Here is a 288,358-nt window from a genome sequence, read left to right on the forward strand (position 1 = left end):
AGGGCCACAGACCAACGGAACAGGGTGGAATATACGAACATACAACCCCAAATGTATGAAATTCTAATGATTGATAAGGGAGCAAGAAATTTGAAGTGGAACAAGGAAAGCCTCTTCAACAAATGGTACTGGCATAACTGGACAACCACGTGCAAAATAATGGGCTTAGACTTCGACCTAACACCATGCACAAAAAGTCAGATCAAAATGGATTAAAGATCTCAATATCAGGCCAAAATCTATAAGATACAATGAAGACAAGTTTGGCAAAACCCTCCACGATACTGAGGCTAATGGTATCTTCAAAGACAACACTCCACTGACCAACCAAGGGGAAACAGAGATAAACAAATGGAATTATCTTAAATTAAGAAGTTTCTGCACCTCAAAAGATACATTGGGGATGGAGCAATAGCACAGTGAGTAGTGCATTTCCTGCACGTGACCGACCCTGGTTCGATTCCCAGCATCCCATACAATCCCCTGAGCACTGCCGGGAGTAATTCCTGAGTGCAGAGCCAGGAGTAGCCCTTGTGCATTGCCGGCTGTGACCCAAATAGCGCAAAAAGAAAATATAGTAACCAGAATACAAAGACAATATACAGAATGGGAAAGAATATTTACCCAATACCCATCTGATTTGCATTGATATCAAGGATAACAAAGCAATGTTTGAACTCTAAAGAAGAAAACATCTAACCCCATCAAAAAAAGGGGTGATGAAATGAACAGAAACTTTCCAAAAGAAGAAATCCAAATGGCTGAAACGCACATGAGAAAATACTCTACATCACTAATCATCAGGGAGATGAAGATCAAAACAACAATGAGATATCATCTCACACCACAGAGACTGGCCCACACCCAAAAGAACAAAAGCAACCCGTGTTGGCATGAATGTCGCAAGAAAGGGACTCTCCTTCACTGCTGGTGGGAATGCCGACTGGTTCAGCATTCCAGTATGGAAAACAGTATGGACAATTCTCAAAAAATTAGAAATTGAGCTCCCATTTGGCCCAGCAATGCCACTCCTGGGAATACATCCCGGAGAGGCAAGAAAGTACAGTCAAAAAGACATCTGCACTTCTATGTTCATTGCTGCACTATTCGCAATAGCCAAAATCTGGAAAAAACCCAAGTGCCTGAGAACCAATGACTGGTTAAAGAAACTTTGGTACATGTGCACAATGGAGTACTATGCAGCTGTTAGAAAAGATGAAGTCATGAAATTTACATACAAGTGGTACTACATGGAAAGTATCATGCTAAGTGAAATGAGTCAGAAAGAGAGAGAGATGGACATAGAAACATTGCATTAATCTGGGGAATATAAAGTAACAAAATGGGAGACTAACGCCCAAGAATAGCCGAGGTAATAACAAGGAGGTTCGCTCCATGGCTTGGAGGCGAGGCACACGTGCTGGGGGAGAAGGCAGCTCAGATAGAGAGGGGAGCACCAAGTAAAGGGTGTTGGGAGAATCCCCCCAGGATGAGAGATGCATTCTGAAAGTACACTATAGACTGAAGATGATTGCCACTCAATGCCTCTTCTGCAAATCACAGCACCCAAAAGGAGAGAGAGAACAAAAGGGACTATGCTGCCACAGGAGTGGGATGGGATGGGGGGTTGGGGGCGTGGGAGGAATTCTGGGAGCATTGGAGGTGGGGAATGGGCACTGGTGGAGGGGTGGGTACTCAATCATTGTATAACTGAAACCCAAGCACAAAAATTTGTAAGCCTACAACTGTACCTCATGGTGTTTCACTAATAACATTTTTTTAAAATTTTGGTGTGAAAACTTTCCTTGGTCATTTATTTACTAAATAACAACATTTTGCATATTTATCTCCCCTACTGTGATGTAAATAGTGCGAGGGCAGGATTTGTTTGTTTGTTCTGTTTAGGTCATTGTTGCCTCTGTAGAGCCTAGTAAACACCTAGTGAACAAAGGAATGTCACAAATCACAAATCACAAATCATCCTGTTAGTCGTCGATTGTCTCGAACAGGCCCCAGTAACGTCTCCTTCATCCTAGCCCTGAGATTATATTCAAGGCTCTTTAGGAGAATGAGACCCATCATTGTTACTGGTATTTGGCATATTGGGTACGCCACAGGGAGTTTGCCAGACTCTGCCGTGTGGGCAGGCTACATTTGGTAGCCTGCCAGTTTGTCATTGTTGCCTCTGTAGAGCCTAGTAAACACCTAGTGAACAAAGGAATGTACACAGTTAAAAATTAGGATAAGTGTTAAGATGTAAAATTAGCATCTATTAATACATTCCATTAGGCCAACATTATGTAGACATAGGCATCAAGACATATTGTCCTAGAGAAGAAACATTTGAGCAGACATTAAGAGTTAGCCAAAACAAGTGTCTCACTCTCCAGACAATAATAAAGTGTTCACCACTGGCAGGCAAGAGCCCCCATGGATGTCTGGTTTGAACAAACTCACATCAGCATTCTTCTAAGTTGATGTTTAAAAGAATGGGTTTTACGTGGCAATTTTGGTGTGATCTTGTTTAAAAGATGTCTTTCAGCTCTAGCAAAATAGTTGGGATTCAAATCAATATAGCAGAGGTCAAACTTAAGTTTCTTCCCTACCTCAGTCTTTTTATGGTGTTCTTGACAAAGTCTGCATTAAGCCACAGGAAGCTCATTGGAGACCCTCTTCTGTAGTTGGAATCACAGGTTAGGACAATTTTCTTCCTTGTCTTGACTGGAAACAAACAGTTGAGCCTGCTGTCTGGATTCAGAAAAACAGCCTGCCAGCCTCTGTGCAACCTAGGTTTTTGACAAAGATAATCAGGCACGAGTTAATTTCTTGTAGGCAATTTGCTGATTATCACACCCTAGGGTGCATTGGTAGGTGGTGGGGTGGGATGGGAGAATGGTACAGCCATGACCACTTTTTTCTGCCCCTCATCAAGGTTGCATGAATGCAGATCCTGACAGGTCAGCTCTTCCCCCAGCCCTCAGAAGTTGCTGTATAAAGGACCAGGTTTAATCTCTGGCCAAGTGTATAATTCATTTATCCACAAGGTCATGAATTCTGGACTCTCAGGGCAGGAAGTGAGAGGCATTGTGAATGGTTCTACAAGCCCAGGGAATCACTTAAACCCTGATTGTATTGTGAAAAGAGGGCTATTGGAGCAGACTGGAAAGGGAGCCGCTGTTGTATACAAAGAAATGGCACTGTATGAAGTGACTAAAAGCTGCCTTCTCCCCCAGTATGTGCAGCTGGCCTCCAAGCCATGGAGCGGAGTGTTATAAGGGACACATAGTGAAAAAAAGTTGTCTAAACCATGGAGATGAGCAAAAGAGATTGAGGTGTGTTCTTTCACTGGGGTACTGGGTGCTATTTATTATATGCTTGGAGTTTGTCTCACTGTTGCTAGTTTGTCTCAAGGTTGCTAGTTTTATTGATTTTCCATGAACTTTCTATAGAGGTAACTAATAAAATATTAGCCGTGATACATATTACTATTATCCAAAAAAAAATGGCACTGTATGGAGAAGTTGACAGCCTTGTCATCAATTCCCATGAACTTCTCTAGATCATATAAGTGATGACGACAAGGGGTTTGGAATTAATTATAGACACAAGCCAAGAAAAATTGAAATAGGTACAGAATTCATCACGAGATTTTTGCCCAATGCACATCCACCACTTTGTTTTTTAACTGTTTCTCAGTTTTATCTTAAAATACAACACAATGATATTTGTAGCTTTACAAACATTTATTCCAATATAAACTTGTTTATTATATTCATTCACCTTGAATTTTTCTTGCATTAGAGTTTTGCCACCATTAGTTCATGAATGTTGGAGTCTGTAGTATTATAATCTGTCTGCTAGCATTAGTGATACCACATTAAGAAACAAAGTGGTGGCAGGTGGGGGCTGAGCAATAGTACAGTGGGAAAGTGCTTGCCTTGTATATAGCTGACCCAGGTTTGATCCCTGAGCCTGTGTGGAATCATCCACCACTTTGCAATGAAAGGAAGATTAACATACCAAGAACTCCACCACCACCATTTTTTTGTTTTGAGAGCCACAGCTGGCGATACTCAGAGGTAACTCCTAGCTCTGCACTCAGCAATCACTCCTGGTGGACTGACAAGGGTGGAACCCAGGTTCGTTGCATGCAAAAAAAGTGCCTTAGCCTCTGTACTCTCCGACTCCCAAGAACCCTTTTTGAACTTGGCCACTTCTCAGGCAGCTGTTGGGTGGTCTTAATTTTTGCCTTCAGCTGGCAGAGACCCTTTCCCATCACCCAAGTCTTGAATTAAAAGAGTGTGGTTTATACAGAACAGAACTTCAAAGCTAGTTGAAAACTTTTTGGAAAAAAATGTTTTCATGGCTTTGTCTCTGGTCCTACACAAATAACTGTTGAACAGAGATGGGAATGAGCCCTATTTTGTGTTCCAGAAATTTGATTTGCTCAGTTCCAAAGCCTGAGGGCGGGGTGACCCATTGCAATGAATGTAGCCTCAAATTTGCAGGTATTTGGATTTCAAAGTGTTTCAAGCTACATGTCTTTTGTGTCACTGCAACCTTAAAATTATATTTAACTCTGAAATGGAGGGCATTTTAATCAGAGATTGTATTATGTGTGCTCTGCAGGCTCCTGAAAGGGTGGAGGCAGAGTATCACAGAAGGCACGTTGAACTGGAGAGAAATGCAGAGAACAGTTTTAAGTGCCTACATAGATTTCAGATAGGTACTTTATTGCTTTGGATGGAGAAAACATCCCAAGTCCTGATTTTTAATTTCCTCTTTTTTTATTTTGGTCTGTGATATACATTCATAAATGTATATCCCAAACCATTAGAATCCTGTTAGAGCCTACACTGACAATCATTCATAATTCCACTGATAGTCTCTCTGTGCAGCCTTTAACTGGAATATAGTCAGGCATTTAGTATACTATCAGTCATTCAAACTTTACCCCTTAAATACATTAATAAAATTAGTGGAAAAGGAAAATGAGAACCTTTGAAGGGAATGGGCTGAAAGCATTACATTTTAAGGATGACTGTATAGGACTTTGCTTAGGATCTTTAGCCATTGACATCCGACTTTTAGATTAGTAGCAAATACTGCTGATATCCTATGTAATGTGTGTTCACTTATCTCCCAGCAAAGAGCTTCACCAGGGTATTAATAAAACAATCACAGTATTCTATATCCTAGTGCATTCCAAGCACATTGTCCTTTAGTCTTTTATTTAGCTTTTAAGCACTAGTTATAGCACTGTCTTAGGTCATAGAGAGATGTGAAATTTTTTCAGAGCCTTCATTTAAAAACAGCTTCCTCTCTGGTTTTAGGAGGTATGTCAACAAAATCTGCAACATAAACATTTTTAAAAAAACATTTATTTAAGTGACATAATATGTGTTCCTTAATAATGATGCAGTAGAGGACTTAGTTTGGATCGCTTCTTGATTAACGGGGACTTTTCCTGGAGTCTTGAAAAATGGATTTAATTTTAGTATGGAAAGAAGAAAAATGGGGTATTTGGTGCAAAAGGAAGCACATGACTCAAGGTCCAGAGATAGGAATGAGCCTGGAACATATATGGAAGGGTCTCATAAAAGAGATAAGGGAGTAAAAACAGCTACAGATCAGACGATGAATAGCAGAGGAGTACTTATTTTATTCTCTGTTATTGCCAAAGGCTGGAGCGATAGCACAGCGGTAGGGTGTTTGCCTTGCACGCAGCCAACATGGCCGACCCGAGTTCGATTCCTCCGCCCCTCTCGGAGAGTCTGGCAAGCTACCGAGAGTGTATCGCCCGCGCGGCAGAGAGCCTGGCAAGCTCCCCGTGACGTATTCAATATGCCAGACACAGTAACAACAAAAGTCTCCAATGGAGACGTTACTGGGCCCGCTCGAGCAAATCGATGATCAACGGGAGGGCCTTTACCTTATTTCCGAAGGTGTTTTGATCAACACTCCTATCAGAAAAATACATTAAGTTTTCTATATGTAGATTTTAAACTTTATGTATATATCCTCTTATTTATGAACTATATATGTATAATATAATATAAAGCAAATGTGAACATTATAAAATATGATATAATAAAAATTTAAGTTCTAACATTCTCTTCTCATACCCACCAAAATCACTTGGACTCCTCCTAGGGTACGGATGCCAATCAGAATACCAATGATTTAGAGCATCAGTTAAAGTTTGGGGGAGCAAAGAGCCCTTTGAGATTTCCAGAGAACATAGACCTTTGCTCCCCAGAAATCCATGCATAGATGCTGAACTTTTGTTTTTGTTTTTGAGCCACACCCAGTGTTGCTCAGGGGTGATTCCTGGCTCTGTGCTCAGGTATCACTCCTAGTGGGCTGCTCGGGATCAATCCTGTGTGAGCAGCTGCAAGGCAAGCACCTTACCCTCTGTATTATCACTCCAGCCTCCATATGCTTAACTTTTTTTGTACAGTTAACTTGGGGGAGGAAAAAGTATGTGAGGAAAACTCTGAGGTCCATTATTCAATCCCAGTTTAAGAACCCCTTTACTAGATAGAGAAAGGAGCTAAAAGGTTTTGAGTAGTTAAGTGGCCTGTAGACTTTACTCTTTGGGGGAATTGAATGTGGACTTTGTGCATGAGCTGCATTCGCTGCATCAAGGTAAGGTAGGAGATAGAAAGATGATATAGACAGAATCAGAAGTGTTTATTTGCTACTGGGGCTACATCAAAACCTTATGTCTGAAATACAAATGACATGACAATGAAAAATAGCGAACACATGAAAATGAAAGTAAAAAGAAGCTTATATGTCTCAGTAATAGATAGCAGATAAAGGAGTGGAATAATAGATGTCCACTCTGAGAACACAGGGGATTGCCCTGCCACAGAGACGGGGGGATGGGGGGATGGGGGTGGGAGGGATATTATCCATGGTGGTGGAAAATGGGCACTGGTGGAGGGATGGGTATCTGATCATTGTATAATTGAAACCAAAGCACAAAAAATTGTAAATCTACAACTTTAAAAAAAAATAAAATAAAATAAAGGGGGAAAAAAAAAAAACACCTTAAAAAAAAAATAGATGTCCACTCTGAGATCTCAAATTTGGGCTAAATGAGCAATGATTATCTGAACTTATAAACTGTTTCAGATGACAGTCCAGCATCCTAATAGAAACGATCCAAAAAATATGAGAATGAGAAATATAAGGACAAAGCTTGGGTGAGCAATCTGACAGGAAGATTGGAGATTTGAGACACTGTGGGTTATAAGAAGAGACAAATATACAATTATATACCAGGGCACTGTTCTAAGCATAAATTGATTCATTTCCTTCTCGTGACAAACTCAGATAAGTGCTATTATTATCATTATTCTATTTTATAACTGGAAAACAGAGATTAAGCAGCATGCACCAATGTCATATGGATCTAAAATATCAGAATAAGGAGTCAACTAAAAGCAGTGAACAGAATCCATTCTCCTGAGCATTATGCTGTTTCTCTCATGAGTCAGAAGTGGGGAGTGAGTTATGAAAAGATCCACAGTAAAAATGAGACAGAGCTGAGGAAAAGACCAGCACCAATTAGACATCCACCTGTAAAAATAAGCAGCAGTACCCAAGTAAAAAAATCACCAAAAATTACCTTGTATTTTTGATATGCAAGGCACCGTGCCAAGCACTTTATGGGATATAATAAATATTTGACATATTTTTTATTACTCAGCACTCGTATGCCCTTTCTAGTTAAAAAGAAGCCCTCTTTGTATATGAAATAGGATTGCACTTCTCTCTGAAGAACTCAAAAGAAGCTAGATACTGCCTTTCCCTGTCCCTGAGTATCTAGGGCAATGGCATAGGACCTGAGTTGGATTAATCAGACAGTTTCAGAGCAATTTTCAATCTGGCACAATAGGAGCTAAGATGGCAAGATACATAGCAAGATAGAATTCAACCACAGTTGTAGTTTGTGGATATGTCTTGGTATTCTAATCAGATTGTTTATGTTATTTAGCCTCCAAATTCTTCTTCACTTTTCTATCTATTCTGGAAGTCACTATGTTTTAGACTGACAGGCTTCAGATCTGACTAAACCCTTTGTCCCTACTCAATGTTTATAGGTACACAGTCACATCCCTGTATTGCTCTTGTCTCTCATTGCTTTTGTGCTATAGCAAAATTGAGTAGTTGAAATCCAATACATTAAGCTTGTCTTTTCTACTCCTGCTCTTTATCCTTCCAGTAAACCTTCCTTTTTATTTAATGTGTAGAGTTTATTTCTGAGTCTTGCAGTCAAGAGCTTTGATATAAATGGATTATCTATGTAAACCTTACTGTAGGCAACCCAGACAAAGAGGTACTACTGTTAACCTCATGTTAAAGACAAGAAAGCCGACACAGAGAGGTTGAGTTATCTGTCTTAGACCACACAGATTGTAAGTTTAGTAAGTGACGCAGCTGAAATTCCAATCTGGATATGTCTGACTCTTGTCTTATGTAAAATAAATGAAAAAATGGCGATGTTGCAGTTATTCCCAGACCTCTTTTGAGATAGCAAAGGAAAGAAAATTTATTTTTCTCTGGTTGTTCAGAAGCACAAAATGATCAGTGCCATGGTAACGGAGAGAGAAAAGGAACAGAGATAACAGCAGCTTGAGTTTGAGGTGTTTATCTCCCTTTTGGCTGCTTCAAAACAGCCCATTAAAATGTTTGTTGGATCTTCTGTAGAAAGGTTATATTGACCTCTCAATTCTTCAATTTTCTGCTAGTCTTTTGCAAGCTAAGAAAACTAGAATACATTTAAATTGCAGCTCAGAACCTATACTTTACTAAACTGTGGAATTTAATTCCCTCTCAGGTCACTAGGACCTGCAGTAAATCAAGATGTCATTATCCTAAAGATTTAAGTACCGTAGTGTTTTTTCCTCTAAAATGAGTGCTCTTTGAGGACAGGATGTAAGGCTTACTTGAGAATACCACCTACATGTTGAAATATGTCACCTATGCCTTCTTTTGAAGATACCAGGTGATGATGACCATAAAGGCTTTTTTATAGACAACCAAGCCTCTCTTATTACCAGTAGGGCAGATGATCACTTTCACAATGAACTCAGAGATCTGGTGCTTTTGCTTTGTTAGATGCAAAAACTAGAATAAAATACAGCCACTAAGCCACAGAATTTGAGGAGTTGGTAGAAGATTCAGAAAGATGCAGTTTTACAGTATTATCCACGGAGCCTGCATTTCCTTCAGTAGAATACTTATGAACACTTACCAGTGTTTCCCACAGTAGATGACACCATCTTCTACGTGGGGGCCCTTGTAGTAATGTTGAGGGCAGAAGCAGCCTCAAGTGCTTTCTGTTTGTTTACTTAGGTTTCAGGGTGGGGAATAGACACTGAGCAATTTAAATTTAATTTTAAAAAGGATTTCTTCTTGTTGTACATATCCTTTGATAAATAGAAAATCGCTTTCACTGTCCCTTCTAATCTTTATCAACCTGAAATCTATGTTGTTGGATTCTAGTATGGCAACCCCAGGTTTTTTGAGAAAGTTGTTTGCTTGCCAGGTTGTTTTACATCCTTTAACTTCGAGTCTGTGACTGTTCAGATTAGTTTCTTGTAGGCAACAGAATGTTGGTTTCAGTTTCTGGATCCATTTTTCGATTCTGTGTCTCTTGATTGGTGCATTTAAAGCATTGACATTGAGAGAGATTATTGTCATGGAGTTTTGTGCCATCTTTCTGTAAGGGTTTGTTGTGCTTATGTGTGTTTTCCTTCTTGAACTACAGGAGCCCTTTTAGTCCTTCTTTTTTAGGTTTGGTTTTGAGTCTATGAAGTTCCTGAGCTGTTGTTTATCTGTAAAATGGTGTATCATTCCATCCAGTTTGAGGAGAGTTTAGCTGGATAAAGTATTCTTGGTGAGGCATTCATTTCATTGAGTTTTTTCACTATATCTCACTATTTTCTTCGGTCTTGGAAGGTCGAAATGACATCTGAATTTGTATATTCATTGCTGCACTGTTCACAATAGCCAAAATCTGGAAAAAACCTGAATGTCTGAGAACAGATAACGGGTTAAAGAAACTTTGGTACATCTACACAATGGAATACTATGCAGCTGTTAGAAATGATGAAGTCACGAAATTTACAAACAAGTGGTTCTACATGGAAAGTATCATGCTAAGTGAAATGAGCCATAAAGAGAGGAACAGACAAAAAAAGACTGCACTCATCTGGGGAATATAAAGTAACAGAATGGGAGACAAACACCCAAGAATAGTTGAGATGAGTACCAGGAGGTCTGTTCCATGACTTGGAAACTGGAAGCACATGCTGGGGGAAAAGGAAGCTCAGATAGAGAAGGGAACACCAAGTAAAGGGTGTTTGGAGGACTCGCCCAGGATGCAAGAAGTGTGCTGAAAGTAGACTATAAACTGAACACGATGGCCACTCAATACCTCTATTGCAAACCACAATACCCTAAAGGAAAGAGAGAGCAAAAGGGAATGCCCTGCCACAGAGGTGAGGCGGGGTGGGGGGGTATGAGATGTAGGGGTGGAAGGGCTACTGGGTTCATTGGTGGTGGAGAATGGGCACTGGTGGAGGGATGGGTACTTGATCATTGTACAACTGAAACCCAAGCACGAAAGTTTGTAAGTCTACAACTGTACCTCATGGTATTTCACTAATAAAAAATAAATAAATAAATTTTAAAAGGAAGTGAGAAGTCAAATAAGTTTGGGATATATGGTAGTGCTGTTCCCTTCTCTCAGCTCTGCAGGTTTTTTAAAAATTTTTATTAGTGAAACACTATGAGGTACAGTTGTAGACTTACAAATTTTTGTGCTTGGGTTTCAGTTATACAATGATCAAGTACCTATCCCTCCACCAGTGCCCATTTTCCACCACCACGGGTCCCAGTATCCCTCCCACCCCCACCCCCCACACACACACACCACCCTGTCTCTGTGGCAGGGCATTCCCTTTAGTTCTCTCTCTCCTTTTGGGTGTTGTGGTTTGCAAAAGAGGCATTGAGTGGCAATTATATTTGGTCTATAGTCTACTTTCATCATGCTTCTCAAAGAAACTTTGGCACATTGACACAATGGAGTACTATGCAGCTGTTAGAAGAGATGAAGTCATAAAATTTACATACAAGTGGTACTACATGAAAAGTATCATGTTAAGCGAAATGAGTCAGAAAGAGAGGGATAGACATAGAAATATTGCACTCATCTGGGGAACATAAAGTAACAAAATATGAGACTAACACCCAAGAGTGGCCGAGATCAGCTCTGCCTTTAAATGAGCAGTTTAATGACAACCAAACATCTCACAGCAGGAGAACTTCTGTTGTGAAAATTGAAGATAGGGTGGATAAAAATGCCAACTGGTGAAAGAAGAATCTCGAACAGAGACACATGAGCATCCTTCTATTAAAACAGTCTACTTTTTAGCATGTTAGGAAAGTTCTAGAGGAGCCTTTTCTTTCTTGTAATATGTAATGATGTGAATGCTTCCCTCTAATGAAATTCACCAACAAACTTCTCTTAAAGATAAAAAAAATCTTCATGCTATGTGAAATGAGCCAGAAAGAAAGGGACAGACATTAGAAAGATTGCATTCATCTGGGGAATATAAAGTAACAAAATGGGAGACTATCTCCCAAGAATAGCCGAGATAAGTACCAGGAGGTTCACTCAATTGTTTGGAGGCCAGCTGCACATGCTGAGGGAGAAGGCAGCCCAGATAGAGAGGGGAGCACCAAGTAAAGGTTGTTGAGAGGATCCTCCCAAGATGAGAGATACATGCTGAAAGTAGACTATAGACCGAACATGATTGCCACTCAATGCCTCTTTTGCAAACCACAGCACCCAAAAGGAGAGAGAGAACAAAAGGAAATGCCCTGCCACAGGGGTGGGATGGGATGGCGGCTGGGGGGATGGGAGGGATTCTGGGAGCATTGGAGGTAGGGAATGGGCAATGGTGGAGGGATGGGTACTCAATCATTGTATAACTGAAACCCAAACACAAAAATTTATAAGTCTACAACTGTGCCTCATGGTCTTTCACTAATAAAAATTTTTAAAAAAGAAAATCTTCTGCCAAATTGTTGGTTAGAGACTTGTGAGGGCCTGTAAACCATGGCCCCAGGTATGCCTCTTTTTTTCAGAAAATATGACCAGAGAACACCTAAATAGTGTTGAAAATATATCGGTTTGCTGTGGGTCAAATATAGCTCTGTGGCTATCCAAGCAGACTCTTTTCTGCATGTACCTGGAGTTGTCTAATAAAAGAGTGAACCCAGTGAAGCCATCAGGAACTTTTCTAATTTCTTGATTTTCTGCATGTGAGAAAGGAGTGATTGTTGTGACAGTTGAATCAGCAAACATTTACTCATTTAAGCCATTTCATGCTCACCTTGTATTGGCTCATTTTTCAAAGCACTTTCCCATTGAAGAGTCTCATTTAACCAGCACAATGCAATGGAAGATCCATAATTTGGATAATTTATCCAAATTAACAACTGTGACATTCATTAGATCTAGTGCTTATGTGTATTTTCAGGAACCCTGATCCTGCCTGGCATTTGGGGAATAGTAGCATTACCCATCAGCCAAAGGGAAACCAGAATAGAAGTAACAGAACTCACAATTGCTTGTTTTTATGATTGGTGGCCACAAATGCAAAGTAGAGAATCAACAGAAGAGTTTGATTTACCTGCCTTAATTCTTTTTTTTAATGTAAAGGTCTTTAAAATTAGTGTTTGACGCTCAACTTTCATTCTGTGAAGAAATTGATGAACACTACTGAAGAGGTCATTCTTCACAGGATTTCCTTTTATGTTCACTCAGAATAGATGATTATATACTTTGGTTAAGTCAAATCATAACATTGTCCACAACCTTTCTCTTGAAGAGAAATAAAAGAGAATATATGATTTCACAAATGTCATATCAGCTACTCCAACTTTTGAGCAGGGTACTCCTCATATCCTTACTGAGTAGTATTTATTTGAGCAGGAGAGCAGCTCAGGGTTTACACTGTAACTGAATCATTGACAGAGGTTGAGTTGATGTTTCTCCACAAATATGCAGGAGTTTTTGTATTTGTACGAGTGAAAGGGTGATGCAATGCTGTCATTATATTCACTTCAACTAGTAGTTAGAACAGAGGTTCTCAGCTTTGGTTGCATATATAGAATGCCCAGAGGGACATTTTAAACTCTTATTTTTCCATACCACACCTTGATTTGCATAGACTTTACCACCAGAGATATAACATGAACTGTGTGGTTTAATCAATGTTCTTCAACCTTTTTATGCCCATGAACGGACACCCCTCCTTCAATCTGGTCCATGAACCTGTAGTTATAGCCAAAACAAGTGGATCAGTGGTTGTTAGCCTTACGCTACCTGTGGACCAGAACTGGTCTGTGTACAGAGTATGAAGAACATTGCTTTAAACAAGAGAAATTTATTTTTTTGAATTTCTAAAGACTGGAAGACAAAAACACGGTTATGTTCTATACAAGTTTTTGCCTTACAGATGGGTTCCTTCTCACTGTATTGAGATTGTATTGAGATTGCAGATTCCTTCTCACTGTATTGAGATTGTATTGAGGTTGCAGAGAAAGAATTTCAGAGGTACAAGTTCTAATATGGGAACCATTTTTTTATTTTATTGAATCACCATGAGATAGTTACTAGCTTTCATGTTTGAGTTACAATCACACAATGATCAAACACCCATCCCTCCACCAGTGCACATTCCCCACCACAAATATCCCCAGTATACCCCCCCTTTCCCACCCTCCCCCTGCCTCCATGGCAGACATGATTCCCCATAATCTCGCTCTACTTTTGTGCATTATGGTTTGCAATACAGACCCTGAGAGGTTATCATATTTCATCCTTTATCTACTTTCTGCACACATCTCCCATCCCGACCAATTCCTCCAGTCATCTTTTTCGTAGTGATCCCTTCTCTATTCCAGCTGCCTTTTCCCCTTTGTTCATGAGGCAGGCTTCCAGCTATGGAGCAATCTACCCATCCTGTGTATCTACTATCCTTAGGTGTCAGCCTCATGTTATGTTGTTTTATACTCCACAAATGAGTACAGTCCTGCTATGTCTGTCCCTCTCTTTTTGACTCTTTACACTTAGCATGATACTCTCCATGTCTATCCATTTATAAGCAAAGTTCATGACTCCATCTCTTCTGACAGCTTCATAGTATTCCATTGTGTAGATGTACCAAAGTTTCTTTATTTTATTTTTTTTAATGTAGGAATACTGCTATTTATTCGGCCACTGATCAGCTGATTGAATTGTGCATGAAATCCACCTTACTTTTTTCCATTTTTTATAATTTTATTTATTGAATCATCGTGAGAGCAGTTACAAAGCTTTCGGGTCTAAGTCTCAGTCATACAATGAAACACCCGTACCTTCACCAGTGCCCATTCTCCACCACCAAAACCCCCAGTATACCCCCATCCAACACCTTCCCCCTACCTGTGGGGCAGATGATTTCCACATTACTCTCTCTCTACTTTAAACACATTCAATATTTTGACACCAGACCCACCATTATTATTTGAGATTTTACCCCAACACTCCGATCTGCTGAAAAGGCAACAGTAGACAATTTGTGTTCTACTGCTGGTTATGAATAACATATGATGTCGTGTGGCTGCAGTAGGGCCATGTGATTTTAAAATTTCGAAATTTTAACACTTAAATCTGGAGGGATTTCTGCCAAAAGCCACTGGGTTTCGAGATTTGCTCCTGAGTCTATGGGATCATGGCCATTGAGCAGCTTGATCAGGATCCAGAGAGGCCGTTCGTGGGCAATGACTTGGGGTCTTGTTGGGGTGGGGAGGACAGGCCCGGCTCCACCCCCATCCTGTGAGGCCCAACAAGTTTTGTCACTGCGGGCCCAAGCCTGACTGTCCAATGGCCTCTGGAGGATGACGGCCACCGAGCCGCCAGGGGGAAGCAGGTGGAGAGACAGCACCCTTTCCCCCCTGGGGTGGCCCAGCGACAGTAACCTACTGTGTGGTCTGGACGCATTTCTGCCAAAAACCACTGGGTTTTGAGATTTGTTTCTGAGTCTCTGGGATCATGGCTGTTAAGCAGCTTGATCAGGGGCCAGAGAGGCCATTCATGGGCGATGACTTGGGGTCTCATTGGGGTGGGGAGGACAGGCCCGGCTCCCCACCCCCATTCTGTGAGGCCCAAAATGTCTCGTCACTGCGGGCCCAGACCTGACTGTCCAGTGGCCTCTGGAGGATGACGGCCACTGAGCCGCCAAGGGGGGGGGCAGGCGGAGGGACAACACCCTTTCCCCCTGGGGTAGCCCAGCGACAGTAACATACTGTGGGGTCCGGACGCATTTCTACCAAAAGCCGCTGGGTTTCAAGATTTGTTTCTGAGTCTCTGGGATCAAGGCTGTTAAGCAGCTTGATAAGGAGCCAGAGAGGCAGCTCGTGGGCGATGACTTGGGGTCTCGTTGGGGTGGGGAAGACAGGCCCGGCTCCACCCCCATCCCATGAGGCCCTGCATGTCTCATCACTGGGGGCCCAAACCTGACTGTCCAGTGGCCTCTGAAGGATGGCGGCCACTGGACCGCCAGGGGGAACAGGCCAAGGCACAAAACCTATTCCCACCTGGGTTGGCCCAGCACCGGTGACCTACTGCAGGGACCAGACGCATTTCTGCCAAAAGCCGTTGGGTTTCAAGATTTGTTTCTGAGTCTCTGGGATCATGGCCATTAAGCAGTTCAATCAGGAACCAGAGAGGCCATGCCTCCAAGTATATAGCTGAGCCGGAAGTGGTTTGTGGGTGTGTTTCCCACATACCTAAATTTTGGCCATTTACTTTCTTGGCAAACTTTACCCCAAGTTTGTGGGGTCTGGTCAAAGGCACAGCAGCAATTTTGGGGTATCTGGAAGTCTGAAGGCGCCATCAGGCTGCTGATACACTTGCCTCACAGGTACAGATAGACCTGCTGGCGGCACCATACCCCCTCCAAAGTTTCTTTAAGCAGTCATCTGTTCTAGGGCATTTGGGTTGTTTCCAGATTTTGGTTATTGGGGCACCAGTTTTTTAAAACAGGTTCCATACTTATGTCTTCATTTAACATTAATCATTTTCTTATAAATTATTTCTTTAGTAAAGTCACATGCAGAATGAGAACTGCAGCATAATAATTTTAGAGGAAAACAGTTCAGTTTATAGGATACCTTAAACCATTTTTTGGAAATGGATCTAGATATTAGGATTTTTTAAAAACTCCTTTGTTTATGCAGCCTATTTGAGAATTAATTTTGTGCCTTGCTATTGAAATTTCAACCCACAAATCAAGACCATCAACATTCCTGTGAATTTATGATAACTACAGAATTTGGGATCTCACTCATGAACTTCTGACTCAGAACCTGCATTTAATAGTATTTCCAGGTTATTTGTGTTCCTGTTAGCATTTGAGAAGCACTGGTGCAGAGCATGTAACAATTTTATACTCTAAGGAAGCTTCCTTTTTCCCTATGTAGTCAAATATTTTCGACAATGACTATGTGAGTTCTTCACATAGTTTAAGATTCTCACTAGCGACAGGTGTTTGCTCTTGCAATCTGGAGTGGCTTAAAGATACAGAGTATGCAAGGTAGTGCGCTAGAGTCTACTCACCTACATAGGTGCCATGCACATAACTAAGTAGCTGCCAAGAAGTGAATGAATGAACTGACTAGTTTTAGGTTGTCTTCTGAAAATAGTCCTGGTATTTTTCTGGTAGTTTATTTGCATTAGAATTAGTTTCACAGAATTATCTTCTCAATTTGTAGCTTCTTGTTCAGGTTATAGATTTCACTTACAAGGCTAATGAGCTTGTTTCCAAAGATTTTGTTTATAGGGAAGGTTTACCATTAACCCAACCTAGACATTTCTTATATGTACTGTTTACAATTTTCAAGCTTAGCAGTTTCCATGGTTTCCACATAAATCACTCTTTTTTCAATTTTGTAACAACAACAGCAATTTATGGTGGTGTCTCACTTTGATCCCAGCTAGTTTGGACTACACATTTGCTCTGGTGTAAAAATTAATTTTATTAATATCAACTGGGAAGGGCTGGAGCAGTAGCATAGCACGTAGGATGTTTGTCTTGCATGCGGCCAACCCGGGTTTGATTCCTTCCCCCTTCTGGAAGAGCCCGGCAAGCTACCAAGAGTATCTCGCTCCCTCAGCAAAGCCTGGCAAGCTACCCGTGACGTATTCGATATGCCAAAAACAGTAACAACAAGTCTCACAATTTGTTGTGAGGCATTACTGGCACCCGTTCAAGCAAATTGATGAACAATGGGAGGATAGTGCTACAGTGCAACTGGGAAAGATGGAAAAGTTATGGAGATGAATAGTTATTGTGGTGTTACACAATAATGTAAATGTATTTAATGCAACAGAAATATAGACCTACAATTGATTGGAATGGCAACTTTTACGTTATGCACCTTTAAAAAATTTTAAATTATTTACTAAATGCACTGATTCAGGTTTAGATCCTGGTATGTAAAAAGGTTTTAGTATGAAAACTGATAAAAAATCTGAAAAAATAGTAATTTTTAATAATTTCATATGAGCATTAGTTTCCAAGTTTTGATAAATGTATAAAATCTACCTAAGATATTAACATTAGAATAGACCAAGATATAGAGGTATGAGTACATGGAAACTTTCTGCTAACTTAGAAACTTTTCTATAAATCTAAGATTTCAAAATAACAGATTATATAAAAAGAAAATGTTGCTTCTATTCTAAACAGTTATTTTGGAAAGGTGGTGGAGTATCAGTAAAATAATGATAGAAAAGAAGAACTAGAACACTTCTCCAGAGCTGACAGGGTAAACCGCATTGAAGTGTCTTCAACTAAATTATAACAGAGTATTGCAAACTATAATGCCCAAAGGAAAAGAGGAAGAGGAATAAGAAGGAGGAGAAGGAGGAGGTGGAGGAGGAGGAGGAGGAGGAGGAGGAGGAGGAGGAGGAGGAGGAAGAAAAGTGGGGGATTGGGGGTGGGAGAAAAGTATGGGGACATTGGTAGTGGGAAATGTACACAGGTGAAGGGATGGGTGTTGGAACACTGTATGACTGAAACCCAATCATGAACAGCTTTGTAACTGTGTATCTTACCATGATTCAATAAAACAGAAAAGAAATTTTTAAAAAGTACAACAGAGTACTCTCAGCATGATACAATACTGTGGTAATGGCTTGATCAGAGGGTTATTCTTCTGGATCCTATATCCATGCATCATGCCTGGGTTTGAATAGTTTTTCTCCCACTTTCCCATGGTCTGGTGGTAAATAGCTATTTCACCTCTCTTTGATTCACTTTCCTTTTATATAAAGCAGAGATGATAATAATTTGCCCTTCATAACTCTTTTCTGATTGTTAAATTAGACCATCCTTAGAGAAGTGCTTAGCACAGGATTGCTATACAGTAAATGCTACAGATTATTATTGTGTTCAAGCATAATAAGTATTTTCTATACTTTAATGTTACAGTGAACCCCTTAAGATAAATAAGCTATTTATTTTTACAACTTTAAGTGATATATACAATGACAGCAAATAATAAGTGTACTGTTTAAAGAATGTTTACAATGTTGGCTTTCCCATGTAATCCACAATCATATCAAAATATAGAACTTTAAAGGTCCTTTCCCAAATATTACCCACCAAAATCAATCCCATTTGTTTCTGACCTGTTGAAATTCAGAGATATTCTGCTTCCATCTTTTATGATTTAATTTGGCAGATATATAGGCATTGAGCATGATTCAAAAGTCAAAACTATGCATGTGTTAATAATTCATTTTCCTCTTTTCTTTTCTTTCCTCCAATATCAATTTGAAATTATATGACCATTTATTTTCCCATTAGAATAAATGACATATTTGTCAAAAATTACAGAAATTGGGGCCAGAGAAATAGTAAAGGGGTAAGACACTTGCATTACATACAGAGCAAGGAACAGCCCCTGAGCACCACTGGGTGTGGTCTAATCTCCATCTACCCCCCCACAGAAATATATGTACAGGTTTATGATGTGTACAAAAATTATATGTACAGGTTTATGATGTGTTTCTTCCTTCCTTTCACCCCATATTAAGTGAAGCAGAATATACTATAAACATTGTCACTAACACCATTATAACCATGATACCTAGCTTAAAACTTTTAAAATAAAATAAAAATGACTTATTTTTAAATTTAAAAATAACTCTTTCAAGAGTAGTGGAAAAAAATGGTGAGCCAAAGACCTGTCTTTAAATGGCCCAAGCTTGATTTGGGAAGAAAGTCTTTGACATAAAATTCTAGTTCAATGTACACACCGAATATAATAATAGATGTACAATGTTCTGTGTGTAAAATTACCATTCATAATAACAAAACACCCGAAGCACATTTTATTAGCAATTCATTTACCAAAATGTTAATGAATATTTACCAAAAATGTTTTGCTCTATTAATACATGTAAAAGGTTAGAATAAATGACAGGATATACTAGTTTATAGGTGGGATGACTGGATAACCATAGGTTAAAAATTGAAGCTGGTTCTATGTCTCATACCTACACAAAAGTCCACTCAAAGTAGATCAAAGATTGTGAAATTAAAACAGAATCCATAAGATACACTGAGAAAAATATAGGCAGAATGTTCCAAGATTTGGATTTCAAAGATGTTTTCAATCAATATGATTCCAATGGCAAAGGCAACAAACTCAAAAATAAATCAATAGAACTATATAAAATTAAAGATTCTCTGCATAGAAAAAGACTAAAAATACCACCCAATGGGGTGGTATTGGAATTACATGCATGAGAAGCAATTATTAACAACATTGTAAACCACAGAATTTGAATTAAAAATTTAATGAAATAAAATACACCCAACTGAATGAGGAAAATATTTGCACTAAATGCATCAAGTAAATGGTTAATATCCAAGATAAAGTACTCACAGAGCTTTACAAAAAAATCAGAAATAGAGAAAATGAGCAGACATTTCTCTGAAGAAGACTGACAAATGACTAACAGGCCCATTAAAATGTGTTCATCAACATTTATTATAAAGTAAATCTAAATCAAGATGACAATGAGATATCATCTCATCCAGTGAGAATAACACATCACAAACTGGGAACAATGGAATACTATGCAACTGTAAATAAAGATGAAATCATACAATTCACTGCAACATGGATGGAACTGGAAGATAACATATTACATAAAGTCAGGAGAGGGACAAACAAGGGATTATCTCACTTAGGTGTAGTATATAGAATAGCTACATGAAAGTATACAGTATTTGAAAGGGGGTGGCTAAATCACCCTTGACCCCAGAGTATAGAGAAGAAGGGCAGAGAAGGAAAGAAATTGAGGGGAAGAGATCAACAGGATTCTACAGGGAACAGGGGTCGGGGGATCAAAGTACATAGGTGGTACAAAGGAGTACTATAGCTAACTATTCAAACTGCAGAATCAACTGCACTGAAAACAAGAGATCCAAACTTCAACAGCCAAATTTTAAAATGGCGGCAGGTTGATATAGGGTAACTGGGTGGGAGAGAATCTGGGAACTCTGGTGAAAGGAAGAAAACACTGGTGGTCAGATTTATGCTGTAATATATTATATATAAAACCCAACTATGAATAACTTTGTAAATCATTGTGCTTTAATACTTAAAAAAAAAACTAAACGAAATTGGGAACAATCTGTGTTGGTGGGGATATCACCAAAAGAGGAACTCTCACCCACTATTGGTAGAAATGTGTTGATTATGGTGGTGTTACTTATATATTATAGTATATTATAATTATAAATATTATAATATGTACTGTAGAACTATGAAGTTCCAAGGAACAATGAAATTATGCAATGCACTAAAACTTGGATGGAACTGGAGGATATGATGTCATGTGAAGTCAGGAGAAGGATTAAACAGATTAGGGAATGATCTCACTTTGATATATAGAATAAAATATATACATTATTCCATATATATTGGAATGCCTTCAAGAGCGTTGAAGAAATAACTAAGAGGACAAAGAACCTCCAACTACGAGCACATCTCTTCGATTCCACTGTTCTTCCTGCTTTAACATATGACTCAGAGACCTGAGCCCTACGAAAACAGGATTAGAACGCTATTCGGGTCTCTCAAAGAGGAATCGAAAGAGCTATGCTTGGAATATCACGCTTCACTCAAATGAGAGATAGAATCCGGAGTTCTGATCTCCGTCAACGCTCAAGAATCAGGGACACTGTCTCATTTGCCAAGGCATCAAAAATCAGATGGGCTGGACACGTAATGAGGTTTACAGACAACCGCTGGACTAGAGCCATTACTGACTGGATTCCACGGGACATCAAAAGATCGCATGGACGCCCACCTAGAAGATGGTCAGACTTCTTCGTCAAGACCTTGAATGATCAGTTTGAGGCTCTGCATGTTCCTAGAACGAACAGATGCCACTGGGCTACGCTAGCACACAACAGGGATGAATGGAGACGTTACTGGCACCCGCTCGAGTAAATCGATGAATAACGGGGGATCAAGTGATCAAGTGATACATTATTCTATATACCCCTATATATACAATAATGACCCATATATATATATACACATATATATATATGCAATAATGAGGGAATTAAAGGTAATAAAGGGAAGTTATACTCTAGGGTCAAAGATAATTTATGTGTAACTTCCCTTTATTACCTTTAATTCCCTCATTATTCTACATATAGGGGCTTATAGGGCTGAAGCAATAGCACAGCGGGTAGGGCATTTGCCTTGCATGCAGCCAATCCGGGAGATCCGGTTTGATTCCTCCACCCCTCCTGGAGAGTCTGGCAAGCTACTGAGAGTATCTCGCCCGCATGGCAAAGTCTGGCAAGCTACCCATTACATATTCAATATGCCAAACACAGTAAGAACAAGTTTTACAACGGAGACGTTACTGGGGCCACTTGAGCAAATCGATGAACAAAGGGAGGACACTTAGGGATTACTCCTGGAGGGGTTCAGGGGACCATATGTGGCAGCAGGAATCAAACTAGGTCAATTGTGTGCAAGGTAAGCACCCTACCCACTATACGATTGTTAGGCCCATGGAAGTGGATATTTGGATGAAGGAAAACAAAAAGATTCTTGTATGAATGTGATTATGAGGATACTTTGCCATGAATTAAAAGCTATGATTATTTCACTTTCCTAGAGTTAAGTTCTAACACACACACCTCACAACTTTTTACATAAGGAGACATAAAATTATTATCTGAGAAATCCCTCTGAGAAAGGTCATATTTGAGGGCCAGAAAGATATGGTATATCAACATATGTGGTCTGCCTGAGCATGTCAGGAGTGATAACTGAGCACAGAGCCAGGAGCACCACAGGATGTAGGCCAAAAATGAAAACAAAAAGGCATATTTGAGCTCTGATCTTTAAAAAATAGCATGAGCCACGGAAGAGAGTTCTGGAAGAGAAGGGTATTTTTGGCAAGGAAACTACCTGGTTGGAAGCCAAGTGTTGAGAGAACAAAATGGGTTTAAGTGGCAAGTACAAGGAGACAGCTATATCTAAATTGAGGGCAGATAAGGGTGTTTTGTGCAAAATAAGCATAAAAAGACAGGTGAGAGCTGAATGGCAGAAAGCTGTTAATGACTGGCTAAGGAGTCTGAATTTTATTTTTAAAGTAATCATGAGTGATTTACAGATTTTGAACACAGGAACAATAGAATCTGATCTAGGAAGATTACTGTCCAGAGCGTTAGACAGATTGCAGCAATGTTTGAAGGCAGAGAGAACTCCAGAGGCTGTTGTCATTATCCAGATGAGAACTAAGCTTTGGTTATGGGTCCTGAGAGGACCAATAGAGGAAGTAGTAGAAACTATAGGAGGTGGATGGAGTCACAGAGAGATAAGAGCCTTTGGGCAGAATGGGGAATGGGCTGGTGGAGAAGACTGTGAGAAAATAAAAGACTGAAAGTCACTCACATCCCTCACCATTTAAGCTCATCTACTGGCCTTGTTCCAGAGATTCATAAATAATCTCAAAAGAGTTGGTCTAGCCACAAAAGATTCTTGTATACAGAGTCCTAGCTGAGACCTCCAGAGCAATCGCAGAAACAGGGTGAGATAAATTCCTGCCCTACCAAAGCCCAGGCAGCCGCACTCACACACCAATAGTCATTAGTGTGCCTTGTGCCTCTGGCCAGACTGCCCAGTTATCTTTTTTTTTTTGATAAATGATTTTATTCATTCATTGTATTGTTGCTGTTATTATTATTATTATTACTATTATTATTTGGTTTGGGGGACACACCCAGTGATTTTCAGGGTTTACTCCTGGCTCTGCACTCAGTAATCGCTTCTAGTGGTGCTCGGGAGACTATACAGGATGCCCAGGACCAAATCCAGGTCGGTAATATGAAAGGCAAGCTTCCTACCCACTGTACTATAGTTTCATACTTCCCAGTTAAATATTCTTGATTTTCTGGAGCGACATCTCTAAACTCTACAATACTAACACCCCGGTAGGAGCACATCTAATTGTATGGGAATGTAATGCAGAAGCTAACTAATCTCAACTAACAAAAACATTAACACAGATAGCATAACTTGTAGCAACAGCTCAGTAAACCCTTAGACAAGGTCTTAATGGCCCCATGCATCATTTTTCATCTTTTCTAACAGCTGCATAGTATTCCACTGTGTAGATGTACAAAAGTTTCTTTTGTATTTATTTATTTTGAATACCCATCCCTCTGCCAGTGACCATTTCCCACCACCACAGATCCCAGTATCCCTCCCACCCCTCATCCCCCCCATCCCACCCTGCCTCTGTGGCAGGGCATTCCCTTTTGTTCTCGCTCTCCTATTGGGTGTTGTGGTTTGTAAAAGAGTTAAGCCTGATTTTCAGGGAGAAACGTTGGATGATTTACTTTCCATTGATCACTTTGTATATAAGGAGATGTTGCACGACTGCATAAGTGGCTGCGCAGTTTGGAATAAAAGTCCTGGTTCCCGCATGCCCGAGCTATGCTTGTAGAGGCTCATGGTCACCAGGTTCTGGAGAAGGTGGGATGCGGCACCTACCCCATCTGGGACTTCCCGGTGATCTCGGCTCTGTTTGGGACCTGGAGCATTCTCCGGGAGCTGTGGGGTTTCCCAGCGGTTTTTCTTCCTTGTTGCTGTGTGCTGTAAAGATGGCGCTGGGGGGGAGGTTGTGGGCGTGACTTCTGGAATCAGAAGTTACCTGGGAGCTGGGCCAGTCCCGGCAGTTTGGAATAAAAGTCCTGGTTCCTGCATGCCCGAGCTATGCTTGTAGAGACTCATGGTCACCGGGTTTCCATCTGGAGAAGGCGGAATGCAACATCTATCCCATCTATGACTTCCCGGTGATCTCGGCTCTGTTTGGGACCTGGAGCTTTCTCCGGGAGCTGTGGAGCCTCCCAGCGGTTTTCCTTCTTTCACCAAAGTTTCTTTAACCAGTCATCTGTTCTCGGGCCCTCGGGTTTTTTCCAAATTTTGGCTATTGTGAACAGTGCAGCAATGAACACAGAAGTGCAGATGTCATTTCGACTACTTTTTTGCCTCTCCTGGATATATTCCCAGGAGTGGTATTGCTGGGCCAAATGAGAGCTCAATTTCTTATTTTTTGAGAATCGTAGACTTGGATACATTTGAAGGTAACCTTGTTCACTTCACTGTTGCGCTGTAGCACTGTCCTCCCATTGCTCCTCGATTTGCTGGAGTGGGCACCAGTAACATCTCCATTGTGAGACTTGTTGTTACTCTTTTTAGCATATTGAATACACCACGGGGAACTTGCCAGGCTCTGCCGTGCGGGCGGGATACTCTCGGTAGCTTACTGGGCTCTCCAAGAGGTACAGAGGAATTGAACCAGGGGTTGGTCACGTGCAAGGCAAACACCCTACCTGCTGTGTTATCGCTCCAGCCTTGTTCACTTCAAGATCAATTTCCAGTTGTTTGCTAAGTGATTTTTTTCCTAAAAAGGGGGTAGGCCAAAAAAAGTCTGGAACGTCTGATTCACAATTTCTCCTAGTCGTGCTTCTTCATTTCATCTTTGGGAGAGTTCTCCTGTCCCAGATGGACCTATTAGAATTACTCTTCTCCCATTACACGTATGCTTTTATTCTTTTCCTGGCTTTTGTAGATTGGTTGAAAGTGCACTTCCAAAGAAATCTTTTAGTCCCTTAGCACATCAAGGGAAGCTATTGACTCCTAGAGTCTCACACTAGAGAGAGGACCTAAAGTCATCAAAACTTCGAGGGAAAATTTTTTGTTTACCTTAGCTTTAAGGAACAGTGACTACTTTCTGCTATACAGATTTCATTGAGGAATTTATTGCTTCAGATTTCTGTTATCTTTTTCTGAAAGACTGCCAGAACCAGATCTAGATCTATTTCAACTTTTTCTGAAAGATTGTCAGTGCCAAGCTTTTACAATCCTCATGAACCAAAAAATTAAAATAGTGGTTGATGGATGGAAAGGTAAGGGGTGCACAGGACCTTTTGCTCAATTAAGGCTCAGAACTAGCACCTCCCATTTCATTTTTTTCTCCATTAGGCTCTAGGGTTTGACCCATTTTCCTTCCTTTTTTAGCTGCCACTCCCTTTATATTCAATTTCCCACCTAGATTCTGTTCAGACTGGTTTTCTGATTTATCACTAAATCTGCTTTCTCTGGGAAGCAGATCATTGTTTTAAGTTGTTCTCCCTTCTGAAATCCGACATGCCATATCATTGGTAAAGAAACGAACAGCACCCGGCCCAGACAGGGTCAGACCGAACACCTGAAGAAACTGGCGTCAGTACTCATCAATACACTGGCTCAGCTCTTCACATGCTACCTGTCTGAATGCAAGGTTCCATCCCAATGAAAAACCAGCAGGACTGTACTACTGTACAAGAAGGGAGACATCCACGACATTGGCAACTATCGCCCGAACTGCCTTTTTTCTGTCATCTATAAGCTGTTCACTCAAGTCATCATGAATAGGATTGGCAGAAAACTAGATGAAGGACAACCATGTGAGCAAGCCGGGTTCCAAAAAAGATTCAGCACCATCGACCATATCCACACAATAACCAAGCTCATTGAAGTTTCTTGGGAGTTCAAGATGCTGCTCTGTCTGATATTCATTGATTTAAAGAAGGCCTTTGTTTCTGTTGAGACTGAAGCATTCATCGAGGCCATAGCCAAACAGGGCATTCGAACTCAATACATCAGGATCCTCCATGAGCTGTATTGCATATTCACTACCAGGATCTCACCATTCTACAGGGAGGTGATCATTGACTTCAAGAGATGGGTTCAGCAGGGTGATACCATTTCACCAAAACTCTTCAGTGGCACCCTCGAGAATGTCATGCAACAACTGGAATGGGAAAGAATGGGAGTGAAGGTAGACAGATGGTTGGCAACTACACCACCTCTGCTTCACTGATGACATCGTTCTAATAACACCTAACATCAGCCAAGCGGCACAAAAGCTGGCTGACTTCGACCATGAGTGTGGAAAGATGGGTCTACAGCTGAATCTCACGAAGACAATGTTTATGAGAAGCGGTCTCATTCCTGACGTTTGATTCGCTATCAATGAGATAAACATCTTTGAATGCAACAGTTATGTGTGCCTAGGTTGAGAGTCAACATGACGAATGAACTGTCACCTGAGTTGCACAGGAGGAAGAGAGCGGCTTGGAATGCTTTCAAGATCATGCAAAGAAATAGTTAAGAGAACGAAGAACCTCCAGCTCTGGGCACATCTCTTCGAGTCCACTGTTCTTCCTGCATTAACATATGCCTCAGAGACCTGGGTCCTATGAAAACAGGATGAGAACACTATTCAGGTCTCCCAAAGAAGAATCGAAAGAGTGATGCTTGGAGTATCACGCTTCACTCAAATGAGAGAAAGAATCCAGAGTTCTGACCTCCATCATCGGTCAAGAATCAGGGATGCTGTCTCGTTTGCCAAGGCGTCAAAAATCAGATGGGCTGGAAACGTAATGAGATTTGGAGACGAGCTCTAGACTAGATCCATTACCAACTGGATTCCACGGGACGTCAAAAGATTGCGTGGCCACCCACCTATGAGATAGTCAGACTTCTTTGTCAAGACCCTGAATGATTGGTTTGAGGCTCTTCGTGTTCCTAGAATGAGCAGATGTCATTGGGCTATACTAGCACGTGACAGGGATGAATGGAGGTAGTGCTGGTGGATCAATGAGTAACGGGATGTCAAGTTATCAAGTGAAATTCTTAGATGCAGATTATTCATTTCACTTTGAGCAAGGCAAAATTTTCTCTTAATTCATTTTTCATCAGGAATTTCAAGCATCCTTCCAGCTCTCTCTCTAGCCCAGACTACTATATCAGCTATTTAAACTATTGTATATCCTCCTATTGGATCTGTCTTTCTCCCTTGCCACCATCTTCACTCTCAGCTCTTTTGATGTATATATATGCCAATGCCAATCCCTGGAAAATCCCACCATCTGGTTTTCCTGCTTCTGCTTTTAGGCTGACAGATATATGTTTGAGAACATATATCTGTTTCCCCACAAAAACATGTTGTCTTGTTCCGCCACATCTCTCAGGTTGCTTGGCAGTCCTTCACACATTTCTAACAATTGACTTCCTGCCATGTTCTCCATTCATTCCAGCCTTTTCCAGTGATCTTCAGCCTCAGTTACCCTCACTATCTATCACCTCACTTCCTACACTTATTGGGAAAAACTGGTTGTAAATAGAATACGAGCTTCCTCTACTTCTCTGTAGTTTACCAAAATTTGTTCTGGATCTTTTCCATTACACATTCGCCTCTACTCTCTGATTTAAAAGTATAACAGCCCCTGCTCTTTCTCCAAGACAAACCTATATACAGTCATCAAATTTAGAATCATATCTCCACTTTCTTCTGCCTTGTGGTGTAGTTTCATGTGTACAAAACACTTACTGATTCAGGCTGAGAGCTCCTCAATGACAATGGCCATGCTGCCTTCATTTCTATGTTCCTGATATATGGTAATATAGCTTAAACACAGTAGGCACTGAATAAATTTTTGCTGAATTGATGAGTTATGAGGGGAACAATGAAATTGGCTTGAGTTATTCTCCCTTTTAGTAGCTACTTAATAGGTTGTGGGCCCTACTTACTGGGTAGCAAGAAGTATGAAAGAAGAATTAATAACATACAATAAGCACAAGGTTTGGAGTTGAGCCATAAAATATTTTAGTGGGACTTTTTGGTCTAGAATTATGCTACCAATTTAGAAAGGAATGGCGGGAAAGCACTGGACACAAGATCTGGCTCTGGTATCAATAAGCTGGGTGGCTATAAATAAGTTAATTAACTCCAGGCCTTAATTATTTTCTCAAGTACATCGAGGATAGGGTTATTGAGAGCATTAAATGGAGGTGTGGATGTGCAAACACTTTAAAATCTGAAGCGCTCATTATCACAGGCTCATAGCTTATTCCTGATGCCACTCTGGCGCTTCTACTTATCATCTAGATTGCAGCTGCCTCCACCAGCACAGTCCGTCTTTCCTGTTGTCCTCAGCTTGTTTTCTCAGCTTCCAACTTCCCATCATGCAAAAGAAAACGTCGGAAATGAGGAGCGCTCACCTCATTCTCCAGATCCCCTTCCTCTCTTCTTTGTGGCCTGTGTGTATTTGGGTAGATTACTTCACCACGTGGAATGGGTGCATATGGTTGGTGGGGGGGGGGGAGCAGGAAGAGGGCTGTAAGTCACCCAAACTTCTTGAGTTCAAATTAATGGTTGAAGAAGATGAGTGGTGGAATATACCAGAATAACAGTGGGTTCTACCATTTTAGCATACTTCTGTGCTTCAGGGCACATGTGTTTGACTGAAAACATATATCGCTTTATCTGCATGCATATGGATATGAATGCTTCTCTGGTTCTAAATGAACACAGGGCTGTATGTTTCCATGAGGACGAGCACTGAGATTATGTAAGTTGTTTCTCTCCCTTCTTTGCCCTCCCCACCCCTTTCAGAGCTCCTATTCAGACTTCTTTGGCAAGAAAATTGTGAGAGGAAATTTCTTTGATTTTATCCTTTATTTCCTTCTTTTAAAGTAGCATTAGCGGTTACTCCCAGTTACCTTCCACTCCCAAAATTTGATGGCTTTTCACCAGAGACTCAGAAAAGGCAACATTGATCCAAAGGCAATCTACTCACCCCAACTCAGTGTTGGATCAAAGGTTGCGCAGTCTATCAATGATGAATGATTTACTATGTCAGAGAAAAATGCTGCAAGTATCCTTTTTGTAATGGATTCACTATAGGAAAAAAATGCTATAAAATGAATTTTCTAGCAAGCCCTATTCCACTTCGATTTTTATCATAAAACTATGGCCATGTTTTACTAGAAAATGTAAAGATTAACTTTAGATTATAATTATTGAATGCATTTTAATGCCCCACATATTTGGTATCTAGGGACAGGGAGATAGCTCAATTGGCTGGAACATGTGCTTTGCATTCAGAAGGTCCAGCTTTGGTCCCTAACACCATATGGTCCCAGCAATACTGCCAGGAGTGATCCCTGAGCATTAAACCAGAGTAGACTCCTGCACTGCGGATTTGTCCCAATTCCCCTCTCCAAAAGTGACTGCACTATATTTTTATCCTAATACAATTTTTATCTTAAGTTGTGTGATTCTATTTCAAACAGAAAATGTACTGGGGTTGAGCAATAGTATAACAGTTAGGGTAATTGCTTTAGATGCAACTGTCCTGGATTTGAGCCACAGTACCACCCTGAGCCCCATCAGGAGTGATCCCTGAGTGCAAAGCCAGGAATACGCCCTGAGCATCTCCAGGTATGGAATACAAAATAAATAACAGTAGAATTTTCTGAGGGCAGAAAGACATCAATCCAGGATGAATAGAAGTCTTTCTGAAGAGACCTTTGCCATTAAATCATACACAAGTGCATTTGTAAATTCAAAATGAGAAACAGAATTATGGAAAATGAAAGTTTACATGTTTTTCCAATGAATATGTTAGTTTTACATTAAAATCATATAAGTGGAAATGTACTTATTTGCTCATGCAGTTTGTAAACTCACTATGCAGTTTGTAGTATGCTACAAAGGTAGTTTGTGTATTCAAAGCAGTGGGGAGAATCATTAAACCATTTATAATAGAGGTGTTTAGTTCTGTTTTTCTATATTTATGGTGAACTGTTATTTGCATTTAGCTTCATTTGATTTTGATTCTTATATTTCCCAAATATAATATTGCCACAAAAGGAAAAGTTTGTTCCAGTTTCTGATACAGTTTTACAGGTTTCTGATACAGTTTTACTTCCATATTACAGAGATAATCAGAGACTTAAACATTTTTCAGCATGTTTTCCTCTTTCTAACAGACATTTCTGATTCATCCTATTTTTTTAATTATTGGCATTCCCCCGAGACAAGGGAAATATAACATGCTTAAAGTCTAAATTCTCTAACTTCTGTTCAGCATAATGATCATCAAATTACTATACCGAGTCTGCATTTATTTCCATCACAACTTAATATGCTAGCATTGGAGACACATAGCATATCAGAATTTGTCTGCATTTACTAGCAAACTGTTCATGACTCACAGGCCAGTTAAGGTGGCTAGTCTAATTGTGAAACAAAAAAAAACTCATCGTTTTAAGCTCTGGGGATTATCATTCCTTGAAGTGTCTAATGAAATGCTTTATTAATTCTCATCAAGTGAATTTCTATTAAATAGTACTTGTTCCAGTGAAAAGGGCTGGGCAAATCTGGATAAATTGTTCTGGTACCAATGTCAATAGCAAATCCTCTGCCCAGAGTAGCTCTCACTGTCCTTCTTTTAGTGGGTCTGGGTTTCTGCATTCAGAGGATTCCTTAACACAGGAAGTGTAACTTGGCAGAAAGTAAAGGCCTTTGTCTCATCAAAATCAGCTTTATGGATTGCTTGCAGTGTGATCTCAGACAAGTTCCTTGCCTCTGTATTTCAGTTTTCTTTTCTATAAAATGAAGATGTTGAGAATATTGGAGGATTTAGGAGAGAATTAGTAAGCATAGATAAAATATTTGTTTCCAGTATTCCTCAGTTTTGGAGGAATTGGAGCAAGATTTATCTGTATTAGGACTTATTCCCAGATCTGTGCTCAGGGATCACTCATAGCAGATCTCTCTAAAGCATATTTAGTGCCAGGAAATAAAACCCAGATTAGCCACATGCAAGGGAAATCTCTGCCTACTTATACTATCTCCTGGGTTTCATCACCCACCTTTTTCTATTTATATCTTCTAACTCTAGTTTTTAATTTTTTTGTTTAATCACCGTGAAAATGGAGTGTCAGTCATGATTGGGTGTCAGGCATACAGTGTTTTAACACCAGTCCCTGTGTCTGCTTCCATTCACAAATTCTCCCCCACCCACCATTTGTCCCCACCTGCCAATCGGCTTCTAAGAGAGGCCCTTTATATTATATATGTTTATAGTATATAATATATGTTATATATAATATGTGGGCTGGAGCGATAGCACAGTGGGTAGGGCATTTGCCATGCACACAGCTAACATGGCTGACCCAAGTTCGATTCCTCTGCCCCTCTCGGAGAGCCCCGCAAGCTACTGAAAGTATATTGCCCACATGGCAAAGCCTGGCAAGCTACCTGTGACGTATTCGATATGCCAAACACAGTAACAAGTCTCATAATGTTACTGGGCCCACTAGAGCAAATCAATGAACAACAGGAGGACAGTGACAGTGATATAATATATATACCATAGCACTGTGATCTGCAGTTCTGTTGCTGATAATTCATATGGAACAATAACTATACCCCCAAAAATAGCTTAATCAATCCTTGGGTGAAAGAAGATGAGAGGCAACACTTTCCCCAACTTCCAAGTAAGCAGTAGTAATTTAAAACAGCATGATACTGGAATAAAGGCAGACCTTAGATCAATGGAATAGTTGCATATCTTGACGCAGACCTTCAGGTATATGATTATTTAATCAACCCCACTTTTTGAAAGTGTAGTTTACACCACTTTGCTTTTCTGAAAGACCTCCATGTGTCTCTGTTTTCACTTAGATAAATTCATAGGGGATTTTTCCATCTGCAGCAAACAGGAAAGGGGAGAATAGAGTTCAGTGTTTATTTTTGCAGCATTGCTACCAAGGGCAGTGTGCACCTAGTAAATGGTACCACAAAAAAAGCCCTATCCTGGGAACTGCTTTGCAAAGCTATTTATTTATTATTTCATGCCTTATTTCACTATAAATTAGTGTTATTTTAGTTACCATTTCTTACTTGTTCTGATTTGGTAGGTGATTCTTTGTTTAGGGGGAACACTCAGAAATGCAGCACAAATTAATGGCAAGATCTGTCCTTACTATTTTGCTAATATAAGGTTTCATAGTCAGGCTCTACTTTCAGATAGTTGAAGAAACCTGTATTATGTTTCAGAAGAGAAATTTGAATAAACATATGGAAAGGAGGGACTGCCTAGCAAGAGTTAACTTTATTACTGTAGAAGGTGTCTTTCCAATATTTCCAACATGCAGACAATAGCCAATGGAATGGGTGTGGGTGTGTTTTTGCAAATAAAACATGTAGATGCATGTCTTTGTGCCTGGGCTGGCTGCCTCAAACACTGATTATAGCTTAAGAATGAGAAAATAAATGTGTTTTCATTTGGATGTTAAGGGAGAGCATCTGATACTGCTTCTTAGCTGGGGCAAACACTGAGAACTTGAGGGAATTTGCTCTTTGCTAAACACATCTCACCTATTATTTTCTGGTAGATGAGAAGGGTCACTACCCTTGACAGCAAATTGGAAATGATGCTATCATTACCAAGTGAAACCAGTGATTTCTGGACCAAAAATTGGTTCCCTATATTCTCATTATGTAAGTCTTTATCTGTCTTACTCTAGGCATATCCTTTTCCCTACCCATGATCATTCTCCCTTATTACTTCTGCAGTCAGTATTCTCCCATTAGTGCTATTAGTAGGAAAATGGAGAGTAGAGCTCTTCAGAGAGCTGGCTTCATTTGTTCCCATAGAAGCACAGAGCTTATTTGGGAGCCCTAATACCTGTTCTGCCACTGACAAGCTTGTGACATTAAATATAGGACACATATGTGTGTGTACGTATGCCTGTTTATGCATATATATTTGCTTTATTTCCACAGTAATATTTCGAGCATCTTTTGTACACCAAACACTGCATCTCTGGTGATAAACAAAATGAACTGAGTTACATGATTCCTTGAACTTTCCAGTATAGTACAGAAACAAGTACTGTACATCTCCTTCAGTAGTGTCCAAGCCTCTCGATTCCAACTCCACAAAGATTTCCATCTTTCACCCAATACTGTTTTCCCTAAGCTTCTTTGAATCACTGAAGAGACACTTTCAATTGCCCAGCTGAGAAACCTGGAAGGCATCATTCACATTTCACTGTCTTGCCTTTCTAGCACCAAGTTCTATTATTTTTAGCCTCTGAAATCTCATTGAGATATGTCTTCTCTCTGTCACCACTGCCATGAACCTATTCTATGTTAACACTAATTCTCTCCAGGAGAGCAGAGCCAATTCACTGAGTTTCCTATCTCCTAGACTGCTGCCCTATTCAATCCCTTCCTCTTGTGATATGCCTAGAGTTGACATTATATAAATTTGTTTAAGTCCCAATTCAGAGATTCAGCTTCTCGATGCCAAACAGAATGCTTGTCTAAAACTCATGTAGCTTTCTTTTTTGTTGTTCTATAAACAGATGACTCTTGATTGCATTTATTGCAGCTATCTAAAATAAAAAACAGTATCCTATATATAAGTCACTAGTCACTGTGGATTATTCAATTCACTTCTTCATTCATTCAGCAAATATTTACTGAACAACCACTATGTGTAGCACCATACTTGATATAATGACTTAGTGTGGAATGACATAAGTGTCATGTCTTCGAGAAGCTTGGTGTATTGGTGGTATGAGCATAAACTGGCAGTGTAGCTTATTGCAGCTGTCACTGTCACTGTCACTATCCTCCCATTGTTCATCGATTTTGCTCGAGTGGGTGGGCCCAGTAACGTCTTCATTGTGAGACTTATTGTTTGTGTAAACACACAAAAAGGACAGGCAAAGGGACGGCAGTGGCCTATCTCTCCTGCCGCCTGCGTTCGGTAGTCTCAGGCCATTTCCCCACTCCAGGGAGGTCGATGGCGATGGTCAGGCAAAGGAAAGAAATGAGGGCCAGGCTGGTTGGTCTTAGCAGCAGTTTATTACATGGAAGAAGTGTATGTCATAGAGGCCCCAGGATCTCTCAAGCACATGCTCACTCAGAGAGCCCCGAAAATCTCCTTATATAGATCATGGTACCTCTAAAGGGCGCAATACAGTGATGTCATCAAAAGGAGTTACAGAAAGAACATTGAGGCAGCAAAACATACATTGTTCCTTTACATCTGCAGGCCAGTAATTTTGGCCTCGGGAAAGAAGATACAAAACCAAGACTGAAACCTTTCACAAGCTACAAGCACTTGGATTTGCATCTCAAAGACCAGTCTGCTAGAGCTTGGAATCTACATCCCAAAGACAAGTATCTTAGCTTTGCATCCCAAAGACTAGCCTGGCTAGAGCCCAGAATCTACATCCTAAAGATCAGGCCTGGCTAGCACCCGAGATCTGCATATCTAAGACCAGCTAGGTTTCAGTGAGAAAAGGGAAACTGCCTCTTACAATATACTGAAATTATTTACTGAAGGCAGTTGAAGGGGAGAAATGTTCAGTCTCATCCAACCTAGTCAGGACACACGGAAAAGCTGCTTCTAGGACAGATTCTCATTTAACAGATCAACCCACCCTATAACAGAATTCCCTGGGCGTGCTTCTCTTCTCCTTGTCCAACAAACATTTAAGCATACATAATATAAATAATTTTGTATGGACACAGTAAGAAATACTTTAAGCTTATAGAATTGCTCTCCTAGGGCCATCTCGATCTCAGATTGCAGTGCTCAGGCCAGATATCTTTCCTATTCTTAGCAGGGTCCTAGTCTCGTCATGACTTTTGGATCGTGACAGCATTTGCCTATGATCAAACTCTTAACCTATAGTTAAGAATCATGGCACCTTGGCCTGATCCATCTCGATGCCAGGGTAGCACATAACTTACCGGCTTGCCCTGGTTCCATCCAGTCCCACGTCGGGACCCTGCCCTTGGGGTGAAGGAAGTGAGGGCAACTGAGGCTTAAGTTGAGAAAGCAGATGCCCGGGAGTGAATAATATTCAAAGCCAATTAAATCCTAAGTTACAAAGCATAATATTGTCTTCCTGTATCTATACAAAAAGGACATTGCATTAAACTATTCAAAAGACATAAGGAGAGGAGAAAGGCAATATTAACTTGCAGCACAAGTTCAGTGTCCTAGAAGGATGAGACCTTACAAATTGGTTGGGGAAGTAGTAGCACAAAGAAGTAGTTACAGACAAACATAGTAATGTTAATGACTCGGCAGTACTGTGATGGGTGAAACCTGATAAACATAAGCTCCTTGTACTCCAACAGTTGTTACTGTGTTTAACATATCGAATACATCACGGGGAGCTTGCCAGGCTTTGCTGTGTAGGCAAGATACTTTCAGTATCTTGCAGGGCTCTCTGAGAGGGATGGAGGAATCAAACTCAGGTGGGCCACGTGGGTCCCATGCAAGGCAAACGCCCTACTCATTGTGCTATCTCAGCTATCTAAAATAAAAAACAGTATTCTATATATTAGTCACTGTGGATTATTCAGTTCACTTCTTCATTCATTTAGCAAATATTTACTGAACAACCACTATGTGTAGCAGCATACTTGATACAGTGACTTAGTGGGGAATGACGTAGGTGTTATGTCTTCGAGAAGCTTGGTATATTGGTGGTATGGGCACAAACTGGCAGCCTAGCTTGTACTAGGGTTGATGATATTCATGGGAGGCCCCCTTGGTGCCTGATACCTTCATTGGAAAATGATAAATAGAAGATAACCAGAGAACAGTGATATATACAAAGGTGATGGGGTGGGATGCTAGGATCAACTGAACTCCCTGACCCCTTGAACTCCCAGAGTAGGAGGAGAAACAAATATTGAACATCTCCCTCAGCTGTGCCCAGGATTCCCCACTTTCCCAAAGACTTCCATCTTTACAATCATTAAATCAGGATTGGAGGATCACAGGCTAATTGGGAGACAAAGTCAATAATTTAGGATAGAGATAATAAAGGTCTGAACTAATGAGGACAGGGAGAGTTAGACAGGTTTGAGTTCTGCTTTGGAAGTGGAACTGACAGTATGTGCCAGTGGATTTTCATGTGGAATATGAGATTAAGAAAAAGGTCATAGAGGATCTTTGGTATACACATTTCTGCCCCAAAAAGGGCCTCAGGGGGTATGGTGCAGCCAGCAGGTCAATCTGTACCTGTGAGGCGAGTGCATCAGCAGGCTGATGGCAACTTCAGACTTCCAGATACCCCAAAATTGCTGCTGTGACTTTGGCCAGACCCCAAAAACTTGGGGCAAAGTTTACCAACATAGTAAATGGCCAAAAGTTAGGTATGTGGGAGACACACCCGCAAACCACCTCCGGCTCAGCTATATAATTGGAAGCCTGGCCTCTCTGGTTCCTGATCAAACTGCTTAACAACCATGATCCCAGAGACTCAGAAACAAATCTCAAAACCCAACGGCTTTTGGGAGAAATGCGTCCAGTACCTGTAGTAGGTTACAGGCGCTGGGCCACCCCATGTGGGAATAGGTTTCATGTCTTGGCCTGTTTCCCCTGGCGGCCTGGTGGCTGCCATCCTCTAGAGGCCACTGAACAGTAAAGTTTGGGCCCACAGTGACAAGACACGTGGGGTCTCATGGGATGAGGGTGGAGCCAGACCTTTCCTCTCCATCCCAACGAGACCCCGAGTAGTCACCCACAAATGGCCTCTCTGGCTCATGATCAAGCTGCTTCAAGGCCATGATCCCAGAGACTCAGAAACGAATCTCAAAACCCAACAGCTTTTGGTAGAAATACATCCAAAAAGCGCAGTAGGTTACTGTTGCCAGGCCAGCCCAGGGGGAAAAGGGTGCTGTCCCTCCGACTGCTCCCCCTTGGCGGCTCGATGGCTGGCTTCTGCCAGAGGCCATTGGACAGTAAGATTTGAGCCCGCAGTGACAAGACACCCAGGGCCTCACGGGATGGGTGTGGAGCCGGCCCTTTCCCTCCCACCCCAACGAGACCCTGAGTCACCGCCAATGAACAGCCTCTCTGGCTCCTGATCAAGCCGTTTAATGGCCATGATCCCAGAGACTCAGAAACAAATCACGGAACCCAGAGGCTTTTGGCAGAAATGTGTCCAGTCCTTGCAGTAGGTTACCAGCACTGGGCCACCCCAGGTGGGAATAGGTTTCGTGCCTTGGCCTGTTCCCCCCTGGCGGCCCAGTGGCCACCGTCCTCCAGAGGCCACTGGACAGTCAGGTTTGGACCCATAGGGACGAGACATGCAGGGCCTCATGGGATGGGAGTGGAGCTGGCCCTTTCCTCCCCATCCCAACAAGACCCCGAGTTGCCACCAACAAAAGGCCTCTCTGACTCCTGATAAAGCTGCTTAATCGCCATGATTCCAGAAACTCAGAAACAAATCTTGAAACCCAGCAGCTTTTGGCAGAAATGTGTCTGGACCCCGCAGTAGGTTACTGTAGCTGGGACACCCCAGGGGGGAAAGGGTACTGTCCTTCTGCCCGCTCCCCCTAGATGGCTCGGTAGCCACCATCCTCCAGAACAGTCAGGTTTGGGCCCTCAGTGATGAGACATGCGGGGTCTCACAGGATGGGGGTGAAGCTGATGTCGGTGGACCCCACGGGTGGCTCACGCGAGTTGGGAGGAGAGAAAGATGGTCACTCTCTCTCACTCCGCTTCTGCCACCCAAGAGTCCCTGGGTAGGCTAGGACCGGTAAAGTCTGCAGTGAGCACCTGCTCAGCACGGGCCTAAGCCCCGCCAGCCCCACAAGGTGGCCGTCAAGTCACACCTGAAGCCCGCTTGGTCTTCTTGGCACAGGAATTAATCCCCGCCACCCGAATTCTTGAGGAGCCATAGACTCAAGTTGGGGCAAGAATTTGCTCTTTGCAGGGAAGGAGAGACCAGTTCCAAGCCTTACCTGGGGTTTCTAGGGTTCCTGTCTCGTTTGCAGAAAAGAATTTCAGGAGTAGACGAGCAATGAAGTAACAGATTTTATTTGGAGGCTTTTGGAGAGGGAGAGAAAGGGATAAGCAGATAAGCGGGGGAATGGAGAGTAAGAGAGAGAGAGTAACACGCCCAGAGAGAACGCGGGCTTCTCCGAGGGTGGAGAGATCCCCTACACACGTCCTAGCGTTAGACACGAAAGCATGAAAGTACACATCTCAAGAGGGGAGGTGCAGATGACACATGTGCTTGGGCACTACATGTGCTTAGCCGCGTGGGCGCAAGCAGCACATGGGCTCGGGCAGCATATACGCGCTCTTCCTTTGTTCAAGGTGGCCTTTATAGGGTTTCTCCAGCCTGCCCCCACGTGAAGCTTCTTCCCAGGTAAAAGTCCTAGCTAAGGAGGTTACCAGGGAGGTTGGGAGCGGTGATGGTCTTCTTTGGGCTGAATCACTAAAATTAATCAAATTAAAGGGGAGGTCCAAAAAGAGGAATTTCATGGGGAGGAGGCCTATATCCTCAGGGTCTGTGGATGGTCTTATTAGGCCTTTGTTTTCTGTATCCACAAGGTGGGTCATTCCTAGAATTCTTCTTCCATGAAAATTTTGTTTCATTGCAAAGGGCCTTTCCCTATCTACCTGCCTACATCAGAGCCAGCCTCTTCCTCCCCATCCTAACAAGACCCTGAGTCCCCGCCCACGAACAGCCTTTCTGGCTTCTGATCAAGCTGCATAAAAGCTGTGATCCAAGAGACGCAGGAACAAATCTTGGAACCCAGCAGGTTTTGGCAGAAATCCCTCCAGATTTAATTGTTAAAATTTTGGAATTTCAAAATCGCACGGCCACTACTGCAGTCACGCCACATCATATGTTATCCATAACCAGCAATAGAAAACAAATTGTCTACTGTTGCCTTTTCATCAGATCTGAGTGTTGGGGTAAAATCCCAAATAATAATGGTGGGTCTGGTGTCGAAATATTGAATGTGATCAAAGTAGAGAGAGAGAGTAATGTGAAAATCTTCTGCCCCACGGGTTGGGAGAGGGCGTAGGTTAGGGATTTTGGGGGTGGAGAATGGGCACTTGTGAAGGTATGGATGTTTCATTGTATGACTGAGACTTAAAACCGAAAGCTTTGTAACTGCTCTCATGGTGATCAATAAATAAAATTATAAAAAAATGGGGAAAAAACGGGTCTCAATAAAGTCTGTGCATTTTCTACTAAAACTTAATACAAGGGCCATTAAGACCTTAATCACAACATCCCCATTAATGGGGGATCACATATAGTGGTGCTTAGGAGTGCTCCTGGCTCTGTGCTCTGGGGTCACTCTTGAAAGTTCTTGGGAGAGCAGATGAATTGCAGGGATCAAACTGATATGGTTCACATGGAAGGCAGGTATGTTATCTCCTGTCCTATTTCTAGAGCCTCAAAATATCTCCATTTTAACATTAATGATAACTAAAGAGAAAGGGAACATATATAATCATGTTATCTGCCAGGTGTTTTACATTCATTAATTCACTTAAATGCTCACAATAACCCTATGCCACAACTATTATTGTTTGGATACCCAAATACTCCCAGTCGTTACTTCATTTACCCAGGATCTGATGAGTCCAGAGCCATACCAAGATACCACCTAAGTGCAGTGCACCACCTCCTGTAAAACAGCCGCACCTTTAGGAAAGCTTGTGAGTGCTTTTCATTTTTACTTCAAATTATCGTTTGCATCCCCTAGTTTAAGGCTTTGCTCTCCAATACGAGTCCCCACTGGGAAGAACTAAAGCTCTAAGTTGTTTCAGTCATTTGTGTCCCAGTGGGAGTCAGGTTCAGATTCTTCCATAAAAACAAATTTTAATCTTACAGAAGAAGAACATTGGGATAAAAGGGGATAGAGTTAGAAAAATCAGTCTCTGTCACTAGAAGACTGTGATGTGAAGCATCACAATTTCACAGCCCTATCTTGTCTGAGACGTACTTATAAGCTTATTAGGATGTCCTTTCAGCATGTATAGACTACTTCATATACAGACCCATTTCCAAGTCTGCTACTCCACTAATTGACACTGGGGGTGTGGATGTCTTCAAATCTAAAGTGACCTTAAATTACACACTGACCCCAACCTATTGTGGTGAGTTGGCATGTGACAGCTAGCCTGAGTAGTAGTTGCAAACCTGCAGTTACTGATCTTAGCCACAAGTCCCAGCAGATTCTCTTTAGAATAAGGACCTGATGTACATATTTAAAATCCTGAGCAGATGGAGGCAGGAGAGCTGGTTGGAAAAATTTGGAAGAGTCCCTTCTGCCCTGTCTGGGTCTATTTGCCAAAATAAATGACATGGATCAGGGCAGGGCAATGGTCCAAAGCCCATTGAAATTCTGCTAGCAGTCCAAACAGTGATGATGTTTCAGATTGATTCTATGAAATGATCAGGGTTAGAAAGAGAGAAATGATGTGTGAACATCTGGCTACTACAGCCTATGGATGGGGACAGTCCAAGGGGCGGTGCAGGGTGAGGGGGGAAGCCTCAAAGACCTCCCCCCCAGGACATCTGTCACTGGCAAACAAGGAAACTATCACATACACGGTGGCAGCAGGAGACATGGTTATAGCCCCATGTGTCTCTGCCCCAATTATATGACCTAAATGAGTTATATGACCCTTTTCTCTATGTCTCCTGTTCCCCCAGGTATAAAGTAGAACCTGCATGGAGTAGTCTCAAAGGGCCCTTCATGCTCAAACATTATGTGACTTCCTTGACACTGGTTTGATTTCGATTTTCTCTGTAGTGGGAGAGGCCCACCCACACACCTGCTTATCTGCAGCTTTGATGTTCTGATACTGACCTCTGCTGACTATTACAAAAAATGCCACCTATAAAGTCCAGAGGAAAGCCATCCAGCGAACTGTTTAATCACTGTTTTAATACAATTTTTCAGTCCAATCTAGGTGCCTGTGACAGAAGCCCTGTGCGCTGGAGACAAGGGAGGAAAAAAATAAATATCTATGATCACAGAGTGAGCATATGCATAAGTTACTGGCTCAAGAATCCACAAAAGAAGTGGCATCTCTCTTTCTCTCGCTCTCTCTCTCTCTCTCTCTCTCTCTCTGTTGCCATCATTTTTCTGAGGCATTCTTTGCCTCTCTCTAAAAAAAAAAAACCCGACTAGTGGGAAAGATCCTTGTTTCATACCATATGGGTGTAAGCTTCAGAAGTGCACAGCTCCCTACTGAAGATGCAGTATTGGGCCCACAGTGCCTCAGAATCCTAGAGGCATTACACAGGCCCTTCCTCCAGCCTTTTGATTAGCCTGAGAGGTTTCTAGCTCGGGGGCAGTCCAGAAAAACACTGTTCTTTGAGGAGTATAATTTAAAGTGTCCCTTTGGGGAAAAAAATTAAATGAGAGGCTAGAGCAATAGCACAGCCGGTAGGGCATTTGCCTTGCATGTGACCGACCCGGGTTCGATTCCCAGCATTCCCAGCTCCCCGGAGCACTGCCGGGAGTAATTCCTGAGTGCATGAGCCAGGAGTAACCCCTGTGCGTCACCGGGCATGACCCCAAAAAAAAGCAAAAAAAAATGAAAATGCAAAATAATTTGAAGTTCTTTGAGAAATTTATTCCAAATTGTCTGAAACAAAGGACTTCACTGTACGTACAGCTGTGACAAATTCCCCCATGCACACCAGGCCAAGAGAAAGAGAGCAGGTCAAAAAAACCCTTACCTCTCTCTGGGTTTGTTTTTTGTTTGTTTGTTTGTTTGTTTGGGAGCCATGCTGGTGATGCTCTTGGCACAGAACTCTTGGCGCAGAACTCAAGGATCACTCACATCTGGTGAGGCTCAGCGAAAGGCAAGCATCCTATCTGTTGTACTCTCTCTAGAGCCCCCCTCACCTCCTTCTGGATGAAATCAGACTACTCATTAAGTCCAGCCCTAGAGTTGCCTCACCACTATGTCCCCTTGTTTACTCTGGCTGGGAGTATTCTTGGAAGAGCAAAGAGTTTTTAGCCAGAGAAGGGCAGTCCATATGCTCATTCCAGGTACTGTTCAGATTCTAGAGATAAGTATTGAGCCACACCACAACCGGCTTTCTCTGCAGCTATTCAGTAGATTCTCATGCTCTCTATCCCCCCTCCTTTGATGTGGGCTCTAATTTGGGTCAAGTATTCAATGCCTTAACTGTATCATGTCTTCAGTAACGTGGCCTGAGAAAGACTATCTTGTTCTTGTTCCTGGTCCTCCCATCAGCCAGTCCTCTCCTCCTCAGCAACTTCTTATCCATGTTCCCTGTAGCAACTTCTAACAGACTTCCCTGGCTTCATGCTGATGCACAATTCTTCTGAATGTTGATAACATTCAGCCTTGGAACCCTGCCTTTCTCCCATCCTCTCTTGTTCCCAAATTTCTATAGTGTCCCCATTTTTTTCTAAGCACATCAGGTTTTCAACTTTCCTGTATTGCTTTCCAGGCCCACTTTAGTTGGGACCTGATCAGCATTTTCAGTGTGGTGTGTGACTCCCCTCAACCACTAGATAATACACAAACATTTCTCAAGCCCTCCATTGTTAACCCTTCTTCTGTGTTCCTGGAGCACTTACACACTGTTCCATACCTTTGCTGTTTGCTATAGTTTTGTGTACATTGCTATAGCTTTGTTTTATAATTCTTGAAGTTCAGGCCCACATTTTTCACTTTTAGTTCCCTGTAATACCCCAGCACTATTTAAGTATTTTTCTTTTTCTTCTTAGTTTATGTGTGTATATTGTAAACATTTACATGGGTAATAAAGCAAATCATAATAAAGGTGAGGGGAAGGAGTGGCAAGAATACAGAGGTGACCTAGATTACATAACTTAAAAAGATATGGAAGGAAAACAACCCTGGGGAGGAAGAAGTAAGAAGTGGATGGGAGGTAACAGGGTCAGGGGCCTCATACAAATTGGCGGTGTAGAGCTGTGGCATACCTATGTATCTGAACCAGGAACCAATAGAACTCAAAGGATGAGATCCAAATAACAATGACCAAAGTTAAAATTGTGCCCATTGAGGAGGTAAGCAAGGGACTGGGAGGGAAACTCGGACATTAGAGGAGTAAAGTTAACACTGGTAGTGGGATTGGGTTGGGACATTGTATGATTGAAACTCAAGTATTAATCACTTTGTAAATCACAATTCCCTAATAAAAATGAAAAAAGAAACAAAGAATATAAAATCAAAAGCACACTTCACACCTCATCATTCCTAGAAGGCCATTAAATAGTTTGCAGCCTAGCATCCTTTGGAAGATTGTATTGGGTATGGGGCAAATGTTGAACAGTGCTAGGAGTTGTCTTTAGGGAAGTGGGTCTTTTGGAGGGAGGGTGCTTTAGTACACACCCAGAAGTGCTCTGAGATTTTTCCTGGATTCTTGCTCAGGAGAGACACCTGAATTGCCCCAGGGACCTGATGAGTACTGGGGCTCAAACTGGGGCCAGTCTTATGCAGGGCTAGCACCTTACCTATTGTACCTCTCTCTCTGGCTCCAGAGAGAGAATTGCATCTTTTGGGAAGAGTACCCTTTGATTCTTTGTAAGAGCCCTAATTCTTTGGGGGCCCTGACGGACACTGGAAAATATACCCCAAATCATATTTAGTACAGGATTCTATCTGTCATGTTTTCAGTGTTTAAAAATACTAAAGGGGAATATTACCACCATGCTGAAACCACTCTCCGCACACCTGAAGGTACTGGCAGAGGGACAAATCCACGCGGGTTCCGGGGCCAAGATCTCCCAGCCTACTCGGATTGGAGTCGAGCATCCTCCACCCAGATCCTCCAAATTCCAGTAGCCGGGGGTCACACCCACCACCTGGCCCCCTGGCGCCGTGTAATCCCATCAATGGCCAAGACTCAGAGACTAAAATCCAGCTCCCGGAACCGCGCGGCCGCATTTGCGGCCGCGCAACATCTTATCAGAACATCTTTTATGACATCTTATCATCTCATACCTACTTTGGACAAACTTGCAGGCTATCGAATGTAGCCTGCCCACAGGGCAGAGTCTGGCAAACTCCCCATGGCGTACCAAATATGCCAAATACCAGTAACAATGATGGGTCTCATTCTCCTGAAGAGCCTTGAATATAATCTCAGGGTTAGGATGAAAGAGACATTACTGGGGCCTGCTCGAGGCATTCGACGAATAACAGGAAGATGAAATGAAATGAAATGAAATGAAATGAAATGAAATGAAATGAAATGAAAGGGGAATATCACAAGTTATGGTTTTTTTGCTTTATTTTATTATTATTAATGCAACATGGTTTATAATATTTTTAATGTTTATGCTTTTGCTGTACATTGTTACTGCACCTCCACTGCTACCAATATGCCACAGATGCTCCACTAACATCCTTATGTCACTTCCAGTCTGCCACATCAATCACCATCCCAACACTCTCCCCAGTTATATAATCTCAATTCTGTTGTCAGAGTCTAGCAATTTGTGTTCAACATATATGTTATATCCCCTCACTTTGTTTCTTTATATACCACATATGAGTGATTGTCCAGTACTTGTCATTCTCACTCTGACTTATTTTGCTTAACATGGTATTTGCCAGTTCTATCCAAATTGTAGTAAACGGCAAAACTTCATCATTTCTTAACACCATAGTAGTATAACATTGTGTATAAGCACCATGGTTTCTTTATTCACTCATGTAGTTGGATTCTTGGCTTATTTCCAGATCTTAGTTATTGTAAAGAGTGTTTCAATGAACGTAGGCATACATACATCCTTTCTAATTAATGTTTGTGTGTTCTTGAGAGAAAGGTCAAGGAATGGAATTGCTGGATAATATGGAAGTTCTATTTTTAATTTTTGAGCAAACTTCATACTGTTTTCCATATGAATGAATCAGATAAAAGTCCCACCAACAATTAAAAAGGGATAATTTTCATGTCATCCCCTCCAACACTGGTTATTTCTGGACATTTTTTACTATAGGCCATTTTAACTGGTGTGGAATGATATCTCACTGTTTCTTTTATTTGCATTTTCCTGAAAATAAATGATGATGATCACTTTTTCATATACCTTTTGGCCATCATTGTCTTATTTGTTTTTGAAAAATATTTTTTAAATAACTGTGATTTACAAAGTTATTGAAAATTGAGTTTTGGGCATACAGTATGTCTTATTTGAGGGAGTGATCATTCACTCCTCATTTTTAATAGGATTGTTTGATTTTTTGTTGTTTTTGTTTTTTGTGAGTGCTTCATAAAACTAGGATCTATGCCTTATGTGTCTTATGTGCCTTAAAAGGCATGTTAGATAGTCTTTTCTCAGAATGTCTCATGGATTTCTGTAAAATTTCAGACAGTCATAAAAGGACAACAAAGTGAAGATGGGAAGCATTTATGAAAATAAGCTTTTTCTACCTTCTATGGTGCTGTGCTCTCTGAGTGGCAATGCTGATTACTAATGGTTTTCCTTTTTCTGCCAAGAAAATTCAGTTCCTACTGGGATTTGTTCTAAATGATAGACTATTGTGCCTGTGTGTGCCCACTGGGGTTAATTCTCTATCTCACTAAAACTTAAAATGTCATCCTGAACTCTCAGGCTTAATTGTTACAGATACTTTATAACTGAAGCATTCAGAATTCTCAGGCTGTTCCCTCTTGCTATCATAATTGATACTTGATGAATATTCTCAGGCTTCTTGGAATTTTCCTGTGCCACATTATGCAACATTGTAAGAGGAAGGGGATAAAGAAAGGAGAGAGAAGGGTGAGGAGCACACACTGAAGAAGGAGCCGGAGAGAGCTGGTGACAAAATGAGGGAGAAAATGAGAGTTTTGTGTATAGGTGTATGCGTGTGGCTTTCTTTGGAGTACTACAAGTCAGGCGCTGCAACAGGGCCCCTTGATCTGCCAATGAAGATGGATTCTAGCTGGTTATCCAGATCATGGTTTTCTGCATTCTACTCGCTGTGGACTCCTGAGGTAGTCATTTCTGCTCTTTACTGAAAGCATGTGGTTGGCCATTTGGACGTGAGTTTTAAAATGTCACGATGCTCTCCAGTGTTCTGTTCTTTTGCTATTTTGAAACACTGATGGATGTCTTGGCATCAGCTGGGAAAGAGGACAATATTATCCAGCCTGAATAGCTAATCTCCTAAGAAGTACAAGGTTGAAGGATCTTAGTGCACATGAATCTTATTAAATGTGCTTATAAAATATGTTCTATCCAAATAAGCTTAGCAACCCCTAAAATAACCTTTTCTGATCCAAGTCTGGAACTTGGCATGCTTCATAGATCTCTAAGCCAAGATTAGTGAAATGATGACAGTGTTCTTTGTGCATGGGAAAATGGGAAGTAGTGATGTGATGTCCTCTATTGATTCATTGCACTTATTCTGTCCATCTTAGGGGCAGCCAGGCCCAACTGGAACTCAAGGCCCAACAGGTCCTCAAGGATTCACTGGCCCTACTGGTTTATTGGGGCTGAAAGGAGAAAAGGGTTCCCCAGGCCCTCTGGGACCATATGGACCAAAAGGAGATAAGGTGAGAGCACCATTGACTTTTCTTTGATGCATAGGCCATAAGGGTGAAGGAATAAAATGCTAAATCTAAGTTCTGTTTATTTATTGAAACAATGCTATTTCTAAATATTGCAATGCCAGGTTACCTACTTTAATAAGAGACTAGGTGATCTGCTGCTTCTAGATTAACCCATTTCTGGAAAGATTCCTATGTCAAATAAGCCATAAAGTGAATCCATTAGCTACTTGCTAGAAAAGTATACTGGCTGGATTTGGAAGTCATGTGCAGATATCTAAACTCAGCATGGGTTAGAAGTCCAACCAGCTGGGCAGAAGGGATTAGGAATCCAAGCAAAAAAGCTGGGAAGCAAGGGGTCAGAATGCTTGAAAACAATCTTCTTTGTGAATATAAGGAAAGAGATACAAGAGATGTTGATCATGTTGTGGTTGGCTAACTATATTTAGAAGCAGTTTATGTTCCCTGGAGATTTGGTGGTGTTGGGGTTGGGCCACACCCAGTGATGCTCCTCCTGACCTACCTTTGGCTCTGTGCTCAGAAGTGACCTCTTAAGGAAAACTGGGAACAGTGCAGTGCCAAGGGCCATGCCAAAGTCTATAGACCATGATCAGCCCATTGAGTTCTTTCCCTGGATAATCATCTTCTCTTCACTCTATTGGTTGACATGGAATTTAAACTTTTTAGAGTGAAGAGTGTGGGGTGTCTCCTGGTTTCTGAGATCTGATGTGTTTGTCTTGTTTGAATAATTCAGTGAGCTGACAGAGAATTATCCCCACTTCACAGGGATAAGCAGGCACTGCACCTTGGTTCTAGGTCCATTTGCATAGAAAACCTTATCTGTAGGATTAGAGTGAAAAGGGATTTTTTTTTTTGCTTTTTGGGTCACACCCAGCATTGCACAGGGTTTACTCCTGGCTCATGCACTCAGGAATTACTCCTGGCGGTGCTCGGGGGACCATATGAGATGCTGGGGATCGAACCTGGGTTGGCCACGTGCAAGGCAAACACCCTACCCGCTGTGCTATTGCTCCAGCCCCGTGAAAAGGGAATTTTATTGGTTAAGCCTTTTACGACTTTCCTGAGTTTCCCAAATGTAAAGGCAGCATGTCTTATTGAGCCTTTATTTTAGGCCTATGCCACATTGCCCAAGAAAAGAAATGGTCTTGGAACACAGACTAATCCAAAGCACAAGGTAGAGGTGACTGATCTCTTAGAAATGCAATAAAGAGCAAAGTAGATACAATGGGGAGACAGAGGTACAAAAATCTTAACCACTCAGGTTCACAAAATGTTTTCATCAGTTTTTTTTTATTAATTTTTATTAGTGAAACACCATGAGGTACAGTTGTAGATTTACAAATTTTTGTGCTTGGGTTTTGATTATACAATGATCAAATACCCATCCCTCCACCAGTACCCATTTTCCACCACTTCCAGGTTCACAAAATGTATGCACAGACACTGCATCTAACGGTAATCAAATGAACTGTCTCTTACATTCATCTGTCTATTTGCATTTTTAGGGTCCCATTGGAATTCCTGGCTTTCTTGGCATTGACGGGATCCCAGTGAGTATTTCCACAAAGACGTTTTTCATTTATATTTTTTTATTGTAGTTTAGGTAACATGGCTGCAATAATGTTAACATTTATGGTATTGATGTACAATGTTACTGCACTTTCACCACCACCAAACAGCCCAAGACATTCAGCCACTGTTCACAGAGACATTTGCAGTATCACCCTCTAGATTCTGCCTAGTAGCTTTAACACTTAGGATTTAATAACAACCTTCTTCATGAAGCATGTGCAAGGTTAAGAGATCTATGTGATAAAGTTTGAAGGGCAGTGTCATACACAGTTTTCCTTGGATTCAGATATAATAGCACTAAATCAGACAGTTAGGAGGTATAGAGACATATACAGGCATAAAAAACATCAATATCTTATTGAGCAGGAGTTACTCCAGATCAGAAAGCCAAAATAAGTCCTGAACACTGCTGGATATTGCCATCTCCCTCCAAAATAATAACAGGTAATAAATACATAACTAAAAATATAAATTTCCTAGAAAAAGATAGATTTTTGTATACCACAGGTGTCCAAAGCTGGAAAATTATTGATTTCAGAACAATTATTGCCAAAGTTCCATCTTAGTATATTTGGGTACGCAGAGAAGGTGAAGTTGTAGCACCTTGTTCATACATTTGGTTCCAGCTTGATTCATTAAAGTATTCATTCATTTGAGAGAGGAGCACGGAGCTGTCTCCAGTATGTGCCTGAGTATAAAGGAGAGAGAGAAGAACATGGGTGCATGCTAGGGTTCAAAAATAGACAAAGAGTCAGAGCCTCACAGAATATTTTACTTCTTTGTGGTACACCTTGTTAGATCATCTGAGAATCCTAGGACTGACTAATTTTTTTCTCTTTGAACAGGGTCACCCTGGACAGCCAGGACCCAGAGGCCCACCTGGCCTGGATGGCTCTAATGGAACTAAAGGAGAAGTTGGATTCCCAGGTACTCATGGTTATCCTGGACTTACTGGATCTGTGGTATGTTATTTTTATTTATTCATTTATTTATTTATTATAGTATGCTATTTTTATACCTCATTTTCAATGAGGTGTTGTCTGACTCTGAGTATACCATGTTTCTGCTTCTTTGATGATTTCATTAAGCATATCTGGGACAACCAATAGCAACTTGTCCAAGACAAGAGGGCATGAATCCCTGCTGGCAGCACCACAGCATACAGTCTAAAGAACACCAGTGGCAAGGGAGTTTACACATGTTATATCACATGTTATATGACTTAGAGCTTGTCTGTAATGATAACTTTAGACTTTTCAGGATTGTTTTAAAAGTATTATTAAAGTATATGCTTGGCCTATTTGACAGACTCTCATGTCAGACGATCCTGCCTTAAAAACTTACCTGGGATCATGAAAACACAAAGAGAGGCAAATGAAATTAAAGGCAGTGAGCCAAAGGGCTTAGCAAATTCAATCTATACATGTGATTCTTAATCAGGGGTATTTCTGGCTCCCAAGGGCCATTTGGCTATTATTTGACATATTTGATTATCACAACTGGGGATGTATTACTATGTCAGTAGTGAGAAACAATTTTTACTGGCATCTTTTTGCCCTCTTTGTGCTCCCCATATCATAGCCCTTGGTCTTGGTATTGACAAAACATTTATTGGATCCTGGTGTCACCGCTTTTTAATTCCTTTCCCCCACAAAGAGGGCTTAAATATTCTACTCAAAGGGATCCCTACAAGGTGCCTGGCCCTTTGCAGACTGCTTTTATAGGTGTGTGGAAAAAGAAAAATAAGACATTTTTAACACATTTGAAACAATTTAATACAAAGAGACTGATGTGGCATGTTTACCTATAAATCATACTATCCTTATATAACTTCATACCCATATCATTGGTTTGGCTGAAAGAACAGCAGTGACACCTTCAGAGACCAAAATATGGTTGTGTTATACGTGTGTATAGGAAACAGACAGACAAAACACAAGCCCTGGATTTTCATGAAGGACCTTGGTATCTAAAGATCAAACCAATTTGCTTCAGGGAGTGAGAAAAAAAAAAGATATTACTAACAGAATGAGCTGTTACAAAGGCCTTCAAGTATTGCCATGGCAACGAGAAAGAAGAACAAATCACTTTTGTGCCAAAAGAATAGAACAGAGTAAGGAAATGCTGCCCCCCAGAGGGAGAAGAGAAATCTTGGGGTAATGAACATCCCCTGTCAAGCAGAAAAGAGTAAACCTAATCTTGTCCTTAAGCCTCCCCTTAAGCTAAATTTAAAAAAAAAAAAAAAAAAACCTTGGGTACGTATTTTACTAAGCTGAAGTTTACTAGTTTTACTGAAACTCAGAAATTCGTTGACGTTTCTTTGGTAAGAGTAATGGCCACAGGAATAAGAGGAAACAGGAAGTGCTAATAAAGAAACTAATTTCATTTCAAGGAATACATTTTTATTTTACCTGCGATCTGTATGCTAAAGACATCCCTTGTTCAATCAATGCTTCGGTTCTGAAAGCTTTACTCTATGCCCAATACTAATACTGACTCCCTTTTAAGATCAGGGGCTTTGATATTCCTCCAGAGAACATCTTCCAGCAGATAATAACAGGCAGCTGCCTTTGAGACAGTAAAAAGTTAGTTGACATGGGGCTAGGGTATGCTTTAATTTTTTTTCCATGCGAACAACGGCTTCTTTGGTTTTAAATTTAAAGTTGTATGCTAGAAGAACAAGATGAAGATAATTTTGTTAGTGTTTCTAGACCCCATGCATTCTCCAACTAGCTCACATGATCCATGGCCTGTATCTTGTTTTTACATTTTTAAAACGTTTTGAGGGAAAACAATGAATAAGGAAAAAAACTATATATGGCCTGTGATGCCTATATCAAATTTTCTGACTTCTATTCCAAACATAGGACTTATAAGTCCTTTGAGGGGTAGAGCATGTATATTACAGGTTTGTGAGTGACAAGTATGTTATATGTGGATATTCTTAGCAGTGGTCTAAATATATCCAAATTCCCCCACTTTTTAATCCTTTTAAAGTTTGGGGGTAAGGGAACAGACATAAAGCTTTGAAGGGCAGCGTCATACACAACACTGTATAGGGAATGTACTTTGTCCCTTAGCACAATCAGCTCTGCAACAGAGTGATGCTACTTACTGTCCTATCTTCTATCTCATCGGATCATGCTGTTAAAAATACTCTGTATGTGTGCATTTCTTCACAAGCATTTATCTTTAATATTTATACTGACTTTTCGTTTATTTAATTTTTTTAATTTTTTTAAATTTTTAAAAAAATTTTAATGAATCACCATGAGGTACAGATACGGACTTACGAACTTTTGTGATTACATTCCAGTCATACAATGATCGAGTACCCATTCCTACACCAGTGCCCATTCTCCACCACCAATGTTTCCAGTATCCCTCCCGCCACCCCCTATCCCCACCTGCTCTGTGGCAGGCACATTCTCTTTTACTCTCTCTCCTTTGGGGTGTTATGGTTTGCAATATGGTATACTGACTTTTTAGCTTTAATTTATTTCCTTTCCAAAATTTTCTTTTGGTAAAGCACCATGAATTACAAAGTTATTCATAGTTGTAATTCATGGTGCGTTATCAAAAGAAAATTTTAACATACATTGTTTCATCACCAACCCTGCCACCAGTGTAAACTTCCCTCCACCAGTGTTACCAGCTTTTTTCTCTTAACCATGGCCCCTCCCACCCAAGCCCTATTCTGCCATCTTGACAGATGTCTTTTAAATCTAGTTATTAAAATTTGGGTCTCATGATTTCATTGTTATTGACTCTGTAGTTAGAATATTGAGTTTTATCATTCCTTGACACTACCCATGATTCTGAGTGCCCTTAACTTCTGCCCTTACTGTTTCTCCTCTATCTCTTCTCCCCTTCCTCTTCACTCTTTCTTTCTCCTACTAACCTCTGAGGACAAGGGTTATCTAGGCATCCCCCCCTTTAAACCATTGCATTTCCTCATCCAGTTCACAAGTATATCTTATCCTTTTTTCTGCCAGGGGCTTTTTGGTCATAAAGGAGCTAAAGGCGAACCTGCCCTTGCCAAGGGTAATTTCAAAGGAATGAAGGTAAGAGCCTCTAAAACAGATAGTTAAATCAGCTAGAAACTGAGTTCCCTGGGATAGGGTTCTTGCTCCAATAAGAACATTTTCAGAATGAGAATCTGTGTGTCTATTTAAGAAGACCAAGCTGGATTTAAAACAGATCCAGAGCTTTTTGTGGTAAAAACATTGACAGAAATGTTTGTAACCACATTGTCAAAGACATTTGCTCTGTAGTAACTAGACCCAAATTACTAAGCAAGAATATCAGCAAACAATAAGCTCACATGGATATCCTTTTCTTTAACAAATTGAGCCATTTTCTGGAGGGAGATATCTTTTGTCTACTCTAGAATCCTTATTACCTACATCCTTGGTTCGATGTCTTGCTTGTCTCTGCTCATCTACCTGCCCGTATTTTGACCCATTTCTCTCTGACCCTACCCCATCATCCTGTCTCAGCCCTTAGACATATATTATAAAGGGTGCTTATCAACTCTGAAGTCAACTGGAAACTTTCATTTCTTCCTATAATTGACAAGAACCATCATGATTCTTGCAACTGAACAGTTGGTATATGCTGTTTCATATCCTATGGACCCTTTTAAATTCTGGTGGACCCTATTCTAATACAGTGTAAAAATGAACCCATCATCATTGCCCAGCTCTGATAGGACTCTGAACCCAACAACATCTGTGGAGAATATGCACCAAACTAACTCAGCTGAAGATAGCACCATTCTATCTTTTATTCACCTCTCTTCACTCTTCTATTTACATCTGGAATATTGGAAATTATTTTTAAAGGCAGTGATGAGAATGGGTGTCTGATAACTAGAGAAAGTAAAGAGTTCATGCTCTTGGATACAGATGCCATAGCAGAAAATAGAATATCAGACTGGAAAGGTTTTCATACTTGCAAAATTTGTGGTGCTCATTATACAGATAGAAAAACTGAGGTATACTGAAACTATGTGACATGCTCAGAATCATCCAGCTAAATCTTAGGCAATGCTCTTTCATGCTTCACAACACTGATTTTGGGCTATAAGCTAAGTGGAGTAAGGTGTCAAAGTACAGCCATTGTCAGAGTAGCAAACATTGATTAAATGGCTTGCCAGATGTCTAAAAGACCCCAGACCCAGTGGAATAAAGCAATTTTCACAAGATGGTTATATTACAGATTCACACAGTGGCTTAAGATGCTGCAAAATAATTAAAATGTAATCAGAGCCTGTATGCTCTGTTGATTCCCCCTTGAAACTTCTGATTTACATTGTATACATATGGGCACAGTATCTCTGAGTATAAAGGCACACACAGGAAGGTAGATTTGTCTCCAAAAAGAACAGGAAAATCACCAGCCTGCTGAAGCTACCTTCTAATTGACAAATTCCTAGCAAAGGTGAAAATTCATTAAGTGAAGTAAATGTGAAATCCTGTTCAACCGAAACAATAATATTTGCCTTCGAGAGTCCAAATTTTTCTCTAAGAAAGAAAAGTGATTGGTTGACTATTCAATTCATGCATCATTCAAAACAAAACAAAACCTTAACAAAAGAAGAATTAGCTTCAGCAATGAAACTTAAGTCAGTTTATCTATGAACTAAGATAGACTTAATTTATTAATCATTTTATTTAACAGGGTGATCCTGGGCTGCCTGGACTAAAAGGACACTACGTAAGCTGTCATTTATATATTGAGCTTCCATTGTGTAATCAATAATTATACTTGGTACATTGTTTACTTTGGCATGGTGTTCAAAGGTCTCTGTAAATTTTCCCGAGGATAATTCAGACAGTTGTCGTAGAATGGGTCCCCCTATTGACATTTTCCAGATGAGAAAGTCCTGAGAGGATGTGCTGTCCACCTCAACTTTCACAGCAGGCAAGCTTTCAGATCTTTAAGCCAGTGACCTACGTACTCCCTAGGATATATTAGAAAAGAATTTGCCTTTCATTCGGCATTTACTAAGTGTTTTCTGTGAGTTCAGAGCACTGTGAGTAAAACAAAAGAAGGAAACCCTCTTCTTTAAAAGGTATTCCATATAGAAATTCCTTTCAATGACTCTTTGGACAATAGTGAGTCCCTGAAAGGCCCTAAGTTGGCATTAATGAGAGCTTTATTTCCCCTTGAGTTTTACACTGTCATTACTTTCCTTTGAAGTAACTTAAGGTCTCTTCTTTCTTTATTTTTCCTTTATTTGAGGATGGGGGGGCGTCTTCCTTTCTTCTTGCCTTCCTTTCCTCTATCATCAAAACAGTTATCAAGTGCCTCCTCTTAGCAAAGTGCTGAGAGTAATCCCTGAAATAATGCAAATGAGGATCTCAACCATTACCCACTTCCCAAATGTGTAAAATTAATAGGAATGTGGTGTAAAAATTGCACAGGAAGAAATTCATGTCTTTATTTTTTATATTTGTTTTTTGTCTGGGGGGGGTCACACCCAGCAGTACTCAGGGCTTACTCCTAGCTCTGTGTTCTTGGATCACTCCTGATAGTGCTGGAGGGACCAGATGGGAAGCCAGAGATCAAATCCAAGTTAGCTACATACAAGGCAACCACCATACCTGCTGTACTATCACTCTGGCCCAGAAAAAAAAATAATTCTTAGGAAAGAAATATCCTCTTAAGGATATGTCATGAGAGATTTTATATCTATGATAGAGATATTAGCCCCTGAGACTAGAAAGTGATGATATTTACACTGACTGGCAGTAGTAGTAGGAGACTTTCTATATAGGATCAATATCAGATCAATTAGACTTGCCCTGCACACTGATGACCAAGCCCAATCTCTGGCTACCTATGTGGTCCCCGGAGCACAGAGCCAGAAGTAAACCTTGAGCACCATCAAATGTGGCCTAAAAACAAATAAAAAGGTAAGTCCCAATATTTGAAAAAAGTTGTTACGAATGTTCTTGCCCAATTATTTAATATATATATATATATATATATATATATATATATATGCAATTCTACTTTTCTGGAGAAACTGTCCTGCCTCTTTGATATTGGTTAAAACTTGCCTGTCTAGGGCCCACAAGGAGCACCTGGATCTCCAGGATTTAAAGGACCCAAGGGACCACCAGGATTGCATGTAAGACTAATTTAAGGTCTACTGACTGGTCATGTAAGTCACATATATATTTTATCCAACAGACCAGGAATTGACTGTAAGCCTATGTACATGTATCTACCTACTCCTAGTGGCAAAAGGCAGCTTCCAGTTTTGAGGGATTAAAAAGAAATATGCTCTTGTAAAAAAAAAAACTATTTGTTATCTTTACTGACCACTATCTTTCAAACCATCTACTCTGTGACTCCCAAGTCTAAAATTCTGTAGCACTGTATCACTGTCCTCCCTGTTGTTCATCGATGTGCTTGAGCTGGCCCAGTAATGTCTCCATTGTGAGACTAGCTACTGTTTTTGGCATATCGAATACATGAATGCATCACGGGTAGTTTGCCAGACTTTGCCATGCGGGCAAGATACTCTCAGTTGCTTTCCAGGCTCTCCAAGAGGGGTGGAGGAATCGAACTCGGCTTGGCCACATCAGCCATGTGCAAGGCAAATGCCCTACCCACTGTGCTATCGCTCCAGCCTGCCTAAAAGTCTAACAATCTAAAATGTAGCAGATACCTAGTACATCTCTTAGCACCTTCCACTTTTCTCACTCATGACCTAACTTGCTAGTTAATCATACCTTCCATGCTGAGCACAGAAGAAGCTTAAAACCCTCCTCAACACTGTAGCTTAAGCAATATTATCATGGTCAGAGACACAGTATAGCAGGTAGGGCACTTACCTTGCACTTAGGTCCAATATTTGACTAGTATAAATAAAATTGCTATAAATATTCTTGACAAATTATTTATGATATGTATACAATTCTACTTTTCTGGACAAACTGTCTTGCTTTTTTGATATTGGTTAAAACTTGCCTCTTTAGGGCCCAAAAGGAGCACCTCGACCATATGGGATGCTGATGAGTTCAATCACTAGTATCCCATCTGGTCCTCTGAGTATAATAGAAGTGAAACTTGAGACAGAACTAGGAGTAAGCCCTGAGTACAGCTGGGTATGATCGCCAAACTGCTGTCCCCACTACACACACACACACACACACACACACACACACACACACACAAACCTCAATAACTATATACCAATCCTTTGTGATATCAGTGATACCAAACTTACTTGCAATCATTGGTATACTTTTTTGCCTCTCTGGGATATATTCCCAGGAGTGGTATTGCTGGGTCAAATGGAAGCTCAATTTCTAATTTTTTGAGAATCGTCCATACTGTTTTCCAAAAGGGTTGAACCAGTTGGCATTCCCACCAGCAATGAAGGAGGGTTCCTTTCTTGCCACATCCACGCCAACATCGGTTGCTTTTGTTCTTTTGGATGTGGGCGAGTCTCTGTGGTGTGAAATGAATTCTCATTTTTGTTTTGATCTGCATCTCCCTGATGATTAATGATGTAGAGCATTTTCTCATGTGCCTTTTAGCCATTTGGATTTCTTCCTTGAGAAAGTTTCTGTTCATTTCGTCGCCCCATTTTTTGATGGGGTTGGATGTTTTCTTCTTGTGGAGTTCAAGCAGTACTTTGTATATCCTTGATATCAACCCCTTGTCAGATGGGTATTGGGAGAATATTCTTTCACATTCTGTAGACTGTCTTTGTATTTTGATCACTCTTTCTTTTGAGGTGCAGAAGCTTCTTAGTTTAAGATAGTCCCATTTGTCTATCTCTGTTTTCACTTGCTTGGACAGTGGCGTGACATCTTTGAAGATACCATTAGCTTCAATGTCATGGAGGTTTTTGCCAACTTTGTCTTCAATATACCTTATGGATTCTGGTCTGATGTTGAGGTCTTTAATCCATTTTGATCTTACTTTTGTACATAGTGTTAGGCAGAGATCTGAGCCCAGTTTTTGTATGTAGCTGTCCAGTTTTGCCAGCACAACTTGTTAAAGAGAATTTCCTTGATCCACTTCACATTTCTTGCTCCCTTACCAAAGGTTAGATGATCATATGTTTGGGGGGAGATGTCAGTATATTCAACCCTGTTCCATTGGTCTGCAGCTCTGCTTTTTTTTCCAGTACCATGCTGTTTTAATTATTACTGCTTTGTAGTAGAGTTAGAATTAGAAAACATAGCCTAATTTCTGTGGTTTGGGGAAATCTCTGTTCTCAGATTATTCTCTCTCTGTACATGAAATAACATCACTGGTTACTGGTGCCCGCTCGAGTAAATCAATGTACAACGGGAGGACAGTGCTACAGTGTTACTTTAGTATAGGTACACTACTGTTAGTGTTTTTAAATTCCTGGTCAATTGGAGGCAGTTATGCCTTAAATTTTTACTACCTAAGGAGGGAGGTGATTATCAGGTCAATTTGGAAGGTCTCAAAGGACACTTAAATAATTTAACCACAATTTAAAAAAGCTATAATCTGCTATACCAAAGCCTGGCTATACCAAGAGAATGGGGGTCTTATCCCAAGTGCTGCTCAACATGCCAGGTTTGAAGACTGAAAGTAATAAGTGCTTACTTTTTTCTTTTCTTTTTAAATAGGGCCCACCAGGCTCCCCAGGCCTTCCTGGTCCTGATGTAAGTATATTTTATTTTGGGACATTTGGCCTCCTACTAAATTCTCTAGTCTACCCAGAAATTCTGGATGTTTGTTTATTTCAAAAGCATAATTGACCTTTTTTCTTTTTTAAAGATGCATTTTATACCAGGTTTTCACTCCATGGCTTAGAGGCCAGCCACACACTCTAGGGGCAAAGACAGCTCAGATAGAGAAGGGAGCACCAAATAAAGGGTGGTGGGAAGATCCGCCCAGGATGGGAGATGCATGCTGAAAGTAGTCTATAGACAGAACATGATTGCCACCCAATGTCTCTTCTGCAGACCACAGCACCCAAAAGGAGAGATAGAACAAAGGGGAGTGCCCTGCCACAGAGGCAGGGTGGGATGGGGGATGGGAGGGTGGGAGGGATACTGGGATTGGTGAAGGTGGAGAATGGGCACTGGTGGTGGGATGGGTACTCGATCATTGTATAACTGAAACCCAAGCACAACAACTTGTAAGTCTATAACTGTACCTCATGGTGTTTCACTAATAAAACAAACAAAAAAATCTTTTAAAAATGCATTTTAATTGTGACAACATTAGTTTGCACAGCTATATATGCTTAGGGGTACAATTTCATACCTCTTTTAAACATAACTTCTGATTAATAAAAAAATGCATTCCAATGTAAGTTTCTAGAACTTGTTTAATAACTGCCTTTGTTTTTCTTCCTGACATCCCCATGCCTCAGGGTAATATGGGTTTAGGTTTCCAAGGAGAAAAAGGAGTTAAGGTAAATAAATTCTGTAATAAAACACAATTTCTATTCTGCTGAAAAAAATCTCTACTTGCATACATGTGCCTGTTTGGATTTAAATTTGGATTTCCCTGTGCTTTGGGTAACGCATTTCCTACCTCAACATGGATCCTCTCTTGGGATCCCTTGAAGCTGTGTGTGTACATGCAAACATTAGATATTGTGGATTTTTCCCTTCAAAATGTCACAGTCTTTCTGCTCTCTCTCTCTCTGTGAAGATATGTGTATAAACATGCTCTCTTGAAATAAAATACCTCTTCCATCCACCCCGGTATTTCCCTGGCATTTTACATATCATAGCACTTCTTTTTTCCTGTTTCTTCTCTTTTCTCTGTTTTCTCTCTTCCTCCCATTTTTTTCTCTCCTCCGACTGCTCTCTCTGTCAAAATACACACACACACACACACACACACACACACACACACACACACTTCTCCTCTTTAATCTCTTACTCGCCAGCCTCTTTTATCCCCTTTATTTTCTGATTTTCATCTTTCCTTTTCTACAAAATATAGTCATTCGGGGATCTGAAGGGGAGCCCCCTCCCCAGTTCTACCCTTCATCGCTATCTCTTATAGATTGCACCTGCCTCCTTTGGAAGGAGCAAACGCAGCAGTGTTCTGACACAGACTTTACTACACTACGTTTGCCTGTGTTCTTGACAATGATTGGACCAATTCGAGTCAGATCCTCATTGCCAAGAAGTAGCCATTCACCTTGCGCAAACCCCTTTTTCCCTCTTGCCTAAACACCCTTTCCTGGATACCCATGGCAACCATCAACCTGCAGTTACCATTCATCCATCTGATTTGCTCCCTCTGCAGTGTTGGTACTGAATGCATTAGGTCAGGCTTTCAATTTTTTTAATCCCTTGACACCTTCATAATTATGTTCCCTCACTGATGCAAAAGTGAAGATGAAGACGCCAAAGGAATGGACAGTTTATTTATTTATTATATCCCGAGAAAACTTGCCCTTTGGGAAAATGGTCTGTGTGATTTCTGCTTTGCTTAATGTTCCTTGCCGTTGATCTTCCAGGGAGACATTGGCCTCCCTGGCCCTGCAGGACCACCACCATCTAGTGGAGAACTGGAATTTATGGGATTTCCCAAAGGAAATAAAGGATCTAAGGTAAAGCTAATCAAACTTTTCCTATTAATACCAGAGTTTAGTTAATATTAGTGGGAAGAATAGAGGGTTCTAGGTAATTAATCTGAAAGTGAAAGCAAAAGCTTTCTTTGTTTTGTCTTTTGTGAAAGGCTACCTTAAAATTCTGCATTTTTGGTACGTGGCTTTCTGACTATTTACATGCTATTTTCTCTATTACAGTTTCTTAAATTCTATTTTCAAGATGCTGAATAACATAAAACAAACATGACACAGTTGAATCTTTTCCCTCAGAACTCCCAACCTGCTCAATATTTATGAGGTGACCAAAGGCATAGTGTATAAATAGTAGTTTTTGAGTTATCCTTTTAAGAAATATATTCACTTGTCCTTAAACTTGACTCATACCAGGGCCAGAGTTCAGTGGCTGGGCTGTTTGCCTTGCATGCGGCTGACCCCAATTTGATCCCCAAGCAACGCATATCACCCAAGCCATCAGGAGTGATAATTGACAGCAGGACCAGGAGTAAACCCTGAGCCCATCAGGTGTGGCCAAAAACCAAAAAACAGAACAAAAATGACACATAGAAAATATCAACTAGTGAGAGAAGACCTTTTGAATGAAGGTCTTGAACTACTAACCTGAAAGTGTAAATGTGTTCAGCTGAGATAGTTTATAATCTGTATTTTTATGGGAATTAGTGTACATATGGTTGTATTCAGTGACTGTTTTATGTTGTCAAAGTGTATTGATACCTTTCAATAACTTCAATTCCCTTCCTTCCTGATGTTCCTATAAGTTTTGTAACTCTGTACCTGTGGTTAAGAGGCTAAGAGGAGAAAGGTGTTTACTCCAATTTCTGTTTTTCCTTTTTTGTGGGAAGGGGTTGACCCAGACAGTGGTGCTCAGGGGTTTTGTGCTCAGGAGTGATCCTTGGTGAAACTTGAGGAACCATCTATTGTGCTAGGGATCAAAGTGGGGTTGGTTGCATATAAAGCCAGTGCCTTACCACCTCTACTATTTTTTCAGTCCCTCTCCTTCCATTTCTTTAATTTTGTCTTGTGAAAGTTCCAGGCCCTCTACAACTTTACAGAGAGTAATCATTGGTTTTAGAAGAGATAGAACAATTATGAAAATTCTTTCGGCCTCCCTGATTATTCCCAAACCTTAAGAGACCATTCTACAATGCATATAAATTAGTGTATCAGGTAAAGAGAGATTAGAGTGCTATGTGACCTTACCCAAATTGTAATTGTTATTCTTTTCTCCAAACCACTAATTTATTTACAGCCTATAATTAGTTATAGGAAATAGCACTGAACAGTTTCACTTATTAAAATGAAAACAGATGGTCATCCTTTTCTGTCTTTCATTTAGCCTGAGCATCTGAGATTCTGTTTTAGATAGCTTCCTTTCCCTATTCTAGGCTTCAGTCTTTCCCACACCACAAAAGGCTCTCTAAAAAAAGATACCCAGGGCTGGAGCCATAGCACAGTGGGTAGGGCATTTGCCTTTCACACGATTGACCAGGGTTCGATTCCCAGCATCCCATATGGTCCCCTGAGCACCACCAGGAGTAGTTCCTGAGTGCAGAGCAAGGAGTAAAGTAACCCTTGTGCATCGCCAGGTATGACCCAAAAAGCAAAAAAAAAAAACTTTTTAATTAAATAAATTTAAAAAGATACTCTCACAAGTTGGTGGGGGAGGGGTCTGGGGAATCCACAAAATCCTCTGATGTCCCAATTCTTTTACTCAATTGATTCTCCACTGTCTAGTCAAAATAGCTTAAGGGAAATCCCTGTGCTTATTGTTTCCTGCAGTTACTCACTAAACTTGGGTTGATTTTCTAGGGAGAACCAGGGCCTCAGGGCTTCCCAGGAGCCAAGGGCCTTCCAGGCTTCCCGGTAAGTTTCCATGTTAAGTGAATATGCATTCAAGAATTTGACTGTACACAAGCTATATGATAGACCACTTTCAATGTCTATTATAGAAAATTATACCATTCTTATTATTAGAAGGTCACTGTCACTGTCCTCCTGTTGTTCATCGATTTTCTCGAGCAGGCCCAGTAACGTCTCCATTGTGAGACTTTGTTGTTACTGTGTCTGGCATATCTAATACACCACGGGGAGCTTGCCAGGCTTTGCCGGGCTGGCGAGATACTCTCCGTAGCTTGCCGGGCTCTCTGAGAGGGGCGGAGGAATCAAACGTGGGTCGGCCATTTGGCTGTGTGCAAGGCAAACGCCCCACCCGCTGTGCTATCGCTCCAACCCCATTATTAGTAGGTATTCAAGAAAATGTTTTTGTTTCCCAGACCCATTATCATGGTTTGTCTTAAAAGACTTAAAAGTTATGTCAAACTCTAGAGTGAAAACTGACCTAAGGTTGACTTCTTATTTCACCAATTTCTAGTTATATTACCTTAAATAAATTTTTTAACTTCTCTAAATTTCAGTTTCCTAACCACCAAAAAAAGGATAATAATAGAGATGATAATCTAATAATAATAATAATGAGATTGGAGCGATAGCACAGCAGGTAGGACATTTGCCTTGCACACGGTCGACCCAGGCCAACCTGGGTTCGATTCCTCCACCCTTCTCGGAGATCTGGCAAGCTACCGAGAGTATCGCGCCCGCCTGGCAAGCTACCCCTGATGTATTTGATATGCCAAACACAGTAACAAAAAGTCTCACAATGGAGATATTACTGGTGCCCGCTCAAACAAATCGATAAACAATGGGAGGACATTGCTAACAGTGATAATGAGATTGGAATCAGATCACATATATGGAAAAAAGTCTAACTACAAGCCCAGAATTTTATCAGTTGTTCACTAAATGCTAGATAATCTAAGCAATCCCATCTTTAGTTCTCTCTATGTCCTTACATGTTAGATTCTTTCACTCAACGTAATACTTTTTGAAGCCCATAGGAGACTGGCACCCTGCTAGATTGAGAGGCTACAATAATCAGTAGCATTCAACTAAGTAATAGTTCCTGATCTTGAGGGGAGTACATTTTAATGTGGATAGAACCAAACATGAATCAAGAATAAGTTATTATAGAGTCAAGCAATACATAACTGTGGATGGGCAACAGGGTAAGCTAATATGCCACTTTGTAGTCAACAAAGGCCACAGCCAAAGAGGCTTCATTGACTGACTTTAACCCACCACCACCATACACTCATTTCTTTTTTTCTCTTTTTAAACATTTTAGGATTTTATTGTTGTCCACACTACAGATCAGGCTCTTCAACACACTCTCAGACAATAAGAATTCTGGGACACTTTCTGCTTTGTAAAAGAAAAGGACAAGCCCTCCTTGTTCTTTCAACTATGGGGAAAATAAATGGCGGCTTGAGACCGTTCTTAGACTTACTTTTCTTTACCGTTTACAATTCTTGTTCTCAGGGCCATTTTGGTATTCAGTTTAACAAGTATGTATCAAAATCACCTTGTGTGCATTTCGCAATAGATCCAAATGAACATAATATAGATCTCCTGCTTAAATTTTTTTTCATACATATCTTGATGCACTAAGTGGTGGCACTTTGGGGCACCACCTGTTGCCATTACTTCCTTGAACCAACCAGGGAAAGCTCCTTGAGGTGTTTTGACTTCAGAGGTCAGTAGACACATTCCACCAGGTGGCAGTATGCCTTGGTTTCTAACTTGAGGTATACAACTAAAATTTCAAAGAACTTTTGCATTCAGTTTGACCCACAAGCCCTTCAAATATAAATTTAATTCAGCATGAATTCTGAGCTACTTGTCTTACAATTTGTATACTTTTCTACATACTTTTAGAAGAGAGAAAAAGGCAAGTAGAACCATAGCCTTTTTTCAACTGAACCCTTCACACATACAGTCTCCTCCGCCAATAAAAAGACAACAAAAGAACCCCCATTAGAAAAAAAAGACTTGGATCTCAAAATGGAAGGGCTATTCAGCCAGCTTTCAGTGCCCATGGGAATATGCTGAGTAAGAAGGAAAACAAACTCAAGTGACACTGAAGCAGTCAGTGCCTTCACAGCAACTGAGCCAGGTCACCTTGAAAGGAAAGGGGGAGAAGTGCCACAACATTCAGCAACTTTCACAAGCTAACATTCAAAAAAGTTTCTCTGCATTTTTTACTCTCACAATAGACCTAAATGTTGTTTGCCAAAACCTGTGTTCCCAAAAGCCCAGTTTTAAACAACAAAATGGCCTCATGTTTGCGGCGAGACATGAGCTCAAAATAAGGTTGTCCTCAACACAGAGGGAAGGAAGCGCTTTCTCACACTCTCCCCTTCGCATATCTGTTTATTCCTAGAGATCCCTCAAAACATGTCCATGACTTCAAGCCCTCACCTTCTGTCAGTGAGGCAAAAGGGGTACAGAGTTGTAGACCACCTCAGCTACCTTCGGTGTGTAGTTTTCTAGAAACACTAGAAATGTCTGCTTAGGAACACTTGAAGAGGATGTTTCAGTCATTCTGTCTTCAAAATGCAAATTTCCCCCACCCAGTATTAGCACAATTCTCCACTTGTAGATCAAAGACCAAGGAAGAAATGAATGCTATAATTTGTCTTTTCTTTTCTTTCCTTCAGGGGTTTGGAACTTCTGGAGAAAAGGGAGAAAAGGGAATTTCTGGTTTGCCAGGACCTAGGGTATGAAACTAAAATGTTACTTGCTTGAGTCTGTCAACACCATTTTTTCTCTTGTTTGCCATATTCATGTTATATATGTATCTTCACAGCCACCTCTTGTTGCGCTTTCTTAACCCTCTGGCAGGTTTCTAAGACCTAATCCCTTTTCACTTTGCCCCATTCCCTTAATTAAGTGACTTATTTAAATAAGGAATAAGGTAACCATTTATGCTATGTGACTCCACAGTATTATTTATTATCCTTTTTTCAATATTATTATCTTCTAGAATAATTATATGTGATTATTACGCTTTCATTGCATTCTATTCAGAGGGATTGACGACAAAGGTTTTTGTTTGTTTTTTTGAGGGGTGGTAGAGGGAGTTGGAGGGATTACAGAAAAGAAAGAATGCCAAGCATAATCTTTATGGTACAGAAAAAACCTGGGAAGTTCTAGAACATAGTAAGAGATGTTTGGAGAACACACTTTGCATTAATCTCACTTCTGGTGTTAAAAATAGCTAATAGACTCTCTGATTCCAAGCTTCAAGCACTTAGGTTTCAGGCTGTAAGCAATTGGCCAACCTTAGCTTTCCAGAAGTAACATTTTAGAGAACAGTGTTTTTCCACTTGGTCATGACACTCAAGATTCTTTTGAGTATTCATTAATATTCATCCATTATCCTGTCACTTCTTTCTCTACTTTCCCTACTCCCTTGTCCTAAAATCACATAATAACCAACAAAGAATGCATTTGGAGTGAGAAAGAAGAGACCCTCCCACAATCTATTTAAAAATCTCATGATTTGGAACTAATGCAGACTAAGTATAATACCACCCAGCCATTCTACCAAATTCCTGCTAGTACTTAAAATGTTTCCATTTATTTAGCTCTTTAAAAATTCTTTTCCTGGCTATTCATTCTGATGGATTAGTATTTAGAAAGAAGTCATTAAGCCAGGTCTAGGAACATTCCCTTACCTGATTTGGGGAGCTGCTAAATCCTGAACTCAGTTGGATGGCTTTGTTATGTAAGTCAGTGGCTTTTTCTAGTGTGTTCTATTAATCTTTCTAAGGTGCCTCTATTCTTTTTACAGGGTCCCATGGGTTTTAAAGGAGCCCAAGGTCCTCCTGGGAGTCAGGTATTTGGGTTAAATTATTAAAGCTTTAGTGAATAAAATCCTAGTGAAAAATCTCAGTTGCCTTGCTTAATATGGCCATTAATCCAAAGGGAAACACTACATATGATGAAAATTGCCCACCCTTCCCCTTTGATTGGTGTAATCTCAGCACTTTATTTATTCAAAGAAGATGAGGATCTGGTGTGAAATTCAGCCCTAAGTCATTCCCAGATGCAGTCATACCAAGATGGGGCCATGATTAATATGTCTACAAGGCTAATCAGATTATATGTCATTTATCTTTACCCTTGTGGACCTCTTACCTCCTAATATACGACTTGGTTACCTAGTTTCATATTGCTTTCTGGAATACTTTACAACTTCCAGAGTTAGATATAATCCACACTTGCCCTGGAATGCCAATCAAGTTCCCTGTGCCATTTGCCCTGGCCTGACCTAAAGATTTGCCTCTGTGTTATTTGGCATTGGACTTCTTTGTAACTATGTTTTTATCCCAGGGCATGAAGGGGGTCTCCGGTTTCCGTGGGCTGAATGGATTCCCAGGAATTAAGGTAGTGTTATTGGAAGTGAAAAATCCAGGAACCAGGATGCGGGAAGTAGAAGTTACCGGAAATGCCATATAGTCCATTTGGGCAGCTACAGCTAAATACATCGTGTAGATAATTTATAAAAATAATAGATATAATTATATAATGTTTATATTATAATAATATAAACAATAATAATTTATTTTTGTTCTGGAGGCCAGAGAGCCAAGGTGCCAGTGGGAGTAGATACTGGTTGCCCATTTCCCTCTATATTCTCAAATATTGGAAGGGGGTAGTTAGTAGCTGCAGACATTTTTGTATGAATATTAATTCCTATAATGAGGGCTCTACTTGTATGACCTAATCACCTCCCCAAAGCTTCACAGCCTGTTGTCATCACCCTGGACAATAGGTTTTCAGCATAAATTGGTATTGACGGAATACAAACATTCACACCATTACAAATGAATACATATGAGATGAAGTATGTTTAATATTTTGATATTTTAGATCTAACTCTTTCTTATAAACTCCATGAAAGAGAATTCTATAGATTCAACTTGATCAGTGGTAGACTAAAGACCATGAGAGTTACTCCATTCTATACTCTATTCCTATAAAGAGGAATACTTTATTACTGGCTTTATTTAGAATTGCCAAGTTTTAGGCATTATTTTGTTTGGGTGTTTTTATAGCCACATTCAGCAGTTCTCGGGACTTACTCTTGGCTCTGTACCCAGGGATCACTCCTGGAAGGGCTCCAAGTACCATATACCCATGCCAGAAATCAAACCTAGGTCAGCTACCCTTCCTGCTGTACTATCTCTTGGGTCCCTATGCATTATCATTTTTAAAAAATACTCTCCAGGCAAGGCATTCCCTAATTGCCTGCACCTGGGGCAGGTAGCTCCCACCACTCTACCCTGAATATGACATTGTATCTGATTCAGATACTGAGCCTTTCTATTGAGACAATTAAGATTCCTCTGATTTTCTCTGCCTATCATCCTCCACTAGCAAGGGCAGTAGCAGAGTATTAGACATGCTGAGAGTGGTTGGGGAAATGCTGAAACTCTGCTTCTGCCTTAGCACCTCTTGAGTGTAATCACATTGTATATTCTTACCATGTTTTCCAGGTGCAAAAGCAGACTGTCCTGAAGTATGATTGCAACATAAAACTGTTATCCCTTGTTCTTGACAGGTTTTTTCAATTGAGTGTCAGCTCTCTGGCCTTCTTTGGGTGGCTTTCATCTGAAAATTATTGAAATTTAAAATTAACACATGGACTGGTTGACCTTTGAAACCAGGCATGGCAGAAAGAGGAACCTTCATTACTTTAAAAAAAATGGTTTGCAGGGCACATATATCTTGGGTAATGCGACGAGGGAAATATTTGTGTTTAATGTATTTAATCTTTGCAGGGTGAAAAGGGTGGCATAGGTCTGCCAGGCCCAGATGTTTTCATCGATACAGATGGTGCTGTGATCTCAGGTGCAGCTTTCTCTTAATTTGAGTGGAGTAAAAAGGACACAGAGTTAAATTCTTTGTCTCCCTAATTGTTACTAGCATACACTGCAAGCCCCTGAATTGTTTCTAAACTTGAAACTCTCAAGAGCCCTGTATGTGTCCTAAACTTGGGAGCTGATGTTATCAAAAATATCTTGGGAATATAAACTAAGCCTCACAATCCATTTCTGTGTTGGGTACACAAATACTAGTAATTGGGTTTTCCTGGGCTAGATTTGGTAAATACAGAATTTTTCCTAGCGGTGTTTAGATTGATATCCTTCCATACAAATATGCTGTATGGTAATTTGGTAGAAACTGGGTGTTAATGGTTTCTACTCCCAAGAAATCTATGTATATAAATACGGCTTCAACAAAGTAAGCAAGAGGTTGATATGAGTCATTACAGCAGACTTGTAATGGAAGGACCTTCCTAGTTCTGAATACTTTGTGGAGATTTAGCTTAGGACCATTATCAGGTGAGGCCATTAGCACCTGAAAACCTATGAACTGCAAGGAAGGCAGCTTTTATTTATTTGAGGGCCACACCTACCAGTACTCAGCACTTATTCCTGGATTTGCACTCAGGGATCACTCTTGTAGGACTCACAAAGGGCAGGTGCGGTACTGGGGATCAACAACGTATGGGTACATGAAAGACTAGCAGCCTACCCACTGAACTGTCTCTCTGGCCCCCAAGGGAGGGACTTTTAACTTAAGGACAACTCCTTCAAACTCTTCTTTATTCTTAGGCACTATGTGCATTTGGGGGTCTCCTTTGGTTTTACTGATTTTTTTTGTTTTTTTGGGTCACACCCAGCGATGCTCAGGAGTTACTCCTGGCTCATGCACTCAGGAATTACTCCTGGCAGTGCTTGGGGGAACATATGGGATGCCGGGGATCGAACCCGGGTCAGCCGCATGCAAGGCAAACACCCTACCCACTGTGCTATTGCTCCGGTCCCTAACTTACTGATTTTTAAAAAAATTTTAATGCCAGGTTACCCTGGAGACACAGGTTTGCCAGGCCTTCCAGGTCTTAAAGGAAACCAAGGAATCAAAGGCCAACGTGGACCTTCTGGAGTACCTGGCTTCCCAGCTTTACCAGGTGAAACAAATGAACCTACCCTCTGCATAAAGCAATCCTGCCAGAATCTCCTACTATACCTCTGGACAGGGCATATACCTAGCCAAAATCAAGGTAAAGGTAGATTATGTTCAGGAAGTTCCTCATTATCTGCCCGAGACTGATGTAAATAAGGACAGGACCTGAGTGAGCAACTTTCATTTGACCTTAATAATGTACCATATCTGTACAGGCAATCCCAGACTGTCACTGCTTATGGGAACCACTGGGTTGACTGGGTTGGGCTGCCACAGCACTGTAACTCTTCTGTGGATGTGATATTCCAGTTGGTGCTTGCAAAAAAGTGCTAAAAAAGAAAGTTTGTACCCCCACTACCCTCATTCTGTACTTAACTTGGGTGCTTAAATGATCTCAGGATTGTACGGAGGATATCTTTGAGTCAATCATCAGTGGAGCCATATGCTATTCAATAGTAGTGAGCAGACAATGATGAAAATAGGAAGACTGATATTACTTTTAAAGGCACCGGTTTCTAAGTTACTTAGAGAAGGCCTTCTGTAAGAATAACTGTGCTTTCAAAGCAGCTATCTGAAAGCTATGCAGCTGTCCCCCAGTGCGAAACTGGAGGAAGCTGAAAAGCAGGAGGTTAAAATGCAGGTTTTCCTTTTACTTTTGCCACACAGAAGCTGAGCCCCCCTGACCCATGGTTTCTCACTTATTTGGGCCTCAATTTTCCAAGAGATAAGGCTAGAGGGTTGCTAAGTTGGCTTCTAAGTCCAGTGCTAGATAAGAGTAAATACTTCCCCATAAGTTCTATCTTAGTGTTGGTTTTCAAAATATAACCCTAACTGGATTAACCCATGCAGTATAGAGTGTGATTAGCACCTTTGTGTGGGCTTACCTTTCCAGGTGTCCCTGGTACCAAGGGGGTCTATGGAGTTCCAGGCCTGAAGGGGAATCAAGGAAACCCTGGCCATACCACAATTGGCATAGCTGGTCTCCCTGGTAGAGATGGTTTGCCAGGCCATCGTGGTCCCCCAGGCCCACCTGGTAAGTTGTTACTTTCTCCTCTCATCTTAAGACATAGATATGATCTAGACTGTAGAGCCATCATGACTTGAGGGCGGAAGCTCAAACAGGTGAAACACCTAAGACAGAACACATGATCAGTAAAGAGGAAATATGATGAAGGCCCAATGTTATCTGTGTCCCATCCCTGCTTCTATGGGTTAACAACTCCATCAGTAAGAACAGTTTTCAAGGACAAGTAATCTAAGCACTAACTCATGGACCAAACTCTACCCAATTCCTTTTAACTTTTACATCCATTTCATGTCACATGTCACACTTCTCAGCGCCTAGACCTCTGATGTTACAGTCCCTGCAGCAGCAGAATTAGCTCTTCAGGATTATCCTGGTGCTGGGGTTCCAAGTGGGTGGTCTAAGAGAATAAAATATTGCAAGCCAAGTCCGTATCATCAAATTGGCCGCAAAAAACCTCCACGGGGCTCCACAAGACTTCTTTAGGTCTTATCCCTAAGCTTGGGATTCCATCCGCTTTTCTTTTCTAGACCACACCTAGCTGTGCCCAGGGGTTACTTCCGGCTCAGTGCTTAGAGATCACTCCTGGTGGGCTCAGGAGACCATATGGTGAGGCCAGGGATTGAACCTGGGTTCGCAGTACGCAAAGCCAATCCTACATGTTGTACTATCTCTCCAACCCCTGAGATTCAAATTTCTATGAGAAATGTTTGTAATAGACCCAGAGTGTCTCTGTGTAATCTAAATCTTATGGCCACTGCAGTTGACACCCATTTCCTGTTTTATCATCAAGAGGGTTTATGGGATAGACATTGGAACTGCCCATGGAAGCAATCACAATGATAGGCATTATGGGAGTTACCTTCCACATACCTTTACTTCCAGTGTCAAGTGTAGTGCTGGAAAAGTCAGCAGTCTATCAGTAGTAGTAAAATGGATTGAGCCAACAGAGGGTGCACTTGCTGCAGACTTTAGGTTCCAATATCAGTTTTTTTCTTGGTCTCCACTCTGGTGGTTGACCCAGGCCTTGATGACTGAACTGCTGTATTGAGTCACAAGACTATCGAGTTCAACATTAAAAGATGCACATTTTTATGTTTCTTTTTCTTCAAGGTCCAGTATTCTATACCACTACCCTACAGGACATAGGGCATGCTGGTCACAAAGGAAAGCAAGGTCTAAAAGGAAACTCCGGCCTCAAAGGAGTGAAAGGTGACTGGTTGGGGTGTGGGGGTGAGGGGCAAATTTTTTTTGATCCTTTTAGTCATCTAGTAGAAAAAATTGGAGGCTATGGTGCTAGTAACTCCTTGCTAGCTCTTCAAAGGGGCTTTGCTGAAATCCCTGTCATCAATGTATTTGACAGTTGTCTCTATACAAACAGGGCAAGGGGTATGGATCACATCCAGGTGAGCTCCCAAAATAAATTAAAAATTCAATCCTGGTTGTGTGTGAGTCAACTCTAGACTTATGGTTGGCTTAGATCCACTCTAAACTAATGAAATCACTAACTCAGATGTACTTTGGTTTGGTTTTGGTTTTGGCTTTGAGTCCACACTTGGCTTTGCTTAATGCCAGGGATCAAACTCAGGGCTTGAACCCAGGGTTCTTGCATGCAAAGCATGAGCTTCAGCCTATTAAGTCGTCTCCCCAGCTTACATCTCAGGTGTATTTTGATGGAAAGTGGACCTAGTTAACTTGATTCTGTACTCTGCAGGTCTTGTAATTCTCTCCTTAGAGTTGCTCAGTAGCTAATTACCAGGTATTTCATCTTGGGAAGATGTTCTACTTTTTAAAATGTCTTTCTCCTCCAGGGGAACCCGGTTTTTGTGTTTGTGATGGTGATATTCTCAACACTGGCCCACCTGGGGAGCCAGGCCTGTCTGGGCTACCAGGTATCAAAGGCCTTCCAGGTCCGAAAGGAGCCAAAGGAGATCTAGGCTCCGAAGGCCCACGGGGTCCATCAGGAGCTCCGGTAAGTCTTACCAACCTTGGTCCCTGATAGAAAAATAGGAACATTCAATTGCTCCCCACTCCTCACCAATCACTTTGTAAAACATATAAAAATGAGTAAAAACGTTTTTGATTTGTTGTGTGAAGAAATCAGCCTAGATGGTCTCGAAAGGCCCTTCCTGTTTTAATCTATTTTGTTACCACCCCAATACCTTCCATAATCTCTCCCTTCCACAAAATTGTTTATATACACTTAGTACTCTCTTGGATGTTGAGGTTAAAATTGGAATTATCACAAGGTTACCATCCTCAATGATTTTAAAATATAGAAAAGATACAGAAAATAAATTAGCAGTTACAATCTAATATGGCAATGTAATCAAAAGTCCCCCAAAGTGACAAAATATACCCAAGGACCTGCTTTAGATAAGACCTATGTTAGATGCCAAAATACTGTGAATCTCCTAATCACTCACTTAATCTCTTTATCAGGGTTTGCTTGGACCTCAAGGTCCTAAAGGACTCAAAGGAAGTAAGGGGGAGCCAACTATCTGGGATGCACGATCTGGGATGCCAGGAGAGAAGGGTGAGCCTGGTCTCAAGGGACTTCGTGGTGAGAAAGGAGTCTCAGGCAAGGATGGAATGCCAGGTTTACCAGGCATGCAAGGACTTCCAGTAAGTTGATCATTTCTTTGTGATTAGCTCTGTAAATGCTCATTACTGACTAATGGGGTGGGGGCTTCTGATAGACTCTGAACTTTAATACAGGGCAAAATACAGAATACAGAACATCTCTTTCTCTTCTTTTTCAGAACATCTCTTTCTGCCTCCACCAATGATACTTTTCTCTGTACTTTTTTTTCTGTCAAATGGAAATAATTTTCTCAAAATGAGTTATTGACTCAATTGGCCATATCATTGAAAGTTGCTTTAGCTTCTCAGTAGCTTTCCCCTTCAAGTAATTTTGCTGTCTTTTGTGTCCTAGGGGGTCATTATCCTGCTCCCATTTCAAGTCCCTTTTCTAACATTGATCTTTAATCTTTTGTGTTGTCTTATTACCTAAGGCCTACAAGCCCTAGTTCTACAAAAGACAGGGCAGGTAAACTTGAGTGACAAAGATTTTTTTTGAGACACTGCACTTAATAAAATTATTCATGATTGAATTTCAGGCATAAAATGTTCCAACACTAATCCCATTACCAGTGTCCACTTCCCTCCACCAGGGTCCCCAGTTCCCCTCCCACCCACCCCACCCACCCCACCCACCATGCCTCTTTTATGTAAAAGAAAAAAAGTGATGGAAAATTTTGACAAAATCAATGCATTGTTCACACTGATGGGTCATTTCCTATGGTAAGAGACTCCAAATAAGTATCTTAAGCTAAGCTTTTTATTTTCTCTTATGTTATTTAGGGTGATGATGGACTGGGCTTCCCAGGTGAAAAGGGATTTGCAGGGTTTCCTGGTGAAAAGGGCCGTAGCGGACCAGTTGGTCCCTCAGGAATTGGGCTACCTGGATCTCCTGGCCCTAAAGGGCTTCCTGGAGATAAAGGAGAAGATGGATTACCCGGACAAAAAGGCCTCCCTGGGCTTCCAGGTAAGTCAAGCAATCACATGGTTTGGGACATGGAAAATTGACTGCTTACAGAATACCAATAATACAGGCATACAAAATGCCTCATAAGATGACACTCGACTGACTATACTCTCTACTGTCAATCCTTATATGTGTTTTCATATGGAAAAATGATTATAGTTCTCATATGCTTACACAGAACAATATACATTTCAGCTCTACCTAATGAACAAATTCCTCATAGAACATTGTGAAAATGCATTGCTATCATATTATCCTCCAAGTCAAAAGACACAAACTGTCTCTGCTAGATAGTGGATAATGCCCAGACCCGTCAACCTGAAATTCAAGTCTCCAAACCCGATCACAGTAAACCTTTCTAATTTTTATATCAGGGTTTAGTATTTTGAATAAAACACTAAAATAAAAACTTAGGATAGAGCTAGGGTGTCTAGATCTAAGGGCTAGAGTGCATGTCTGACATACTGAGGCCCCTATTTCAATTCCTGGTACTTTATGGTTCCTCCAAAGACTTCCAAAAACAGAGATAGAAGTTGCCCTTTAGCACTTTTAGATGTGTCCCCCAAATTTTCCATTTAAATATTAAAAAATAAACAACCAGAAAACTAAGACAAATATGACAGTCCTCAAACAAAACATGCTCAATTGAAGTCCAAGATTTTCTCTATATTTCCTCTTTCATCTGTATAACCACATCACATCCATCTTCCAGGGGGTTGTCTTTCTTCCACTAAGGCTTCCCTAGATCTCTGCAAGATACCATTACTTAAATTATTTTTATCTTCTATTAAAACTTTTGTTTTTATCAACTGCATTATAATACTCTGGATACTAGGAAAGCTAAGCAATTCTATTTAGCACATCCAAAACTGCCAATCATAATATAATGTTCCATTGGAGACTAATATATGTTCATAGACTGAAATGCCTTCCTAGTACTCAAGGGGCTATTTTGTCCCCTATCCACATTGACACCTTGGGGATTTACAAATAGAAAGACATGATGCCAGATTTCGCATATTTTTTATTTAAAATCTGTTTTTATGAATTGTAATAAGGATGATGGAACAAATTAAAAGCAGTGATACAAGAATCTCAAATTCAGTTTTGCAATTCACAAATTCCTCCGAAGGTATGTGGAATTTTCTCAGATGAAATCCTTCTGCTTTCTGGAAGTCCATAGGTCAGCATTAGCTTTGCTACCAGCTGTTCCCTGAGACCTTATTCAAGCCTTCCACTGTCCCTCTACCAATGTGGTTGACTATTCTAGGTCTACTCATTTTCAAGGCAGCTTGGTTTAAATTGAGTTATAATGAAAAGGTATATAAACACCTATGTAGTCCAAGATATTATGGATGTTATCAACATCCAGACATTTTGAAAACAGGCTATCAATAAAATGGAGCCCAGGGGGCCATTTCTACTCCAAACTAGTCCCTGCAAATGTAGGGTTCTTGTAAATATAATGATTTTTTTAAAAAATAAGCTATAGTCTGGGGGTAGCTTTGTGCAAAAAAATGCTCTCGTTAAAGTACCAAGATTCTCTGAAAATTAATTTCAAATAATAGCATAGGTTTATTTTCCTCTCTATGAAGACCAAATATGACTCCTCCAACATAACTTTCTTTCCATACAATTTTTAAAACACATGAGCTCTGAATCCCAGATATTTGCACTAAAGCTATTACTGCTACCATGAAAAATTAAAATACTGGCCCAAATGTATTCCAAGCTGTGAATACCCAGGCTAGGACATCTGCATTGCCAGAAAAAGGAATGTAGTCATCAGAAGCCTTTCAACCTAGTGGTGTGAATTATTACTAACCCTGGGAAAGCAGAACACTGACTTTTTCCAAAGATGCTCTGATCCAGATGTACATTGTCATTAATCACCTTGTTTACTACTGAAGTAGCCATTGTTTCCTTGATCGTATGTGGGTGCCAGGTCTCTATTCAATAAAGACAAGGAATTTGATTGGTTAGCATATCTGGACTGTAGCAAAGACTTCCTTTGGTCCTCAAGGAACTTTTATCCTCGATTAAATTAAATTTTTTTTGGCTTTTGGGTAACACCCAGCTGTGCGCAGGGCTTACTCCTGGCTCTGTTTTCTAGGGTCATTCCTGGTAGAAATCAGTGTGAGTAGGGGGTGGGGGAGAAGAAATATCTAGTGCTAGGGATCAAACCAAGGTCAGCTGTCAGCATGGTGCTTTACTATACCTCCACACTGTTACATCACTCCAGTCCCTCAATTTTTTCTTTACCTGATTAATCTAGATCATCCCTGCTTAAGGAAAATAATCCAGATATTGGGAAGGGGACACTTTGGCTAAGTCCAGAACAGTGGTCCCCCAAATTTATTTGGCTTGCTACCCCTTCTTCAAAAAAATACTCAGCGCCCCCTGTATATTAAGTGAACAAACAGAACATTCTCCATCCCATTACACTCAAGGCTACTATCACTCCACTAGATAATTCATGCAAACCATGCAGCAGGACCCAAGTTCTAACCCCAACATCACACTACCTCCACAGCACCACGAAATTTTGTCCTGAAGCCCTCTAACCTCCACCAGGAGGACCATGGTTGTCCTCAGTATCATAGGCTCTGAGCAGTTTCACATCTTCAGGCCCTGTCACTAAACACCTGCTCTAGTTGCTTTAGAGTCAAGAGTGGCTTTTGGGTTCCAAGAGCACTGTTTGAAAGACACAAAATAGTGGTAAGGTGCAATGGTAGTGGAATTGATGTTGGAATATTGAATGTAATAAATCATGAACACTAAATTAAAAATAAAAGAAATGTCCAAAATAAATATGTCTTCTCAAGTAAAATAGTAAGGCTTTATTCACTGAATATGTAACAGAGTCCCAGGCACTGTGCCAAATGCTATTAGTATTATTCCATTCCTTCCACCCATTTGACAAAGAGACTCAAAGAGGTTAAGAATCTTGCATTCACAGGACCAGATATAGCACAGCAGGTCAGCCACTTGCTTTGCATGTGGCCAACCAGGGTTCAATCCCAGGACCTCCATGGTCCCCAAAGCCCTGCCCAGAGTAATCCATAAGTACAGAGTCAGGAGTAAACCTTGAGCATACCCCCCAAAACAAAGACTCTTTTAAAAAACTTTAATTCAATCAACATAAATTACAAAGTTATAAAGATATTTGTGATATGGACTTCACAAGTTTCTAGTAGCAAAACTACAATACAAGCTCAAATCTGACAGCTTCAAAGCCCAACATTTAACCAATACATTATACTGTTCAATTCCTACTTTTGACTTAGGAATAGAATAAGTTGGTAAAACTGCTATTAAGCTTTCATAGTGAAACACAAAAGTGAGTTTGGAGGCAGAATGCCAGTCAGTTGAATAAGCTGTCTGAATTATAGATTGCTACCTATGCAATTGGTGATTTATTTTAAGTACAGACAAAAGCTATAGCAATTTATTAGACCTGTTGACTCTGTGACTTAAATCAGACTTTAGGGAGATTGTCTAATGAATAGGCAAGACTAATTTTAATTGCCATAGCAATTGTTTGAAAACGGCACTTGAGGGGGCCAACATACAATTTGTTCACCAGTATTTTATTAAACCTCCCCTCTGTGCTCTTATAGACTCTTTTTATTTGCATTATGAATGAGCAAGGAAAAATTTGCTTGGATAAGGGCTATGCATGCCAATTGCATATTGAAATCAACTACCCCTTCTGAATTGAATTTTGAGTTGATAGTTTCAAATCAGGTCTTGAAGGAAAAATCGCAAATTGTCTGTTATGGTCAAGGGAGTGGCTTTTACTGTTTTACTTTGAACAGATCGAAGGTTAGATCTGATCAAGGACAATCAGTAGGCTGAGTTAACCCAAGTAAAATCTAGATAAAGAATGGTAACCTTTGGGGAAATCCTCATTCAAAGAAAGACTCACAAGATAGTTAATGTTACCCTTGACAGGTATCACCTTGCCATGTGTAATTCCTGGGTCATATGGTCCATCAGGATTTCCAGGAGCTTCTGGATTTCCAGGTATGTAACAAGGCCAATGAACACCACTGCAGGGTCAGGAGCCAAAGGAGGCATAGTATACTATGGTAGCATCTGAAGATCCTCATTCCTCTAAATCAGGCATGCTTGGGGTTTAGGAAATAAAATGTCTGCTATAGATAGTTGTGTGCCATGGGAATGGGGTTGAAAATAAGAGAGGTCCCTGCAAGAGACTGGGATTCTTGACTGAACATCACAAATCATACCTAATTCACTTTCTTTCCCCTCACTACTCACATTTGGCTTTTCAGGCCCTAAAGGAGCCCGTGGTCTCTCTGGGATTCCAGGCCAGCCTGGACCACGTGGAATTAAAGGAGACCTGGGGATTCCAGGCTCAGTTCCTATCCCTGAATTGCCAGGTAAGGAAAGGAGGGGTTTATCACTTGGTATTTCTTTGTCATGATTTTGTGTTGGAATATGGGTAACCATGTACTGGCCCGTTCCTCATGCAACTTCTCAAAGGTCAAAAAAGGTGTTTCAGTCATAGGAAAGTTGTCTATTTTCCCCTTAACCTGTTCCAACCTGAGCTCATTGCTCTACACTGCACCCCTGGATATCAGACTGTGCTCCCAAGGTTAGCAACAGCACCACCAGCCAGAACTTGTTGCAAACCTACTAACCTGAAGCTCTGGAGGTGGATTCACAAATCTGGGCTTGACTGAGCAGCCCCTGCCCAAAAGATTGACCCAGAGTCACTTTGAGAACTCCCAATTCTACAGCAAGGTGAACTAATGGCTTATTTAAGGCCAGGAACTCTGGGATTATTCTTGCCTCTTTCCCCTCTACTACCCTTGGAAAAGGGATGCATGACAGCTGGTGTTACATGACTCCAGGAGAAACAAGAGGGTCTGCGTGTAACCTGTATTCTTTGGCCACAAGAGGGGTCTGCTGAGTGTCAACCAAAGTCAAGTCTCACTGAGCTAGAACCTCCCCCAGGTAACATGACCCTGGCTCTGTCTCTGAATGCATCATCTCAGGACCAAGGACACTTGAATTTCATGAGATGTATCACATATAGAGATGTTAGTTTTCATTGTTGAAAAATATCTGTCTCAGAGGCCTCTAATGAAAAACCAGATGTTTCTAATTTGCCATGGCCTTCTTTTGTTTCTTGTGTGTAGGATTTCCTGGGCCTCGTGGTGAGAAAGGCTTGCCTGGATTACCTGGGATTCCTGGAAAAGATGGCTTCCCTGGGAGAATTGGAAGTCCAGGTTTAACTGGTTTTAAGGGAACCCCTGGCCAGGTCCTTAATGCTGAGAAAGGTGTTAGAGGAGAGAAAGGCCTGAAGGGATTTCCAGGAGAGAAAGGATTTCCTGGAGAAGCTGGCTATCCAGGACCCAAAGGTAACTTCTCTCTCTCTCTCTCTCTCTCTCTCTCTCTCTCTCTCTCTCTCTCTCTCTCTCTCTCTCATTCTTTCTTTATTTCCTTTCTTTTTTATTTCTCTCTCTTCTCCCTTTCTTCCTCCCTCCCTCCCTTCCTTCCTTCCTTCCTTCCTTCCTTCCTTCCTTCCTTCCTTCCTTCCTTCTTTCCTTCCTGTTGTTGTTCTGGACTACATTCAGCAGTGTTTTGGGGGATCCTACATGGTGCAGGGATTCGAACCAGGGTTGGCTGCATGCAAGACATTAACCACTATGCCATCTCTCAAGCATCATGGAGGGTAACTTTTACCCCATTTAACAATCTACAGAATGCCTTTAAGTAACCTAGACACGTGCCTAAATATAGGCTAATCGTTGATTAAAGAATTTTTTTCATTCTGACCCTCCCTTTGGCGAACATTTTTTTAGTCTACTCAGGCTGTTCTCTTGTCTCAGTGATTCCCAAAGTAACATAACCAGGAGTCAGATTCCTTGCAATGCCTCTAATTTACTATTGGTAATAGCAGCAAGGCAGGAGCCTAGAAGAGAATGGTATCTGAGATAGATCATGGGCCAGATTCTTCCGTTAGAAGCTGATTTGGTGATCTAGTGCCTGCTCTTGATCTAGGCCATGATCCCTTGTTCTTTATTTCATTAGGTTTTCCTGGGAATTCTGGCATGATTGGTCCCAAAGGAGAGAAGGGTAACCCTGGAATACCAGGCTTCAAGGGACAGCCAGGCTTCCCTGGGCATGATGGCGCATCTGGAATCAAGGGCAGCCCTGGATTCCCGGGGGTACCAGGAACACCAGGTATTTCTGGTAAGTTCTTAGGAGGAGGAGCCCCATCTTCACAAACTTAAGCTAGCCCCTACCCTGGCCCTGAGGGTCAGTAGCAGCACTACCATGTAGTCAGAAGTTAGAGATTAAACTTTGCAATCCTCTCAAGTTTCAAAACTCAATTCTCTGTTGCAGAGCCAAAACAGAGTAGATTTTGCTTCCAAGATACCAAAACAAATCCCTCCCCAGTGCCCCCCGCCTTCTTGTGTTTCAGCATCTCCTGTCTATCTAGAGGAATGTCCCTGGTTGTGAAGGTGGGCTACCTGCTGCCACCTCTGCTATACCCTTGGGAGCCTACTTTAGGTGAGGAAGCTCCTGCAGAGGGTAGCCTAGCTCAGCTCTGTCATGGGTCTGACATCCCCCGGTTCCAGACTACTGTGTGTGCAGCTGGCCTTTTGCTTGTGCCACCTTCCTCCCCCTGCCCAGGTGACACATCATCTTGTTTTACTTTGGGTCATGGGACCTGAATAGAATTCTATGCAGAGCCACTCAGAAAACTCATTTGGGGGGACGCGGGGGCCACACCCAGCAGTGCTTAGGGCTTACTCTTGGCTCTGCATTCAGAGATCACTCCTGGCAGGACTTGGGGGACTCTGTGAAGTGCTGAGGATTAAACCTGGTCCAGCCATGTGCAAAGCAAGCACCCTACCCTCTACACTCTCTTCAGCCCTACTCAGAGCACTTTTATTCTCCTGTGTTCTTCTATGTTTCTGGGGCTATAGGCTGTTCAGGTGAGAAAACAGCATAGAAGCCCAGACTAACATCCCCACCAGTTGTAGCCGGGAATTATCTGATTGCACTATAACCTGGCTAGGCCAGAGGTCCCTGAACTCATGCTGTGGAGTTGGTGCCCATTGAATTTCCTTCTCTTGTTAGGGAATCCCCTTCACAGTCTCCCATTAGAAGCCTGGGGCTTGCAGCTACTTGATGCTTTTCAAGCCATAGAAAACCTCTGCAGCCATTCATTTAGGTCTTTGGGGGCCCAAATGCCTCTGTGGTCACTGATTTAATCCTTTGGTTTTTTAATTTCCTTGCTTTGTACCTGAACATTCCACTTGGGTAGCAGCTCTGGAGGTTAATCCCATTGACCAATTTAAGGCATGGTGAAAGAAGTCTCAGAATACCTAGGGGACCAAATGGACCTTGGGGATTTCTACAGTGCTTGGCACTGGGGGGTCTTTCAACCTTAACACCAAGGAACTGGCTGATTTAACTGCTTGCATGAGGGATTAAAAGGGCAGGCCTGTATCCATGGCTCCCTAGGAGGCTGAAACAATAGCTCAGCTTTAACCTCTACATCACCGATTGGCTCAGGAAACAACCATTGTGTGGTGAGTCAGGCTAGAAGTTCCAGGAAACTAGAGCCCAATTGCCACCCTAGTTTCCCAGAGCTCTATTCAGTGGTTAAAGTTCAAACCACATTCATAATGGGAGAAGTTATAATCACAAGGGCTATGCTAGCCTTGCCAGCTACTGTGCCATGCTGGAAGTAATAGCCATTAGCATGCATAGCGCTCTGGGTGGTAGGTGCTAGTGCTTCTGCCAACAAGCACTCTGCCCGTTAGCAGCCTGCAAAGACCATTTGTTGTGGGGCCACTTACAAAACCTTACAAGCTAACCAATCAGAAGTCCTGGGAATGGGCGGTGGACCAGATCTGGACAGAGCCTCACTTGACAAATGTACTGTGTTCTCTCTTTTGCCGATTTAGGACATCCTGGAATGAAAGGTTCAAAAGGCGAAAAAGGTACCCCTGGAACAAGTGTCAAGATAGGCCTACCTGGGATGAAAGGCCTTCCTGGAATTCCAGGGCTAACTGGCTACCCAGGAAACCCAGGCCTTCCAGGACACACTGGCTTCTCAGGCCTGCCTGGCTTAAAGGGTAAGTGCCAGTGAGTGCCAAGGAGTACCCCTGCTATCCAGCTTCCTCTTTCCCCTCCTCCTGGGAATAGGAAATGGGGAAGCCCGCAGGCAGGGGATGTTATGACATGGCAGTTGGACAAGGCCCAGGGTATCAGGGTCCACACTTCCAGCTGCCTGCCCACCCCGAAAATGAGGACCCCCACCTTCACTGCCTCCTAGCTTTGTGAATTGGGGCAAATTCCTTAGACTCTCTGAGCTTCCACTCCCTTCTATGTAAAATGGGGCTAATACAATAATAGAAGTCCTGGTTTTTCAACAGGTGAAAAGGGATCCAAGGGACTGATGGGCTTTCCAGGAATGCCAGGTCCCCATGGTGTTCCTGGTGCAAGTGGACTGAAGGGAATTCCTGGATTAGTCGGAGCAATGGGACCATCTGGACTCACTGGGAGCCCTGGTTTAAAAGGTAAACTGGGGGTATAAGTCTGAAATTGCAACAATACTTCCCAACACACCTCTTTTTTGTCTATCTTGCTATTCCTGCAGCTTCTATCAATCCTGTGTTAAATAATGAGACCTGGGATATTTACAAGAGAACCTTTTGTAAATCTCAAAGACCCAACCACTTCTGAGTTCACACTGCACCTCAGAGGTCTTGGCATCTATTTCCAAGGCTCACTGGAGGAGAGTTTTGATTAGGGACTAATGTTGCTAGTGGAATTTTGGCTTATTCAAAAAGAGCACCCCTTAAAAGCAAAGCTCATAGACAGGGAAAACGTTGGAAGGACCCATAAAGGGGATTTGGAGATGGCGTGGGATATACTGATAGGAAATGTCATTCATGCCAAACCCCATATCTCAGCTCTCCTCTTACATACAGTTCTTGTTCTCTATCCCTGAAGGAGACCAAGGTGAGAAGGGGCCAGCCGGAACACCGAGTCAAAGACCACCAGTGCTGAACTACCAGATCAAAGGAGACAAAGGCACTCAGGGCCCAGATGGACCCAAAGGTTTTCCTGGACCCAGAGGTACCGGGGCAGGGAATGGGCAGGAGACATAGCCCAGAAAGATTTTGTAAACGCACTTGGCTCCTTCCTGATAAAAATCCTCACCCTAATGGCTCATCAGAGCAGCAAATGTGGGTGAAAGCAGGGGTTCAGTGACTCACCCTGCACTTTGAGATTGGCCAGCCTTTATTGTTGCTGCTGAACCCAATGTCTCAACTGCAGGTTGTTGTATTTCAGAAGGAGCCTGATCAAGGGTAGGGCTTAGATGCTAAGCAGCAATCCCAATGCTATAGCTGCAACAACCCTGTCTGGCATCCCGTCACTCTGGAGGCATCTCCTCCAAACTATCTTTCTCCACCCTGGAGCTAACTAATCCCAAGTCTGCACATTGCCTGCCTGTGACTAAGACTTTGGGAGAAATAGGTTTCTCTTACTCTGGATCTTTTTCAAGCCATTTTGGATCTTTTCCAGGTGACAAAGGAGAGATTGGCCTCCCTGGACTACCCGGCTTGCCTGGAGTTCCTGGATATCTTAACACTATCAAGGGAGTTTCTGGGGTGGCAGGATCCCTTGGTTTCACAGGCCTGCGAGGCTTACCTGGCTTGAAAGGGTCCCCTGGAATCCCAGGATTCCTAGGAATACCAGGAGAAAGTGTAAGTGTGCCCAGATCTTTGCCTGTCTACGAGGAAGAGGCCTCTAGTAGAAAGTGACATAACCCCCATTACCCACCTTTCAGATTCTAACACCTTCCCTAGCACATTCCCAAAGCCTCACCTCAGCTCAGCTAAGTCTTCTCACTGGATCCTGAACATTCCCATTTCAGGGCCTTTGTTTTTCTTGCTCCCCAGCATGGAGGCAGAGCCTTGTCCCTTTGCCCATCCTCAGGCCCAAATTAGGCACCTGTTCCTCCAAGAACACTTCAATTCCCATCCTATGGATTGATGTTCTCTATTTCTCACTGCTTATGTTGAACCTAGATAGTTGGTCTGTTTGGGCCTGATTTCCTCAATGAGATTGTTCAGTCTTGAGAATAAGAACAACTTTACATGCTTATTTCCCTGTACCCCCACTGCAAGCATTCCCTATTCAAGTTAGTCCATCATTAACACTTATGATTGACTTTCTGGTTAGATTAAGAACTGTCTTTGTGACCTCTCCTAGAGTTACCAAGCCCAGTTTCTATGGGTTCTTGGAAAACAAGGTGGGAGAGGCTGGGGAAATCATGCAGACCATAAGACACTTGCTTTCCATGTGTCCAATGCTGGTTCAGTGCCCAACACCACATATAGCCCTCCCAGCCACACCAGGAGTGATCTCTGAACACAGAGCCAGGGGGTAAGCCCAGAGTACTACCAGATATGGCCGCCCAAACAAACAACAAACACACAAAACAGAGTGGTCAAATAGGTTTAACAATAATATAGACTGGGAGTTTGTATTTCATCCCAATCTTCTATGAAATATGGCATTTTGTGCATGGTACTTAACTTACCCGAGCCTCTTTTTTATTATCTGTAAGAAAGGGAATGATATTTAAACCTCCTTTGCACAGTATTGAGGGCTATATAGGATGATTATGTGTAAAGCTTTTAGTGTTGTGCATGGTGCATCACAAACTGAATCAATAGCAGCAATAATAGTGGCAGTATTGACAAGGCTAAATGACCTGAGTCACAGGATAACTGTGCTCCTGGCAGGCAAAGCCTCTATCCTTGAAAAAGTGTCTACCCACATAGTGGAGATCACACACACATCCCTAAGGCAGTTGTAGAAGAAATCATTTTGACCAGATAACCCCAAGTATTCACATTCTAGGATAGAAACAAAGTTAGAAGGCATGAAGGCATTCTGGGAGGGGTCCCAGGATGATCATAAATTCAGAATTAGTAGATATAGCAACATGAAAGGAAAAGACAAGTAGGAGGATGAGTGTCTGGGGAGTGGTCCAGTGGCCTACCCGAAAACTCAATACTCTCACTCTGAGCACTGCGGGCCTGTGTCTTTATGGAGTATATCCCCAAATGAATTAAAATAGTACCATATAGTTAGGAAAGACATATGCTGGTGGTTTGTAACTGACATTCCCACTTCCAAGGCTCAGAGATTGTGCTGGGCATTAGCCATTGAAGGCAGAAGGCACAAGAATTTGTGAATGACAAGACCAGGGTTTATCTGCAGAGCGAATCTGTGTTCCTGCCACAATCCCTAAGTAATGTGTTTATAGTGCTTACCACCATCCACCTGCAGGATTAACCCTCCACTCCCACACAGTCTTCCCCTGCTGCAGAGTAGATGTCTCAAGCATTAAGTCATGAGGAATAGAAGGAAAATGGGATGGGAGACCTAAACTCTAAATAAGCATGATGATTTCCATACTGTTTTAAAGGGTTCACAGGGTCTTAGTGGAGTTCCTGGATCCCCAGGTGCATCTGGTCTCCCAGGCCTAAAAGGTAAGGCATGTTTTCTCTCAATGTGTTTTTCTAGAAGTAAGGTATCTTTCCAGCAATTTCAAGGCTCTACTAGAGGGAGACTGTTTTAGGGGAAACACTTCAACTTATTTGTACTTTTCTTTTCACAAAATGCACATTGTAGTCTTAAGCCCTTGGAGTTCTGAGACAAATAACGGTGCCTACCACGCTCTCTCTCCCTCCCTGTTACTTAGAGCCAAGGAAAAGGCTGTTCTTCATCTTTGTGGGTTGACTTATCTGTCTTTAGACTAAGCAATAGAGGACAACTTGGGCTCTAGCCCACTGGACAGGAAAATTTCCCATCTGTCTACAATTATTCCGTTCTCCTGATATCTTGATGGCCCCTCATACCATCTTTTCTGTCAGTACTGATCCAAACGATGGATTTCATAATGGAAAATATGCTACATATCACAGCATTTGATGCTAGTAGTCTGGCAAGATCCTAGGGTTTTGTTGATGATTAGTCACATTTTACCCAGTGGGTAATTTTTACAAGGAGTTTCCCTGCTTTGACTGTGTTTTATCTGGAAAGATTTTGTATTCAAAAGATGTCTGCTGCAAAATAAGCTATATCTTCTCCTGATCACTTAATGTTTTGATACCCCCAGGAGAGAAAGGTGAGACACTTGAAATTTCTGGCATCCCAGGACTCAAGGGACAACCTGGAGAGGTTGGTCTTAAAGGTAAGGCAACTGTACTTTTGTCCGTTGAGTCTCACGGCCTCCTCAAAACTGAGCATTAGAGAATATTTTTTGCTTTTTTGGGGGGTCACACCCGGCGATGCTCAGGGGTTACTCCTGGCTTTGAACTCAGGAATCACTCCTGACAGTGCTCGGGGGACCATATGGGATGCTGGGAATCAAACCCGGGTCGGCCGCGTGCAAGACAAACACCCTACCCGCTGTGCTATTGCTCCAGCCCCGCATTGGGGAATTTTGTAAGTCACTTGCAAACCCAACAATTTATATGTCATGTAGAAAAAAATCCTACAAGATACGTGTCTGCTTATGGACAGCCCACAATTTCTTCCAGCAAACCAGTCTAATTTTGTTTCAAGATTTATACACTGCAGGACCAGAAAGAACACTCAAAAGAATGAAGTGCAGACACTGTACATAGAGGCCCCAGGTTTGATAACCGGCAAAACATGGTCCGCAAAACATCATGGGAGACTCCTGATCACCGACAATGTGCCCCTGTTAAGCCCTTAACATTGCTGGGCCCAAGCACTGAACTGCCTGACCTGCATAGCCAGGTCAAGTATTAGCAGTAATGACTCCAGGACTACCTGATAACTACTTGGGAACACCCCTCAAAAATAAAACCTTTATATACTGGCAAAGACCTTTTTTATAATGGTATCTACCCACTGAGTTTATAGTAATATCATTTGGCTCTAAAATACTTCCACCCACTGTTCCTACTGCCTGCTTCAGAATTCTTACTCTGGAAATCCCCAGACACGTTTATTTTCTTTGTAATTGGTGGCCTCTTCCAAATATGAAGACAGAACCACAAGCTTTTCCAGATTTTCTTCATTGTATTTAGTTTCCTTGGCAGTCAAAATTGGCTTTACTTTCTATGCCAGACCACATTGCCTGAAATGTGGCCTCACTCCAGATTATCCTTGATTTTATAGGTATAAAAGGACAAGATGGACTAGTTGGCAAAAAAGGTTTCCCAGGAAACAAAGGTGAAGATGGAAGAGTTGGCATTCATGGAGATATTGGCCTTCCTGGCTCCCCAGGTACTAGACCACATGCCAACTCTATTCTGAAAAAGTCAAGACTAGCTTTAAATCAGGAGTCATTTTGAATTTCTGTCCTGGTTTCACTTATAGGAATTCCTGGTATTGCTGGCATGACTGGACATCCAGGACGTCTGGGTTCTCCTGGCCACCCAGGGTCAACTGGGCAGTTGGGACTCCCTGGCTTAAAAGGAACCAAAGGTATGTGTATTCCAGAAATGGTTGTAAGAAATAGGGTCCATCCTTCAAAAAAGAACAAAAAAGAACTCTATATTAGGAGATACCATGTGGGACGTGTGGAGAGTAGTCTCAGCATGGCTGTGGCTGGTTCTGGAGGTCTTCAGCTGCTGGGGCTCTGCTTGGTGGGGAGGGAAACTCAACCCGCCCCCCTCCATGGGGCCCTGGTGAGGACAGCCAGGCGCGGGGGCAGGAGACTCTGCACTGTTCTCTTCCAGATCTGGGTTTTATAGTTTCTGGGTCTTGGCCATTGATGGGACCAAACTGGCGCTGACGGCAGCTGGTGGGTGTGACGCCTACCTACTGGAAGATGGGGGATCTGGGTGGAGAAGGCCCAGTCTCGATCCGAGCAGACTTGGAGATCTCAGCCCCGGGACCCGCATGCCTGGGTTCCTCTGCCGGTTCCTTCATGCATGAGGCTTGTCCGGACGTGTGGAGAGTAGTCTCAGCATGGCTGTGGCTGGTTCTGGAGGTCTTTGGCTGTTGGGGCTCTGTTGGGGGTGTAGGGAAACTCAACCCGCCCCCCCTCCGAGGGGCCCTGGTGAGGACAACTTACTATCTTGTTCTTACTTTGGAGAACCTGGCAGGCTACCGAAAGTATCCTGCCCGCACGGCAAAGTCTGGCAAACTTCCCGTGTTGTACTCAGTATGCCAAATACCAGTAACAATGATGGGTCTCATTCTTCTAACCCTGAAAGAGCATTGAATATGGCTCTTTTAAAATCTCAGGGCTAGGAAGAAGGAGACGTTACTGGTGCCTGCTTGAGGCAATTGACAAACCATTTGGGATTAAACTATATCCAGACGAATCAATGGCTGGAATGCATGAGAGATAATGGAAAAGAATAATGAGAGGAAGAAAACAGAACTAGCTTAAATGTTAAGAAACCATTGCATCCATGGAGAGAAGAGTTATCAGGGAAGGTTGATGCCCTAGTATTCATAGTCTTTAATTTAAAGAGATATTGGCCAGCAAAACCTATAGAACATATTTCTAGAAGTTGACAACTCAGTCTTGATGTTGTCACTCTGAATTCTTCCTGGAGACAACTAGTTATGTACCATCCCACTTTTGAAGCAATATGGGTTGCCCAATGAAAATAAAACAGTGAGAAGAGGATAGAAGTTAGGAGCGAACCAGCCTCCATTAGGGCATTGAATCATGTCTCAATAAAGACTGTCACTGTCACTGTCACTGTCACTGTCACTGTCCTCCTGTTGTTCATTGATTTGCTCGAGTGGGCCCAGTAACGTCTCCATTGGAGACTTTGTTGTTACTGTGTTTGGCATAATATCAAATATATCACGGGTAGCTTGCCGGGCTCTGCCGTGCGGGCGAGACACTCTCGGTAGCTTGCCGGGCTCTCCGACAGGGGCGGAGGAATCGAACTCAGGTCAGCCATGTTGGCTGCATGCAAGGCAAATGCCCTACCGCTGTGCTATCACTCTAGCCCCAATAAAGACTATGACCTTTTAAATAATTTTTTTACATTGGGGATGGGAGAGGGCTGGAAATATAGTACAGAGGGAAGGGCACTTGCATGTGGCCAGTCTGGGTTCAATCCCCAGCACCCCTGAGCACCACTGGGTGTGGCCTAAAAAATAATGTGGAATGCACATAGGGACAAATAGCTTCCTCTTACTATGATTCTTATTTCTGTGTTCTTCTCCCTCAGGCCTTCCTGGACTTCCTGGATTACATGGACTGAATGGTCTTCCAGGAAACAAAGGAGATCATGGAACACAAGGTAAGCAAGACCTTAAAGCGCAAATTGGAGGCACCACTTTCTCCAAAAGATTGGCAGGGACTCACCATGAGTTCTCAACTATAGTGTATTATCACATATCCTAGGACTCATAAACCTGCACAGTACACATTTTAGGGTCCCTGGGTGCAGGAAGGAAGGAAGACAGAATGTGTCCTTGTATTTAAATGAGCTCACTTTCCTGTTATCTTATATAGCCAACCTCTTTGGTCTGTTGTGCAGGCCCCTTGAGTCCCCACCTAATAAGTTAGGCATGAAGATTTTACTCTGAGTTCTAACCTCTTATTTCTGTGTTAGGAACTAGTTTAACTGGTGTACCTGGACCAGCTGGCCCTCCTGGTCTCAAAGGTGAAAAAGGCTCTCCAGGAACTGGAGTTGATATCCCAGGAAATCCAGGGATTAAAGGACAGAAAGGTAGCCAAGGTAAGTGATCCCAGCTCAGGCCTGAATGGAGCCTGACTTGGAGAATCTGGGTTAGGGTTCATTGGGACCACATAAACTAACAATTGATTTATACAATTCTTTCCACCTCTGGAAGTCTCAAAAACCAATGCAACTGACTGCTCAGAAAGAGAGACTAGGTCATACCTTGGGCTTTCCTGAGAAAGTATGTCAGGAAAAAAATCATTGAGTCCCTTCTAGTACCCAGGTTCCTATCTCTTTCCTTCATTAATCACAGCACCTCTTTTGCAAACTTGGCTAGGACCCTGGTTCAGTGGCCCTGAGTAAACGTTTATTACACTTAGAGGGAGACTTGCTAGAAGTTCTTCAGTGTCCAATAGGGGCACTGGGAAGACAGTATGACCACTGTACAGAATCCAAGACTGAGGATAAATGTCTTCATTTGGCCAGAAGCAGAGCAAGCACTCCATTACAGTTTGTTGGGTTAACTGAAAACAGGATTCCCTCTAATCTCAGCCCAGATACTGCATATTGTCTGAAGTCCTTTTCTCAGCCTCACTTTCCCACCTATCAGAGCGCAAAAAATGGGTACTGATACTTTAAGTCTTCTTATAAATTTCCAAAATACTTACTCAACATAAACAGGAAATGAACTGAGCATAGCATTATGATGTCCTCTGAAGTCAGGTGATGTGGATTCAAATTCCAGCTCTACCTCTCACTAGCTCTGTAACCTTAAACCAGGCAGTTACTTGTTTCTTAAGAACCACCTGAACCTTTATTTTTCCTTTTCATGAAAAGAGACATAATAAGTGATCCTGCCTCAGTGCTTAAGTGAGGAATCAGTGAAGAGTGAGACCCAATTTGCACTTGGCCAAGTATCTGGCACAAAGTAGGAACTCAAAAATGCTGCACATTGTATTTTTACTGGTTACCTGGAAGAATTATATTTGCAAAATGTTCTCTTTCTCAATGTTCTGTTGCCCAATATATCATCCCATTTTCTCTGTTTGTGTTGATGTTCGATTGATGTGCGTATTTTCCAGGAACTATAGTCACATCAATTCATTTCCTAATGCATTTAATATGAATGCATTTGCCCTCTCTGTGTTTATTCTTTCCTTGATTGGGGCCAAGCTGTTCTTTTCTGAAATCCAGAAGCTTGTCCTAAGCGAGAGTTCACATAGGGTCTCAGCTGGAGGGTTTTGAGCTGCAGGGTCTCTCGTGGCTTTTCTTACAAAAGACACAGGAGAGTGGTTGGGGAAAAGGTACAGTGGGTAGGACAGTTACCTTACATGGGACTGACCTGGATTCAATATGACCCATCACCCCATATGTTCACCTGAGCTCAACCAGGAGTGATCCCTGAACGCAGAGCCAAGGATAAGCCCTGAGCACAGCTTGGTGTGCCTCCCCACCAAATATTCATCAGCAAACTATAATGTAAAGGGAAGATGAACATAACAGTAATTGTTGCCTCTTAGAGGGAAGGATTGAGGTGGAAATCTATGTAAGGCATGAAAAGAAATAAAGGTAGCATCATATTTTTCTGTACTTGTATGGGTGGAACATGGATACTCATCATATCTGAATTGTTTTTAATAATACTGAAAAATTATGAAATAATTCCATATTATTTCACAATATGATATATAAGTCTCAAGAGTCCTTATCAATATGTAATTCAAAGTATTTTTAAAGGAGACAGCAAGCATCACCTTTCTCCTCTCATAGGAACCTATCTCAAATTTGATCATGAAAGTTGAAGTATAATGAGCATCATGCCCTTAGAAAGACTTTTTAGAGCAATTCTCATACCTTTAGCTGAATAATTTTAAATTACACCATTTATTTTGTATTTTCTCCAAATTGCCAGAGACTCCATTTTTGTACATTGAAGGTTTTTAAAGAGTCTGGCACTGAAATGTATAGGTGAAAAAACTGTTATCTTGTGCTTTCATGTGTTCTTTTAAAGTTGTTTGTTTTGTGCATAGAAATGCATGCATTTATTTTCAAATGCTTGAAATCAGTAGCACCTTTACTTCAGGTTTAATTATATACTGGCATATTAAGAAGGTCAAAAAATAGGTACAAAAAGAAGATTCCAAGAACATCCATAGGAAATTTTATAATTTGTGTGCTGCCCACTTTGCTCTTACATGTTGTGTCTTTTTATTGATTTTGTGTAAGTTCAGCATATGTAGATATATATGTGTGTATAGTGATATTTTCAGGGAAAAATACAATATGTCTTTCTTTTCAGATTTTTACATTTGTGAAAAAGTCAAACACGTCAAAGGTTCATCAAGTTACAACTGACAGTTACGAGTGGCTTCATAACTAGTTTTCCTCTTTTCTTTTCATTTTTCTCCAGACCCTTAATAATCTGGACAGCTTTCTTGAATTTTTCCCATTGTTGTATTTTCTCAGCATTCAATTAACTAACAGACTACCAGTTTTACAAGTTTTCATGGAGTTACTATTTATTAGCTAAAGAAAAGATGAGAAACTCAACTTCAATAATTTTTACTTTCCTTGTCAGATAAATTAATTTTACCATCAGTTTGTTTGGATTTTCTTGTCACAAATATAAGAATTATAACCATCAGGACAGTTTATCAGTTTGAATCTATTTCTCTTCATTTGGAAAACATCTAGAATACACCAAAGTAACAAATGTGTGACTTCATGTAAAAAGTACAATATGAACTTTTCCTGTTATCTGTATGTTTTTCCATCAAAACAACCATCTCTGTATTTGACTTGCGACTGTTAAATAAATTTTCTTCAGCATTTGAAATTGTTGGCTTTGAGCATATTATAATAGAAATCATTCCACAAACAGAAACTACATGAAGTGGTATGACACATTGAACAAATGCCTTTTCAAAATCTACTCTAATCAGGGGCCATTTCTTCCTTAACCAGAAAGGGGAAAAGGACATAGTACAGAAAAAAATTTTTCTATAGAGAGGTAAGCAAGCACTCTGCTAATATTATGAATTACCTCTAAGATAATGTTTTTCACTTCCTTAGAAGACCTAGAAGTCAACTCCCAAAGACCTGGCTTGCCAGTGTCCTTTCTACTACATTCTGTCCATGCTAGGGTGCCTTCTGACTGATTGGGATCTGTGTCTCATCTTTATCTGTAACCTTCTCTGCACTGTCAGATGAAAATTGGCTAACTAAATGAATTGTGTGACTTGGACTATAGGTTTAAGAACACAACGGAAACTTCAGTCCAGGTGCTATAGTCATTCCATCTTTTTTTCCAGCTTTGAGGAAAAGACCAGTGAGGTTGGGGAGTTTGAACTACTGAAATTCTATCCCCCAAATTCAGAGCTTGAGGGGAAACCTGAGCCCTTGTCAGCAGCAGTTTGCTGTCTGCAAGGGTTAGCAGCAGGAAGAAGAGCCCTCTGCTGGCATTTGCTGGTCTGACATCTTCCATATTGTTTTTTTTTCCTGGTGATTCTTTTTTTAAAAAATTTTTATTAGTGAAACACCATGAGGTACAGTTGTAGACTTACAAATTTTTGTGCTTGGGTTTCAGTTATACAATGACCCAGTACCCATCCCTCCACCAGTGCCCATTCTCCACCACCACTAATCCCAGTATCCCTCCCACCCCCCATCCCCCCAATCCCACCCTGCCTCTGTGGCAGGGCATTCTCTTTTGTTATCTCTCTCCTTTTGGGTGCTGTGGTTTGCAAAAGAGGAATTGAGTGGCAATCATGTTCGGTCTATTCTTACTGCTTCTGTATTCTCTGCAAAAAAGCCCAGCCCTTTCTTGGGTGCCCACACCCATGCAGCGTCTTTTATTTATTCTTTGCAGGTTTCCCAGGTCTCCAGGGTCCTGCTGGTCCCCCTGGTGCCCCAGGCCTCTCCTTTCCCTCATTAATAGCAGGACAGCCTGGCGACCCTGGGCAACCAGGCCTAGATGGAGAACGAGGTAAAGAGAGAAACCCAAAGAGGGTGGCTGTTGCCTTTTGTCTGGAGTTTGGGTGGGACACAGTTGTCCTGTACACACAATCCACTGGCATTCCTATTACTGAACATGCATAAACCTCCCCACTCAACCCTCACATCCTGCCCTTCCAGGCAGGGTCTCAGGGGACTGGAAAAGGGCTGTATTTTGCTAAAGGATCTGGGCTGGTCAGGCAGTGGGACCCTACAGATGGCAAGGGACCATTCTCTGTCCTGAGAGTGGGCTTTTCCTTCTTATCGGTCCCCCCAGACTTTCACAAGCAGCCACATCCTGCTCAACCCTCTTCCAATCTTATCCCTAGGCCGTCCAGGCCTCCCAGGGCCTCCAGGTCCCCCTGGGCCAACCTCGGATCAAGGCAACCCTGGAGACCCTGGCTTCCCTGGAATTCCTGGCCCTCAAGGGCCCCAGGGAGACCAAGGAATTCCAGGTTTCTCTGGCCTTCCTGGAGAGCTAGGACTAAAAGGTATGGCTGCTTGGTTAGCTTCTGGGCCCTTTCCCACACCTTGGTGTGAGATGGGGCCTTCTTGCAACCCCTGGAAGAGGGACCAAACCGCTAATACAATAAGAATGCACTTCCGGCCTGCAGTTCCACCTAGTATCAAACCACTCCCCAGGGCAGAAGAAATAGCACAGGGGGTGATGTGTTTGCCTTGCATGTGACTGACCCCAGTTGAATCCCCAGCACCATAGCACCCTCAGCACTACCAAGAGTAACCCTGAGCACCATGAGGTGTAGCCCCTCCTCAGCACCCCCCTGCAGAAAACCCCCACCCCACAACCCCACAACCAACAACAACACCACTTTGTCTGGTCCTGACTTACTTCCCTTTGGACTTTGCCAGGCATGAGAGGTGAGCCTGGATTCATGGGAATTCCAGGCAAGGTTGGTCCACCTGGAGACCCAGGATTTCCCGGGATGAAGGGAAAGGCAGGGCCAAGAGGTGAGTTGAGAGTATCTTTTGGGCTGATCCTGTGCCCAAGGGAGAGGTCTGTGGGGAATGTCTCTTCAGTAGTCACCGCCCACCATACCAACAATGCCTGGATGCCTGAAGCTACAGTATCGAGCTCCTCTGTGGAGGTGTTTTCTTCACTCACTGCTACAGATCCTGCTACTGACTTCCCATCTTTGTATTGGTTTTGCACTCATGGTGTTGGATTTATACTTGGACAACCACTCACCTATTTGCCCAATCCAGAAATTTTGTATCATCCTTTGTCTCCTACTACCTCCTACTCATACACATCCAATCCCTTAGCAGCTCCATGAGGGTTGGAGCTCCTAAATTTGTCTTATAATCACTCACCTCTCACTTCCACTGCTATCTGCTATGCCCCACGTTCTATCCACTGCCATGCATCATGTGAACTCATGGCAATGACCTAACTCTTCTCTCATCTTTCATTGTGCACCTCCCCCAATAATTATTTCTCCAAACAGTGGAGAAATGATTTTCTGTTTTATAAAAACAGAATATATGGGGATCCAGAGAGATAATACAGCAGGCAGGGCACTTGCTTGCATGTGGCTGACTCTGCTTTGATCCTTGGCACCCCATATTATCCCTGGAGCACTGCCAAGAGTGATCTCTGAGCACAGAGACAGGAGTAAGCCCTGAGCACTACCAGATGTGGCCTAAATATTAAAAAAAAATAAGGGGCTGGAGCGATAGTACAGTGAGTAGGACATTTGCCTCGCACACAACTGACTCAAGCCTGATAACTGGCATCCTATATGGTCGCCCGAACACTGCCAGTGGTAATTCCTAAGTGCAGAGTCAGGAGTAAACCCTGAGCATCGCCAGGTGTGGCCCGAAAAGCAAAAAAAAAAAAAAAACCAATAAAGACAAAAAAAAAGTTATCAATAAAACCAAACATAACTAAAGCATTGGCTTCTCGTGGTAAAAAATTAACATAAAGCCCTGTGTATAGCACCTCCCTTTCCACCCTCATCATGTTCTTCCCCTTTGCTGACTCCTATGCTCTTGTCACACTCTATGGCATGACTGACCACAGGACCTCTGCACATGCTTATTCCACTTCTTCGAATAATCCCTCTGATCTTTCTACTGCTTGTACTTACACACATCACTGTGTAAATATTTATAAAGGGGCACTTATCACTCTCTAAAACCACCCTTTCTTCCTTTGGTATGACACTGTTCATTGCTTCCATAGCACTTAGCACAAGCTGAAGTAAGGTGAAGGGATTTGTCTGGTTGTGCAGTTTTCATCTTTTTCACCAGGTCTTAATAATCACCATAAAGTTCTGTCGTATTCACTGCTCTGTCCCCAAACCAGCCAAGGTTCTGACACAGTATGGGCACTAAAGAAATCCTCACTCAATTAATTAGTAAGCAAATTGGCTTTTTAGCTTTGAATATAAACCAGTTGGTGGGGGATGGGACACTAGGCTCTGATGCCAGCCCAACCTCTGGGATTCGATGCAGCCCCTCATCCTCCTTGGCAGCCTCCTTGCAACCAAACACTCCAGCTCAACTCCACCCACCATATTTGCTATAATCATTTCTCAACTTACCTACTGCATTCTCAGACCTGTGCTGGGCGTTAAGCAGACAAAATGAATGTAACATAGGCCCTGCACTCAAAAAGCTACCAATCCTTTGAGGAGATGAATAGGTCAAGAGGTCACTGTATATAGTATGATAAGATCTGTCCTGACACTATCAAATGGGAATGCTGGAGGGAAATAGAAAGAGCAGAAAACTGGTCCTTATGAACCGCACTGCCCCCCCCCCCCCAAGCCTTCTGGAAACCCATTCTGGTTGCCTCCTCTGTCTCTGCCTGACATTTCCATTTCTCTGACTGCTTCTCACAGGCCTTTCTGGGCCCCAAGGTGCTCCTGGACAAACACCCACTGCAGAAGAACTCCAGGCTCCTCCTGGAGTCTCAGGTCTACCAGGCATGGATGGCATCCCTGGCCTTTCAGGAGACCCGGGGGTTCAAGGCCCTGGAGGCTTACAAGGTGAGGAGTTGCCTCAGAAAGGGGACTTGGCAAGAGAAGACAGCCTTGGCTGAGAAGCTGATGTAGCTGGCTAGGGACCCCAGCTCCAGTGGGGCGCCTTCATCCAACATTTCCTCTGTTCCTTCACAAAGCTGCTAAAGTTCTTCCCAGGAAGAAGGGCCAGCAGGGCAGTAGTTGTACTTGGCTTGAGAGAATGGCTGTGCAGAGCATAGCAACTGCCCCACACAGCTTGTCTCCCGCTGGCACCACTCTGCAAAGTGAAAGAATGTGCTGGGAGATAAAGAACAATGGAGAAAGTTGGGAGGTCGGAAACCTGGCTTCTAATCCCAGCTCTGCTCCAACTAGAGTAAGTTAGCAGTCTCTCTGGGCTTCAGGGGCCTCATTTCTGGTGTGGGACACCAGCTGTTGCCCTGCATACTTCCCAGCATGGGTGGTAGGATAAAAGACTGGGAAAAGAAATGAGTGTGAATGGGGCTTAGAAGGGTAAAATTCAGAGCCCAGTCCCAGGGTCAAGATGCCCTGAAGCCAAGAAACATCTAGCCCAAATCCTCAGCCTGAGGTAAATGTGTGCTCCAAATTGATGGTCAGTTTGCCCTCTGCTGGTGAGTCCCGGGCATGACATACCTGTCCCCTTTCCCAGAAAGGGACCTGGATTCTTCCACATTGTGTATGCCCTGTACACCTTCTCTTACAGGCTCCAAAGGTTTACCTGGCATCTCTGGCAAAGATGGTCCCAATGGACTCCCCGGCCCACCTGGAGTTCTTGGCAATCCTGGTGTTCCTGGACTACAAGGCCCTCCAGGATTTGAAGGTGTGGTGATGTTGGCCCTAAAGAGGCAGAGGACTTCTCTGAGAGTTTGAGGCTTGAGATTGAGACAAAATCTCAAATCCGAGAATTAGAAAACCTGGAGGTCAAGCTTGATAGCAGCAGCTCAGAAACTGGGCTTCAAGATATTTGCTCACAACCCCGTTCAAGACTGTGAATCATTAGAGCCCTCCATTCTGAAAGGCAAAGCACTGTTACAAATCTTTTCCTATGTTCTCATGATAGCCACTCAATACCTCTATTGCAAACTACAACACACTAAAGGAAAGAGTGAACAAAAGGGAATGCCCTGCCACAGAGGCAGGGTGGGGTGGGGAAGATGTGGTGTGGGGGTGGGAGGGCTACTAGGATCATTGTTGGTGGAGAATGGGCACTGATGGAGGGATGGGTACTCGATCATTTTATAACTGAAACCCAAGCACGAAAGTTTGTAAGTCTACAACTGTACCTCATGATGTTTTGCTAATAAAAAAGTTATGGCTCCACCGTTTAGCATGGTGCCCTATACTGCACCTCCCTTTTATTACTCAGAGATTCTGACATGGATGGAAGGGATGGTTGACAATTTTATGAAATACATCAGCAAAGACTGCCCCGTTGTCCAGAGTAGACAGGAGTTCTGAGGTTTAGTGGGAAGGGAATGCCATAAATTAGCTACAATGACCTTGGGGCAAAAGAGAAGGACGGGATTTTTCCCTGCTAATCCTAATTCAGGTTCTGTTGCCTCTGATTCAGCTAATATTTTTTCTATGAGAACCTGCAAAGTCAAGTGGAGATGTATTCACTTTCTGCCTCCTAATCCCCTCATACAGAACCCCAGGCCAGGCAGCTGTGGAAGGAAAACAGGATAGTTGCTTTTTCTTTTTTTATTAGTGAAACACCATGAGATACAGTTGTAGACTTACAAACTTGCATGCTTGGGTTTCAGTTATACAATGATCAAGTATCCATCCCTCCACCAGTGCCCATTCTCCACCACCAATGAACCCAGTAGCCCTCTGACCCCCCAAACCCCTCCCACCCCACCCCACCTCTGTGGCAAGGCATTCTCTTTTGTTCTCTCCTTCCTTTAGGGTGTTGTGGTTTACAATAGAGGTATTGAGGGCCATCATTTTCGGTCTATAGTCTACTTTCAGCATGCATCTCGCATCGCAAGTGAGTCCTCCAAACAGCCTTTACTTGGTGTTTCCTTCTCTATCTGAGCTTCCTTTTCCCCCAGCATGTGCTGCTGGCTTCCAAACCGTGGAGAAGACCTCCTGGTACTTATCTCAGCTATTCTTGGGTGTTCGTCTCCCATTCTGTTACTTTATATTTCCCAGATGAGTGCAGTCTTTCCATGTCTGTCCCTCTCTTTCTGGCTCATTTCACTTAGCATGATGTTTTCCATGTAGAACCACTTATATGTAAATTTCATGACTTCATTTTTTCTAACAGCTGCATAGTATTCCACTGTGTAGATGTACCAAAGTTTCTTTAACCAATCATCTGTTCTAGGGCACTCAGGTTTTTTCCAGATTTTGGCTATTGTGAACAGTGTAGCAATGAACATACAAGTCCAGATGTCATTTCGACTATTCTTTTTTGCCTCTCCGGGATATATTCCCAGTAGTGGTATTGCTGGGTCAAATGGGAGCTCAATTTCTAATTTTTTGAGGATTGTCCATACTGTTTCAGGATGGGTGCTTTTTCAAGTGGAACTTTTGTAGCCATATACATCTGAGTTGGTGGTAAAACTCGACCACTGACAACTCTGGGACCTCTGAACGTCAGTTTCCATATTTATGAATTGGGATGATAAGGTTGTTATGGGTGGCAAGTGAGGTTACACATGTACCTAATACGTCCTGCTCAGGGGTTGGCACAAAGCAGCTGTTGTTTGGTTGGTTGCATCTTACTCACCCATTTTCTGTGTTCTCCCTCTTAGGACCTCCAGGGAAGCAGGGCCCCCTTGGGAGGCCTGGAATGCCGGCGCAGAGTGTGAGAGTGGGCTACACTCTGGTGAAACATAGTCAATCCAAACAGGTGCCCCAGTGCCCTCTCGGTATGAAGCAGTTGTGGGTGGGTTACAGCTTGCTGTTCGTGGAGGGACAGGAGAAAGCCCACAACCAGGATTTAGGTAGGTACCAGCTATGACAGCCAGCTCTGGCCATACATCTGCACAAGAACCAAGATTCAAGCTCAGGGAGATAGTTTAAAGGGCTTTAACACATGCCTGTATGTGGAAGCCCCAAGTTTGATCCCTGGTACTGAGTGTGTGATGCCCCAGTGAATGTGGGTGGTCCCAGCACTACCAGGTGTGGCCCAAAACAAACAAAAAGAACTGAGTTGAGGGCTGCAGAGACAGTATAGGGGGTAGGCACTTATTTGCACACAGCTGACCTGTGTTTGATTTCTGACCCCCTATATGGTGGCCTGAATTCTACTAGGAGTGACCTCAGAACACAGAGGCAGTAGAGAACCCCGAGCACCACCAGGTGTGGCACAGCACCCTCCGAAATTACTGAGTCGCCCTCTTTGCGACTAGTTCTTAACTCAAGGGGCACAATGGAGAGCAGTAGGTCATGAGCAATCATTCATGAGTCAGGCAGATCTGGGTTCTAATAGCATAGTAGCAGCATACATGGGACAAAGTCCTCGATCTCTTTAAGCCTCTATGTCCTCCTAATGAGCAAGATTAATTCTAGTAATATCTCATAGGCTGGTGAAAAGATTACATGAGTCCCCTATGTCAAATGCTAGAACATTTGGCACATAATAAGCCCCTATTACAAGCTAGCAATTAGCATGGTAGTAATAATGTGACCTGTGGTGCAATGATGATTACCCAAGAATTAATTGTATTGTCTGCAATTGTGCTGACTCTTGTCAGACTTACCCTATTAAATACTGATTTGAGGGACTAGATAATTAGCACAGCAGGTAAGGTACCATATATGATCCCATGAGCCCTGCCAGAAGTGATCCCTGCATACAGAACCAGGAGTAAGCCCTAAACACTACCAGGTGTGAACAAACCCCAACCCCCAGGTTTGTTTTACAAAGGAGATTAATCAGGAGAGTTGTTATATAGTTTCTAAATACATTCATTATCCAAAGTTCCTGGTTCATTGACTTCAGCTGTTCACAATGTTCTAGGGAGGTAAAGAGTCCCTGCTCTAATATATACAAAGAGTTGGACATAAAACCACACCATTATCTAGCCCAGCTCCAGTGCTCTCGGACAACTCAGCCTTGCTCTTCCACCAGGCCTCCCTGCCTTCTCTCTTTCCAGGTTTTGCTGGCTCCTGTTTGCCCCATTTCACCACCATACCCTTCATCTACTGCAACATCAATGAAGTGTGCCACTATGCTAGGCACAATGATAAATCTTACTGGCTCTCTACGACTGCCCCTATCCCTATGATGCCCATCAGCCAGGCCCAGATTTCCCAGTACATTAGCCGCTGCTCTGTGTGTGAGGCACCCTCGCAAGCCATTGCTGTGCACAGCCAAGACATCGCCATTCCACAATGCCCACTGGGCTGGCGCAGCCTCTGGATTGGGTACTCCTTCCTCATGGTAAGGCCCTGCATTGTCCTTCCCCTGATATAGAAACAGAAGTCAGGGAGCTCTGGGAGGACTTGGCCAAACATTAGAGACCTAATTTTGCATGAATGTCAGGTAACCATGGGTCTAAGTGAAAAAGAAAAACAGGCTGTATCCAGTGGCTCAGGAGTGAATATGAATCAATGGCCAAGTTCAGAATATCTCCTTGAAGAAAAATGCCTACCATAGGGACTGGAGCGATAGCACAGAGGGTAGGGCATTTGCCTTGCACGCAGCTGACCCAGGTTCGATTCCCAGCATCCCATATGGTCCCCCTAGCACCGCCAGGAGTAATTCCTGAGTGTGGAGCCAAGACTGACCCCTGTGCATCACCGGGTGTGACCCCCAAAGCAAAAAAAAATATCCCGCCATAGAGGCAGGCTGGGAGTAGGGGGAGGTGATGGGAGGGAAACTGGGGACACTAGTGCTGGGATATGTACATTGGTGTGGAGGAATGGGTGTTAGAACACTGTATGACTGAAATCTAATTATGAAAAGCTTGGTAAAGATTTATCTCACGGTGATTCAATAATAAAATCTTAAGAAGGAAAGAAAGAAAGAAAGAAAGAAAGAAAGAAAGAAAGAAAGAAAAAGAAAAGAATTTATCCTTTTCTACTTCTGTTATACCAGAAGTAAGAAAAGGAGGAAACACCCAGTTGTGGTGTACCATGAGGGTCCCCTCTCAAGGCTAGATCACTCACTCTATTCAGGTGCTGGGGCATGACACTCCCCCTATTCTGCTTTTCTGCCCATGCTCTCAAGCCCCCCTACCCACTGTCATCTCCCCCAAAAGATGAGAGCATGATGTGTTTCTCTTGTCCCTGTTGGGATTTTGAGGCCTCTCCGTTTCAGTGGGAACAGACAATGGTGAGGGGCTTGTATCTCCCTAAGCAACAGCTGAGAACAGGGCCCTGGGATGACTCTGTCAAAAAATGCCTGCCTTGCAAACGTGAGGGGAAGCATTCTATCTCAGGTTCCAGTCACATCACAATCACTGAACTGGGTCCTTATGGCTCTGGTAACCTATGTGCTGAAACAGTATACAATTGTTGTCACACAGCCAGGTGTGTGCTTACCCCACAAATGAAATTTGAGCCCCAGGGAGCACAATTAAAGATGTGCTAGCACCACAACAAAGTGTGTGTGAACCCTGGCCACAGCATCAATTATAATGGAAAATCAAGAGGAGAAAGATAAAAGAAGAAAAATAAACAACTGAGACTATGGGTCAACCCAACGAATTCAGGGATATATGAGGACCTCTGATCAAAGAAATGGTCAGGTTCAGGGCCTGGGAACACCGTGTATCACCCCTGGATTACTCTGCCTTGACAGGCTTCTTTGCTGAAATGCCAGGGGTGAGACAGAATGCATGTGTTCAAGAATTCTGAACAGGTTTTGTTATAGTGTTGTACTTGCTTTGTTGTGTTCTTTGTACATCAGGAATTCTATCCCAATGTAGTATAGAATCACCTCATTTATCATTCTGACCTGCCCACTATATGGAGCAGCAAATAAGGGGGGAAAATGCCTGCAAGCTTCCAATAGTACAAAACCCAGGCAGGATATCACACTTGTTTTGTTCACGAGAGAGCTCTCTGAAGCCCTTATTCAGACTCTTTACTCCCACCGTACATATATTCTAACCTATTAGGATCCAGATTTTCTTGAGAAAATGTGTGAAGCAGGAAATCTGAACTACTTAGTGAGGCATCTGGAGGTACGTGAAACATGCCTACTAGAATAGAGAGCAAAGAAACAAGTCCAAGGCTTTGCTCTGAGTACAAAACCCCTGTGCACCATTGCCCAACACAAAAGCTGATGTTCACAGCAACACACCTGGGTCATCTGCAATGCTGAAAATACATAGTGGCTGCCATTTAGTAAAGTGTATAAATGTGTGATTTGTTAAAGTAATCGATACCTCTTTTATCATGTATCTAGAACTCGCCAAAAGTTCTTCAAACTAACACTTCCCTGTGTGTCCGAGTTGGGAATCTGTCCAGTTGACCATTTGCCGAACTGAGTGTGTGCCTCCATTTATGACTCAGCTAGTATCCTAGCTGAGCAGGGGTGCAGGGGAGAGGGGTGGGAAGTAGAAAGATAGGGAGTCAAGTGACTGTTGGTTCCCAAATGGCACTGATGGTGAAATCCTGAAATTATGTGCTGAGGGAGACTTTTGAAAGGCCAAAACTGAGACCTACCTCTCCGCTATAAGAAACAAGCACTTTATGTCACTTTGAGGGGAACAGTGCAGATAGAAAGTATAGACATTCTAAGGAAAGTTGTTAACTTCTGCTGGAATGTTGTGTACGTGAAACCTTAACACTCATGGTATTATAAATCTGTAAATCATGGTGCCTAAAATAAATAAATATATACCTCTATATATGGGCTGGAGCGATAGCACAGCGGTAGGGCGTTTGCCTTGCACACAGCCAACATGGCTGACCCGAGTTTGATTCCTCTGCCCCTCTCCGCCCCTCTTGGAGAGCCCGGCAAGCTACCGAGAGTATCTCGTCCGCACGGCAGAGCCTGGCAAGCTCCCCGTATTCGATATGCCAGACACAGTAACAACAAAGTCTCCAATGGAGACGTTGCTGGGCCCGCTCGAGCAAATCGATGAACAATGGGAGGGCCTTTACTTTACTTTACTTTACTCTATATATGTAATAGTCTGAAGGAGGCCAGCCTGTGGTTTATCAGTTTGGAGAATATTAGTGTTTCCCTTCTTGAGGAGAAAGGTTCAGATAACTGCATTCCACAACAGATTAAAGGTTCCTTAATTCATCCTTTCTCACACCTGTCCATGAAAGTCTGTGAGGCAGGACACCTAACACACCTTGGGGCCCAGGGGGGCACAGCAGTTAGGAAAACTTACTGAGATGGAAGGCTGTGCATATGCAGGGGAGTAAGTGGTTACTAGAGAGCGTGGAGGGGGGTGTTGCTGCCCTAAAGAAGTCTAAGGAGTGACCGAAAGCCCCCAAATACAACTTTTGGTATACTGGCTAGATGGTAAGGCTAAGCCAAGGGAGCAGAGCTTAGGTAGGAAACAAATATCCCTCCCGGGAAGCATAAGGTACCCATTAACTGTTGCAGCACTCACACATCAACCCTCTATTGCAGCACACTGCCGCTGGTGCTGAGGGCGGAGGCCAGTCCCTGGTCTCACCTGGCTCCTGCCTGGAGGATTTCCGAGCTACTCCTTTCATCGAGTGCAGTGGTTCCCGGGGCACCTGCCACTACTTTGCCAACAAGTACAGTTTCTGGCTGACGACAGTGGAAGAGAGGCAGCAGTTTGAAGAAGAGCCTGTTTCAGAAACGCTCAAAGTCGGGCAGCTCCATACCCGGGTCAGCCGCTGCCAGGTGTGTGTGAAGAGCCTGTAGGGTGGCACCTGCCATTCTGTCCTTTGCCCTCTTCTCCCTGGCACAATCATCACCTCACAAATTGGAAAAATCTGAAGAAAGAAGGCATCAGCTCTTCTGTGCATCTGTTGCGTCTTGGGGTTTCATTTGGGAGAGTGGATTACCGGACAGTGGTCACCCCAGCATGCAGGCCAACTGATGAATCCAGCCTGTTGAGAGATCTACTGTCTCACTCCAGTCAACCTGGTGCTACTATTTGACTTGGATGTTTGTGTGACTATCCAAGGCAGTCTCAGATAAACCTGCTGGTCACCATTTTCTTAGACTGCTAACTTTCCTTATTGCCTTAATCTGAAAACTCAACATAAAATGATAAACACATTTTAAAAAAATGTCCCGAGGTCATCACATATTACTTGATTTAAAATGGAACCCAGTATTTCCACATAAGAATTTATCTGGGGCCAGAGAGATAGTATAGTGAGTAGAGTGCTTGTCTTGCATGCTGCTGACCCAGTTTTGAAACCCAGCATTACACATGGTCCCCTGAACCCCTCTAAGAGTGAACCCTGAGCACTGCCAGGTGTGGCCCTGAAAAAACAAACCAAAAATTATCTAGCTAAACATGCATGGATGGTTCAAGTCTTCAATGAGCAAACCATCACTCTTCAAGGAGGCCCACTGTGTCTAAGCAGGCAGCAAGGTGGGAGTGGAATGCCTGAGGTACTTCCTTCAAGAGTAAGTTCAATTGGGCCCTGTATTGCTTAGCAAGGCCCTAAAGGTCAGTGGACGAGTAAGCATCATTAATTTCCTGTGGGCTCATATTTATCACAACTTCCTTGTCAGTTCCCTCCATAGTTGGGATGTATGGCTTGGCCTGAGCCAGAGCAGAGCAAAGGATGCACAAATAAGAGTCAGACCCATAAAGGAAAATGAGAATCCCAGTCTTTGCTCCTGGGTTGGGGATTGGTAAGATTGATAAGATTGATTTGCTTCTGACTCCAGGAAATAAAAAAAGGTAAAGTCTTGGTCTCCATTTCTCAGAATTAATTCCCTGTTTATTTCAAACACTATCTAGATGTGTGCAGTGTGGGAAGTTGAAGCTGTGGCATAATGGTTCCTTTGCCATTTTCGAGTTATTGGAAAGTTTCTATAAAAATGTTCATCCAGGGCTGGAGCGATAGCACAGTGGGTAGGGCGTTTGCCTTGCACGTGGCCGACCCAGGTTCGATTCCCAGCATCCCATATGGTCCCCCGAGCACCCAGGAATGATTCCTGAGTGCATGAACCAGGAGTAACCCCTGTGCATCGCTGGATGTGAAGCAAAAATTTAAAAAAATGTTCAACCAATAGCTTTTTCACAGGTAGTCTGATAAAAGATTTTAATAAGTATTAAAATTTTACAAAATTCTTGCATATTCCTCTTTTGCAGTTAGCAGACCTGAAGGAAACCAAAGTTGACCATAAAGAGTGCTGTATTTTGGGGTTTTTTTTGGGGGGTGCACATGATTTAACCATTTTCTTTAATTGTCAGTTTCCCAGAACACTCTTAGCTATGTAAACATGAGACAATACCTTCCAGGTGATTCTGTGTCCTTACCTATTGTATAAATGAGGCCAACACAAAGCATATCAGTATAATCTGAGTTATTGTTACCTTCACCTTTTATACAAATAATAAGCCTGGTGTAAGCTTTATACACGACAAATAAAAGAATTCAATATGGACATCTGACTCATTTGACATTCTTTAATGAAAACTTTTCTAAAGTACATTTCACTACAATTCATGAGTCCCCTTAGAGGGGGGATATACCTGTTACTGTGAGTCAAACATTGTAACAAAATGTTGAGTCAAGAAAAAAAAATACAAAGTCAAAGGGCAGAAAGAGTCCTCTAATAAGGCAACAAATACACAGCCTACTTCAAAATAAGCCTAAGCGTGCTACCCTGACACGTATGAGAGTCCAAGAGACTTTCCATACTTCTGGGGCATCAGAATCTTTTACAGATAAATTATAAGAGAAACATTAAAGTCACTAAAATGAAATTTAAGGTACATTGTCACATACTGTGTATGCATAAAATATAATCTCTGGAAGGATAAATAAGAAGTTAATAACACTGGGAGCTTTCATGAATGGGAACTACCAGGTGGGAGAGAGACAGACATTCCACTAAATACCATTCTTCATATTATGAATTTTAATCATTTCAAAATATTAGCTGCTGGATAAAGGGGAAATTGGGATCTAAAAAATGCCTCAGTATTCTTAAATATTCCAAAACCTTTTTTTGATGCTAACTTTCAATTCTTAGCTGGTCTTCCTCTAGACTCAGTTGAAGATGGAAGTTAAATGCATTCAGGTGAAGAAGGTAAGGAAAGCAAAATGAGAAAACACCACTGGCATTTGGCGTATCCACTTAGGAGAGCGGCTAACAAAGCCAGGTTGAGAATATGTACTTTAAAATTTAGCATATTACTAGCCCTGAAATGATTTGGAATTGAATATGATGCATAATTAAATGTCACTGCATGAAAAATTCTTTTTACCTATGGCTGCCAATCAAGATAGTCTCATTAAGCACAAAGTTTTAGTTTTCTGCAAAAAAAAAGTCAATAGTTTAAGCCAGAGCCTGGCAAAGTACAGTCTGTGGATCATCCAGGGACCCACCTATTTCTGTAAATAAAGGTTGTTTTGTTTTGTTTTTGAGGGTGGGGAACACCTGGCGATGCTCAGGAGTTTTTCCTGGCTATTCACTCAGGAATTTTTCCTAATGTTATTCAGGGGGATCAGATGGGATGTTAACCATTGAACCGGAGTTGTCTGCATGCAAGGCAAGCACCTTACCTTCTGTACTATCTCTCCCGCCCCTAAAAAATGTTTTATTGCCTTATAGCCAGGCCCATTGGCATACATATTTTTTTGTGGGCTACTTCTGTGTCTCTGAGAGAGATGGCCTTCAAAATCTAAAATATTTACTATATGTCCCTTTACAGAAAAAAATGTGCTGATCCTTGTTTTAAAGATAATTTGAAGACAGGATGACATCTGACATAAGTTTCAGTAACAATATGAGCAGTGATCCATCAAATAGTAACATGCCTTCGAATAGAAATATCAACAGGTGCACATTTAACATAATTTTGGACAAAATTTTGATATAAATTATAATTAAAATAGCTATTGAAATAATTTAACAAGATGCAATCACTTTATTATTAGTGCAAAGAAAACAGAACACTTCTTAGTATTTAGCCCACAAGAGGTCACACCTGAAAGGATGAAGGAGCACAGGATAACCATCCCTCATCTGCTGGTGCTTGAAGCAAGGTGGGGGTTTCTGTCTGTCTTCCAGGTGACCACGGCTTCATTTTGGTAGCTGAAGATGTGATGTGGCCATGTGAGACAAGTTGAAAAGCAAGGGACGACTCCCAATTCTTCTGCTCCTAGATTTCATGATTGTTCTAGTTCTTTCCAAGGAAGCACTGTTTGTTTCTGATAAATGATCATTGGCTCAGAAATGATTGGTATCAAGTTTATATGCTGTTGGCATATCAGGCACTTGCTGACTAGAAAAAGTTTTTATGTAATGAGTTCATGTTCTTCAGGTGCCAGATGGAAGACAGATATCTAAGTTGAGTTCCCACTAATCTATACACTCAGAATCTCGAAATCTTCCTCCAAGTCAAACTCCTCTAATTGTTCGGTAGAATCAATGAATTCTATCAGAATACAGAAATAGAGAGGAAAAACTTGACACTATGTTTACAGCAAAAGCATTCCTCAAAACTTACTAGTATACATTCCTAAATAGTTTTGCTAAAGAAGATTGTGTTGGGGAATATTAGAGATGGAACACTGTCAAATATAAGAAGCTGTTCCTAAGCATCAGACAGGTTACATAGTCTTATTCACTATGAGGAGGCAGAGGCTTGCACAGTATGACATTAGAGGTACCTTTTTTTTTTGCTTTTTTGGGTCACACCCAGCAATTCTCAGGAGTTACTCCTGGCTCATGCACTCAGGAATTACTCCTGGCAGTGCTTGGGGGACCATATGGGATGCCGGGGATCAAACCTGGGTCAGCCACGTGCAAGGCAAACGCCCTACCCGCTGTACTATCACTCCAGTCCCTAGAGGTACCTTTTGAAGTTCCCAAGGCCTCTGTTGTTATTCAGATATCTGCTGATCATCAAAAATTCTAGTTACATCTGCATGGAATTTTCGTGGAAAATTAGCACTGAGCATTCTTTGAAATTGGTAAATAATAGTTCATCAGAAATATCACTGTGTTTCACCCACATATGTGAACAGAAATGTCTGATCCTATGGAAAGCATGAGCCACAATTGTTTCAGAATTACAAACCTATTTCTCTGTATCCTAAAACTATTGCTGGCCCAAGAGCCCCTGAACAAGTTTACCTGCCCCAGTGGTTGTCACTTCTGGCTTGGCTGGAGGAACAAAGGGAGGCCAGTGTGCTGGATGCTTCTGAACTAATTCAAACATCCTTAAATTTTCCTTTAGAATTTCCTGAGGAGACAGAAAAAATTATCAACACTGCAGGGTCACCACAATTTTGTTCTAATGACAATCTATGATCCCAAAACCGAAGAGAGTGGCCAATTTGTAAAAAGATGAAAGCGAAGGCCAAGCAAGTATACCCATCCTCTCCTTCACCCACTTGAAGATCAAGCCCCATTTTAATTATATACAGTAGACCAGAAAGAAAGGATGGGAGGGAGGATGTGATCAAAGGCCAGTACTCAATACCCAAACTTTACAAAAAGTTTTAAGACACAGGCTCAATGACACAAAACATTTTGCTGCATTCTGAAATGCGAGTGGTTGCTTTTAGAAAATTGGTCTTCATTTATGTCTCCACTAATTATTAAATAATCCACATTTAGCTGGCAACATTATTATTTGTTCACCTGTTAGAGAAAAATGTTCCTTCCTTACATTTACAGAAGACTCTGGCCTCCCACTGTTTTTAACCCCTTTGTTTCAGACAGAACAACAGGTCTCCCATCATCCCTTTCAGAACTCTTAAACCTATAATTTTTCAAATACAGGTTCAAAGACACATTTTGGCAAGCTGAAATTTCCAGCCAGTTCTCAACAATCAACTTGCTATTCTAAATAGTGCTGCAATGAACATAAAACTGCGGCATTTCTGCTGTGTAGTTTTGGACGCCTGGAGTATAATCCCAGAAGTAGTATTGTTGGGTTGTATGGAAGCTCAATTTCTAGCTTGTTGAGGAATGCCCATATTGTTTTCCAAGAAGGCGGGTCCAGGCAGCACTCTCACCAACAACACAGAGGAGTCCCTTTCTCCCTGCTTCCATACCAGCACTGGTTTCTTTTGTTCTTTTTGATATGTGCCAGTCTCTATGGTATGAGATGATATCTCATTGTTGTTTTGATTTGCATCTCCCTGATAATTAGCGATGTGGACAGCATTTTTAATGGTACGTGTACACAATGGAATACTATGTGCTGTTAGGAAAAATAAAGTTGTGAAATTTGCTTATAAATGGATGGACATGGGGAATATCATGGTGAGTGAAATGAGTCAGAAGGAGAGGTATAGACATAGAATGACTGGACTCATTTGTGGAATATATATATATATATACACACACACACACACATATATACACACACATACATACATACATGAGATCAATACCCAAGGACAGTAGAAACAAGAATCAGGAGGGCTGGTCCACAGTTGGAAGCCTATCACAAATGCTGAGGAAGAAGACAGTTGGGACAGAGAAGGAACTACCATTGACAAAGACAGTTGGAAATGATCACTCTGGATAAGAACTTCATGCTGAAAACACATAAAGGAACAAACATAACAACCTCTCAGTACCTATACTGCAAACCAAAATACCACAAAGTGGGGAGAGACAGAGAGAGAGAGAGAAAGAGAAAGAAAGAAAGAAAGAAAGAAAGAAAGAAAGAAAGAAAGAAAAAGAAAGGAAAGAAAGAATGGAAGAAAGAAAGAAAGAAAGAAAGAAAGAAAGAAAGAAAGAAAGAAAGAGAAAGAAAGAAAGAAAGAAAGAAAGAAAGAAAGAAAGAGAGAGAGAAAAAAGAGAGAAAGGAAGGAAGGAAGGAAGGAAAGGAAGGAAGGAAGGAAGGAAGGAAGGAAGGAAGGAAGGAAGAAAGAAAGAAAGAAAGAAAGAAAGAAAGAAAGAAAGAAAGAAGGAAAGTACCTGCCATAGAGACAGGCTGGGGGGAAGGTGGCAGGAGGGAAATGGGGAACACTGGTGGTGAGAAATGTACACTGGTGGAGGGATTGGTTTTGAACACTGTATGATTGAAACCTGGCCATAATCAGCTTTGTAGTTTTGTATCTCACAGTGACACTCTCTCTCTCTCTCTCTCTCTCTCTCTCTCTCTCTCTATATATATATATATATATATATATATATATATATATAAAAGCAACTTGTAACAGAGAGATAGTATAAGGAGTGATGTGCTCACCTTCCATGTAGTAGACAGTGATTTGATCCCTGGCACCTAATATAGTCCCCCCAAGCACTGCCAGGAGTGAACCCTGAGCAGAGAGCCAGGAATAAGCCCTGGGTATATCTAGGAGTGGCCCCAAAGCTCTCAAAATTGCATTTTAGGCAATATAATTATAGTGATGAAAATTTTCTTTGTTGACTACTTCACCACCAAGTAGTCCAAGACCCTCCAGCACTGTCCTTATGTCACATCTAGTATGTCTCTTAACTTCTCTCCCCATGATTTGGAATTTTTAGCTTGGTCTCAAAACCCAGGGGTTTGTCACCCAGCAGTATTATTCATTCCCTTTTCTTGTTTATTTACCACAGATGAGTGAGTTTATCGAGTATCTGCTATCTAGTCTTCCTCTAATTTATTTCACTTAATATAATGCTTCCCAGTTCTATATAAGTTGCAATAAATTGCAATATTTCATTTTTGCTATTTCACCATTAGCAAAAATGAAATATTGCAATTTATTGCAACTTTTTGTATATGCCATAACTTCTTTATCCATAACTTCTTTATTCATACCTTTTTGTATATACCATAACTTCTTTATACATTCATCTGTCATTAAACATTTGCTTTGTTTCCATATCTTGGCTACTATACTTAGTACTACCATGATAGATTTGTGTTAGATTTTTTTAATTTTAGTTAATGTTCTTGGTATAGATGTTGAGAAGTGGAATTGTTAGGTTACAATGAGTGGTCTATTCTTAGTTTTTAGAAAGTCTCCATATTATTTTCCATAGAGGCTGAACTACACAACATTCGCACCATCAGTGAATCAAGGTTACTGGTTGATTCCATTGGCATTTCCCAGATAACTGATGATGAATACTTTTCCATATGCAGAAACAGATAAGTATCTGTTCATTCATTCCCTGCCCCAATTTTTGGATGGTATTATTGTCTACTTTGTGTTGTCGAGGGTATTTTTTTTTGTTTTTGTTTTGTTGTTGTTGTTGTTGTTGTTGTTGTTTTTCTTTTTGGGTCACACCTGGCGATGCACAGGGGTTACTCCTGGCTCTGCACTCAGGAATTAATTCTGGTGGTCCCCTGGAGGGAACCATATGGGATGCTGGGAATCAAACCTGGGTCGGCTGTATGCAAGGCAAACGCCATACCCACTGTGCCATCACTCCAGCCCCCTGTTGTTGAGTTTTGTGAGAGCTTTATGTATCTTAGATATTAGTGTTTATCTAATATAATGCTGTGCAAATATTTTCTCCCATTCAGTAAAGGGTATTTTTACTTAACTTTATTTTCCATGGAAAACTTTTTAGTTTAATGTAGTCTAACTTATTTTTATTTGTGTTTTCTTTAATAATAGAGACAAATAATTGAAGGCAGCACTTTAGTCCATATCCTGGAGAGTTCTGTCTCTATTTTACACAATGTATTTTATGAATTCTGGTCTTATTTTGAGGTCTTCAATCACTTAGAATTAACTTTTGTGTATGGTGTGAGACATTGATCCAGTTACTTTATTTGCATATAGCTACCATGTTTTCTCAGCATAATTTGCTTAAGAGGATTTTGTTGCTCCACTTCATGTTTCCAGACACTCTGGCACTGTAGCACTGTAGCACTGTCCTCCCAGTGTTTATCGATTTGCTCAAGCAGGCACCAGTAACGTCTCCATTATGAGACTTGTTGTTACTGTTTTTGGCATATTGAATATGCCACGGGGAGCTTGCCAGGCTCTGCCGTGCAAGTGGGATACCTCAGTAGCTTGCCGGGCTCTCCAAGTGGGACGGAGGAATCAAACCTGGGTCGGTCACATGCAAGGCAAACATCATACCTGCTGTGCTATCACTCCAGCCCCCGAGGCACTTTATCAAAGGCTATTTATGAATCTGAGGGTTTATCTCTGGGATGTCTATTTTATTGTTGGTATTATAAGAGTCTGTATTTATTGCAGAAGCACACATTATTCACCACTACAACTTTTTAGTAAAACTTAAATTCAGAGAATCCAAGACCTCCCATGTTCCTTTTCTTAGAACTGTTTTAGCTACTGGGAATTTTGTTGTTGATGTTATTTTGAGACCACACCTGGTGGTGCTCAGGGGATAGTACTGGCTCAGATGTCATTTTTTTTCCCTTTATTTTATTTTATTTTTTTTAAAGTTGTAGATTTACAATTTTTTGTGCTTTGGTTTCAATTATACAATGATCAGATACCCATCCCTCCACCAGTGCCCATTTTCCACCACCATGGATAATATCCCTCCCACCCCCATCCCCCCCACCCCCCTGTCTCTGTGGCAGGGAAATCCCCTGTGTTCTCTCTCTCCTTTTGGGTGTTGTGGTCTGCAAAAGAGGCATTGAGTGGCAAACATGTTCAGTCCATAGTCTACTTTCGACATGCATCTCCCCTCCTGGGAGGATCCTCCAAACATCCTTTATTTGGTGCTCCCTTCTCTATCTGAACAGCCCTTTCCTCTAGGATACCCGGCTGGCCTCTAAGTTATGGAGTAATCCTCCTGGTGCTGATCTCAGCTATTCTTGGGTATTAATCTCATACTTTGTTACTTTATATCCCCCAGATGAATGCAATCTTTCTATGTCTATCCCTCTCTTTCTGACTCATTTCGCTTAGCATGATACTTTCCATATTGTACCACTTGTATGTAAATTTCATGACTTCATCTTTTCTAAGAGCTACATAGTACTCCATTGTGTAGATGTACCAAAGTTTCTTTAACCAGTCATCTGTTCTTGGGCATTCAGGTTTCTTCCAGATTCTGGCTATTGTAAACAGTGCTGCAATGAACAAACAAATGCAGATGTCACTTCGACTACACATTTTTGCCTCTCTGGGGTATATTCCCAGGAGTGGTATCGCTGGGTCAAATGGGAGCTCAATTTCTAATTTTTTGAGAAACGTCCATACTATTTTCCAAAAGGGCTGAACTAGTCGACATTCCCACCAACAGTGAAGGAGTGTCCCTTTCTCGCCACATCCACGCCAGCATCGGTTGCTTTTGTTCTTTTGAATGTGGGCCAGTCTCTGAGGTGTGAGATGGTATCTCATTGTGGTTTTGATCTGCATCTCCCTGATGATTAATGATGTAGAGCATTTTCTCATGTGCTTTTTTGCCATTCGGATTTCTTCTTTGAGAAAGTTTCTGTTCATTTCATTGCCCCATATTTTGATGGGGTTGGATATTTTCTTCTTGTGGAGTTCCACCAGTATTTTGTATATCCTTGTTATCAAACCCTTGTCAGATGTGTATTCAGTGAATATCCTTTCCCATTCTGTAGACTGTCTTTGTATTTTGGTCACTGTTTCTTTGGAGGTGAAGAAGCTTCTTAGTTTAAGATAGTCCCATTTATCTATCTCTGTTTTCACTTGCTCGGCCAGTGGCGTGGCATCTTTGAAGATACCATTAGCTTCAATGTCATGGAGGGTTTTGCCAACTTTATCTTCAATGTACCTTATGGTTTCTGGTCTGATGTTGAGGTCTTTAATCCATTTTGATCTTACTTTTGTACATGGTGTTAGGCAGAGTTCTGAGCCTATTTTTTTGCATGTAGCCGTCCAGTGATGCCAACACAATTTATTAAAGAGGCTTTCCTTACTCCACTTCACATTACTTGCACCTTTATCAAATATTAGATGATCATATGATTGAGGAGAGATGTCAGTGTATTCAACCCTGTTCCATTGGTCTGCAGTTCTGCCTTTGTTCCAGTACCATGCTGTTTTAATTATTACTGCTTTGTAGTACAGTTTGAAGTTCGGGAGGTTGATTCCTCCCATTTTCTTTTTCCCAAGAATTGCTTTAGCTATTCGTGGGGGCTTATTGTTCCATATAAATTTCAAGAGTGTTTGCTCCATTTCTTTGAAGAATGTCATGGGTATCCTTATAGGGATTGCATTGAATTTATACAATGCTTTCGGTAGTATTGCCATTTTGACAATGTTAAGTCTCCCGACCCATGAGCAGGGGATATCTTTCCATTTCCTCATGTCCTCTTTTATTTCCTGAAGTAGCGTTTTGTAGTTTTCTTTGTACAGGTCCTTTACTTCCTTAGTTAAGCTGATTCCTAGGTACTTGATTTTCTGGGGCACAATTGTGAATGGGATTGTTTTTTTCATGTTGCTTTCTTCTCTCTCACTGTTTGCGTATAGGAAAGCCATGGACTTTTGGGTATTGATTTTATAACCTGCAACTTTACTATACGAGTCTATTGTTTCTAGGAGTTTTTTGGTGGAAGTTATTGGGTTCTCTAAGTAGAGTATCATATCATCTGCGAATAGTGAGAGCTTGATTTCTTCCTTTCCTACCTGAATGCCCTTAATATCTTTTTCCTGCCTAATCGCTATTGCAAGTACTTCCAGTACTATATTGAACAGCAGTGGAGAGAGTGGGCATCCCTGTCTCGTCCCTGATCTTAGAGGGAAGGCTCTCAGTTTTTCCCCATTGAGGATGATGCTTGCTGTAGGCTTGTGGTAGATGGATTTAATTATGTTGAGGAAGGTCCCCTCTATACCCATTTTGGCTAGGGTTTTCATCATAAAGGGGTGCTGGATCTTATCAAATGCTTTCTCTGCATCTATTGATATGATCATATGCTTTTTATCTTTTCTTTTGTTGATATGGTGGATTATGTTGATTGATTTCCGAATGTTAAACCATCCTTGCATCCCTGGGATGAATCCTACTTGGTCATGGTGTATGATCTTTTTAATGAGTAGTTGGATTCTATTGGTGCTCAGGAGACCATATTTAGTGCTGGGAACTGAACTGGGGTCAGCCACAAGCAAGACAAAAGCACCTTAACTCATGTACTTATCTAGTCCATCTTGGTGAAATTTTCTTATTCTACTCAAAGTTTAGTAGCATTTTGTTCTTAAGTCACTGAAGTATAGCACTGTATTTTTAAATTAAAATTATAATGTTACATTGATACATATTGCATAGCATACTTTATATATACAACTTTATGTGTTTTATTATATTATATATAATACTTTAGGGAGGACTTTAATTTTGACCATCTTAACTCTTCTAGTTCATAAGCATAAGATATTTTTCAAACTTCTTGATGTCCTCTTCTATTTCTTTCAATCATGACATTAGTTTTTGATATATAAATACTTCACATCCTTGGTTAATTGATTCATAAGTATCTGATTTTTTTTGTACTTTTAAAATTTCTTTCTCTTGTAAGAAAAAGATCAGAGTATACTCCATTCAAATTAGTGTACAAAATATTGAATACTCAGAAATAAACAAACTATGTGAAATAAAGGGGCTGGAGTGATAACACAGCGGGTAGGGCATTTGTCTTGTATGCGATGAGTTGGGTCTTATCCCCTATATCCCATATGGTACCTCAAGCCTGCCAGGAATGCAGAACCAGCTGTAAGACACCCCCAAAATATGTACAATATATATTCCATAGAAATTCTAAAACATTTAAGAAAGAGTAAAAGACTTTAGGAAATTGGAAAATATCCCATGTCCTTGGATTGGAAGTTTTAATATTATCAAAATGACAACTGACCTAAATTACTATATAGATTCAATGTAATCCCAATCAAATTCCAATGATGTTCTTCAGGGACTCAGAATGGTCAACAATATAGTTCGTATGGCACCACAGACACCCCGAATAGCTAAAACCATACTGAGAAATAAGAAATTGGGAGGCACTGAAACTTTAAACTGTACTAAAAAGCTTTAATGACCAAAACAGCATGGTACTGGAATAAGGACAGACACTCTAACCAATGGGTTATAATCAAATACCTAAAGAAAAATCCCCACATCTATGCTCAACTATTTTTGACAAGGGACTTAGGTATATGAAGTGGAGCAATGATAGCCTCTTCAAAAAATGCTGTTGGGAAAATTGGATAACCACATGTAAGAAAATGAAGTTGGATTACAATGTCACACCTTTCAAAAAAGTCAATTCAAAGTGGATAAAAGAACTTAAGGTCAGACCAGAATTTAAAAAATACACTGAATAAAAGGCATAATGCTCCAAGTCTTGGGACTCAAAGGTAGATTTTTTTTGTTCTTAATTTTTTATTGAGATTCTACAGTTTACAATACTATTAATAACAGTTTCTCATGCACATAATTTCGACATCACACACATCACCAGTGTACCCCTCCTCTCCCATGTACCTTATCACCCTCCTTCTCAAGCATCCCAACTCAACTGTGAATCAGTTCTCTCATTATATTTGTTGCTACCTTGTCGTGTATCTCAAAGGTGTTATAATGATATGGCTCCATTGGCAAAGACAACAGAAGCAAACATTAGCAAATAGGACTTCAAAAAACTAAAAACTTTCCGCATGGCTAAAGAAACATGGGCTAAAACTAAAGAAACCCAGCTGAATGGGAAAATATTTGTCCTCAACACATAAGATAAAAACTAAGATCCAATATACATATATATAATATTAACAAAAAGTCCTAAAACCCTACCTATCAAAAAGTGGATGGAGGAAATAAACAAATCCTTCTCTGAAGACAGATGGATGGCCAATTAGGCACATTAAAAAATGCTCATCATCGGCACACATACCAATCTCAGAATCGAGGGGCTTCTGGCAGTAATCCCTTTAGGTTTGTTACTAAAATATCAGAAATTCAAATTCGCGTGGCCACTATTGTGGCCACATGACATCATATGCTCTTCATAATCAGCAATAGAAAACAAATTTTCTAATGATGTCTTTGTGGTAGGTCTGAATGTTGGGGAAAATTCCAAATAACAATGTTGGGTCTTTTGTCGTAATATTAAATGTGATCAATGCAGAGAGAGAGAGAGTAAAGTGGAAATCAGCCACAAAGGCGGGGGGTGGGTGGGAGGGGGGTATACTGGGGCTCTTGGTGGTGGAAATTGTGCACTGGTGAAGGGACAGGTGTTTAATCATTGTATGAGAGATTTGAACTGAAAGGCTTTGTGACTGTTCTCACGGAGATTCAATAAATAAATAAATAGATAAATAAAATGCTCATCATCATTTATTATGGGCTGGAGCGATAGCACAGTGGGTAGGGCGTTTGCCTTGCAAGCAGCCAACATGGCTGACCTGAGTTTGATTCCTCCACCCTTCTCGGAGAGCCCGGCAAGCTACTGAGAGTATCTCGCCCACATGGCAAAGCCTGGCAAGCTACCTGTTACATATTCGATATGCCAAACACAGTAACAATTGTCACAATGGAGACGTTACTGAGCCCGCTCGAGTAAAATCGATGAACAACGGGAGGACATTGACAGTGACTGTGAACATTTATTATCAGGGAAATACAAATCAAGATGATAATGAGATATCATCTCATATCAGTGAGAATGGCACACATACAAAAACTTGGAACAACCTATGTAGTAAAAAAGGAACTCTCACTATGGGTGGGAATGTTGCCTTGTTCAACCCCTAGGAAAAATCGTATAGAGGTTGCTCAGAAAAGTAAGAATAGAGCTGAGTAATGTGCATGGTTTTCTGAATGGCTAGAAATATAGGCTAGTAGCAAAAGATGGGACTCTGCAGGAATATTTTTCCTGTGGGCCAGCTAGCTGGAGACGGATTCGAACATACACTCTGTAATGATGTTGCAGGGCCCTAATGTTTGGCTCCTCTCATAGGTAAGATCAGAGGTAGGTGTGGTTTTCTGAGTTGGTGGCTGTTGGAGTGGCCACAAGTTAATCTCCCCTACAACATCCCATTAGAACCACAAATTTGGCCTCTTATATGGAACTCTCACCAGGGCAACCTGACTACTACAATATTAGGCCGAAAGTCCATTAGCCCCTACTCCAATCAACATTCACCCAAAGCCCACAAAGAGAACAAGAAACAATACAACCCTAATCAAAAAGTAAGAGTAAGTTCATGCCAAAGTACACATTCCCTGAATCAATGCAAGTGGCTCAACACAAATACACAGAACATCAAATTGGAAGGGAATATCCTTGACAGGGAAAGAAACCATTACCTGTCGAGATCCCTGAGTTCTCCCTGGAAGTGAGGTGGGGACACTAATATTGTATTGGAAAGAACCACTTCCAGACTACCACAGGCACCATGGGAGACAGTGTAGAACTCTATCACAAAGAGTGGATGAAGATAGGAGTCCTAAAGCCTCAGCAAGGAATACCCACATACATAATCTCTCTGATAAAGAATTCAGAGATGAAATGGTGAGGATGTTTAATGAGCTCAAAGAAACAGAACAGATATCCAATAGAATATAGGAGGACATGAGATAAACAGTGGAATGGATAGCCAATAAAACACAGGAGGATATGAGAGCAAGATGAAATTGTAAACAGAAATTTCATTAATAAAATATTCGGTAGATGAAATGAAAAATTTAGTGGATGCCCTCAACATTAAAGTAACAGCAGCTGAAAACAGAATAAATGAGCTTGAAGATCAGATGCAGAAAACCTCCAAGCAACAGCAGAAGATGAAAAAAAGGCATTAAAATAAGCCAAGAGCAGACAGAACTATGGGCTGAATTCAAGAGGAGCAATGTAAGTGTCACCATAAGTCCTAAAGGGACAGGAAGGCAAACCCAAGGAGGAAGTAACAAACACCACCGCTGGAAAGGTCCCAGAGCTGGAGAACATGGCATCTAGATCCAAGAAGCCCAAAGGGTACCAGCTAAAAGAGACCCTAATAAAAAGACTCCAAGACATATTCTAATTAGAATGACAAAACCATAGATATACAATCCTGAAAGCAGCAAGATCAGAGAAGGAAATTACAGACAAAGGAGCATCCCTTAGATTTACAGCAGATAAACTGAATATAACCCTGTGGGCCTGAGGTGAATGATGGGATATATTAAAATAAACGTAATGAGTTATATGGCAGTCTAATTCTAAGTTTACAGCAACTCTGCATACTTTTTCCACAAAGGTTATACCAGATAACATATCGATAGCAGTGGATAAGAATTCCTTTTTCACCACATCCCTGTCGACACAGACTGTTCCTACTATTTCTGATATGTGCCATTCTCACTGCTGTGTGATGGTATCTCATGTCGTCTTGATTTGGAGTTCTCTGGTGAAAGGGGTGCTGAGCTTTTTTCATGTGCCTACTGGCCATCCACCTGTCTTACCCTAAGAAATGTATATTCATTTCCTCTCCCCATTTGTTGATAGGGGAATGGTTTTTTTGAATGTTTTTTTTTGGGGTTGATTTTTTTAAGTATATATCCTGGATATCAAATCTTTATCTCATACGTTGCATAAGCATATTTTTCCCATTCAGCTAGCTGTCTTTTAGTTTTAGATCATGTTATTTATTTTTGCCATGCAGAAGCTTATTAATATTATTTAGTCCCGTTTGTTTATTTCTTTTATTTTGATGCTTTTTCCAGTGGTATCAGATCACTGAACACAACTCTCAGGTCCAAATCTTGGAATTATTTTGCTTATATTTTATTCAATGTATTTTATCTCGAGCGGGCCCAGTAACGTCTCCATTGGAGACTTTGTTGTTACTGTGTCTGGCATATCCAATACTCTCGGTAGCTTGCCGGGCTCTCCGAGAGGGGCGGAGGAATTGAACTCAGGTCGGCCATGTTGGCCGCTTGTAAGGCGAACGCCCTACCCACTGTGCTAAGTTTCTGGTCATATCTCAAAGTCTTTGATTCACTTTGAATTGACTTCTGTGTGAGTCATAAGATATGGATTCAGCTTTAGTATTTTACACATAATTATCCAATTTTCCCAGCACCATTTGTTGGAGGACTATATTTACTCCATTTCATGTTCTAAGCTCCTTTATCAAAAATTAAGTGTCCATGTATATAATAGGTATTTAATTCAGACCCACTGATAAGAGGGTCTATCTTAATTCTAATACAATACAGTTTTGATTACTATAGCTTTATAATACAGTTCCAAATTAGGTAATGAAATAGCTCACAATTTTTTATTTTTCAACATGATTTTGACTATTTGTGGTCTTTTCTGATTCCATACAAATTTTAGTATTGATTTTTCTAGATCCTGGAAGAATGTCATCTGAATTTGAATGGGGACTGCATTGAATCTATATAATATCCTAGGTCGGATAGTCATTTTAATAATACTAATTTTTCCAATCCATGAGCATGGGATATATTTCCACTTCCAGTGGTCTTCCTCTATCTCTTAAATGATTTAAAATAATCATGTTATAGATTTACCACCCATTTTATTTGACTCCTAGATACTTGATGTTTTTGGATACTATTTTAAATGGGACTAAAATTCATTACTTTCTCCTGTGATTCATTCTTTGTAAGTAAGAATAAGACTGACTTTTGTGTATTGACTTTGTAGTTGGTCACTTTGTTGCATTGGTTTATTGCTCCCTGGACCTTTTTTTGGACTCCTTAGGGTCTTATATGTATATAATCATGTCATCTGAAAATAATGATAATTTGAGTTCATCTTTATGAATTTGGATCCATTTGATTTGTTTTTCTTGCCTTATTGCTGTAACCAGGACCTCTAGTACTAAGTTGAATAGAAGTAGAGACAGTGGACATCCTTGCCTTGTACATGATCTCAGAGGGAATTCTTTCAATTTTTCACAATTAAATATGATGATACTTGCTATAGGCTTGTTATAGATGGTTATTATTATCTTGAAGAAGGTTCCTTCCACCACTATTTTGTTGAGCATTTTTATTATGAATGGACACTGGATCTTGTCAAAGGATTTCTCTGCATAAGCTTATAACCTAGCAATTCTACTTTTGGGCATCTATCCCCAGGACATAAAGACACTCTCTCAAAAGGACATATGCACACCATTATTCACTGCTGCACTCAGTACAAGAGCTAAGATATGGAATCAACCTACTTGTCCAAAGATAGAGGAGTGGATTATGAAGATTTGGTATATATACAAAATGCAATACTATGGATGAAAACATGAAATTTGCCGCAATATGGTTGAAATTGGAAGATATCATGTTGAGTAAAGTAAGCAAGAAGACAAACACAGGGGATGAAGCAATAGCACAGTGGGCAGGGCATTTACCTTGCACACAACTGACCCGGGATCGATTCCCAGCATCAGATATGGTCCCCTGAGCACCACCAGGGGTAATTCCTGAGCGCAGAGCCAGGAGTAACCCCTGTGCATTGTCGGGTGTGATCCAAAAAGAAAAAAAGAAGACAAAAACAGGATGATATCACTTATCTATGAAATGAAGAATACTGCAAGAAAGAACATATTGTAGTAAAAGGGGAATACCTAGATCACATTTGACCCTCGTGTTTAGAGAGGAGAGAGACACAGAAGGAAAGAAATCAAATGGGAAAAAAAGAGAACAAGAAGTAATGGGTGAACAGACATCAGGGCTTCAGTTATACCAGTGATATGAGTGAGGGGTATAGCCATATATCCAAAACACAGTCAACAGAACTCAAAATATGAGATTAAACTGGCAATCACTGAAACTTTTTTAATGGGCCTGTCAAATTGACAGGCAGATGTGGAGTGAGAATTGGGGTGGGGAGGGAATCTGGGAACACTGGTACATGGAATTTGACACTGGTGGAGGGATTGGTGTTGAATTATTTTGTGCCAAAACTCAACTATCATTAAATTTGTAAATCATCGATCTTTACTAAAAATTAAACTTAAAAATTAAATCACTTAACTTCCCGTTAGTCGTCGATTTGCTCGAGCGGGCGCCAGTAACGTCTCCATTTGTCCCTGTCGCGTGCTAGTGTAGCCCAATGGCATCTCTTCGCTCCGGGAACATGGAGGGCCTCAAACCGATCGTTCATGACCTTGACAAAGAAGTCTGACCATCTGGTAGGTGGGCGGCCACGCGGTCTCTTGACATCCCGTGGAATCCAATCAGTAACAGCTCTAGTCCAACGGTCGTCTTTAAATCTCATTACGTGACCAGCCCATCTGATTTTCGATACCTTGGCATATGAGACAGCGTCCCTGATCCTTGATCGTCGACGGATGTCAGAACTCCGGATTCGTTCTCTCATTTGAGTGAAACGTGATATTCCAAGCATAGCTCTTTCTATTCTTCTTTGGGAGACCTGAATGGCGTTCTCATCTTGTTTGCGTAGGGCCCAGGTCTCTGAGGCATATGTTAATGCAGGAAGAACAGTGGAATCAAAGAGATGTGCCCGGAGCCGGAGGTTCTTCGTCCTCTTAGCTATTTCTTGGACGTTCTTGAAGGCGTTCCAAGCCGCTCTCTTCCTCCTGCGCAGCTCGGGTGCCAGGTCATTTGTCATGTTGACCTCTCGACCTAGGTATACATAGCTGTTGCATTCGGAGATGGTCGTTCTGTTGAGAGCGAATGGGGCGTCAGGAACAAGGCTGTTTCTCATAAACATTGTCTTCGTAAGATTCAGCTGTAGTCCTACCTTTCCACACTCACGGTCAAAGTCGGCCAGCATTTGTGCCGCTTGGCTGATGTTTGGGGTTATTAAAACAATGTCATCAGCAAAGCAGAGGTGGTGTAGTTGCCGACCATCTATCTTCACTCCCATTCCTTCCCATTCCAGTCGTCGCATGATGTTCTCGAGGGTGGCACTGAAGAGTTTCGGTGAAATGGTATCACCCTGCCGCACCCCTCTCTTGACATCAACGATCACTTCTTTGTAGAATGGTGAGATCCTGGTAGTGAATCCGCAATACAGCTCACGGAGGATCCTGATGTATTGGGCTTGAATGCCCTGATTGGCTAGGGCTTCAATGACCGCTTCCGTCTCAACAGAATCAAAGGCCTACTTCCACTACCCAGCCGTCGCCACACTCCAGGACGCTTTCCGGACCCGCGCGGCAGCTCCGGCCGAGACCCACGCACAACTGAAGACCCACAGAACAAGGTAAGCGGAACTCTCTGAGACCTTGGACTCCAGGCTCGGCGGACCCAGGGACAGAGCTTCTCTGCTTGCTCCCACCACCACAGGTGACAAAGGGATTCTAATTAGGAGCCCCACCCTACCCTGCCCTGTCTGCTTCCGTCAACCACCCAGGGATCGAATTGTGCACAGGAGACCCACCCTACCCAGATAAATATCCCACTGGCAGACTTCCACTCTCAACACTACTTCCACTACCCAGCCGTCGCCACACTCCAGGACGCTTTCCGGACCCGCGCGGCCGCAAGCGGCCGCGTGACACATCATAAGACACTAAATACCCGTCTTCTGGAATTGTCGTACCATATTTGATAGGGTTCAAATATGGTAACACCTACAAGGGTGATTAGAGGTCACCCCAAAAGCCTCTATACCTCTCGGAAAGACTGGCAAGCTACCGAGAGTATTCCGCCCGCACGGAAGAGCCTGGCAAGCTATCCGCTGTGTATTCGATATGCCAAAACCAGTAACTACAACTGGTCTCATTCACCTGACCCTGAAGGCTTCACCGACATGGCAGCACTGAGAAGGATGAGAAAGGAGAGGCCGACAAAATCTCAAGGCCGACCTAGGCTGCCACAACGAAGGAAGACAAAAATGATCGTCTGTACTTTCAATGCACGTACGCTAGCATCAGATGCATCCATCGAGGACCTGATGGTACAAGCGCGAATGATCAAGTACGACATCATTGGTCTGACCGAGACAAGAAGACACGAATCTCACCATGCCGTTTTCGACACTGGAGAAGAATTGTTCCTCGGAACATGCGATAAAAGAGGTGTTGGAGGCGTCGGTATCCTTGTCAACACAAACTTGGCCAAGAGCATTGATTCATTCGAATGCCTAACAACCCGAATCGGACGTTTACATTTGAATAGATGTGGCTCACTGCCTGCAGTTTCTATCTTCGTTGTCTACGCACCAATATCTCATTATGATGAAAGAGAAATCGAGAAGTTCTACATGGAGCTAGAGAAGTTCTATAAAGAAGACCACACCTTCTACAAGATCATTGTGGGTGATTTTAATGCCAAGATAGGACCGAGAAGATCAGCTGAAGAACTTCACATTGGAACCCATGGCCTAGAATGGAACGAACAGGGTGAGAGACTGTCTGAGTTCATCATGTCGACCAAGACCATTCATGGTAACTCACAGTTCCAGAAGGCAGAATCTAAACGATGGACATGGGAGTCTCCCGCTGGACGATTCCACAACGAAATAGACCACATCATATTCAATCGACGGTTTTGCCTGACTGATGTCGCTGTTGTCCCAAAATTTCGAACGGGATCGGACCACCGTCTCCTTCGTGCAAAATTCTATTTCACAGAGCGGGGAGAAAGGGCTGCAAAGTTCAAAAAGAGAACTCCCAGAACGACCACCAACTGGGAACTCTTTGGTACTATTGCGGCAACATGGGAAGATGCCATTGTTGACAACATTGACGAGGAATACGATCGGCTGGTTCAGCACCTCCATGAATGTGCGAGGAACGCCAAGAGAGAGATAGCCACAAAAAGTCGCCTATCTTCGAAAACTCTTGAGCTAATTCGCCAGCGTGGTTTGGCGCATGCCTCAGGCAACCGCAAGCTAACGTCCGAGCTTGCAAAGCAGTGCAGAGATGCGATCAAGGAAGACCTCAAAGAGAGAAGAGCAGAAGTACTGGTAGATGCGGCAGAAGCCGGGAAAAGTATTCGTAACGCCCGCCTGTCCTTCGCCAACTATAAGACCAAGATGACTGCCCTCCGACGTCCTGATGGATCCATCACATCCTCCAGAACGGCAATGGAGAAGATTATCCATGACTTCTACTCAAATCTCTTCGATAGCCATGTCCACTTGCCGACATACCAAATTCCACAGGATGGGTATGTCGTTCCCAACGTTCTCCCTTCCGAAATCCGACACGCCATTTCGTCAGTAAAGAAGCAAACAGCACCCGCCCAGACAAGGTCAGACCTGAACACCTGAAGAACCTGCCGTCAGTACTCATCAATACACTGGCTCGGCTCTTCACTCGCTACCTGTCTGAATGCAAGGTTCCATCTCAATGGAAAACCAGCAGGACCGTACTACTGTTCAAGAAGGGAGACATCCATGACATTGGCAACTATCGCCCGATCTGCCTATTGTCTGTCATCTACAAGTTGTTCACTCGAGTCATCCTGAATAGGATTGGCAGAACACTAGATGAAGGACAACCATGTGAGCAAGCAGGGTTCCGCAAAGGATTCAGCACCATCGACCATATCCACACGATAACCAAACTCATTGAGGTTTCTCGGGAGTTCAAGATGCCGCTCTGCTTAACGTTTTAAAAATTAAACTATTATAAAATAAAGTTAATGAAATGAAGGCCTCATCAAGAACACTTTACCCAGCTAGAATCTCATTCAGAGTTGAGGGAATAAGACATAACTTCATGGATAATAAACAGCTCATAAACTTCAAAAACAACTTTGAAAGAAGAACTGAAGAGGCTACTATAAGGCAAGATAAAATCCACAAACACAACAAACTTTTAAAGAGATACAGCATAAAACCCATGACAATAATCTCTCTCAATGTCAATGGTCTAAACACACCAATTAAGAGAAACATAGAGTAGCAAAATGGATTAAAAACTTGAGTCCTGGGTATGGAGCAATAGCACAGTGGGTAGGTCATTTGCCTTGCACATGGCCGACCCAGATTCCATTCCCAGCATCCCATGTGGTCCCCTGAGCACTGCCAGGAGTAATTACTGAGTGCATGAGCCAGGAGAAACCCCTGTGCATCGCCAGTTGTGACCCAAAAAGGAAAAAAAACTTGAGTCCAACATTATACTGCCTACAAGACACACATCTAAATAGTAAGAGCAAACTCTGACTAAATGTCAAAGACTAGAAAAAATTAATCAAGCAAACACCTCCTATAAAAAGGTTAGAGTGGACATATGGATACTATCATCTGACCACATAGATTTCAGGCTGAAAGGAGGCAAAGGTCATTTCTTAATAACGAAGTGATATATATATATATATCTACATACACATATCTATAATATATCTATATATAAATTAGAAAATTACACTCTTAAATGCACCCAATGAGGTACAAGAAAAATATTTAAAACAACTGCTTACAGACTTCAAGAAGGACACTGGTAGCAAAACAATAGTAGTTGGAGACTTCAACACTAATTTGTTACTTCTTGATAGCTCAAGAGGACTAAAACTTAGTAAGAAAACGCTGGCTCTGAGGGATGAAATGGGAAAGAGAAGGCTAATAGATATATATGGTGCTCTTCATTCCCCCAAAAGCTGAATACACATTTTTCTTCAGTGCACATAGGACATTCTTCAACATAGACCATATGCTAGGTTACAAAGCATACCTCCATAAAATTAAGAGGAAAAAAATTGTATCAACTATCTTTCAGACCATAATTCACTGAAAATAGAAGTGAAATACACACAGAAACAGAAAATTCAATCAAACACCTAAAAATTAAATAGCTTGTTACTGAACAACCAGTGGCTTTGAGAGAAAACTCAAAGAGGAAATCAAAGATTCCTGCAAACAAATGACAATGAGGACACAAGCTACTGGAACTTGTGGAACACAGCAAAAGCACTTAGCACTTAACAAAAGAAACTTTAGAGCTCTGCAAGTACTCATAAGGAAGGAAGAAAGAGCACACATAAATAACTTGAATTCACAGCTTAAATAATAAAACTTATAGCAGAAATAAATGAGCTAGAATAAAAAAATCCAAAATATCAACAAAACCAAGAGCTGGTTCTTGAAAAAATAAACAAGATTGATAAACCACTAGCAAGACTCACAAAGAAACAGAGAGAGAACCCCAATAAACAGAATCATAAATGAAAAGGGGAACATTCCAATAGAGACTACAGAAATCCAAAGGATCAACAGAGATTACTTTGAGAATCTTTATGCTACCAAATAAGAGAATCTGAAAGAAATAGATAAATTCCTGGATTCCCATAACCTCCCAAGGCTGAACCAAGAAGATTTAAAATGCCTGAACATATCTAACTCCGTCAAAAAAATTGAAATAGTAATCAAAAGTCTTCCCAAAAATAAAAGCCTAGCCTAGATGGATTCACTAGTGAAGTTTCTCAAATCTTTAAAGAGGCCCTATTTCCAATTCTTTTCGAGCTGGTCCAGGACACTGAAGAAACAGAAACACTCCCAAACAGTTTCTATGAGGAAAATAACACCCTGATACCAAAAGCAGACAGAGACACCACACAAAAAACAGAACTACAGGCTGAAATCCCTGATGAACACAGATACAAAGATCCTCAACAAAATTCCAGCAAACAGAATCCAACAAATCATTAAAAACATTGTACACCATGACTAAGTGGATTCATCCCAGGGATGCAAGAGTGGTTTAATATTCATTATTAATATTTAATATTAATAATCAAGATAATATTGATAAAAGATGAAAAACACATAATCAATAGATGCAGAGAAAGTATCTGACAAGATCCAGCACCGATTCATTTTAAAAACTCTCAAGGAAATAGGAGTTGAAGGAACTTTCCTCAGTATAGTCAAAGACATCTGCTACAAGCCCAGAGCAAGCATTATCTTCAGTGGGGAAAAACCGAAAACATAATTCCTAAGATTAGTCACAAGACAAGTTTCCCACTCTTGTCTATCCTATTCAATATAGTATTGGAAGTACTTGCCACAGCATTTAGGCAAGAAAAAATAATATCAAGGGCATCCAAAAAGGAAAGGAAGAAGCCAAGCTTCCACTATTTGCAGATGACATGACACTATACTTAGAAAACCCTTAAGACTCTGGAAAAGGATTCCCGCCTGAAGCCCAGTGGGGAAAGCGCCCGTCCATCTCCGAGGGACCGACCACCAGTCCCTCGGCTCCTCCCCTCCAGGTGGGTCGGGGGCGTCCAGCCGGGAAGTGCTCCTGCCCCCCCAGCCGCGCCTCAGATTCCCGCCTGAAGCCCAGTGGGGAAAGCGCCCGTCCATCTCCGAGGGACCGACCACCAGTCCCTCGGCTCCTCCCCTCCAGTTCCAACAAAGACCTGTTTGAAAACAGCTGTATAAGTTCATTTCCAAATAGCACCTCCTCCAAAAGTTTCACTCAATGTCTGTTATAAAACAAAGAATAACGCCTGACTGAGAAGAACGTCAAACTCAGAAACGTAGAAGGGTGCCTACCATGGACAAAAACTTATCCATAATCCCTTCCCACTATAAGAGAGTATAGTATAATCTGTGCTGGGTGGAACCGAGGCCCATTGTTTGGCAACAAAACTGAACGGCTCCTGGCAGTCTCTCCTCATTCAACCAGGTACAGCCTGCCCCACGGCTTGAGACTCCCCCAGGGAATGCGCAGCTAGCTTGATCCCCTAGAATTGCCGGTTTTCTCCCTTGACCTGCACAGGACGGGAACTGAGGCAACATCAGATCCCATGGCAACAAAGCTGAAGGGATCCGGGAACTCTCTCCTCACTCAACCAGAATAGTAACAGTGAAGGTGAAGGACTAAAGCACACTGGTCACAATGGTAAAGCAACGCAAAAGCCCACCAAACTTTCTTATTGAAGAGGCAAGCCCAGAAGACACCAACAGTATTGTAGTATTAGACAACCTCTCTGACAAGGAATTCAGAAGGGAGCTAGTTAGGATGCTTAGGGAACTAAAAGAAACAATGGAAAGCAATGCCAATAAAAGACAAGAGGATTTGAAGGCAGAAATGAGAAAAATGCAATCGGAAATGTCGGACCTGAAAACCCTGGTAGGCGAATTGAAAACCTCAGTGGAAGGCCTCAGAAGCAGAGTAACAGCTGCTGAGAACAGAATCAGTGAGCTTGAAGATGAAGTTCAGAGACTCGCCAGAAAAGAACAGAAAATGGAAAAGAGACTCACAGTTCGGGAACAGATGGCAAGAGAAGATCGTGATGAAGCCAAGAGGGGTAACATAAGAATTATTGGAGTCCCAGAGGGACAGGAAGAAAACCCTGATGAAGAAGAAACTGTCAAAGACATCATTGCTACAACGTTTCCAGAGCTGAAGAAAACTTGTGACCACATTCAGGAGGCCCGAAGGGTACCAGCTAGAAGAAATCCGAACAAAAATACCCCAAGGCACATCCTGATCAAAATGACCAAAACTTTAGACAGAGACAAAATTCTGAAAGCAGCAAGATCGAAAAAAGAAATCTCTTACAAAGGAGCATCCGTAAAATTCACAGCTGATTTTTCTGATGAAACCCTCAGGGCCCGAAAACAGTGGTGGGACATAGTGAGAAAACTCAATGAAATAAATGCCTCTCCAAAAATACTTTACCCAGCGAGACTCTCATTCATAATAGAAGGAACAACACACAGTTTCACAGACAAACAACAGCTCAGGAACTTCATAGACTCAAGACCATGGTTACAAGTACAACTAAATGGGTTACTTTAAGACAGGACAGGCCCCTCAAATACACCGAATTTCAACAGAACTCAAGCTCGAGTGGGCCCAGTAACGTCTCCATTGGAGACTTTGTTGTTACTGTGTCTGGCATATCCAATACTCTTGGTAGCTTGCCAGGCTCTCCGAGAGGGGCGGAGGAATCGAACTCGGGTCGGCCATGTTGGCCGCTTGTAAGGTGAACGCCCTACCCGCTGTGCTATCACTCCAGCCCCTGTAATCCCATAACAGTAATCTCTCTCAATGTCAATGGGCTAAACGCACCAATTAAAAGACACAGAGTGGCTGGATGGATTAGAAAATTGAACCCAACATTCTGCTGCCTGCAAGAAACACACCTTAATAGTCAAAGCAAACACAGACTCAGAGTCAAAGGCTGGAAAACAATCCTACAGGCAAACAGCTCCCATAAAAAAGCTGGGGTAGCCACCTTAATATCAGACCACATTGATTTCAGAGTGAAGAAGGTCATAAGAGACAGTGAAGGCCATTTCTTAGTGATCAAAGGATCTGTACAACAGGAAGAACTTACAATAATAAATGTATATGCACCTAATGAGAGACCAGCAAAGTACTTAAAACAATTACTCATAGATTTGGAAAAAGACATCAATAGCAACACAATACTAGTGGGAGACTTCAACACCGCTTTGTCACCTCTGGATAGATCAACCAGACCCAAACTTAGCAAGGACATACTTAATCTGAGGGAAACAATGGAAGAAAGGGACTTAGTAGATATATACAGGACACTTCATCCTCAAAAGGCTGAATACACATTCTTCTCAAGCGTACATGGAACATTCTCCAAGATAGACCACATGCTGAGCAACAAAACATATCTCCATAAAATTAAGAAGATAGAGATTGTATCAACAATCTTCTCAGACCACAATGCGCTTAAATTAGAAGTAAATCACACACAAAAACAGAAAACTAAATCAAACACCTGGAAATTAAACAGTGCGCTATTGAACAACAAGTGGCTTAGAATGGAAATCAAAGAGGAAATCAAAAGATTCCTAGAAACGAATGAAAATGAGGACACGAGTTACCAAAACTTATGGGACACAGCAAAAGCTGTCTTAAGAGGAAAGTTTATAGCTCTACAAGCATTCCTCAGAAAGGAGGAGCGAGCCCACATAAATAACCTAACCTCACAGCTTAAGAGCTTGGAGAAGGACAAACAAAAGGAGCACAACCCGAACAGGAGGAAGGAAATAATAAAACTCAGAGCAGAGATTAACAAGATGGAAACCCAAAAAACAATCCGAAAGATCAATGAAACCAAGAGCTGGTTCTTTGAGAAAATTAACAAGATCGATAAGCCTCTAGCAAAACTCACAAAGAAGGGGAGAGAGAAAACCCTAATAAACCGAATCAGAAATGAAAAGGGAGTCATCACAACAGAAACTACAGAAATTCAAAGGATCCTCAGGGAGTACTTTGAGAAGCTTTATGCCACGGAACATCAAAACCTCGAGGAAATGGATAAATTCCTAGATTCCTACAGACTCCCAAGGCTGAACCAAGAAGACCTGGAATACCTGAACAGACCTATCACCATCAAGGAAATTGAAATGGTAATAAAACGTCTCCCCAAGCACAAAAGCCCTGACCCGGATGGATTCACTAGTGAATTCTTCCAAATCTTTAAAGAAGACTTACTCCCAATCCTCTTTAAGCTTTTCAACGAAATTGAAATATCAAAAACACTTCCGAATAGTTTCTACGAAGCGAATATCACACTGATACCAAAAGCAGACAGAGATACCACAAAGAAAGAGAATTACAGGCCGATATCCCTGATGAACACAGATACAAAGATCCTCAACAAACTACTAGCAAATAGAATCCAACTACTCATCAAAAAGATCATACACCATGACCAAGTAGGATTCATCCCAGGGATGCAAGGATGGTTCAACATTCGGAAATCAATCAACATAATCCACCATATCAACAAAAGAAAAGATAAAAAGCATATGATCATATCAATAGATGCAGAGAAAGCATTTGACAAGATCCAGCACCCCTTTATGATGAAAACCCTAGCCAAAATGGGTATAGAGGGGACTTTCCTCAACATAGTTAAAGCCATCTACCACAAGCCTACAGCAAGCATCATCCTCAATGGGGAAAAACTGAGAGCCTTCCCTCTAAGATCAGAGACGAGACAAGGATGCCCACTCTCTCCACTGCTGTTCAATATAGTACTGGAAGTACTTGCAATAGCGATTAGGCAAGAAAAAGATATTAAGGGCATTCAGGTAGCAAAGGAAGAAATCAAGCTCTCACTATTCGCAGATGATATGTTACTATACTTAGAGAACCCAATAACCTCCACCAAAAATCTCCTAGAAACAATAGACTCGTATAGTAAAGTTGCAGGCTATAAAATCAATACCCAAAAGTCCATGGCTTTCCTATACGCAAACAGTGAGAGAGAAGAAAGCAACATGAAAAAAAAAATCCCGTTCACAACTGTGCCCCAGAAAATCAAGTACCTAGGAATCAGCTTAACTAAGGAAGTAAAGGACCTGTACAAGAAAACTACAAAACGCTACTTCAGGAAATAAAAGAGGACATGAGGAAATGGAAAGATATCCCCTGCTCATGGGTCGGGAGACTTAACATTGTCAAAATGGCAATACTACCAAAAGCATGGGCTGGAGTAATAGCACAGCGGTAGGGCGTTCGCCTTACAAGCGGCCAACATGGGCGACCCGAGTTCGATTCCTCTGCCCCTCTCGGAGAGCCCGGCAAGCTACCGAGAGTATTCGATATGCCAGACACAGTAACAACAAAGTCTCCAATGGAGACGTTACTGGGCCCGCTCGAGCAAATCGACGATCAACGGGAGGGCCTTTACCTTTACCTTACCTTACCAAAAGCATTGTATAAATTCAATGCAATCCCTATAAGGATACCCATGACATTCTTCAAAGAAATGGAGCAAACACTCCTGAAATTTATATGGAACAATAAGCCCCCACGAATAGCTAAAGCAATTCTTGGGAAAAAGAAAATGGGAGGAATCAACCTCCCTAACTTCAAACTCTACTACAAAGCAGTAATATAATTAAAACAGCGTGGTACTGGAACAAAAGCAGAACTGCAGACCAATGGAACAGGGTTGAATACACTGACATCTCCCCTCAGTCATATGATCATCTAATCTTTGATAAAGGTGCAAGAAATGTGAAGTGGAGTAAGGAAAGCCTTTTTAACAAATTGTGCTGGCATCACTGGATGGCTACATGCAAAAAAATGGGCTCAGAACTCTGCCTAACACCATGAACAAAAATAAGATCAAAATGGATTAAAGACCTCAACATCAGACCAGACACCATAAGGTACATTGAAGACAAAGTTGGCAAAACCCTCCATGACATTGAGGCTAATGGTACTTTCAAAGATGCCACACCACTGGCCGAGCAAGTAAAAACAGAGATAGATAAATGGGACTATCTTAAACTAAGAAGCTTCTGCACCTCCAAAGAAACAGTGACCAAAATACAAAGACAGTCTACAGAATGGGAAAGGATATTCACCGAATACACATCTGACAAGGGGTTGATAACAAGGATATACAAAATACTGGTGGAACTCCACAAGAAGAAAATATCCAACCCCATCAAAAAATGGGGCAATGAAATGAACAGAAACTTTCTCAAAGAAGAAATCCGAATGGCAAAAAAGCACATGAGAAAATGCTCTACACCATTAATCATCAGGGAGATGCAGATCAAAACCACAATGAGATACCATCTCACACCTCAGAGACTGGCCCACATTCAAAAGAACAAAAGCAACCGATGCTGGCGCGGATGTGGCGAGAAAGGGACACTCTTTCACTGTTGGTGGGAATGCCGACTGGTTCAGCCCTTTTGGAAAACAGTATGGACGTTTCTCAAAAAATTAGAAATTGAGCTCCCATTTGACCCAGCGATACCACTCCTGGGAATATACCCCAGAGAGGCAAAAATGTGTAGTCGAAGTGACATCTGCACTTGTTTGTTCATTGCAGCACTCTTTACAATAGCCAGAAACTGGAAGAAACCTGAGTGCCCAAGAACAGATGACTGGTTAAAGAAACTCTGGTACATCTACACAATGGAGTACTATGTAGCTGTTAGAAAAGATGAAGTCATGAAATTTACATACAAGTGGTACAATATGGAAAGTATCATGCTAAGCGAAATGAGTCAGAAAGAGAGGGATAGACATAGAAAAATTGCATTCATCTGGGGGATATAAAGCAACAAAATATGAGATCAATACCTAAGAATAGCTGAGATCAACACCAGGAGGATTACTCCATAACTTAGAGGCCAGCCGGATATTCTAGGGGAAAGGGCAGTTCAGATAGAGAAGGGAACACCAAATGAAAGGTGCTTGGAGGATCCTCCCAGGAGGGGAAATGCATGTTGAAAGTAGACTATGGACTGAACATGATTGCCACTCAATGCCTCTTTTGCAGACCACAACACCCAAAAGGAGAGAGAGAACAAAGGGGAATGCCCTGCCACAGAGGCAGGGTGGGAGGGGGGGTGGGGGGAAATGGGCACTGGTGGAGGGATGGGTATTTGATCATTGTATGACCGAAACTCAGGCACAAGGATTTGTAAATCTACAACTGTACCTCATGGTGCTTCACTAATAAAAAAAAAAGAATCTGGAAAACACCTCCTAGAAACAATAAATTTATATAGTAAAGTGGCAGGTTTCAAATTCAGTACCCAAAAGTACATGGCTTTACTATACACAAATAATGAAAGAGAAGCAAGAGACACTAGGAAAACAATCCTGTTCACAATTGTGCCTTAGAAAATCAGGTACCTGGAAATCAGCTTAACTAAATAGGTGAAACACTTATATAAATAAAACTACAAAACACTTCTTTAATAAATCAAAGAGGACATGAGGAAATGGAAACACACTACTTACTTATGGATTGGGATGATTAACTTCGTCAAAATGGCATAACTCCCCAGAGCATTATACAGATTCAATGTGCTCTCTATAAGGATACCCATGCAATTTTTCAAAGGTCTAAATCAATCACTCCTGAAATTTGTATGGAACAATAACCTCATGAATAGTGAAAACAATCCTTAGGGGGCTGGAGTGATAGTACAGTGGGTAATCCAGGTTCAATCTCTAGCATCCCATATGGCCCACCATTAGGAGTAAATCCTGAGTGCAGAGCCAGATGTAACCCCTGAGCATCGCTAGGTGTAGCCAAAAAGCAATAATAATAATAATAATAATAATAATAATAATAATAATAATAATAAATACTTGGGAAAAAGTAGATGGGAGGCATCACCTTCCCCAACTTCAAATTGTACTACAAAGCAGTAGTAATTAAAACAGCATGATATTGGAAAAAAAGACAGATCCACATATTAAAGAAACGGAGTTGAATATCTTGACACCAACCCCCAAATATATGATCATCTAATTTTTGATAAAGGAACAATAAATTTTATGTGGAGCAAGGAAATCTTCTTAAACAAGTGGTGCCAAGAAAACTGGGCAGCTACATGCAAAAAAAGGAACTTAGATCTCTTTCTAAGTCAGGCACAAAAGTCAGGTCAAAATGAATAAAAGATCTCAATATCAGACCTGATTCCATAAAGAACAAGGAGGAAAATGTGGGCAGAACACTACATTACATCGAATGTAAAGGTGTCTTCAAAGATGAAACACCACTGACTAAGCAAGTAGAAGCAAAGATAAACAATTGGGACTACATTAAACTAAGAAGCTTATTCACTTCAAAGAAATGGTGACGAATATACAAAGATAGCCCATGGAATGGGAAACATTTACCCAATACCCATTTGATAAAGGGTTAATATTCAAGATATAAAGGGCACTGGTAGGACTTAACAAGAATAAAACAACCAACTCCATAAAAAATGAGAAGAAAGGCACATAAACTTCCTAAAAGAAGAAGCACAAGGGCAAAAGACACTAATCATCAGAGAGATGCAAATAAAAACAACTATGAGATATCATCTCATTCCACAGAGACTGGCACACATCCAAAAGAACAAGAGCAACCAGTGCTGGCGTGGATGTGGGAAGAAAGGGACTCTCCTTCATTGTTGGTGGGAATACCAACTGGCCCAGGCTTTTTGGAAAACAATATGGGAACTCCTAAAAAAGCTAGAAATTGAACTTCCATATGGCCCAGAAATTCTACTTCAGGGAATATACCCCGGGGGCCCAAAAGCACACTGCAGAATAGCCATCTACACGTCTATTTTAATTGCAGCACTATTCACAATAGGCAGCATCTGGAAATAACCCGAGTGCCCGAGAACAGACAACTAAGTAAAGAAACTATGGTACATATACACAATGGAATACTACACAGCCACTAGGAAATATGAAGTAATGAAATTATTCTATAAATGGATGAACATGAGAGTATTATGCTAAATGAAATTAGTCAGAGGGAGGGAGACAGACATAGAATGATTGGACCCATTGTGGTATACAAAAAACATGGTATGAGACTAATACACAAGGGCATTAGAAAAAAGGGCCAGGAAGAATATCCATGGTTGGAAGCTTACCACAAGCGGTGGTGGGATAGGGCAGCTAGGATAGAGAAGGGATCACTATGACAATGATAGTTGGAAATTATCACTTCGAATAAGCACTGAGTTTTGAAAGGTAAAGGGACAAACATGATAATCTTTCAGCACCAGTATTGCAAACCATAATGACCAAAAAGAAAGAGAGAAAGAAGAACAGTGCCTGCCATAGATTCAGGGTGGGAGTAAAGGTAAAGGTAAAGGCCCTCCCGTTGATCGTCGATTTGCTCGAGTGGGCCCAGTAACGTCTCCATTGGAGACTTTGTTGTTACTGTGTTTGGCATATCAAATACTCTCGGTAGCTTGCCGGGCTCTCTGAGAGGGGTGGAGGAATCGAACTCAGGTCAGCCATGTTGGCCGCTTTTAAGGCGAACGCCCTACCACTGTGCTATCACTCAGGGTGGGAGTAGGGGGGACATAAGGAAAACTGAGTACATTGGTGGTGGGAAATGTACACTGGTGATGGGATAGGTATGACTAAAAGACTGAAACCTAGTCATGAACACCTTTGTAATTGTGTATCTCACAGTAATTCAATTAAAAATTGAAAGGAATTAAATAAATTAAAATATTGCTTACCTGACATACTCAGTAAACTTCACACAAAAGTCATACATAATCTGCCATAGATTCTTCCTTTGCGGTAATGTCATATCAGAGCAGATTTATATTATGCAATTGAATCTTGAAAGTAATAACATTAAATAACTTTCTTTTTAGGAATAATAAAAACAAATGTACCTTTTGAACGAGGCTACACCAGCTATCAAAGTCTTTTTCTTCTTTGCAAAAAAATCCCTTGGGGAGAAAGCAAAAGAACACAAGTTAGAATTGATCCTCTGTATTGCACGATGGAGTCTTTTACCCAGACTTACAATGTGCATCTCTTTTAATGTGTCTTCCTGACTGGATTTCCCTATCTACTAGCTCACTGCCTCAAATGAACACATATACACATTCTCTCACTCTAGTAATATCTCTTGCTTTCCCACTCAATCCCTCTCATTGTCATTTCATCTCTCAGTCTCAATTTAATACTTGTTCTCTCACTTTTGCTTTCATACCCTCTCACATTTTCTCATGCAGCTTAACAAACTCATGCTCATTCTCCAATGCTCCCATTCTGAATCACTCTCATTATTGCTCTATTTATTCCTATCTCCTTCTGACTCTCCATTTATGGCTCTCTCTTGCTTTCTTTTACTCTAGCTCTCTTTCTCTTTCTTGTTACCTCCCTCGGTCTCTCTAATCTCATCTTTTTCTCACCTCTTGTTCCCTAGCTAACTCCTGCTCTCTCACTCTTTCTCTATATTCTTGTTCACTCCTGTTATCTTTTCTTGTTTGTCTCACCCACTTTAGGTCTCTCTTTGCTCTTGTTGCTCTCACTCTTGCTTATTCTCATCCCCCCCAATTTCATCTCACTCTTTTTTTTCCTCAGGCTCCCTTGCATTCTCTCTTGCATCCTCTCACTTAAAATTCCTTGCTCTGTCTCATTCTCTGTTGCAAACTCACTCTCTCCATTGGTCTTTCTTTCCATGTCCCTCTCTCCCTTGCTTTCTTGCAGTTTTTCTCTCATGCCCTCTCTCTTTCTGGTTCGTTTTCACTCTCTCTTGCTCTGTTCTTTCACTCTTTGCTCTCCTAAGCTTTCTCGTTTACCCATTCTCATTTGCACTCTTGCTCTATTACCCACTCTCCCTCACTCATGCTTTCTTGTGTTCTCATGTTCTCACTGTCTTTGACTCTTCATTTCTGTCATGCTCAATTACTCTCTCATTTTCTATTATTACCACACTCTCTACTCCACCTCTCTCACTCATTGTTATGTTCTTGCTTGCACTCACGCCTCTGAACTCTCTCATGGTCCTCTTGGCTATTTTAATATTTCTTTGCTCTCTTCTCACTCTGTCCCTTGGCGCTCTCTCTCTCTCTCTCTTTCTTTGTAGCTTGATAGCTCACTCACCCTCACTGTCTCCCTTGCTCTTGTTCTCTTGCTCTCACTCTCTTTGCTCTCACTTCTTCACTCTTGCTCTCCTTTGCTCTGTCACTCATTCTCTGGCTCTCTGGCTCTCTCCCTCTCTCACTATTCATGCTTTCTCTGTTTCACTCTTGCTGTTACATGCTTTCTCATCACTCCCTCTTTCTCTCTTTCATCACTGTCTTTCTTGCTCTTCTAATCTCTCACTCTCAATCTCCCCCCTCTCATTCACTTTCTTGCTTGCTAGACATCCTTTGCCCTTTATTTTTTTCCTTGGTCTCTTATTATCTCTTTTGCTCTTAGTCTCTCATTCTCTCATGCTGCTTGCTCCCATGCTATCACTCAGTCTCTTGCTCTCCCCTCTCATTACTCACTACCACTTTCACTCTTGCACTCACTTTTTCACTCTCACTCATTCTCCCTCTATCTCTAACTGGCTCTCTCTTGCTCTCTGAGTCTCTTGCTCTCTTGTTCTCTCCCTATCACTCACTCTAACTCTTTTATTTTCTTTTACTCTCTCATTTGATCTCTAGTACTCTTGCTTGACACTCTTGCTACCTTCTTCATCTTCTCACCTTTTCTTGCTCTCTCCTGTACTTTTTTCACTCTCATTTTCTCTGGCATTCTCTTGTTCTTGTTCGGCATTCTCTCCCATTCTTTCTCCCTCTCCCTCTTGTTCTCTCAATTTTCTCTCACCTCCTTTTTTTACGCAGTTGTTCTTACTCTCTAGCTGTCTTACTATCTCTTCTACTTTCTTTTATATTTGCCCTTACCTTTCATCCTGCTTCTCTAGATTTCTCTTTCCTTTGTTCTTGTATCTCTCACTTTCTCCTTATCTACTCTCTCACTTTCATTCTTTCTTGCTCTCTCACTCAGACCCCTGTTCTCTCACTTGCAGTACCTTTCTTACTTGCTCTCTTGCTTTGAGTCGCTCTTTCACTCACTCTTTTACTCGGTGGCCCCAATGCCTGCTTATCTCTCTCTGGCTCTTTGAGTTTTACACTCTCTGGTGATCCCTCTGGGGTTCACACTCTTGTGCTCTCACTTTCATTCACGCTCTGCTTTCGAACTTCTTCATGCACACACTCACTCTCACTCTCTTTCTCACTCTAATGTCCTCTGGCTCTCCCCCTTGCTTGCTCTCTCTGCTTCTTCATCATGCTCTTCTTGCTATCACACTCAGGTGCTCTCTTGCTCTATCACTCTTTTCCACTTACACTTTCTTGCTCTTACTTACACTCTTATTCTTTCACTCTCTAATTCTCTTGTGCTCTGACTTTCTTCCTCTATATCTCTTGCTCATTATCACAGACTCCCTCTCTAGCTTTCCTCTGTTATGTATATTTTGATCTCTCTTGACTCCCTTCATGCTTTCTCACTCACCGCCTCTCTTCTCCATATTTTCTTGTTCACTCTTGCACTCGTTTCACTCTCTCGCTCTCCTGAGGACCATATGATCTGCCAGGGATCAAACGGGGCCACCTGCCTGCAAGACAAGAGCCCTCCTCACTGTACTACCTTTCCGGCTCCACATTCTCCACAGTCACCCTCTCACTCTTTTCCTATCTCCCTCTGGGTCTCCCTCTGTCTCTCCTTTTTTCCCTCATGTCTAATCACTCTCTAGCTCATTTATATCCTCTTGTTCCCTATCATCTAAATCTCCATCTCTCTGGTTCTCTTTCTCTCATTCTGGTTCACTTGAACATTCCCATTCGCTTGTTTTCTCTCTACTCTCCCTAGAGTGCACTCCCTCAGTTGCTCACTTAGTGCTGCTTATTAAGTGTCTGTTTCATTCACTCTCTTGAACTCATTGTCACTTTCTTGCTTTTGTGCTTTCTCTTGTTTTTCAGCTATCCTCTGCATTCACTTTCTTTTACTCTCGTGCTCAGCTACAGTCTCTCACTCCTTGTATTCACTCTCACTTGTTTTACTCTCACTTAATCTTGTTCACTTAATCTCTTGCTCTCTCACTCAGACTCTTACAATTTTGCTCTCTGATTTTCTCTCTTGATCTCTGACTCTTGTTCTCTTGTGCTTGTTCTCTTTTCTCACTATATTGCTCATTCTCACAGGGCTCTCTCTTGCTCTCATTTAACCACTGGAATGAAATGAAATCTTTCATATACACACTCTCTTTCACTTCCTCTCTAGATTCTGTCTCTCTGGCTCCCTCTATCTCTCTCTTTCTCTTTCAATCTTCCTCTATCACTTGTGCTCCCACATTTTTGCATGTATTCTTGCTCCCTACTCTCTCATTCTCATTAAGTCTCATTTTCTCTCAACCCTAACTCCCTCTGGTTTTTCCTCTCAGGTTGTTCTCCCTCTTGTTCCCTCCATCTTGCTCTCAGGCATTCTCTTAGTCTCATTCTTCCTCTCTCTTTTTTGCTCTGCCCCCCTCTCCCATGCTTAAACCTTCTTCATCTCTTTTGTTCTATGACTCTCTCTTGCTCTAACTTATTCTCACTCACTTTCTTACACTCTCACTCAGGCTCAATCTCTTGCTCTTTCTTTTGCTCACTCTGACTCAGTCTCCTCAGTCTAACTCTCACTTATGTTCTTTTTCTCATGCTTGCTCTCATTCTGACTCACTTGCTCTCTCACAAATTCTCTTGGACTCACTCTTGCTATCCCACTTTCCCACGCCTTCTCTCACATGTCTTACTTGCCCTCTCACTTGCTCTTTCCATCTTCTTCACTCTCTCACATTCTCACTCACTCACTCTTATTCTTACCCTCACTTCCTCTTGTTCCCTCTTGTTCTCACTCTCCCACTGTCACCTCAGGTTCCTAATCTCTCACTCTCACTGTTGCAGTATCTCTTGTTCTCACCCTCCACGAGTCTCCCTATTTCTCTGGTACTCTTTCTCTCTCTCTCTCTCTCGCTCGCTCGCTCTCACTCTCTCTGACCTCACTCTCTCACTTCTGCTCACTCTGACTTTTTAAATCAATAATTCAGTTTCTCACTTTCTCCCTAACTCCCTGTGGCTTTCCCTCTCTCCCTGCCCTCTTGCTCATTTTCTCTCCATTTCACTCCCCTGAGCTTTCTCTCTCTTTCTCTCACTCTCAGGCTTGCACTTTTTAAACTCTCTTAGTATCTCTTACATTTTCCTTGCACACACACTCTCCCATGCTCGTGCTCTTCAGTTTATGTTCCCTCACTATCTGGGACTCACTTTTGCTCTCATCTTCACTTTCTCATTCTAGCTTTCACTGTTTCTTACTCTTTCTTTCTCTCTTTCACTCCCCTTTGTTCTCTCACATTGCTGCCTCTGTCTCAGTCTCCTCAGACCTCTCTCAATCTTTCTGGCTCTCTAGTTCCCTGCTTCTCTTGCTCTCTGTACTTTCACTCATACTCTCTTACACTTTTTCAAATCTCACTCTCATGCTCTTTCACTCCCTATCTCAAGCTGGCTCTATCTTTCTTGCTGGAATTTTTCCTCTTGTCTGATTTCTCCCTTTTCTTTCCTGTCCTCTGGATTTTGTTCCACCTCTCTCACTCTCATGTTCTCTGGCTCTTACTCAATCTCTCAATATTACTCACAAACTGTTATTCTCCTGCCATTTCACTCTCTTGATCCATCTCTCTTGATCTCTCTTGGTCTCACACTGGCTCTCTCTAGGTCTCCTGTTCTCTTGTAGATTCTTCCTAGATTCATTGCTCTCACTTTCTCACTTCCTAGGTATCTTACTCTCTGTATCCCCTGGGTTCTTTTAGGGCTCTCTCCCTCTCCCTTTTTCCCCTCTCAATTTATCCCTCTTGCACTCTCTCTCTCTCTCTCACCCCCCCCCCCACACACACACTTTCAAGCTTTTTTTGTGAGAAATCAAGCTCCATGGCAGAACAACCCCCTGGGTAATAACAAGTTTAGCTTAGTTTATACAACGAGGGCTTGCAAATATAGGCCCAATTAGGGAATATCCTGCTAGGGCATAATATATTGCCATGACTTCATATTAAAGTCACCTGCTATTTATCACCTTATAGCCACAGCTATGTAAATATTCCAGCCTTTGCTCTAATGTACCTATTAATTATTGATGTACCTTGTATCTGCTATAAATGCACCTGGTGATGAACAAAATTGCTCATGTTTGTGGGGGGGGGGGGGGGAGTCAATACTACATCAAATAGATTGCCACACTGTCCCATTACTCCCTGATGTCCAAGACAGTTTGCTACCTGAAAAAGCCACTGGGTTTCATTATTTGTAACTGATCTGATTCTGCACAAGAGGATCAAAGTTCTCTGGCTCTTCCTTACTCTCACTCCTATTCATTCCCTCTCACTTGGTCTTGCTCTCCTCCATATCTATATTGCTCTCACACTGGCTCTCTGTTCTCACTCTCTCTTAGGCCCTTGTGAACTCTAGCTTTCTGTCTCACTATAACATTTTCTTGGTCTCTCACTCTATCCCTATCCTCCTTTGTTTCTCACTCTTACTCTCTTGCTCTCTACATCCTTCTTTGGTTCACTCTCACACACTCACTTGCTGTCTCTCTTCCTCTAATGCACTCTCTCCACCTCTTTCCCTTTCTAGCTCACTCGATCTCTCGATCTCTCATTCTTACTAACTTTTACCCCAATCCCACCTAACTCCTTGCTCTTTCCCTTGCTCTCAGTCTCCAATTCTCTTATTCTCACACTCATTATTTCTCACACTTGCTCTTCCTCGCTCCCACTTGCTTTCCTCACTCACACCCCGCCCTCTCTTTTGCTCTGCACCTTTCTCCCATGCTTTCACCTTTTCCATCTCTTTTTTTCTATGACTCTCTTGCCCTCACTCTCAATCACTTTCTTACATCTCTCTTGCTCTCATGCTTTCACACTCTTGTTCACTTAGGTTCTTTTGCACTCTCTCACACTTCATCTTTTCCTCTCTTGCATACTCTTGTTCATTCTGGCTTTTGTTTGCATCTTCTCTTGTCTCGCTCTCATTTCTCATTTTCTCTCTTGGTCTCTCACACACTCTTGCACTCTATCACGATCTCTTTCTCTCAATTTCCCTTAATCTCTCCATCACTTTGGCTCTCTCTCTCCCTCCTTCTCTCTCTCATGCTCTCTCATTTGTTCCCACACTCATTCCTCTGTCCCTCTCGGAGAGCCCAACAAACTACTGAGAGTATCCTGCCTGCAAGGCAGAGTCTAGTAAGCTCCCTGTGGTGTATTTGTATGCCAAAAATAGTAACAAGTCTCACAATGGAGACGTTACTGATGCCTGCTGGAGCAAATTGATGAACAACGGGAGGACAGTGCTACAGTGCATTACAGTGCTTACGTCTTTAACAGATGGGTCATGACTACCATCTGGCAAAAAAAAAAAATATATGTCAAATGATCCTGATCTATGAACCAGAAAATCCTGAAGCCAAGGAGTTTTTCTCAGTTATTGAAGAAATGTTGCAGAAGGAGAAAACTCAGAGTCCTGAGGAAGGTGATGAAAAGAGTGAAGAGTTACAGCAGCTGTGAGAGTGAAGGAGAAAGCAGCAAGGATCCAAGTGAAGAAAGCTCTGATGAACGTGAGGACGACTAGCCAGACTTGCCGCTGTGCTATAATTGCCATGTGTTTTCATTACTGCCCTCCTGTTGATCGTCGATTTGCTCGAGCGGGCCCAGTAACGTCTCCATTGGAGACTTTGTTGTTACTGTGTTTGGCATATCGAATACTCTCGGTAGCTTGCCGGGCTCTCCGAGAGGGGCGGAGGAATCGAACTCGGATCGGCCATGTTGGCCGCTTGTAAGGCGAATGCCCTACCGCTGTGCTATCGCTCCAGCCCTGCATGCACAAAAATATAAAGGATTCTGGAATTTTTTTCATTATTTGAAAAAAAAGAGAAGGTCCCTCTAAAATGAGAAGGAGATTCCTGTGTGTCCTGGCAGACTCTGCTTTTAGAACTAAGCACAGGGAGTAAGAAAAGCACAGGCCAGGAAAAGTCTCATGCTCACATCCTTCTGCTCTCTGGCTCTTACTATATTGCTTACTTGTGTCTTTTCTTGCTCTATCACTCATATTCTCACTCCTGCTATTTCCCACTTGCTCTCATCCTTACTCTCTGATCTCTTCGCTCACTCTTACTGTCTTCCCCCTCTCTTTTGATATGTGTTCTCACTCTCATTTGTGCTTTCACTTGCTCTCTCTTGCGCTCTTGCTTACTCTTACGCCTACTCTTGTATTCTCATACTTTAGCTCTGTTCTATTCTCTCACTCTCACAAGCTTTTGTTCTCTGCTCGGGCTTCACTGCTCTCTTGTTCCCCTCCTCTACTCCATCTCTTTCGATCTCTCTTGCTCTCACAATAGCTCTCTCATTCTCATTCTCTCACTCTCTGGCTCACTTGTGTGTTCTTGCTCCCTCTCTCTTTCACTCCCCCTATTTCCCTCTGACTCTCCCTCTCATTCTGTCTTTCCCTTCTCTTACTCTTTGCTCTCTACATCTCAATTCCTAGTTGTCTCGTTCTCTCAACTCTTCCTCACTTATACACTCCTTACTCTCTCTCACACACACTCTTGTTCTCTCAGTCATTCTTGTTCTGTGGCTGACCCTTAAACTTCCACTCTCACTACACACTTTCCCTTGCTCTTTTATTCACTTGCTCTCTCACTCATTCTCACTCTTACACCCGCTCTTTTCCTTACTCTCATGGATTCATTCTGGCCCTCTCACTTTCTCTTACTCTTTTTTTTACTTTCTCTTACTCTTGCTCTCTCATCTCCCTCATACTTATTCTTGTGCTCTTCCTCTGTCTAATTTTTCTTGCTCTCCAGCTCATTCACATACCTCGTCTCTGTTCGATCTATGGCTTGTCCTCTCGTGTTCTTTTTCTCTTGCTTCTCTCTTGGCTGTACTTGCCTCCCTCCTTTCTTCTCCCCCTCTCACTTGCACACTCTTGCTACTGCCCCCACTCTTGTGATCCCATGGTCTCACTCTTTCTCCCTTACACTTTTACTCACACCCATACATGCACTCTTGCTCTCTTATCACACTCTCTGATTCTCGCCCTCCTGTTGTCTTATCTCTCTCTTACTTTCTTCATGTGCTCTTGCTACTCTCTCTTGCTCTCTGGTGTACTCTTACTCTCAGTTTCTCCTGCCTCCTCATATTCTCCCTCCTCTTTTTCTTTCTCCACTTCCTCCTTCTCACTTTTTCTTGGTCACTCTTGCACTTTCTTGGTGTCTTGTTCTCACTCACTCTCTTGTGCTTTTGTTCTTTGGCTCTCTCAACCTCTCACTCTTTCACACTCATCTCTTGCTCTCCCAGTCTCACTCATGCTTCAACTAGCCCTCTTGCTCTTCTCTGCTTCATCTCTCTCAATCTTACATTGACTCTCTCACACTCAAAATCTAACTCCCAGTCTCTTGCTTGTTCCCTCTTTCTCACTCTTTTGATCTCTCACTACATCCCTCTGGTGTTGTCACGCATGTCTCTTTCCCTGTCACTCATTCTTGCTCTCTCTTGCTTTACTTTCTCACTTGCTCTCTCTCTCCTTCCTTTCTTTTCCACCTCTCAGACTTTTGCTCTCTTGCTTGCTCCCCGCTGTCTTGTTCTCTGGCTTACTCTCACACTTCCCTCTCCCTCACATTCGCCCTTGCTCTACTCTCACTCTCTTGCTATCTCGTTGGTAAGAACTCTCACACTCTTGCATTCTCTCCTACTTTACCTCATTCTCACTCCTACTCTCACATTAGACATTTATCTCTTGCTCTCTCTGATTCTCTATTGATACCCTCTTACCGAACCTTCCTCACTCTCTTGATCTCTCTGTGGATGTCTTGTTGTCTCACTCCATACTAGTACACCCACTTGCTCTCATATGCTCCCCCTTATCACTCTCAGGGTTTCTCACTCTCTCCCTATGTTCCCCTGGCTCTCCACCTCTTGCTCACTCCTCCTTAAGCATCTCTTGCTCTCTCCATCTTGCTCTGTTCACAGCTCTGGCTCTGTCACTCTCTTTCACTCTCCTATGATCTCTGGCTCTCATTCTCTCTCTGCTCCATGTGTCTAGATCTCTCTCATTTTCCTGTGCTTTCTACACACCTCTCACTCTCTGGCTCTCACCTACACGACTGCTCAGTCACTCCTACAAGCATCCTCGCTCTTCTGTTTTCTCTGGCTCTTGTTCTCTCATATACTATTGATCTATTTCACTCATTCTCGCTATCTTACTTTTTACCTCATTCATTGGCTCTCTTACCCCTCTGCTCCATGTCTCACTTACTCTCTTGTGCTACTAATTCCTCTTGCTCTCACAGTCTGGCTTAGACTTGCACTTGCTCTCACTACAATTCTCTCAATCTCACTATTTTGCTATCTGTCTCTCTCACTTTTGTTTTATTTCATGCTCCTGCTCACTCTTCACCTTCTCAATCTCTTTCTAGCTCTCTCCCTTTCTACTCATTCTCCCTCTCATTCTTGTCCTCTTTCATATGACCTTGCTTGGTCACTCTCCTTCTTTTTGTTTTTGGGTCTCACCCGGCAGTACTCAGGGCTTACTCAGGGATCACCCCTGGTGGTACTCAGGGGAACATATGGGGAACTTAGATAGGTCTCTTGCAAGGAAAATGCCCTACCCACTATACTACTGCCCCGTCCCTATAATTCTCATTCTTTCTCTAAGTCTCATACTCACCCTGTCTCCTTCTGGATATTCCTGACTTTCTCCTTCTCACTAGCCTTCTTACTCTGTCCAATTAACTCTCTGCTTTCACAGTCCCTCTCTTACTCACTCATGCTTACTATGTTTCTCACACATCTCACCTTATTTCTCCCAGTATCTCTCTCTCAATCGAAACTCACTTGCCCAAGGACAGTAGATACAAGGGCCAGGAGGATTGCCCCAAAGCTGGAAGCCTGCCTCAGGAGCATAGGGTAGAAGACAGATGGAATAGAGAAGGGATCACTAAGAAAATAATGGCTGGAGGAATCAGTCAGGATGGGAGATGTGTGCCGAAAATAGATAATGGACCAAACATACAGTAGTACAGAAAGTAGATAATGGACCAAAAATACAGACCTCTCAGTGTCTGTATTGCAAACCATAATGTCCAAAAGGAGGGAGAGAGGGGGAGAGAGAGAGAGAGAGAGAGAGAGAGAGAGAGAGAGAGAGAGAGAGAGAGAGAGAGAGAGAATGGGGAATACTGTCTGCCATGGAGGCAGAGGGAGGGTGGGGACAAGGGGTATAATGGGGAGATTGGTGGTGGGGTATGTGCACTGGTGGAGGGATGGGTGTTTGATCATTGTGTGATTGTAACTCAAACATGAAAGCTTGTAACTTTCTCACGGTGATTCAATAAAATTAAAAAAAAAACTCACTTGCTGTCTTGCATTCTTTCTCATGCTTTCCTAGCTCTCACTCCCTTCTGTTCCATCTCTCTTGTTTTCACCTGCTCTTACACTGGCTCTCTATGTGCTCTCCTACTTGCTTCCTAACCCTCCTTCGTGAGCATTTTTGCTCAGTCTCTCATATTCTTACTCTTTTTCTTACTCTCTCCCATTTCCTCCTAGCTCTCACTTGTTCTCTTGGTCTCTCCCTCTCATTCTCTGAAATTCTCTTACTCTAGTGAGAAGCATCATTCCTATGCTTCTGTGCTTCCCTCCCTCTCTCTCACACTCACTCCACTACACTCTTGCTTTTTTAGTCTCTCACTCTTCTCTTACTTGCTCACTCTCACACAATCTCAAATTCCCTCCCTCTTTTCCTCATTCTCATGTGTTCTCAATCTCTCACACTCTCTTACTGTGTTAATTCCTCTTACACTTATTTCCACTCTCACTTTCTCATCCTTGATCTCCTACAGTCCATCGTGCACACTTGTTCTCTCTTTTGCTCACTCTTCCACTCCCTCATTTTCTCTCTGGCTTTCCTTGTTCTCTCATAGATCTCCTTCGCTACACCATTTCTCACTCACTCTCTCATGTCTTTACCCGCTCTTACTCTCACTTGCTCTCTTGAACTCCCACTTTTGTTTGCCCCCTCTCACTTCCTCAAGCTCTCAATCTCTCCATCTCAAAGTCTGTCACTCTCTGGCTCTCATTATCTCTCTCCCAAATTCCCTCACTTGCTCATCACTTTCAATGTCTCTCATTCTTGCTAGAGCTTCAATAACTTCCACACTTCTCTTCCATCTTTCTGACTCTCTCTTAACTGTGCAGTTCCTCTGGCAATCTTTGCTTTCTTATCTTGAGCTCTCACTCTATCTCTCTCAGGTGTGCTCATGCTTGCTCGCTCATTCTCCCTCTTTCTCATTCTCTCACTCACTCACTCACTCACTCACTCACTCCATTTTCCCTTTGGCCCTTTCTCTTGCTCACTCTCTTATTCTTTCCATCTTACTCTCTTGCTCTGTGGCGTCTGTCTTAGCCTTACTTTTTGTATCCCTTGAGAGCTATTTCTATGTCTCTCTCTCTTGTTCTGGCTTTCTCCGTCTCTCATTCTTACTCACTCTAGCTCATACTCTCATACTTTTCTTGATCTCATTCTCGCATTCTTGATCTATGTTCTCTTATTTACTTTCGTGCATCAATTTTTGCTCTTAATCTCTCACTCTTGCTCTCATGCTCTTTCACTCTCTTGCTCACTTTCACTTTCACTTATTTCCTCACCCATTCAATCTCCTCCCTCTCCGATCTCTTTTTCATGCTTTCAGAGCTCTCTTGCTTGGTTCCCACTATCCTGGTCTCACTATCACTCTTTCCGTTATTCTTGCAATCACTCACTCTTCCTTTCATACTCACTACCATTCTCTTGCTTTCTCACTTTCACACTCCCATGCTCTCAATCTCTAGTTCTCTTGCTCTCTCTCTTTCTCTCTCTCTTGCTCATTCTTTGATTTCTTTGTTCTTTGTTTTGCGGCCATACCCCATGGTGCTCAGAGATAACACTTTACTCTGCGCTCATTGATCACTCTTGCTGGTGCTCAGGGATTGAACCCAGGTTGGCCACATGCGAGACAAATGCCCTACCTGCTGTACTATCATGCTGACCCCATCATTCTCTGTTCTTACTCTTGTTTTCACTCTTTCATACTCCCTTGCTCACTCTTGTTCACTCTGTCTCTCATATCCACTCTCCCTCTGGTTCTACCTTCTGCTCATAATTTTTCCCTCTATCTTTCTTTCTGGCTCTGTCTCTATCCTGCCCTCACCTTCTGCTCTCTCTCATGATCTCACTTCCCTGTGCTGTCTAGTTCTCTCTTACTCCATGTCACTCCTGTACTCTCTCAACTATGGCCCACCTGCTCTCTTACTCTCCTCTGCTCCATCTCTCTCCAGCTCTTCTGCTGTTACACTCTCTCTGCTCTCATTTGCACTCTCACTGGCTCTCACTCTCTTGCACTTTCTCTTGGTCTATCTGGTTCTACTTTTTGCTTATGTCTTGCTCTATTACTCTTACTCAAATTACCTCTCCTGCACCTGCTCTCTCGCTCTGTTCTCTTGTTCTTACTTGCTCACTCTATCTCTCTGGCTCTCTCTCCCTCTTTCTGGACTGTCTAGCTCTTGCTATTATCTTACTTGTACTCTGACTCATTCTTTCTCTCACCTCTTTCTATTTCCCTCAAGCGCTCCCTCTTTCCCGCTTCCTTTTCATTGTTCTACTGTTCCCTCTTGTCTCATTTCCTGGCCCTCTCATTCTGGAACTCTCTCATTGTAGCACACTCTCACTTGCTCACTCTCACATGCTCTCCCTACTCTCTCCCTCTCTCTCTCTCCCTCTCTCTCTGTCGCACTCATCCATGCTTTCTTGCTACTATGCATTTATACTCACTCTCACTGTCTCTCATTTTTGCTTTCTCTAACTCATGCTCCCGGTTTTGTTCACTCTCACTCTCCTTGTTCTCATTCAGTCCCCTCCCTCTGCTCTATCATATACATACTCTCAGTCTCCTGTGCTCTCAGTCTCTTGTTCGCCTCTGCCCTCTTGCTCTCAGTCTTCCTTCACTCCGTCTTCTCTCATATTTTCACTCACTCTTGCCCTTGCCCTCACTGTCTTTCACTCTCATTCTTGCTCTCATTGACTCTTGTCTTCACTCTCTTGTACTCCTCCTCTTTAGGTGCCACACACCAGTGCTCTTGCTTTCTCACTCATTCTACCTTACTCTCCATCTCTCTGGCTGGCTTGCTCGCTCTCCCTTTCCTCTTTCTCACTTGTTCTTATACCAGATTCCTCAGTTGCTCACTCACTTATTCTCTTATTCTTGCTCTCTATCTTCATCCAATTCTCTGGAACTCTCTAGAACCCACTCATCCTCACTTTCTAATACTCTTCCTTCCTCACTCACAATCTCATTCTCTCCCTCTCCTGCCCTATCTCACATCGCTCTCTCTCTCTTTTGCTTACCCTCTCTTGCCCTCAATCTCATTCTTTCTCTTGCATTTTTCCTCACCACTTGCTCTTTTTCTAATTCTCTTCACTCTCTTGCTCACTCGCTCTCTTTTCTCTTATATGATCTCACTATCTCCTGCTCATGTCTGTTGCTTGCTCTCTTGCTTGCACTCTTTTGCACACTCCTGCTCTTGCTCTCTTGCTCTCACTTGCTCTTCCACTCTCTTCCTCACTCACTTTCTCTTGCTCTCACTCTTATTCCTCCACTCGTACTCCTGCACTCTTGCTCTCTCTTCCTTATTCTCTGGTTCTCTTGCCCTCTCCTTCTCTCTCACTTGAGCTCTCACCTGCTTAGTCTCTCAATCTTATATCTCTCACTCCTTAGATTCTTCTCGCTATACTTCTTGTGCTCTTTCTCACCTTCTAGCTCACTCTCTGGATATATGGCTCACTTGCTGTAACTAGATTTCTCTAACTTACTGTTATTATCTCATTCTCTTGTGTTTTCACTGTCTTTTGTTTCTGTTGGGGGTTTTGTTGGTGGGGTAGAATTTGGGACAACACCTGTGTTCAGGGCATACTTCTAGCTCTGTGTTCACAGACCTCCCCTGGCAGTGCTTGGGGACCATATACAAGGACAGGGATTGAACCACAGCCAACCACGTGCAAGGTAAGTGCCTCATATGCTGTACTATCTCTCTGACTGCTACTGAGTTGTGTGGGTGGGTGGGGGGAGGTATTCTTGATCTTCTGTGGTCTCTGACTCTCACTCCCTCACTTTCACATGTTCTTTTATTTTCTCACCTGTTCTCTCTCTCCTTCCCTCCCTTTCTCTTTCTTCCACCCCCCGCTTTTTGTCACCTTTCTTTTCTTTTTGTTTATTTCTTTATTTTTAAATTGAGTCACTGTGAGATACACAGTTACAAAGCTGTTCACGATCTGGTTTCAGTCATACAATGATCCAATACCCATACCTCCACCAGTGTCCATTTCCCATCACCAATGACTCCACTTTTCCTCCTGCCACTCTTGCTCTCCCAGCCTACCTCTATGGTTCTACGGCAGGCTCTATGGTAATTTCCCTCCCTCCCTCCCTCCCTTTCTCCCTCCCGTCCTCCCCTCTCCCTCCCTCCCTCTCCCCCTCTATCCCTCACTCTCTCTTTCCTTCTGGGCACTATGTTCTGCAACACAGATACTGAGAGGATATCATGTTCCTTTGCCTACTTTCAGCACACAGTTCCTATCCAGAATGATTGTTTCCAACTATCTCTTCATTATGGTCCTTTCTCTATCCAATTACCTTCTCCCCCAGCACTTGAAGCATACTTCCAACTGAGAAATAATCCTCCTTGCCCTTGTCTCACCTGCTCTCTTTTCTTTTTCCATTTTCACTTCTCTCTCCCTCTCTCGCAGCTCTCACTCTCACCTATAATCATGGTTGCTCTCATCTGCACTCATTCTTGCTCTCTTCCTCTAGCTTTCTTGAACTCTCTCACCTCTTGCTCATGTTTTCTCCACGCTTGCTTTCCTTGCTTTTTTCACTCACTCTCCTTCCTCTCTCATCTCTTATTCTCTTGTTCACTCCTGCTCTCTTACTCTCTTTCCTTTGCTCTCACTCTTTTGATGTAATTCTCACATTTGCTTGTTCTTACTCTCTCCTGTGTTCTTGCTGTAATTCTCTCGTGCTCTCACATTCATGCATACTCTTGAGCTCTCACTCTCCCTCAGTCTCTCACACTCTTTTGCTCTCTTCTCTTTCTCAATATTTCCATTTTTATTTCTCTAATGCTTTCCGTCTCTCATTTTCATGAATTCTCGCTGTCTTACTCTCTCATTCTTGCTTATGCTTCACTCACTCTCCTCTGTTCCATCTTGTTCTTTTTTGCTCTCACACCAGTGCTTCCTCTGCTTTCCTGCACTCTCACTTGCTCTCTCTTGTACCTCATGTACTCTTGCTTACTTTCTTAACACTCTCACTCTTGGTCTCTCACTCTGTTGCTATCTCGCTTTATCTCTCCAGTCTGCTCCTCACACTCATGCCCTGGTTCTAGTTCATTATCTTGTTCTTGTTTTTGCACAATGTCCCTCACTATCATGTCCTCACGCTCTAGATCTCTTGTTCTCTCATTCTCACTCTTTCACAATGTTATTCTCACTCTCATTTTCCCCTGCTCACTCTTATTCTTGCTCTTGCCCACTTTTTGGTACTCATTCTCTCTTTCTTTTCTCTCTTCAGCACTTCTGTTTCTCTCTCTCATACACACACTTTCCTCTCTTGACTCACTTGCTCTCCTCTCTGTGTGCATATCCACCACTTGCTCACTCACTCTCTGGCTTCCTCACACTATTGCTCTCTTGCTTGTGTGCTCTCGCTAGTTCTCACTTTCTCATTCTTTCATTCCTGTGCTAGTTCACTCTTGCTCACATTCTCATACTCACTCTCATTCTCACTCTGCCTCTACTTTTTGTGTTTGCTTATTATCTCCCCTTGCTGATTTCTCGATGGCCATTTTTTCATCTTTCCCTCTTTTTCCCTCCTTGTTCTCTTACTTATTCTCTCACCAGCTCTTACATATTTGTACTCACTCTCACAGTCTCGCTCTTTCTTGGTCTCTCATCCCCTATCTCCCACTTGTTCTCTCTTGCCTTCCTGCTGCCTCTCCTGCTTTCATCTCACTCTCTGACTTTCTCTTGATCTATCTCTTGTTCTCGCTTACTCTCTTCCTCTCTTATGGTCTCTATCTCTCATGCTCTGATTCCTTGTCTAGCACACTCTTACTCTCTTGCCCCAAGTCTCACTGGTACTTCACTCACTCTCTTGCTCTCCTTTCCACCATCTCCTGATCTCTCTCCACTTCACACTGGCTCTCCCTCTTTCTGCTCACTCTCTTGTACTCTCACTGGCTCTCTCATTGCTCTTACTCACTCTCATGCCCCCGCACTCTGGATCTTGATTTCATTCTCTGGTCCTTCTGCTTGCACTCTACTCACTGTCATAGGCTTGTGCCCACTCCCAACTACTCTCTCTTTCCCTTCTCTCTTGTTCACTGTAATTCATTTCTTACTCTTGCACACACTCATTCATTCCCTCTTGCACTCATTTCATTCTCACTTTCTATCGCTTGCTCTCTCACCCACTCCCTCTGCTCCATTGCTCATGCACTCTCATGCTCTAGTTCTCCATAGCTTGCTCCTGATCCTTTGTTCTCTCACTTACTCTCTCTTCCCTTACTTGCTCTCTTTCATTCTACTTCTTGGGCTGGAGCAATAGCATAGCGAGTAGGGTGTTTTCCCTGCACTTGGCCGACCCGGGTTCGGTTTCTCTGCCCCTCTCGGAGAGCCCGGGAAGCTAATGAGAGTATCCCGCCCGCACAGCAAAGCCTGGCAAGCTACCCATGACACATCTGATATGCCAAAAACAGTAACAAGTTTCACAATGGAGATGTCACTGGTGCCCACTCGAGCAAATCAATGAACAACGGGAGATCAGTGCTAACAGTGCTAACGGTTATCACTCTTACTGGCTCTTGGTCTCATACTCACTATCTCACTTTCTCTTCCTATCTCCCTTGGTACCTCTTGGCTCTCTTCCTCTTTCCTTCTCTAGCTTTCTCCCTCACTATTTCAGGATCTCTCTTGCTTTCATTTGCTCCTGCTCTCATGCTTTCACTCACAACATCTCAATCTCCCCCACTCTCTGACTCTCCTACCCTATATATAACTCTCATTCTTGCATGCTTTTGCTGTTCTGTCTCATTCTTGCTTGTGTTTTACTCTTTCTCTCTCCTCTGCTCCACTTCTCTTATTCTCCCTTGCTTTCACATTGGCTCTCATTCTCTGCACTTTTTCTGGCAGTCTTGCTTCCTCTCTCTCACTCCTTTATGCACTCTTGCTTTCTCTCACACACTCTCACTCTCTTGGTCTCTCGCTCTCTCCTATCTCTTCGGATCTCATTTACACTTGCTATCTCTCTTGCTAATTCTTGCCCTCTTCATCTCACTCTCTAGCTCTCTTGCTTTCTCTTTCTCTTGCTCTTTCCTCCGTTCCCTTTCACACTTGCGCTTATGCTTTCACTCTCTCCATCTCTCTCACTCTCTTGCTCACTGTCATTCTTTTTCTTGCTGGTGCTCTCTTGCTCACTCTCACACTCATTCTTGCTCTCTCAGGATCACTCCTGGTGGGGTGCCAAGGAATCAAACCAGGGTTGACACGGTGCAAGGCAAGTGTCCTACCTACTACTCTATCTCTGGCCCTTCCTCACTGTCTTTTATTCTTTTATCTATTTTATTTGCTTTTTGGGTCACACCTGATGATGCACAGGGGTTACTCCTGGTTCTGCACTTAGGAATCACCCCTGGCGGTGCTCAGGGGACCATATGGGATGCTGGGAATCGAACCCGGGTCGGCCGAGTGCAAGGCGAACGCCCTACCCGCTATGCTATTGCTCCAGCCCTGCACTGTCTTTTATTCTTAATCTCTCATTCTCTCTCCTGGGCACACTTCTTTTCACTCTTGCTCTCCCTCATTATCTTGTTCTCAGTCTTAATTCCCTTGCTCTCTCACTCTTCTCTCTCTATCCCATCTCCCACTGACCCCCTCACGCTTGCTTCCGTTCCTTTCTTCCACTCTCTTCCTTGCTTCCACTCTCTTCTTCTTTCACTCTCACTTCACTCTCTTGCTCACTTGCATTCACTTACCCTGCCCTTTTGTCTACAATTCTTGCTCTTCTGCTGTCTCTCACCTTCCTGTGCTCTACTGTTTTATCATACTCTCTCTTGCTCACTCTTATTCTACTCACTCTTCATGCATTCATTCTCTGGATCTGACTCTTGCTCGCTTGCTCACTCTCTCTTGCTCTCTGCTCTCTCTCACTTTCTCAATTGTGCTTACTCATTCTCATTCACCTACACTCTTGTTCACTTTCTCAATATCAGTTTTTTCAACATCCTTCTTTAGTGTCACTATCTACCTCTGGCTTTCTCTCTCTCCCTCTCACTCTCTTGCTCTCTATCTCCCTCTACCATTCACACTTGTACACACTCACACACTCTCGCCGTCACTTGGCTCTTCCACTTTTGCTCTCTTATGCTCTCTGGCTCTCCATATCACTTCACTCTTGTACTCTTGCTCTCTCACTCTTATTCTCACCCATGTTTCACTCATCCCTCACTCTCCTCTGCTCCAAGTCTTGATCTCTCCCTCTCTTGCTCTCTAGCACTCTCTCTGCTCCCACTCCACTCTCCTTGCTTATTCTCTTCCTCCATCTCACTCTCTGGCTCTTTCTCTCTATCTCACTCTTTCTCACTCTCTCACACTTGCACTATCACTGGCCCTCTTGTTCTCAAGCTCTCTCTCTCTTAACTGAATCACCGTGAGATAAAGCATTACAAAATTTCTCATGATCTCTTATTCTCTGACTCTTTCTTGCTCTATCATTCACTCTCAAATGCTCTCACTTATTAGCCCTTGCTCTCACTCGTGTGTGCTTTCTCGTTTTCACTCTCAACTGTTCCTTTCACCCTCCTAATACTCTCTAGCTCTCACTCTTTCCCTGCCTCTCACTCTCACTCCAATAAGCTCTTATGATCTCTTGCACTATCTTTCTCTCATTCTCCTCTCTCTATGTCTTTCTAACTCTCTGCTTCTCGGCTCTCTCACTCTCACTTGTGCTCTCACACTTGGGTCAATCTCTTGCTATCACTTGTTCTTTTTCACTGGGCTTTCCCTGTATGACTCTCTTGTCTCTCCCTCCCTCCCTCTCCCTCTCTCCCACCCTCCCTCTCTCTTACTCTCCCACCCTCCCTCTTTCTCTCCCTCTCCCCCCTCTCTTTTTTTCACCTTTCCCCCATAAGACTGCTCTCTTGATTTCTCCACCACACTTTCTTTCATTCCCTGGCTCTTTCACTCTGTCACTCTTATTCACTTTCTCACATTCTTCTCTCTTAGTCACTCTCTCTCCTCTGTCTCTATTTTTTTCTCACTATCTTGCATTTTCTATCTGGCTCACTTCACTCTGATCTGTTTAATGATCTCTCTCTCTCTACACACACACATATATCACTCTGTTGCCCTCTCTCACTCTCACTAATGCTTTCACTCATTTGTTCACTCATTCTCTTGCTCTTGTGCTCTTTTCTTCTCACATTTTCACACTTGCTTACACTCATTCTCTCCTTTATGTCCTTATTATTCTCGCTACACTTACTTCTCTCATTCTCTTTCCCTCTCACACTCTTTCTCTGCTTCATTTACTTGCTCTCTCATTTCCCTTGACCTCCCTTCCTCCTTCCTGACTCTCTCCCTTCATTATGTGAGGTAATATAAAGGTGAAGATCAATTTCTAAAGCATGAGGTTATCAATCCATTAATCACACCCTTATATATACACCTATAAAAAGACTAGTCAATTGTGTGCCTGTCAAGAGAACAGACTGGAGGTGGAGGATATAGGAGGGAACCTGGGAATATTGGAGGGAAGTTGACACTAGTCATGGGATCAGTGATGCAATATTGTATGTCTAAAACTCAACTATGAATAACTTTGTAAATTATGGTGCTTTGAAAAATAGTCAATTATATCAACAACAAAAAACCCACATAGCACTTTTAATTAAAGGCAATCTATACTAAGTAGCTTGTATATTAAGGAAGTTATCTATCAAAATAAAGAGAATGCAAATCCTCTTCTTCATCATAGTGAAAAAATGGTACAAAACAGAAGAAGCACTGTCTGCTCTTGATCATGGATGCTTTGACAGTTGGGGTAGCCAGGAATAAATAATATAGACAGGCTTCAGAAACCCTGAAGTCCTGACTAATTCGCAGGTATATGTCTCTTTAAAGATTAGTCCAGTATATACTTCCTGAGGTAGAGCCCAGATAAGTGGTCACTGACCCCATCCAGGGCTCTTGCCCCTTCCTCCCAAGTTGTATCCTCTTTTATCACAATTTTTATTGAGGTGCCATGATTTACAATAACTATTGTAACTATGTAACTATTGTAACTATGATAACTATTCAGTATAGAGTCTCATGTATAAAATATCCTAACACCACACCCAACATCATAGTTATTTCCGCTCCTTCCCTGAACCTGTGAAATAAAAATGAGAGGGAAAGAATAAAAAGGTGAATGATAGTAACACTAACAACAACTATCATTTATAGATGCTTAAAATGTTCCGGGTACTGTGTAAGTGCCTCACACACAGTATATCTCATACAACTCTACAAAGAAGGTTCTAAAGTTTTATTTTAGGAATAAGAAAACTGAGTCTTGAAATGATTGAGGTACTCCTCTAAAGTTCATCAGACAGTAAGCTGCAGGTCTGAATTCCAACTTGAGCAGTCTGGCTTCAGGGTTCATTCCATTCATATTCACTACACTACTTCTCAGAGATGAGTGAATAAATTCTTGTCACCCTACCAATCCCAGGAACCCATTTGTAATAGGATGGTGTCATATCTCTTGGCTTATTACAGTTTCAGATACCCACCAATGCTACAGAAGGATCCAGATTCAGGATGTTCATTCGCTGTGGGGACTGCAGGCAATGGAAAGTCTGATCATCAACCATTCCATTTTCTTCGGTGTCAACAAAGGTCTGGGTTGTGTGAGGATCCAAGAAAATGAGTTCATCACCTGTTTAGGGTGAGACATGCTTAACTTTCGAAGAAACACTGGCTCTGGCCCAATGGCTATCCTTGGGAGGAGACTTTCTGGTTTTCCTAACATAACTCTTGGTGACAATGAGAATGAGATGACAGAAAGCTCAAGAAGGGTACTCATCATGATGTTTCACCAGTAAAAATTAAAAAAAAAATTTAAAAAAAGATGGGTACTCATGCTTTTGAAAGAAGCCACTGCACCCAAATTCAATCAATCACTCAGTAAGAAGACTTGCCCGGGCACTTACATCTCTTCAAATTCAAGTACAAATATGGAAAGTGACAGGTTTGGGGCAGGGGAGTAGGAATGAGTAAACACAGATGACATGGCAGGCTCTGTGAGCAGCAGTAGCAAAGATAGAATCACCAGGCCATGAGTTCAGTGCTATTAGGGAACTTCCTGCCTCTTCCAACATTGAAAAGCATCTTTCTCCAGACATCAGTTTTCGAATCTGTGGTCGGAGATAACTGGTAAGAAGAAAGGCCTTAACCTCCAAAAGAAATGGAAATGCAGTTCTGATTTAAATGAGATACCAGGGAGCTAACTGTCTGTATTGGTTATCCAACAAGTTAATCACTGTTAGCAAGTTAGCAATTCTTGCTGGAAAGTAAGGCCATGATCACATGAACACCAATACAGACACACTTGCCAGGAAAGCCCATTTTGAGATGACAGAGCGTTAGAAATAACATAAAGAACATCCTTCATACAATTGGGAAAAATCCTAGTTCAGCAATGGCCTCAGAGCAGTTTGTATTAGTTTTTTTAAAATCTATTTTTATCAAGATACGCAAAAGAATGAGAGTACTCTATTACTTCCCACCAATGTGCTGGGTATGTAAAAGTACCTAAAACTTCACTTTCCAAGTCTGAGGAGCATTTGGACCTCTGTTTTCTAACCTTATTCAGAAAACCAAGGTAGATCTACCAGTAGCAAAAGAACAGGGTAGGGAGAGATACCCATAAAGACCCTCCTGGGAACAAAACAGAAATATTAGACACATATGTTGGCAAAGAATGTGTCTCCGAAAAGGTTTAACTTTTCTCTATTGCAGATCTGGGACAAACCACTTAACTCTTTTAATTTTCTTGTTTTTTTTTCAACTAGGGGCATTAGAGTTGGGATCAGAAAATCCCAAGGCTGTGAAATGCTTCAAATGCCATACAAATATGAAAGCTCATATAAGCATCTTGCTCTTTAAAAGGATCTCCCTACAAATGCATGTTTCAGCATATATAAAAATCATTGCACTTATATGACTTACTTTATAAAACTCAAGACACATATTCTGACTAGCTCACAAGGAGTTACATTAAGAAAGCCTCAAGTCACAATGAAGAGCAACAGCCAGGGCATAGAGAAGCAGCTTACTTACGATCAAAGAATGTTAGAGGAAAAATGAAGCTGTACAAGATAAAAAGTGAAAGTAGCCTTACAAGTGAGCTATCTACCAGTGTTTCAAATTAAGATGCTGGAAATAATAACTCTGACTTTAAAAAAAATTGGGGGACTTACCCCACAGGGCTCAGAGCTTACTACTGATCTTCACTTTGGAATCACTCCTAGATGGGCTCAGGCAACCATATGTGGTGCCAGGATTGAACCCAAGTGGACTGCCTACAAAGCAAGAATCCTACCTGCTGTACTATCTCTCTGACTCCATAACTCGGATCCCTGTCCCTCTGGCTCTAATCATTTCCTGTGTGTGTTGCATGTTAGACAGATAGAGTGAAGTGGGAGAAGGCACTGATCTTATCTTATTCTGTTTCTTTCCCATGTAATGAGGGCAGGGTGGAGGTGTGAAGACTTCTAGGCTGTTAGGTTCTATGTATGATTAAGAGATACGGTTGAGAGATTCTATATAGACACTGAACCAAGATCTTTAACAAGGCATGAAAGGAGGAGTCTGGCCAACCACCTGCAGAAACAGGGCTCATGCTACATATCTACATGGGCAGCCTCTAGCCGGGCACAGGGCAGGCAGCTTTCAAAACAGGCAAAATCTGATGGCCAGAGTCTTAAACTGGCAACAGTCCCACACAACTAGAGCTTTTCTCAGCTTTGCAGTGGGCATGGGGGTCCTAGGGAAGGAATGCAATATGGTCAGAAACATGGTCAAATTGGGATTGAATCCTGACTTTACTACTGAGTGACCTTGAGAGAATGCTCAAGTTCAGTTTCACTATGAATCAAATGGAAATGAAAATAGTGCCTTCACCAGATGGAATAAAGAAGGGATCACTAAGAAAATGATGGCTGGAGGAATCGGTCGGGATGGGAGATATGTGCTGAAAGTAGATAATAAACCAAACATAATCACCTCCCAGTGTGTGTATTGAAAACCATAATGCCCAGAAGTACAGAGAGGGTATGGGGGATATTGTCTGCCATGGAAGTAGGGGGAGGGTGGGGAAGGGGGTTATACTGGGGAGATTGGTGGTGGGAAATGTGCACTGGTGGAGGGATGGGTGTTTGGTCATTTTGTGATTGTAACCCAAACATGAAAGCTTGTAACTGTCTCACGGTGATTCAATATTTTTTTTAAAAAGAAAATACTTAGGACATTTGAAATGGGGAAAAAAGAAATTAAAGTTGCTGAATTAAAGGAAAGTCAGTAAATATATAAAAGGAAAAAAAGAAAATACTGCCTTCACATGGGTCTCGTGTTAACTCTATACACAAATATTCATACATAACTGTGTGTATGTGTATTACAGGTACAGATACAGACATAAATATATAAACTTTGCAGAGTCCCTGGAACAAGATTGCCATTAAGAAAAATGGCAGTTCTTGATCCAGAGAGATCATTCAAAGGGCTTGAATATATGCTGTCCTTACAGCCTACTCCTGTTGGTGCTGGGTGGCAGGGAACGACCATATGTGGTACTGAGAATCAAACTCCATTAACCACATGTCAGGCAAGCACCTTAACCCCTGTACTATCTTTCCAACCCCAGGAAATTGATTTTTGCAACATTCCTTAACAAGAATCTAAATGCTCAGAACAGGGAACATGTACACTGACATGTTCATCATGTCATCACACATGACATCACTTCAGACACGGTTTTTTACTTAAGAAAAGCGCCTCTTTGGTTCCAATTTTTCCATCAAGCTGTAATTCTTACAACTGACCAATAGATGGCAGCATTAGAAAAAGCTAAGAAATTGGACTGTGGATGTAGAGGCAGTGAGTGGGGAGAGGGGAGAAGCGGAAGAGAAAGAAAGAAAAGGAAAGAAGAGAAAGAAGCTAGCTCAAAGAGCTGGATCATAAAACGTGTGAGAGGTCCTAGCTTGGGGTGTGACCGAAAAATCGAAGGAAACAAAAGATGGAGACGGAGATGGAGCAGGCAAAGGAAAGTTCAGCAGGCAGGATAGAGCCACCTTTTCCTGAGTGTGGCCTATATACCTGGCTCTTTGCTGAGTGCTCTGTATGGAGTCAGCTGTTAGCCCTGTTTTCCATAGAGGAACCTAAGACTGAGAGATCTGGTATACCTTTCCCACAATCACAGAGCTAGAAAGTGGTGACTTCCAGAAAAGGCCAGGTACAAAGTATGTCTGTTTTCACCCGACCACAGTTCCCTGACTGTCTGAGGAGACAGAAACATGACCAAGCACATTTCACCCTGTCCTCTGCACACCCCATTCCCACACTGAGCCTGTTTTGACTTTTCTTGCCTAGCTATGGCTCTGCCTTGAAAGCTAAACTTATATCTCTTCTGAGAGCCCTTTTCCGGTCATGCTCCCACTACAGGAATCCTGTGCCGTGTTCCCCTAGTCACATCACCCATCTACCTGTGCTATTCAGCACTAACCAAGTAGCTAGACCTTAGTCCTCAGAGCATGGTATGTATACACCAGCAGCACTAGCACCATTAGTTAAAAATGCAGAATTGCACATCTACCCGAGACCTGATGCATCTATATTATAAACGGCAGGCTCTCAGGATGTTCCTGAAAGTTTGAGAAACACTTCGCCAGCTCATCTGTTGTGCCAAGAGCTTTAAATAGCTCTGGTCATAACCGGTGTATACAATGGCTGAATTTCCCAAAGTCTCATTTTAGGCCCGGAGTGCTGTGCTACATTAAAAGTCTTTATTAGAAGGTTAGTGGATCAAAGGCATAGCACCATTATGAGAAAAGAATACCTCTCTCTTTGCTTCCTCTAATTCCCAACCAGCCATGGCTCTGAACAATGAAGCAGCAGGCCTAGCTCTGTGGGCCTAGGGAGCCAGAGGAGGTTTCTAGTCTGAATATCCAGGTCTCAACAAGAGGAGATCAACAAGGTCAGGGACATGAAATCCCACAGCCCTGGCTCCCGCGGGAAGGAAAGGGGTGTGCTAAGCAATACTGTGACCTTGAAACTGTTTACAAGTAAAAAAGCAGCTCTAGAATCACTATGTCAAGAGGCAAGGAAGTAAGAGAATCAAAGGAGGATGGATCCGAGCCCCCCCATCCCACCCCCAGAAGAGCTACTCTACACAGATCAAGTTGGAAACAGAATGGGCTGACCAGAAGAGACAGTATCTCCAGGCCTGCCAAGGGTCACTAATTGCAATTGCTTGGTCTCCCAAAAAAGCCTTCTGCCCACCCTTCCCTAGCCCAGAATGACTTACTTGTAATTCCTCTTTTCTTACCTAGGAATCCTATGAAATAATAGGCGTTATTTGGTTTTCCTCCTAATGCCCCTAAAGACTGTGGCATCTTAAAACACTCCTAGAGGGAAAGAGAATGCAGGATTCTCAACTCACTTGTGGACTGCTGCTCACGGATCTCTATGCTCACATGGCGATGTGATGGGCAGGCAGCAATGGGCTTGGGAAAAGATGTGACTTACTTTGAATGCATCAACATAGACAGGATTGATTTGGTTTATGCCCAGGCGAAGAGGCACAATGAGCAGCAGGGGTTTCCAGGCTGGGCTGCAGGCATAGGTGACCTGACTCTGGTTTGAAGCATTCAGAGAGTTAGGGGGACTCTCACTGGCTGGGTCAACTCTCAAGGGATAGACACAGCACATTTTTTCTAGAAATAGAAGACAAGAGAGGTGGATAAATGACAGTTATCCAGGCCTATGGGACATTCCAAGTGTCAAACTAAAGGAATCTGGTTGTGACTTCCAAGCCCCAGCTCAGCCTTCTCCTGAAAGAAGTTCTGCCATTTCTCCAGCCCTCACCTCTCTTCCTTCTAGCAACTGAGCACTGACCTCCCACCAGATAGTAGGGGATCATTGGGTCTCATTTCACAATTAGTCTGTGAGGACCTCTAAGACAGACACTGTGTATTCTGGATATCCTTTATAACCAGGAGCACAAGGTTGGACAATGGGAGACAGCCACAGAAGACCAGTCAGTAATTTAACTGATTTCCTACACGTTAGACACCTGGTAGGGAATGGGTTGGATACCTCACTGAAGGCAGCGGAAAACCCTCTAATGGTCTTCTCCTTCTCATCTTTTTTGTTCTAATACCATCTCTTCTCCTCTCTCTTTTCCTCTCTATCCACCTCCCTCATCGTTAAGCTTCTGAATGGTGGGGAAGTAACTCATCACCCACCAACCATGAAGGTAAAACAGGCTGGGGACTCACTGATATCCTCAATGACCACTGTGTTATCCATTGAGACATAAACCGCCAAGGAATTCCACTCATCAAATAAAGCAAGCTTCCTGCAAAGCAACATAGAATGAAGTCACAAACAGGGAAGGGAAAATATCAATAGTAAGAACTACAGTCTATGCCCAGTGTTCCTAAAATCACCAAACAGAAGCTGGGCTTCATGACAGCCCTGACCATTTTGACTCAACTGTGCAATATCCTGTGTCTAGAGACCTGTAGAATGACACAGTTGCTGTTCATGAACCTTGAAGAGAAGGTACTGCTTTACAAAATGGCAGTCTACTTCATGAAACGTGCTTCCTATACAGTGGAAAGAAAAGCTATTGTTGTGTCTATTTCCCAAGAGAGTCCATTTTCTTTTCTTTTTTTCATTTTTGGTTTGGGTGTCACAATTGGACATCTGTACTATCTCTCTGGCCTCTGTTTTCTTAAAGATACTCAAACTTACTATTATTTTTAAAAAATATAAAATATATATAATGCTCTCGAGCACAGATAATATGGAGAATAAACCCCAGGAGAATCTGGAAAATTCAGAAAGAGAGAGGATTCCTTACAGCAGCTCACCACATACAATAACAACATGTTTAAGAGATTCTGGTTACAGTTGGTCTCCACACAAGATCCTGCTGATCAGTAGCTATGTACAACCCAAAAAGAGCTATTCACCTCTTCCATTATGTCTGTCATTTGATTTATTTCCTTTCTTTTCTAGTGGTATTTTTTTCCAAAACAATAATGTCATTATCCTCATGATCTACTGGTTTTAATAACAACCATGAGAAATCAGAACTGAAATTCCTTTCAAAAAGCATATCTTTCCATTTGTTCATTGTTGGGGATTTGAAAAGTCAGAAGAAAGAGGTGAACATTGAGGAACAGAATTTAAAAACCAAGAATTTTGGGCCAAAGCAATAATACAGTGGGTCAGGTGCTTGGCCTGCACATGACCAACTCAGGTTCCAATCTCTGACATCATATGTGGTCTCCCAAGCCTACCAGGAGTGATTCCTGAGTGAAGAACCAGGAATAAGCCCTGAGCATCTCCAGCTGTGGCCCAAAATTAATTAATTAAAACCCCAGAATGTTAAAATGAATATGGGTACTTGGTACAGCCATTTTAATCTATATTTTCCATACAGGGCCTTAGGGATCCCTAAATTGTGCTTTAAGGATTGCCAGATCCTCACTAAGCAGAGCTATTAATGCCCCAAAAGGTACTCCAGACTAAGGTGACCTCGAGAGGTTGCACTGTTTTCAAAGAACAGTACTCAAAAGTATCCAGACTGTTCCTCAACAAACACATTTCTAAAGTATTCTGGTTTGCTAAAAATTTGCTAATAATTGAATTGGTGCTCCATCTGTACTTTGCGTGAAGCAGATTCCTCCATCATGCTTCAGAGAGTCCAGGAATTGAAGCATGCTCCACCAAAGGAGACCAGATGGTGCCGATCTTTCGTTACCTAAATTTAGACTGAATCTGACTGCCATTTTCAGCCATTTGTCTATTGAGCACTTATATATCCTGGGCAGTTTTAAGAACTAGTACTACAGTAGTGAACAAGATTAATACAATCTCTACCTTCATGGAATGTTCATTCAGCAACAGTCTGTCAAAAAGGAGACTGGTAGCAGATGAGGTGCCCTGTAGGTGTAGGTGCTAGCATCACTCACAACATTCACTTCTACTACACCGGTCCTCTCCACCCTGGCCTCTTCAACCTGCCTCTTGTTGTGAGGTACATTCCAGTACTTAATAGGACAATTACAAAAGTACTGTGTTAGGCTTCCTTGAGCTTGAAAACAGATGACAAAGTGGTTCAAAAACTTCCTTGAGGTTTATCCTTGAGGTGGTAAGCTCCTTGAGGAAAGAACTGTGTACACCCTGAACTGTGCACAGTGGAGGATCCCAGTGAATGAAGGGATAAATTAATGAATAATTTTAATACTATACAGGGGAAGAATCCATGTCTTACTAGGATGGCTCTGCTTCCCCCACTTAGTATGAACCCTTTAACTTCGTAGAAACCCTGTGACTCACTGACTGATGACTCCTTGGTATATGTGTCCCGATCTATGGGGATGAGGGGCACGAGATATTGAATGAGTCTTGAGATATCTCTACATCTGCTGGGTACCAGTGACTGCAACTCTGATATACTAAAACAGATGTTTATATGCATTACACATTTCAAAAAGCTGAGCAATGTGGTACAGGTATTTGGTGGCTTTGTGGAATGGCAAGAATAGGTAGGTTGATGGGAAGTTGAGTTGTTGGTGGAGGGAGGCATAGAAGACAGGAGAATGAAGCTAATGCCAAACTTATTTTTTTACTTACTTTAACACCTGTGCAACTGTATTTGGTCCAAACCATTCACCAATTGATTTCCCTTCTCCTACACCCATTTGTGCTGTTTTCATGCAGAAAAAATAAACACATTAGCCAAATGTCCTTCAGCACCCCACAAAATTATAATTTTAACATAAATAATTAAGCAGATAGACATCTCAGCAGGGCAACATAAAAGACAGAGGATGAATAGACTAGGTATAAGTATTTTCTTTAAATTATTTGTGACCTTACCCATTTGATGGATAGAGTAGCAACAGTCCTTTCTATCTAAGAAGCATTGTAAGATCCGTTGGTATTCTTTGGGTTGTTCTTTTTGTTTCTCCCAGTTCCAGTCTTTTTAGGAAAAAAAAGTTACTTTAACTATGAAGTTAGAAGGAGAAAAAAGAAGCTACATCATAAAGGCAGAAATGATTTTTAAATGCCAGAACATTTTTAAGTATCTTAAATTTGATGACTATGACATCTGGAACCAAATTATTTTCAAAGATTCACTAGGCATAAAGTAAGAGCACAGAAAGAAGTTGGTCAAGTAACTGACTTAGCCCAAGGGATGGAGTGGGAAAAATATTATACAAAAGACTGTGACAAAGGCCTTTTTGGTCAAGTAGTACACAAATAGGAAATTACCACAAAACCTGGCAATGTATCCATGTATCATCCAGACACCAGTGTCTCATCTCCACAGAGACAGCAACAGCTTTTGTCCTTATATTTTTGTGGTCAAGCCAAAAGAGTCTCATAGGAGGAAGTGCTATTCTGACACTTAGCAGTTGACAGGGGACACAATTTACAACTAAGGAAGCTTTAGAATTATCATAAGCTGTCAATGTTGCACAACCTTTTAAAAATGGCCACACTGAGCTTCACATCTACAAATACCTTTGCTATCAGGTGTTCAAAGTTTCCTTATGATGAAAACCAAAATAATTAATGTCTGCAGTAATTCTCTCTGTGCCTTAGGCACAGCCTCTCCAAATCCTCAAGAAGCAACTTATGCTTATTGAGGGCAATTGTGAAACTCTATAATCAGCATTGTGGAAGGATGTACTCCTCCCACTCCCTTAGCTCTTGGAACGCTGACAAATGGGACACATTTCTGAGGCTTACTTTGCTTCCAAGACACAAATGTCTCTCCTGAGGTTACAGTTGAATTCATAGCTGAAATACACTTGAAGCCAACAGCCATTATATCCTGATTTTTCAGTTTTGTTTCTAGGATTTCTGAAACCAACGTTTTACACATTATATCCAGCATAGTCTTCAGAATGTGAATTGCATTCATCCAATATTTTTTATTATTAGTTACCACATTGTCCAAGTTGGGGGATATCGGATTAGCTTGTTTCTAAATACCACAAACCTTTACAGATCTATGATAGTGATTAAGTGTCTACCCTACCTCAATTGTAAATTGACAAAATTTGAACTACTCTAGAATACTTTACAAAGCTGCATCTTCTAATTCATCTTAACTACAAGACCTATTTTTTAATTTTTAAATTTTATGAAAGCACTGTAATTTACAGAGTTATTCATAGTTGAGTTTTAGACACGATGTTGCACTGCCTATCCCAACATCAGTGTCAACTTCCCTCCACTAATGTTCCCAGGTTCCCTCTCATAGCCGCCGCCCCCCCCCCCACCAGCCTGGCAACAAGACCTATTTCTAAATTCTCCCTATAGCTTGCGTTTGTGTTTAAACAACCAAAAATACTTGGGGGCTTTTGTCCAGTTTATTTTCCACAAAATTCTCTTCCAGAATAATCATCCTGAAGTGCTTTACCAAGGAGTAAAAGTTAAAAAGCAAATGGTAATAAATCTGCTTTTCTATCATACCAAGTATGTATATGGCAGAGAAACCGACAGAGAAGTCAGAAAACCTGCTTTCTCTTCCAAATTGACACTTATTTTGGCTAATCATCCTGGGAAAATCACCTTACTTCCTGGGCCTCGATTTGATTTTCTCACTCATGATACAAATTCTTACATTACCGAAGGAAAGCAGACACAAAATAACCTAAAATATGAAAAGGAGATGTGTAGCCTTCAAGCTTCCCAGACCCTTTCCCAACCATTTCTAGAAACTACAATGGGATTTGTGAGACTGGTCAGTAAAGAAAAAGGGAGTGATGTTTACATAACTCTAAATCTCAAAGAACATCAGCAACTGAGCTAAGCAGCCCAATCCAGGGTGCCCTTTCACTGTCTCACCCCCAGGTCAAACCAGACTTTCACCCAAGTGCCTATTCTGGCATCCAGCCAAGGTCAGCCTACAGATGTTCACAGGGAATCATGCCCATGACTTTGGAAAGCAACAGTAAAACATTCCTACATGATTATTGTAAGGTGCTTAATGAAGCAGTCTGCAAAGGAAGCTGATTTATGTATTCCTTCATAAACAGATGGGCATCTTCAGTGAACCCAACCAAAATAGCACTAGCTTCCTCATTAGACACTTCCTTTAGGTCACTATACATCCTTGATCAAGCACATATTTCAAATGAGATTAGAAAACAGACATAGCCGCCACCACACCCTTCTTTCTTCTCCTTTTGTTATCTGATCTGTTTCAGAACTTACTGGAACAATAGCAAAAATGAAACATTAAATAAAGCACCTGACTCAATGTTCAAACATTAAATAAAGCACCTGACTCAATGTTCAATTACATCCCAAAAAAATAGCTCTGGATTGGTGTGTAGCCAGGAAATTCTGGCTGATATTTTTTTCTTTTCACGGGGTCTGTTGAATTTTCAGTCCCACTACTTTATTTTTAAATTTTTTTAAATTAATGTCATTTTATAAAGTTGTTCCCAATAATTTATTACATTCAATATTCCAACACTAATCCCACCACCATTATTTCGGTCCCATCACTTTAGAACCTACAACTTTATTGCTGAATATTCCTCAAATTCCACGTTAATATTAAACCAGCAGCAGTAAGTGCTATTGCAGAGGTCTCTGAGGCAGTTTAGAGAGCAAATTTAACTCACCTCTTCCCAAATGTCTGCATATAAGGGCTTGAGCCAACATCATCTGTCCACAACGTAGCATACATCCCCAGCCAGCATCTGACGATGGGCCTGTTCCCCCTGTTAGCAAAATGGAGGGGGATGAATATAAGGTCCGATAATTTGCCATTTCCCCAAACATTGGCATATTTGTAAATTACACAAGAAGGCAGAGACACATACTCTGAAAAGACAGGCAAGAGATACTGCCAGATTATCAATCAGGATTTTGATACAGAGTCAAATTTGTAAAGAATTAACCAAAACAGGATCTATGGTCAACTATAAAGATAAATGGACAAAGTCTGTCCCTCCTTGGGAGTCAGAAGGTGTACTGAAATTTTGTTAAATGAATGCCATGTATGTGACTACCAATATTTAATCCATGTCATGTTGTCATCTGACTGAACAAATGTAGCTTTGCACAACTGACTCCTATGAAATTACAATCTTAATTAAGGAATAAATGCTACCAAATGTAATCATAAAAATGGCCAAAGAATTCCATATGGTTCTTGTCTGTTCTAAACATATATTATGAATTTCTGAAGTGCAATAAAAATGATGTAAAATAGAAGAAAGATTCAACATAAGAAGACCAATCTCTAGTTACCACATATAAAGTTTAAGACTGGAAACCAAGAGTATACTATGCCCACTTTCAATGGGTATCATAAGAACAAAATGTATCTGCCAAAGCATTCTGCAACTCACTCAAGATGATGTATATACTTGGTGTTAGGATAATCACAGTTTAAATACTATTATTTAAAGTAACTATTTATAATACCATTAGAAATGTACCACATCTTTAAAAGTCACAAATCCAAAAAGATAACAGGTTCCATTTTAAGAACACTTGATGTAACAAAAATCTTATGTAAGTAGCCAAGGAAAGCTTAATATCCTTTTTCAATGTACCAATGAAATCAGATACTTGGATCGTAAGGAGATATTCTGCTGTCATTGCTTTCCTTTCCCAACTTGGAAGTGGGCAAGTATGCCATAAGCATGATTGCACAAGACTGACTTTAAAGTTGTATTAACAACCTTGTCAGACAACTGAATCAGGATGGTGGCCCTTTTCCTTTTGTTACAGGGACTGATGAAGAGTAATTACATGAAAATGGGTAGGAGTGAATCAATTTATGAGCTGGAAGGGAGCCCTTTGGCATTTGGTAGTTGTACAAAATATAATGAGATCCACAGAAAGAAAAAATCATTTATTGCCGAACATTGTCAGTGTTGAAATGCTAAAGTTTTCCAGCCTTGCAAGGAAGTTTTCACTCAGAAAAGTTAACAATTCAGAACCACTGGGAACCAAAGATAGCTCTTTGAGATGGGGGGTTGGAGCACTCCTTGTGGTGCTTAAGGCTCACTTTAGGCTCTGCCCTCAGGGATCATACCTGGCACAGCTCGGGGTCCATATTGGATGTCGAGGATTAAACCCAAGTCAGCCATATTCAATTCATGTGCCCTATATGCTGGAGTATCTCTCTGGACCCCCAAAATTTCTTTTTTGATCAATTTCCTGTGAAGGTACTTCCTTGAAGAATTTGAAGAACTTTTTTTTTAATCTTCAAAGGTTGTTTTCATTCTTGCTAGTAGGACCAGTTCTGTACCTAAGCCAGACAAGTTTCCTACCATGAAAACACCTTCTACTATTAGAGTTTGATAGTCTTTTCCTCCAGGGTCATGACAGGACAAATAGGCCAACCTACAGGCAAACACATTAAAGATTTTCCCTACAGAGAACCTATTCATTTTGTGTACTGAACTGTCCTTTGGTCTAGACAGCAGCTGGTTCTCTAATAGCCCATAATTAGTTTCAAGGAAATCTATCATTGTTCATCCAGTGGCAAGGCACTTGAACTTCATAGGATAAAAAAAAAATCAAAGGAATTATTTTTCTTCTTTTAAGGCACTACTGACTTTAATAATCAGGTAGCTTCAAAAAGCATCAATTGCTTTTTAATAGACATCATCCAAATCAAAAGTTTGCTTTACTTTTCCCTTTTTCTCTGAAGTAAAAGGGACAATACTACCCAACTACTCAGAGCCTCAATACTTGGGGTGGGGGTGGCTCAAAAGTATGCTGAAATTACACACTCACCCCATGGAACCATACCTAATGAGGTACTTCAACAAAGAAGCCTTTGGATAAAATGTAAGACTTTAAATACTCCCCTAAATCAAAGTCTCTGCCATAGTAAGCTGTTATTTCTGAGGTTTCTGTGAGGTCACTGATGACACCAGGCAAACTATCTACAAGAAAGAAAATATCATAATAAATGATATACCTACCAATCGGTGAAAATTTCTTTCTGTATGTAAACCATAGGCGAGCACTTATATCAGACAACAGCTTAGGTTTTTCTGTAATTAAATGTGAAATTAAAATTAAATTACGATATCCCATGTAAAGATAACTGCTGGTTTTTTTTGAATCAGCAGTAAATATATTCCAGTTATATAGCTAGGCCAATTTGTAGGAAATCCAGCCTCCTTTCCAATAAATAGTTTCAGCATTCCCAACAATCTATTATTCTATTTTTTTTTACAGCTTACTTATTGACTGACACAACACATAAATTTCACATGGGGATCATGGTCCTCCATTGTTCATCAATTTGCTCGAGCGGGCCCAGTAACGTCTCCATTGGAGACTTTGTTGTTACTGTGTTTGGCATATCGAATACATCACGGGTAGTTTGCCAGGCTCTGCCGGGCAGGCGAGATACTCTTGGTAGCTTGCCGGGCTCTCCGAGAGGGGAGGAGGAACCGAACTCGGTTTGGCCATGTTGGCTGCATGCAAGGCAAACGCCCTACCCGCTGTGCTATTGCTCCAGCCTAACACATAATTTTTTTTATTTTTTAATTTCTATTAGTGAAACACCATGAGGTACAGTTGTAGACTTACAAATTTTTGTGCTTGGGTTTCAGTTATACAATGATCAAGTACCCATCCCTCCACCAGTGTCCATTCTCCACCACCACGGGTTCCAGTATCCCCCCCATCCCACCCTGCCTCTGTGGCAGGGCATTCCCTTTTGTTTTCTCTCTCCTTTTGGGTGTTGTGGTTTGCAAAAGAGGCATTGAGTGGCAATCATGTTTGGTCTATAGTCTACTTTCAGCATGCTTCTCCCATCCTGGGAAGATCCTCCCAACACCCTTTATTTGGTGCTCCCTTCTCTATCTGAGCTTCCTTTTCCCCTAGCATGTGTGGCTGGCCTCCAAGCCATGGAGCAAAATTCCTGGTACTAATCTCAGCCACTCTTGGGTGTTAGTCTCCTATTTTGTTACTTTATGTTCCCCAGATGAATGCAATCTTTCTATCATGGTCACGGTCACGGTCTTTCCATTGTTCATTGATTTGCTCGAGCAGGCCCAGTAATGTCTCCATTGTGAGACTTCTTGTTATTGTGTTTGGCATATCGAATATGTCACGGGGAGCTTGCTAGGCTTTGCCGGGTGGGCAAGATACTCTCAGTAGCTTGCCAGGCTCTCCAAGAGGGGCAGAGGAATCGAACTCGGGTTGGCCATGTTGGCTGCGTGCAAGGCAAACGCCCTACCCGCTGTGCTATCACTCCAGCCCAATCTTTCTATCACAACACATAAATTTAAAGTGTAGACCATGTTTATTTGAATCTTCAGTAGCAAAGCACTATATATCACAGCTTTACTTACCACCTTCTTCAGGTCATATAACTACCATTTCTTTTTTATGAGCCCCCATGTAAGTTTTTTTTTATTATTATTATTTTATTAGTGAAACACCATGAGGTACAGTTGTAGACTTACAGATTTTTATGCTTGCGTTTGGCATTTGCCTTGCACATGGCCAACCTGGGTTCGATTCCTCCACCCCTCTCAGAGAGCCTGGCAAGCAACCGAGAGTATCCTGCTCACACGGCAGAGCCTGGCAAGCTCCACATGGCATATTTGATATGCCGAAAACAGTAACAAGTCTCACAATGGAGACGTTACTGATGCCCGCTGGAGCTAATTGATGAACAACAGGAGGACAGTGCTACAGTGCTATCTTCCTTATATGTTGATAAATTTATTTCCATGAATATACATTCTACAAATATGCCTTCCATGTTCACATCTGTACCTAGATGCAGTTTAATTTATTAATCTTCACTTTCCCTCTTCTGAGCAACACATTCATATTTGTGTTCTGTATAGAACTTTTAGCCATTACACTTTACTTATTTATTTATTGGTGTTTAGGCCACAACTCACAGTATTCAGGGTTCACTACAAGCTCTGTGCTCAGGGATCACTCCTGGTGGGACTTGGGGGACCTCTCAGTATCCCCTGTACTATCTCTCTAGTCCACTGCCATTATACTTTGTTAAAAGAAAATCAGTGGCCAAAATGATAGTACAGTGTTACACTCTTGTATGTGGCTGACTCGGGTTTGATCCCTAGCACCACACCCAGTATGCTGAGCATCACCAAGTGTGATCCTCGTGGAGGCACCAATCACCAACAGGAATTATTCCCCCACCAAAATAAAGAAATGTTAAATTTCAGTCAATAGTTAACGTTCCTATCTACTTTCCTTTGAATAAAAAGGAAATTTGAACTAATTGGATTTTCCACCCCCTTTATACCTCCTGTGCCTAGCACACTAAGAGATGCATGCATATTATTGTTAAGACTAAGACTTCTTGGGGCCAGAGTGATAGTACAGCAGGTATAGTGCTTGACTTGCACACAGATGATCCAGATTTGATCCCTGGCACCCACTGTGGTCTCCTGGTTGCTTTCAGGAGTGATCCCTGAGTTCAGAGTCAGGAATAATCCCTGAGCACTACTGGATGTGGCGCCAAAAGAAACGTAAGACTTCTTGAATCATACTCTGCCTGGCTCAGAACTCTGACTCTGAGCTTCAGTTTCCAAAATTGAAAAAAAAAAAAACAAGAAATAACAGTATCTATTTCTTAGAGTTGTGAGTATTCAACAACATACCACACAGAAAGTGCTTCATGGCATATAGTAAGTCTGTAATAAACATTAACTGGCATTAAATATCCCTCCTCTCAACTGTTCATACTCCTCTATACTTCCTTTGATGATCTCCATGCTTCCCAACTTGCCTTTATGCTAGAAAGGCTGATAGACATGAGGATTTAAAGAAATTTTTTGTTGTTTTTAGGGGTCATACCCAGGAGTGCTTAGAAATTACTCCTGGTTCTGCACTCAGGGATAACTCCTGGCAGTGCTCAGGGGACCACAGTGGTACCAGGGAGTGAACCCTTACAAGCAGGCTTCATGCAAGGCAAGAGTCCTACCCACTGTACTATCACTCAGATATGTGGATATTTTAATAATATCACTCAAAAAGTGTTTCCCAACTTAAAACTGAAATATGGGCATATTTGGAAACATGGGCATTCTTTTTTTCGTAAGATGCAGAACTAAAAGAAATTATCTCCAATTCCATCATTTAAAATTTTCTGGTGAAGGAGAATAGTATCCAGAAATAAAGTGATATACCTAAGTTAGGAGACTATGAAATATGCTCTAACTTCTAGCACAGCACCCTTACCACTGTCCAGGATCCTCCAATCAGATGATGAAGACTCAAGAGAAGCTAGAAAATTCTGGAACTTCTCCTGTCTTTTGATCAGCTTATTCCATCCCCACCCTCTCCTAAGGCCTCTGAAGAATATGGTTCTTCCAAGATTCAGAGTTGCTTCCAAAATTAAGAGCTGCTTAACTCTGAGTTCATGCTTTATCTGCATGCTGGGTTATTAGCTCTTGTAGGTTATAAAGTCTTTCCCAACCTATAGGAATTAAGGGTAAGGAAGGATAAACTCAAGCCTCCTTTCAATTAGTCTAAAGTGGCTAAAAAGTCTCTATAAAATCAGAATAAATTGAGACAGTGCTACAGTCGGCAAAATATCTAAAGCTACCCGACTTCTCGGTGTCTCCTATCAGTCTAACAGCCAGGTGTAGCTTAGATGATCCCTGGGTGGCAGCTTTTTAAATCTGAACAGAAAACAATGTGAGCGGAGGGGTTGGAGAGGTGGCTCAAAGGACTGGAGCACGTACTTTGCATGCGGAGGACCCAAGTTGAATCCCAATACTACATGGTTCCCTGCACACAAGGGATGTGGCCCTGGTGGCCCCTGAGCACTGCTTAGGATCCTATAAAATGGTAGAAAGGGTGAAATTTAGCCCCCATCACCAAAGATTATAGATACTGAGTAATGATGCCAGGACTGGGTGCGTGGTTTTTGAAGCACAAGGATTATAGAGTTCAGTGGCCCTCCTTTAAAGAAAAAAAAACATGCTATTTTCCAATAATAAAAACAACTATGACAGAATGAAAATATTATTTGGGTCTCTATAGCTTTTTCCAATGCTGGTGCAGCCAAGGAGCCTGAAGCATAAACTATTAGTTAAAAAATTTTTTTGTTTTTATTTTTTTGCTTTTTGGGTAACACCCAGCAATGCACAGGGGTTATTCCTGGCTCATGTACTCAAGAATTACTCCTGACAGTGCTCAGGGAACCATATGGGATGCTGAGAATCTAACCTGGGTCGCCCGCTTGCACAGCAAACGCCCTACCCGCTGTGCTCTCGCTCTAGCCCCTAAACTATTATTTTTAATTTATCATAGTTTTAATTCATTATAGTTGATTTACATAGTTACAATAGTATTACTAATTATGGTTTTGTTCACTTGTCTCATTTTTGGTTTTGGGGCCACAGCTGACAGTGATAAGGGCTTCCTCTTGGCACTGTGCTCAGGGTTTACTCCTGAAGGTGTTCAGGAGATTCTATGAGTTCTAGAGATTGAACCATTGTACCAGTACTGGCCATATGCAAGCCAATGGCCTTATCCACTAGACTACTTCTCTGGACACAACATTTATGATTTTTGTATACAAAGTTACCACACCTCACCACCATAAGTGCCCAGGATACTCTACCAATGTTTCATTGTTCTGATAGATAGCCTCTTCCTTCCCCACCAACCCCTCCCCTCCTGAAGTGTAAACACTTTTTGCTAAAGACAAACTTGCTGAATTAACAAGTGTGAGAATAAAGCTCTGCCAAACTCAAGGAAGAAAAAAAAGCAAGTGTCCTAACTGCAGACAACCCTTTCATTTGGGTTCTTATAGGCAAATGCTATCAAGCCTTACCTGTTTTAAGGAGATGCTGTTTCCCCAAGATCCATACCAGCTCATCTGTATCTGGAAATTCTTCTAGGTAGTCAGCAAAAATAGTAATCTGGTTTTCACACTTGGATAAAACTGAGAAAATAAAAAGGGAAGAAACAGGTGAAATTTAATAGAGAGGACAGGCTTCTGTGTTATTTATAATTTCCTTTGTCCTAAAGCAGAAAAGGTCATCTGCTCAAATCTAAAGGAAGCACATCCTTCTCCCAGAGGAAAGAAGACATTCAAAAGGCCTCAAAATCCTTCATTGGTGGTGGTGGTGGTGGTGGGGGGGGGGGGGGGGTCACCCTGATCGCCTGGTTTAACCTTCACTTTCTCATGGTTCTATTTGACATCAATCCCTGAATAATTATTTGGCCACTTATTTCAAAACACTTTTTCTTTTGAGTGCTTCTTTATGAAATAGGGACACTTATCTAGATTCTCCTACCATGAGTATATCAAGGTGATACAATACCTGCATGTCCCACCTCTTCCCATGTCACAAGGAATATTGTGAGGTTTCTAGCAGTCAGTGGCTGGGAAGAGCTGTGACAAGCCCAAAAGAACAGGGATCAAATCGAAGATTTCACACGTTCAATGTGTTTTACCACTGAGTTACATCTCTGGCTCAGGGATGAAAAGTTATAATGGTACTTTTATTTTCCATTTTATTCAAATATGACCAGCACAAAGAAGGATCTTGAAGCTGATGATAAATATTAACTGCTCATGGTATTCACAAATGACTATGGCTACCTTAGCTAAAGCAACAGAGTAAAACATAATCTCCTAGGTTCACACGCTACATTCTCAGAAGTTCTGAACGTGAATGTAGGACTGGAGATGTTGCTCAGCATAGAGTATATGTTCAGTCCCAGCACAGTGGGTGTTGGGGCAAAATGAATTCAAATAGACTTTTGTAGAATCTGCCACAGAGACAGGCTAGGGTGTGGTAGGAGGGAACTGGGTACACTGGTGGTGTGTAATGTACACTGATGAAGAATTGAGTATTGATTGGAACATTGTATGACCAAAATCCAATCATAAACAACTTTAACTTTGTCATGGTTATTCAACAAAAAATAAAAAGTTATTTTGAATTGACATTTTGTACCACCCTGGGGAAAGGATCTGTCTGCTAAAAGAGTCAAAAACCAACTGTTGAAGGGGTCTTTTTTTGTGAAACAATTAGATTTTAATTCTTTTTATTTTTTATTTATTTATTTTAATTTTTTGAATCACCATGAGATAGTTACAAGCTTTTATGTTTGGGTTACAATCACAAAAGGGGTCTTATCTCAAAACTACTCTTTAATTTTCCATGAGAAATAAGACGATAGTTAAAAAGGAGGAAAAAATCTAAGTTGGTCCACCCCAGGAAGACTATTTTTAACCTATAACCAGAAAAAGGCAAGTAGATCATATATTTCAGTTTGTGTGTATTGTTCTAATGAGAAACCATAAGTCCAGTTCAAAGCTGTACAGCCCCTATAGGGAAAGGAGTTCAGAGCATAGGAACCCTTTGTTATAGCTCAATGGACTCACCCAAAGCGGTATCTAAGAGGCCCATGGGAATAGTTTCTTGTGCAAATGGCACTGTGGGATGTATTTAACTCCTCAAAGGAACAAAATGCCTTCTAGGCTTTGTTTTCTAAGGTAGGAGTATGCTTTTCCACAAGCACACATTTTTAAATAATAAATGAGTTCTATCTAATCATACAAACAAGTTCACCTGCTCAAAACATTTGGCTGAAGGTTGAAGCCATAGTTTATACTTTGGACAATTTGTACAAATTAGAGGTATAATCTGTTTGAACTTATAATTTTAGAAACACAGCTATCCAGGGATATTTCCACTCTTAAAACATTACAGAAGCCCAATCTTTTAAAAAAAATTTTTTTTTTAATTTATTTATTGAATCACTGTGGGAAAGGTTACAAAGCTTTCAGGTTTAGGTCTCAGTCATGCAAATATCAAACACATTTCCCTTTACCAATACTTATTTTTTACCATGAAGAACCCCAATAAAACCCCACCCCCCACCCCTCCCAGTCCCTGTGAGGCAGATGAATTCTAGTTAACACAGAAGCCCAATCTTTCAGGGATTTAAGTGGCCTTTCTCCTCAAGATGTTTTAATCATTAATATTATAATTTTGGCAATACCTCAAACATAAAGCTAGACATAAGACAGTCATTTCATTCCCCAGTGAAAACTCATCAAGGACTATGTGCGTCTTAGCCTTCCTGCCACTAGCCTAAGTCCCTGGCCCATACCTAGTAAATGCCTGGCTAAAAAGACCCCCAGGTCAGGTCAGTCCCAGGAAGTGGTAGAGAGGTAACATAAATTACACTGTGTACCTTCCTACTCTACTTTCTACCCCTAAGAAGCAAGAAAAAATGGTTAAAATGAGTGCCCTGTGTAACCTAAAACAGAGAAAAATCCCCAGTAGGTGGGGAAAAGGCAACCTTCCTGGCATTGTCCTGGTAGTGGTGAGAAAGGGTGGCACTGAACAAGTGTGCAACATGTATGCATATAAACCTTGGGACTTTTTTTAGAACTGGCCAGAAAAGAAATCATTTCTCTGTTGCCAACCCGGAGTCAGTGAGTCACTGCCCAGACATGCAGTCAAATTAGTACTGCCTCTTAAAGTCTGTGAGAATCACGCTGCTTCAGTTTGGGTGGCTCAGACCAAAATGGCAGTCAAAGAATTTTTCTCTCGCTCTTCAGCCCCTCCCAGGCCAACAAAGAAGGCTATTATAGTCTCTCTTCTTCCTAATTTTCCTCTTAGAAGACTGACTCATAGAATGCAGTGCATCAAGCCACAGCCAGTCCTGAACGGCAGCTACGTGAAACACATGAAAGCCAGAGCAGTAGATAAGATTAAAAGAAGCAAAGAGCACATCATACACAAAGGAGTCTGGAGAAGAAAGGGGGTAGGTGTTCTCTAAGGAGAAGTCAGAGATGAAGACATCGTTGAAAAGTAGAAGTGCAAACATTTTGTTACATTTTGTTTGTTTTCGAGGGCCATACCTGCCGGTGCTGTGGGACTATCCCCATCTCAGTGCTGGAAGGTTGCTTCAGAAAGTTATTTTTTTAAGCCAGTGAGTTACCTCCTGGGCTCCTCTAAGAGTATCTTATTTTATTCCGTAGCTTTTCCCTTTAAGCTTTTTGGATACTGATGGCATCAGACAGCTGAAAAATTAATCAATTGTTTCTAATATTTGTTGATTTTTTTAAGCTCTCGGGGATTTTCTGCATGTATGGCCAGAGATTGAACTCAGGGTTCCTGCATGCAAAACATGAGCTCCAGTCCACTGAGCTACTTCTCCTATCATAAAAACAAACTTTAGAAAAAATATTTTATTTATTTTTGCTTTTTGGGTCACACCCGGTGATGCACAGGGCTTACTCCTGGCTCTGCATTCAGGAATCACCCCGGTGGTGCTCAGGAAACCATATTGGATGCTGGGAATCGAACCCGGGTTGGCTGCATGCAAGGCAAATGCCCTACCCACTGAGCTATTGCTCCAGCCCCGAAAAAAAAGTTTTTAATGAACTACTTGTATCACCTTTAATAATAAATAGGGGGTCAGAGTGATTGTACAGGAGTACAATTGTACAATTGTACAAAAGTACAACTGCACTTGTCTTGAACATAGCTGATATTATATGTGGTCCCCTAAGCACCACAAGGAGTGATCCCTGAGCACAGAGCCAGGAGTATGCCCTGAGCACTGCTGGGCATGGCCTCAAATGGCCAAAGTTTGAAAAAAATAACAAAAAATTACTAGAAAATTTAAACTTTATAAGTCAGAGGGAGAAAGACAACTATCAGGTGATTTCACTCATTTGTGGGATCCACAATGGAGACATTACTGGGCCTGCTCGAGCAAATTGATGAACAACGGGAGGACAGTGACAGTGACAGTGGGATACAGTGAAGTAAAGCATTGAAATAGCTGAAACCAATGAGAATAAATCACAGACTCAGATTTGCAGACTTACAGCTATCAGTGTGGGAAAAAAGTTTCAAAGTGAATAGGTTGCTCAATGGACTGTGATGGAGGAATCTGGCACTTTGGGAGTGACAGTGCTGTGTAACTCTGCCTTTAAAGTACATATTTGTAAACTAATTTTACCCAGCTAAAAATAAAAATGAATAAAAGCGAAACTTAATGACACAAAAAGAGCAAGCAAGACACAGGTCTTGTGGAATTCCCTGCGTCTTGGGCCTGCACCCTGTTTCATTTTACTTTAGTAATAATAATAATTGTGCTGAAATGTCAGGGTAGCTCAGTGTCCAAATGAATTAAGATTTCTGGAACCAAAAAGCTCCTAGTCGTGGCCAAGAAGGCTCTGTAATAAACATTGAGGTTTTCAACACTCAACTAGGCATTTGCTGGGTCTACCCTGACCTTTCCTTTCTGCTTATGAAGAGCTCAAAAGTAGACTGAGACCTCGGAAAACTGTTCAGGTTTTGCCTGAGCAGGGTACAGCTATGTGAATGCCCTTATCATCCCAGGTATAGGCCTAAACTTTCCAAAGCATTTATGCATATATTTTCTCCCTCTTCCTGACCCTTTAGGGCTGGAGCGATAGCACAGCAGGTAGGGCGTTTTCCTTGTATGCGGCCGACCCAGCCGACGCAAGTTCGATTCTTCCGCCCCTCTTGGAGCCCAGCAAGCTACCGAGAGTATCTCACCTGCATGGGAAAGCCTGGCAAGCTACCCGTGACATATTCGATATGCCAAACACAGTAACAGCAAGTCTCACAATGTTACTGGGCCCACTCGAGCAAATCAATGAGCAACAGGAGGGCAGTGCTACAGTGCCTTACCCTTCAATGCAATGAACAGGGGTTGTGATACTTGGTGTGGTCTCATATTTTAGTGGTGTAGCTTGTACACATGCCAGGGTCACACTTAGTTGTGGCACTCATGTTCAGCATATTCTAACTATAGTATTTGCTGGCACATACTGTGGAGCTCATATACATGATCACCAGGGGGTCACACTCCTAATGATAGTGCCTGTACATCCTTAGCTGTTGTGCTTCCTGTGGATCACACACTTTAATTGCAGGGCTCAATTATATTTAGTTGTGAGTTAGAGCCCCCAAATTCTGTTGAGGTGCCAAAGTTCCCAGAAATCAGAGCTGCAAGAAAACATCATTAGTACAGGTGGGTGGCGCCTGGGATTTAACTCATGATCTTATGCTTGCAAGACAAGCTTTAGCCAGTGAGTCCTCCCTCAGCTCACTGTATGAGCATCTTATTTTATTCCTTAGCTTTTCTTTTTAAGCTTTTTGGTTACTGATGGCCTCGGGCAGCTGCAAAATTAATCAATTGTTTCTAATATATCTTGTTTTTTAAAAGTCCTTGGAGAAAAATGTTCTGCATTTCTAGGACTGGACAAGCAGTTTTTCAAGTGACATCTTTTGGAGAACTACCAGATAAACTAAATAATGTCATTTTTCTGGAAACGAGGCACTATAGGAACTCCAGCCCTGTTCTGTTGGCTGTGAATCTGCTGACTCTCTGTGATTGCATGCTTTGGATTTGCAAGGCAACTGCAGAGCCGAGAGCAAGAGAAGTAGAGCAAGTGAAAATAACACAAAGCTGGTTGGTCTCTTACCAAAGTGCAGCTGTTGTTTCTAGAACAAATACTTAGATTGTTTCAAGACGTTGGTTAATTTCCAGATTTCAAAAAAAGAGTTGATTCTGATCCTCTGGGGCCAGTTTTCTCATTGCTGTTATAGATTGAATTTTCAGAGAACTTCATGTTGCCATTGTTTTGCTGATAAAAGGCCCTCCCGTTGATCATCGATTTGCTCGAGCGGGCCCAGTAACGTCTCCATTGGAGACTTTGTTGTTACTGTGTCTGGCATATCGAATACTCTCGGTAGCTTGCCAGGCTCTCCGAGGGGGCGGAGGAATCGAACTCGGGTCGGCCATGTTGGCTGCGTGCAAGGCGAACGCCCTACCGCTGTGCTATCGCGTGATGGCTAATGTTAATAAGAAGCTTTCCACTGACTGACACTATTCCTGTGTTATTTGGAAAATCACACAAAAATGAGAAAATCACTCTAAAGAACAAATCTGTTGAGAGGACTTAACAAAGGCACTAACAAGTCAAGGCTCACTCAGAGTTGAGGTGAAGCGTGGGTCCCACAAATATCAGATACATCCTAAAGTACATCAAGGTGCCAGGCTGATAAGAGGTTAAGGCACTTGCCTTGCATGCTGCCATCAGTTCAATCCCTAGCACCTCACACAGTCCCCCAAGCACCACCATGAACATAGAGTGAGGAGAAAGCCTGAAAACAACTGGGTGTCCCCCCCCCAAAAAAAAAGAACACCAAAAATAAAGTAGAATCAAATTATCAGAGAACCTCAGGGCCAAAATGTGCCTTAAGACAGTATCTTCTTTATATGCCTTTGATGCTAAATGCATGTCAAGACCTACTGGTCTTAGAGCAGCCTGCTCACGAATACATAGATCTTTCACATATGGTTAGGCTGCAGTCTCAAGGTAAAGGTAAAGGCCCTCCCGTTGATCATCGATTTCCTCGAGCGGGCCCAGTAACGTCTCCATTGGAGACTTTGTTGTTACTGTGTTTGGCATATTGAATACTCTTAGTAGCTTGCCGGGCTCTCCGAGAGGGGCAGAGGAATCGAACTCGGGTCGGCCATGTTGGCCGCTTGTAAGGCGAACGCCCTACCGCTGGCCGGAGTGATAGAATGGTGGGGAGGCGCTTGCCTTACAAGTGGCTGTTCCCAGGTTCGGTCCCCGCTACCACGTACTTCAAGTGAGCAGTCTCAAATATATCAGAAAACATTTACTATGGGCCAGAGAGATAGATTTTAGGTGTGAGACACTTACAAGCTCTGATCTAATCCCCAGCACCAGGTCTGGTCCCCTAAGCACTGTCAGGAGTGATCACTGAGCACAGAGCCAAGACTAAGGTCTGAGCATCACCAGGCATGACCCAAAACCCAAAAATATAAAAGGAAAAGAAAACATCCACAAAAGACAGTTATGGTAAAAGGTGAGTGTTCATGCACAATTTCATAAACCTCTCGCTGAAGATAAAATATCAGTGAGATGTAACCTTCGTTCTCCAAAAGCTTTTAAATAACAAGAGTAAATACATAAGAAAGGAAAGTGATATGAAAATAACAAATAGTTAATAACAATTGGTGGTGAACTGATCTTCCAGAATCTTGAAGAGATGGCATCAGAACTAAGCCATAATGAAAATAGGGGAGAAGAGGAAAGGAAGTTCCTGATGAGGGGGGAGAGTAATAAAGAGCAATAAAAGTTCTGAGGTGATTAAACAGTGGCAAGAAAAAAATGGTAGCTGTGGGGATAAAATAAGCTTAGTCTATCTAGGATATGTTAGACTCATGAGTTTGGCTGACAAGGGGAGGGAGGTTTTTAAAAAAATGAAAAAGAAAAAAGAAAAAAGAAAAAATAATAAAATAAAAAGAAATGACCAAAAAAAAAGTCAAAACAGACTGGGATATAATACAGTCATTAAGGCACTCGCGTAGTATGCACCCTATCTGGTTCACTCTCTGGCACCATATCATCACCCAAGCATCACAAAGGTGAAGCCCTAGAATCCCACCCCAGTATCACTGAGCACAGCCCTGAGTGCCCCGGGGCACTGCCAGGGTGGTGTGAGTAATCTCCTGAACAGTAGGTCCTCTGCATCCTCAGCTCCTTGCACTTAACCACCAGCCCAGCTGACTGAGAATCACTACTGGGGGTCCCTGGTGCCCCTGAGCCCCACTTGTGAGATACCCTCCAATAAATGTTTAGAGGAAGTCCACCTGTTTGGGAGCTGTAAAGAGGGGAAGGTAGATGGCAGATTCACAAACAGAGCTTAGGAAGGAAGGAGAGAGATCCAGATGTATAAAGTTCAAGACTACACTCTGCCTTTATCCATGCCTTGGTCCTCCTATTATTTATGAATAGGCCCTCCTCACCCTCCTCATCTTCATTCTAGTCCTCCCAGTGTACTGTTTCTGACAAGTTTATAGCTACTAAGAACTAAGAAAACAGAAGTGGAATACAATTCTTAGCATTTTCAAGAGGATGTTTTCATGTTCAAAACAACAAAATCTCTGGAATTTATTTAATAAGTCCTCTTAGCAATGTAGTGTTGACAATGCAAAAGGCATGAATGATTTCTCTCAGATCAATATAAACTCTGATACCCTCATAGGACACTGTAATTTTTGTACTTATACTAGTGAATTTTGACCAAAAGGTTATCACTAAGGTACGTTTTGTGACTTTATGAGATTCTACTAACTTACTAGTGCCAGTGGTGGAGGAACACAGAATACTGCATCAGACAACTTTCAAGGCAAGGCAACAAAGGAATAGCCAGTCTCATTGGTAAGCAACCGTTAAATGGTAAGACCCTTTGTAATCTCAAATGCTCTTTATTCATTCTGTTTGCTTTGTTTTGTTTTGAAGCCATATCCGGCAGTGCTCAGGGCTTAATTCCTGACTCTGCCTCAAGAAATCATTCCTCGTGAGTATTGGGGTACCATATGGGATACCAGGAATTGAATCCAGGCTAGTGGCATGCAAAGCAAGCACTCTACCCACTGTACTGCCGCTCTGGCCCTGTCAGTCTTTTTTTAATATGTTTTCTTTGCAGCAGTATTACAAAACAAATTTCTTAGAATAGTGCTTCTTAAACTTTTTCCACTGTTGACCACGTTTTGTCCAAGAAATTTTATGTGCCCTAGGGTATATAAAATATCAACATACAAATTAAATATTTATTGGTAATAAATCACAAATATATTTTAAAGCAATTTTTGTGACCACTACATTCAGTTAAACAACTCCGTATGTGGTCACCACCAACAGTTGAAGAGGACAGGGTTTTGAGAACTCAGTGAATTCATTCCACCAACAATGGTTGCAAATGTATTGCAAAATTGGATTCTTTCTGGCTTTCCTTGAAAGTGAAGTTTTTGAGGAGCCTATTGCTTTTCAAATAAATTGTGTTGCTTTCACTATAAAATCAAATTGTTGTTGGCTCCCTGCTGAGTGAAGTGCACTTGGAAATGTCCAAGAGGAAATGAGATTCCATGCAAAAACTGATTAGCAGTGCACCTGCACATAGACTACTGCCTGGCTAAATTGCTGCATCTTTATTCATTTGATAAGGAGACTACTATTTTTAAAAAATAAATGATGTTGTGTTCTTATAAAGGTTGTTTTTTTGTGGCTAAAGCATATAAGGAGACAGGAGCGCACTAAATGGATGGACAAAAATTACTTGGTCTGCTTCATAATTAAAGATTGAAGGCAGCTATTCGACAAAATAGGAAGAGAATAACCATGAAATTTTAAAACATATTTTGTAGTTGATCAGAATCAACCTGTTAGTGAAAAGTTTGTTTTAATTCCCTGGAATGGAGGAAGGTAGTTTCACATTCATGCCACAGTTAAGCCATGCAGGGGATCCAAAGTGGTTAAAATGAAGTTGTGTCAAATTATTTTCTTTTAAAACGAAAGAAAAACAATGGGTTTGTTTTGGGCACAGTGAAGGGGATGAACTGCTCCTTACCCCTATAAGAAATAGTTCTAGCCTTGGAACTGCTCCTTACCCCTATCCTTGGAACTCTAAAATCTGCCTTCCACTAACTGGCCTTGGAGAACCTGCTACGCCTTTCTAGGCCTAGTTCTCCCTCTGTAAAATGTGCTATGTGTTTTTTAAACTGCATATCATAAGTTGACTGTACAATCTATGTACTGGGTCATAATTGGCGCTAAAAATGATACTTAAGAGAACAGAAACTATTACTGTGTAGCACACATAATCAAGGTGATTATTATTTTATTTATAAACAGGAGAAGTTTATTGGGGTGTGTTCCCGGGAGGACCCTACTAACCTCTGGTGAGGTTGGGGTAGAGTCACCAATAAAGGTGGCTACTATTTCATGAAACTTTTTGTATATGTAAACTGGGTTGAAATTAAAAAACAATTTCTAATTATATGGTTTGATGAAAACATTTTGACAGACAACAGAACCAGACCTTCACTGTCCAATATAAGTAGCCACTAGAAACATGTAGCTGTTAAAATTAAAATTGATCAGAGCCAGAAAGATAGTATAAGGGCTAGTGTGCTTGTCTTGCATGCAGCTAACTCTAGGTCTGATCCCCGGAAATGCATATAGTCCTCTGAGCCCTCCCAGGAATGACCCCTGAGCACAGAGCCAAGAGTAAGCCCTGAGAATTTCTGAAGGTAACCAAAAATACCCCTCAAAGTGTTGAATTAGTTAAAACTATATACAACTGCAAACTTAAGTTACTCAGTTATACTGGGCACATTAAAATCCCTCTATGGACACATGGATATTAGCTATAATACTGGACAGTGTATTAACAAATCCATTATCACCAAAAATTCTACTGGGAAGTCCTATAGTAAGTATCTTTCCATAGATCTGTAGAAGGTAAGGGTAGGCTTGAGTTTTATGAAGGCTACTCTGAGGTTTTGAAAGAGAACATAGATTGGCCTGTTCCTTTCTTAAGTAATCGTCTATGTGAATATCTAAGTAAACAAGGCAACAATTATTCATTATGTTTTATACTTGATTCTGTAAAGAATAAAGAGCAAATATCCACTAAATGTTCAATGAAAAAACTAAAGTGTCATAAAAATTGGGACCGGAGCAATAGTACAGCAGTAAGGGCATATGTCTAGCACACGGCAGACCTGGGTTTGAGCCCTGGCATCCCATACAGTTCCCTAATCACTGCCAGGAGCAATTTCTGAGTTCAGGGCGAAGAGTAACCCTTGAGCATCACCAGGTGTGGCACACCCTGCCCCCAAATAGTCATAAAAATAACAAACTAGTTAAAGATGTGATCTTTATATAAATCAGTTTATCATAAAAAATAATGGACAAGTACTATAATACTTAGAGCTGCCAAGTGTTTTAAAAAATTCAGAAAAGGAGGAACTCAGTCAGCAGTATAATCATCAGGAAATATATTTTAAAAATATATTTTAATTGGTCCTTAAACTATTTCTTTTGTAGTTGGAAGAGCAAAATTAAGAGCGAGAGAATTTCCAGATAAAAATAATGTGTGTGAATGGGTGTGTGTCTAAGAGTTAGATGATAAGGAACGTTGAAAAAAGATTATTAGAGGGGTTACTTGGAATTAAATTTTAGAGGATAGTACAGTCAGAGTGCTTTCACATTAATCTAGAAAGAAAATCCTTAGTGGAGCAAGTCAATGGACATTACTTCTATTTCAGAGTTGAAAGAGCTGAATTACAGGTGATATAACTTGCACAGAGTTGGACAGTGATCATTAGCATCATAAACAGGATCCAATCTGTACTAATCTTCCTCTCCATTCAGTTTTCTTCCCATTGTACCTTGCTCTTATAATACAAGCTAGATTTGAAAGACTAAAAACAGGGAGACAAAAGATATAGTTGTAATAATCCAAGCATGAAGTGTCGAAGACCTAGTCTACAGTGGCAAGAAACCAGATGCCCTAGTTATATAAAATGCAATAAAACAATCCGACAACGTAGCACCACTGTTTATAGGGGAGAGTAAGAGCAGACAGTCTGAGTTTAGAACATTATAGTTATTTTAAACTGGAAGTGATCTAAACTACCCCAAAGGAATAAATATTAAGAACACAATTCATTTACTGTGCCCAGATTTTTCCAGACAGCTGAAGGCAATGTTTTGGACACAGTTTCTAAGCAAACAACACTTTCTATGTCTATGCATTTTTATGAGCCATTTCTTCCTTGGTAGTGTTTCTTTCCTACGTCAATTTCAATTTTCATTTCTCAGAAAAATTTGATCATATGATCTTTTACCTCATCTACATTTCCAGTGAGAAAAAAAAAAACTGGCACCAAAAAGTCAATGAACTATAGGTCTTAGAGTGTTTCAACATTATTTGCTAAAACAAACTATTTGCTAAATGCACTATGAGCTTAGTGATTAGTTAACCATTATTTACTAGTAGGATATGCCATTGCCAGACTTTTTTTGGTGGGGGAGGGTCTCTTAAGCAGTACTCAGGCACAGGACCATTCCTAGCAATATTCAAGCAACTGATTGGAAGATTCAATGCTGTACTAAAGGACAAGGTACTGATCACAAGTGGTACTAAAGGCCTACAGGGCTACCTACCAGTGCTCATGTCTATATGTTAAGATACTTAGAGGCCATGTGGTGAAGAGATCAAACTGGGGTCCCATGCATGTGAAGCATATACTATACCACGACCCCTGTGCTATCTCCTCGTGGTAATCTAAAAGGATCTCTCTGACAATGTCACAATACTTATCAAAAAATTCTAAGGGCCTCCAAGACTGCTCCAACTAAGAAGAATCAAATATAAACTCATCACCCTGGTATTGAAGACCATCCCCAATTTGACCACTTCCTACATTTCAACATTTCTAGTTGTTCCCAAATATGCAACACTCCTTCATGAGATCTACATATTTTGGGCCAGAATGTACCACACAATACCTTATAGACTATTCATTCTTGTCCTATTTGCACATAAGTCCTACCTCAAATGCAACTTCCTATATAATAAACCTTTAGTCCTTATTTTTTCCACAAGAATTGTTTTCCTTCTTTTAAATGTTTCTAGTCCTATATTTATAGTCTGTTTATGGCACAGTGTATTTTGTAATTTAGATTATTGTTATTTTCAGGAATGGCATCTCTCTGTTATTAGAATGAACAACTGTCTTAACCCACGCAGTGTTCATTCTTATATCCTGTAAAACTTTGATCATAGCTTGATTCAATAAGACATCCCTAAGGCTCATCAAATGTTTATTAATGTGAACACTGAAAAAATTCTATAATCTTGTATATGTTCCTCCAGACATCAATGTAACAATCTTTTGCTGGGTGCCAAACTACGTGATCAGCACACTGGCAGGTTCTGGGGATATCACCATATCTTAAACAATGTTGAGTTAATGGGAAGAGACAAGGAAAGTTTGTTTTGGTATGATATGGCCAGTGTTTGCAGAGAAATTAAGAGAACACAGCTCAGATCTATAAATCAGTCTGGTACAAAGAAGACTTTGGAATGAGCTGATTGCAAAACTTAGCCTTAAAGAATATATAAGAGTTGCAAAACACAGGACCCAAAAGAAGAGAGAGAGAACAAGGGGGAATGCCCTGCCACAGAGGCAGGGTGGGATGGGGGGATAGGGGGTGGGAGGTATGCTGGGACCCGTGGTGGTGGAGGATGGGCGCTGGTGGAGGGATGGGTACTTGATCACTGTATAACAGAAACCCAAGCACAAAAATTTGTAAGTCTATAACTGTACCTCATGGGGTTTCACTAATAAAAAAATTTAAAAAAATTAAAAAAGAATATATAAGAGTTAAATTAACTGGGCAGAAGAAAGATGTTTCAGACAGAGAAGATTGTACCAAAACACTGAGGGTTAAGCAACAGTGGAATACAGACATCATGTATACAGACAGGCAAAGGTGAGGCTGGCGAAGCAGATAGGGCCAGCAAAAGATAGCCTTTGAAGCCTTGGTAAAGATTCTAGACTTAGTACAGGAACTGTGGAGCTCTGAGGAATTTCAAACATCCCCAGAAACAAGGCTGGGTCTTTTATTGCATTGAGTGTTGACTATACACCAAATCCTAGTAATTTCACATTCATTATCAAATTAAATTCTGCTAAGTATAAAAAAATCAGGTCTCTGTCAAGGAAAGGTTAAAATGTTTATGGCCTGAGGTTTATGGCTCTAAAAGTTTACGGCTTGAGCCATGCTCAGCAATACAGCACAAGGGGTGATATTCTGAGTCTTTTCCAAGAACAGTACTCTTCATTTGAAGCACTTTCCCAGTTTTCTCCTCTATCCACAATCTCACCCGCTTCCCAGACCACAGGAATTTTCCCCATATTCTTTCAACATCACACTTCATTATAAAATGTTGCCAGCAGACAAATGATGTTTAAAAATTTTTTACCTTCGATGTAATGCAAAAATATACTGCCAGTTAAGGTGTAGATAACATAAAATTATACATGTACCTTTATTCTCAAAACAAAAGATGTATTCTTAGTTCAAAAGCAAATGTCTGTAAAGTGAACTTGACTTTCCAATGTTATTTTATGAATATTTGACTAGCATTGCCTAAGGTTATTTTAACCAATACAATCACTTATTATTAGGTAACTGCAAATCAAAACACACTGAGCTAACATCTCACATTTGTGAGAATGGCATATACCAAAATGACTGGAAACAGTGTTGGTGGGGATGCAGTCAGTAAGGAAACCTCATTCACTGTTGGTAGGAATATCATCTGGTTCAATACCTATGAAAAATAGTATGAACATTTCTCAAAAAATAATAATAGAATCCCATTTCTTGGCAACCCCAACAACATACACCCACATACACACAGGTATTTGAAAAGAGATAAGCACACATGTTCATTGTAGTACAATTGCCCAGAAATAAAAAACACCCAAATATCTAACTGTAAATGAATTGATAAGGAAGTTGTGATATACAGACACAATAAAATGCAATGCAGTTTTAAGTAACAACAAAATCATGCACCTTATTGCAAGAGGGGCGGAACTGGAAGGTGTCATGTTAAGCAAAATAAATTGGAGGGAGAAGGACAAATGCCAGATTATCTCACAAATCTGTGGAATACAAAAAGTCAAAACAAGAGAATAGACAGTACTAACAATAACAAATTCTCTGAATTTGAATACAAAACCAATAAAGCAATTGCCAAAGAGCGGGTTAAGAAAAGGGAGTAAAAGAAGACCAAACACTTGTGCCAGAGAGAGAGAACCTCATTTAAGGTGCTTGACTTACACTCTTCTGATCAATTTTATCTCTGGGAGGTATCATTCCAAGATCCATCAGGAGTGATTTTCTGACTGCAGAATTAGGAGTAAGCCAAGTGCACCACTGGGTGTGGCCAAAACCAATTAACAAACAAAAAACAGAAAAAAGAAAAGAAGACCTTCTGTTGCTGCTCTACCAACAAAGGTGAGGCTTGCCTCTGGCTGAAATCACAGGGATTATTCTGGAACAGGAGGCAGAGCCCCTCCCTACTGGGTGGGTCCCACAGCCTCCATAAATGACACCACAGCTCCTGAAGCTACATATCTACTCTACAAATTACATGCTGTTCACAGTTATTCTTCCTGTCATTCTGTGAGAAGAGACAGAGAAGACAGCAACCTCCGGCTTAATCCCTCAGCATCTTCCAGGTATATTAAATACAAAAACTCGTCCCCAGCACAGAAAGAATACCAGAGTACCAATGAAAACCCACAGAAGCCCAGGAAGTTCAGAGAGCAAAAAATAGTATCATCAAAGACATACACACCACCAGTAATTCCTCAGATAGTGTTTTCAGTGACACTATGATCAGGATGCTCAATGAGTTCAAAGAAACAATAGCAAAGTTAGTCAGCAAAGCACAAGAAAGTATGACAGTTATGGAGCTGGAACGATAGTACAGCAGGAAGGGCATTTGCCTTGCATGCAGCCAACCCAGGTTCGATCCCCAGCATCCCATATGGTCCTCCGAGCAGTGCCAGGAGTAGTTCCTGAGCGAGCCAGGAGTAACCCCTGAGCATCGTCAGGTGTGACCCCCAAAGCAAAAAAAAAAAAAGGCATGACAGTCAAAGTATATGGTAGGTGATATCAAAAAAAGTCAATAGAAGTTCTGAACATCAGAATAACTGAAACTGAGCAAAATATTGAGGCACTCCAAGATAAGGAGGAAACTTCTAGCAAACAGCAGAAGGTGGAAAATAGGCTGATAAAAAATGAACTGCAGGGGGCTGGAGCGATAGCATAGCGGGTAGGGCATTTGCCTTGCATGCAGTCGACCTGGGTTCGATTCCCAGCATCCCATTTGGTCCCCTGAGCACCACCAGGAGTGATTCCTGAGTGCAGAGCCAGGAGTAACCACTGAGCATAGCCAGGTGTGATCCAAAAAGCAAAAAAAAAAAAAAATGAACTGCATACTAGAGAACTATGGGATGAGTTCAAGAGGAAAATATGAGAGTCATCAGAGTCCCTGAAGAACAGAAAAATGAAATAGGATGAAGAAATAATAGTGAAAGGAATTATCATTAAGCACTGAGATCCAAAAGGCCTGAAGGGTCCCTGAGAAAACAGACCCAATTAGGAAAACTTCAAAACACATTATATTCAATATGACAAAATCCAAAGATCAAGACAGAATATTTAAAGCAGAAAGATCAAAAAAAGAATGTACATATAAAGGAAAGCCTATAAGATGTACAGCAGATCTATGAAATGATACTCTGTGAGCCAGAAGAACACAGAAGGATATAATACAAAAACTCATAAAAAATTAACATCTCACCAAAAATACTCTATCCAGATAGATTATCATTCAGATTTAAAAGAACTATACAGAGCTTCAGGGACAGACAACAGCTTAGAGAATTCATAGGCTTGCAACCCATTTTGCAAGGAACATTAAAAGAGTTACTTTAAAGGACAGAAGAAATGTCTGATTATGAGGAACTAAATATGGAACTCAATAATGTTACATATGGTTGTCCTCTGCTAGATTAAGAAAAGTCAAAAACATATAGCAATTAATCACACAAATTGATTTATCAATTTATTTTATGATAATTCTATTTGCCATTCCTTTAAGTAACATTGAATGAATTAATAGAAAATAAATTTGTTATATAGCTGTCAATGGAAGAGGCTGGTAGTGGGGGAACCTGGGAATATTAAGGGAAGGAAAGGTTGGTGGTGGGATTGGTGTTAGAACACTGCATGCCGGAAACAACTCTGCTATGAACAACTTTGTACATCTCAATGTCTCAATAAATATTCCTGAAAAATTAAGCCATTCATTAAATTAAAAAAAGAAAAGTTGATGTCAAGTTCTGGGAAGGATGCAGGCTGTTGGGAATGGTGTCACTGTCACTGTATCACTGTCCTCCCATTGTTCATCGATTTCTTTGTGCGGCCCCAGTAACATCTCCATTGTGAGACTTGTTGTTACTGTGTTTGGCATATTGAATACATCACGGTTAGCTTGCCAGGCTTTGCCGTGCAGGCGAGATACTCTCGGTAGCCTGCCGGGCTCTCCAAGAGGGGTGGAAGAATCGAACCTGGGTTGGCCAGGTTGGCCGTGTGCAAGGCAAACGCCCTACCTGCTGGGCTACTGCTCCAGGGAATGGTGTCATTTATTGCTAACAGGAGTGTAAATTGATACACTGGTTTTAGAAAGCACCTGTTTTATAAATAAATTAAGAAGATCTGTTGACTGCTGAAAGTTCTTCTTGGCATGAACTTCACAGAAAAATCATGTTCAAGTGCCCTATAATTCATATTCACAAATGCTGAAGGAAGCATTTCCACCTCCAATAAAAAAGAAATAATAAAAAAGAAAAGAAGACTAAACTAGGACAGACAAAGGGATAGTGGTGGAGGGTGTTTGGTGCTGGTGGAAGTGTAGTAATTTTATGTATGAATACCATAAACTTTAACATAACTATAACTACCTAACTTATTGTGAATAAAAGTAAATAATTTAAATTAAAATCCTGGTCCAGCTATATGTTATAAGTAAATAACTCAATTCAGGCTTTATGTGTATGTGTAATCTTAAAAAATTATTAAAATTAAAATCAGTGGTTATCAGAAGTAGCAGTGCAGGTAGTGGTACTGGGTAAAAGCCATCAAATAGTACAAAACACCAATTCACCAATTATGAAAACCAATCCCTGGGTGTAGCCCAACAGTCTAAAATAAATTATTATATAAGATAAATATATATAATTAGCTATAGTTAACAACATGGGCTGGAGCGATAGCACAGCGGATAGGGCGTTTGCTTTGCACACGGCCGACCTGTGTACAATTCCTCCATCCCTCTTGGAGAGGCTTGCAAGCTACCGAGAGTATCCCGCTGTCATGGCAGAGCATGGCAAGGTCCTGCGGCGTTTTCTATATGCCAAAAATAGTAACAACAAGTCTCACAATGGAGACGTTACTGGTGCCTGCTCGAGCAAATCCATGAACAATGGGAGGACAGTGCTACAGTTAACAACATAACAACATTTGTGCTTAGTTTATAACCACAGTTGGCAAAAATATATTATATTTGTGAAAGGTGCTAAGGTAATAAACCTATTTGTTGGTTGGTTGGTTTGGTTTAGGGCCACCCCCAACTATGCTCAGGGATTTCTCCCGGCACTATGCTCAAGGATCACTCTTGGTGGTGCCTGAGGGACTATATGGACAACCACTCTTGGTGGTTGCAGGAAAATGGAAATGGTGGATGGAAAGTCACAGAGGTGGTAGATTGATGTTGGAATACTGATTGCCTGTAGCAAATGCATCATGAATAACTTTGTAAACCACGGTGTTTAAATGAAGTGGGGATCATAAAAGAATAATATGTCTGCTTCATGCCCTGTTATTTCTGTGCTGTGACCTATTTCTGGGTCCCCTGGACTTAGGAAGTCACTGCTGACCTCTTAAACCTAGGGAACACCCCTATGGGTCCATAATGCTGACACTGGCCTCTTTTGTCATTTATGTGCACCAAGGGCTCTGCTCTATTACTACTCTGCTGTGACCTCTTTCTGAGTCCCATGGACTAAGGAAGCCTTTAAAACCCAAAGCCATGTGGGCATTTACACCCCTTTATGGGTTGGTGGTTTTTGATGTCTTGCCTCAACTACCTCCATAAACATAGGGTTACATTTATGCAAATGGCAATATTCAATACTGATTTACATGACTACTGAAGAACCATCTTAAGTTTAGATTAACAGGAATAATGGTTTGCTCAAATTGTTAGATTAACAGATTATCAGGAATAATGGTTTGCTGAAAAATACCAAAACAAATCATATCTCAGATAACTGGAAATCTGACGCTCAAATCACAGAAAACCTCAAATATTTAAGAGCCATGGAGAAACAAAGAAATTCACCTGCTATGGCAAACAGGGATACTAGACCCACCAAATATTTGGCTCAAAAAAGCCTCAGGTCTCATGAGCTGAGGGAGAAGGCAGCTGGAGTAGAGAAGAGATCACTAAGTTAATAATGGCTTGAGGAATTATTCAGGATGGGATATGTGTGCTGAAAGTAGATAAAAGGCCAAATGTGATAGCCTCTCAGTATCTACATTAAAAACCATAATGCCCAAAAGTAGAGAGAGAGTATGGGGAAAATTGTCTGCTACAGAGGCAGGGGATGTGTGATACTGGGACAGTGGTGGTAGAAAATGTGCACTGGTGGAGGAATGGGTGTTCGATAATTGTATGACAAACTCAAAACATGAAAGCTTTGTAACTGTATCTCATGGTGATTCAATAAAAATAAAATAAAAAACAAAGCCTCAGGTCTCATCAATGAAGAACTTAAATCAATGCTCCGTGCAATGGCCATTTAAATAAAGCAGACTTTGGAAGAAAGATTCAAATTAATTCAAATATGAGTTAATCCATGGTATTAAAAAAGTTCACACGCGATGGAATGAAGAAGGAACCTCTAAGTGAATGATGCTTGGAGGGCTTGCTCGGGATGGGAGATGCGTTCTGAAAGTAGACTATAGACCAAACATGATGGCCACTTACTTCCTGTATTGAAAACCATCACACCCTAAAGGAGAGAGAGAGAGAGAGAGAGAGAGAGAGAGAGAGAGAGAGAGAGAGAGAGAGAAAGGGTCTTTGCCTGTCACAGGGGCAGAGGGTGGGGGGGATGAGGGCAGGTGGAGGGAGGGTTACTGGGAACATTGGTGGTAGAGAATGGGCACTGGTGGAGGGATGGGTACTCGATCATTGTATAACTGAAATGTAATCACGAAAGTTTGTAAGTCTGTAACTGTATCTCATGTTGATTCATTAAAAAATTTAAAAAAGGGCTGGAGAGATAGCACAGCGGGTAGGGCACTTGCCTTGCACATGGCCGACCCGGGTTCGATTCCCAGCATCCCATATAGTTCCCCAAGCACCACCGGGAGTAATTCCTGAGTGCAGAGCCAGGAGTAATGCCTGTGCATGGCCGTGTGTGACCCCAAAAAAGAAAAAAAATTAAAAAAACTTAAATGTCCATACAAATGGAATTGAAGGATTTAAAAAGTAAAGGAGAAATCACAGCAACAGAATTCAAATGGTGGAGTAACATATTGGTGATATTGAAGACAAAATACAAGCCATCCCCAATTGGGAAAAGAAAAATAATAGTACATGAACAGAAGATAATGTAGAATTGTGGTAGGTAATAGCAAGAGGAATAAACTTCATATCATAGGAATACCAAGAGAAGAAAAAGAGAATGGGGAAGAATGACTGGTGGAAGAAATAATAACCTAGAACTTTCCTGATCTCTGGAGAGAGTCACCTGTACGGATTCAAGAAGCCCAAAGAACCAACAATAAAGTCTTTCTGGAAAACAATATGGACATTTCTCAAAAAAACTAGAAACTTAACTCCCACTTAACTCAGCAATACCACTTCTGTGAATATATCCTGGGAACCCAAAAACACAATGCAGAAATGCCATTTGTACTTCTATGCTTGCTGCAAAACTATTCATAATAGCCCAAATCTGGAAACAATCTGAGTGCCCAAGAACAGACGACTAGAAAAAGAAACCATAGCACATCTACAAAATGGAATACTTTGCAGCTGTTAGGAAAACTGATGTCATGAAATTTACTTATAAACTGGCAAACAGAGAGTATCATGGTAAGTGAAATGAGTCAGAAAGAGAGGGATAGACATTTTTAGGATGTAACAACAGGAGCAATAGCACAGCAGGTAGGGTGTTTGCCTTGCACACAGCCAACCCGGGTTCGATTCCTCCATCCATCTTGGAGAGCCCGGCAATCTACAAGAGTATCTCGCCTGCACAACAAAGCCTGGCAAGCTCCCCGTAATGTATTCGATATGCCAAACACAGTAATAATACATCTTACAATTTGTTGTGAGACGTTACTGGTGCCCGCTCCAGAAAATCGATGAACAACGGGAGGACAGTGCTACAATGCTACAGTGCAACAATAGTATGAGGCTAATACCCAAGGCCTGGGAAAACAAGGTCCAGGAGAACTGATCATTGGTTGTTAGCTTGCAACAAGTGTATGTGGGGTGGAGTGTAGTTAGGATAGTGAAAGGACCAGTATGACAATAATAGTTGGAAATTCTCACTCTAGACAAGAAATGAATGTTGGAAGTAGGAAAAGGGATATACATGACAGTCTTTCAGTATCTGTATTGCAAATTATAATGCACAAAAGAGGTGATAGAGAAAGAGAAATAAAATAATAAGAGAAAGAAAGAGAAGAAAAGTGCCTGTCAAAGAGGCAGACTGAGGGATAAGAGGTGGAAGGAGGGAAACTGGAGACATTGGTGGTGGGAAATGTACATTGGTGAAGGGATGGGTGTCGAAACACTGTATGATTGAAACTCAATCATGAACAACTTTGAAACTGTGTGGTTTAATAAAAAAAAAGAATGTCCATTCTCTTCACTATTATTGGACATAATATTAGATGTCCTGGTAATAGCACTCAGGCAATTCATCTGGGGAACATAAAGTAACAAAATAGGAGACTAACACCCACGAAGAGCTGAGCTAAGTACCAGGAGGTTTACTCCATGGCTTGGAGGCCAGCTGCACACGCTGGGGGAAGAGGCAGCTCAGATAGAGAAGGGAGCACCAAATAAAGGGTGCTGGGAGGATCCTCCCAGGATGGGAGATGCATGCTGAAAGTAGACTATAGACCAAACATGACGGCCACTAGGTGCATCTTTTGCAAACCACAGCACCCAAAAGGAGAGAGTGAACAAAAGGGAATGCCCTGCTACAGAGAAAGCGTGGGATGGGGAAATGGGGGGTCGGGGGGATACTGGGATTAGTGGTGGTGGAGAATGGGCACTGGTGGAGGGATGGGTACTTGATCATTGTATAACTGAAACCCAAGCACTAAAATCTGTAAGTCCACAACTGTACCTCACAGTGTCTCACTAATAAAAATAATTTAAAAAATGAAAAAAAATTGTAAGTCTACAACTGTACCTCATGGTGCTTCACTAATAAAAATTTTTAAACAACTAGGGTGGCAGAATGGAATCCACTGTGATCACAGGAATATTTTTTTCCTTACAAATGTAATAAATACCTAAAACTGATGCATTTAGAAAAGGATATACTGAATAAAAAATTTTTGTGAAAGCAAAAAAAAACAGCACTCAGGCAAGAAAAACAAATCAAAAGGATCCAAATTGGAAAAGAAGAACAAAAACTATCACTATTTGCAGATTACATGATGATATACATAGAAGACTCAGTGAAAATCTCCTAGAAAAAATAAACCAACACGGCAAAGTAGCGGCTACAAAGTAATACACAAAAATCAGCCACAGTCTTATCTACAAAAAATAAATCCAGAGAAGAAAGTGACATGAAAAAAATAATCCCGTTCACAATTGTGCCCCAGAAAATCAAGTACCTAGGAATCAGCTTAACTAAGGAAAGAAGAGACCTGTACAAAGAAAATTACAGAACACTACTTCAGGAAATAAAAGAGGAGACGAGAAAATGGAAAGATATCCCCTGCTCATGGATTGGGAGAATTAACATTGTCAAAATGGCAATACTTCCCAAAGCACTGTACAAATTCAATGCTATCCCTATAAGGATACCCATGACATTCTTCAAAGAAATGGAGAAAACACTCCTGAAATTCATATGGAACAATAAGCCCTCACGAATAGCTAAAGCAATTCCTGGGAAAAAGAAAATGGGAGGAATTAAGCTCCCTAACTTTAATCTCTACTACAAAGTAGTAATAATTAAAATAGCATGGTATTGGAAAAAAGGAAGAGCTGTCGACTAATGGATCAGGGTTGAATATACTGACACCTCCCCCCAAGCATACGATCATCTAATCTTTGATAAGGGGGCAAGAAAAATGAAGTGGAGCAAGGAAAGCCTCTTTAACAAATTGTGCTGGCAAAACTGGATGGCTACATGCAAAAAAGCGTGCTCAGATCTCCGCCTACCACCATGTACCTACACCATGTACAAAAGTAAGATCAAAATGGATTAAAGATCTCAACATCAGACTGGAATCCATAAGGTACATTGAAGACAAAGTTGGCAAAACCCTCCATAACATTGAAGCTAATGGTATCTTCAAAGATGTCACGCCACTGGCCAAGCAAGAGAAAACAGAGATAGACAAATGGAATTATCTCAAACCAAGAATCTTCTACACATCAAAAGAAACAGTGACCAAAATACAAAGACAGTCTACAGAATGGGAAAAGATATTCGCCCAATACCCATCCAACAAGGGGTTGATATCAAGGATATACAAAGTACTGGTTGAACTCCACAAGAAGAAAATATTCAGCCCCATCAAAAAATGGGGTGACAAAATGAACAGAAAATTTTTCAAAGAAGAAATCCAAATGGCAGAAAGGCACATGAGAAAATGCTCTACATCATTAATCATCAGGGAGATGCAGATCAAAACAACAATGAGATATCATCTCACACCAGAGACTGGCCCACAACCAAAAGAACAAAAGCAACCAGTGTTGGAGTGGATGTGGCGAGAAAGGGACCCTCCTTCACTGCTGGTGGGAATGTGGACTGGTTCAGCCCTTTTGGAAAACAGTATGGACGATTTTCAAAAAATTAGAAATTGAGCTCCCATTTGACTCAGCAATATCACTATTGGGAATATATCCCAGAGAGGCAAAAAAGTATAGTCAAAGTGACATCTGCATTTGTTTGTTCATTGCAGCAGTCTTTATCATTGCCAGAATATGGAAAAAACACTAGTGCCCGAGAACAGATGACTGGTTAAAGAAACATTGGTCCATCTACACAATGGAGTACTATGTAGCTGTTAGAAAAGATGAAGTCATGAAATTTACATACAAGTGGTTCTACATGGAAAGTAACATGCTAAGCAAAATAAGTCAGAAAGAGAGGAACAGACATACAAAGACTGCATTCATCTGGGGAACATAAAGTAACAAAATAGGAGACTAACTCCCAAGAATAGCCGAGATAAGTACCAGGAGGTTTACTCCATGGCATGGAGGCCAACCACACATGACTAGGGGAAAAGGCAGCTCAGATAGAGAAGGAAGCACCAAATAAAGGGTGTTGGGAGGATCCTCCCAAAATGGGAGATACATGGTGAAAGTAGACTATAGACCGAACATAATTGCCATTCGGTGCCTCTTTTGCAAACCACAGCACCCAAGAGGAGAGAGAGAACAAAATGGAATGCCCTGCCACAGAGACAGGGTGGGATGGGGGGATGGGGGTAGGAGTGATACTGGGATCAGTGGTGGTGGAGAATGGGTACTGGTGGAGGGATGGGCACTCGATCATTGTATAACTGGAACCCAAGCACAAAAATCTGTACGTCTACAACTGTACCTCAGGGTGTTTCACTAATAAAAATTTTTTAAAAATAAATAAAATAAAAAGTAAATCCTAGGAAAAAGCTATTCAGGTTTCTATAGCAAGGTTTCTCAAAGCTTATATGATTTAGAATAGTATCCCCAAACATCAAGTATCTAGGAATCAACATAACAAATCATGTCGGAGATCTTTATGATGAGAACTTTAAATCACGTAAGAAAGAGATTAAAGAAGTAATACAACTAAGGTTTATATTACTTTATATTCCCCAGATTAGTGCAATATAAAGTAACAGAATGGGAGTCAAACACCCAAGAATAGTTGAGATACATACCAGGAGGTCTGCTCGATGGCTTGGAAGCTGGCAGCACATGCTGGGGGAAAAGGCAGCTCAGATAGAGAAGGAAACACCAAGTAAAGGATGTTTGGAGGCCTTGCTCAGGATGCGAGATGTGTGCTGAAAGTTGACTACAGACCAAATACGATAGCCATTCAATCCCTCTATTGCAAACTACAACGCCCTAAAGTAAAGAGTGAGCAAAAGGGAATGCCCTGCCACAGAGGCAGTGTGGGATGCAGGGGATGGGGTGAGGTGGGAAGGCTACTGGGATCATTGGTGGTGAAGAATGGGCACTGGTGGAAGGATGGATACTCTATCATTGTATAACTTAAACCCAAGCTCGAAAGTTTGTAAGTCTACAACTGTACCTCATGGTGTTTCTCTAATAAAAAAAAAAAAAGATTACAAAGATAATACAAGGAAAGAAAGTTTTTTTAAAAAAGACCTTAGGAAATGGGAAAATATTTCTTATCCTACCTATGTTATTATATACACTCAATGCAATTCCCATTCAAATTCTGATGACATTCTTCAAGGACCTAAAAAAGTCAATGTTAACTTTTTTTAATAGGACCAGAAGAGACCAAGAAAAGCTAAAGTCATACTGTTAAATAAGAAACTGGAAGGTATCTCAGTATCTCATTCAGAACTGTATATAAAGGTATAATCATCAAAACTGCATAGTATTAGAATAAAGATAGGATTTCTGACCAATGGGTTAGCATGGAATACCCAAGGACAAAATCATTGTCTCATATATATATATATATATATAGAGAGAGAGAGAGAGAGAGAGAAAATTTTAAAGATCTGCGAACATGAAAAGAAGTAAAGACAGCCTTATGAACACATGGTACTGGGGAAACTAGATAACTGTGTTAGAAATTAAAGTTGGATCCATATCTCAAAACTTACAAAAAAGTCAATTCAAAATGGTGTTGAGATTGCTGTTGAAATATTATATGCCTAAAAGTCAACTATCAATAACTTTGTTATTCACAGTTCTTTAATTAAAATAAATAATTTTAAAAAGTATAATATTGGTTGTAGGCTTTTTAACAGATCAATGTTACTGTCTTGTGGAAAATTGCCAACCTATTTTTTGAGGGTTTTTAACACTTACTAATTTTTTTTTAAATTTCAAAAGTCAATCCTTCTCGAAACTTCCAAAAAGACGGAAAGGTGGGAACATTTCTAAGTTTATTTAAACATCAGCAGTACCCTGAAACCAAAGTCAGAAAAAAATGGAAGACCAAGAAACCATAGGTCAATATCCCTTATGAAGCCAGATCAACAAAATACTAACAAACCAGATTCAACAGGGCATTAAAAGGATCAGTTTCCAAGGCCAACTGGATCCTATACCTGAGAAGTATGGCCCTCCCGTTGATCGTCGATTTGCTCGAGCGAGCCCAGTAACGTCTCCATTGGAGACTTTGTTGTTACTGTGTCTGGCATATCGAATACTCTCGGTAGCTTGCCGGGCTCTCCGAGAGGGGTGGAGGAATCGAACTCGGGTCGGCCATGTTGGCCGCGTGTAAGGCGAATGCCCTATGATTCAAAATATAATTCAATCAACGTGATATACATTAAAATAGAAAAGGGATAAATTACATAGTTATTTCAAGAGATGCTTAAAAACCATTTGAAAAATTCAATAATTTCTTCATTGTGTGTCAACTACCCTAAACAATCTAGAAAATAAAAGAAATGGGTAGGGAGGCAGCAGATGAGAAGGGGAATAAGCACGGTGGTTGAGGTATACTGACAGTTTGGTGGAGGATGTGATTCAGTCATATTTAATGCCTAAAATATAACCAAGCATATTTTAAACCATGCTGCCTCAACAAGAAAATAATTTTAAAAAATTATCTCGATATAATAAAATTCATGTAATAAATGTTCAAACTAATACCATCCTCAATGATGATAAAATTGAAAGAGTTCCTTTATGATCAGAAATAAGACAAGGATATCCACTCTTATCATTTCTATTCAACATAATACTAGACATCCTACCTAGAGGTATTATTAGATGAGAAAAATGAATAAAAGGCATCTGAATCAGAGTGGAAGAAGTGGAATTAGCTATGGTTGTTTGGGACATGCTGTCTGTGTAAAGCCCTAATGATTCACAAAATTGTTAAAACTGATGCAAGAATTTAAATATACTCTGAATATTAATTATTTGGTCATAGTACGCATAAATATACTCAGGGATCACAACTAGTGGCGCTTGGATTGACCATATGCAGTGCTGGGATTTAAATCATTGTTACAGCCACAGCTGCAGGCAAAGTAAGTACTTATCTCTTGGTCTGAAAATTAAGTCTTTATAGGATATAAAACCAACACACAAATTTGGTTGTGCTTCTATAAATTAACAATAAACTATCTAAACAGTAATTTTAGAAAACAATTCCATTTAAAATAACATCAAAAGAATGAAAGGCAGCATACTAAATTTAAAAAGTATTTACAAACTTGTTATTGGTTAACGAGGAGTTGCTTAAATATATATGAAACTTCTATAACCTGACAAGAGGGAAAATTCATTTGGGTTTGTTTGCTTGTTTGGGGGCAACAACTTATGGTGCTCAGGGAAACTCCTAGCTCTGTGCTTGAGGGGTGCTCTCAGAGTGCTTGGGGGACCATATGTTGCCAGGAACTGAACCCGTGCAAATCATGTGCTCAGCCACAGAGCTATTTCTCTTGCCCAACTTTTTGTTTGGATGTGGGGGTGGGGGTGGGGGTGGTGGAAATTGGGCCACAGCTGGCTGGCGGTACTCAGGGGCTATTACTGGTTCTTTGCTCAGGAGTGACCCCAGGAAGTGCTTAAATCATGTAAATCATGTATGATGCAAGAACTTTAAACCAGAGTTTCCTCCACTGCAGCCACACACAAGGTCAGTGCTTTATCTCTTTGGCCCCAACTTTATTTTCAAGTGGTAAATGTCCTGCATTACATTTTTCCAAAGAAGACAAAAGAATGGTCAATAAATATAAGAAAAGATGTTCAACCTCACTATTCATCAGGGAAATGCAAATCAAAACCACAATAAAGCACCACTTATTTAGGATGATCATCATTTTTATTAAAAAATATATAACAACCATTGATGAGTATCTTGAGAAATGGGAATCTTTGTGCACTATGGTGGGAATAAACAAATGGGCCAGCTGCTATATTATGATCAATAACTTATTCATAATATAAATAAATTAGTTAAATGCTCACCAGTGCATGGACAAGAAAAGTTTGTTGGTACTGGAGAAATATTACAGAGGGTAAGGCTTGCCTCGCACACAGCAGACATGGATTGGTGCTTGCCTTGCATGCAGCAGACCTGGATTCAATCCTCGGCACCCCATATGGTCGCTGGAGCACATCCAGGAGTGCTTCCTGAGTGCAGAGTCAGGAGCAACCCTCAGCACTGTAATATGTGACCCCCCAATAAAAATGAATATTTGTTAAATGTGTACAATAAATATTACTTTGCCATAAAAAGAAAAATCCAGACTCACAAATAAATCTCAGAACCAAGCAACTCACTGCAGGGATGACTCCAGATCATGTGCCAGGCTGACCACCGGGGCACCTCAGATGGGAGCAAGTGTTCTCTCTCTCTGCCTGTAGTAGATGAACCCCAGCAGCCCCAAACCTCCAGAAACCAACCGCTGCCACCCTCACAGCCAATCTTCACAGGCTCAACCTGGATTTCCCACACAAAAGACTAAATCTGCTGAAAAACCCAGGCATGCAGGACCAGTGACTGAAACTGCCAGGTCTCAAGGGGTCGGGACTGGGCCATCCCTTCCCATCTCCCCGCCCTTCCGGGTTACTGGCTGTCACACACACTACTGCTTCGGGATACCACTTAAGCGAAGTAAGAGCCATGATCCAGAGACTAACAAATTAATCTCGGAACCGAGCAGCTTGCTGCAGAGATGCCTTCTGACCCCAATTATTTAAATTTTTTACAATCCCAGGAGCCCATGGCTGCTTTTGCAGCCATGTACTATCTCATGTTATTTTGTTTTTGTTGTTGTTGTTGAATCATTGTGAGACAGACCCTTACAGATATCTTGTACAAGGTATAACATAACAAGCAATACAAAATAACTTATCTAGGGGCTGGAGTGATAGCACAGCAGGTAGGGCGTTTGCCTTGCACACGACGACCCGGGTTTGATTCCCAGCATCCCATATGGTCATCACCTGAGCACCGCCAAGAGTAATTCCTGAGTGCAGAGCAAGGAGTAACCCCTGTGCCTTGACAGATGTGACCCACAAAGCAAAAAACAAAACAAAACAAAAACAAAAATAACTTATCTAGCATGCGCCTGTGGGGCAGGCTTAAGTGGCGGTGGGAAACTTTCAAATAATGGTGGAGGGAACATGTAATGGTGGTGGGATTGGTGTTGAAATATTGAATGTAATCAATTATGTGAACAACTTTTTAAAAATAAAATTTAAAGATTTGTAAGAAAGAAAGAAAGAAAGAAAGAAAGAAAGAAAGAAAGAAAGAAAGAAAGAAAGAAAGAAAGATCCTGTTGGAGACATAGTGCAGTGAGTAAGGCGCTTTCCTTGCATGAGGCCGACCTGGTTTTGAGTGCCTGAATTGCATGTGGTCCCCTAGCACCACCAGGAGTGATCAGTGAGCAAAGAGCAAGGAGTATGCCTTAAGTACTGCCAGGTATTACCTCAATGCCACCCTCTCCCCAAAAGGGGAAAAACCTTTAATGCAATATAATGAAACTTGCATATATTCTGCAAAATGAAGTAAGATAGTCACAGAAGATCATACATTGCTTATATAAAATATCAAAAGCAGTCAAACTCATAAAAACACAAAGTAGAATGATGGGTGCCAGAGAATCAGAAGAGAGGAAAATGGGATATTTATGTTACAGATTCATTCAAAATTTTAAAATTCGAAAGATCTACTCTACCACACTGTGCTTAAAGTTATCAATATCCTCAACAACAATAACAAAATTCTTGAGAAATTTTATCAGAGTTGAGCAATATAACAGATTTTTATAAGAATTTTATTTTTAGTTACAGAAAATAAAATATACATGTAAATATAAAAATATAAATATATATGTAATTTAAAATTACATATAATTTCTGATAATATACTTTAAATGAAATTGATAAATTCCACAATACAATTTTTAATTTATTTTATTTTTAATTTTTTTGTTATTGAATCCTAGTGAGATATGCAATCTACACAATGACCAAGTAAACTAATTCCAGGGAGGGAGAGCTGGCTCAATATTTGAAAACAATGAATGTAGCCTACCATATTAATAGATTAAGAAAAATCACATCGATTGATAGAAAAAAAATCATTTTTGACAAAATTCAGCACTTATTGAAGATAAAAGTTCTCAGAACAGTAGAAGCTGTCGTGAAACTGCATCAACTTATAAAGAATACCACCTCTTAAGATCGCATGTGGCAAGAGTTCTGCTCTTACCACTAATTCAACATAGTACTAACAAGAACTATAGGGAAGAAAAAAAGAAATAAAAGACATATTGAGTGAAAAGAAATACCAGTGTCTCCACTGCATATGACAAGACGGTCAACAAAGAAGATCTCAAGTAAGCTACCAAAAATATATAAATTAATCAGCAAAGTTAGATTGGAAAAATCATCATACAAAATTAAATTGTATTTCTATAGACTAGCAATCAACATATGGAAAATAAAATATGTTCAAACCAATATTTAATGTGCACTATTAGCAATCACGACCCATCAAAAGAAAATTATTATAATTATAGAAAAACATTTACTTTTATGCTATATTGAAAACGGTAGGCTGGAGCAATAGCACAGTGGGTAGGGTGTTAGCCTTACAAGCAGCCAACATGGCCGACCCGAGTTCGATTCCTCCTCCCCTCTCAGAGAGTCCAGCAACCTACCAAGAGTATCTCGCCCGCACGGTAAAGCCTGGCAAGCTCCCCATGGTGTATTTGATACGCCAAACACAGTAACAATTGTCACAATGGAGACATTACTGGGCCCGCTCGAGCAAATCGATGAACAACAGGAGGACAGTGACAGGACAGATTGAAAACGGTATAATATTGAAAATCATACACTGCTCAGATATCAAAGAAGATATAAATAAATAGAAATAGATGGGAACATTCAATATAGTCACTGTCACTGTCCTCCCGTTGTTCATCGATTTGCTCCAGTGGGCCCAGTAACGTCTCCATCATGAGACTTGTTGTTACTGTGTTTGGCATATTGGATACGTCACAGGTAGCTTGCCAGGCTTTGCCATGTGGGTGAGATACTCTCGGTAGCTTGCCAGGCTCTCCAAGAGGGATGGAAGAATCGAACATGGCTCGGCCGGGCTGGCTGCGCGCAAGGCAAACGCCCTACCACTGTGCTATTGCTCCAGCCCACTCAATATAGTAATGATGTTCAATTCTCACCAAACTGCAATACAAGTTTAACACAATTTTTTTTAATTTTTATCAGTGAGACACCATGAGATACAGTTGTAGACTTACAAATTTTGTGCTTAAGTTTCAATTATACAATGATCAAATATCCATCCCTCCACCAGTGCCCATTTCCCACAACCACGGATCCCAGTATCCCTCCCACCCCCCATCCCCCCATCCCCACTGCCTGGGGAATGCCCTGTCACAGAAATTTAACACAATTTTTACCAACATCCCTGCAAATGTTTGGGATATCAGCAAGTTTATTCTAAAATATATTAAGAAAGAAAAAGAAACAATATTGGAAAAAAACAATAAAGTCAGAGTGCTAAATCTACCCAACTTCAATACTTATTATGGAATTTTAGTAATCAAAATGATGTGTTAACACAAAGAGACAGACGCATAGATCAATGAGTCAGAATACAGAAATAGACCAACATACGCTGCATAGTCAGTATTAACTACAGACACTGCTTCTGTGACTCATGAGAAGCAAATCATTTCTCCATAATAATAGGTTGAGTTACAACTAAATAGGTTTGACATGAATTAGTATTGCATTATCTGAGGTTTTCATTTACACATAATTTCATCTTCAGCAATATTGAGCACTATACTGGAGGGGCTAAGTGCTAGGACTTTAGGATAGAATAATTCTGGATTTCAATTTTAGCTTCAACTTACAGTAAATTGTTTTGAACTCAACCATGTTACTTCATTTCCCTGTGTCTGTCTTTCTTTGTTTAAATGGTTTAGACTGAGGGACAATATTACCTACCTCATAGAGCTCTTCTTAAAAGATGAAGTGAGATAATCTGACAGATACAATAATCTATAAATGTCTAGAAATTGAACTTGGCTTGTTGTAGGATGTATATCTTAGGTGATCAGCAGAAAAGGCAGTAAGGAGCATTCACCCATATGAGCAGCAAGGGAGTAAAGTAAGTCCTTAACAGGGTCTCTCTAACACTCAAATGGCAGCTACATTATTCCTCCATAATCTGGGGTCAATGACCAAGAGAGACCTTTTCTCGTTTAGAATATTTGTCTTGCAGTTTTGAAAAAGTTAAGGATCAGCTTTGGTATCTGAGATCTTAAGGAACTTGCAATTGAAAGTTAACCATCATTTCATAACAAATAAAAATGAAACAAAACATCCTGGCTATAAAAGATTACCCAAACAAGTCACTTGGTTGGGAAGGAACTTGAACTTGTTTTTCCAGCTGATTCTAGCAATCAAATCCAATTCCCTGATGTACTATTATGATGAAGTGTTACTATATCCTATCTTTTGTGAATATAATACAACAGACTTGGTGAATCTCTATAACCAACTGCACAAATATGTATTGAATACCTATTGTATATAAAAAGTACCTACTAGCAAACAACAACAAACATACCAAATTTAGTTGACTTTCTATTTTTATTTTGGAAGGGATTTTACCAAATTATAATTGGCCAGTTAGGCAGCGGTTCAATGTTAGGGCCAGAGAATGCAGTGTACATAAGTCTTGTGGGTGTCCCTGGTGGTGCCTGGGGGTTATCAGAGCAATACCTACTGGCTCTTGGCTGGTGTTACAGGGCTAAATCTGATATTTTGGAAAACCACATAGTTCTAGGAATCAAACCTGGGTCACACACATAACGCCAGTCACTATCTCCTCAGGTCCCCATTACACAATTTTCTTATGGTAAGTAAGGTAGAAATTATTTTTGCATTTGAACTTCCAGAATAACTACCCTTAATCATTACATCATTAATCTATATTATCAGGACTCCTCACCAGGTTGTGGGATGGGTGAGAGCCCTCCCCACCCCCAAGGAACCCAGCCCCGGCAGCCGACCTCCACTACCCAAACACCACAACAATCCAGGCCGCTTTCTGGATCACGCAGCCGCGTGACACATTGTAAAACACTTCCTACTCAGGAGCGACAGCACAGCGGGTAGGGCATTTGCCTTGCACGCAGCCTACTTGGCCGGCCTGAGTTCGATTTCTCCACCCCTCTTGGAGAGCCCAGCAATTTACCTAGAGTATCTTGCCTGCACGGCAATGCCTGGAAAGCTACCCATGACGTATTCCATATTCCAAACACAGTAACAAGTCTCACGATGAAGACATTACTGGGCCCGCTTGAACAAATCGGTGAACAGGAGAACAATGCTACAGTGCTACTACACCATATCTGATGGGGTTCATACTGTAGGCAACAAATCATAGTGAAAAATATATAAATATATGAATCTCAGAGAGCACGTCAAGCTACCGAGAGTATCCCGCCCACACGGGCAGAGCCTGGCAAGCTCCCCGTGCTATATTCGATATGCCAAATACAGCAACGACAACAGTTCTCATTCCCCTGTCCCTGAAAAAGCCTCCAATTGTTGGGGAAAGATGAGTAAGAAGAGGCTGGTAAAATACCAGGTCTGGGAAGAATAGAGACGTTACTGGCGCCCACTCAAGTAATTCGACTATCAATGGGATGACAGTGACAGTGACAATCATTATTATCAAACACTGAATGATTCTAGATATTAATTTTTACTGCATATTTGATGCTTAATTCAACCTAAAATCACAAGGCAAAATAGCGTTTATATATGCAACACTGAAGTCATTTTTAACAAACAGTGGATTGAGGAGCTGGAGCAATAGTAGAGTGGATAGGGCGTTGCCTTGCATGCAGCAATTCAATTTGAAGCATCCCATATGGTCCCCCAAGCACCGCCAGGCATAATTACTGACTATAGAGCCAGGAATAACCTCTGATCATTGCCAGGTGTGACCCGAAAAGCCAATAAAAACCCATTGCTTGAAGGCACAGGTTGTTTCAAGATGCTTTACATACTTTCAATGCCATCACCATTCAAAACAACAAAATTATAATAAGCTAATATAATAATCTATTATTAAAATGACTATAATCAAACGTAGATATTAACAAGTATTGCTAGAGATGTGGATATTTGAACCCTCATACATTGTTAGTGGGAGAGAGAAATGCTGCAGCCACTCTGGCAAAGTTTCTGAGAGTTCCTCAGAAAATTAAACACATAGTTATCATATGGACCAGCAATTCCACTCCCAGATGTGTTATCAAGAGAAATGAAAGCAAGTTTGTACAGAAATGTTCACATGACCATTTATAAAGCATTATTCCTAACAACTATAAAGTAGAACCACTGGGGATATTGGTGATGGGACATGTACACTGGTGGAGGGATGGATGTGGAAACATTGTATGACTGAAACCTAATCATGATCAGCTTTTAATTGTGTATTTCACAGTGATTCAATAAAAAGAATTAAAAGTGGAAAGAAACCCACTTGATGACTATAGAAAACAGCTATATAATGAATTATTACACATCTGTAAAAAGAAGCAATCTATGCTAAGATTTTATAAACTTTGAAAATATTAGCCTGAGATAAGCAAGATACAAATGATGACATACTATATGACTCTATTTCAATGAAAAGCTCAGAAACCGAAAACCCACAGAAAAATAAAATTGGTGATTGTCTCAGAGTGGGGCGTGAAAATAAAAGAGAGACTGAAAATGGAATGAGGTTTCTCTATGGGGTGATGTACATAATTTAAAAGAGAATTTGGCAACGGCACTGCAACTCTAAATATACTAATAAACATCGTTACACTGTACACTTAAAAAGGACAAAACTGGAGAGTAAGAAACCAAGTCTATAATTGTCAAAAGCTAGGAGTGTGAAGAGATAAGTAACAACAAAAGAGAGAGGAAGCTTTAGGAAGTAATGGGAATTTTCTTTATATTCATTGTGATGGGTGGTAGTTATACAACTGTATGTATTTATATAAGCATACTGAGTTTCACCCGCAAAGATAATAAGATTTTCTCTGTATAAATTATACATCAATAAAACTGACTACTAAAAAGTTAAAACCAGGTTTCCATTGCCACACAAATACATAGAAAAATATTTTCAAAGTTGAAAGTACAGTTCCATCAGTAATTTCTGGCCCTTAATGCAATGCAAAGAAATGTTCGATATTTTAAATTCTTTTAATGGTAACTGGGGCATTTCACTTAATATTCAGTTGAAAGTGATTATTCTACAATGCAGTGGCCTGCTGAAAAGCAGATATTAAAAGAAAAATCAAACAATTCTTTTTGTTTTGTTTTGTTTTGGTTTGGTTTGGTTTGGTTTGGGGGTCACACCTATTGGTGCTCAGGGCTCACCAATTGGCTCTGCAATCAGGGATCACACCTGGCATGCTCAGAGGACCATATGTGGTACCTGGGATAGAACATGGGTTGACCATGTGCAAGTCCTATCTGCTCTAGTTTTGCTTTGGCCTGGATCAAACAATTCTATTCTAAGCAACGAATAGTTGCAAACATTTTAATTCTAATTCTAATACTATCAACTCTCGATAGTATATGACAGATACCGCACTTCACTTCCCTAAGGACTTTTCCCCCACAAAACATAACCCAAATTTAATCAAATGAAACACATCAGACAAACCTAAAGCAAGGGGTTTTCTGCAAAAAACTGTAATCTTCAAAAATTATTAAGGTAATCAAAACAAGAAAATCTTGATTAACTAAGGTCATCAAAGTACAAAGACTGTGTAATGCAGTATCCTGAATAGGACACCATCCAGACAGAAACTAGAAAATTTGGAATAAAATATGAAGTTTAGCCAGTACTGACAGAAATGTTGGGTTATTAGTTGTGATACCTAATACACCAATGTAAAATGTTGATGAGAAGGAATTCAGCAAACAATCCTTAGACAATTTGGTTGGTTATCTACACACTAAAGAACTTAGACCTTTACCTTGCACCATACAAAAAATTAACTCAAGGCTGGGAGAAATAGCACAGAGGTTAACATATTTGCTTTGCACATAGCTGACCCTGACCCAGAAGTGCATATGGTCCCATGAGCATGCCAGGAATAATCCCTGAGCATAGAGCCAGGAGCAAGCCCTGAGCACCACTTTCAGTGGGCCAAAAATAAATGCAATTATTGAGATCTTGGGTTGAGCAACAATTTCTTAGATACAATACTGAAAACATAGACCAAAAAAGAAAAAATAATGAGGGTCAGGAAAATAACTCCAAGAACTGAAGCACATTATTTGGCATATGGAAAACATACAGGTTCAATCTCCAATACAGCTTGTTCCCTTAAGCACCATCAGAGCATCCCCTGAGCACTGATCTGAGACTTTTCCCCTGAGCACTACAGGGTAGTCCCCCACCAAAACATAACTTAGACCTCAACACAATTAAGGAAATCTTACTTCAAAAGACACCATCACAAAAATTTAAAGAGGGCCGGAGCAATAATAGTACAGCAAGTAGGTCATTTGCCTTGCACACAGTCAATCTCTGGGATCCCATATTGTCCTCTGAGCCATGTCAGGAGTGTTCTCTGAGCACAGAGCCAGGAGTAAGCCCTGAGAACCACCGAATGTGACCAAAAAATAAAAAGATAAGGACCAGACTAGGAAAATATATCCGCATATCATGTCTATGGACTTGTATTATAAATATATAATTTGAAAAACTCAACGATCACAATCATGATCATCCTGTTGTTTGTCAATTGCCTCGAGCAGGCACCAGTAATGTCTCCTTCATCCTAGCCCTAAGATTCTAAAAAGTGCCACATTCAAGGCTCTTTCAGGGTTAGGAGAATGAGACCCATCATTGTTCCTGTATTTGGCATATTGGGTACGCCACGGGGAGTTTGCCAGACTCTGCCGTGTGGGCGGGTTACATTCGGTAGCCATTTATTCTCTTATGTTGAGAAAAATTCAACATAAGAGAATAAAAACAAACTCAATTTTAACTGGAATTTAATACAGAAACTTCACCAAAGAAGATAGAAAATATTTAATAAACATGAAAATATGCTCATGATCATTATTACAGAAATATAACCACTATGAGATATTATTCATACCCAGTTCACTAGAGAAGATGGACAATATGAATATTGCTGAGAAACAGAAATAGAGAAATAGAAATCATCTTTACTGTTACTATCAGAAATGCAAACTAATGCTGCACTTTGGAAAACAGTTATGATTCTTTTAAAAAGTTAAACTGAATCTTGTGTTATGATTCAAGTAATTCAACCATCATGAATCTACCACATAGAAATTAAAAGATATGTCCACATGAACATCTGCATATCAATGATTTTAGTAGCCTTAGTAATAACAGGTATAATTTGGGAAAAATCTACATGTCCATAAGCTGATAAGTATATGTACAAAATTTGTTACATGCATAAAAATAAATATTATTTAGGGCTGGGGAGATAGCTTAGAGTGCTGGAGTGAATGCCTAGCATACACAGGCTCCTGGGTTTGATCCATACACTGCATCGCCAGCTGAGCACTACCAGATGTCACCCCAGTGGTCTGCAGCACTGAAGGGTGGGCCCAGAATAAAAAAAAGAAAAGTTCTAAAAATTAAATACCAGTCAGCAATAAAATAGTGCTCTGTGGCATGATATAATTGAAAAAGATGCTAACTGAAAAATTCAGGCATAAATTACCACATGTTATATGATTTCCTTCAGATTAAATAATCAGAATAGGAATTTTTAGAGAAACAGAAATAGATAAATGGTTTCTGGGCATGAGTGGAAATGAGGATTAACCCCAGGGACTGGAGAAATAGTACAGCAGGTAAGGTGCTTGCATTGCATGCAGCTGAACCCAAGTAAGATCTCTGGCACCACATATGGTGCCCAAGCCCCACCTGGAGTGATTCCTGAGCTCAGAGCCAGGATTAAGCGCTGAGTATCCCCAGGTGTGAACTGAAAACAAACAAAAAACTCTAAGACACCTTATTGGGGGAATTAAAATGTTCTAAAGCTAATAATTATGATAATTATTACTAAGTAACGCTACTAAAATCATTTAAGTATAGGCTTAAAATGGGTGAATTTTATGTTACCAAATATAACTTCATATAGCTGCTAAAATATTAGAAACAGAACTGTAGGGGAAAATGGTTGGATTATAAAAGTTCCAACTATCTTTGGAAGTTTTCTATAAATCTAAAGCCATAGTGAAAAAAAAGCCATAATGAAACTAAAATTTTGTATTTAAATAAAAATAGAATTTAACAAGAACATTTGTGGATTTATATTAACAGTTGATAATACCTATCTATGTGAACAATTAAATAGGTAAGATCACAATAACACATTAACAAATGAATATTCCAGATAAGACTCAAGATAGAGAACACTGACTCTAAGTCCCAATTAAAACGGTAGTCCTTCCAAAACAATTCCATTATTCGGATTATTAGTTCTATATTACAAAAAGTGCTCAATTATTAAAGTTTAATTTCAACATTTATTAACGTTCCTGTTGTCTCTTGTCATATAAATACCTACAAAATATCCTTCAAGTTTACCTTTAACTGACAAAATGTAAAATATTTCCATGTGGTTCTTTACAGAAAGTTTGCCATGTTCTTCACCATTACAAGATACATAGAAGATAACTAGTCCGTTTTTTGAGTGTATTCTTATCAATACCTAGTTTTGGCACAATGCCTTTCTGGATATACCCTATAAAGAACAAGCCTTGCCTCTCCTGCTGTGGCACTCTTTGAAATTTCCATAAACAGAAGAGCACTAGTAGCTTAATAGTTTTAGCAAAACCTCGATATCGTTATTATGGTGACAGTACACGGCCCTCACCACACGACAGTAGCAAGCTGACCCTCATCAAGTCACCATGCTCCGGAGTCACCAAGGTCCCTTAGATATCAAGTGGCTCCTATGGCATCACACTCTGCCTTTGGCATCACCCTAGTACATCACCTTACGATGGTGTCATATGCTATCACCGCTGAGACCGAATCCCGCCCTGGTGCCACTCCACCAAGTCATCAGAATAATTAATCGCTACTTCTTTCCACTCCTTTGGCAGCAGCAGGGAGGGGGAGGGTAGCCAGAGCCGCCAGACAAGCTCCGGAGTGAATACTCCGCTCCAAACGGTCGGTCCCTTCCGCCTGGTACTTCGGCTTAGCCCCCAACCCCCGGGGGGAACGGTCCCTTTAAGGCTCCCAGAACTCCCCTGCCGTGGCTCTGGACCCATTTCGCGCGACCGAGTCTGGGTACCGAGAGCGACCACCCTCCCCGGGTCCACACGAAGCCGCTTCCCGTACCTGACTCCATTCTCCAGCTGTCATCCTGGGCCAATTCCACGGGCCACTCGACTATGGCGGCCACAAGGGACCCCGGGACTTGTAGTTCCGTTCTTCTGGGGCTCGAATGGTGGGCGCTGCAGAGGCTCCGCCCAGCCCGGAAGTGCCATCAGACTGCAACTCCCAGGGGCGCCGCGCGCTGGGAAAAGACCAAAGGAAAGAAGGGGAGCGGGGCTGGGCGGAGCCCGGCTCGTTCTCAGGATTGGCCGTTGGGGCAAACCACGTGAGGCGGCGCTCGTTACGCGGTGCGGAGATCCCGGGAAGGAAAATGGAGGGGTGTGTGTCAAACCTAATGGTCTGCAACCTGGCCTTTACCGGACAGCTGGAGGAGTTGAAGGAGAGGATTCTGGCCGACAAATCCCTGGCTACTAAAACAGACCAGGTAAAGCAGGACCCGGCTTTTCTGCCGCTGACGGCGTCAGGCCGTACGAGGCTGCGTGGCCGGCCCAGGCTAAGGCGTGTTCAGGGGAGCCCGATGCCCCCGCCCCCTTGATGGCCCATCTTTATCCCGGAGTTGCCTTGAGACTTGGAATCTGGTGAACGCCGGTCGCCCCACACACCCCGTCAAAAAAATAGCCCAGTACTTAGGTCCTGAAGTTTTATTTCTTAGAATGCAGTTCGCGATTCCCAGAACTGCTCAATAGGCTTAGAAGCCCCTGAGAAAGATCGTGCTTGTTAAGGAAGTGGGTTATTTCACTAGTGATTGCGTTCAATGAAGCTCATGTTCTATAAATGCGTCATTGGTAAAAGGCCGTTGGCTAAGAGGGGATACAGCCGAGCGGAAGAACCAGGCGTTAATAATCTAATCACGAAAACGTATGTCCAATTACAAAATGCAGCTTGCGCGGGAGAGTTCACGTGTTGCTTTTAGAGCATCAAACGGAGGATCTGAGCTAATCTCTTTAGACGAGCAGAGTGCTGGCAGCTGTAAAGCCCGCAAAAAAAAAAAAAAAGAAAAGAAAAGGGTAGCAAAGATGGATGGTTAGCTAGGCCTTGAAAATCACTTTATCATTTTCCTGGGCACAGCAAGGTATTCCACGCAAACGAAGATCAAAAGTGAATGACTTCGCCAAGTGTTTCTTTCCAATCTCCTGTTTTAAGGTCCCTGATTTTACCCCCAAGCCTTTGGAAAGATTGAGGGTGTACCCAGTAAGCTAGATATTGGTAGCATTGCGTCCTTTTTGACGTGCATCACGCTAAGCCCTAGAAAGAGTGCGTGGTATTTATAAATCTCCATTTTTTAAAATTTGGGAACTTTTATTTTTTTTAACTTTTTATTAGTGAAACTCCATGTGGTACAGTTGTTGACCTTACTAATTTTTGTGCTTGGGTTTCAGTTATACAATGATTGAGTGCCCATATCGATTTCTCAAGCGGGCCCAGTAGCGTCACCATCATGAGACTTTATTGTTACTGTGTTTGGCATATCGAATACGTCAGGGGTGGCTTGCCAGGCTCTGCCCTGTGGGCGAGATACTCTCGGTAGCTTGCCGGGCTCTCCGAGAGGGGCGGAGGAATCGAACTCGGGTTGGCCATGTTGGCTGCGTGCAAGGCAAACGCCCGCTGTGCTATTGCTCCAGCCCAATGTACAGTATTACATGAAATACATAATAATTGTATAGAAAAAGTGTATATACAATAATATATAGCTAATATATCACTGTAGTGATAGCACAGCGGTAGGGCATTTGCCTTGCATGCCGCCAGCCCAGCCCAGCCGAGTTCAATTCCTCCACCCCTCTCAGAGAGCCCGGCAAGCTACGGAGAGTATCTCACCCACACGGCAAAGCCTGCCAAGCTCCCCGTGGTGTATTCGATATGCCAGACACAGTAACAACAAAGTCTCACAATGGAGACATTACTGGGCCCGCTCGAGAAAATTGAGGAACAACGGGAGGACAGTGACAGTGAGTACCCATCCCTCCACTGGTGGCCATTCCCCACCTCCAATGCTCCCAGCATCCCTCCCACCCACCCCCCCACCCTTCCATCCCACCCCACCCCACCCCTGTGGCTGGGAATTCTGTTTTATTCTCTCTCTCCTTTTGGGTGCTGTGGTTTGCAAAAGAGGCATTGAGTGGCTGGCTATCATGTTCGGTTTATAGTCTATTTTCAGCATGCATCTCTCATCCTGGGAGGGTGCTCCCAACATCCTTTACTTAGTGCTTCCCTCTCTCTCTGAGCAGCCTTCTCCCTCAGCATGTGCGGCTGGCCTCCAAGCCATGGAGTGAACCTCCTCGTACTTATCTTGGCTAGTCTTGGGTGTTAGTCTCCCAATTTGTTACTTTATATTTCCCAGATGAATGCAGTCTTTCTATGTCTGTCCCTCTCTGACTCATTTCACTTAGCATGTAAATCTCCATTTTTGTCTTCTCGGGAAGAGAACTAGAAATCAGGAAACTTTTATTCTAGAACTTTGTTACTCAACATGAAGATGTCCTTTGCTTCTACCTCATTTATCTTTTTGTTGTTGTTTGGGCCACACCTGGTATTGGTGAGGGCTTACTCCTGACTGCGCACTCTGAGATCTTTCCTGGTGGGACTCGGGACCACGTTGGTTGCTGGGGAATCAAACCTGGGTTGGTCACATGCAAATACAGTATCTGCTATACTTCAACCCAATCTTCATTATGTTCTGATAATGTTTAATAGTATTAGACAAAGATTCAATGATGCTTGTATTCCTTCATCATGCAGAAGGCATGGAAGGGAACGGGGGAGGTAGTCAAGATCAAATGACTTACAAAACAATCACATATATATGGATTTTTAATGGATCCTTATGGAATAAGCTAACAGAAAAAAGCCACGTGGAAGATAATTGGGGAAATCTGAATACAGGCTGGGTATTAGATTTTATAAAGGTGTTAATTTTAATAAGTGTAACAATAGTTTCATAGCTACGTAAGAAAGTGGTTTTAGTTTTTTATATGCTAAAATATGTAGGGATGAGGTGGCTGGCATTTAGGATTTTGTTTTTTACAACCTCAGCAGGGAAAAGATTAGATGAAAAAAATGTGGGGATGGTAGACGTGAGTTTCTCTAACATCCCTCTGTTAAGATAGGTGAAACTTTTTGTAATAAAGTTCACAATAGCATTTCTTTTACAGAGGGCTAAGATGCATCAGTCGCTGCAAAAAGAGATTCTTTGGGGCCAAAGAGATAACTCAGAGCTAGCGCGCATGCTTTGCATGTTAAGATGCCCAGGTTGGATCCCTGGCACTGCATGATCCTTCAGACAGCAAGACCGAGGATACCAGAACACCACCACATGTGACCCAGATACCCCCAAAAAGGGGCATAGAAATTGTACGTAGGTTAGGATGCATATGGTGCCCAATCTCTAGCACTACGTAGCCTCCCAAGCCTGGTATAGCTCTGCAGGCCCCAAGCACTGCCAGGATATCCCTGGTGATCCTCAGCACAGGTAGGGTCTGAGCAGCACCGCATCCTCCACACTGGCTCTGAACCACATGACTTTTTGGCCAGGTGTCACTGGGAGTGACCCTAAGACCCCACAGCTTTGTTTGGAAGCCACCTCCTGTCACCTTCCCCTACTCACCTCCCACCCCGTGCAGAAACAGAATGGAGAGATTCCCTTTGAGAAACATGGCTGACTCTGGCTAGATTTTTTAAAAGTAATTTTATTGCAAAACCAGTATTGTTCTCTAATTTTGTCATGTCGTTTTAAAATGACCTTCTAGTTTGAGCCTTATTTTGAACATTTCGTCCCCATAAGATAATATTTTTTCTTTCTAGAACATCTAGAAATTTCTGAGTCAGAGAGTTTGTGTCCCAACTTCACCAATGTTTTGCTATGTGAACTTGAATACATTGCTTACTCTGAGGAGCCTTAGTTTCCCTATCTATAAAATGGGAATAATATCTACTGTATAGTTAATAGGGATTAAATAAAATGACACATAAAAAGCTCCTAGCTTAGTGTCTGATGGAGAACTTCATAAATAATGTAAAACACTAAAGCTTCATTTCTGCCAAAGTATTAAAATTGTTTTCTTGCTCTACTGTTCTCAGGGCTATATTTTCTATCCACCCCAGATTCTTCTAGGTTACATAAAACTTAGGTTTCTTCCTTAAATTGGCAAATAATATGGTTTAAGATTACGTACATGAGGATGCAGTTTGCGCCAATCTTTTTCCAAACTATAGATTTGTTATTTCAATATTTTTCTCTGTTTTCTTGCCTTAGTTCTTGTATTTCTTTTCAAGGATGTTGATTTTATAGTTTTTCTTTTTCCCTTGTAGGATAGTAGAACTGTATTACATTGGGCATGCTCAGCTGGTCATACAGACATTGTTGAATTCTTGCTGCAACTTGGAGTGCCAGTAAATGATAAAGATGATGTAAGTACTCAGCAAAGTTGGTAAGTCCTCCATTATCTTTATGTAGCAGACTGGTGTTGTCTAAAGCCTGAGTATTAAGATCAAAAATATTGCTTATTCATTGAAGTCATATTTATAATAGCAGTTAAACATAAAAAACTCTTATGACTAGGAAATTATACTGTGACCCCTGTGACCAAGCATAGAACAAGTGCTTGCTTATTTTAGAATGTCAGCTTGCTACTAATATCCTGTCATTTAAAGTAAACATGCTGATTATGGTGTATTATGATGACCAGTAGGAGACTCCAGAACCTTTTATTATGTTGGAATTTGGGGGTAATATTGCTGAAATTAATGAATGCTTCAGTAGTTTTTTTTCTTGGTGTTGCTGGGGGATTAAACCCATGTCCTCATATATGCAAGGCATGTGCTCTACCACCGAGCCACATCCCTGACCCTCAATATCTCTTGTTACATATAGAAATTTATTGTTTATTACGTAATTGGTTATTATGATCACACTTGTGAAATATAGGATGGAAGATTTTTGTTGGTTTGGCTATGCAGCCATACCCATGGTTCTCTGGGCTTACTCCTGACTCTGCACTCAGGGATCGCTCGGGCTTGAAAGACCCATGGGGTGCCAGGGATCAAACCCAGGTTGGTCACACAGAGGGCAAGTGCCTTCCTTAGCCACTGTAATTATCTCTCCAGTCCCCCAGATACATTTTTATAGGAAAGGATACCTTTACACACTTGTTCACTGAACTGATATTGATAATAGCAGTGAAACAATGGAAATGAAGAGTGGTTGAATGCAGTAATTATCCCTATGGTAAAATAATATGCAGCCAATAAAGTTATGATTCCAAAGGACAGAACATTGCTCAATAAATTTAATAAGTAGAAATTTCAGAGCATGCTACTCAGTATTTTACATCCTATCACTCCAATTGGAAAACAAATTGGAATTAAATTTGTATATCAAATGTTATGGTATTGTGGGTGTTTTTCTTTTGTATATGTTCTGGTCTCCAAACTTCCCACAATGTTTAACAAGGAAAAAAACTTTTTTAATGTAGAAGTACTGCTATTTATTCAGCCATTGATTAAGCTGATTGAATTGGGCTTGAACTCCACAGGAAAAAAATTTTTATGTCAATGATTTTTCAACCTCTGATCCACAGACTGATGCCAGTCTCCTGTTATAAAAATATCAACAACTATTGTTTTAAGCCATTCACATGTAGCTGTTTTGTAAACCCTGCCAAAAAGTTATCATTAATCCCTAGGCCTTTTCCTTTAGTTTTTATTTCCCCATTTTTTAACTCATAGTTGCTATTGTTGTTTTTTAAATTTTTGAGACTTTTTTCTTTTTTTTTAATTTTTATTAGTGAAACACCCATGAGGTACAGTTGTAGACTTACAAATTTTTGTGCTTGGGTTCCAGTTATATAATGATCGAGTACCCATCCCTCCACCAGTGCCCATTGTCCACCACCACTGATCCCAGTATCCCTCCCACCCCTCCATCCCTCCATCCCTCCATTCCCCCCATCCCACTCATCCCACTCTGCCTCTGTGGCAGGGCATTCCATTTTGTTCTCTTTTGAGACATTTTTATTTGAACTTCCAAGCAGCTCTTTATGCCACCAGTTGGAGTAACAGTGGGGGTCTTAACAGGAAACTCTCCCAACTCCCTGTACTCAAGTTATCAAATATAGCTAATAGACCTGGCTTGATTTAAAATGTGGAGACGGGAAACCTTCTTGAGTGTACCATGATGATAGCACTGCACCGTAGCACTGTCCTCCCATTGTTCATCGATTTGCTCCAGCCAGCACCAGTAACGGCTCCATTGTGAGACTTGTTACTGTTTTTGGCATATCGAATATGCCACGGGGAGCTTGCCAGGTTCTGCCGTGCGGGCAGGATAATCTCGGTAGCTTGCTGAGCTCACCGAGACGGACAGAGGAATGGAACCCGGGTCAGTCATGTGCAAGGCAAATGCTCTAACTTCTGTGCTATTACTCTAGCCCACACCATGATGATACTAATTAAAAATATGAACATCTGGGGTTCTGGAGCAATAGTACAGTGGGTAGAGCATTCTCCTTGTATGCAGCTGAACTGGGTTCAATCCCTGGCACCCCATCTGATCACCTGAACCCTTCCAGGTGTGATCCCTAAGCTCAGAACTGGGAATAATCCCTGACCACAACTGGGTATGGCCCAAAACCCAAAACAAAACAAGAACATCTGCTGAATCAGAACTTTTTTTGGTTGGGGGAACATATGGGTAAGATATTAATCCCTGCCATTTGTTTCTTTTTTTTATCTGTTTCTTTTTATACCACAAATTTGTTTTTCATGAGCTCAAGAACTCAACTTAAAATTCTTTTCTGAGTATTTTCCCTATCTCTCTTGCAGGCAGGTTGGTCTCCTCTTCACATTGCAGCTTCTGCTGGCCGGGATGACATTGTAAAAGCCCTTCTGGGAAAAGGTGCTCAGGTGAATGCTGTCAATCACAATGGCTGTACTCCATTACATTATGCAGCATCCAAAAACAGGCATGAGGTAGAGTTCTATTCCTCAGCTACTTTCTTTTGAGTTCTAAATATGTCTGTGACTACAAATAGATCTCTGCGTTGTTTTCTTCTCCATCTTTCCAGATCGCTGTCATGTTACTGGAAAGTGGGGCTAACCCAGATGCTAAGGACCATTATGAGGCCACAGCAATGCACCGGGCTGCAGCCAAGGGTAACTTGAAGATGATTCATATTCTTCTGTACTACAAAGCTTCCACAAATATCCAAGATACTGAGGGTAACACTCCTCTGTAAGTGACAAGTAGCAGTCATTTGTGTTCTACCTGATTTTAGGCCCCTTTGCACTAATTCTTACACATAATTAATTTTTATTCTGCTCATCATTGAAATCCATTTATGCAAAGAAATTGGAGAGTTACTCAAAAGTATGAAGATAAAAATTGCTTACTATTTTATTACTCATAAAAAACCATCGATGATATTTGTATGTGTTTTCTCCCAGTTTTTTATGGGCACATGCCCATATCTTACATTTTAAATTTTTTTTTACAAAATTAGAATTATACCATACATATAGTTTTATAGCTTGTTCTTTTCATGATAATTGTATAAGGACTTTGCAGTGATAAGTGGCTATATCCAGTTCTAACTTTTGGATGCGCCATAATTTAATCATTCCTTTCTTTTTTAGTTTTCTTCAATACAAATAATGTCCTAAATACAAAAAATTTCAATAAAATATGTCAATACAAATAATGTCCTCAATACAAAAAAATTGTCCAACCTCTTACCCCCTAAAAATATTTCACCATACTCCTAATGATTATCTTATTAAAGATTCCTAGTAGTAGAATTGCCAGGTTAACAAAAACACACATTTTGAGACTGTTATTATATATTGCCATATTACTTCCAGAGGAGTTGTAACACTATACACTACTAGCAGCAGTTTGAGAGTACTTATTACCTCCTCCCCAACACTAAAATACTCTTTTTAATATGTGAAAATGTTTCACTGTTATAATTTACATGATCTTTTATTAAGCATTTTTTGCTTATGACTAATTACATTTCTTCTTTGAATTGTGACTTCTGCTCCCTTTTCTTTGGAGAATTAATTTTTTAGTGATTTTTGTAAGTGCCCTTGACTATGACATAGAAAAAAATATTAACCTTTTCTTCCATCAAGCCGAAAATATTTTCCTGGTTTGTTTTTTATAGTATTGCTCATAATTTTTTAAAAAATATGATGTTCTCTAATTCTGCAGATCCCAATTTAGTCCTCAGGACCACATTGCCCCCCCCCAAGTACCACTAGTGTAGCCCCAACTGTTCCTTCCCCCAGACCCCAGAAGTTTCCTACTTCTATGAAGTCATGTTTATTCATGTTCCCCATGACTAGAAATTCCTTTCTCACCCTGAAGTTAGTTAAATATTCACTTGTCTTTTACCGCAGGCTTTCAAAATGCATTGGTTTGGTTTGGGTTGAGAATTTATTGTTGTTGATTTTCATTGAACTCAAATCCAGCTGGAATTGATTTATGTGACTGAACTGACACTATTCTCCATCCTGACCTTTACTTTGTAATGCTTTTCCCTCTCCATTATATGGTGCCTTTTCTGACCCAGAAATTGAGTCTTTTTCATCCAAAGTGAATTTTAGTTTTTTCACTTTGACTTTAAGCTACTTTTTTGTTGCTTGGGGGCCACACTCAGCAGTTCTCGGGGCTTACTCCTGGCTCTGAGCTCAGGGATCACACTTTGAGGTCTTGTGGGAACCCCAGGTGGTGTTGAGGATCAACTCTATTTAGAAAGATTAATTACACAATCTAGCTCTTCTGTCCTTGAAAGTCAGAGTTGCTCAGAAGATAATATTGGAATCAGATACCTCTAGGTATCCACAGGGGCCTGGGAAGAACCTAGGATTTTGGAATAGCTGTTTCCCCAATACAAACTTGACCAGTTGCCAACTACGCTAAGTATTTTTTATTAAGTAACATGGGGGAAGTTTCTAATTCTTACTGTGTCTTAATTTCCTCTTCCATAATATGAAGATAAAGATTTCTTCCTTGCTAGACTGCTGCAAGATTTAAAATTTTTAAAAAAGTTAAGTCTCTAATAAATACCCTGCTTGGCAGAGTGTAAGGACCTAAAAAGATCCACCCCAACCCCACTTGGTAACTGCTTATCATAGGCAAGGGCTTCAATTCTGTCAATTTTAACTGTACACGACAATATCTTGCCAATTAATAAGGTATATTATAAGGATCAAGTGATAAAATCCTTTAAATTGTCCTACTAAAGTTTAAACCATGCATGGGGTTAGAGAGATAGTGCAACAGATAGTGTGCTTTCCTGGCACATTGATGGACTGAATTTGATCTGCACCATCCCATTTGGTTCCTTGAGCTCCCACCAGGATTTTTCCCTTAGCACATAACCAGCAGTAAGTTCTGGACACTGATGAGTATGGCCCAAAATAAAAAAAAATTAAGTCATGCAAATTGTTAGTAGCAGATTATGAATTTTTACTTTTCTAATTTCTTACCCAGAATTATTGCATGTGTTTTGTTAGACAATTTAGACAATTTCCTAATCCCAATAAAATAAAGATGGTGATCCTTAGGCTGGTAGGACCAGAACTATTGACTTATGATCTTGTATTACAAGGATGATTCACTGAATTTTAGCATCTAATAACCTTTTCTATGCAAATTGATTTTCTTTTCCTTATTAAAAACTTTGCCATACTACACTACATAATAGTAGACAGTTGAGACTGTGACATAGCATTGGTAGTGATTAATTGGTCTTTGTGGTCCTCTATTTCAGACACTTAGCTTGTGATGAGGAGAGAGTAGAAGAAGCAAAAGTGCTGGTGACCCATGGAGCCAGTATTTACATTGAGAATAAAGAAGAAAAGACACCATTGCAAGTGGCCAAAGGTGGTTTGGGTATAATACTCAAGAGAATACTGGAAGATTAAGCAGTTTGAATTTCTTTTTACTTTAAATGTTTTCTGGTTGTCCCCAGTATCTTGAAAACTATTGTATTTGTGCACAAGACACCGTGTATTAATGAAGTTTCTCACCTTCAGAGTCTTAGAAACATGCTGAGTATTGTTCAAGTGAGGTACTTGTTCTAATCTTGCACCCTGCTTTCCAGTTATTGGAAAAGCTAGAGATTGTTCTTCTATTGTTACCTACCATTTTGTATTGCATTTTGGTTCATTTTGAGTAAGTGATGCTGTGGCTGTTGTGAGTTTTCAGCATCTTCTTATGTACCCCGTATAGATCTGTCCTCCTGTAAGGCAGAGCCAGGCTAATAACAGCAAGCCAACTGTTCTGTCCAACATTTCTAGGTGAACTCTACAAGGTTCCTTGGTACAATTGAAATACTTCCTAATTCATGTTTTTAAGCTCACTCAGAGTCCTATGCCAAATATTTCTGTTTTGCAACAGTACAGTTTATTTTTCTTATAGGAAGAATAATATATTTTAAAGGACCAAATTTTAAGTTCAACAATATGTGTTACCCAGTTCAACATTGATAAGCAGTAAAATTTAATAAAAGGATTAAAGATACTAGCCTGTGTATTTTTCAGTGAACTATTTACAAAATAGAATGTATTATTTTAAAGGAAGTTTTAAAATATCCATGTTAAGTCATCCTGTTTTTTAAAAAAATCTTCAAATTATTTTGAATTACAGAGTAAAAAATTATTTTTGAGTTTCTGGTATACAGTGTTCCAACAGCATTCCCTTCAATGTTCCCAATTTCCCTCCCATCCCCCCAGCCTACCTCTATGGCTGGCACGTTTTCCCTCCTCTATTGTTTAGTATTTCCTTCCCTGACCTATCCTCCACCACCACACCCACTCCAGTGGCAAACTTCCTGCTGAAGCCCGTTCTCCTGCTCTTTTCTATTGCCTTTGGTGTTTTCTACTCCCGTACTGTGTTTCTTTATATCTGGCATATGAGTGAATTCATTCAATGTCTGCCCTTCTCCCTCTTCCTGACTTCACTCTGTTTGGTATACTCTCCAGATTCATACACATCGCAGCAAATTATGTGACTTTATATTTTCTTATGGTCTAGTAGTAAGGAAAACTAGTCTTATTAACATATGAAAAATGTATTTTGATTGGTATTTCAGAAGCAAAAAATAAAATTGAAAGAATTTCCTAATATTTCTTTCTAGTTAGTAGGACTTACTTAGTAAAGACATTTTTCACTTTTCGGTAACTCTAGAGTCAATAAAATTAATGAAGCGTGAACTACATATAAAATCTTTAAAAACAGTAATTTTCTGAATTGATAATTAAATGTGGAACAAAAAGGAAATTAATAAGTGTAAACTTGATCTTAATTTAGGGAAAATGATTATTAGTCCTAAAATCTAATGAACTCCAATGACTCTTCAATTGTGTTTTTAATTTGAAGCTTATGCAGCAGATATTGCTAAACTAAGTTGTTCAAGTGAGTCCACAAACTTGCATCTTAATGACCAGTAGCCAAAATGAGTCTGTTAAGCACAAACTGTTACGGATATATAAACCCTCTTAAGATAGTTTGTTGTTGATCTTCACAGGTCCTAAGCAGTCATCTTTTTGTGCTACTAAGTCTCAGAATATGCCAGCGGAAACATTCTTCTGTGTTTTTTGGTGTGATCAGAGAGAGGAAAAAATGGTGGTCCCTTCCCTATCCCAACTGCCTTATCCCCCAGCTCTTGTGTCTGGTAAGATCAGTTGGGATGATATATATTATAAAGGTTAAGGTGTTTGCCTAGCTTTCAGTGTGGCCACAACCATGATTTGATCCCAGCATCACCATTTGGTCCCCCAAGCACAGCCAGGTTATCCCAGAGCACCTCTCTCCCCAAAGGCCTGTATGGATTACAGATATTTAATTTTCATAAATAGTAAACACAGTAAGTTTATTGTCTGAGTAAATAGGCTTTATAGGTGTAAAAGAAAATCTATCCTTATTCTTTAATAAGTAAGACGGAGTCAATCCTCATCTAATTTGTAAGCTTATCCTCAGGTAATTGTACTTTTAAATGAAGGGGCTTGTTAACCATATTTAAATCACAGATTTTATAAACTAAGAATAGTAATTATCACAGACATAGATCAGATTGTTGTCTATTCCCTATTGGAAATTCCCTATTGTAAATTAGTATAAAGACTAATTCAAGAGCAGCAGTTGTTTAATACTTCTGAAATGAACTCAAGAAAGAGAATTTTTATTACAAAATTTAACTGAGACTATAAAATGGAAAAAAGTCTCCAATGGAGACGTTACTGGGCCCGCTCGAGCAAATCAACGATCAACGGGAGGGCCTTTACCTTTTTATAAAATGGAAAATTTACATAAATTTACATTATCAAGTTTCTGTTTGAGAGAATTCACAATTTCACTGAGGGTCTGTGAGATTCAAAGTAAGTCTGCATTTTAGTTCCATCATCTTTGGCTTAGCAATTTAACTATGAATTGTGTGGGTTACTTTCCTTTACAAATTTTACTGGTGGCATTGTAATTTACAAAACTTTATGATTGAGTTTCATACATACTGTTTCAATACCACACCCTCTACCAGAGTGTCTGTTTCCCTCTGCCATTGTATAATGTACCCCCTCAACTCACCTCCACCTCCCCTGCCCCATCATAACCCCACTATTTTAAGCTCAGTTCTGTAGACAGGTTCTCAGACTGTGCTGCCTTTGGCCATTTGTTATTCCCTTACTATGTTTCTTTATATTAATTGTTGTGCATTTATTTATTTTTATTGAGTCACTGTGAGAGACACAGTTACAAAGCTGTTTCTGATCAGGTTTCAGCCACATAACAATCCAACACCAATACCTCCACCAGTGTACATTTCCCACCACCACCAACCCCAGGTTCCCTACCGCCACATTATGGTTTGCAGTACAGATACTGAGGGGTAATCATGTTTATTCATTTACCTACTTTCAGCATGCAGTTCTAATCAGAGTGATCATTTCCAACTGTCTTTGTCATAGTGGCCCCTTCTCTATCCCAACTGCCTTATACCCCAGCACTTGAGGCAGGCTTCCAACCGTAGACAAATCCTCCCGACCCTTGTTTCTACTGTCCTTGAGTATTTATTAGTCCCAATTATTAGGTGACATAAATTTGCTAGTAGCATTGTTCTACCACAACTTTCTTGGATTCTGATTTATATTCTTTTTGACTGCTAAAAAACTGGATAGATGAAAGGTACCATGGTAGTTCTGTAATAATCCATTAACTATAACCCCTTTCAGAGCTTCATGCTTTTCTTTATACTGGTGAGGGAGGGGTTTCCTGGAACTTTCATCATTACTAAAATCTTAGTTTGGCTTTCTGTTTACACCAATATTGAAAACACATGAGGCATTATTTTGTTTTTGTTTTGTTTATTCTTTTGCTTTTTTGGTCACACCTGGCGATGCACAGGGGTTACTCCTGGCTCTGCACTCAGGAATTACCCTTGGCGGTGCTCAGGGGACCATATGAGATGCTGGGAATTGAACCCAGGTCAGCCGCGTGCAAGGCAAATGCCCTACCCACTGTGCTATTGTTCCAGCCCCATATGAGGCATTATTTTGGTCTATATTGGTTTGAATCTGTGAGATCCTCTAACTACTTTTTTCTATCATATCACTGTATGACTGTTATCCCTTTGTCTATCAATTTGCTCTAGCAGGCGCCAGTAACGTCTCCATTAGTCCCAGTCCTAAGATTTTATCAGCCTCTCCTGATTTGTCCTTCCCAATGCTGCTGTATTGGAGGCTCTTTGAGGGTCAGGGGAATGAAGCCCGTTTTAGTTATTGTTTTTGGCATATCGAATATGTCCCAGGTAGCTTGTCAGGCTCTGCTCTATCATACACATTGTAAAATAATAAAATGAAAAATTCCATGTGTTTCACTGAAATCAGTGGTGTAGTGCAGTTATAAGAGCATTATACTTGTAATAACAGAACATGGAATCTAATTCCCAACTTCATACATTCTCAGGTAGATTATTTTACCCTACTTCAAGTATGGGTTTTGGATGGGAATATAGAAGAATGATGAAACTTTTTTTGCATTTTGGAAATTTTATTAAAACAAGGTGATTTACTCAATGGAGTACTATGTAGCTGTTAGAAAAGATGAAGTCATGAAATTTACATACAAGTGGTACTACGTGGAAAGTATCATGTTAAGTGAAATGAGTCAGAAAGAGAGGGATAGACATAGAAAGATTGCATTCATCTGGGGAACATAAAGTGACAAAATAGGAGACTAACACCTAAGAGTGGCCGAGATTAGTACCAGGAATTTTGCTCTATGGCTTGGAGGCCAGCCACTCATGCTAGGGGAAAAGAGCTCAGATAGAGAAGGGAGCACCAAATAAAGGGTGTTGGGAGGATCCTCCCAGGATGGGAGAAGCATGCTGAAAGTAAACTATAGACCAAACATGATTGCCACTCAATGCCTCTTTTGCAAACCACAACACCCAAAAGGAGAGAGAGAACAAAAGGGAATGCCCTGCCACAGAGGTAGGGTGAGGTGTGGGGTTGGGGGTGGGAGGGATACTGGGACCCGTAGTGGTGGAAAATGGGCACTGGTGGAGGGATGGGTATTTGATCATTGTATAATTGAAACCCAAGCACAAAAATTTGTAAGTCTACAACTGTACCTCATAGTGTTTCACTAATAAAAATTAAATTAAAAAAATGCAATAGCTATTCTCATCATCTTAAAGAACAGAGCAATCCTGTTATTACTTAGTCATATACAATAATACACACAGTTCCTTCTACTGTCCTTGGTGGTCTATATGCTCTAATTTTTCAATAAAAGAAAACCACTGGAATAAAAACACGGCGATTTACAAAGTTATTCATAGTTGAGTTTTAGATATTCTGTATTGCAGAACAAATCCCATCACTAGTGTCAACTTGTCTACACCAATCTCCAGATTCGCTCCCAACCCCGCCCCCCTGCCCCCCACTCATGCACACAGCCTGCTCTCTTGAAGGGCACCTTTCTGAGTTTGGTTGTAGAAATAATCAAATGTGTTTTAAAATTGTTTAGTTAAAGAACTGTGTTTTACAAAGCATTGATACTTGAATTTTAGGCATATAATATTTCAGTACCGGTCCCACGATTATGTGTAAACTTCCCTCCACCAGTGTTTTCATATTCCGTCCCTATCCCCAAACCCTACCCCATCCCCCATCCTGTCAATACAACAGGCACATTACAATGTTCCAGTGGTTGCAGTTTAGATTTCATGTTTCCAGTGTTGTTGAGTCTTTGTTTTGGATATATGGCTATAACACTCACCCTTTTCACCAGTATAACTGAAGTCCTGACTCCTATTCACCAATTGCTTCCCCTTTCTTCTCCCCTTGATTTCTTTCCTTCCCTGTCCCTCTCCTCTCTGAACATTGGGGTCAAGGGTGATCCAGGCATCCCTCCTTTACTACAATACATTTGCTCATCCAATATTCTGTATATCACAGATAAGTGAGATCATCCTGTGTTTGTCTTTCTACTTATGGCTTACTTCACTCAACATGATAAGGAATGATCAAACCTTTAAAATCATTTACCCCTGCTTGTCTCCCTAACAAGAATGTAATTCTGCATCATCTCACCTGCCACCCAGTCACTGTCAGGACTGAACTATTGCATCTGCTTCTATCCTCAGGTGCACTGGGATTGAAAAAGTTGAGTACTTGGGTGTTGGAACATTATATGACTGAAAATCATGAACAATTTTGTAATAATGTGTCTCACTGTGATTCAATTGAAAAAGAAAAAAGTTGAGTACTATTGATCTCAAAGCTCATTGTTTCACCACACCTGGCAGTGCTCAGAGCTAACTCCTGGCACTGCATTCAAGGATCATTCCTTACAGGGCTCAAGGGACCATATTTGGTGCCTGGGATGAAACCCAGATTCTGATAATGCATAGCCCTACCCACTATAATATTGCTCCACCTTTCAAAGCTCATTTTATTAAATGCTTATTAAACCTATTACTCACAGGCCAGTGTAAAGGAATGCTGAAATTAACTTCTTTTCCTTTCGTCTTTTTTGTTTTTGGCTTTTGGTCTCCACCTAGTGTTGCTCAGGGGTCATTCCTAGCTCTACATTCATAAGTTACTCCTGATGGTGCTTGGGGGATCATGTGGGATGCTAGGGATCAAACCTTGGTCTATTGTGTACAAGGCAAGGGCCCAACACATTGTTCTAGCCTTTCCAACCCCAACATTACCTTTGTAACATACAATATTAGGAGAAAAGGTCAACTGTACTCTATACTCTCAACGTGTTTCCAACTGTTATCCCCCTCCAACCTTGTTTCCTTTCTGTACCCAAATTTTTTCTACCAGTTGCCCCCCCCCAATGTCTCATGATATGGCTACCTTTGTATGCAGTTTTCACCTGTGACTCCCTGGGAATATCCTGGAGCCCAAGGGGGCCATATTGTCTTGGGACATAAGAGATAGTAATATTTATTATTTATTAGCACTGTAGCACTGTCCTCCCGTTGTTCATCGATTTGCTCAAGCGGACCCAGTAACATCTCTATTGTGAGACTTGTTGTTACTGTGTTTGGCGTATCAAATATGTCACGGGTAGCTTGCTGGGCTTTGCTGTGCGGGCGAGATACTCGGTAGCTTGCTGGGCTCTCCAAGATGGGTGGAGGAATCAAACCCGGGTTGGCTAGTCAGCTGCGTGCAAGGCAAACGCCCTACTGCTGTGCTATCACTCGAGCCTTTATTATTTATTATTCCTCAAAAAATACTGTGGTTAGACTGAAACAGCATGTAATGCACTTGGTTTGCACCCGGTCCACCTGGGTTCAATCCCCAGTACCACATACAGTTCCCCAGGTCCAGTCAGGAGTGGTCCCTGAACATGGAGCTAAGAGTAAGTCTTGAGCACCACAGGGTATGATCCCAAAACCAAAATTAAGTTTATATGGTACATATACTTAACTAACCAAATATATATATATATATATATATATATATATATATATATATATATATATATATCTCCAAGCCTGCACGGTTTGGGACTGGACCTGCCAGTAGCTAGACAGTTACACCCACCAACTGCCGTGTAACCCCAACAATGGCCAGGATCCAGAGATTATCACACTCAGCTCCCGGGAGAGAACAAGGCAGAGTTTCCTACCCTGTGCCTGACTGTCCTCACCAGGGCCCAACAGCTGAAGACCTCCGGGCCCCAGCCAAGGCCATGCTGGGACCACTCTCCACACACTTGCATGAGCCTCATGCATAAAAGAACTGGCACAGGAACCCAGGTGTGTGGGACCCGGGGCTGAGATTTCCAAGCCTGCACGGTTTGGGACTGGACCCGCCAGTAGCTAGACAGTTACACCCACCAACTGCTGTGTATCCCCAACAATGGCCAGGATCCAGAGATTATCACACTCAGCTCCCAGAAGCGCGTAGCCACGAATGCGGCCGTCTTATCATCTCATTCCTACTTTGTACAAACTGGCAGGCTACCGAATGTAACCTGCCCACACGGCAGAGTCTGGCAAACTCCCTGTGGCATACCCAATATGCCAAATACCAGTAACAATGAAGGGTCTCATTCTCCTAACTCTGAAAGAGCCTTGAATATGGCACTTTAAAAAAAAAAATCTCAGGGCTAGGACGAAGGAGACGTTACTGGGGCCTGCTCGAGGCAATCAACGAATAACAGGATGGTTGTGCTTGTGGTTATATAAATAGTATTTATGCATATTTATATAAATATTTATATACTATTTATATATATACATATATACTATGTCTTAATACTTGTTTATCATAGATCACTATAGATTACTATCACCATAGATCACTATTACCCTACCCAGTACAGTAAAAGTTCTAGCCTTCATACCCTGCAGTCAATGCACTACTATTGTTCATTGCAGGAATTTGTCAGAGTTAGCAGCTCTGCATACACCATGAAAAAGAAAGCTAGCTCTGCTTCTGCTCACCACTGTATCAGCCCCACTGGCTGGTTCATAGTAGTTATTCAATAAATGTCTAGTGGGTGACTGAATAAGCCCATATGAATTTAAGGATAAGAACCTAAAGCTAAAAATATGTGTTGACTTTTAATATATCTGAGTTATTTGTATAGAAACAAAAGATGAAAGAATTTCCTTGAAGTTCTTTTGACTGGTGAGACATGGATGGCTAGGAAAACCAAGGCGGTTTGGGATTTAGTTGGGACTGCCCACATAATTTTTAACCACCTATGGGAAAAATAAATCAGGTAGTTACTTCTTTGAATGAAAATTAAAAATAACTGGAGCAATAGGAGATAGTACAGTGGTTAGGGCACATGGAGGCCAACCTGGGTTCAGCATGGAGCGTTGCCAAGTGCAGACCTGGAGACCCTCTGAGCACTGCAGTGTGTGATCAAAGAAGCTGCTGGATAATCCCCTGCACTGGCACTGCATTGGCAGTGGAACAGCACTCAATCCTTGGTCCCTTGCATTGAACTACCAACTTGATTGTCCTGTAATTGCCGTCAGAGACCCTCTGTCTCCTGGGCACTGATTGGGAGACCCACATCCACCAAATAAAATAATTTGGTTGAGAGACAGTTCAAGGAAATGGAGTTCATGCTTTTTATGTGGAAGGCCTGGATTTGATCCCTGGTGCTAACATGGTCCCATGAGCACCACCCTAGAGCACTGATCCAGAAATAACAGATGAACTCTGCTGGGTATGGTTCTCCCCAGTATTTTAAAAGATTTTATTTTTATTAAAGACACTGTGATTTGCAAAGTTCTTCATTATACAGTTATTTCAGGCATTTAGTCTTCCAACACCACTAGTGGGACCTTTCCTCCACCAATGTCCTTATTTTTCCTCCCATCCCCAACCTGCCTTCTTAGGCACATAACAAATTTATATTATTTGTTCCAACAAAATTTAAGACATGGCAAATAGAATAATCAGAAAATAAATCAGTAAGAGTTATATGATTTTTAACCTATGTAAACAAGGAAAATACAGTCCTTTAATACAATATAATAAAGTGCTTCCCATTTACATAAGTTTTCAACTCTGAAATCTAAGATATACAGCATTAAGTTTCATTTTATATTTGAATCTCAAGGTAATAATCATGACTTACCTGTCATTAATAAAATATTTAAAGAAATTCTGTCCTGATATCTTTTGGAATTTACATGAAATAGGTAAAGCCCACGTATGTAAATTTTCCACCTACATTTTATAGACACCATGGGTTACAAACTTGTTCATGATAGGTTTTTGTAGGCATTCAATATTCCAACACCAATCCCACCACTATTGTCACCTTCTCTCCACCATTGTCTCCAATTTTCCCAACCACCTTTCAAGCCTGCCTCCATAACAGACCCACAATAATTTATTTTATATTGCTTGTTATCAATAAATTGCTAGCAGAATGATCCAAAATATTTTGTTCGAAGAAAATTAGTGAAAATTGTTCTATCTCACCATGGAGACATTAAGTCCTTATATGAGAGATTACTAAAGAGTTTTTACAGGTTAAGCTTCTGTGTTACTATTTGATTAGTCAAGACGTTGCTTTCTGTGTTACATCCCATCCAATCTAGTGTGCTACTACTGGATTGTCATTGTAGAATTTGTAGGTCATATGCTTCAGGAAGTCCAGAATTTTTAACTGGGTGATACAGTTGGAGTTAAATTTTTAACTAGGCTGCAGCTTTGGGTTATGGATGTGACTGCCTGGGCTTCTGGAAGTAAGGGGAGGTGAGGAGAGGTTGCCCATCCTGACCACGAGACAGCCAGGAGATTTCAGTCACAAAGACCCACATACCCAAATTTTCATTAATTTCTAGGTGAGGCTTAGTACCAAGATAATGGAGTCAAGTCAGAGGCATGGGCAGATTTGTAGTCTGGGAGCAAGTGACTGGCAGAGTTTTTTTTGGCAGGTTCCCTTCTCCAGGGTGCCCTGGATACCTCAGCCTGAGCAGGTGTCCACGAAAATTTTTCACGGCAAGCTGATCTCTTTTGAGATTTATTTGAGTCTTTGGAGCATGGCCAGTAGATGAGCTTCCACCCCCAATTTCTTTATTTAAAAGTAATTTGGCTAAATCTTGACTAATCAAAAAAATTGCGTGATGTCGTATTTTAGTTATTATTTTCTGATCCACTGGTGAATAGAGTAAAACCTTTGTTTTCTCTCCTTATTTGTAAACTCTTTGAAATATTACATCCATTTTTCTATTTAAGACATAGAAAAATATTTCATATTTTCAGGGTCTCTGGATTCATTGCACATGTGGCATAATGTGTGGGTGGACTAGTAGTTAAGGACATGGCAATGAAAGTTGCACTGACCCAAGTGGCCTTGATTTGAGAGGAACTGAGAATACTTGTTTCCCCAGAAATATTTCCATTATAGATTGTTCTAGTGCTTCACATTTTACCATTTAGACTCATTGGACAAAGTAGTTATCTGTGTTCAAGAGCTCCCATTCATTATGATATGAATCAACAGCAGGTAGGGCGTTTGCCTTGCACGCAGCCAACATGGCCGACCCGAGTTCGATTCCTCTGCCCCTCTCGGAGAGCCTGGCAAGCTACTGAGAGTATCTCGCCCACACGGCAAAGCCTGGCAAGCTACCCGTGATGTATTCGATATGCCAAACACAGTAACAACAAGTCTCATGAAGGAGACGTTACTGGGCCTGCTCGAGCAAATTGATGAACAACGGGAGGACCGTGACCGTGACAGTGATGAATCAACATACTATGAATGACATTACTGGACTATGATATATCATCAGTGGACAGGAATAGGTAAGAAAATGGCTGCTCTTTGAAAGAGTGGCAGCAGTAAAGATAGGGCCTAAGCACTGAGAGATGCATACCTGAATAAGTCACTGAGCTAGTGGGCACATGAAAAACCTGGGTGTTTGGAAAATTAGGTGCCAGAGAACTGGAAGGGAAAGGAAAGGAGAAAGCCAAAGAAGTAACTTCTGGTTACCCTCCCCTACTCTCTTCATGGCCATATATATATATATATATATATATATATATATATATATATATATATATATATATATATATGCTCTTGTTTATAGAGTGGTTATTGGGTCACAGAGCTTGCTCCTGGCTCTGTGCTTAGTGATCATTCTGCAGGTGCCTGGGGGAGCAAATGTGGTGCCAGAGATTAAACGTGGGTCAGCTCCATACTAGATCTTATCCACTTTACTCACTCTCTGGTACCTGTTCTATTTTTAATTCTAGATCTTGCCATACATTCATATAAAATTCATTATGTTGATTTCAGCTCAGCTTCCAAATTATCAAGATCATTAGGAATCAGGATTCCTTCATATAACACAGCCAGTCCCCCCATAATTAAGACATCATAGATTTATTAAGCAAGACTTCTGTGCTTTAATTTAAATAGAAGATTCTTAGTCTTGCATTCAATGAGTCTGAAACTTCTGAATTGTGAATGACACTGTTTGTAAAAGCATTTTACAATGGAGAGGTCTCCAGAATTTACAGTGTATTTTCAAGGTCATTTATGATCTCATAAATGGTGAAATACCATTGATCCAGAGCTGGGGGTGTTGTTCAGTGGTATATAACACATTCCTCACGTGTGTGAAGCACTAGGTTCTATCCCTGGCACTGTCAAACACACACACACACACACACACACACACACACCAAAAAAGCCACTGATTGGACAATTCATCCACATTTTTTTTTTTATAATTTATTTATTTATTGAATCACTGTGGGAAAAGTTACAGAGCTTTCGGGTTTAGGTCTCAGTCATGTAGATACCAAACACATTTCCCTTTACCAATACTCATTTTTAACCCCGAACCCCAATAGACCCCCACCTCCCACCCCTCCCAATTCTTTGTGAGGCAGATGAGTTCTAGTTAATACTCTATCTACTTTGACTAGATAGATTATTTCGATAGAAGATGCACAATTATTGTTTAGAGTTTACGACCCACCCCTCCCCCAATCAGACATGCTGAAACAGCGTTGTGAAATGATTTGCTTTCTACAACTTGGTTTAAGAATAAAATGATGTCGCGCGGCCGCTATTGCGGCCGCGCGGTTTTGAATTTCTGCTATTTTACTTATTGATCCTGGAAGACTTTCTATTAAAAGTTAGCTAGTTAAGAGATTGATTTCTGTGCCCTGGAGTCGTGGTCGTGCCGGAGAGCCGCTCGTGGGGGGCAGCTGGCGACCTCGGTGGGGTGTGGGGGACGGCCCACAAAGCCCCCCTTCCCATGAGGTCCCCGCCGCTCCCCCGAGCCCGGCTCAAACCCGCTTTCCACAAGGCTCCCGTGCGGCCGCCATCTTTCTTTCCAGAGAGGAGCGGGCGGGCCGGTCAACGCCCTTCCTTCCCCCTCCGGGCAGGCTTGGTGGCGCGGATCAACACAAGTCCATTTGCTTTTCTGCTCCAAGCGGCTGGTTCTCTGTGCTAAGTCCTTGTGCCTCTGGGGCCGTGGCCGTGCCGGAGAGCCGCTCGTGGGGGGCAGCTGGCGACCTCGGTGGGGCGTGGGGGACGGCCCACAAAGCCCCCCTTCCCATGAGGTCCCCGCCACTCCCCCGAGCCCGGCTCAAACCCGCTTTCCACAAGGCTCCCGTGCGGCCGCCATCTTTCTTTCCAGAGAGGAGCGGGCCAATTCATCCACATTTGAACAGAACTCTGTAAAACTACCAAGAATGAATTTCTTCAACAATCATACATCAGAACGATGTTGGGATGTAGTTGTTAATTGTTGATCTCTTTCCTTGTGAATTCCCTGTATCACAAGTGGAAGATAAAAAAAATTCTGCTACTTGGACATTATAATAATTGGAATAACATGACTTTATATTTCTTGTGCTTTAAGTATCTAAATATTAGGCCTTTTTATTTTTGATTTGTTGGTCACATCCAGCTGTGACTTGTCTCTGCACTCACTCACTACTGACTAGACCATTCTTGAGGCCATAAATATGGTCTCATATTTATGGTTCCTTCGTTCATCCTATGTCATAAATATTTAGTCTGAATGGATGGAATTATAGATGACATCTTTGGCCAATGGCTGAAAGTTAGTATATAAAAGAATTATAAGTAAAAGTTTTCCATCACTTCTTTTCCTGTCTCTGGACATGTGCAACAATTTATATTTCAATCTCTCCTAAAACTATAATGACCCTACCCAAATAAACATATAGGTTTGATTGCTGTAGAAAGGGGTCATAGGTTAAATAAATGCCCTACCTGAAAATCTGGATGTGATGTTTGTTTTTGGGGTTTTTTTTTGTATGTTTTCTTTTCTTTTTGGGTCATACCCAATGATGACTCGTGCACTCAGGAATTACTCCTGGCAGTGCTCCTGGGACCATATGGGATGCTGGGAATTGAATTCAGATCAGCTGTATGCAAGGCAAATGCCCTACCCGGTGTACTATCACTCCAGCCCCTGGATGTGATGTTAACAATTCATTACTTCACTTAGAAGGAGCCAGACACAAAAATGTAATATTATTTTATCCCATTTATGTTAAAGCCAAGAAAAGATAATATCTAATATTGCAGTTGTCTAAAAATGGTTGCCTAAATTACAGGAAGATGAACTTTTTGAGATAATGGAGATAGTCTATTTAGATTGTTGTAGTAATTGAATTGGCATGTGCATCTGCCAACACTCATCAAATTGTAACTTGAAATAAGTGCAGTTTATTATGTGTAAAAATATATGTCAATAAAGTATTTAAAAAGATTCACCTTACGAATTCATCACAGCTAGAGGGAGATAAACAGACTCAGAATTAGTCTTGTATAAAATAATCTCATATGTGGGATATAAAGAAACCTCTTAGGGGAATACAAAATGTCCAATGGCAATAGACAAGGAGAACTGGTCTTCAGTAGGAAGCTTGGCACTGGGGCAGGGATGAGGGGATAAGTTAAAGAATGGAATGCTAGAACAATGGGGGAGGGAAAAGTACCTGCGACAGAGGCAGGCTGTGTAGGGTAGAGGGAAACTGGTGACACTGGAGTGTAGTGGGCACGGGTGAAGGGATTGGTGTTAGAACAATATATTCCTTAAGCTCAATCATAAATATCTTTGTAATATTGTATTTCACAGTGATTCAATTTAAATTTTTATTTATTTTTTTGCATTTTATTTTATTTTATTTTTATTTATTTATTTATTTTTTAATAGTGCGGCACCATGAGGTACAGTTGTAGACTTACACATTTTTGTGCTTGGGTTTCGATTATACAATGATCAAACGCCCATCCCTCCACCAGTGCGCATTTCCCACCACCTCAGATCCCAGCATCCCCTCCCCACCTCCAGCCCCTATCCCACCCTGCCTCTGTGGCAGGGCATTTCCCTCTCTCTCCTTTTGAGTGCCATGGTCAGCAAAAGAGGCATTGAGTGGCAATCATGCTTGGTCGACACTCTACCTCAGCATGCTCTCCCATCATGGGCGGATCCTCCCAACACCCTTTATTTGATGTTCCCTTCTCTTTCTGAGCTCCCCCTTCCCCTAACATGTGTGGTTGTCCTCTGGGTCATTGAGTAAAATTCCTGGTACTAATCTCTGCCATACTTGGGTGTTAGTTTCCTATTTTGTTACTTTATGTTCCCCAGATGAATGCAATCTTTCTATGTCTATCCCTTTCTTTCTGAGTCATTTCGCTTAACATGATACTTTCCATGTAGTACCACTTGTATGTAAATTTCGTGACTTCGTCTTTTCTAACAGCTACATAGTACTCCATTGTGTAAATGTACCAAAGTTTCTTTAACCAGTCATCTGTTCTCGGGCACTCAGGTTTTTTCCAGATTCTGGCTATTGTAAAGAGTGCTGCAATAAACAGACAATTGCAGATGTCACTTCGGCTATACTTTTTTGCCTCTCTGGGATATATTCCCAGGAGTGGTATTGCTGGGTCAAATGGGAGCTCAATTTCTAGTTTTTTGAGAATCATCCATACTGCTTTCCAGAAGGGTTGAACCAGTTGGCATTCCCACCAACAGTGAAGGAGTGTCCCTTTCTCACCACATCCGCGCCAGCACCGGTTGCTTTTGTTCTTGTGGATATGGGCCAGTCTCTGTGGTGTGAGGTGATACCTCATTGTGGTTTTGATCTGCATCTCCCTGATGATTAATGATGTGGAACATTTTCTCATGTGTCTTTTAGCCATTCGGATTTCTTCTTTGTCAAAGTTTCTATTCATTTCATCTCCCCATTTTTTGATGGGGTTGAGTGTTTTCTTTTTGTGGAGTTGAACCAGTATTTTGTATATCCTTGAAATTATCCCCTTATCAGATGTGTAGTTGGCGAATATCCTTTCCCATTCAGTTGACTGTCTTTGTATTTTGGTCACTGTTTCTTTTGAGGTGCAGAAGCTTCTTAGTTTAAGATAGTCCCATTTATCTATCTCTGTTTTCACTTGCTTGGCCAGCGGTGTGACATCTTTGAAGACACTATTAGCTTCTATGTCATGAAGGGTTTTGCCAACATTTTCCTCAATGTATCTTATAGATTCCGGTCTGATGTTGAGGTCTTTAATCCACTTAGATCTTACTTTTGTACATGGAGTTAGGCAGAGATCTGAGCCCATTTTTTTGCATATAGCCGTCCAGTTTTGCCAGCATAATTTGTTAAAGAGGCTTTCCCTGCTCCACTTCACTTTTCTTGCCCCCTTATCGAAGATTAGATGCTCGTATACTTGGGGGGGGGGGGAACGTCAGTATATTCAACCCTGTTCCATTGGTCTACAGCTCTGCCTTTGTTCCAGTACCATGCTGTTTTAATTATTACTGCCTTGTAGTAGAGTTTGAAGTTAGGGAGGTTGATTCCTCCCATTTTCTTTTTCCCTAGAATTGCTTTAGCTATTCGTGGGGGCTTACTGTTCCATATGAATTTCAGGAGTGTTTGTTCCAATTCTTTAAAGAATGTCATGGGTATCCTAATAGGGATTGCATTGAATTTATACAGTGCTTTGGGAAGTATTGCCATTTTGACAATGTTAATTCTCCCGATCCATGAACAGGGGATATTTTTCCATTTCCTCGTATCCTCTTTTATTTCCTAAAGTAGAGTTTTGTAGTTTTCTTTGTACAGGTCCTTTACTTCCTTAGTTAAGGTGATTCCTAGGTACTTGATTTTCTGGGGCACAATTGTGAATGGGATTGTTTTCTTCATGTCTTTTTCTTCTCTTTCACTGTTTGCATATAGGAAAGCCATGGACTTTTGGGCATTGATTTTATAACCTGCCACTTTACTATACAAGCCTATTGTTTCTAGAAGTTTCTTGATAGAGGTTTTAGGGTTTTCTAAGGATAGTATCATATCATCTGCGAATAGTGAGAGCTTGATTTCTTCCTTTCCTACCTGGATGCCCCTAATATCCTTTTCTTGCCTAATCGCTATTGCAAGCACTTCCAATACTATATTGAACAGCAGTGGAGAGAGTGGGCATCCTTGTCTCGTCCCTGATCTTAGAGGGAAGGCTCTCAGTTTTTCCCCATTGAGGATGATGCTTGCTGTAGGCTTGTGGTAGATGGCTTTTACTATGTTGAGGAAAGTCCCCTCTATACCCATTTTGGCTAGGGTTTTCATCATAAAGGGGTGCTGGACCTTGTCAAATGCTTTCTCTGCATCTATTGATATGATCATATGATTTTTATCTTTTCTTTTGTTGATGTGGTGGATTATGTTGATTGATTTCCTAGTGTTAAACCAGCCTTGCATCCCCGGGATGAATCCTACTTGGTCATGGTGTATGATCTTTTTGATGAGTAGTTGAATTCTATTTGCTAGTATTTTGTTGAGAATCTTCGCATCCGTGTTCATCAGGGATATCGGCCTGTAGTTTTCTTTTCTTGTGGTGTCTTTGTTTCCTTTTGGTATTAGAGAGATATGGGCTTCATAGAAACTGTTTGGGAGAGTTTCCGTTTTTTCAATTTCCTGAAAGAGCTTGAGAAGGACTGGCAGCAGGTCCTCTTTAAATGTTTGGAAAAATTCGCTAGTGAATCCATCTGGGCCCGGGCTTTTGTTTTTGGGAAGGCTTTTGATTGCAGTTTCTATTTCGTTGATGTTAATAGGTCTATTCAGATACTCCAGGTCTTCTTGATTCAGCTTTGGGAGCTTATAGGAGTCCAGGAATTTGTCCATTTCTTCTAGGTTCTCTTGTTTCGTGGCATACAGACTTTCAAAGTAGTCTCTGATGATCTTTTGGACTTCTTTGGTTTCTGTTGTGATATCCCCCTTCTCATTTCTGATTCGGTTTATTAGGGTTCTCTCTCTCTGTTTCTTTGTGAGTGTTGCGAGTGGTTTTTCTATCTTGTTTATTCTCTCGAAGAACCAGCTCTTGGTTTCATTGATCTTTTGGATTGTTTCTTTGGTTTCCATGTCATTGATTTCTGCTCTAAGTTTTATGATCTCTTTCCTTCTGCCTGATTTAGGTTCTTTCTGTTGATCCTTTTCTAAGGACTTGAGCTCTGAGGTCAAGTTGTTTATGTGCACCATTTCTACAGACCTAAGATATGCTTGCAGAGCTATAAATTTTCCCCTTAATACAGCTTTCGCTGCATCCCATAGGTTCTGGTAGCTCTTGTCTTCATTCTCATTTGTTTCCAGGTATCTTTTGATTTCGTCCTTGACTTCATTCCTGACCCATTCATTGTTCAGCATCGAGTTGTTTAATTTCCAGGTGTTTGATTTGGTTCTCCGTGTCTGTGTGTGATTCACTTCTATCCTCAGTGCATCATGGTCTGAAAAGATGGCTGATACTATTTCTATCTTCCTTATTTTGTTGAGGTATGTTTTGTGTCCTAGGACATGGTCTATTTTGGAAAATGTTCCGTGTGCACTGGAGAAGAATGTGTATTCTTTCTTTTTGGGGTGTAAAGCCCTGTATAAGTCTATAAGCCCTCTCTCCTCTATTTCTTCTTTCAAAGCCAATAATTCCTTGCTGGGTTTTGTTCTTGTTGATCTGTCCAGAGGTGATAGGGCAATGTTGAAGTCTCCAAGTACTATTGTGCTGCTTGCAATGTCCTCCTTAAAGTCTGTTAGCAGTTGTTTTAAATATTTGGCTGTTCCCTCATTAGGTGCGTATACATTTAAGAGTGTGATCTCTTCCTGTTGTACGTATCCCTTGATGAATAGAAAATGGCCTTCACTGTCCCTTCTAGCCTTTTTCAGAGTGAAATTAATGTTGTCAGATACAAGTATGGCCACCCCAGCTTTTTTACAGGAGCTGTTTGCTTGCAGGATTGTTTTCCATCCTTTGACTTTGAGTCTGTGTTTGCTCTGAGTGTTGAGATGAGTTTCTTGTAGGCAGCAGAATGTTGGGTTCTGTCTCTCTATCCATTTTGCCACTCTGTGTCTCTTCAATGGTGAATTTAGACCATTGACATTGAGAGAGAGTATGGTTATGGGGTTTTGTGTCATGTTTCTGTGCGGGTGTGTTGTGGGTGTAGGGTTTGTCTTGTCTTATAGTAGCCCCTTTAGTCCTTGTTTTAGGTTTGGTTTTGAGTCTATGAAGTTCCTGAGCTGCTGTTTATCTAGAAAATAGTGTAGCTTTACATCTATTTGGAGTGAGAGTTTAGCCGGATAGAGTATTCTTGGTGAAGCATTCATTTCAGTGAGTTTTTTGACTATATCTCGCCACTGTCTTCGGGCTTGTAGGGTTTCCTCTGAGAGGTCTGCTGTGAATCTCAGGGGTACTCCTTTGTATGTGATTTCCTTCTTTGCCCTTGCTGCTTGCAGTATTGTGTCTCTATCGGCAGCATCGATCATTCTGACTATAATATGTCTTGGGGTGTTTCTGTTGGGGTCTCTTTTAGCTGGCACCCTTCGGCCTTCTTGAATCTGGATGGCTGTATCATGGAGCGCTGGGAATTTTTCGGCAATAATTTGTTTCAGCAGGTTTTTTTCATTGGGATTGTTTCCTTGAGCTTCTGGTAGTCCAATGATTCTAATGTTGTTTCTTCTGGAATCATCTCGTAGGACTCTGATTCGCTCTTGAGCTATTTTGAGGTCCCTTGCCATCGTTTGCTGTTGTCTGTTGGCTTGGTGCAGCTGATCTTCCAAGTCACTGATTCTTTTCTCAGCTGTGGTCATTCTGTTGTTGAGGGCAGTGAGTGAGGTTTTGACTTTGTCTATGGAATCTGTGATGCGTGCCATTTCTGTGCGGAGCTTTCCAATTTCGGCTCTCATTTCTTGCTGTATTTTGTCAATTGTGCGATCGATTGTTTCTTTCATGTCCTCTTTCAGTTTAGCGGATATGTGTGTGACTGTTTCATCGAGTTGATTGAACATCTTGATGACTTCATATCTGAATTCCTTCTCAGAGAGGTCCCTAAGGTGGCTAGCCCCTGGTGTGTGGCCCCGGGACTTCCATCTCTCCCTTCGGGACCTCAGGCATCCCGGCAGACGCCTGGAGAAACGCAGCCGTGAGCGGCTGCCGTCCCCTCTTCACAAGTCACGCGGCGCTCCTCTCATCTCAAACCCAGGTCAGCCCAGCCCCTGGTGTGTGGCCCCGGGACTTCCATCTCTCCCTTCGGGACCTCAGGCATCCCGGCAGACGCCTGGAGAAACGCAGCCGTGAGCGGCTGCCGTCCCCTCTTCACAAGTCACGCGGCGCTCCTCTCATCTCAAACCCAGGTCAGCCCAGCCCCTGGTGTGTGGCCCCGGGACTTCCGTCTCTCCCTTCGGGACCTCAGGCATCCCGGCAGACGCCTGGAGAAATGCAGCCGTGAGCGGCTGCCGTCCCCTCTTCACTACTCACGCGGCGCTCATCTCATCTCAAACCCAGTTTTCCGTAGAGGCGTGGCCTCTTCAGAAGTGGGCGTGGCTTCAGAGTGGGCGTGGCTTCAGAGTGGGCGTGGCCTATACTCCGGCCGCAGTTGTTTACCCATTCTAAGGAACCTAGTTCCCAAGGAATTTAGTCCCCAACCTACTCAGCAATTTGAAGAAACAAAGAAAATCCCCACCTCAAGTGGAGGACAATAAAAACAATCCAGAACATTCTGTCGATACAGCTCACCTAAGGGACCTCTCTGACACAGAATTCAGATACGAAGTCATCAAGATGTTCAATCAACTCAATGAAATGGTCAGACAGACAGCCAGTAACACTACAGAAAAAATAGACAAATTATGCGAAGAAATGAGAGCAGAAATGTCACGATTAAAAGACTCCGTAGATGAAATGAGAAACTCAGTTTCTTCTCTTAAAAATAGAATGACTGCAGCTGAAGAGAGAATCAGTGAGCTGGAAGATCAGCTGCGCCAAGCCAACACGGAACAACAAACAGTGGCAAGGGACCTCAAAATAGCTTTTCAGAGACTCAGAGTCCTAGCAGTTGATTCCAAGAGGAACAACATTAGAATCATGGGACTACCTGAAGCTCAGGGGAACAATCCCAACGAAAAAAACACCGTCAAACAAATCATTGCTGAAAAATTCCCAGAGCTCCGCAGTGCAGCCATTCAGGTTCAAGAAGCCCGAAGGGTGCCAGCTAAAAGAGACCCCAACAAAAACACTCCAAGGCATATCATAGTTAGAATGATTGATGATGCCGATAGAGACACAATACTGCAAGCAGCAAGGGCAAAGAAGGAAATCACATACAAAGGAGCACCCCTTAGATTCACAGCAGACCTATCAGAGGAAACCCTGCAAGTCCGAAGGCAGTGGCAAGATATAGTCAAAAAACTCACTGAAATGAATGCTTCACCAAGAATACTCTATCCGGCTAAACTCTCACTCCAAATAGATGTAAAGCTACACTATTTGCTAGATAAACAGCAGCTCAGGAACTTCATAGACTCAAAACCAAACCTAAAGCAAGGCCAAAAGGGGCTACTATAAGACAAGACAAACCCGACAACCACAACACACCCTACAGAAAATGACACAAAACCCCATAACCATACTCTCTCTCAATGTCAATGGTCTAAATTCACCATTGAAGAGACACAGAGTGGCAAAATGGATACAGAGACAGAACCCAACATTCTGCTGCCTACAAGAAACTCATCTCAACACTCAGAGCAAACACAGACTCAAAGTCAAAGGATGGAAAACAATCCTGCAAGCACACAGCCCCTTCAAAAAAGCTGGGGTGGCCATACTAGTATCCGACAACATTAATTTCACATTGAAAAAGATTAGAAGGGACAGTGAAGGCTATTTTCTCTTCATCAAGGGATACATACAGCAGGAAGAAATCACACTCTTAAATGTATACGCACCTAATGAGGGAACAGCTAAATATCTAAAACAACTGATAACAGATTTTAAGGAGGACATCGCTACCAACACAATAGTACTTGGAGACGTCAACATCGCCTTATCAACTCTGGATAGATCAACAAGAACAAAACCCAGCAAGGAATTATTGCTTTGAAAGAAGAAATAGAAGAGAAAGGGCTAATAGACCTATACAGAGCTTTACACCCCCAAAAGAAAGAATACACATTCTTCTCCAGTGCGCACGGAACATTTTCCAAATTAGACCATGTCCTAGGACACAAAACATACCTCAACAGAATCAGGAAGATAGAAATAGTATCAGCCATCTTTTCAGACCATGACGCACTGAGGATAGAAGTGAATCACACACTGACACGGAGAACAAAATCAAACACCTGGAAATTAAACAACTCGATGCTGAACAATGAGTGGGTCAAGAACGAAGTCAAGGACGAAATCAAAAGATACCTGGAAACAAATGAGAATGAAGACACAAACTACCAGAACTTATGGGATGCAGCGAAAGCTGTATTAAGGGGAAAATTTATAGCTCTGCAAGCATATCTTAGGACTGTAGAAACGATGCACATAAACAACTTGACCTCACAGCTCAAGACCTTAGAAAAGGATCAACAGAAAGAGCCTAAATTAGGCAGAAGGAAAGAGATCATAAAACTTAGAGCAGAAATCAACGACATGGAAAACAAAGAAACAATCCGAAAGATCAATAAAACCAAGAGCTGGTTCTTCGAGAAAATAAATAAGATAGATAAACCACTAGCAACAATCACAAAGAAACAGAGAGAGAGAGCCTTAATAAATCGAATCAGAAATAAGAATGGGGATATCACAACAGAAACTAAAGAAATTCAAGAGATCATCAGAGACTACTTTGAAAGTCTGTATGCCACAAAACAAGAGAACCTAGAAGAAATGGATAAATTCCTGGATTCCTATCATCTCCCAAAGCTGAAGCAAGAAGATATAGAGTACCTGAATAGACCTATTCACATCAAGGAAATTGAAACTGTAATCAAAAGTCTTCCCAAAAACAAAAGCCCAGGTCCAGATGGATTTACTAGCGAATTTTTCCAAACATTTCAAGAGGACCTGTTGCCAGTTCTTCTCAAGCTTTTCCAGGAAATTGAAAAAACGGAAACTCTCCCAAACAGTTTCTATGAAGCCCATATCTCTCTAATACCAAAAGGAAACAAAGACACCACAAGAAAAGAAAACTACAGGCCGATATCCCTGATGAACACGGATGCGAAGATTCTCAACAAAATACTAGCAAATAGAATTCAACAACTCATCAAAAAGATCATACATCATGACCAAGTAGGATTCATCCCAGGGATGCAAGGATGGTTCAACATTCGGAAATCAATCAACATAATCCATCATATCAACAAAAGAAAAGATAAAAATCATATGATCATATCAATAGATGCAGAAAAAGCATTTGACAAGATCCAGCACCCATTCATGATGAAAACCCTTGCCAAAATGGGGATAGAGGGGACTTTCCTCAATATAGTTAAAGCCATCTACCACAAGCCTACAGCAAGCATCGTCCTCAATGGCGAAAAACTGAGAGCCTTCCCCCTAAGGTCAGGGACGAGACAAGGATTCCCACTCTCTCCACTGCTGTTCAATATAGTACTGGAAGTACTTGCAATAGCGATTAGGCAAGAAAAAGATATTAAGGGCATCCAGATAGGGAAAGAAGAAATTAAGCTCTCACTATTCGCAGATGACATGATACTATACTTAGAGAACCCTAAAACCTCTACCAAGAAACTCCTAGAAACAATAGGCTTGTATAGTAAAGTGGCAGGCTATAAAATCAATACCCAAAAATCCATGGCTTTCCTATATGCAAATAATGAAAGAGATGAAAGTGACATGAAGAAAACAATTCCATTCACGATTGTGCCCCAGACAATCAAGTACCTAGGAATCGCCTTAACTAAGGAAGTAAAGGATCTGTACAAAGAAAACTACAAAATGCTACTTCGGGAAATAAAAGAGGACATGAGGAAATGGAAAAATATCCCCTGTTCATGGATGGGGAGAATCAACATTGTCAAAATGGCAATACTTCCCAAGGCACTGTACAAATTCAATGCAATCCCTATAAGGATACCCACGACATTCTTCAAAGAAATGGAGCAAACACTCCTGAAATTTATATGGAACAATAAGCCCCCACGAATAGCTAAAGCAATTCTTGGGAAAAAGAAAATGGGAGGAATCAACCTACCTAACTTCAAGCTCTACTACAAAGCAGTAATAATCAAAACAGCATGGTACTGGAACAAAGGCAGAGTTGCAGACCAATGGAATAGAGTTGAATATACTGACATCTCCTCCCAAACATATAATCATCTAATCTTCGATAAGGGGGCAAGAAAAGTGAAGTGGAGCAGGGAAAGCCTCTTTAACAAATTATGCTGGCAAAACTGGACGGCTACATGCAAAAAAGTGGGCTCAGATCTCTGCCTAACTCCATGCACAAAAGTAAGATCGAAATGGATTTATGACCTCAACATCAGACCGGAATCCATAATGTTTATTGAAGACAAAGTTGGCAAAATTCTCCACGATATTGAAGTTAGTGGTATCTTCAAAGATGTCACGCCACTGGCTGAGCAAGTGAAAACAGAGATAGACAAATGGGACTATCTTAAACTAAGAAGCTTCTGCACCTCAAAAGAAACAGTGACCAAAATACAAAGACAGACTACAGAATGGGAAAGAATTTTCACCAAATACACATCCGACAAGGGGTTGATATCAAGGATATGCAAGGTACTGGTTAAACTACACAAGAAGAAATCACCCAACACCATCAAAAAATGGGGCGAGGAAATGAACAGAAACTTTCGCAAAGAAGAAATCCGAATGGCAAAAAGGCACATGAGAAAATGCTCTACATCACTAATCATCAGAGAGATGCAGATCAAAACAACAATGAGATATCATTTCACACCACAGAGACTGGCCCACATCCACAAGAACAAAAGCAACAGGTGCTGGCGCGGATGTGGCGAGAAAGGGACCCTCCTTCACTGCTGGTGGGAATGCAGGCTGGTCCAACCCTTTTGGAAAACAGTATGGACGATTCTCAAAAAATTAGAATTCGATCTCCCATTTGACCCAGCTATAGCACTCCTGGGAATATATCCCAGAGAGGCAAAAAGGTATAGTCGAAGTGACATCTGCAATTGTTTGTTCATTGCAGCACTCTTTACAATAGCCAGAATCTGGAAAAAACCTGAGTGCCCGAGAACAGATGACTGTTTAAAGAAATTTTGGTACATTTACACAATGGAGTACTATGTAGCTGTTAGAAAAGATGAAGTTATGAAATTTACATACAAGTGGTACTACATTGAAAGTAACATGTTAAGCGAAATGAGTCAGAAAGAGCGGGATAGACACAGAAAGATTGCATTCATCTGGGGAACATAAAGCAACAAAACAGGAGACTAACACCCAGGAAGGGCTCAGATTAGTACCAGGAATTTTGTTCCATGACTTGAAGGCCAGCCACATGTGCTAGGTGAGAAGGAAGCTCAGATAGAGAAGAGAGCACCAAATAAAGGGTGTTGTGAAGACCCTCCCAGGGTGGGAGAGACATGCTAAAAGTAGTCTATAGAACAAACATGATTGCCACTCAATGCCTCTCTGGCAAAACACAGTACCCAAAAGAAGAGAGAGAACAGGGGGGAATGCCCTGCCACAGCAGCAGGGTGGGACGGGGGGGGGGGGGGGGATGGGGGGTGGGAGGGATGCTAGGACCCGTGGTGGGGGAGGATGGGCACTGGTGGAGGGATGGGTACTTGATCATTGTATAACTGAAACCCAAGCACAAAAATTTATAAGTCTATAAGTGTACTTCATTGTGTTTCACTAATAAAAAAATGATAAAAAAAAAAAAAATAAGGTGGCTAGCTACTACTGAGGCTTCTTGACAGATTTCCTCATGGTCTCCCTGTGGTGGGGATTTGCGTTGTTTCCTCATGTTGTTGTGTATGTGGAGGGGTAATGTTTGTTGGTTTGAGTGAACAACCTGCTGCCGCGTGAGCTTTGTCCCGCCGAAACTTAAGCCACGCCCACTTTTAAAGCCACGCCCACCTCTGAAGTGGCCACGCCTCCGCGGATACCTGCTTTTTGTCCAGGAAGTAAAGACTGGGTGGGGGACAAGGAAGCAGCTCTGATGGGCGGCTGGACCAAAGGGACAGGCAGAGAGGGACGCAGATCCCCTTTTCCTCCGAGCGTTGGGGGGGGGGGGGCGCCTGCAGACACTTGAACGGTGGGGTTCCCGTCCCAGGTCAGAAGGGAGGCGTAAAGACCAACCTGGGAGATGGGGGACAAGGAAGCAGCTCTGATGGGCGGCCGGACCAAAGGGCCAATTTAAATTTTTAAAGATTTACCTTAAGAGTCGTTAGGATAAGATTTTATTGAGTGTTATTTATTGAACCTTAAAAATTAAAAGTTTGATTACACAAAAATGTCTACATGTGAAATTCTTCCAGTTGAACTTACAGGTAAGGTGTGGTGTGGGAGATATATTATCAGTGGAAAAGCTTTTAGACAAGTGAAGAAGAAATTGTGTCAATACATCTTGGTTAATATTTTGCATTTATACAAGGATGACATCTACTTATTAATGTAGAATATGTGAACATTACGAACAATAAATAATTCATTCCGATTTCCTGAAATGGAGGTTACATGTTCACTTTTAAATATCCTTGTCTGACCCTTGAAAAGTAAATAATGTTAGACACAGAAACAGTGTAGTAGCCAATTCAAAATTTGATTTTGAATCTATTTTTACATATACGTGTATCACCTATCTTATTATAGGTATATCACCTATGATACATGCATTTTATATTCACTGACAGAAAACTGTATCTAGAATTGTTTGCCTTGAAAGTGTATAGTTTTGTATTGAAAGTTTTAAAAAGTTTCTTTACTAAGATGTAAGATAATAGGCTAGTTCTTTGGAAACCAATATTATAAGTGAAACTTTTAGCTTTAATATCAGTTTTAAATGTTATGTACCACCCAATACATACATCTCTGGTGTTTTTGAGCACAATTTTCCAAGCTTTAATAATGCTCATGAATTATTAGTGAGCAATGTGAAATTAACAGGGTAGGGACCAGTGAGATGACTCAAGGGGTTGCTGTATATGCTTTGCATGTGGAGCTCTGGGTTCAATTCCAGCACTGCGTGGCCCTGTGAATACCACTGGGTGTGGGCCCCAAAATCCATGCCAGAAGTAACTCCCAAGCACTACTAGGTCTTACTCAAAAATCAAAGAAGAAAAGTGAACATTGTATTCCTGAAATCCAAACATGGATAACTTTGTAATTTCAAATAATTTCAGATGTTTTTAAAAGGTAAAAGAATTTTTTTAAAAGAAGAAAAAATGAAAAAGAAAATTAAGGCTCAACAGATAATGCTTGCTTTGCCTATAGCAAAGGGAGTTTGATTTCCTGTGTAGTTCCCCTGAGCATGCAGGGAACAATTAAGAGTGATCCCTGAACATCTTCCCCAGTATGGCCCCAAACCCACCCCAGCAATAAAGAAAAAATATACTATGGAAAATATTTAACCCAATTAATGTTACCTTTTCACGTGTGAGTGGCATGTAACAGAGTGACTGAAAATAGGGAAACACAGGTGGTGTTTCAAAAACACTTTCAACTGAATTAGAAACCACTTGTCCTGACATTAGTTGTGTGTTTATATTAGTACAATGGTAATAACTCTACTAAGAATTAAGAATCCTAGCATTTATTTAGGAGTTATCTTAACCTTTTTATTTTTTACTGATGGCAGAAGCACAATGTCAGAGGTAAGTAGGGGAGAAAATGTAGTCTGATTATGGAAACTGAAATCCCAGATACTAGTTTGGGTTCCTTAGGATAAACTAATTACTGCACTTGGCTACTTGGGCTTCCTGCCTATTGTTTATTTGCTCTCTTATCACCCCCTCCAGGCTCGACTACAACCTCTGACTCCTCTTTGGGCTGTGGTTATGGCTGTGGTTGTGGCTGTAGCTGTGGCTGTGGGAGTTCCAGCTCAGGCACAGGGACAGGATCTGATCCTGGGGCAGGTTCTGGGGCAAGGGTAGGTGCAGGCTCACGATCTGACCCCATGATGGTATCAGGGCCAGTTTCATGGGCAGGTAGTGTGGCAGCATCTTCATTTAGCATTGCCTCGGACTCTGTATTTTGATTTTTCTTTGTCATTGGCCTACAGCAAAAAGACAGACCCAACAAAGAACAAGTTAGAAAAACATTGACTTTGAAAGTTCTTGTGAATCCATAGGCTCTGTAGCTTGTTACCATTGGTTCCAGTTTGTTTAACACCTTTGTAATTCCTGATACTTTGTTTTACCATTGGACCTTGGGTCTCTTTTTTATGTGTTGAAACGTTAGGTCTTAACAGTACAATAAGAGTTCAAGTGTTTTAAAAAGGAGGAAAACTGAAGTCAATATGAATAAGTCTAAGGGCCAAACTTGTGGCTCAGGTGCCTCTGAAGGCTGCATTTAGCACAATAAGCACAACACATCTCCCTGAATGGTCCACATAGCTGTAGATGTAGAAAGATGAACAAAGAAGTGTGAGATATATAAAGGGCATGAATGACCAGGGCATGGTCACATTCTAACCACATTCTGACTTCCCTGGGTCCCTCACACCTTTGTGTAGTCCTTAGTTTCAAAATAAAAAATTTAAAAAGTGACAAAAAAGTAAAAAGTGACAAAAAGACAAGTAAGTTATCAGGATCTAGTGAAACATATTTTATACCTAAGTTAGTTGCTATGACACATAGTGATTTATATACATAAAGTGCTCAGAACAAACTGGTGCAAGGTGTGCACTCAAGGACAAACATTTCATAAATGACGGTAGTCATCACCATTCTGATATTAAAAAAGTGAAAACAGAAGATGTGCAAAGATAACTCCAGTATCTTACATTGAAAGTTAAGAACGGACTGACAGAGATTTGTCTGAGAAAATTTCTTCATTCAAATAAGGACAACAAAAAGATCTTACTCAAGTTCTGTAGCAGTGTTGGTATTTCTCATCCTTTCTGTCCCCTTTGCTTTTTTTGCTTTTCTTCTTGCGAAGCACACAATAGAAATGATAATAGCAGCGCCTACCAGCGTTGCCACCAAGGCCCCAACAATGATCATAACTTCTGGATCTGGAGGATACAAGCAACTGGTTAGTAAGGTGGAATACACTTGTTTTCTCTTGTACAAATGCATTTGTGACCAATGAAGCATATTTGAAGCATGCATATACTAAAAAAATTTTAGCTGGAAGCTTGAAACTTCTAGAATTCTTTCAGTTGGACAAGAAAGCTGACAGATATCTACACACTTATTTATTCAAATTCACACAGCTAAATGAGAAAAATGCTCATCTGTGGATGCAAGTTTCTTTCAAAATGGGTATTAGAGTCTTTACTGAACATTTGCTTGATTGTTGAGAGAGACAATAGAGATACCAAATCTGATCACCAAAAAATTGTCTGTTATAGACAGGAACATATAACCAGACTTTCCCAGAGCAGAGGTGAAGTAGGGTTCCTAAAATCTAAACTCCAACAACAGTCTAAGCATTCTGGCCTCTGGGAAGGACGTGTCATTTGCATGAATCAGGTATTTGATTTATTAGATCGTCTATGGAAAAACTCCAGCTTAAAACCAGACCTTCAGGAGACCACGTCTAGGTTCGAGGGAAGTCCATCATTGTTTGTCTCCCCTTTAATAGGGATTGATATCTTATATTCTAAGAAAGAATCCTCCTGAGTTGCCTGATCATGAATACATGTGATCATAATACAAGTTAGAAAGTCATAACAGTTCCTCTAGGCTTCTAATAACACACATGCACACACACACACACACACACACACACACACACACACACACCAGCAAATCCTTTTCTACTACTTCTTACCACAGAGTCTCATCACCAAAAGCCACAACTCAACTTTTAAAAAATGTTCTGGCATTTTTCTTCTTGTTTCTGTTGCACCAGAATAGAATGTTCTAATACATCCTGACCTTTTCCAATTTTGGCCATTTTCTATTAACCTCTGTCGTTCCTGATACTCTGCCAGACAACTTAGCTCTAGAATCTGAAGGTTTAACTCACATTATTTCTCTTGTACCCTGACACTTTCTCCTAATATAGTTGAGCTAAAGTTGCAGTTAAAGTTTTGAAGTATTGTCTGTGGAAAGATTGTCCACAGATGCAGAACATCATATATCATGATTCTTTTACAACACTTAGAATATTTCCCTGAGATTGATAATTCCTCATTAACTTTATTCTTCATGCATTATTACTACTCCCTTATGGTTCCTATAAAACTATAGGAATAGTATCTGTTCAACTCCTTTCAACGTATACAAATACATGAAATGATCTATCAGTTTCTTATGGGTTTTTTACTTGAGGAATCCCCCTTTGGAGTTCTCCAGCCTCCTCCCCCAGCATCAACTTGTCCAAGTTGATCTTCTAAGCCTCCTGCTTCACTGTTATACTTCTGCCTCCTTTCACCTTTATCCCAATTTCATAGATAAACTTTTCAAGTTCCTTCATTCTCCAGCTCAAATGGAACTCAATTGATAATGGCCCTAGTTCTATAAACATATTCATTGCTTCTTCATTGCTGTCCTACAGACTCTGTGAAAACCTGTATTATATAGTCCCTTTTGATCAATTGTGAGTTCTTTTGATGTAAAGTACATATATTACTCATCCGTCAATCAAAAAGGAAAGTCCCTGTCATATAGTAGATTCTCCATTAGTATTTGAGTAAGAAAGGCAAGAAGTCAGGGAAGAATGAAAATAAGGAAGAAAATAAGGAAGGAAAAAAGTAAACCAGGCATCACTGGAAAGAGAATTTGAAAGGAAGGAAGGTTTAAGTACAAATCTTAGGAATAAATACATTTGTGGCATGACGACCACTGGAAAGGCAAAGGGGATTTGGAAATAACTAGAGAAAAATAATAGAAATGATCAAGGGGTTGGCAATACAATCAGGCCACAGAAAAGGACACACCAAAAAATAAAAACCATGAGACATGCTATGGGAATTAAGAAATAACTAAAATAATGAGCCAAAGAAAGCAGCTACCTTCTATATGATACATATTCAGACAGCAGAGTTCAAAGTAACAGAACGTTTTATATCAAATTTAACAGCGGTGTCAATTTAATTTGACTTAGATTACATGATGTTTTTTTTATACCCATCCCAATGTTTATTATTATTTGTAATAGGTAAGATATAGAAACACTGGAAGTAGCTTTTGACAGATAATTGGATAAAGATTTGTTATGTACACACAACAAAACAAGTCACTATTTGGGAGTCACATATCTGACCCAGTTTCAATCCCCAAGCACTGCCAGGAGTGGTCCTTGAGCACAGTAACGAGTGAGCCCTGAGCACAGTTGGGAGTAGACCAAATTCTGGACCACCTCCCCCCACCCCCGCTGAACTATTTGAATTTTTTTATTTATTTATTTTTCTTTTTTTATTAGTTAAAAACCATGAGGTACAGTTATAGGCTTACAAATTTTGTGCTTGGGTTTCAGTTATACAATGATCAAGTGTCCATCCCTCCTCCAGTGCCCGTCATCCATCCCCATGGGTCCCAGCATCCCCCCCCACCCTCATCCCCGCCCCCGTCCCATCCTGCCTCTGTGGCAGGGTATTCCCCCTTGTTCTCTCTCTCTTCTTTTGGGTACTGTGTTTTGCAAGAGAGGCTTTGAGTGGCAATCATGTTTGGTCTATCGACTACTTTTAGCATGCTTCTCCCACCCTGGGAGGACCCTCACAACACCCTTCATTTGGTACTCTCTTCTCTATCTGAGCTTCCTTTTCACCTAGAGCCTGTGGCTGGCCTTCCATTCATGGAGCAAAATTCCTGGTACTAATCTCAGCCATTCCTGGGTGTTACTCTCCCTTTTTGTTGCTTTATGTTCCCCAGATGAATGCAATCTTTCTGTGTCTATCCCGCTCTTTCAGACTCATTTCGCTTAACATGATACTTTCCATGTAGTACCACTTGTATGTAAATTTCATAACTTCATCTTTTCTAACAGCTACATAGTACTCCATTGTGTAAATGTACCGAAGTTTCTTTAACCAGTCATCTGTTCTTGGGCACTCAGGTTTTTTCCAGATTCTGGCTATTGTAAAGAGTGCTGCAATTACATGATGTTAAGTATTATTTAGTGGTCCTTGAAAGATGTGGCAAGATATTTCTATAAGAGTGCCCTGGATTGAAATCATTCGATCATTTCAAGTCTTTAAGTCTATGCTTACAAAGTTGCTAAGTAACTTTGAACCAGAAGATTAAGGTTTAGAGATATCTACAATCTTCCAGTTAGCAATAAGTTAACCTTGGTGAAAGTCACTTATTTCCCTGATCTTTGGTGTCCTTTGTAGTAAAAGGAAGCTAAAGTCTATACTACCTTCTAGATAGAATGGTTGGAAGATTAACTGAGATGATTAACAGTCAGAGCACCCAGCTAAATGACACATAATTTGTGTTCCAAAATTATTAGCTACTGTGAATATAGATGTGAGAAATTTGCTGCTGCTGCTGTTGGCAGATCCTGACAAATTAAGAACGGAAAAATGTGTGAGTTCATCTTTGACAAACATAACTACAGTTTCACCTGGATACACCAACAGCAATTCAGCTTGGCCATTATTTTACTATTGAATCAAATGGTTATTTTATTGATACTTTGTGAATAGCAAACAGATGAATTTTTTAGCAACTTAGGGTATTGTGAACAATATCTTAAGTATTACGTCTGCATTAGATTTAAAGATAGCTATTCACATCAACCTGGAGGCTGGAGTGATAGCACAGCGGTAGGGCGTTTGCCTTGCGCGCAGCCAGCCTGGCCGAGCCGGGTTCGATTCCTCTACCCCTCTCGGAGAGCCTGGCAAGCTACTGAGAGTATTCAGTATGCCAAACACAGTAACAAGAAGTCTCACAATGGAGACGTTACTGGGCCCGCTCGAGCAAATCGATGAACAATGGGAGGACACACACACACACACACACATTCACATCAACCTAGAACTCAATCACAACAATACCCAGAAAGACATGAAAGATTCATTGGGAATCCTTAACTAATTTCGTTTATTGGCAGACCCAGGACACCTTAAAGAAGTGGTTAAAGTTTGATGCTTAACTCACGTGAAGAAGTTAGATCGATTTCACAGGAACTATTGCCAAGGACGTTGACAGCAGTACACTGATAATAACCTTGTTCGAACTTAGTCAGATTTCCAATAACCAAAATCCCAGTTGCTGTATCTGTCAAAACCAGGAAATAGTTTGTTTAAATCTCTTATTATAGATACAGATCATGTCTATAGCACATCAATGTCCACCATCTTCTATCTCATAGAAGCGTTCCTTTGAGATGTCCAGTTTCTGACTAGACCCTTTGATTCTATTCCAAAAGTAGTCCTTCAGCGACCATACCTATTCACTACTAACTACTATGTTTAAGCCAAAAATCGATTTGATTTCTAACAACCGTAAGGAAGACCAGATCATCATTCTGAGCACTATCATTGTGTTGAGAGACTTTTTTTTCACATCTCCTTCCAGAAAAGTAGAAGATTGAACCCTGAAGACGAGCAATTGCTGTCAGCCAATCACATCCACCAGATCTTGCTTGCATCTATACTTACTAAAACCTTCTTTTACTGGAACTTTGTTACTTCCTTCAACTTTATACCAGTAGTACAGAGGTGAGGGTGTCCCAAGCACTGAGGTGCAAGAAAGAGCTATAGAATGACCAGCTTCAGGTATTCCTTGAATGCTGCAAGATGGCTTAGAAGGTTTAACTGGAAGAAAATGACAAAGAATGAAAATCCTGCTGAATGAAAGACAAATTGCAGTCACTTCCTTACTTTATGCAAAACTATTTTTTAAATCTCAAATTTGATTTGGCAGTCTTCTGTTTTTACCACCAGGTGGCAGTAAAACACTTCAGGTGCAAGGGCATCACAGTTATCAGAACATTAACATTCTAAAGGCGTCTCTGTCTGCTTTCTCCTCTAGATTCGTAACCATGAACTTCCACATTGTGTCTAAAAAATACGCTTTTACTAAAACAGCCACATGTAAGCAAATACCAAACTATTAAGAACAAAATTTATACCTTTGTGGTACCGGTTTAAAGGAAGATAGGGCCCTTATATGGTTTGACATAGCCTATTTATTCTTCTATAATGGCTATTCAACTAACGCCATATTTTAATTCTCTTTTGTGAAATCTTTTGGGAAATCTATTCTTTAAGAGGTGATACAGAATGCTGACGGTTTGGATTTTCCTGTGTTCCTCAGTGCAGGAAGCACATGGTGGTGAGCACAAAACTTAGCTCTCTCTTTTTAAAATTGAATCACATGATATACAGGTTGCAAAGTTGGTCATGCTTGGGTTTCAGCCATATAATGCTCCAACACCCTAGTTCCCTCCTACCACCCCCACCCCAGTCTGCCTCTATGGCAGACACATTTCTTTTTCTCCTCCAACTTGTCCTCCTCCTCATCCTCCTCCTTGTCCTCCTCCTCTCCTTCCTCCTCCTCCTCCGTCCCCCCCTTTTCTCTCACTCTTTCTCTCCCACCCTCTCTTTCCTTTGGAGAATTATGGTTTGCAATATAGGTATGAAAAGGTTAGCATATATATCCCTAAACCTACTTTCAGCACTCAGTTCTTGTCCAGAATGATTACCCTATCATTGTCATAGTGGTTCTTTCTCTGTCACAATGCCCTCCCTCCACCACTTGTGGCAAGTTTCCAACTGTGGACCAGTCCTGCTGCCCCTTTTTCTGTCCTTGGGTATTATTCTCATACTGTGTTTTTTTTATATCACACAAATGAACAGCGCTTAAACTTTTATTCATCCTTCACTCCACAAGCATTTGCTTGAATACTTTCTGTATTCCGGGCACTCATCTAGGCACCAGAAATTCAAAAGTTACTGAAAAAATTCTGAAAAGAGAACAAAGAGAGTGAGAGACAAAGCTAGAACTTTGGGGGCTTTGTATTCTATGTATTTTTATTGAGAAGGGATCATGGAAGGACTTTAAGTAAGACATTTTATTTATTAATTTTTTCTTTGCAAAGCATATTTAATTTTTTCAAATTTTTATTAGTGAACCACCATGGGGAAAGGAAGATCAGATAAGTAAGACATTTTAGACTAATATTTTTTCAATTGCGGGCATCAACCCCAGGGTCTCACACATGCAATTCAAGCACTATAAAACTTAGATACATCCCCAACCCCTCAGTAGTTTGTTTTAAATTTTCAGGAGTGTAGTTTTTGCCCCAGGGAAAAAACTGAACCAAGAGAGAGAAACCAAGAGAGGAACAGACAGCATCTTAATCAAGAGAGAGGAAGAGACAGATTCAAAAGGTATTACAGAAGTAGAATCACTAGAGATTTGGTAACCAATTGGATAAATAAATATGCTTTATGAATAAGAGAGTGGGGTCAAAGAAGATGATGCTCAGAGTTCTGGTTTCTATAGCTAGGTATACGATCTTTTTTATCCCCTGTAACACAAAGTCTACAGGACGAGGAGGAGGAAGAATAAGTTTTAACATAAGGAATAAAGAAGAAGGAGCAATGAGGAGCCCTGTTTGGGACCTACTAAATGCTGCTTATGAACACATCATTGAGGAAATTTTATGGAAAACAAGAGTCTGTAACTCCTCACCCATCTTTCCTACCCACGGATTGTTCTAACCATCATTTCACATACAGAAAATGATCTGTTATAAGATATTCCAACTCACCTTGATCATTTAATTTAGAAATGAATCTCTCCAAAGTTAGAATAAGTTATTTAATGTGGCTAAGGATAGTTAAATACCTTAAACACTCCAATTTACCAAGGAGTTAGGAGCACAGCTCTGTATTCACACAGAATATTGGATCCAAAACTCTCCCCTAGAGGTGTTTATCTATTTAGTCCCTTAGACTATTTAGATAAATAGTCTAACATAGCCAAATCTCAATTGACTAATCTATAAAATGAAAATAAGAGATTATCTCACTATGTCTAACACAAATACAGAGTCTTACACATGGAATTGTTGCTGGCACATGTATTAAGGCTTGCTAAAAGAATATATGCATGAATAATGCATGGGATTGATGACTGCCATTGAGCGATGAAGTATCTCAGAAAGATGTATTAATATGAAGAGCTTTCTTAGCCTCTTACCCACCACACCAGACCTCAGCCGTTAGTCTTGGACAAAAGAATGGGCACAGTAAAGAGAGAGAGAGAGAGAGCAAGAGAAAGAAAGAAGAAAAGTGTCTGCCATAGAGGCTGGCTGCGGGGGGTGGGGGTAGTATGGTGGGAGGGAAAATGTGGAATTTGGTGGTGGGAAATATACACTGATGAATGGATGGGTGCTGTAACATTGTATGACTGAACCAAATCATAAATAACTTTGTAACTGCATCTCATGGGGATTCAATAAAAATTAAAATAATACAAAAGAATGGGCACTAGTGTATGAAATAAAATTTGAAAATTGGTAAACAGCAAGTTTTTTTTGTTTGGGGACGATATCCAGCATAGTTTAGGCAGGGCTACTCCCAGTGGAGTGCTTAAAGTTGTTGTTGGTAACGCTGGGGGAGCCATATGGTGCTGGGGATTGAATATGGGTATTCTACATACTAAGCATGTTCTTCAGCCCTTTATGCTATATATCCCCCCCAGTCACCCTTCATAATTTTAGAGAAAATTGCCAATATTACTCATAGTTAACTACTGGAAACGTAAATGCACACCTTTGTTTTTATCCATATTAATACTGTAGCATTGCCCTCCCATTGTTCATTGATTTGCTCGAGCAGGCACCCGTAACGTCTCCATTGTGAGACTTGTTGTTACTGTTTTTGGCATATTGAATATGCCACAGGGACCTTGCCAGGCTCTGCCATGCCGGCGGGATACTCTTGGTAGCTTGCTGGGCTCTCTGAGTGGGATGGAGGAATTGAACCTGGGTTGGCTGCATGCAAGGTAAATGCCCTACCCACTGTGCTATCGCTCCAGCCCATCAATATTAATAAAAGTATATTTTAATTAAATGTTAAAGCACCGCGGTTCACTGCAAGCATGAAATATAAATTGCGATAACCAATCTTTAAAAAACAGATCTTTCATTGTATAATTGAAACCCAAACACAAAAATGTGTAAGTCTGCAACTGTACCTCATGATGTCTCACTATTAAAAAATTTTTAATAAAAAAGTTATCACAGAAAAAATAAATAAATAAATAAAACTGAAATCTAATTAAAAAATAAAAATAAATAAATAAAAACCAGATCTTTAAAGTTACCAAACAAACAGGGAAACCAACAGATACATCTTCCTTTTATCATACTTATATCCTGTATGTTTAAGGATGTCATGACATATAAATTATTACAGAAACATTTTTCTCAAGAACTCAACATTACTGAGCTAACTTTGCTCTTAAAGACCAGCTCTTGGTTGCCCTTATCCTTTCTTCTTGGTGGTAGTGTGTGTGGCCGACCTCACAGTAAATTATTGGTTTATTTTTTGGCATCAACATGAGAGAAAGCCAGCCCAGACAACTTTTAACATTTCCCCTCGGTTTGAACCTTGTTACTCAGTTACTGCATTAATATGCTACTCAATTATCAAGTCACTGATTTGAGCTCAATCCTCCTTTCCTGTGATGAATGTACTAAACATGAGAGGACCAATGATTAGATTAGTTCCTTGTGGGTTACTTAAAAGTGGAAGAACCTTTAGCTCAACTGGGTAGTCAGTGAGTGCTGGCATAAGTGATCAGGCACTAGAAACTCTATCTTATTATCCACAGAATTTCTAGATCTTTTTTTCATCCCTTGATTCTGCCTTCCTCCAGATATTAAGAAATGTTCCTGTAACTTGTGTTTAGTTTAAAACTAGGAGCCATTCACAGAAAAGAGGAAAAGAACAAACAACAGATGTCTATTCCTTGATGGCATCTCCTCAAAAGCCAGTGTTGCACAGTGGCGTTATCTTCTTTTACAAAGAACAGGTCAGCATGCCCTAGAACTTCATCAAACCACTAAGGTCAGAGAGATGCTGCCTGACTGAACCCATTCTCTGCAACTAGTCTATCTCCAACCCTTTTCTGTTTTTGTCTATTTCCTCCACCAGTCCTTTAGAGTCCTCCAAAGCGCATCCTGAAAGTCACATGGATTTTTTTGGATAGTAACTCCCTGGTTTGAGGTTGATGGCAACTGAATAAACTTGTTTTTCTCTCACCACCCTTGTCTCTTGAGAATTTGTCTTGGAGTAGGAAGAACTGAACCTTGGATTCATTAATGCTTTCGCCCTTCTCTGTAATACTTCTGAAGGTCAATAGACAAGACCTGTTAGGTCGACAAACAGGACAGAAACTCCCATTGTCCTTTCAGTGATTTAAAGGAGCCCAGAAATAGTTCAAACTGTGAACTCCCTCCAGAGCAGAAGACCATGCCTCTATCTTTTTAAACCTTCTGGCTTCAGGCAGAAAGTCTGCAAAAATGCTGCAAAAATCACAACTCTTAATTCACTTTAGAAGGAGATCTGACTTGCCAAATGCTGCATAATGAATATGTATATATAAATAAATTCTCTGGCTTAGCATGTGATCCCTTCCCTAATTAACATGAATTTTTTTTGTACTTTGGGCCACATTCAGTTGTGTTCAGACCTTTCTATGAGCTCTGTGATCAGAGATTGCTCATTGTGGTTTGGGGGAGGACCATATATTGTTCCAGGGATCAAACTCCCAGGTCAGTAAGTACATGGCAAGAAAACACCTTACTCCTTGTACTATCTCTCTGGACCAAACATCAACATTTTCCAGAGACTTTCTTGCATTTATTTCAAGAGTGATGTAACAGAGGGAATGGTGACAGGCTTAGGAGAGGTGATAAGTTATTAGTTTTCCCCCTCGGATTCCTCCCACTGGCTCTAATTGGAAGTTCCCTCTAAAAAGAGTTGCTGGTTCAGTGGGACTTTGTGTTGTCGCATCTGTTCTCACTCCTTCAGAGACGGGAATCCCCGGAGATTGGGTCATCTATTTCTGTCTTTCTTCTTGGCAGCTCTTTTGGTTTGGCAACTGTCTCAACATATTTTATGAGTCATTTCTCAGTATTACTGGATGATTTGGGTGGGTGTGGTGTCTGCTTCCCTTATATGAATAGGGAACAGGGAGGATATTTACCCTGGGACTGAACTAGCACCAGAAGTTACTGCCCTGTCTCATTCAGTGTCCTAAGTTACTCCTTGCTCCCATCAAAAAAAAAAGACAGAAAAAATTGCCATACCCAATACACTGACGTTGAGGATGCCTTGATTTTTGCCACTGAAGTCGGGAGGGTTGTTAACATCACAAATATAAATGCCACTGTCTGATGGTTGCATATGTGAAATAGTTATGGATGCGTTGTTAGGGTCCTTAGATCCTACTATTCGACCTTTAAATTGTCCAATGGCTGAAGCTTGCCCACCTTCAGAATAGTAAATCTAGGGAAGAAAAACAAGACAGAAAATGAGAATTAGAAAATTTCCAGTGTGGTTTTGGGCCCCCAGGGTATATTCCCAGAAGTAGTACTGCAGGTCGTATTGAAGCTCAATTTCTAGTTTTTTTTTTTTTTAGGAAAGCGTGTATTGTTTTTCAAAAATACTAGACCTATTAGCATCACCACCAACTATGGAGAGTCCCTTTCTGCCCACATGCACGCCAGGACTGGTTCATGTTCTTTTGATGTGTGGCAGTCTCTCATATAAGATGATAACTCATTGTTGGTTTGATTTGCTTCTCCCTATGATTAGTAACGTAGAGCATTTTTCTCATGTCCCATTTGTATTTCTTCTTTAAGGAAGCTTCTGTTCATTACTTTTTCCCATTTTTTGATGGGGTTGGAATTTTCTTCTTGTAAAGTTTTACCAATGTCTTTGATATTAACCCCTTTGTCAGATGGGTATTGGGTAAATAATTTCTCCCATTCATGGGTGTTCTTTATGTCTTGGTCACCATTTCTTGAGGTGCAGAAGCTTCTTAGTTCAATGTAGTCCTATTCATTTATCTTTACTTCTACTTGATCAGTTGTGTTTCATCATTGAACTTGCCTTTGGCTTAAATGTCATGGAAGGTTCTGCAGACATTTTCCTCCATGTACTTTATGGATTCAGGTCTGATGTTGAGATATTTAATCTATTTTGATTTTTGCCTGGCATTAGAAAGAGGCCTGATGTCTATGTTTATTGCAACACTATTCACAATAGTCAGGATCTGGAAACAATCCAAGTGCCCAAGAACAGATGGATCAATGAAGAAACTGTCTACACAATGAAACAACTACACAATGGAATACTATGCAGCCACCAGGAAAAATGAATTCTTGAAATTCACTTATAAATGAATGGACATGGAGTGAATCATGCTAAGTGAAATGAGTCAGAAGTACAGGGACAGTTATTGAATGGTTTTACTCATTTGTGGGACATTTAAAAGAAAAAAATTATAATAGGAAACTAATACCCAAGGACAGTAGAAACAGTACCAGGAGTACTTGTACAGGGTTTGAAGCTTTACTTAAATAATGGGAAGAGAGGGCAGTTGGAAGAGAAAAGGGACCATTATGAAAATGACAGTTGTAAATTATCATTCTGGATGAGAACTGAGTACTGAAAAGTAGGTAAAGTGATTTCCATGATAAACTTTCAGTACCTATATTGCAAACCATAGTGCTCAAAAGTAGAGAGAGAGAGGAGAGAGGGAGAAGAGAAGTGCCTGCCATAACCATAAAGGCAGGCGGGGGTAGGGTGGGCTCATGAGGGAGGGAAAACTGGGGGCACTGGTGGTGGGAAATGTACAATGGAGAAGGGACGGTGTTTGAACGTTATATGACTGAACAGCTGCATACCACTCTTACCTCCTTTATGTGATGTCATTAAAGCAGGGATGGTGTGCCTATATTACAGCTGATTGGCAGTTGCTACTTATAGCATTCAATTCCGAAGTTTAGGTTAGGAGATACTCACCCACTGATTCTGCTTAGATGAAACTTTCCAATGGGAATCTTAAATCATCCCAACCTTGTCTATACAACTTATCATTGCTAAAGCACCTGCTTTGTTTTGTAGGAAGCCATAGGTTCAATCCCCAGCGTGAAATAAAATTAAAAGTTTGACTTTAGTTTATCAGGTGGAACTCTCTGGAGTAACTGGTCTCCCTGAAAGGCAGAAAATCCCTGCTTCTTTCATATACACATACTCCTTTCGATAAGAAAAAAATGACAGATTGGATTTGGGTTCATCCTGTTCTCTATTAATTGGAAGGATAGGTAGGCCACACCTAGCATTTATCAAGGCTACTCCTGACTCTGTGCTCAGGGATCACTTCTAGTGAGGCTTGGGGAATAACTTGTGGTTCACATGCAAGACAAGTACTTTAACCTCTGTCCTATTTCTCCAGCATCCTGTTATTTAAAAAGTTATTGCAGAAAATTACTTGATTTCATCCCCTCATAGTGACTGTTTGAGGATGAAACAAAGTAATATGGTAGAGTCAAGGAAATGGGCTGAATTAACAGTGTAGTAGATAGGACAGCTTGTCTTGCATGTGGTTGTTTGATCCCTGGTACCTGAGTTGGATCTCTGAGCATCCTAGGAGTGATCCCTGAATGCAGAGCCAGGAGTAATACTTGAGTATTGCTGGGTATTCCCTTCCCCCAAAAAACCTCAAACAACAATAATAACCAAAAAGAATCAAAGAAGTTCTTAGTTAATGGTAGCTACTACATTCCTTCCCATGTAGGAAAAGGCAGAACTACAGTTATTTTATTTAGACAAATAAGGGTACTCAAACCCAGAGAGATTAGATTAAGCAAAAGACAATGTAGCTTACTACACTTAAGAAATATATCAATATGGATCTAAAGAACATCATATTTTGGACTAGGCTGATGGTACAAATGACTAGAGTTCATACTTTGTATGTGGGATCCTTGGATTCAATATCCAGTACTGATATTGCTTCCGAGTGTTAACAGGTGTGGCTCCAAAACAAAACAGCACCTCATATGATGTTTAGATAATTATGATAACTGTAGGAGCAGCATAATATGGCAAAAAGAGGCCTGGACTAGGAGTTAAAAGACCTGAGTTTTAGCCTGCTTTGCCATTTGTGACATAGAAAAGAGAGGTAACTATGGTTATGCTTCTACGGTAACCTACATTGTGATAAGAAAAACCTCTTATAATATCTGCTACTTTTATTTTTCACATTTGATCATGAATCCAAACGTATGATATATTTTCCCTAAGTATAGGTATTGATTTTAGGTGTACATGAATTAGAACTGAAAGTGTTTCGTGTATATTTGAAAGATATCTCATATCAAATCTGTGACTTCATGAATAGAGTGAGACTAATGTAGTTATTTAAGGCTTTAAAAATAAAGAAAAAACATCGAATAATTATCGATGCTGGTGATACATAAATAGGAAAAAAGTCATAAAGATGGGACAGGAATGGATGACTGAAACCTCAGACTCACTAGATTAGAGATGATCCTTTCATAGCCCAATCTATGTACATACTTTGTTAGTTTCATATAAATGTGTGTAATTCAAGTGATTATTGTGTAATTCATTTATTGCTATTTAAACAACTAGTTGACCAGAAAATGTGTTCTCTTTCATGTAGGAAGCTAATATAGCTCTCAACTAAAAAGTTTGAGGGGGGTGGGGCTCAAAGATCATATCAAAGGAAAGGCAACTTGTTTCTTTCCCTAACTCTATAACATCTGCTAGTTTTCTTTCCTCACCTGGATGATCCATTTATAACTCAATTAGTCCATTTATACCTGCTATAATCACAGTCTTTGCCCCAGGGAATACTTGTTTTACTTACTGTAGGATAACATTGGTTTGTCCTTTCTGCCTTGCCACAGGGAGTTTAGGTTTATTGGGTTGCACCCATTCACAGTGCACTCAAGGTACTCCCATTCCTCTGTGTTTATCTGTAAACTTTCTTTGTGCTCTGCTTCCCCAAACAGTCAATCACCTTTATCTCCTAATCAGACTCTGTTAACTTTTAAATATTGCTTTTCTCTTCTCCTAATGTCCTTTGTATAGTTAATTCAGAATCATGTCCTTTTTGTATAGATACAAGGAGACAGTTAATGCTATGCTTTTGTAACTTGGGAGTTAATTGACTCCGAATAATATTCACTCCTGGGCATCTGTTCTCTTGATTTAAGCCCCAATTTCCCTTACTTCCTAGCACCCCAAAAGCAGGGTCCCAAAGAAGGACTGAATGGACCCAGGGCAAGCTGTGAGCTACCCTGGCATTGAAATGGGCCAGGCCAAAGCGCCATAATACTTAACTATAAGTTAAGAGCATGGTCATGAAAACATGCTGTCATAATCCAAAAAGTAACAACTGTATTAGGACCCTGCTAGGATTAGGAAAGATTAATCTAGACTGACACTGTAGTCTGGGCTCTGTAGCAAGATGTCCCCAGGATAGCCACCCTGCGAGCTTAATGTCTCTCTTACAGTGTCCATACAAAATAACTAATATTAAGAAGTAGAATTAAAATGGTAATTTAAATGTTAATAAAGTTGTTGGACTAAGGAAAGGAGAAAATCCCCTATTTCATCCTTGAGCTGATCTCCTGGCTACAGGCAATCAGGAAGGGTTTTCATATGTTGATTGTGCTACCAGACCTAGGTGTGGTTGCTACCCCCCAATGCAGAGAGGTTGGGAGAGATGAGAGAGAGAGAGAGAGAGAGAGAGAGAGAGAGAGAGAGAGAGAGAGAGAGAGAGAGAGAGAGACCAAGGCGGGGTGTCTGAGCGCAGAGAGAAGAGTAAAGGAAACAGAAGGACAGGAGGAGACAGGAATGAGGGGCTTAGTGAAACTGGAACAATCACGTGGGGAGAATGGAACAAAAGGCAACTGATCACCAACCAGCCTGGCTCTCATTTCCTCCTTCCTCAGCCATCCCCAGCAGCAGTAGCAGCAGCAGCAGCAGCAGCAGCAGCAGCCGTGGCATTGGCCATCCCTAGGTGGTGAAGCTGAGCTAGACCACCAAATGAAAGCAGTGAATGAAAGAAGCAAGAACAGCGGGATTCCTAGTCATTTGGTGATTACACAATTTACAATCCCAAAATCCAAAGGGTGGGTCAACTCATAAAAATTCTGTTACCTTCATTTGAATAACATACAAGATATTCCATTCCTATTGTACTAGCAAGTATTTGGCATATTTACATTATAAACAAAATTTTGAGACCCGTGTCCTCTTACTTGTCACAAAACCTGGTGTCCCTTCAGGAGAACTTCACAACTGGCCACTACTTTACATGCTCTATATAAAACTAGGGCTAAGCCAGTCCACTTATGCTTAACTCTTAATGAATCCCAATGAGTTTCATCATGAGTTGTACTTACAGACCACAGTGAGTTTCAGAGGGTCTGGGGTAAGACCTTGTGCTGAGTGTGTTTTAGTCCTGAATCAGGACATAAAACGATGTAACTGGAAAGTCTCACAACTGGGCAAGAATCAAGATGAAATGAGTGAAAATGTAATGTGTCCCTGACTTGTAACATCCTTAGGTGAAGCACCTTCACCAAACCTTCTACCTAACCCTTCACATGTAGACTTACAAACTCTAGCCTCTCACAATTATATAACCCAATGATGTACCAAATAAGAATGGTGGAAAGGAAGGATAACAATGGAGACCTAGGAGGGAAAGGCCTTAACCTTGGGGTGCTGTGTGAAAAGGGAAATCCCCAGAGTTTGGAAGAGGCCAGATACATAGATGGAGGGACTTTCTGTTAGGGGATGTCCACACTTACCTTGTCCTTGAAAAGAAAATATATGTCTTCCTGAAATCGCTTATCTAATCACACAGGACGGACTGCAACTTGGTTCCATTTTCAAAAAAGAATAACTCTGTCAAAAATCAAAGCTGAACAATAGGCCAGGCTCAGCCCATGATGAGGCTTGTTCACTTTTCAAAGAAAGTGTATTGTCAATTTAGAGATCAAAGAAATGAAGTCCAGGAAAAGCAACAGATGTTCAACACATCCTTGGGGTGGGGGTGGAGGAGTCCTGTTTTAAGAAAATCCATCCAAGCACAACCTTAAATGGTAGCTATTAAGTTTTTGCCAACTTTTGTGGCATAGTTCAGGGAAGCCTGCCCTACTCTACCTCCCCAAGGCCTCTCAGCCTACCTATTGGTGATGTTTAGAGATTGCTATGTGGATCAGTAATAGCAGATTGGTTATAAGACCCCCTTAGAGATAGCTCAGGTCACATTTGGCAAGATCCAGGCACCTTCATGGGCCAGATAGAGATTCAAAATATGAAAAATTTAAATTTTCCACATAAGCTGGTCCAGAAAGGTTGGTAAAAGGGCTAGTAAGATCACAGAGGACAGTGGGGGCAGCACTAATAGAAATAGGGCATTCTAACTGTATAAACAAACAAAAACAAATAGAAATGTGGTACTGGCCAACCAGTATGAACCTACTGACCAAATCTAGTCTAGAGGCCTCCAGTGTGCCATCCAATCTCTGATTTATTCTCTTTTATTACAGAAAAGGACACTGAAGCTCCAAGAGAGGAAACGATTTTCCTAAGGCTGCAGCTTTAAGATCAGACTGAAATTTGAACCTCCTGATTCCCACTGAGAACAGAGATGGTAGTTCTCATCCTGCATTAAAAGAGAAAGGATATTTCTAGACAACCTTCCCCATTTGGTACCATCCCATTCCCTACTCTAACTGGACCTTTCTGCCAATTACTGCTATTCATTGGCATGATGCTTCTCATGCTGAGTGGATTCACCATATGATGCATTCACATTAGCCAGCTGCAATAACAGCGTCTCTCCTCCTACTGTGCCAAGTTCCCATTCACAGGAGGCTGTGCAGCTGGGAGCCAGATTTGTCCAAAAAGGTTTCCCCCACTCAGCTTTGTGACACTGCTTTCTAATTGGAGTTTGGAGTTTAAACAAGGGTTGAAAGAATTTAGTCTGATTTCTGTTTGAGTTGGAGTTAATAAATCCTTTTAGCCTCCAGTGCTGTTTTTGTTGGTTTCATTTTTGGGAATGTGGAAGAAATGAAAGTTCACAAGAAACTACCCGTCTTTCCCTTGCAGATTCTTGCTTTCTTGTACTTTCATAAAGGAACTAACCATGGAGGGGATAGTGTATGGTGGCCATGGTGTCAAGACCAGAATTTTTTCTAGAGTGTATTGGGTCTTAGTGGTTCTAAATTGTACATGGAGGGAGTAGAATACCAAAATAAAGATTTTCATACTCCCAAACCACTCTCAGCAGCCTGACATTTGCCTAATATTGACATTATTTGAATTGCGATATTTAAAGCAAAGGTATGGAAGGTACCTTGTTAGATGCTTTTCTTTGAAATGAAACAAAATAAACAACCACCAGTCCCTAACATCTTAGCATTAGATTAATTTATCAGATTTAACAGGATGAGCCACTTGAAGGAGTTAAATGTGAAAATACATACTTCGATGAGAAGGGGTTTGGATAGGAATGAATTGATAGCATTTCTCAATGGGGGAAATGACACATCCATCTTGTATGGGACTATCCTATGTATTATAAGATGTATATTTTATCCAGCTCTTTTCCACTAAATCTCAGTACTGAGTTCCAATTATGCCAACTAAGAAATACCCCTTTCATTTTCAAATACCCTTAAGGAGGTAAAACATAACAATCCTGCTAATATTTTTTAAAAAATTGTTACCATGCTATCTATAGATTTCAGACCACTTTAGGAGACTCTAAATAACCAGAGAATATGATAAAAACTAGATATCTAAAAAAGGTTTCAAGAAGAGCAAGTAAAAGGGCCAAACAAAACTGAACAAACACTTTTAGACAGTAAGAATAAATTAGGGAATACTAGAAGGAAAGGAGGAAGATGGGAAAAGGGATCAATTAATGGGAACTAGAATTCTGGTGGCAAACATAACCTAGTATATATGGTTATTGATTCACAAGGCTGTACATGTTTACAAATCAACTAATTTAATTTTTAAGAAAACAAGCTATTCACATTATATGTGTGTTGAGAAGATAAGAATAAGAAAAGTTTTCTTCTGCTTTGAATAGTCTAATGGAGAAGTATTATTTGAGAGGACCCATGCTAAGTTGAGTCAATGTCTGTTTTGCTTATGAGCTGGTAAGTTCTTTGTAATTAAACCAGTGGCTGGCTGATAAAAGGGGAAAACATTGGTAAAGTGAGAGGAGTGCCATATTATGTAAAACTTCCATGCTAAACTTCCTGTCTAACTCTCTACAGTTATCTTTATCTGGGAGTCTCTGCTGAGATATTGGTCATCTGGAGCTCACCATCACTTCTGAAAGGAGGGCTTTCTGATCACAAAACTTGTGAGATAATTCTGGAGTCCCTATGCACTAAAGTTGTGTTTCCCAAACTTTTCCCAACTATGGCCCTCTTATGACCTTATTTTCTTCGTGAATCCCCACCCATGTTACTGATTGACCCCATAGTCACATGCTTTTGGCCCTCATTTACATGTCCTTCTGCTATTTACATGATTTTTATCTGTGGTCCCCTGGAATATTCTGTAATTCCCCTGGATAAGAAATGTTGCATTAAAGGAACTACTTAGATGAGATTGAAAGAAAACATTCTCCTCTAGATATTGAGAAACACAAGGCATTGGAGGCAACTGCTCCTTTAACACAATGATTTGGGAGAAAGAGGAGTTTGTGGCAATAATTAGTCACTACTAAAGACTGTCTCAGTTCTGCCAAAGGCTGTACTAATTTTCAGTTATCGTACTCATACCCTCCCATCCTACTCCTAAAATTTGGGGCTGATCTAGTAACTCCAAACAATAAATAGGTACAGTAGGACACCAACAGATGTTCTTACCTGAGAAGTCCAGCTACATCTTCCCCGAGCGTCTCTTGAATGCGTCATTTTTAGACACTGACTGACTGCCTTTTCCTCCATACCCTCAGTATTGAGGCACCAGTTGTGCTGTGTTTGAGCAGAAATGGTGGATCTGAGAGCTGAATGCTACATTGTATACTGACACATCAACCCAGGAGTTGAATCATTTAGTGACTAGGCTGGCAACATCTTCCTCCCATATATAACAGAATTACTTAATAGCACAGAAGTCTCTTTTGATCACCTCCCCAAGTGTCTCATCAACCATTTCTAGATTAATATGCACTCCAGCATTCACTACAGAATTTTGAAGTCATAAAAGAGCCCAAAAAGAAGCAAATTTGAAATAAAAGCCAAAACCTATTTTGAAAAATACTATCACAACAGAGTATGGTGTTGTTGTTGTTGAGCAAGTTCTCTCTATAGGAATAGTGGGCAGTAAAAAAGGGACCCTCCCTTTAGCCATAGGGACCTGGCCAGCAGTGGAACAGGAAACCATTGATTCAGCTGTTAAAGTCATTGATCCCCATTCTTGTAGGGCTGGGCTCCTTAATTCCCATGTCAGGGACGTGGACAGGATAGAAGTTTTACAGAATCACCATTTTGTAAATAGTGATGCTAATAATTGTTAATTATTATGATGTGAAAGACTTTAATAGCATTACAAATATCATCACATTCAATCTTTACACTAAATATATGAAGTAGGTACATATTCCCATTTTACAGTTGGGAAAACAACCTCTCAAAGCTCAGGTGACTTGTCTAAAATTGTTTATACAGAAAGTATGTAGCAGAGCAGAGCAGAATTGATCATCCACCAGGCTTTCACTGGGACTGCAAAACTATTCATCAAGAAAAGCAGACAGGCATATGTCCTTCCCCCTTTTGTATGCATAAGGGATCAGGGATTGAAGTTAGCTAAAAGTGGTATAAAAAGATGGTTGTAATGAGTAACTTGTTGGGGAAAACTGGGATGAAACAAGCTGGGAAAAGATATCATTTGTCTTTTTGGAGATGGTTTTCATTGTCTCCAAGACAAGAATTTCCTCTACTTCCCCATCATCCATACAACTAAGATACAGGCATAGCACAGGCATATTGCACTTGGTATGTTTAAAGATTAACATGTTTAATGTTAATGTTTAAGATTAATGTGCTTGTAAGGAGCACATTCTCAATGACCTAGCAGCACAAGGCAAAGGAATTTCTTTGATTTGGACACCCAAAAGACTAATATCTTAAATTATTTCTGAGCCTGTACTTGATGTTTTAATGAGTAAATAGGCTACTTGTCTGCAGATTTTACTTTCCAGGTGCCTCTAGGAGATGTTTTGAGCTCAAATCACAGTCATTTTGATCACTATATCTTCTTCCTCTACATCTTCAAGTTTATAAAAAATACTTTTACTGATTACAGATACTACATCTCCCAATCCTTCACTGACCACACAGTTAAGTCAAGAGGTTGCCCTGCAAGTAACAGTATCAGAAGAGACATATATAAGAATTTGTATTTAAATTTAGGATTACCCAAACTGGTCTCCAAGCAGTTTAGAACCACTTGATTTGAGTATTCAGAATTTAAAAATTCAAAACCCAATTATGAGTCCTGTCTAAATTTAAGCCCTATTGACAACACTGTAGCACTGTAGCACTGTCCTCCCGTTGTTCATTGATTTGCTCGAGCGGGCCCAGTAACGTCTCCATTATGAGACTTGTTACTGTGTTTGGCATATCAAATACGTCATGGGTAGCTTGCCAGGCTTTGCCATGTGGGCAAGATACTCTCGGTAGCTTGCTGGGATCTCCGAGAGGGGCAGAGGAATCGAACTCAGGTTGGCCATGTGCAAGACAAACACCCTACCCTCTGTGCTATTGCTCCAGACCCTATTGACAGCATGGGAAGAAATTCAAGGCTACAGATAACAGACTGCATTGAAAAGACTAGTTGGAAAACTGAGTTTTTAAAAGGAAGAAATAGTGTATGGCTAGTGGCCTTCCATAATCTAAGAGACCAGCGTAAGAAAGGAATGGCTTCTAGTTTGACTACAACACGTGAGATATTGGATCCGGACAATCTGGGTAACAAAACCTGGTAGAATTATTGTTGTATCTGCTACTACAGCTGCAAAGGTGCTTACAAGAGCGAAAAGATACACACAGGGATTATATCAATTAATTCCGCATTATGTAGGCAGAAGAGTGTGACTGGTAGACCGTATTAAATTTTTTATTGATCATACTTTGATGAGAGGCACAAAATCATCCAGATCCTTGCCTAAAGTGAGTTATTACTGACTAAAACTGTTTTACTTCAACTTGAGTCTGACAATGATAGATGCTTCTCTTAAGCAGTTTCCCCAGCTAAATAAGTGATCCTAACCTCTGGTAAACAGAGGACTCAGCACATCTAGAAGACCAGTGATGGCTGAAGTCACACTGGCAAGATGTGTTTTTTCCCAGCAAACATCCCTTTCTCATTCTCTGTCTTTGGCCCTCTCAGAGAGAATACAAACCATTCTCCCCTCTATGTTTTTCCTAATTAAATTTTTTTAATCCTCTAAGACCCAGGTCAACTACATCCAACTAGTTCAGATATTTTCTGTCAGATCCTTGCTTTGCATCAAACACCCTTTCAAAATTCCAGTGAAAACAATAGACTTTTTCCTTCAAGAAATCTGTATAGGTGTGCAAGGTATACATGTTGGCATACATACACACATCACTTTTGAGCATATGATTTTAGCCTTTGGTAACACAAAAAAGGTATTACCCTGGAGTGCAGATGAACAAAACCTGGAAACAGGAAGCTTTCAAGTAGAAGTTATTAATAATAATACAAGGATACCATTTTTCTTTTTTTCCACTTTCTTTTGGCTACCTCTTACCCCAGTCTTTAGAATATCTGCACTATTTTCTTAGCTATAGATTCCTACTACCCTTAGCAACCTAAGCTTTATTACTAGTTTGACCATTTTCTCTCCATCTTGAAGGATTCATCCCATCAAGACTCAGGACACAATGAGTTAGTTACTTGACACCTGTCAATCACATAATTAATGTAACTACAAAGAGCTGAGATAATAAGTTATAACTGAATGTGGAAAGAGGAAATAGGTCAAGTCACTTAGATTATAATCTTCCCTAAAGAGTTATCTTCAAATCTTTTGTATCTGAGTTTCTGATGCTATCCTTCCCACTTTGACCCTAATAGGTTTGGTCAGAACTACCATAGGGCAAAAATAGAAGGAAAACATCCTTACAGTACTTGGCTGCATATCATTCTTATGGAAGAATGACCACTGAATGGTAAGTTTGTCTCTGGACATCTCAGTAGTAGTGTAGGTGCAGATGAGAGTGACATCAGATCCAACAGTCACGTTCACAAAATTGTCTGGGATGTTTACTTGCACCACATCAACTTGACCTGAAAAGATAATCATCAAAAGGACAGCAGTATATGTACATTCTTATGATACACTTACTCAAATTATTCACTTATTCTTATGATACACATACTCAAATTCTATGTGATGCTGTGCTAATAACACTGAAATGATCATTTCTTCTTTGTAAAAATGTCATTGGACAAAAGTTCTTAAAATGTTATACACGGGCCCAAAAGAATTGCAAGTATAGAAAATGGCCAATTCAGCTTGCCCAGTTTCTTAAAAGTGGAACTTTCTCTTTTAGAACCATGTAAGTCTCAGGCAACTCATACTTGTTTGACTAGGATTTTCAGTGATAAGACCAAAGAAGTCCCAGGCAAACGAGAATGAGTTAGTCACCCTATTCCCAATGCCATAATCAAATGTTATTAATAATAATACAAAGATATCATTTTTCTTTTTAGCTTCCATGAGTGCACAGTGAGGGGCTGGAGCGATAGCACAGCGGTAGGGCGTTTTCCTTGCACGCAGCCAACATGACCCACACGAGTTCAATTCCTCTGCCCCTCTCGGAGAGCCCAGCAAGCTACCGAGAGTATCTCACCCGCACGGCAGAGCCTGGCAAGCTACCCATGATGTATTCAATATGCCAAACACAGTAACAACAAAGTCTCCAATGGAGACGTTACTGGGCCCGCTCGAGCAACTCGATGAACAACGGGAGGACAGTGTTTTTTTGTTTTGAGTGCACAGTGGAGTGTTTCAGAAGCTACATGACAAGTGAAGTTACTACTTTATCAGTTAAGTAGAGGGTAGGTTTGTATATTTTTTAGTATTTTTCAGTTTTAGCTTCTAATAAGTAAATATAAATAAAAATAATTCATAAAACAAAAAGTTTTTTGGAGTGTTCAGTTAATTTTTATTTTTAAATTGTTATTATGGTTTTTTAAGTCTAAGAAATTAGACATGGATACCACAATATGCCCAGACCCTCCCTGTCCAAAGACATTTTGTAAAACTATAGCATGAAATAACCACCAGGAAACTGACATTAATAGAATCCATAAATCTTATTCATGTTTCTCTGGGTTTATTTAGACTTCTGTGTGTATGTGTACATTTAGTTCTATACAATATAATCACATGTATAGGTTTCTGTACACATGACTGCAATCACAGTACTAAATAGTTTCATTACCACAAAGGTCTCTCATGTGATCTTTTATAATTACATTCACTTCCCTCCTGTTTTAAAAAAACATATTTTTCCTTTTAAAAATGTTGCCACACTCCAACTCACAACTGTTATTGTAAATCTAATTCTTGAAATCTTTGGGAGATGGTTATTTCACTTAGCTATATAATCTAGAGGTTCACTTCGTTTTTGATCTATGAGTCTATTGTCTTATATTTTATTTTTATTTTTAGTTTGGGGCCACACCCAATAGTGCCAAGGGCTTATTCATAGTTCTGTGTTCAGGAATTAATTCTGGTGGGCTCAGGGGATTATATGGGGTGCTAGAGATTGAACCCTGGTTGGTCGCATGCAATGTAAACTTACCCACTGTAATATCACTGTAATATTACTCTGACCTCATATCTGGGTATTCTTCTGGGATTTTTTGACTAGTAAATAAAATTTCGGTAAATATTTTTGTGTAAAATTTCATGTGTACATAAATTTCCATTTCTATGCAATAATGCAATTGTTGGGTTAGATGGTCATTCTAAACTTCTTTTCAAAAAAGTTTCATATAGTTATTAATCATTGTGAACCCAAACATCAACATGTTTTCATGCTTTTAGGGGGAAATATTTCATAATTAAGTTAAAAATTATGTGATGGCTTCTAGAAGACTCATTTTTTTTGCTTTTTGGGTCACACCTGGCGATGCACAGGGGTTACTCCTGGCTCTGCACTCAGGAGTTACTCCTGGCGGTGCTCAGGGGACCATATGGGATGCTGGGAATCGAACCCTGGTCGGCTGCGTGCAAGGCAAACGCCCTACCCGCTGTGCTATCTCTCCAGCCCCCTAGAAGACTCATTTTAAGCAGATTTACAAGTGAAATATTTTGTTTAGGAGTCTAGACCTTTGTAGGTTTGCTATAACCAACAGTTGCTGCAGGTAAACCTTGTGTTGATTATTTGAACCCAGTTTGTTCCTGTAGTGTGGGTTATTCTTTCAATCCTAAATGATATATGGATTGAATAATACCAGGCAGGTGGCATACAGTCCTCTGACAGTGCCTCTAGCTCCATAAAAGATGAAGAGGAAAATCAAGCATGGATATTTCTTTGCCTGGTTGAGGATCTGGTGGATCATGGTGTGACAGACACCTTAAATTGGGAAGGAGAGAAGGGCAAATCCACAAGGCCTGGGATGAAGTACTCTCTGCACGCTTATTTCCTGTGTTTAGGAAAACAGTCACAGTGTTTTCCAGAGTGCTTAAACCAATATACATATTTGTCAATAACATATGAATGATTCAGTCTCTCTAATTTTTGTCAGCATTTGGTATTATCATCATTTTCTACATTAACCCTTCTTATAATTATATATTAGTATATGTGGTTTAATATAGTAGTTTAATTTGCATGTTCTTAGGGACTAATGATTTTGAATATCATTTTGTGTAATTATTTTCCGTTGTGCATCTTCTTCTGCAAATAAGAGTTCTTAAAAAATTTGGATGTCTCTTGAGATACCATCTCACACCTCAGAGACTGGCCCACATTCAAAAGAACAAAAGCAACCGATGCTGGCGTGGATGTGGCGAGAAAGGGACACTCCTTCACTGTTGGTGGGAATGTCCACTGGTTCAGCCCTTCTGGAAAACAGTATGGACGATTCTCAAAAAATTAGAAATTGAGCTCCCATTTGACCCAGCAATACCACTCCTGGGAATATATCCCAGAGAGGCAAAAATGTATAGTCGAAGTGACATCTGCACTTGTTTGTTCATTGCAGCCCTCTTTACAATAGCCAGAAACTGGAAGAAACCTGAATGCCCAAGAACAGATGACTGGTTAAAGAAACTTTGGTACATCTACACAATGGAGTACTATGTAGCTCTTAGAAAAGATGAAGTCATGAAATTTACATACAAGTGGTACAATATGGAAAGTATCATGCTAAGCGAAATGAGTCAGAAAGAGAGGGATAGACATAGAAAGATTGCATTCATCTGGGGGATATAAAGTAACAAAGTATGAGATTAATACCCAAGAATAGCTGAGATCAGCACCAGGAGCATTACTCCATAACTTAGAGGCCAGCCGGGTATCCTAGAGGAAAGGGCTATTCAGATAGAGAAGGGAGCACCAAATAAAGGATGTTTGGAGGATCCTCCCAGGAGGGGAGATGCATGTCGAAAGTAGACTATGGACTGAACATGTTTGCCACTCAATGCCTCTTTTGCAGACCACAACACCCAAAAGGAGAGAGAGAACACAGGGGATTGCCCTGCCACAGAGACGGGGGGATGGGGGGATGGGGGTGGGAGGGATACTATCCATGGTGGTGGAAAATGGGCACTGGTGGAGGGATGGGTATCTGATCATTGTATAATTGAAACCAAAGCACAAAAAATTGTAAATCTACAACTTTAAAAAAAATAAAATAAAATAAAGGGGAAAAAAAAAAAATTACAAAAAAAAAAAAAAAATTTGGATGTCTCTTTTGTTGAATAGAAAGTTAATTTTTTTCTTGCCAATCTATATGCCTTTTATTTATTTTATTTGCCTTTTTGAAGTGCCTATAACTTCCAATACTTTATTTAATAAGAGAATCAAGAATGGTTATCTATGCCTTGTTGCCAATATCAGAGGGAAAAGTTTGGAAACAAGTACTGCTGACACTATGCACTAAAAAGTACATGGTCAGTGGGAATGTAATTTGGTGGAGCTTTTATGGAAAATGGTATGTAGATTTATTTTTTAAAAAAAGAAAATATGGAATTCCATGTGGTCTAGCAATACCACTTGTTGGTTTTCAGATGAAGAATGTATTATGCTCTTATGTATATACTATACCATTTAAAAGATGCAATTGTGCCCTCTGGGACAAACTGTCTGGGTCTTAAGGTGATTATGCTAAATGAAATAAGTAAGGAAGTGAAAAAAATTGAATGGTTTCAATGGTAATAACTAATGCAAATGGTAATAACTAAAGCAAAAACCTCATATGTGGAATATGAATAACTAAGGTCAATGAGCTGGCACAAAACAAAACTAATTCTTAGACTCAGTGAAAGCTATGACGATTACCAGAGGGAAAGGGAGGTGGGGTGGGACACTATCTCCTTTTGAGGGTGACACACACTTTGGTGGTGGAAGAGGTTATAATTACCCACGTATAGAGGTATACATAATATGGTAAATCAATGATAAAAAGAATAAAAATAAATAATAGGATATTTGCAATTAATTAAGGATCTTGAGACGCAGTCATCTAGATGCAGTCACATATACATAGGGCAGGCCTTAAATATACTAACTAGTGTCATTTCAAGAAAAGAAGAAAGAAACTTGACACAAAGATACACAGAAGCAAAGGCTGTGTGAAGACAAGCTGAGATTGGAGTGATGCATTTACAAGCCAAGCAATGACAAAAATTGCTAGCAGTCAGCAAGAAAAAGGCATGGCACGAGTTTTCCTTCAGATTTTCCAGTAAGAACTGATACTGCCAACAAGTTGATTTTGGTCTTTTGGTATCCAAAAGTATGAGAGAATAATAAATTTCTCATTTTAAGCCACCCAGATTGTGTCAATTGATTACATCAGTTCTTGGAAACTGATACACTCTCTATCTCTTAACATGCTGAAAGTTTTTGTCTCGAATAGGTCCCGGATTTTTCAAATGCTTTTTCAGTCTTATAGCTGACCAAGACCTTTTGTCCCCTTACCTCATGTGGTATGATAAATTATGCTGAATGGATTTTGTATGTTGAGCCAAACTTGTATATATGAAATAAACTAAATTTGGTTACAATATAAAAATTTTTATACATTGTGATATTTGTTGTAGTAAAGTTTTTATTATTTCTATGTTTTTGTTCATGAGAGATATTGGTCTATAGTTTTTTTTTTATTTTTTTGCACCATCTTTTTGTAGCTTTGGTGTGCTAGCCTCATAAAGTGAGTTGGATATTTTCCCTTTCTGTTTTTTTGGAGAGATGTGTAAAATGTGTTATTTTTTAAATGGTCCATACAGTTATTCAGTGAAAGTATCTGTGCCTGGAGGTTTTTTTTAGAAACCGTCTTAAAATTTTAAATTCAAATTCTTTAATGGTTATAGACATATTTTGATTATTTTATTTCAGGTGAATTTTATTAGTTTGATTTTAGGTAATTTTTCCATTTCCTCTGAGTTGTCATATATGTGAATCAATTACAGTATTCCCTTATTATACCTTTAACTGCAGTCTCTCTAAGGACATTCCATATTTCTTTTCTGATATTGGTGATTTGTATCTTATGTTCTTCACTTTTAGCTTTTTTGTTAGAGCTTTGTTTATTTTATTTTATTTCAAACAACTAGATTTTTATTACATTTCATTTTTTCTGTAGTTTCTCTGCTCCAATTACATTCATTGGTTTCGGTTCTTTATCATGTCCCTCTCTCTTTTTTAAAATCATGTGCTTCTTTTGTTGTTCCTTTTCTATTTTCCTGATACAGGAACTTCATTGTTGATGAGGCTTTTCATTTCAAATACAACGATTTTATGTTATAAAATACTAAAAACCGATCTAGCTGTTACATAATTTGTTGATACTTTTTCACTTTCGTTCAGTTCTAGGTTTTTTAAATTATTTTCCTTTGAGATTTCCTAGCTTCTTGATTAAAAGACAAGAACAAAATTGGATGACTTAAAATACTCAACTTAAAAACTTCCTAGAAAGCTATAGTAATTATTACAGGGAATTATTGGTAAAAGAAGAACAAATAGAGTAACGAAACATAATAGGGAGCCCATAAAGGACCCACATAAAAGACTTTTGACAAATGAGCAAAGCCAGTAAACATAATTCAGCAAAGTTAATGTTTTAAACAAATAGTATGGGGACTATATGTACATAAGCAAAAGACAAAAAATGAATCTGTCATAGACCTTAATCTCTGCACAAAACTATCTTAAAATAGATCACAGATGTAAATGTAAAAAGCAAAACAACAAAATTTCTAATAAATAAGAAAAAATCAAAAAGTTAGCTATTCAAACTATGGGTTTGAATAGCCTTATACGGGGTCATGTAACTAAATGAATAAATTTATGATTTACCATAAGTAAATATTTTATGTGCATACCTATTTATATACTGGGGATTGCACTTCAAAAAAAAGGAGTCACAAGTTGAAAAAAGTGCTTAAAGCATGTGTGAACACGTCTTAAAAACCAATATTTATTATTAAAGTAAAATACTCTCAGGTATATATTTAATTTAAATTTTTAAGACTCGAAGTGTTCTTCTGTTTCATTTATTCATTTATTAGTATTACAGTATGGCAGGTACTTTGCTTATGAGGATTTGCTTATAGATCTCTTATAAAGTAGAGCGAAAATATATTCTAAATAAGCTTATTTGCCCTGATGATTTAGAAATTATTTAATTTTTAGTAACTCCACATGTAGTTGTTTCATTTTTGAGAAGTGGCTGAGTATCTTTATTTTTTTTTAATTTGATGCAAACCTAAAAATTAACTAAATCATTCTTTTAAACCGTAGAATACATATCTTCAGAAAATAAAAAACTTAACCTCTCTTTTGAACTGGCTGGTAAATATTACATGTACCTAAAATATGCATTTCCATAAGTTATTTGTTATTAAAATTATTTTTATGATTTTGGATCTAATCTAAAACTTCCTAAAGAATAACCAAAATTAATTTAATTTTATTAAAAATAAAATGTTAGGTTGGAGCGATAGTACAGCAGGTAGGACATTTGCCTTGCATGCGGCCACCCAAGTTCGATTTCCAGCATCCCATATGGTCCCCCGAGCACCTCCAGGAGTAATTCCTGAGTGCATGAGCCAGGAGTAACACATGTGCATCACCGGATGTGACCCAAAAAGCAAAAAAAAAAAATTAATTTTAAAAATTAAAAATGTTTAGCTATCTTGTAGAGAAAAAATTCTTTTAAATATATATGTGCTGGGCCAGAACAATAGAACAGTGGATAGTATGCTTACCTTGCACGTGGCCAACCTGGGTTCTATCCCTGCCACCCCATATGGTCCCCCAAGCCCACCAGGAGTGATCCCTGAGCGCAGTCGGGAATAATCCCTGAGCACTGCCAGGTATGGCACTCAAACAAACACAACAAATACATGTGTCTGTATAGATGTGTGAAAATCCTTTTGGTATAATGAAATTTTGAGAAAGTAAAATATCCCTATTTCTTCAGATTTAGAGATATAATAAATAGCATCTAAATTGTTCAAATTTAAGATGAACAATGTGTTGCCTTGGTAAACTTATATATTGAACCCAGGCCTCCTACATACAAAGCACATGCTCAGTTGCTGAGTTATCTCTCGAGTTCTAAAAGTCACAATCAATTATGATCCTGACATGATCTAAGTAATGTTTGAAACAAAAAAATTGTGGACATGAAATAAACACAATTTCATAATGTTCTACCTGTGTAATGTTTATACACACACACATATATATATATATTCAAAGAAAAATGACCAAAAATCTGGTCAAATCTCAGAATGATAAAATTTTAATTATTGGGAATGGAGAGATAGTACAGTGGATAAGGCATTTGGCTTGCATGTGATCCCCTGAGCATGAGCACCATCGGGAATGATCTCTGAGCTCAGAGACCCAAGTAAGCCCTGCACAGCACCAAGTATGGCCTCAAAACAAACAAAATATTGATAATGATGCCTTTTTTATATTTATACATTTTTATGTTTCCACCTTTCTATGTTGACCATAAGGTATATTTGTATTCAGTAAAATGATTTGTAGCACTGTAGCACTGTCCTCCCTTTGTTCATTGATTTGCTCGAGTGGGCAGCAGTAACGTTTCCATTGTGAGGCTTGTTGTTACTGTGTTTGGCATATCCAATACATCACAGGTAGAGTGCCAGGCTTTGCCGTGTGGGTGGGATACTCTCGGTAGCTTGCTGCGCTCTCCGAGAGGGATGAAAGAATTGAAACCAGGTCGGCTGCGTGCAAGGCAAACACCCTACACGCTGTGCTATCGTATGTTAGTTACAGTAAAAAAATATCCTTGCAAGTACTCACTAACTGACATCCAATATAGGTTAGGGTAAGGCTGCACAAAGGCAAATAATGTGAAGTGTTGTCTTACAGGTGTGGTTTTAGGGAACTGGTGCAGAAAGTCAAGGGCAACCCAGTTAGGTAATGACTGGAAGCTCTTTAAAGAGGGACAAAAACGTTCACTGTCTAAGGTTAAGCTTTAAAATTAATATTACTGAACGAAAGGATAAATGATAATGTGTTCCCACCTAAATGGAAACTAAGAAAGGCAGCTTTTCAGGCTCTAGGTCCTGGTAATAGCATGGAATAAATATAATATTGCCTTGTGGGAACATTTGTCTCCAGGGAATATTTTAAACATTAGTCAGGAATAAAGAACTATTACCATTTACCATGCAGTAACACTTTTGCTGATTATTGAAACAGTGCGCTATGTAGAAATACCAGAAAATATTTTCCATTTTTCTAGCTGTGGAATAAAATAAAAATGAACTATAATCCCATCACCCAGAGGAAACCACCATGAATACTTGGTTATACACCCTTCTATAACTTATTTTAAGTTTGTGTGTGTATGCTGCTTTTTTTTACTTTATATGTTTTCCTGAGAAATTTCTCATGTCATTAAATAGGCATCATAAACTCCATTCTAATTATTGCCTACTATTACTGGTTTCAAAATATCAATATTTTGTAAACAATATTATCAAATCTTTTTTGAATTTTATGATATTCTTAAGAACAATTTAAAAATATATCTATCTGGTCTCTGCTGTCTCAAAATAAATTGTTCACCAAGAGATTTTACTGAATTAATGATCCCTCCTGTTCTAACCAAACATTAGGATTTTTACTCTAAAATGAGTTTCTTTTGCTTCAAACACTAAAAACACAAAGACTGTGCACAATAACAAATAACTTGCCTTATTTAGACTTAGAAAAAATAGTCTTACTAAAGTTTAGAAAAAAGTATTACTCCTAAGTAGTGAAGCACAGCATGTCCTCTCAGCAAGGCTCTGTCTGCTGTTGTAAAGCAACTTTCACAAAAGAAAATATTCAAGAGGAAGAGAGAAACAAAAGTAATTTTAGCTCAAACTTCAGCTTCTAAGCCAACTTACCGGTTCACCTTCCAAACTGATGAAGAGAGATGCCACAATTTTCTGAGAAATGTTTTATTCAATAGCTACCCCTCACACAATTCTATGTACAGACTAGCTTCTCTCAAATATCAGCGTGGTCCCTATTTGCTAAGCAAGAGGCCGGAAAATGATTTTACTCAGCATGCTCATCACAGATCCTTTGAAAGAACAAGAGAGAACATTCTATATAAAAGTTCATTGTTTCCATTCAAGGACATTCTATTCCTAATTATCTCTGGTGATTTGAAGAGCCTTTCCTTACCTGCAAGGCAGTTTAGGATCAAAAAGACCTTCCAAAATGTGAACACCATTGTGCTGAAGTTCATTGAGTGGTGAGCTCAAGCAGGAACTTGTAGCTTAATTTGTCCAAGCTGAGTCTCAAATTGGCTTCTTCAGTCAGACTGAAGTTTTCCAGGCTTATCAGCTGGCATCACCGTGCAAACAAGCCTTTTTGGACTTACTTATTGGGTACAGACCTTTCTCAGAGCAGATTTGTGCTCCTTTGAAACACTTTTCCTGGGGTGTGTTTCCTTGATATATTTGCTACTGTGTTAATAATAAACCCACACATTTAAAAATTCCTCAAGTTCTTTGTACGTAGATTCTCTAAGTTTTATTGTTTAAAATCAATCTTACTAAAAAGTTATTCTGACAGGGAAAGATAGAGTTGAGAAAGAACCTATGCAAATAAAATCTGAAAGGCTAATTAATTTTAAATATTTCCATCAAAATCTCACAGCATTGGTTCACTAAACTTCTTTTATAAATTAGGTTAACAATTTGGGTCTGTAAGAGTTTCTTAAGAGATGGAGTTCACAGGAAGGGCAAAGGGATTATGAAGCAAAAAAGGGATTCATTTCTATGTGAATAAACTCGACCTGAAACACTTGTTTGAAATTTCTGACAATTCATCTTACTCTTTGCCAAAATTGTAAATTGGCAGTAATATGAATTCCGTAGTTATTCTTCTTCATTAAAACCTGGTTGTGTTTAGTCACAAACTTAATTTTGGGTGTCTGGTAAATGAACAATGCCTTAAGATTTCTATTGGATGGGTCTACATGTTTGCAGAATTAAGTTACTGAACAGGTACTATAGAGTTTCCTACGAAAGCATATTCATCACAAGAGAATGCAAGGCTGCACATGTAGTAAGCTGTCAAACAAACTGAAATTTGTAACTTAAATTTCACTTCAAAGCTCCATGTTTAAGTTATATTGAGATAGACAAAAGCCTTCCAATGCACCTCCTACTTTATGTTTTTTCCATCTCAGTTGATGGTTTCATATTTGTCCTTTCTTCAAATTGCTTCCTCCTTTCTGCCTAGTCACTTGACTCCATCTCTGGCCTACTGTAGCTAGCTTCCTAAATAGTCTTCCTGACTTCTTTCTATTCTTTCCTTTGTACTAGTCACATGCCAATGCTACATGTGTGATCAATCATCTTTAATGACCATTATGGGTGCTTTTGTTAAGTCTAAAGTCCTTAGTCTGGTCACCCAATCTTCTAAAATATTACCTTCATCTTATCTGAAATTTAGTCAAGTCAATCTGAAAAGCTGTCAAGATTTATTATCTCCAATTCTCATCCACTGCAGGTGGGAACACAGACTGGCTCAAAATTTTGAGAAAACAACATGGACATTTCTCAAAAAACTAGGAATTCGGTTTCCATATGGTCCAGCAATTTCTTGTCTTGGTAGCACTCCTCAAATTCCAAAAACTCTATTCAGAAAGGACTTTTGTATTCCTATGTTCATTGCAGCACTGTTCATTCCTAATAGCCAAAACCTGGAAACAGCCTAGTGTCCAAGAACAGATGACTGAATAAAGAACCTATGGGACATATACGCAACAGAATACTATGTGGCTATAAGAAAACGTGAAATTACGCAATTTACTGTTACATGGATACATCTAGATAGGTGTCATGGTGAGTGAAGCTAGTGAGAATGAAAGAGACAATGAAATGACCTGTCTCATATGTGGGATATCAAGAAACATAGTAAGGGAATAACAAAATCCCAAATGCCACAAAGCCTGAGAACTGGTCTACAGAACTGAGCTTACCAGGGCTGGAGATGGGGGTAGTAGGTTGAGGGTGGAAGACACTCTGGTTGAGGGTGTGATATAGAAACACTGTACGCATGCATGAACCCTATCATTAACTGCAT

The 288,358-nt window shown here is 40.8% G+C and overlaps 4 protein-coding genes and 1 pseudogene across 9 annotated transcripts; 2 read left to right on the forward strand and 3 right to left on the reverse strand.

Annotated features, from left to right (window-relative positions):
• Positions 1–43,342: 43,342 nt before the first annotated feature.
• LOC130034130 (collagen alpha-6(IV) chain-like) lies at positions 43,343–104,056 on the forward strand. Its single transcript, XM_056125686.1, has 43 exons — positions 43,343–43,375; positions 46,738–46,872; positions 48,393–48,437; positions 49,305–49,421; positions 52,455–52,523; positions 54,142–54,177; positions 55,535–55,597; positions 58,086–58,121; positions 58,838–58,879; positions 59,942–60,034; positions 61,862–61,915; positions 64,606–64,665; positions 65,742–65,786; positions 66,284–66,337; positions 67,735–67,804; positions 68,820–68,927; positions 69,816–69,956; positions 71,061–71,159; positions 71,759–71,919; positions 72,390–72,572; positions 73,311–73,494; positions 77,449–77,520; positions 77,790–77,897; positions 78,660–78,881; positions 79,555–79,716; positions 81,444–81,614; positions 81,915–82,058; positions 82,495–82,620; positions 83,071–83,252; positions 84,986–85,049; positions 85,679–85,753; positions 86,710–86,817; positions 86,911–87,018; positions 88,731–88,802; positions 89,118–89,243; positions 93,055–93,171; positions 93,509–93,670; positions 94,050–94,148; positions 96,044–96,190; positions 96,885–97,001; positions 98,941–99,132; positions 100,288–100,574; positions 103,728–104,056. Exons 1-43 carry the CDS (start codon positions 43,343–43,345, stop codon positions 103,986–103,988), a joined length of 4,950 nt encoding a protein of 1,649 aa, XP_055981661.1. The 3' UTR covers positions 103,989–104,056.
• Positions 104,057–105,702: 1,646 nt separating this feature from the next.
• Positions 105,703–216,202, reverse strand: ATG4A (autophagy related 4A cysteine peptidase). Of its 5 annotated transcripts, XM_056125755.1 has the most exons (13): positions 216,079–216,202; positions 176,567–176,677; positions 171,708–171,779; positions 169,386–169,484; positions 166,621–166,722; positions 166,375–166,447; positions 164,007–164,086; positions 163,255–163,442; positions 163,055–163,133; positions 158,241–158,386; positions 137,194–137,250; positions 108,396–108,504; positions 105,703–107,694 (listed from the first exon to the last, which is right to left on the reverse strand). In XM_056125755.1, the coding sequence occupies exons 1-13, from the start codon at positions 216,086–216,088 to the stop codon at positions 107,624–107,626; spliced, it is 1,197 nt and encodes a 398-aa protein (XP_055981730.1). In that variant the 5' UTR covers positions 216,089–216,202; the 3' UTR covers positions 105,703–107,623. The 5 variants fall into 5 exon arrangements, with proteins under 5 accessions (XP_055981730.1, XP_055981731.1, XP_055981732.1 ...); XM_056125756.1 differs by lacking the exon at positions 171,708–171,779; XM_056125757.1 differs by lacking the exons at positions 164,007–164,086; positions 166,375–166,447; positions 166,621–166,722.
• On the reverse strand, positions 144,232–144,358 carry LOC130034314 (uncharacterized; annotated as a pseudogene).
• Positions 216,203–216,379: 177 nt separating the features above from the next.
• On the forward strand, positions 216,380–226,597 carry PSMD10 (proteasome 26S subunit, non-ATPase 10). Of its 2 annotated transcripts, none has more exons than XM_056125761.1 (5): positions 216,380–216,499; positions 220,384–220,482; positions 222,895–223,041; positions 223,137–223,303; positions 225,846–226,597. In XM_056125761.1, exons 1-5 carry the CDS (start codon positions 216,386–216,388, stop codon positions 225,997–225,999), a joined length of 681 nt encoding a protein of 226 aa, XP_055981736.1. In that variant the 5' UTR covers positions 216,380–216,385; the 3' UTR covers positions 226,000–226,597. The 2 variants fall into 2 exon arrangements, with proteins under 2 accessions (XP_055981736.1, XP_055981737.1); XM_056125762.1 differs by having other exon boundaries at positions 223,137–223,224; positions 225,846–225,968.
• Positions 226,598–253,378: 26,781 nt separating this feature from the next.
• Positions 253,379–286,496, reverse strand: VSIG1 (V-set and immunoglobulin domain containing 1). The gene is made up of 8 exons (XM_056125855.1): positions 286,448–286,496; positions 276,682–276,845; positions 273,395–273,502; positions 264,764–264,962; positions 259,098–259,253; positions 258,595–258,714; positions 254,408–254,558; positions 253,379–253,598 (listed from the first exon to the last, which is right to left on the reverse strand). The coding sequence occupies exons 1-8, from the start codon at positions 286,494–286,496 to the stop codon at positions 253,379–253,381; spliced, it is 1,167 nt and encodes a 388-aa protein (XP_055981830.1).
• Between the last annotated feature and the right edge of the window lie 1,862 nt (positions 286,497–288,358).

Source organism: Sorex fumeus, unplaced genomic scaffold (assembly GCF_029834395.1).
Source record: "Sorex fumeus unplaced genomic scaffold, SorFum_2.1 ptg000058l, whole genome shotgun sequence".
In the NCBI taxonomy this organism is placed as follows: Eukaryota; Metazoa; Chordata; class Mammalia; order Eulipotyphla; family Soricidae; genus Sorex; species Sorex fumeus.

What these genes read in the sequence shown, in the direction of transcription:
- PSMD10 (XM_056125761.1), top strand. Translation starts at nt 216,386, where the DNA reads ATGGAGGGGTGTGTGTCAAACCTAATGGTCTGCAACCTGGCCTTTACC. An exon ending in CAGTAAATGATAAAGATGAT is followed by an intron (nt 220,483 to 222,894) that starts GTAAGTACTCAG and finishes TCTCTCTTGCAG; the next exon opens with GCAGGTTGGTCTCCTCTTCA. An exon ending in ACTGAGGGTAACACTCCTCT is followed by an intron (nt 223,304 to 225,845) that starts GTAAGTGACAAG and finishes CCTCTATTTCAG; the next exon opens with ACACTTAGCTTGTGATGAGG.
- LOC130034130 (XM_056125686.1), top strand. Translation starts at nt 43,343, where the DNA reads ATGACCAAAGTTAAAATTGTGCCCATTGAGGAG. An exon ending in AGGAACACCAGGTATTTCTG is followed by an intron (nt 79,717 to 81,443) that starts GTAAGTTCTTAG and finishes TTGCCGATTTAG; the next exon opens with GACATCCTGGAATGAAAGGT. An exon ending in AGGCCCTCCAGGATTTGAAG is followed by an intron (nt 97,002 to 98,940) that starts GTGTGGTGATGT and finishes TCTCCCTCTTAG; the next exon opens with GACCTCCAGGGAAGCAGGGC.
- ATG4A (XM_056125755.1), bottom strand. An exon ending in TCTATGTTGATGCATTCAAA is followed by an intron (nt 163,134 to 163,254) that starts GTAAGTCACATC and finishes CTTTCCCTCTAG; the next exon opens with GAGTGTTTTAAGATGCCACA. An exon ending in TGGATCCTTCTGTAGCATTG is followed by an intron (nt 137,251 to 158,240) that starts GTGGGTATCTGA and finishes TTTCTCCCCAAG; the next exon opens with GGATTTTTTTGCAAAGAAGA.
- VSIG1 (XM_056125855.1), bottom strand. Translation starts at nt 286,496, where the DNA reads ATGGTGTTCACATTTTGGAAGGTCTTTTTGATCCTAAACTGCCTTGCA. An exon ending in GATGTAGCTGGACTTCTCAG is followed by an intron (nt 264,963 to 273,394) that starts GTAAGAACATCT and finishes TTTCTTCCCTAG; the next exon opens with ATTTACTATTCTGAAGGTGG. An exon ending in TCCAGTAAAAGAAGGTTTTA is followed by an intron (nt 258,715 to 259,097) that starts GTAAGTATAGAT and finishes TGGTTTTGACAG; the next exon opens with ATACAGCAACTGGGATTTTG.